Source organism: Chlamydotis macqueenii, chromosome 7, assembly GCF_036417535.1.
Source record: "Chlamydotis macqueenii isolate bChlMac1 chromosome 7, bChlMac1.mat, whole genome shotgun sequence".
NCBI classification, from domain to species: domain Eukaryota; kingdom Metazoa; phylum Chordata; class Aves; order Otidiformes; family Otididae; genus Chlamydotis; species Chlamydotis macqueenii.
In genome coordinates, this window is record NC_141562.1 from 18,356,121 (window position 1) to 18,636,860 (window position 280,740).

Here is a 280,740-nt window from a genome sequence, read left to right on the forward strand (position 1 = left end):
TCTCAGCTTTACCTGGGATTGGGAAATAGACCGAGAGTCTGCAGCCTCGATAGCCTTCAACTGGAGGAAAGAGGGGATGTTCCGAGTGTATCTGGTGCTGGTGTAACTTCTTCTAACTATAAGTAAGTGCAGATGAGATCATTGGGCTTTGGAGCAGGAGAATGATGAAGAGGAGAGAGGCCAACCCAGAGCCATTGGCAAGGTCTGGCTGCGCAAAGGACCCTGGGGCTGTTCTGTTTGGCTCAGCAAAGGAGAAGGTAGGTTTGTACGCTTGAGAATGCAGGGTGGAGAGCTCTTACACACCATAACCAATGCAGGCAACAGCTCATGATGGCAATTCAGTTAATCCAACAATTGTGCAGTGGTTTACTCCTGTTCAAAGCACTGGACTTGTTCTGGTTGAGAAATTCTGATGGTGTTTTGTACCAAGCCTCTCTTTAATGAACAGTTCAGAAAACACAAATAGGTATGTGCCTGAATGCCTGTAGATGTTCTTAAGCTCAGCCTGAGCTTTGAGACTTCTGTGATAAAGATGCAGCTGATTAGGTTGTTTAAAAGACACCTCTGATCTTAATCAGAAGTCCTTCAATAGGATTTTTGTACACAATTTGTTCAATAGCTTGTTAGGTAGTCAGATTGGTCTCCTTCAGCTTCTAAATTTTCAACAGTGAAAACAGACACTGATTAATTAAATTGCAAAACTCTCTGCTAATCTCGGGTTCTCTGGATTCTGCATGTGTATTCAACTGTTCTTTTCAGAATGAAGTTTGAAGACACAGCAACTCTAGGCAAAAGCCCAGCTGCTCACTTAATGCACTTGTCTTAATCACTGTTTCCAAACATTAGTTGGCCTACTTATAGGCTTTAAAGAACAAAAGGTTTTGTAAATGGTACACGCTACCACAAAACCAACAAGAGAGCTCCTTAGAGGTGATTTTCATCATTGGTGTTTCATATGGAGTTTGTAACCCTTGGCTTAGAGTCGTGATAGCATTGATCCGAAGGGGGATTCCTGGCTGCTCCCCTGACCTGAGGGCCCTGCTTCTCCAGAGGAGGACAGTGAACAGCTCAGGAGTCTCAGGAAGGAGCACAGCCAGCCTCCTGCCTGCTCTTGCTTTTGGGGAGTGAAGGGCTCTGCTCTGAGCAGCTGGAGCAGCCCTCCCTGCACTTCTGTGGGCTCTTGCTCCCCTCTAATGGCCAAAGAGCTGAGAACCCTTTGCCGGAGACCATGGTGTCACAGGCTGTGGTGGCTGGTGTCAGAGGGAGCCCCTGTGTTAGCAGACCTGTGAACCAACATCAGCTGCAGGCAGGCTCACGGCTGCCCAACGCTGTGTTGGGGATGGGGTCCCCACTAGCTCTTCCTGCAGCTCCGATTGCTGGGGTTTACCCTCTTTGTTTTCTGTTCCACATCCCAAGAAATGCACTGGTGGGTGTTGTGGAGGAAGGGTTACAGCTACACTTGGGAAAGAGAGGCAATGCAGGTAAATCCACACAGATTTCAGAGTCTTCCCTGAGTCAGTGCTGCCTCCTGCCCCCACCACTGACTGAAGCTTTGACGCTTGTATGGCAGCTCTCCCCCCTCGTTTGAACAAGTTATGCCCACTGCCTGGGTTTTACCTAAACTGGCTATAAACAGTCTTTTGCAGAATGGTGTTTTGAGGCCGCAATCTACACCAAAAAAAAATGTCTGTGATCATGTGCTTGAAGCTTGGGCTTTCAAACAGCTTTGCTATTTATTGTGTTGCATTGCCTGCCATTGCTCTTTTTTAAAAAAAAGCTCTTCAGAGCTGCCCACATTTGAAGTGCTAGAAAATGTAAATAGTATCTCAGCTTTTGCATCTAGAGTTTATCACAGAATCGTAGAACGGTTTGGGTTGGAAGGGACCTTTAAAGGCCATCTAGTCCAACCCTCCTGCAAGGAGCAGGGACATCTCCAACCAGATCAGGTTGCTCAGAGCTCCATCCAATCTGGCCTTGAACGTTTCCAGGGATGGGGAAGCTTTGTGGAAACGACTCCTGCTGGTACTCTGTGACGAAGAGGAAAGTCCTTCTTATGTGTTGCTGGTGAGCTGAAACAGCCAACAGACCTGATTTGGAGGGGGTGTATCTTGAAGTTTCGTCTATTTTGGTTCTTTTTCACTTTGAGGGCACCGACAGCAATTATTTGCCTCTCTTGTGCGTTAGCCGTTGCTCAGGGGCCGCCGGCGGTGGGCGGGGCCGCCGGCGGTGGGCGGGGCCGCCGGCGGTGGGCGGGGCCGCCGGCGGTGGGCGGGGCCGCCGGCGGTGGGCGGGGCCGCCGGCGGTGGGCGGGGCCGCCGGCGGTGGGCGGGGCCGCCGGCGGTGGGCGGGGCCGCCGGCGGTGGGCGGGGCCGCCGGCGGTGGGCGGGGCCGCCGGCGGTGGGCGGGGCCGCCGGCGGTGGGCGGGGCCGCCGGCGGTGGGCGGGGCCGCCGGCGGTGGGCGGGGCCGCCGGCGGTGGGCGGGGCCGCCGGCGGTGGGCGGGGCCGCCGGCGGTGGGCGGGGCCGCCGGCGGTGGGCGGGGCCGCCGGCGGTGGGCGGGGCCGCCGGCGGTGGGCGGGGCCGCCGGCGGTGGGCGGGGCCGCCGGCGGTGGGCGGGGCCGCCGGCGGTGGGCGGGGCCGCCGGCGGTGGGCGGGGCCGCCGGCGGTGGGCGGGGCCGCCGGCGGTGGGCGGGGCCGCCGGCGGTGGGCGGGGCCGCCGGCGGTGGGCGGGGCCGCCGGCGGTGGGCGGGGCCGCCGGCGGTGGGCGGGGCCGCCGGCGGTGGGCGGGGCCGCCGGCGGTGGGCGGGGCCGCCGGCGGTGGGCGGGGCCGCCGGCGGTGGGCGGGGCCGCCGGCGGTGGGCGGGGCCGCCGGCGGTGGGCGGGGCCGCCGGCGGTGGGCGGGGCCGCCGGCGGTGGGCGGGGCCGCCGGCGGTGGGCGGGGCCGCCGGCGGTGGGCGGGGCCGCCGGCGGTGGGCGGGGCCGCCGGCGGTGGGCGGGGCCGCCGGCGGTGGGCGGGGCCGCCGGCTGGCTGCCCTGGGCGCTCGCAGCCGCGAGGTGGCACCACGCACCGGCTGTGGCGGCGGCCCCGGCCGGCCGGCAGGGGGCGCTGCCCGCCCCAGGGGTGCCCGGCGTTGCCCCCCCCACCCCGTTCCAAGTGGGGGCTGGGGTCAAAAGCCAGGAACCGCTGGCAGTTAAATCCCCTCACCCACCCATCGCCCCAGAAATGATGGAACAAATAATCTCACTACCTGTAAGCAGCGCAGATGAGCAGGAGCCATATGGAGCTGTCAAGAACAGAATCTGGTCAAAAGTCTCTGATTTTCCTCTATGACAGGGTAAGGACATGGAGAAGAGCCCTGGCTGCCATTTAAGTGGCTCTTTGGGATGATGTAGATGGGATGTTGGAGAGGTACAAAACCCATTGGATAATCATACGTGGAGTTATCTACGGTTCACTGTTGAAAAGGAAGGGGTCTGCTGAGTGAAGTTCAGGGACTTCTGTTCTGTTCGGGTCTGGTTTTGGTCAGCACTTCCATTAATGACCTGGATGATGAAGCAGAATGTGCACTTGCTAAATCTGCAGATTGAGAAGTATCCAGTGGCAAAGTTACTTGCCTAGTAGATCTTTAGAATAAGTGGGATCCTGCTAAAAACCACTTCCTTGCGTTGCGGTACCAAGGAGATACAGCTAGGGAGGTACTGGGGACTCGTTAGAGAGAGTGGTCCTGGAGAAGGTCTGTGGAACACCTGCTGTATTTGTACTGGAACAGAGAACATGATGTCCATGCCCTGGGCCCATGGGGAGGGACCCAAATGTGGGAGGCTGTACTGGCTCGGCTGCATCAGGAAGGCAGGTGGCATTTGGAAAGCAGGGGGCCTCTCCCAGAGCTCTCTGCTTCCAACTTGCTCACTTCATTACTCACTCTTGGCCATGTCTGGTATCTGCAGATTGTAAGGTTTTCCCGAGGTTGTGTCAGTTATTTGGTGCCACTGTACAAAGCCCTCTCAGCTCAGAGGTAGTGTGCAGTTTGCTATCTGGTCTGGCTCCTACACGGTGCAATACCTCTGACAGCAGAAGCGGACCCCACCATCTTCTCCATACAGGATTGGGAAGGAGAAACTTGAACCAACTAGCCAGCCTGCAGAGCCACTAGCCACACGCTTGCATGCACCAGTTGCCTCGTGTGTGTACTGACCGAGTCTGTCCTGTTCAGAAATCAGACTGGTCTGGCATAACTTTAGTTGAAATGACTGCATGGAAAACCTCAGGCTGAAAAATCAGTACCTAAACTAGATCTTGACTTTTCTTCGCTGGCTCCAACAGGTGATCATGAGAACCATGTGCTGGAGTTGGCCTTCTGCTCTATATTTGGGCATATCTTTCATCGGCTGAATCCTGCAACAGTCAACAGCAGCTAGCCTTGTACACCCTAACTCCAACCAAACCTCATCTTCTCTATGTGACAAGTTGAGGATCTACACAAGCATCATAGCAACATGGAGAACAAACCAAGCTGCACAGAAACTGCTCAAGGCAAAGCACAGCTACTAGAGCAGGTTAAAAGGGAAATTGGAGCTCATGTTGCTCTTGGCTTCATCTGGGGAAAAGAGAAGGATGAATTTTCTTTCCCTCCATAGGACATATCACCCAAGGGAAAGGGAAGCCTGGTCTCCCTTCAATTTCTTCTCCAGGCAAAACTATGTCTTTATAAGAGATGCTTTTTCTGACTTTGTTGCATTCCCACCTGTGCTTGAGATCAGCACGGGGTGGAGCAGCAGGGTACATGAACGGGTGTATGGGAAGAACCGGGTGTGTAAAGAGCCTGAGTTCCTTCATCAAGGAGTAGCAGAGGACCATGGCACCACCTGGCTTGGGTTATCAGGGAAAGGAGTTGAACTCAGCTGTGAGTCAGGCTCAGTGGAGGAGAGGATATTAGAGAGAAGCCCAGGCCCTCCTTTCCTCCCTTAGGAGGAAGAGCCGTGGCAGAGAAGGGAGTTAAACACAACAGCACAAAGATGAGGCGTGTGTTTGGTGGGAAGGCTGCCTAATGGAGGCTCCAGCACAGAATGGAGACCAACTGCTGAAGCTACCTCAGCAACACTGGCAACCAGTGACAAGGTAGGCTCCAGGTTACAATGACTGGTCATTATGTCTATGTTTTAGATGTTTATGCTTGATCTCTGAATGCATGTAGCAGATAGGGTTGTGCTTCCAGCGGTAGCTGTTTTTGTGCAGGGTAACTTTGCTCCCTCATTTTGGATTAGCTCAGAGCAAAGAATAATTTTGTTACAGTGAAGTTGGGCTGACATCTGTGACTACTTCCAGCATCTGCTCAGCAATACCGTCAGCAGCAGCTGCTCCCTGTAGAACAGATTTTGGCAAAGACTGAGTGGTTCATATGCTTTGCTTGTGAGGGACTCCTTACTGTGCCCTAGTGAGGATCCCTTCTTAGCAAAGAACTTGCTTCCTCTCTGCATGCTAACAACATTGCAGAAACTGGGTTTATGCCAGGTTTGCTTGTCCCATTCATCCAAGTAAGACAGTTTGTTGTGGTGATGGGTTGTGGGTTTTTTTTTCCGAAGAGAAAAGTAAACTATTGGGGTTGTGCTTTCCTCTTGGAGTATGTGTCTGATGAAGGGAAAGGAGGCTGCACTGGGCAGGGATGTCTGCTCCCCTGCTGTACATGGAGCTTCCTTCGACCCTTGGAGGAACCCACTGCATCCCTCTGCGTTGGCTGAAGCAGCAGGTCCCCCTGCTGCACGTACATCTCAGGAGAGCTACCTCTGCTTTACAGCTTTCCCAACAGAAACTGCGCAGGGGCAGGCTAGCAGGGCAGGTTGCTGCAGCCGGCCTGTCCCCTAGAACTGCTGTTCAGAGCAGGAGGGCTTGCAGTGGCCCCCCTTCCCTGGGCTGCCGGGAGCTGAAAAGCACTGGTCCCATCCAGCATGGCAGGGGAGCCTGAGCCAGGAGAGGCTCAAACTTCCCGCTGCAGTGGGTGCATGCAGACAAGGAGCAGGGAGGGGGCTTGTTTTCCCAATCATGCTGTGGGCTTTTGCTGTCCTGAGGAGCCAGGTGTTTGGTTTGTAAGTGAGGAACAGAGATGGCTCCTCCAAACCTTGGGCTCCAGTTCTGAGTCCAGCTGCCTTGTGCTGGTGCTCCCAAGGCTCTTGCCTGGGCTGCTGGCACTTGACTTCGGAGTCTTCAGACACAGGTTCGTGCTCTTAATAACCAGACAGGCAGAAGCCTTAAAGGGATTGTGCCAACTTTTATTTTATTATCTTTTTTGGAAATGGGATTTGGAGAAGGGAAGGGAAGGAGATGTGCAAGGGGGAGCTGGTTGTTGCAAAGGGGGATGCTTTGGATGTACACCGGCAAAGGTGTTCCTGTCTGACTGGAAATGACTGGAGCAGCAAAGCATGACAGGCAGGATGCTGCCTTGGTGGATGTGCTTGCTTTACAGGGCTTCTGGTTTTAAGGTCTACTTTGCAGGTTATTTCATGTACAAAACAAACAAAAAAAAAAAAGGCATATTTTAATGTCTATATATGCATTTGTATATATATAAGATATATACACACACATATTGTATATCCTTACAACTCCCAGTTCCTAAAGGCTTCCAGTCTGAAGGGCCATGCATATATATGCATTATAAAGAGAGATGCCAATCGACTCTCCAAGGCTCTCCTTACTGGCTGTGTGATAAGTAAGTGGGTAAGATGTTTTTAACTGAAATCTCACATGTGTGCAGAGAGAAGGCGTCTGCCAAACACCAAATGGCAGCTTCCGTGTTTCCCTGTCCCTAACTGTTCCCTGCAGGGGTGGTGTCGGATGCCTGTGCTGCCCCGAGGATTTGGGGAGCTCACCCCTGTGGGGCTCAGAGGGGCAGATTGAAACACACTTGGTTCTGCTGCCCATGGGTCAGGCACCCTGCATGTCAGGGCTCCTATTTCCCCGTCGGGCTTCCAGTAGACTGTTTTGGTTTCTTTACCACAGAGGAGGAGGTTTGGTGGGCAAGAGGGGAAGGGGTTTGGGAGGGGAAAGACGGTCAAAATTCACCATACAATAGTTAGACAAATCTTCGTAGAGGTCTGTCTGCCTGCTTGCCGCTCTCTCTCTCTCTCTTCGCTCTCTTGCTCTCTTGTGTTCACTCTCATTCTCTGCAGGATGTACGCTGTTGTAGGGCTAAAGGTCTCCTCTTGTCAGGCTAAGGTCAAGTCCCTGGTTGGCAGAGGGCAGCCCTTCATACGGGCCTGTCCACGGCATATTGGCAAGGGCTCAGATTGGAAGCTGCTGTCTGCACTGCCGGGTAGGTGAAGTTAGCGTGCTGCTTGGCCTTCAGCCGCAGGCTGGCCAGGCTGGAGTTGCATGTGTCCCTGTACATGTAGGGGCTGGCTGTTGAGGCGTAAGGACAGGCACTGGATGAGACAGCAGAGTTGAGGCTCGGGCTGTTCAGGTTGTTGATGTTTCCCAGGTTGTTGAGGCTGGAGGCCGGTACTCCAGTCACCGCGGAAGGGACCATGGATGAAGGCATGGTCATCGAGGCAATGGAGCTGGGTGGGGAGAACATGGGCTGGGAGGAGAGGGGACTGACGTTCATGGAGTTGAAGAATGGGAAGCTCTTGGCCGAGAGCGGGCTGGTGGTGAGCCCCTTAGTGGCCCAGTTGTTGTAGGAATAGCTGGAATACATGTCGTCGTAAGGCTGCATCAGTCCATTGAACTGGGCACCAAAGCTGTTCTTGCACAGTTCAGCCTGTTGGTTCCTCTCCCGTTTCCTCCACTTAGCTCTGCGGTTTTTGAACCAGACCTAAAAGAGAGAGAGAGGGATGGGATGGGAATCACTCTGGGCTGTCTTTGGAAGGGGCCTTGCCCCATTCTCTTTGCCCAGCAAGGTGAAAGCTTTCAAAGAACCAGGGATGCTTCCAGGGAGCTGGAAGGCTGAGCATCAGGAAAGGGTTGCAGCAAGATGTCTGGGCTGCAGGGTCATCTCTCAGTGAGAATCACCACCTAGATCAAAACCCAAGCACTGCCATTTCATAGTGCAAAGAATAACCTGCCTTACTCAAATGGATGCCCTTTATACGGGGAAAAGGGAGGAAAATACTTGCTATATTTCCAAGTGACCACAGCCCAGGAGGAGGGGTTGAGATTGTGTGACTGGGGAGCAAAGTATTTGCGGGATGTGGTTTGAGAGCTGCCAAGTTGCGAAAATAACCTCTCTTGTTTTGACTTCACCTCAGGACCAGTTTGGGATGAGGTGTTAGAAGTCTGTCTTCTAACAGGGAAATCTGTTGGTGTTGGAGGGACTCAAACAATGTAAGTTCCTAGAGCATGGAAGCTGCTGGAAGGCTATTCATGGTGCTGCTAACTCATATTTCTAGTAGCAGAGAGAAGCTCTCATTCCAGCTGGAGCCCTGCCACACTACGCCTGTGACTGCACAGTAGTTTGGGAACCCCAAAGAGTGCCCTCCAGCAAGGCTAAGGCTGGGGGACAATGGCACTGCAAGGAAGGGATCTGCTGGGTCACGGCAGTAAGATCTGCCTCTGTGGGGCAGAGCCTGGGCTTTGCATCTTTCTATGTTGTTGCAAGGTGGCACTGGTGGGGAAGGGACTACCAGCACGGGATATGTGTGTGGCTGTATATGTCATATCTTTGGTGTAGAGTCTGGTGAGGCATTTTCAAGACAGGGAAATTTTCTAGTGCCCCTAATCCCTTCCTTGGTTTGGGGACAGCTTGGTGGTTTCTATCACAGCTGGCTTCCTTCCCGCAAGCTCGGGCTTGGGAAGGTGGGAGGGTTGCAGTCCTACCCGGACTCGTGCCTCTGTCAGGTTGGTCCAGACTGCAATCTCCTCCCTGGTGCTCATGTCTGGGTAACGGTTTCTCTGGAAAGTGGCTTCCAGCTCCTGGAGCTGCTGGCTGGTGAAGTGAGTCCTCTGCCTCCGCTGCTTCTTCTTGAGTGAGCCGTCTTCAGGGTTGGAGTCGTCTGTCTGGTTTTGCTGGGACTTCTCGGTGTCTGTGCAAGAAACAGAAAAGGGAGAGATCCCCTAAGTTAACTCGGGGCTTGGGTGCATTTGGGGAGCCTATCCTTGGGGCAACCAGTGCATGCTCAATGAGGTCTCCTTCCGCTGTGGCCACCAGCAGCTCCAGCTGCACCCACAGGAGTGGTCCCGTCTCCCTCCCTTGCCCTTGTGAGCAGACATCCACCCTGCACCAAAACCAACAGCCCCTTGATGCAGCACGGCTTGCCCTCATTTAACTGCTGTTTCAGCTGCCAGAAGACTGGACTTGGGTTTTCCAAACTTCCAATCTCTGGTTTTCAGTTGTCGCAGTTAAGATGGGTGATGGTGGCAGAACTTACCCAGGCCAGCAGTTTCCTACTCTGCTTTCAACTCTCTGCCTAAGGCGCCCTTTAGAAAAACTGAACGGGAATCACCACTTAGGACACAGCAGAAGATCCAGTAGTGGTTTTGCAGTCAAGTGATGGGAAAAAGCAAATTAGCAATGTTAGCAAGTTGAGGCTTTTAACTAAACCTGAGCAGCACAAATTTTTATCCGTCCTCCCTTATTACTCCTCTACCTTCTTACTTAGGTGTATTTCTATTTTTTAAAAGTAGGAAAAGGCCTCTCTTAGACCTTGCCATGAAGTACTCCAGCATCTCCCTGTCCTTCTGTCCCTGCCCTCCTCCTCATTTCGAGATCCCTTTCCTAAAGGCAGCATCTTTCATTTTTTTGCCCCTTAAACAAACATCTTGAAACTCTCCAGTGGTCATACTAGTATCTAACCGAAAAGTACAACTCAGCCTCCTCCTAGGCATTAAGCCCAGGCCTCAACGCTGAGCTTTGGGCTGCCGTGGCTGGAGGTGCGCAGCCAGGTATTTCCCTGTGCCACAGCCCCTCCGGAGGCTGTCGGTACTCTGAAATGGGGTGGAATGCAAATATAAATATCTTCCATCATCAAAAGGATCTGTCACATTTGAGCACGTGGGCAATCTATGGAGGACAACTACAGAGAGGAAAGCTACAGTATGTGTTTAATTCTACTGGGAACCAAGAAAATTCACCATAGAAGAAAATTATTCCAGTGAAAATAAAAAATTTATGATGTTTGTTCACCGCTTCCTCCATCTGATCTAGAAGCAAAGGGAAGCAGTTCCAACTGAAAATCAGGTTTTCAGCAAGGAGGGGAGGTCTTTTACAGTGGGAAATACTCAGCTAAACTAAGTATAAATTATTGCAATAATTGCAGTTGCCAATCTGCTGTATCTGGGAGAAGAACCTTTAAAAAATCCAGGCATCACTCTGCTGAGATTCAGATTAAAAAGATTTTTTTTGTTTGGTTCTGGTTGTTAAGTGGAAATTAGCTTAAAAGGCTTCAAAGTCCAGAAAAATCCTAACGTGCAAAGTGTCTTGTACAGCCCCTTAAAAAGCAAGGAGGCAAGAAAACAGTAACTTGGGATACAGCTGGGTGAGTAGGAGAAGAAGAAGAAGGAAAAAAAAAAAAAAAAAAATAGTTCCTCAAGTCAGGTGGATGTGCTCTGGAAAAGTATGCCCCATAAAAGCTAAGTGGAAGAGAGAGTCTAAGGGAGAGGCTGAAAAGCATCAGAGCCCCAGCAGAGAAAGGACTCGGCTGCAGGGCCGTGCTGTACCCAGCAGCAGGTGCTTTAATGGAGCCCTGCCCTGGGAGACGCGTCCATCCCAGGAATCTGGTGCCATTACCCTGTTCCCGTGGCAGTGTGTTAATTCAGAAACTTCTCTGTGCTGTTCCTGGGAAAACCCTCCTTGTACCTGCCTTCCTCCAAAGGGAGCAATACTGGAGTCACGGAGAGCATTTGCAGGAGAGGCACTCGCTCTTCAGGGAGGAAAGCCTGGGTGCAGTTAGAGAAGGCTTGTTTCTATGGGTATGCGTTGCTTTAGTGCAGCAATGGGGGTTCTCCACAGGCTCCCCACCAGCTGCTTCTGCTTCTGTGGCACGTTTAATGCTACCCACCAGCAGGAAGGCTCATGCAAGGAGAGCGAGCTGGCTATTGCTCACAACAGCATGGTGCAAGCTGGTTCTGCTGAGCAGGAAGATGCCATCTCTCATTCCCTGGACCAGTTCTTGTTTCCATCTAGAGTATACCCACATGAGAACTTTCCCGGTGCGTTCTTGAAACAGATGAAGCCATAGGACCCAAAAAGTGGATCGACAGGAGCTGGCTGTGGTCCTGTGGTACTCTCCTCGTTCCAATTAGCATCTTCATATGGAGATCTCGTGTTCAACAGAACCCTTGGAAGCATGCTCTTAATGCAAATCTTTTTTATAGTGGTTCTTGCCAAGGAGACAAATCTGATTTCTGTAGCTCAGTGCTCTAAGCCAGTGTTGGAAGAGGGAGATTCCTGCATTATCCATCTCTAAAACAGATTAAAAAGGGAGTGACACCACCATGTCTGAGCTAGTTATTAGGAATGGCTCAGTACAGACGCCAGGACAACATTTGGTTTGTTTGTTCATCTGCTAAGTCTGGGTTAATTAAAAGCCTGATGCATACAGGGGATATGTTCCCACAGGAGCCCTTGACAAATGCGGATTTCTGAAGGGGCTGCTGCGAAGCAGGAGGCTGTGCCCTAATTGGGAGCTCCTGCTCAGGACTGCTCTTCTTCACACAGGAAGAAACTATAGTGAGAGGGAAGGAGCCAAGGTACCACTGGCTTATGGGCTGCATCTGGGCGGAAGACCTCACCAAGTATCTTGCTTTGGTATTCTTCTTCTCCATACCTTCTGATGTAGAACTTTCCATAAATCTTGTGAAGTCCAAGGAGATGTAGGAATCCTAACTTTGAGCCTGGAAAAATCTTTGCAGCTACACGTTCCTCTTATTGTCCTCTCCGTTTCTGTACCTGCTACCTGTGGCTCTTTCAGAGCACTGCTTATAGAGAGCGTCATCTCCGTTTCTGCTTCTTCTCTAGGCAGGAGAAAAGGGTCCTCTGTAAATGGCGTAGAGCTTGGGTGTTGCAGTGGGGACCAAAAGCGTGACAACACAGGGAAACAAGGGACCTAGCAGGAAAGACAGACCCTGTGGGTGCCCTGAATCCATGCTGAGAAGAACATGGGGAGATGCAGGGCAGTTCCTCACCTCCTCCCTCCTTATCCTAGCTCTCCTTCTGACCTGTGCTGCCTGATGAAACCTATGAGAAGGGGACATTACAAACCTTGCCACGCTGTCGGAGGACAGTCGGGATCTCAGAGAGCTGAGCCCAGGCAAGCAAGGTTTGTGCTCCCTTCCTCAGGATCTCTTACTCTGCAGATGAAGGAAGCAGAGCCAAAGAGGAGGAGGGAGGCTGCTCTCTTGAGGAGAGGCAAGAAGTGCCAGAAGTGCAGCCCTGTCCTGTCCCAGGCAGCCCTTGGTGGCACACTCTGCTCTGCCTGGCACCAGTGACGTGTGGCTGCCGTTGTCTTCTCTGGTGCGAATGCACAAGTGCCCGCCTCTGCATGCAGGTAGCGCTGGCAAACACCCACCTCCCAGAACCATTTTATTCCTGACTGTTTTAAGACAGTGGGGAGTGACATAGCCAGGCACCCAGCATTTATTGTCAACCCAAAATAGGTCGTGGAATACATCTCGTGCACGTTCGCCCACTCAATGAAACGACTGCGGTCATAGCTGGAATTAGCTGCTCACGCCTAATGGAAAAAAAAGTCAGCTCCTAAATTGGCAGTTCTGCAGCGTGCCAGGGTGGCTTCGATCGGGAAGGCCACTTGAATGGAGACGACCGCCGTGCATCCAAAGCAGCTGACGAGGAGCTGCTGAGCTTGGGGATGTGCCCAACTAAGGTACGCGTGCAGTGGGGAATTTGGCGGGTGGATTCTCTGACCATAGTTATCCCAGCATAACCCCCTTCATGATACTCGCTCTGGGGAATTTCAATCTGCATCATTATGCTTATTAGCTTTTGCATGTGGGTGAACCTGGAGGCTTTACGCGGGGAGCAGCAGGCTGTCCCCGGCCTTCGCCTCCCTTTGCACTGGCACTGGCAGGGGCAACTTTGCATTGTCCTGCCACATCCAGAGCAACGAGAGGTGGAGTGGTCACAGGACAGATGCAAAATCCAGGGAACGCGACAGCATTTGGTAGCCGATTTCTGAGCAGATGTAAATGGTGATGTTTTTTCTTCAGAGCCTGATAAAGAACGCAGTAGGCTTGGGGTCTGTTCTGCCTTTGGGAATGGTCAGAGGCACCTCCTTGGGGCAGGAGCAGCCTGCTGCGGAGCCTTGCACCAAGGCACAGGTGACCAGGCTTTTTCAATTAAAGCAAGGGCAAGAGAGTATTTCTCTTCCTTCTTATTGCCTGAACTTGGAACGTTCAGCCCAAGGTTAACCTATAGCGTGGAAAGTTTCAACCCAAGCAATTTAAAAAGAGGTTAAGAAAAAAAAAAAAGGGCAGTGTAGCCTGTGCCTTGGATGAGATTTCCCATGTTGTGGGAAGAGCTCCCCTGCTCTAGAGACTTGGTTTAGGTGAATACAATAAAATCTTGGTCGGGCAATGACCTGGCTTGTCTGACTGCTGCCTGCCGCACGCTGTGCCCTCTGCCAGCGGTGGCTTCCTGCAGCCAGGGCCAGGCATCGGCAGGGTGGTGCTCTCACCCTCCTGATGGCTGCCGTTGCGATACGCACTCCTATGCTTTTCCCCTGCTTGCTGGGACGGCTGTGCTGCCGTGGCACTATGCTGGCTCGCAGTAGGAGAGGAAGCTCAGCGTGTCCCCCAGGAGCACTGCAGCTGGCTCCTGCAAGCCACTGGCCACCTGGATCTACCTGCAAAGATGGCTCAGGGCCTCTCTTGCATCTTGAGCCTTGCACTCACCGCTGTGGTCTGGCCCTTTGCAGCTGTGCTCGTGTTGAGGGGTTCCGGAGTCCGAGAGAGACAAGGCTGGGCTGCGAGCCTCCGCATCTGCCAGCAGGTTGAAATCCATGGGGCAGGGATGGGCGGCGGAGGAGGAGGAATCTGAAAAAGCAGCAGGCACAGGGTGATAAGGGAGATAAATCTGTGTGGTGACCTCTCCCCACCCCCTCCAGGAGGGACTTGCCAACGCTTGAGGAAAGGTCTAGGAAAAGCAAAGGATCCATGTGTGATCCTTGGACCCCTTTGAGTTTCCTGGCTGGAAAATGGATGTGCCAGGCTTTCTGCTGAGCTTCCCTATAAATCAAAGATCATCTAGTGACACTTCTATTTGCAGCCTTCAGAGAAAGAGCCTCCAATTTATAGGTGACATTCAGACTGAAATAGCAACACCAGGGGCATGCTGTGTAACAGAGATCTGAGGAAGTGGTTCTGGGCCAGCCAAGGGCTGTTAGCACCTTCCCCAGACATCCCGCCTCTCCCATCCTCCCTGCCTAGCTTCCCTCCTCTTTCTCCTTCGCTCCTCCAGAAACCGCTCAAGCCCAAGTAAAGCTGTTCAGAGAGCACTAATGCAGATGTACATGCACGCATCCCAAAAGAAAAGCACTCCTGTGCATGGCAGTGATAAGAATGCACATCTCCCTGCACAGCCACTGTGTAAATGGACTCCTCTGGGGTACGTAAGGACCTCTGGAGCCTGAATTAACATGGGAATCGCATTACACACCTTTGGGTGTCTGGGAATGAGTGATCCTGGCTGCAGCAGTGGCTCACTTCCAGCCTTAGGTCATCCTGGCTGAAGGCTCCCTGTGTCCCCTCAAATGACTGTCCTGTGCCCATGAGCCACCTACCCTGGCTGAAAGCATTCCAGCTGGAAAGCTGGCGGTGCTGCTCCCCACAACTGCAAGCACCACTGGGACTCCTCTACCACCTCTTTCCACACCTCTCTGTTCCATGATCAATTATTCTCATCATATTCTTCCTTGGGGTCCCCACACCCTCCACCTATATTGCCCAGAACAGCTCGGCTGAGAGCACCACTTTGTCCTGGACCACACTGTGCGCTCATGAAGAGGTAGGCGTGAAGCAGTAAGTGCTACAAACCACATCACTTTGGAAAGGTGAGCTGGCCCTGTGTTAGCCCTCAATCTGAGTTTCAGATCGTAACCCTGCCATATGTAGGACGATGCACTGCCACCAAAGCAAGTGTAATGGTTTCGGAAGGCTGGACCACTCTGAGGGGACCACAGCAGCTCCTGAAACTCTGGTCATCCCAGCTAATATCTCACCTTCCCAGCTAGGGAGCCTCTCACTCTAAAGCCAAATAGCAGCTGATGCACCATGCTGGGATCTGGGACCCCTGCGTTTAGGGGCATTTGGACCAGGCGTTTAGGACTTCCAAACTGCAGGTAGAGGTCAGCTGTCCTAGCTGGTGAAGGATTGCCCAGTCCCTCAAACCCATGGCTGTCGAGGAGGGAGCTTGCTGAAGGCAGAATTTCGTCTGGACTGTGCTAGCGTTTAGACATGTAAACAAGAGATTAATCACATAGCTGTTGCACCTCCTTTGGAGGTGGATGACAGTGACTAAGAATGTATTTTCAGAGCTGTCTAAAACGTCCTGTCAATTTGAACAGGGCTGCCGCCAGGGCCCTTGGCAAGGCTGACCCCTGTACCTGCAGCATGCTTCCCAGGCACTGGTGAGAGGGTGGGGAGCCATTTCTAATGGTTATCCGCCTGATTTCTGCAGCATATCTCGCTCACAAAACCCCCAGCAGTTTCCCTTGCTCTCCCGTTTGCTTGACCTCCATCCCTGGCCTTTCCTGGGCACCGATGAATTTGTCTCTACACCAGCCTTAATCAGTGCTCTCCGAAAGCAGCATCTAATGAAGGGACCTGGTGCCAGTTTCCCAGACTTTTGCCTCACTCCAGGCTTCTCCTCTCCTGTGGGAGAGAAGTGGCAGGGGCTCCATCTTTGCGGTGAGGCTCGTTTCCATTTCCACCTCACGGCAAGCCTGACCTTTGATGTCCGCTGGCTGTGTAAGCTCCTGGCAGCAGCAGGGCACAGCCCTGTTGCTTTTTGCCGTGTGTACGTACACGAAGTGATGTGACAGGGGCTGTGTTTTCTTTAATACCTTCGCATGAAGTAGGGGGGAGTCCATCTGCTGCTGATATTGCCATGGCTTTTAGCATTACTCTTGGAATTATGCAGAAACGCGCAGTGAATTAATTCTGTGGATTAAGTCTTGATTAAGATGTGTGTCACTTTGCTGTCTCAGAATTTATTAAGAGCCCTTCTTGAGGCGGCGGCAGATGGAATTTCTGCCCAATGTTTGTAGATGATAATTTCCCCTCTTCTACAGCCATTTGCATACGATTGCATCTGTCAAGCACAATTTCCTCTCTTCTAGGGCTTGACTCTGTACTGGACCAGATTTAAGGAGGAATTCAGACTCCTGCTGTAACTGAAGGACAGTGTCCTCCAGCACAGGGTCCTGTTTGCTCCGTGACTCTTTTTGTGCATCTTGCGCTGCTTTCATCTGTGCAAACCAGAGCAGAGATGGGAAAACCAGGGGGGACTATTTTACAGCTGCTTCCATAGGTGTTGATGACAACACGAGGTACAAGGCTCATGGGAACCCAGTCCTGGTATTAAAAATTCACACCCCATCTTGAACCACGCAAGTGCAGGGGTTACGTGGTTGATCCAAGCCGCTGGGCACAATACAGAGCGCTTGGCCTGCCTCAGAGATGCAGCAAGAACCTATTAAAACTGGTTTTAAACAGCAGCCCATATTCTAGTTGGAACTGGGACTTGCTGCTCATAACTAGTTTGCTTTTTGAACTGAATTTAAAACCAGGAGGATTTCAGAGAGATTTCATATGTATATATGTAATTACATATCTATTGCATGTGCCCTACATGGCAGCATCGAGAAAGGCTTCTCGGCTCGCTGAGCAGGTCACAGAGAAGCAAAAGCAAAGGGAGAGGGGGATCTGCTCAGCACAGTTACGAAGGACTGCAGGAAAAGTCTGCGATGGGGACAGCACGTGAGCTCTGTACCAATGTATTTACCCAAAGGCAAGCCCACGACGCTGACACAAAAGGCTGCAGGTATTATTCTAGATTATACAGCCCTTTTGGATTTAATTAAAGGAGCTTTCTTCCACGTTTGCTAGATCTTGCTGCTGTAGGCAGAGACATTAAGAAAGTCAATGCTAAACCTTCCTGGCATTTCTACTAAGTTGTTTGCCTGGTGTCAGGGAGTTACTGAAACTGGCACCTCAAAAACATCTTTAGACAAAATAAAATTTATCATCTCCATCTGAGTTTTCACCTCACTTTTAACATAAAAACCAGTTTCTTTAGGGACAGCTCCTGTGCTAGCAACATGCAGCCAGGCTTGTTCCAAGGTTTCAGTTTTGTAAAACTAGCCCTGGCTCCTAGCCTGCTCTGGCACCTGTAACTCCTTCCATCGATGTACATAATTGCTCCTGAGATAAAGGTTCCCAAATCTGTAACAAACACACCTTTTCTTCCAGCTGCTGCCCCTGTGCATCTTTTTCCTTGTTCCCGCGCAACAGTGCTGGCGGCTGCCTCCGCAGGGCCCTCCAGCCAGACAGAGAGCTGCCATCCCTGTCCCACGGGCACAGTGGAGGGCAAGCGGAAGAGAGTGGCTCTGGCTCTAGGCCTTTTCTCCTTTCAAATCTACCCTCTCTCTATTTCTGCATCAGTGCCAGGCTACCCAAGCCAGGGCCACTGGGGCAGGAGGAGGAGGGCACTTTTACACGAGGAAGGCAACCTTATTTACCCAAAAGGAGCAAGCGAGGGTCCCCTGTGACCTCTTTCCTGGTTCTAAGCAACACGCTGCTCCATCACCTGGGAACAAAGATGCCTTTGCTTGTTTTTTTTGGAGGGGTGGGAAGGAAACATAAAGGCTGACTGTGAGCCAAGTAAGGCTAATTATAGTGGTGGCTTTTGTGATGTGGATGTTGCCTGCTGAGATTTGCCTTCAGATTGACAAGTGTGTGCTGCCCAACTCCCTGCGCTCCCATCAGGGAGCATGCTGCCTGCTGAACCTGCTTCAGCAGGTTGATCTGGAGGGGAAAAGCTGTCTCTTGGGTTGTTTTGACATTATTTGGCTTCCCATGCGCATGCAGGGACCTAATACTTGGGATCCCTAGGCAGCAGCACACAGACCACTGGTGACCCACAGGTAGGAAGGAAGCCCAGCTGGCCGGGCTCCCTCTGGCAGATCAGCACGGCACCATGGACCTGTGAGCTTCCCCCACTGCCTGTGCCCCCCGCCCGGGTCAAGGAAGCTGCAGCCTCTGCTTGGGATTGCTGATCTCCACAAAGGGTTCAGGGTTATCCCTCAGGCTAAAAGGTGCTCTGCAATCAGTTGTGGAAGGCAGTGTCTTTTCTTTCTTCCATCCCCTGAGGTGAAGGTATGATGTTACACTAGATGTCTTAGGGTCAGAGGTGTCTTTTCCTGCTCTATCAATCCCAGAAGTCAAACTGCTGGGAGTAACTAGATTCCCGATGGAGTCTGGCTGAGTGCTTCACTCCTCTCATGCTCGTGTTCCCTGTGTGCTGGCTTACTTTTAGCAGAGCTAAACATTTGGGACTCTATTTAACTGCACATTTTCAGGAAGATGATCTGCGCCTGTACTTTGGTCCCCAGGAGGGGCTGAGCTAAGCTGGAGCAGCCCCTGCCTCATATCAAAGGGGAAGGGGCTGAGGCCATGCCTGCCCCTTCCTGGAAGAGCATTTTATTATCCAGATCCATGTATTTGTTCAGGGGATGGTGCCATCATAGTGCTTGCGGGCTGGGTTTTCAAGCGCCACAGCCTGCATGGCACATGAATCACGTGGTGACCTGAGAGCCAAGCTCTCTTCACCAGCTGATACGAGTGCTGCCTGTGAGGGGCTCTTTCCCTGCAGCTAGAAAGCAAAAAGGATGGGACACAAGACAAGTTAATCTCCATTTCCTCAAGACTATAGAAGTACAACTATGGCGAGACCTGGGTCACCCGCTGCTAAACATCTCAGTGTAGTTTTAAGTTTCTAATCTTAATGGAACTGCAGCAGGAACCAAGAGTGACCATTAATCACTGGAAGATAAACAGCAGCAGCCAACCGGTGACCCAGAGTACAGAGCCATTATGGGACAGGAGAGCAAGCTGCCTGCCTCCAAAAATTTCAGGCTGTGCACAGGCCAGGCTGGCTGAGCAGCGCTTTCAGGCGCACACTCAGAAATGCACCATCGACCTCCAGCAAGGGCTGAGTCACAGGTTATAATAAACTGTATTTCTCCATTTACTCCTTGCAGTTGGACACTAACCCCTGAGCTCTGGTGCTGGGTGGTAGTTTTGTAGAGGTGTGTGCTGCTTTGAAGCCTGGAACGTGGTTTGGGGGTTTTTTTCGCCCCATAAGTAGGAATTGCCAAAGCTTTCTGAGGCATTTGGTATCTTATTCCTACCAGAGCAAGTTGTTTCAAATTGCCCCATTGTTGGGTTGGCTGGTACTGGCCCCTGGGCTGCAAAAGCATCGCCAGCAGTGCACTGTGCCATGCTAACCGCAGCAGCCCGGGCCCTTGCTTCCTGCCTTCCAGGCAGCACAGGCTGGCTTTCTGAGGAGGGTCTCCAGGCTGACTGCATGACTCCTCGAAGTAGTTCCCAACAACATAAGGAGAGGATGGGGAGTTAAGGTGCTGTCCCTGACTTGGCTTATGGTGTAGGTAAAAGCACTCAGCTGTTCTGAGACTCCATCCTTCATCTCAGGAATTACGTTAGTGAGCCTATCCGAGCTGGAAGAGGCAATGAAGCAAAATTCCTTTAAGTGCTTCCAGATCCTCAGATAAGAGGTGCTAAGGAAAGGCCCAGCCTTGCTGGACACTGCCTAATGCATTCCCCGGGGGCTGGCGGCAGCCTGCAAGGTGAGAGCAAGCCACTCGCTTCCTCCACGTCATGTCTCCAGCTGCAGAGGATGGCAACAGCTGAAATATCTGCTCTGGGCAGCAGAGGGTTAATAAATCGCCGGTATTCCAGAGGATTATCACAATGGAAACGTCCCAAAGATTGACAGCTCCATACCCATGTCCGCAGCAAAAAAAAGCCCACAATGGAATGTGTCCTGTTCGCTTATTTGATGGGCTGCACTGTGCCCCTGTGCCGGGGAAGTGCCCTGTTGTAACCGTGCCTGTACATCATGCATTGTCCCCCCCGACAGGTGCGTCTGCGGCCCCTGGACCGGACCAGTGCAGACCCCGCTGAGCTAAAGCGTAGGGGTCTGCAGAGACAGGGTGATGCGCTTGGGCTTGGCTTAAATGAAGCTATTTGCATTAGTATCTTTGGACTCCAGTGCTGCCTTTAGCCAACCTTGTTGGTTTTCGAAATGGCACCCAAAATTCAGAAACTAAGAGCTAATCCTAACACAGAAGGGAAGTCCTGCCAGAATTTCTGCAAAGTTGTTTTTTTTCCCTAAACTAAATGTTTATGCTGCTTGCACTCTTGTAAGCATTGCACAGCAGGTCTCGCTGTGTCCAGCTGGGTTTTCTGGTATCCCTTGAATGCCCGGCCTCAGTGGGGCTTTCAGCACCTTGGCTCCATCAGCCAGGACTGGGATTTTCTTTCTGACAGGCTATGCAGTTATATTAATAAAGCCATGCTTTGTTATGGCTTATTTTGTTTGTTAGGCATTGCAACAAAATAAATCGGCGAAGGCTCAGTCTTGCCTGAACGAATTGTGATTGCACAAAGTTGCTGGTGTGGTGAAGCTCCACGGTGCAGAGTGCTGGGAGTGCGAGCACAAGGGAAGAAAAGTCCTTTGGAGAAATTAATCCCTTTGCTTTGGGAAAGGGAGAAAGCAGACTGATTTCAGTAAGAAACTCTGCCTGAGAGAATCTCACAACCGAAACAAAGGACCAGCTAAAGTGGAGCGCTGCCGTTTGCCTGGCCCAGATGTACCGATGTAGCTCGTCCCTGCCTGTTCTTGTCCGCAGCCGAGGCAGGCTGGCGTCAAAGCGACTCAGGCCAGCACTGCAGGATCTGCCTGTGTCTGCATGGGAGAAACAGCTGCACAGCCACAGCCTACGAGGGACCATGATCTCCCCTTGCATCCGCAAGCTGAGCAGAAGCAGAGCCAGGAGTGAGACAAGAGAGCTGCAAACCAGGGTCCTGGGAAGCAGTGAGCGGCGCAGGCAGCCTGCCTGCAGCCTGGGCGCCGGGCACGCGCTGCTCGCGCAGCAGCAAAGGGCAGCAGGGGCTGGCATCAGCAGATCGGTATGCGTGGCTGTATTTATTTGGGCGATTGTATGAATTTGACTAATTATTCCGGCAGTCAAAGGAAACTGGCCCAATTCCTGTGGGGGCTGCACTCACAGCAGCACAGTGGAGTCATTTCTGTATCTCTGTGGCCATAAAGTTGGCCCATTTTAGGGAGGCTCAGATAGCGAGATCAAGGACTGGAGCTGTACGACTCCAGCTCCTGTCAGGAGTTTTGTATGCAGATGGAGGGTAGCGGATGACTCAGGCGTTACTGGAGATGTAAATGATTCTCACAATTAGTAAACAAGCTCAAGAAAGCCCCTAATCAAGCGGGTGATGCACAGGGTTGAAGGTCAGGAAGGATCCCGCCATGCCGTCGGCATGTCACACCCTTACGGCTAGCCGACCTCGGTGCACTGTAGAGCTGCCGGCGTCCGCCATCCGTCAGCACTTCTGCTAGAATTCCTTTCTGGAGAAGTTCGACTTGATCATAAACATTTGTTCTGTGACAAATCTTGGCAAAAACAGCAGCTAGAAAGCAGCTTTTTCTAAGGGGACGGGGGGGCGTGCTGGATCGTTGTTTTAAAACAACCTGGCAGAGCCCAGAGGGTTGCAGGGCTACAAAGGGAAAAGCAGCGACTGCTAAGGGTGCCGTGATGGCCCCGCCAGCCGCCACGGCCAACGAGTGGCTCTGTTGGTTAAGGCAATGAGAGCCCAGAAGCGGCCGGTTCGCTCTGAGGGATGTGTTGTCTCACAGTGCAAACCCGCAGTGCCGGAGGGAGCCGATGTCTGCCGCGCCTGGCTGTAAGGCTTCCTGATGATTTGTCTTCTTTTTATTTTTTTTCCCCCCAAGCAATTTATATTAAAAAAAAAATTTAAAGCTCTCTGGCAGGAAAACCCTTGCAGGACGCAGGCTGCCGTGAATAAAACAAGCAGATGATCTCAGCCCGCAGTATCCCTCCCCTCTTTCTCGGGATACTGCGGCTGGTAGGGCTGGCTCCGGGAGGGATGCTGGAGCCCGCTCCCCCCCACTCCGACTTTATGGACCTTGCAACATGCCCTGAAGGTCAGCCTGTTTACCCAGACATTGTTTGAAGGGGACCGAGGGAGGCGATTAGCCCTCCCCACTGCAAACACTGCGGGGGTCCCATCCCGCGGCGTTTTGCAAGCGGCCTGCGCTGGCGGGATCAGGCCCGCAGATCGCCTGGCTGTCACGCTGCTTGCCCGCAGCAAACGGTTAAATCGTGTGCATCGGGGGCAAAGAGGAGGGCCGGCGGGTCGGCGAGCAGGGAGGGCTGGCAGCCCTCCGCCCCGCGAGAGACGCCCCGTGTCCCTGAATTGGGGGACAAAACAGACATCGCAAGCGACAAAACGAGGTTTGAATTTCAGAATCCTGAAACACGCTGTGCTGCCTAAGGATTGCATACAAAGTCTGTCCCTTCCTTTTTTTTTTTTTTTTTTTTTCCCCCCCTTAAATCCTTAGTTTTTCCATCTGCTGGAGGCTGCATCCCATGCGGAGCCTTGGGAGGCAGGCAGTTTGGGTGGGTAGGAGTACGAGCTGCAGAGCCCTAATTACTCATCCAGCCTGGCCCTCCGGCAATCCCATCAAAGCGGTTCAGAGAGAAAAGGGCCGGGGCTCCGAGAGGGAAGCGAGCTGTCTACAAACGCTGCTGTTGGGATCACACCGCCTGCCCGCCTGATCTGGGGACGGGGACCTGCCCCCCAGAAATGCCTCTGCCTCGCCCAGCCCTGTGACAGCCCGCCAGCAAACTCACCGGCAGCTCCAGGGACTCCCCCTGAGGCCTGGGACCAGGGGCACGGCTGAGCTCAGGCACTGGGGTTTTTTGAACACTGGTATTAAAACCCACCCGACACAAATTAAGCTGCAAAACCCTTTTAAATGGGAGACGTGAGTGTGTATCATTTGGCACTTTGGAATCTCTCCCTGCTTAGGTACAGATCTATGTCCATGCTGATCGTTATGGCTCGATTCATTTAACTTAAAGATTTAGATTTTATTTTTTTAAATAATCCTGGTACATCGAGTCCTTTAGAAAGTCTTACTTATTTTATTTTGGAGCAAAACTTCCATTAATTTACTTTAAAAAATAACCTTGCAAGAACTGCATACAACCCCCCCCCCAAACCAACCCCAACTTGTAAAACTGGAAGTTGGGATATTGTGGCACCAAAAATAAAACTGATGGAACAAAAAGGGAATTTCATGTGGTTTTCATTGTCAAGTCTAAGCTCAGAAACAAACAGGAAATAAAAATGGCTAAAACAGAAGAGATTTCTTTTAAAGTGTGTTCAAATCTAAGTGGGGAGCTGCTTTGTTCGGGAGGGGTTTTCTGTTTATTTGTTTTTCAGAAAGAGGAGTAAATAAAAGTGTCCACACACAGACAGATCAACTTGATTTATAGTTAAATTCTCATGCTTCTTGCTGGTCATTTATAACAAGCTTTTTAAAGAAAATTAAACTTGCATAAATAGCAGCATTGGAAGGGGCAAAAAAGGTGATGAGGGGGTACTTCTGCTTGAAATTCGGTTTAGGAGAAGAAGGAACAAAGAGGGAGAAAAAGAGGCAAAAGTAACTGCGAACTCTCCAATTGTTTGTTTTATTTCATCTTTGTACTTTCTCAGTTTTTGCAGGCAGCTCTGCAGGTGCTGAGCCTTCCAGCCTATGCCATCCCACCAAAGCTCCCCAAGTAGCAAATAAATGCGTTCATTTAATAAGAGCAGTCTGCAGGATGAGGGCTACATGAAACAGAGCGGCATACGTGCTATATCCTGCAGACAGAAGTGTTTCATCACCTCTCGGGTTTGGGATTGTGGAACTTGTTTGATAGGGGTTTACAAGCAGGTGTCTCAACCACAGTAGCTCTGATGGGGATTTTTAGGGGTTAATTTAATGCAGGCAGGACCCAACTCCCCACGAGATCCCCAGCAGCCACAGGCCCTGTTCATGCAGCTCAAAACACTCTGAATAGCTGAAAAATCAGATGGACAAAATTAATAGCAGCTTCTGCAAATTCAGCTCTGGTTTCCCTCCTCTTTTGCACTAGTTTACAGGGTGTAAATGTTTATTTTCTGGTGGAGTTGCAGTTTGGGAGATAGCGAAGAGCATCGGACTGAGGGTCAAGGGACAGTATTTCTGGCTCAGATCAGACCAGGTAATTCTGCCAGAGCTCAGTTTCTCCTCTGCGCAACAGGGATATTTCTCTTCAGCTAAGGCATCCAGGGAATGGATACGGAAAGGCTAGGTAGCTCCCGAGGAGAGACATCGTAAGGTGCAGCTCTCCAGAAGTGAGGGCTCTGAGCTTGAACTTGTACCCTGCAAATCAGCAGGAAATTTCCTGTTCAGTGCGCGAAGAACTGGCCTTCTTCCTAAATGTGCTGGGCAATACTCTGGCACTGGCGGGGAGGGAAGAAGGGGACCTGCTTTTTAAAGCCTAATAATAACAGAAATGTTTTTCAGCTTCTGCCCAGCTAGACCTCCTAGTTCCTTCCTGAAAACAACTTTTAATATTTCATTGTTGCTGAAAAACAGCACATCCATTGCTAACCACCCCACGGGAATTCGTGGCTCTAGGCAGGCTGCCGTACCTGTCCTCCTCTCGGGTCGAAGGCAGACGAGGATTTCGAACAAATCCTTTCCCACAGAAGTGACCCCCTCTGCGCTGAGTCCAGCCCCAGTCCCTTATGCTCCTGAGCCTCCAGGAACAGTCTGTGGACTCCCTTAAATGCCCCAAGGAAGCCCAGAGCTAATAACCAGCTTCATTCAATTCCCAGTCACATTATTATCCAATCTGCCAGAGGCATTAATATTCAGAGGTGAGGCAGGAGGAGGCCAGGGGTGCTGGCAAGAGGGAGCGGCACACAAAGGGGAGGAAGGCAAGCACAGCGTGGCGGGCTGGCCTCAGAAATCCTCTTTCTCCAGCTGTCTGAAACCCCAGCCCAGTTCAGCCGGGTGTTGACAAGATAGGGTTTTTCTTACAGCCTCAGCACTAACTTCCATGCCAGTTGGTGGAGGCTGTCCCCCTGCCAACAGCAAATGCCTGAGCTTGGCACAGCCCGATGCTCTCGGCCCCTGTGGCCCACAGCAAGAGGGAGAGCTTTGCCCCCTCTGCCATCAGGCCCTAAGTAAATAGCAATCTCCCATTTTCAAACAGGCAGATACTTGCTGAGCCTGCTCGGAGATGCCACAGCCTCCCGTTCTGATCCCCCTCCCTCCACAGTCCCCCGGTCTCACTGCCTTCCTGACACAGGGCGCACAGCGTGAAACCACCGGTTCTTCTCATCTGGGACCAGGTACCTCCCGTCCCCAGAGCCAGGGCACATGTGCCAGGTCACGAGACAGACCTCATGTCCCCAGCTCATCTCATCTTCCTTTTGGAGCAGCCTCCGAGATCGGGTTTCTGGCTTTTTCTTTTTGGCAGTCTCCAAAGTCAGCCTCACCTCTCAATCTCAAGGTTTTGGGTAGCATCTGACAAACAGAGAAGATGCCACTCTTTTTTGCTGACTGCCCGTAGGGTACATTAACCAACACTTCTGCAATCCAATCACAATTTTAACATCTACTAATTGCCTGAATTAAGCCCTTGTAGAAATGTAATAGATACTAAGTGAGGCTTGCAACTGTTTCTCTGCCAGATAAAGATACTGTTTTTTAAACTAGCGCCTTGGACAGGAGACAACTCAGTTATGGGGATATAGATGGGCTTTCACCGGGGGAGTATGGGCTGCAGGTCTGAGGCCACTGGTGCAAACCCAGTAACACCAGGAAAAAAAACCACCACCCTTGCTCCAACCCTTCTCCAAGCTGTCAGGAAAAGACATCTCTCCGTAAGGGCTCCCTGTTAGGGGTACTGGGCACCGTGCACCAGCTTGCTAATGAAAACCAAATCCTGCTCCGCTTCTGCAGACATTTGTGGAGACTGAAAGCAGCTACCATGCTCTGTGGGTCCCTCAGGAGCCAGCAGGCAGCTCTTTGTCCCTCACAGCACGGCACCATCGAAGCCTGCACAAACACCCATTCCTCTGGCTCACCGACAGGCTGAGCGGCTGGGTGGGAGCACAGGGAGCCAGGGAGACCCTGATCCCATTGCCAAAAAGGTGGTCCTCTCCCGGCCTTTCGAAGGTGGGACAGGAACAGGGGTGACACCGCTGAAGGGCATCTTCCTGAACCGCTGCTTTTAGCATCTCCCAAAATCGCAGAGGGGATGAAGCAGTTTCATCCTCAGCATCCTCCAGGCCACGGGCCAGGCGTGGAGGACCCACTTCTCTGGGGGATGCCAAATCCCCTCTTTTTTTCAGCACTGGTCTCGGCTTAGAAAGTGCGCACATCAGGACCCATCGGTCGGGAACCGGCCTCCCGCTAAAGCGAGGGATGGGGAGGCGGGCGAGGGACTGATTTTGATCCCCGCACCGCCAGCTCAAAGCATCAGCCGGGTGCGGGGGTTGGGGGCTCTCACCCGGGCTCTGCCGAGCCCCAGGCTTCTGCAGCAGCGTGCCCGCTCCGCGGCCGCCCCACCGGAGCCAAACTCCCGCAACCCGCCGGGCCGGCTGGGAAAGGTGCGCGGCGCCCGGGAAGCCCCGTCCTGGGGGCTGCCGCCAAGCCTGGCTCGCGCCAGCGCCTCTGCAGGGGGCAGAGCCACGCCCCCGTCCCCTCAGCTGTCCGGCCGCAGGGGCGCCGGGAGAGGGGCCGACAGGTGTGGCCCGCTCGGCGGCACCGGGCCCGCCGCCCCCCCGGGGCCGCTCTAGCAGCTGCGGCGTCGACCCCTGCCTGGGCCGCCCTCCACAGCCGGAGCCGCCCCGAAGAGGAGCACGGGGAGAAAGAGAAGGGGGTGCCGCGCCGGCGGGCCAGCCCTTCCCCCGGAACCGCACTCGTTGAGCAGGGAATAGTCGGGGGAGCAGCCGGTACCGGGCTCCGTCGGGCGCCCGGTGGGACGGAGGGACGCCGGTTTGCACCGTGCGGACAGGCTCCGGCGCCGGGAGGTCCGACCGCCGACTCTGCCCGCAGCCTCCCCCGCGCCGGGCAGCCGCGCTCCGCCGGGGCAGCCCGGGGCTGCCGGCGGAGCCGCCGCGGGGCTCGGCGCTTCCCCCACCCCCGTAGTGCGGCCAGGTCTATAACTCCCCGGGGGAGCCTCGGCCGCTGGGGCGCAGCAGCCCGCGGGGTCCCGGGACAGGTTGAGCCCCGTCCGCGGGGGCCGGCTCGCCCTCTCCCCGGCGCTGCAGGGAGGTCGGCTCTGGTGTAAACAGGAGCCGGCCCGTTACATAAATATCATTTATCCAACTGTCCAAAAGCCGTCGGACTGCCTTCCTCTTCCCCGGCGACGGCTGCCCGCCGCCCTTCTCCCCCGGACCCCGCAGGCAGCTGAGCTGCAGCGCCGTTATTCACAGCGAGCCCCGGCTAATTTAAACAGCCCTTGCCCCGCTCGCCCGAGTGGAAAATGCCTAAGTTTAGCAACTGCGAGAGGCTTCGGCAGCTCTTGCCGGGAGGGGCCCGCCGCGGCCCCGAGGGGGGACCGGGGCTGCGGCACCCCGGCGGCGGCGGGGGACAGGGGTCGCCGGACCCCGCAAGGGCAGAGCGAGGGAAGCACCGCGCCGCGCCCCGCCGCCGGGCGGGCGGCGGTCCCGGCAGCGCCGGGGAAAGCTCCGCCGCGCACAGCCCCGGGAGCCGCCTCGGACGGCACGGCAGGGCCCGATGCGCCCGCTCGCCCCCTGCCCCCGGCTGCCGCCCCGCGGGAGGCAGCGGGGCACGGGCCTCGGGCGGGTGTGGGGCAGAGCGCGCCGAGCCGCCCCGCCGGGGATGCTCTCGCCCCGCGCCAGCTTCGGAAGGGCTGCGGCCGGCTGGCGCCGAGGGGCTCACGGGGAAAACAAGTGGGGAGGGGGGAGAATCCCACCCGGGAGGCGGGGGACGGAGGGGCACTTACAGCGGCTCCAGATGCGGGCTCGGCTGGGCGGCTTTAATCCTGCGAGAGGGGCGAAGCTGGCCCCCGCCCCGCGGCCCGGGCTGCTCCGCCGCTGTCAGAAAGTAAATCCCCCCGGCTCCTCGGGCACTCTGCGCCTCGCTGCCGGCCCGCGGCTCACGGGGAGGGCGGAGGCGGAGGGCGCCGGCCGACTGCCTCCCATTCACCCGGGCCATTCACTTTATGGCGGGCGGCCGGCGCCCCCCGCCAGCTGCACCGGGCGCCCCGCTCCCGCCCGCCCCATTCCAGCTGCGCGCCCGCCGCCGCCCGCCCCGTCCAGCACCGCCCGCCCCGGCCCCGCCCCGCGCCCCCACCGCCCAATCGCCCCGCGCCTCATTTACATCTCGCCGCACCCCGTCCCCCGGATTCGCCGAGGAGGGCGGCGGGCCCCGCCTCCCCCGCCGCGCTGGCCCCGCCCCCGTCCCGCTGCAGCGGGGCCGCCGCCGGGCGGGTGCGGGGCGCTGAGGTCCCCGCTCTGCCAGCCCCGAGGGCACATGCGGGGTGTCCATCTGTATTCATGGATGTGTGTGCACTGAACGTGCTGTTGTCGTTGCTGCCGTTACCGTTGCCTGCGTGCGTCGTTCACTGCTCGGCGATCCGGTACCCCGGAGCCCGTGCTGGGCATCCGCCTCGCTCGGTACCGGCGCGGCGAGACCGCTCCAGCTTTACGGTCAGAGCCAGCGGCCAGGCAGAGGTTTCCGGGGGAAGCTGAGTCCGTGGCCGGCTGCTGGAAGCGGTCCCCTGCGCGATGGAGCGGCAGTTCCAGAGGATGCTCATTACCGGCTGAGTACGGCACGCACTGCTGAGGCGCTCAGCGGTACCGAGAAGCGCTTCTGCGAGAATACCGCTTCTCCCGGGACACGGGGGCTGCCGGCTGTGCGGGAAACACCGCGCTCCCGCCCGCTGATGGCTCTCCGGGAGCCCACACGCTGCTCGTAGTTTAGGCTCCAGCCTGGCTCCCGCCGAAGTTCATGGCAAAACCCCGGTGCCGTGGCGCAGGGTGCGATCCCTCCCTGAAATGTCCCCAAACGCTCGTCCTTGCTAGAGCAACCCCGCGTGTTTTTCACCCCAGGCAGCCACGTCCCCTCTCTCCCAGCGCTCCCAGGGAGAGGTCTGCAGGAATCGGGCTTAGCCTCTCCGCCCTGCCCCGGGACGCCCGAGCCCAGGGGAGAAGGTTTATCCCTGCCGCGGATAAACGGGGCTGGATGCGCGATTCTACGGTCTGATTTTCTTGAGGTCATTTCCATGTCAACCTGCTCTCCGATTTATGATGCTAAAGGTCGCCCTCGAACTCTTCCACTAACATGTTTTAGAGATTAGGAAATAATGTCGTGAGAATAGGGGTGAATTTTAACCCTGGGTGATTTACGAGCCATATTTAGGCAGCCTGCTAAATGCATAACGTGGCATATAGATATGTACGGGAAGACAAACGCACGCGAAGAAGCACAGGGTGTAACGAGAGGTTAAGTAGACCCAGGCATTATGGATTACAGTTCAAAAACATGCACAGGCACATTAATTCAGCAGAAACACGGAGAGTTTAAAAGGAGTCACAACGGTGACACATGTATGAGAAATTACCGTGTTTTTTCATGGCAGTAATCTGGAGTTTGTGTTTCCCTTGCTGCTTTTTTTGCCTGCCAAAAATGACAGCAAGCTGGACCACATCTTTTTCCAGCTCAGATTTTAAACCATCGCGGCACAGGCTCATCTCCGTCAAGGGACGCAGACATGGTATAGCAGCACTAGCACTTTCCACAGGACAGGCGGCCTCACCACGTGCTGCGGGGAAGCTGAAAACCCTGGTCAAGGTCTGCAGCAATGAAGGGATGGTATTTTGAATTGCCTCCCTCTCCCCCCAGACCTTTCACCATCAGTAGCCCACAGCAAATACAGTTAGTTCTTAGGCTTTCAAGTAATAACGAGACAAAGGTACTTTTAGCTATTTCTCTTGGGCAATCGGAAATATGAACCGGCGCTATGTCACAGGCTTGCTCCCTGTGGAGCGCAGTATGAAGACCGCTGGACTGGACCATCCAGGGACCTGCACTAGGAGTCCTTCATTAGGACAACCTTGGCACAACTGCTGGACTGACCCATGACGCGTCTCTTTGGGAGGGAGTGCTCTAGCATTTGTCATTGAAACGCAGTAGCAGATCTTGCTAGTTAGCGCCAAGACTTCCTAGCTGTAGTGCGTCTTGTCTTGCCAGCTGGAGAATTCACTGCTGGGGAAGAGACCAAGAACTTCACCTAGGTTCAGGAGACAGATGTTACTATTTTATACAAAATAAAAATGAAAAGACAAAAAAAAAAAAAAAAGCAAAAGCAAACTAAACCCAGAGTGAACCTGACTCACATCTTGGCAGAGATGGGATATGCAAAAGGAGGGAATTACTCAGCACCTTAGACATATTTAATTTTTCACCAGCTTATTCTCAGAGAAAACTCTGTCTCTGTCACAGGCAAACCCAGTCCTCATGCTGGATGGGTCCACCGCTCTTGGAGAGTGGCAGAGTTGTTGAGTGTTGATCATGGTTTCCATCTTTGCATCTTAACTGATCTTTTAACCATGCTGGGTCCACGCCATCAAATGCCTTGAAGATCAGGACTCGGGATTGAGTTCGGCTTAGCTTCCAAGCCAAAAAGTGGCCTAGGGAGCAGAGGGTAGGTCTGATGCACTTGTGGTAGCCAGGGCTCCCACTGCAGCATGCTCTTCTAGTTGGCATTTGCCAAGAGCTGTGGGCTTCATGCCCAGGTGTATCACGTAGCTGTAGTCTAGCCAAGAGCTGACGAAGGTATGACTAACTGAGCCCGGGTTGCTCCTGCCAAAAAGGCATGGCTTGCCTCGGCCAAGAAGAGACAATGGAAAACATTACATCGGGGGGTTCATCGGGAGAGCTTCATGTCGTTGTAAACTGCAAGAGTGTTCCTGAAACACGGGCTAAGTAGAACAGCTGGCAGGGTATTTTAGCCTATGGAGGCTGCTCTGCAGCTTCAATATTGTACTTTGTAGAGCTTCCAGACAAGGGTTTCAATATTTTTGAGTGTCTCAATTAAGCTCTGTTGCTTCAGTTGTAGGTCCTGGCCCGAATGCAGGTTACATTAGATGCAGCACATCAGTTTTCCTTTGGAGAGCCTTCAGCTGGCTTTGGGCTACCTGCTACCCGAGCTGGCTCTGGGAAGGAGCACCTGCTTAGAACCACTGCGTTCAGCATTCAGTAGCATTTTGGGGATGCTCAGCTCTGGAGAGAGTGGCTGCAAGTAGTTTCTAGCCATGACAACTGCTTATATCTTCTGAGTCAAGTCCTTTCTGCCCTTTTTCTGGAGACCTTACTAAGCCTCTGAGAAATAGCAAAAGCCTCTGAGAGGAGGGGACAGAATGTCAACCTCTCTCAGACTATTCAACCTGCTGAAAAATTTCTGTGTTGCATGTGCCCATGGGTCTGATATCTGGACTCTGTGGATGACTGTGAACTGGCAGGGGCTCTGCAGGAGTAATGGACTGTGTAAAGTCGGCCCCGTCCATCGTTGCAGATTGCAGAGGCAACACGGATTCGTGACAGTCTCATTGACGGCTTGTGGGGGGCAGGCTGTTACACTGGCAGTCTGGACCCAGATGAAGGCAGTTGGTGTGCCTCATGGAGACATTGCTTGTTGCAAGGAGCTGGCTGCTCAGGTGTCTCAGGTGAAAGCAGGTGAGCTGACCAGGTACATGGGCAAGGCCTGACGGGATGGTTGTCAGTGAGTTTACAGCCCCTCCATATGCTCCTCGTGGGCTGAGGAGGAATACTCAAGACAGAAACGCTGCTGAAAAGCCACATCTTTGCAGTGAGGATAAAGTCCAGCTTTCCTGACCAGACAGCAGAAGCCTGAAGGATTTGCACAGACTGTGCTTGTCTGATCTTTGGATTCATTGTACCACGCTATGTGTAAGAACTGGTACATTGTCTTGGGAATAAAGGGACAAAGGACTGTCCTGTGTCCCGGCACTACACCTGGATCCTTTGGTGCAAACTGAGTGCTCCAACTTGCCCGCAGGTGATCTTGTTCACAGCTGCGCACTGCTCTGGCAAAGCGCTGCTGGATCAGGCGGTCCAGGCAACCCAGGTTTCCCCACTGCTGCCGAGCTGAGAGCGTTGGTGCTGCGCTGTCACATCAGCAGGATTTTCTGTGCGGCCAGGGTGGTGCTGGGCTGTCTGAGGGCTGACTAATGCAGTGCTGTAGTGTGTGAGAGCAAACTCTCTTCTCCCCAGGCAGCACGGGGCTGTACCGTATTGTTTTTCTCTCCAGACAATGCAGTGCTGGAGTGTAAGTAAAAATGCAAAGCACATTGCAATGTTTGCTCTTTATTAATGCACTAAGATGCATTTGGGTGAAGCAGAAGGCTCCTGGCTGGCTTGGTTTCAAGCTCCGTGACAGGCTTCCATAAATAACACCTTAGCAGAGTCCGATCCACCACACCAGAGTGGGTGGGAGCCTGAGCTGTGCAGCTGGCACTGGAAGGGGAAGAGGGCTCCAGCCCCTTCCCTGGGAGGACAGGTAGGCTTGGCTGAGCTGGACTGAGCTGTGCTGTGTGTAATGGCTGAGCCAGCACCCAAAACTCCCTTCCCTCACCAGGGAGTGGATGGACAGAGCGGTAGTGACAAACTCCAGGGAGTTTCCAACTGCATGGCAGATACCACAGGGGTGTCAGGAGCTCCTGGAGCAGGGCAGAAGGGAAGAAGAAAGCACTAGCAACTAATCTTCTTGTTCTGCAAACCTTCACTCATTGCTTAGGTGGCTTTTGCAATCCCTCTGTGCTAGGTAAGTATTTGACCACCTGTTTTATAGCTGAGGAACTCAGGCTAAAAACTGCTTGTAATGATGGCTGAGGTAGAGGCTGGGCTGAGACGTTTTAGCTTCCAAGCCCATGGTTATGCCACTGGAACACGCTGTTTCTTGTTCTGCTTTTGGGGAATAAATGAGGCTGCTTAATGCAATTACAGCTTAAACTTCCAAGTCCAAAGACTTCCTACGTGTTATCAGGCAAAGCCCAGCTGAAGCATGTCCCCCTGGCCTCCAGCTGTCAGACCTGGGAGATAACAGCAGTTTCAGCCTAAGATACAATTGATTCTTGATCAGGCAGATGTTCTGGCAGCTATTCATGTGGAGAGAGAACAGCTTGGTGACCACCATTTCCAGTGTCCCATCCCACACCTTAATGGGACAACACCCTCTCTGGAGGCTGTGCCCTGAAGACAGGGACATGACGATATCTGGCTATCTTTTAGGGCAGTGTTGGAGTCAGCCTCAGATTTGGGTTCAGCTGGACAGGGAAGAGTCTTGTTGCATATTCCCTTGGGCTTTTGTCTGAGAACATCCCTCCTTCAGCCATGCTGGAGTTGATAAAGTTCTTATTAGGACAGTCAATGAATACTTTTTGACCCTTTCACCTCCAGTTTGATTTGTGTTTTCTCTACAGAGTGTAAGATTTTGGGGTAGCTGCTCCTTTGACCACTCCAACACCTGCCACAACAGATCCGCAGGCTGACCAGGCTGCAGATGCTAGTGCTATAAAACTGCTAGGTAACTGGAAGGTCCTTCTGTCCTCTGCCCCAAGTTCAATGGGCAGAAGCTTAAACAGGCAGAGCGACCCCTGCAAATTACTGCCATACAGTACACTGCATTGACACGGAAAGCAGCTGAAAATGTTGGACCTGCATGGAGAATTCATCATGCTAGGTGCTGTATGGTTGCAAAGCTGTGATTGATCTTGCTGCAAAGAGTTGGCCAATAAGCTGGCTTCAAAGGGCACTTAAACCGAACTGTGGTCCCTGGCTGCCAGGCTAGCTGGGCTGGATGAACTGAGGTCATAGCACATGGCTTGTAGTCCAACTTGAGCAAAGCATCAGCTGCGTTCGGGTTACGGGGCGCGCAGGACTGCAGAGGCAGGAAAAGCCCTGTGTGCCCCTAAGGGTGCTGTTGTGTGCACTCTCCTCATAGCCGCATGCTGCATTTCATCCATTTGAATTTTCCTGCCTGCCCACTCAGGGCAGGGAGAGCTGCTTCAGCAACGGGAACAGCAAAACCGTGACCCGGGGAGGTGTCCAGGAGGAAACAAGCTGCTTGCTGGGCTCCACCTCCCAGCCGGCTCCCGAGACACAGCTGGTAGAGGCTGTAGGCGCAAGCTGGGAAATACTTGCAAAACCCGGAGGAGCACTGCTGCAGGGCCTGCTCCACCCTGCCAACAGGCTACCGGGTCCAAGCGCTGCTTCACAGGCCCCGCGTCCCTTGCAACCCTTCGCTCGCCGTGCCTTTCCCCTAAGACGACCCGCAGGGTTTCGCGGTCTCCCAGCCCTCCCAGGTGTCCAGGCGGGCTGGCCGGGAGCCGCACCCCCCGGACACAGCACCCACACAGGCCGACGGGCCAGGCCGCAGGCGGACTAGGCCAGCCCATCCCCGGGGCGCTGCGCCTACGGGCGACTCGGCCCACAATGCCCCGCGAGCGCCGCCCTGCCTCCGCCTTCCACTCAACCACCCCTGCTGCGCCCGCTCAGGCGAGGCCTCGCCCCTCGGTCGCATGACGCCTTCGCGATTGGCCAGTGGCTCTGCTAGTTCTACCCTCTCTCCTGTCATTGGCTCTCTTCCACTTGTCACTGGAGGGCCCGCCTCCTCCGGTTTCAGACTGTCATACTATTGGGCATCTTAGGGAGCTGCCCGCCGGATCGTGCGCGGGTTGGCTCTTCGGGCTGTCCATCGGCGCAGTAACCAGGCAGCGGGTTTGGGTGCGCCTGTTTCCACGTCAGTGAGAGCGGTGCGGAGCCGGTTTCGCTTGCCCGTCCCCGGGAGGACCCCACGCTCGGCGGCCTCGCCGGGACCACCGTCGGGAGGGAGGGGGGGGCGGACAGGAGTGGGGCCGAGCCCTCACGCTCGCGGCGCCGCCCGCTTGACCGATATGTGAGGCGGCCGCCGCCGCGGGGAACAGGCGCCGCCATTTTGGATGCAGGGGTCAGTGCCGGCCGGCGAGTGCCTGTCGCGATAGTGCCGCGACACGGGGGCGGGAGGGAAGGCGGCTGCGGCGGGGGAGCCGTGCGGGGCCGGCGGGGGGCGTGGACGGAGCAGAGGCAGCCCCAGGGGCGGGCAGGGGGCCGGGGGCAGGCGGCTGCGGGGCGCGCGGGGTGTGGGCCGCGGCGGGGGTTGGCAGCCGCCCCCTCCGCCCCCGGGCGGTGACACCTTGACACGCGTGACGTCCCGCGCGAGGCGCCCCACGGGGCGTGGCGGGGCCGGGGGCGGTCGGGCTGTGGAGGGGCTGCCTGGGCCACGAGCGGCCGCGGGCGGGGGGGCGGGAGAGAGGAGCGCGGGCCGGGGTCGGAGCGGGGCTCGCGGCCGCGGGGCCGCGCCCGGGGGGCCGGGGCGGGCGGGGAGGGAGGTGCCGGGAGCGCACAGCTCTTGCACCGGCAGCCGCTGACCCTGCGCCGAGCTGGGTTGCTTAAACAGAGGTGGAAACGGAGACTTTCCCAGTACATAGCCGGCTTCTTAGCTGCTGCAGAAGGAAGGCTCAGAGCTGGCTGAGGACGGATGTTAGGAGTTCTGCTGGTGCCATCCTTCTTAGTTTCAACACTGTCAAGTAATTGAAAAGAAAATCCTTCTCTCCACATTTACCTTATGTTTCATTTTTACTCTGCAGTTTTGACAGGTAAATGCAAGTTGCCTTCTCTTCTTGACTCCCAGGTGCTGGCTCACTGTGGCACCTGAATGTGGAGACTTGCAGAGAAGCCTGTCCCACCTTCCTTTCTAATGTACCGCCACTGTCCTGTTTCTGGTGCTTATCTTTTAAAGAGCATTCTTAATTGCCCAGGATTTTGCCATCCCTGGACTGCACAGTTCCATGCCAGATGTATGAACCTATAAATTAATATAATTTTCAGGTTTTTTTTTTTTTGTCCAGGCTTTAGGAGCTAGTCTTTGGAGAAACATCATGAGTTCTCTGAAATTTTACCGCCTGTGCTGCTTATTGCAGAGTAGTTATTCAAGCAAGTTAAATTTCCTGATAGACATCCATATACCTTCAGTGTGCAGTTTAGAAGGAGGAGAAGGAGCCTTTTTCATTGTGAGCTGTGCTCCTGGGTAACATAACTAGCTCTGAGTTAGGCAGGAATTGTTTGTGATCCATGGAGTGAAGGGTGTTACATCTGTGTAACACAGATGTGAACATCTGTGTGTTCTGTTTTGGTAGCAATGTATTGTATCAGGACTCAGGTCGCCAAATCTGGGTCAGAGACTATATAGATTATTTGTGCATTAGCATAAACAGTGCAGATTTAGGTCAACAGAAGCTTACTTAGAAATACCACCTTTCTTGCATGTGCAGTGATTATGGGTTTTTGGTTATTGCTGTTTATTGGAGTGGTTTCACCAGGTTTGAGTCAGTTACCGTAGCTGAAGGCTAAAGTCAGTGATAAGGAGTGACTTGATGGAAATCTGCCTGCCTTTGTCAATTCTGATGCTAACCTTTGCTTGTTTCCACAAGGGTTGCAGACATTTTCCTGCAGGGGAGTGAGTGTTTCCTAAAAGTGTACCTGAAACTTCTTATGGTAGTACCCAGGAAAAAATTGAGTTCCTATGTACTGGAATGTTTTGAGGTAGTATGTTCCAAGGTTGAGCAGTGGAGTGTGCAATGCGTGTGTGAGGTAACACTTGCAGATGTAAATCTTGTCAGTGTTTTTATATGAAGTTTTCACATCAGATACTATTTCAGGAGTCTCAGAGTAGTGATAATTAGTGTCATTAGAACATGGCTGAAGGCTTTGAGCAGCATATGAATATTAGATTTTGTTCTTTAACAGCATGCTCAGGCATCTTCCTTTTTCCACTCATTCCACACCATTCAAGGTGTTCCTAACCTTGAGGCACTGAGTGCGAACAGCTTCCTGATTTCTTGTGAGCTGGGCAGCTGTGTTGCCTTGGTTTGGAGCTGTCATTTTCACTGTGCTGCCTGTTCTGAGCAGGAGTGAAATCTGAGGACTGGTCTGCAGATTTAAGCAGATGTATGAACTTATCATGAGAAAGAAACAGAAGTTTATGTAGGACTCATTGAGGAGATAAGGAGCTAAAAAGCATTTGAAATTTAATAAGTACCTTTCCTGTTTTTTTTCTGTATGACTTAAGACCACAGAGCTTAGTCCATTTGTTTCTGTACCGAGTCCACTATCCTGCGTTTGATTAAAGATTACTTGCAAGAAAGGCATCCAATCTTGATCTGAAGACATCAAGAGGTGTTGGAACCATGGCTTTGCTGGCGAGGTTGTTTCCACATTTTTTTATGATCTTCAGCATTAGTTCTGTTAACCTGTCCAACCAACGGTTATACAATATCCCACTCTCCAGACCATGCCTTTGTAATGTTAAGCCTGAATTCATGTTAGCAATTTTTTCGTATGTTGAACAAATTATGGAATCATGGAATAATTTGGGTTGGAAGGGACCTTTAAAGGTCATCTAGTCCAAGCCCCCTGCAAGGAGCAGGGACATCTTCAACCGGATGGGGCATCCACCACCTCTCTGGGCAACCTGTGTCAATGTTCCACCACCCTCAGTGTAAAAAATTTTTTCCTTGTATCCAGACTGAATCTACCTCCCTCTATTTTAAAACCATTACCCCTCGTCCTATCACAACAGGCCCTACTGAAGAGTTTCTTGCTGTCTTTCCTATAAGCCCCCTTTAGGTACTGGAAGAACATTTAGTGGTTTTGTTTGACTACCACCATGCTCTCTTAAAACCAACTGATCATTCAGTGCTGGTCTGATGTTCTCCCTTGATAAGGTATCTTTTTACAGTATTTTGCTTTTTCCCACTATTTACAGCATCCTCATGCAAATTAGTCTCTTTTACTCAGAAGATATTTGTATATTTGAAGTAATGTGAAGCCTGACAGATCCAGGGTGTATGTTCTGAAATGTCATGTTTCTGAGGTCTGGAGTAATACACCAAAACTGTTTCCTTCCAGCTTTGCTTTTGCTACATGGGCAAAAATCCTTCTCATAGTCTTTGTGTTGTATTCCCCGACCCCAGAATTGAGTTCTTTCTATGAACCTGTCTGATTTGAAGTGTTATGATCCATGTTTCTTGTATTTTCTGTTTTTTGCTTCCCTATGGATGGCCTGTTGTGATTTCAAGCTGGATTCCTCGTTTTCCTTTCATATCTTCTGAAAAAGTCTTGTTACTTGGCTACCATTTTACTAAATTGTTCTCATTTGCAGACATGGTATCATCTGACTCTTTGGCCTCTCTGTAAGTCCTGTTTATTCTTTATAAACAGTCCTGTCTCTCCGTGCCCCTCCGTTCTTTCTTCTTTATGCTTGACTATGTCTGGGCTACAGCTAGTAAAGTGAGAACAATCCTACAGTAATCCACTCTTTGTTTCTGTTTCTCAGACTATTACAGATATTTCTTGCTTGTAAATTTTTTTTTCTCTTCTGACTTAAACATCAGTTTAAGTTTTTCTCTGTAAGACCTCGGGTTACATGAGAGTAAATGTCTGCCTTTAGCTTTCTCACTTTTTCTCTCTGTGTTCTATCCAGTTTTTTTCTTCAGTTTTGTCCATTTCTTTGTGGGGTCTTACCCATGACTTTTTTACTTGCCTGCTTATTTCATGAAGCAAGTGTGAAATCAACAGCTGTTATAAATTGCTTTATTTTGTCAGGGTTTAAAGTCCCAAAGACTTTTGGTCTGACCAGCTTATTCAAGCCACTGACTCTTATTTAACAGAGTACAAGATTGACTTTATGTTCTGTGTAGAGCTGCGAGACTTTGCATAAGTGCTGGAGATGCGTGTTATTGCATTGTCATGGATGTCTGTCCTGGTACCCTAACACTTTATCTTTCTCTGAACTTACATAGACTGGAAAAAAACCAAGGAATGTGCCTTGGCAAAGTTACCTCTTGCTTCAAGATGCTCTGTTATAACTAAGTGCCTGCTCTCACGCACTCTGTGGAAAAGTGTCTTTTGACAAAATAACTGCATGCGCAAAACAAAAGTCTGAAAGTGTTTCTTGCATCTTTGCAGGCCTCCTGCTTGACTAGGGCCAACCTGATGTGTCATTGGAGGGAGAGAATGATTCTGAGGGGCTGGAGATTAATTTGAGTTACCTTTCTTTTCAGGATTGTCAGGATGGTGGATAAGAATATTTACATTGTACAAGGTGAAATTAATGCAGTGGTGGGAGCCATAAAGCGTAATGCCCGATGGAGCACTCACACGCATCTGGTAAGTTCTCTTGAATTGTTACTCCCCGTTCACGGTATGGCATAAAGCACCTGGTTTTAGAAAAGTATTTCTGGTTTTTGGTGTTTTTTTTTTCTGTTTTTGTGGTTTGTTTTTTTTTTTTTTTTTTTTTCACTCGTTACAGTACTTTTGTAAGTAAAGTTGGAATAACTTTCTACGTTGTTTCATGCTGAGCAGTTTTGGCTTCTTCTGTGCCAGCTACTGTAAGAGGTACAAAGCTAGAAATGTCCTACCTGTAAACAAATAAAAAACCCACATTGTATTCCACATGGGAATCATCTCATTTAGACTTTTATTGCCTGCTATGTGAGAGATTTTGAATATATGGTGCTATTTTATTTAATGCAATGTTTTTATATATCTTTTGTGCCTTGTTAGGGAAGACAGTCTTCATCATGAAATAAAAATTTGGTATGTCATTATATATATGACATAGTATCTTTTTTTTAGCTCTTTTTTTGTGACTCCTGACTATATTCCAAACTGAAACCTACTAATAGTTTCAAACCTGTTTTGTTAAAAGCCATTAATACAGTGTTTCCAAGTCTAATGATGCGCTAGTTAGTTTATGGCTTCCAGAGTGTAAATGTGTGCAGGTGGCATACCGTATCTGTGGTGCACTTCAGAATGTCACATGAAGAGTAGATGGCTGTCATCCAGCACAAGTGGTTCCAATTTGGGCAGGGCCCTTTGTCTTTCTGACTGGGTGGCAGTGAGCTCTAACTAGGAGGTGTGTCTGTGGATGCATACAGCTTGGAGAAACTGCTACTTCTCCTTATTTTGATATCATAAAGATAGACTAAAGCTAAATGATGCAGCTTTTCATATAAATTTTGCACTGTGATTCTTTCTTCACATTATTTTAATGGCACCAAATGTTGTTGTATTTCTGTTCCCATTACAGTCTGCACAGATTAACATTATAGCAAATCCAGATGAGCCATTTCAATATGGTATGAGGTAGATTTGCTCTGAAATTTATTGAACAGCAAAAAGCTAATCAGAAATACTTTTAAGGACATTAAAACCAAACCAGAATGCTCAGTCTTGAACCTGTGCTTTGACAGTTGAGCTGTATGACATTGGGGAGCACTAGTAGGAAAATAAAAATACTTCTCTTGATTTTGATAGAGTAAATATGCTGACAGTGATAAACTCAACCCACAGTACTTGTGTGAATATGAAGGTGAGGTCTTTAAAGACCTATTCTTAGGATTTGTCTTCAGGAATATGTTTTCCTCATTAATGACTTTCTTTCTCTATATAACCTATAGGATGAAGAAAGGGATCCCCTGCTGCATAGCTTTAGCCTCTTAAAAGAAGTGCTGAATAATATAACAGGTAAGTTTATGCAGAAATCGGCAGCTATGTGTACCTGCGAGGGTATATGCAAATAAATGTACAGGTGTACTTGTTTGTCTTATTTACTGTCCAGAGGTCATATACTGAGTAACAAGAAAAGAGCAAATATGTATATACTTTTAGACAAATAGTACCAACATAAACTAGTACGCAAATACCACTGCTGCCACTATCTGGAGGTATATATATGTGTGTGTGTATGTATATCTAAATATTTGTGTGTGTGTATACACACACACACACGTTTTTATATATAAAAACATGCATGTTTCTTCAATATACTGATGCTTGTAGCAGTATATGAAATCTGGTGTATTACTGTGCATAGTCTTTCTGTGCTTTGTTTATGCTTTCTGATCTGCGGATGATGGGAAGGGTCTGCTTAGAAAGTAGCCTACCGTTACCTGTTTTCTTCTCACATTCTTTGGTTTGTTGGTTTTCATAATCTGTTATCAGTAATAAGTGAAGCATAGACTTCACTTTCTGTTTGAGACTCTAACCTTGAAGTGAAAGGCTTACTTTGTGACCAGTTGCACTGAAAGGAACGGGAAATCTGTATTAATTACAGAAGTAGAACACAAGGCTATGATGTGTATTCTGACCAGGTTTTTTTCTCCCAACTGGTCTTTCTCCCCTTTACCCCCACATTTTCTCTATCTATAGTTTCAGGAGTAATTTTTTTTCAAGTGTAACCTAAATATAGGTTGAAAGTCTGGAAGTGAAGCTAATCCTGAGCTGCCTGTGGCATTCTGCTGGTTCTTCCCAGGGTTTGTCTTACTGATTGTAATATTTGAAAGTAAGCTTTATTCGTGTTCCCTTTATTGCACTGAGTGTTCAGAACTGCCTTCAGCCTAACTTTGAGATGAACTTTTTGCATTTCAAATTGTGAAGCTTGCCCATTTTTGTGTCAGTGCTGAGCCTGGAATCCCATAAAAAGTACGTTCCCTAGAAACACAGTAGTGCCGCTTCCAGGTGCTGTCAAGAGGTGCTGAGGACAAGTGCCAGTTCTAAGCCCTTATTCCTTCCTCTTTTGTGGCTGCCTGTGAGTGTAATGCTTTGCTTTTCTTTGACAGGCGAACTTCCCTTCGTTATGAGCAGGACTTTTCTGTCAGGTCATGACATCTTAAGGAACTCCTGCACAGCTTGCAGTTCTGGATAGTGTCTTTGTTCTGGATGTTATGCTTGTACCCAGACTACGTGACAGTCTTGATTTGTGTTTTTTCTAAGTTCACTCATCTTCTGTAGGGTATGCATACTGTCACCAAAAGTGTTTTGGGGGAAATTTTCCTTCTCTTCCTTCTATAAGATAAAATTTTCTTTAAAATGAGGCTCCTGAAGTTCTTGGCTGTTATTGCAAATACCTTATCAACAAGAGCAGGGAATGTCAGGATGCTCAAATAAATGCAATATGAGTAAATGTTAGGGACTGGTCACTTATCTAGAGTAGCTAGATACAATATGCTGTTGACTTGTTGGGCAAAAAAATGCAAGCCTGCTATCTGTGTTAGAAAAAGCAAAGTTTAGTGTACTGAGAGATTCAGAGACTCTGTGTGAGTATTAGTCATCATGTAAGTGTGGTTCATGCTGCGATAATAATTGCTTATCTATGGTGATGATAGCATGTTGGTTTGACTACATGGAATTCTTTTAAACAGGTGATTTCAGCTTCAGAGACTGCTATTTACAGCCTAGTGTCTTGAGATAGGACATCGTTGCTATGCTCCGTTTTTTTTCCATTTTAGACATGGCTTGGTTCCCAAGTAGTACTTTGAAAGATATAGTCTACTGCCTCATCTTCCAGGCAGTGAAAAGTCCAAGCTTAGGTTTTTTTGTGGGTGGTGGTGGTTTTTTTGTTGTTTTTTTTTTTTTTTCCTTTTGCCTAGGCCTTCCTTTCATGTCTCTTTCATTAGCTTATGGAAACACGTTGCTTTTATATTTAAATTTATTCAAGCTGTAATCTTTGACATTTGAGTTAGCTTTTAGTACAATTTTGCATTTATAGTAATATATATTATGTATTTTCTCAATCCCCCAAGAACCCATTTTAATCTGTTCCGGATGCAAATTTCAGACTTCGTTGTCCCATCTCCCCTCTTGCTCTCGCCCTCCTTTCCCCTCCCCCACAGAGCATGTTTGATCAGGTGTGGCAGGAATATCCACTGTCAAGCTGCGCCCTTTATATTAGTCAATATTATCCTTCCTTCCCTCCCACTCCCTTCATTCTCCTCTGGGCTTTACCAGTTGATTTATAATTTTGGAATTCTCATCGGAGTCTGTAATACAGTTTGTTCATTATTTAACCAAAACCTGTTTAATGAGCAAAGAGAGGCAATGTAAATGTTAGGCATGTTGCAGTGGAGTACCTTTTGTTCTCATCTGAGCTAGTGGGTATTAACTCTGTCATGACTGTGATGCTGAAATACCCTGGTCGAGGGTATAAAGATGCACTGCATGCCTCCAGCAGCTAAAGATTCCCATTTCAAAGTACTGCTCCTAAAGAGTAACTGAAGTACATGATGTGTTTTATTTGATTACCAAAATAGTAAAAGCTTGCCTGCAGCTAAGTAGTGGTATCCCATCTCATTGTAATGTCTAAATGGGCTCTTGAAGGAAGCATCTAGAGAAGATGCTGTTGCTCAGCACAAACAATCCCATGAGTATGGCAAGAGTAACTTCACTTCTACAGCTCAGCATACCTAGCTAAGGCTGCTGGTCCTGAATGATGTAGAATTATGTTGCTCTTTAAAATTCTGACAGAGAAACTTGATTTCTGTGGCAATTTTATGTAGATTTATAAAAGCAGTTTAATAATTTGAAAATGAACAGCATGTCTGCTCACATCCACTATAATTTGGTTTATTGTATACCATTTTTACACTTTTATGAGCTGCATATATTTTAATTATTACTGATAGTAGTTGCCTGAAAAACAGAAAGGAAAAAGAGAGATTCTGTCATCTTGGGTGATGCATAAGTTACTCCAAGTTAAATTTAATAGCTGAGTGCTTGTTGTACTAAGATAAGCACCATAAGCCTAAGTTTGATGTAGTGTCTCATATTTCCAATGCTTAGAAAAAGCAAAAATCAGTGTCCTGAGTTAGGACCATATGGAAGCAGTGACTATCAATCTTTGTCAATGCATGCAAAATTGAAATACAGCTACATCTTCAAAGGTTATTTTAAAACTGATGGAAGCCTTAGTACTGATACAAGTTTGGATCTAGGGTCACTGTCACCACAACTTCCATTTGACTGCTTTTTAAAGTAACCTGAGTATCTAGAACATGTGTCTGGATGTTGAAATATTTGTCCATTTTGTCAGTTTTGTTATGCATTTGGGTCAATGAAAGGAAGCTTATTTTTGATGTCCAGTAATAGCTGAGCATCTTCTCTTCCATAAGTGTTTCCAGCTTAGGATCCTCTTGAGCTCACTAGGAGGGGGTTTTATAACCACAAATGACTGGAAATATGAACTAATTATAAACCTGCTTTTCCATGATTTGATGAGGATTGGTTTTCCTTAAATCTTGCTGTGGCTCTTGAAGTCTTCAGACCATTCCAGCGTGATATAGAGGTGAGAGCAGGTACTTCTGTAGTCGTTCTCCTCTGCAGAATTTGTCCTTTGCTCTGACTGGGGGCATGAGTCAGTAACCAGCATTTTCATGACTGAAGTACTGCTTACTGGTGTGTAGGATGGCTTTAGGACAGAAAATGACTGAATACAACTGCCCTGTACAAGTCAGCACTGCAGTCAGTGGGTGAAGCAGGTGTTTGTGGAAAGTGTGTGCATCGGGAGTCTATTTAAATAAGGTTTCAACTAGGTAAACACACCTGTGAAGAGGTGCTTGTGTATATTTTAGGTCCACGAGTGCCAGACTGGAAGGTTTGAGTCCTTTTATCCTCTGGTGGTTCAGAGTTAGTGCATTTAAACAGAAGCTGCGAAGTAAGCTGTTAGAAGTACTCTGATTTCATGCACATTCATGACATTTTAGATGAATGCTTGTATAGTGGCTTCAGAAGAATCTTTTCATGGCTTATTTCAGACAAGAAGCTGCTGCAAATCTCCATCTTTAGAGGGCTGGCTGGGGCATTAAGAGCTGGCTAAAGGTCAAATGACTGTAACCGTAAGAGAACCTTTGCCCAGTGTACTGACTTAATATACTTGTTACTGTAGCCATCAGTTTTCTGATATGTAGATTTGATTGCACACTCCTTTGCTCATATCTGAGCTCTGGAAACTCAATTTTTAGGGAAAATCTGACATTTGTATAAAACAACACAGGAATTTTATCCTGATTTGGCATTAAGGTCTGAAATTTTTCTGAATGATCTAGTTTTAAGAAGTGGTAAATCGGCAGTAAATGTAAATGTGTGGCCTGTTCTCAGTGCTATTGAATACAATCTGAGATGTTCGTTGTGATCTATTCAAGTTAAGAAATCAGATTTTTTTTTTTTTCTTTTAAAGAAGTATAGGAATCAGATTATGTGGATGTGTGATATATATAGTGCTGTAATGCTTGTTACTTTGCAGATAACAGCAATGCTGGATTTTACATATATAGTGAGTTTCTGCAGGAAGTGCCTGGACTTGCTAGCAAATTACAAATATTAATGAACCTTAAGCTGTGACACTCTCTGCCTTTGTTTTCATTGAAGGGTTGCAATGTTATCTAGAGTAGACATTAAAAAAAAAATCACATAAGCGTTTTTCTGTTGCATATCAGCTTCATATAAAAGATCTAGAGGACTCACTGGTCTCCTAGATTATGTCTATTCCTGTCATAAGTTGTTTGGCTTTTTTTTTTTAAGTTGTTTTTAAATAACAGATATCCATACATGTTAACTTGGTATTTTGGAAGACCAAGCAACTCAGGCTAACATTTAGCATTTGTTTCATTCTCTGTAAAATTAGGAGTGGAAAGGGTGTAAGAAAGGTTAGGAAATTGATAGAGTAAGGTTTCTTCTGTAGTTTTAACTGAGCCTTGCTCTAGTTAGTGGATTGGCAATAAAATTTTAGTTCGTATCAAATGACCTGATACAGTGTACAGAAGTGGTAATTATTTTTTCTTAATATTTTCTGTCACCTTCTTACTATAAAAAGTATGAAATTTAAGGTGATAGCCTTAATTTGATGCTTTGCTTGCAGGCTGAATCCAGACTTGATTTTTGCAAATTTTGTTCAGATGGTGCAGCAGAAGTTGTCGTTTTAAAATTAAGTTTCTTGTCTTCATGAATGCAAGCATGCTTCCAAATGCACAGAGACTGTAAACCAGTGCAGTATTTTTGCTTTGAAGCTGCAGGTAGTTTCAAATATTCTCTTTGACAGAGATGAATCTTCCTTTTAATCTCATTGTAGCATCAAATGAGTCAAATTACTGTCTTATGGCTGAAGTCTTTGAATTTCCCTCAGATAACAGGTTTCTGTTAGATATTTTTGGTATAGATTTTCTTGGTGTTACTGGAGAAATAGTAAACCAGACTGCTGGTTGCTAATTTTGTGCTTTACTTCCTAAGTGATTTTCCTGGAGTGATTATTACTATGCCCTAAGAATGGTAGCTGCACTGGGAGAGCTGGGATGTGAACTTTACAAGTTAACTTACAATTAACACCAAAATGGTAATGATTTCACTTAAGATGTAGTTTATTTTCCTTATAAAGGAAGAAAGAGGAGGAATATGCTTGATGAAAAATTAACTGTTAGTATTTGTGAAGCTTATAGATGCACCAAGACAAGCACCATAACCTTTTCCAAGGCTTTTCTGTTATGTGTGGCACAGCATTTATGCAGTGTGTGAGGAGTCGGGTATGGATGGGGTCACTCTAATTGACTGAATTGTTCACTGAGTTCCTCAGCATAAGGTACTGAATAAAACTGGGACTCCTGAGAAGGGGAAGCTTGTAATTGGGAGATTGTGTAACTAAGACTGAACAGGCAGAAAGGGCTAAACTACGGTTGCGTGGCCATCTTTAATTTGATAACATTTTAGCTCTTCTGTTCATCTTCTATTTTGTGTTTCTGAGTAGTAAGAAACTTACTGAATAAATGAAAAAAAAAAAAAAAAAAAAGTGAAGTGATTCTGGGACTGACTCTGGGACTATCTAGAGCAAAAAAGACAACCAAACCAGTAAGATGGTCTTCACACAAGATGTTTCTACATTTCTCTTAAAGTCAGGACATCTGAACTGTCCCTTCTGCAGTCCAGCACCACCACCCTTGCGGTACCACCTAAGCATCCTTTTAATGTAGTTCTTTGGGTGCAATTTAAGACTAGAGCTTGGAGCTTAACCATCTTCCATCTGTGCATGGCTAATGACTGGCAGGTACAGGCAGGAGGTGGTGCTGTTGGAAGGAATTGTTTCCTGACCCCTAATCCTTAAGGACCCAAGGATTTAGATGGACAAGCGCTCCTGGCTGTTGCTTGGCAGAGTTCCCACAGTGGGCTTGTTCTGTAACACCAGCCTTCTGTTACCACTGCAGGGCTGGGCTCTGAAGAGCTGCCACATGTGCACGGTGTGCAACTGACTCTCTCTTGTTCCACGCTTGTTGAGCAATTACTTTCCCACTTGTTGCGCACTCCATTATTTCCTTCAGTTACTGCTTCTGTGTGAAGTGGAGCCATAAAGGAAATGGCCTAGTGTACATACATTAGAGGGCAATAAATTGCAGTTTGATTTGGTAGAAAGGCAGTACCAGATGCTCCGCTAAAGTAAAGGTTTCTTTTAAGTCATCTGTGGAGGTTTTATTCCAGGTTTTTTGATGATGATGTCTTTGTTTTAGTTGAGACTAGTTAAAAGCAATTGTGGCCAATTAAGAGATGTTAAGGCTATTTGTATTGCAGTAAAAACCCTCTGGAAGTAGGAGTGTACTTGCTGAATTCCAGTAGAAGTTTGTTAAATATGTATCTCTTCTGTTCTGTCACCTTTCCTTCTTTTAACTCTCTTCTTTCCTCGCTAAACTGCTGCCATCTAACCTGTTAAAAACAATGCCTCAAAGATTATTTACTTCAAATAAGCAGTAACTTGTGTCAGAAAGTACAGGTGCATATTTATATAGTTGCATAATATGCAATAAGACTACCAAGAAACATTGGTCATATGTACACAACAAGCGTACTGAAGCGTTCCTCACCTCAAAGAGTCTGTAGCTTAAGAGAGTGGAAGCAGAGAGAAGACATTAAAGTATACAAAGTTGTTAAATGCTTGAGGGCTTTTCTTAATGACTGCCTCCATGTGTCCTTCAAACATGCCATCGTTGGCTGATGCCTAATACGGTTTATAGCAAGATGTGAGTTTGAAGGACAGGTTCCAAAGAAGGTTCAGTTGGACAAGAGGTCCTTTATTCAGGAATTGTGCAAGGATGTGTGATACAGTACTTCTCTTCTTGTTGGCTTTTTTTCTTCAAAACGAATTCCTGAAGGTAGATCAGGAGAGATTTAAAGGTAAGTATAAAAGTAGCAGAGTAATGGCGAACATTGTTATTAAAATAGCAAGTTGATTGGTTAGGGAACGTTAATAGTGAGAGATCCGCAGTTGGTGGCTTGCCAGTTTAACGTAAACTTTGAGTAACTTTTTAAGGTAACTGTACCTAGCTTGTCCGCTATCTGAGTGTTGTGGAATAGATTGTTGATGAAGATTTTTTTTGCAACCAGGAAAAAAAAATTAATTTTCTTCTAACACGTTATGGAGTTCCTCATTGTAAGTTTTGGGGTGGTTTTTTTTGTTTTTGTTGGTTGTTTTTTTTAATTCAGATGGATAGTCGAGATCTTGCTTTTGTAATTTAGATTTAGAAAATTATAAAAGACAGCAAATTTGTCCAGGAAAGAGCTATAAAACTTACAGCTGCATGCAGTCCTATGAAAACTCCTATCGTCTTTTAGATGACATGATTTTAACTTGCTTTACACATCTCTAAAAGAAAGTTTGATATCTGTCGCCTGTAATATAGTGGCTTAAAGGTAGGGTCTGAGGTGTTGTGATATGATGAATTCTGAGGTGAAAGAGAGGGAAATGTCATGTCATGGATGAGTTTGAAGTGCATTCATTCCAGTGTTAGTGGTATCAACAGATACTTTATGGGGAAAAACTTTGAGAGTGAATGAAAATATGTGAATTTGTTAATGGAATGAGGAAGGCTAAATCATGAGTGAGTTAAATATCTGTAAATCTTCTAGGGACAATGAATCAGTACGTGTTATCACAAAATTATAGGAAATAAAACCCATCTTGAGAAGGAACATGTATCAACTAGTCATAGTTATTGTAGAAAATTGTTAGATCTGCAGTAGTATTGTATGATGCACTGTATTCATGTGACTTGGAAACGCCATTGGAAGTGTTAAATGAACCTGCTCTTGCTTTGAACTCCTAGTTATATTTGGATATTTCTAGTTTAGTTTAAGGTCATGGATAGACACAGACTCCTCATCACTTAAGCACAGACATATTCATTTAATGAAGATCTTTGCATAGTGCAATTGTGAAGTTAAAACTGGTCAGTTCAAACGACTTTTGTATTCAAGCAGGTTGTGAAAGAAAGAGGAGGTGTATAGTTACGTGACAGTTGAGGAACAGAATGAGACATTATGACCAAAAAAAAGACAATATGAGACGTGTAGAAAAGTAAAAGATGTTAGATGAGACCTTGCACATACATGTAATAGAACTAAAGTTTGGGTTGATATTGGCTTCAGCTATCCTGCTAATATGAATAGATTGATAAACTGTTTCCATGACAGCTTATGCTAATGCATTTTGCACTGTAATCACAGTTACACAATTGTAACACTCAAGGGGTGCACGTGATTAATGCTTTTTAGCCAAATATGTTAAATTCTTCAGTGGTGTTGGTACTTTGAGCCTTTGATCCTCTATCTATACCCTAATATAAGCACTTCAGAAGTTCTAATTTCCTGTTTTGTCGTCGTAGCAGTAGGCTGAAACTTATTAGTTGCCATATTGAACCAGTGAATTACAAACAGAGCAATCTTTCAGAAAGTGTATGCTGCCTTTGCTTGGTGCTGGAGTCTGAGTGCTTGCATGACTGTAAGTAATTGTCAACGCATGTTCTGCTTAAAGGAGGTGAGAGACTTCAGAATGATGCTGTTCACTTTTGATCGTGTTTAACTTAATTCTGGGAGGATGTCTTTTATGAAAATATGTCTTTGTGCCCTGTTACTTTTCAGGAAATTGCCATTTTTCTTGATAGAGTGACGGAGTCTACCAAGTGGCTGTTGAATTAGATTCCATTCACCTCTTGATTAACTGCTTGAATAATTTAGCTGGGAAATTGTAAATATAAGCTATTGTTGAAATAAATTGAGATGTGTTTGTTATCTTGATCATGGCATATTGAAGGAGAATGGTCTATTAGATCTGGGTACGGCCTAGGAGAGGGCCTTTATTCTAGAAATAAAATGAGTGGCAGCGGTAAAATATGGTTGCTTATGTAAGCATATTTAGTAACTGCACTTAGGAACTTGGATGTTCTTCAGAGCAGGATTAGACAGTTTATAGTGGCCTGTAATAGTTCTGTAATAACTAAGATGGCTGTTATGGCAGCATGGGAGGAGACATCATTAGCTTGTTTTCCCTTCAGTCCGAGTTTTTTACATTTGTCATTCAGAAACACTATGTTTTTCTTTGCATACTCAGCACTTAGTTAAAACATTTGGGTTTTCAGCATCTGAAATGCAAATATATTCAGTCACATTTAAGATCTAACAAGCCCTATCAAATTTTACTTCTGTGATTCCCCTCTCTTAAATGCATTCTGCCTCAGTGTGGAATTAGCACTTCAGATGTGGAGTGATTAGGCTGGTACAGGGTGTGGGGAGAACAGAATCCTGGTAATATTTACTTTGGTGGCATTGTGGATGGTAAACACAAAGGTGTAGGAAATATGTTTCCTCAGATATTTACCAGTCTTAAAATATGGTCAACTCAAAGATACTTTTTCAGTTGAAACAGGAGTACTGTGATACTGTAGGAAAACTAGATTTTGGGTTAATGAAGAGAAAAGTTCTAAACAACAGACATACACTTTCAGAAAAGTCTTCTTTATGGGATACAGGAGTCTGAACACTTTCATCATGAAGACTTCTGCTTCATTGAGAAGATAAGGGAAGAAATATCCATGTCTGGTAAATAAAAAAAGTAGCATTTTCTTGGGAAAAGGCTTTGCTAACAGTGTTGGAAACACAGGAGAGGAAGAAATGAAGATTCAGACAGCATAGAAACCAATAGAGCAACTCTAACAGAGTAGCTGAATGGTAGTTCAATAGTTGGAAAAAAAACCATTTCTTCAAAGAAAAAGAAATTGCTGAAGAAATATATTATTAAATAATGAGGGTGGAGGGAGACCTCATGGACATCCTGGAATGCCTAATTCAGTGCTTGTTTGGTAACTGACTATTGAAGTTTTGTGTCAGAGGCAACATCAATTTAAATTTTGCAAACTGTTTTCTCCTTTCCACTTTTGCTAACAATCCATTAAAAATCTGAAAGTGAAGTTCATCCTCATTCAGCTGTGTTCTCATTCAGCTGCCTTTAAATTGTAGTTTCTTTTTGGATGGCAGTTCTTAATGCTATTGAGTTTCACGACCCATACTGGTACTTGTTCACATGCAGGAGACCCATGTGCTGCAGCGGAAGGTCACACACTCCCTTTCACTCTGCAGGAACAGCAGGTGATGGTACCAGCTGTTCACATCCCCGTATTAGATGCCTGAATTTGAGCAGCTGTATGAGGCTGCTAATAAACTCTAACATGTAATGCAGTTCATATTTTGCCCACATTTCACATGATCCTACTCAGCACTGGCCAGTATTTTTTTTTTAACATCTTTCAATGCCATCCATAAGATGCTAATTTTCTTTCTTGTCATGCTTGTCTCCACTCTTCTTGTATGACGTGCCAGTCAGATGCTTGAAAAGTGTTCCAGTGTTACGGACTTGAAAAGAAGAGGGTACCAGAAAACATGTAAATGTACAGGGTTTAAGGAAGCAGGAAGTCTCTGTAGCAAAAACATTTCAAAATTTTAAAGTTTTAATGCTGCAGTGGAAATAATCTAGACTATTCTAAAGGATGTACTTGTCCTTAAGCAATACTAGTTTTGGATACAAACCTAGATGGTTTTTATTTGTTTGTTTTAGAAGAATGGGTCAAAAGTGCTTTCATTCTGAGGAACCTCTATTCAGCTAGCTGAAGAGGTCTTGTTATGTGAATCTACTATTAAAATAAGGCTGCGGTGGTTTTTAATTCCACCTCGAGTAATAAAATTGGCCTGGCCATAAGTTTTGATATATCCACAGTTGATTTCAACTTGTGCTTTTTATTTAAAAAGCTTATTTGTGACCTGTTAGGACCGTCTGTTAAGCCAGTTAAATAAACGTTGGAAAGGTTGAAACTGCCTGTCTGCGCTTTCCAGAAAAGGGGAGGAGATAGCCAAAGGAAGGATATTTACAATTTTAAACCCTTTCAGCTCCTCTGTTCACCTCTTCCTCTTGCATCACTGATTTAGCTCCCATCTTCTTCTCTGGAAGACTCATAGTACCTACAATTAAGAAATACCTTGGCACCACTGACTGACCACCAATGCGATGACAAAGTCGTCTTGCTAATAAGATCTTGAGAGGCAACTTTAGTGTTTTGTGTTTTGTGGTTTTGTTTTGGTGGCTTTTTTTTTCTGGCTTTTTTTTCTTTTTTGTTTTGTTTTTTTGTGTGTGTGTTTTTTTTTTTTTTTTTTTTCCCCGTTGCTATAGTCTCAAAAATGCATTTTGGAATCAAAGCCGTATTGAGGTAGGAGCTGTGAAGAGCATCTTTGAAGAACGTGGAGATTGGGAAGAAAGTTTATTTGGTCCTTTGTCTAGGGGAACTTAGAAATTCAACAAGAGCCAATATAAATATCAGAAATCAGGCGTTAAGTATTTTATAAAATTATGAAAATAAAAGAACCCAGCTATGCAGTTAGGGTTGCAAGAGATAGCATGAGATCAGAAGTATGTGGCAGAAGACAAAGAATGTAACTGTTAAAATAGTGAAGTGGCTTAGCTCAGAAGAAATAGTTAGCTTTTCATTAGATCCTATTCTTACTGCTCCACAACTCAACTCATTTTAGCTGGTCAGCGTTCTTAAATTGAGCTATCTGAAATCGAGAACTGATTTTCCTTCCTTGATATGTGTTGCCTTTCTCTAGCGAAGAGGGCACAATTGTTATTTTTTTTTTTTCCTGGATGCAGAATTGCCTGTCTCATGGCAGATTAGAGCTGTAGGCTCATTGTTTAGTATCTAGACTTTTTTTCAGACAGCGTTACAATTTCTTTCTAGACACCCAGTATTAATTGGTTGAAACAGCCAGTTATTTTTAACTGCATGTTTCAGATTTTTGTTTTTTTTTTTTACTGTTCAGGTGGCTCTGTCAGCCATAAACAAAGCAGTTGAAGTAAATAGCTGTATCAAATGAAGTACCTCTTCTGCCCACAACCGCATTCAAAATAAACCGAGAATAATGCTTTACGCGTTTTGTCTCCTTTCACTCTAAAGGCAAGCAAAAGAGGAAGCATGGATTAATGTGTAGTGATTTCTAGGAGCTGTTTTCTGCTCAGATTCCTCTGTGCCTGGGCTAACTGACAGGGACATGTGGCTCAAGTGCATCTGGAAATATATCGCTGGCAAAATTTGGTCGGGTAAATATAGCAGGAACGGGTTGTCAGGGCAGGAGACAGATTGTTCTGGGAAAGGAAGTGCTGTCTGTCTGTTGTCTGAATAACAATTTCCTACATTTCTGAGACTTACCTATTTCTTTCAGTGTAGCTGAGGTATCAGCAGGATCTGACATATTTACTGTGTTCTGTTGTCATTTTCTTATGGTGGGAGCGTTACAAGAAATGGTAGAATCAGTAGGAGTAGCTATACAGAATTGATACCAATATATCCTGTGGTGTTTAAATATTAGTGGCACACACTTTGTTCTAGTTTAAGCTCTTTTTGAAGATAGGCAGGGACATGAAATGTGAAAAGTAACTCCTGAAGTTTTGGGACATGGTAGTACTGAAGAATCCTGACTCGTGCTTTGGTGCAAAAAAGTTTCTAGAAAACTTTCCAGAAAACAAACAAACAAAACCCAAACAAAAAAAAAACCACCAAAACCCACCTTGAAAATGGGCTGAAAGCCCTTACTCTGAAGTGCTTTTTTTCTTGTTGGCAGTTGATACATAGAAGATGAGCAGGGATAGAAAAAGCCAGTTACAGGGCTTTCGTCCAGCAAAAGCTGATGGGCAAACGCATAAAGCATCTTGAACCATTGTGATATTGGTTCAATTCTCAACACAAATTACACTGTTTGTGGAGAAAATTGAACCAGTGGTGTTAAGAGAGTGGCCTACAGAAATCTGTGCAAGGATAGGAGGGTGCAGGCTGTATTTTATACAGAAAGGCATAATTGTGGGCACTGACAATTAAAATCTTAGCAGATGCAAGCAGTAGTAAATGGAACAGCAAATTACAGACTGTCTGAAGTTTATCAAGGGAAGTTGGAGATGACCGCAGACTGGAGAAAAAAAAAATCAAACCCAAACCCTACTTAAATATCAGTAATAGCTGACCATGCTTTCTCCCTCTCCATAAAGCATTTAATAACTTCATCTATACCATTTTCAGCATATTCTTGATGCAGTGGGGTGTCTTTTTCATCTGCTTGCTCAAGAATTTATGGAAGATGGAACCCCTGACAATTTTGTGCACGGTAGATGCGTGTAGTTAGTTACTGACTCCGTAGCTTGTCCTGAGAGGTTAGATGCTGCTTCACACCGTAGCGAGCTCTCAGTCTGCTGCCCTGTGATGTGGCTGTGTCTGGGGTGGGGTTAGGAGCCAACAGGTGCACAGCATACCACACAAGTGTGGAGGCAGAGGATTCGTGTCCAAGGACATTGGGGGTAAATAACTGTGGTTGTAAAAAGTGCTAACATTTTCACCGAGCAATGAGCCTGTTCTAAAATCTGCCCCACAAACTCACATATAATAGGCTTCAATCTTTATCCTCAGAAGTCTGAAGAGCTAAACTGATATTTTCTGGAATTTTCTTGTATAGGAAAATATCAGTAGTTTGCTGGAGGATGCAACCGATTCAGACTAGAGGCTGTCCAAAAACTTTCTGTAGTTACAAGCAGTAGGATAGGATGTGTGATTGTGTGCTTTTTGAGTTAAACCTGCATAACTAAGTGGAGAAAACTGTTTTATCAATGTACAGTGTTCTTCGAAAATATTTGTAAGCCCTCAGGATTACTTCATTATTTCTTCTGATTGCACCACGTCCAGATGCTGTGCTGCTTGTCATGACTTATGCACGGATAAAACCTCACTGTTTCTCATTCACAGAGCTGACTCAAGAGTTGTTACACCATTTACTAGCTGTGTTACGTAGCACACCTGGCTTGCGTAGGCCTTTTGCAATGTAAACCTTAGCAGAAGGAACAGTACATTAAAAAAAAAAAAGTATGTTCTCATCTTATTGTTGCACTATTGCCTGCATGTATGCCTCTTATCCCAGGTGTTCCAGCTTCCAGCAATTGAGATTTGAAGTCTACCCCTTAGAAGTCTCTGTTTCTCTTCGGACTGCCCAGACACTGTTCCTCAAAGCCCTTTAAATCTAGTTCTTGATTTGATTTTATTTTTCCTTTGCCTGGCTCGCCCTGGAATAAAACTGAAAGGGCTGAACTTCATGTTGCAGGTGAAAATTCACATCAAAGACACCTGTGTTGCCTGATCATCTAGTACTGGTAAACTGTTGTTTGTTTTCTGTGCATCAGCTGTCAGTATGTATAGCAACAGACTACTTTTTAATCGGGTATCTAGCAACAGAAATTAAATGAAGGATAACATATATTCAGAATATATTATCTTTGCTTAAATGTCTACCAGTGTTTAATAAAAGGATGTAATTCCTTTACCCAGCGTTTATATTTTGTTTTAAAATGGCAGAGTTCTGCTGTGAACTAAAGGCAAGAAGCTCAGCTTGTCTACAGTGCATTAAAAGTATATTAAAATAATCAGACTGTGATATTAAAAAAAAATTGCAGTTACTTAAATTTGAAAGAAATCTAGAAGGACCAAAGCACTAAGAGATTATTTGTACAGAGCTTTGAAATTGTAAAGAATTATGTGCAATGAAATGTGGAATAGTATTGGGAGGCATACAAGAGGAGTGTTAGCTTGAATAAGCATTAGAAATGGAGAACCAGTGTGTTGGCAGAGTTTAAATTTCCCACAAACACTTCATTTCTGAACGTGAAGAGATGTAAATAGAAAGCCCAAGTATTCATAGTCTGTGAAAAGTAATCTGTTTTCTTCCACTTATTAATGAGCAAGATGACAAAATGTCTCTAAAGCAGTAGAAAATGTACAGATTTCTGTTCCTTATTTTCAGTCATTACATCTCTCTTGCATGGAGTGCTCTGCGGCATTGTAAGGGAACCAAATGTGGATTAGAAGTTGAAACTGGAAGAATAATAGTAAATAATTTGTGCTAGATGAAATTGGAAGGAAAGGGGAGAGAGTTTTTTTTTCTGCAGAGATTTCTTCTGAGACCACTGTACCACAGTAAGAATGGCTCTGCTCTGGTTGTATCTGCATGGTGATTTATTCAGGGTGTCTGTAGAATTACATGTAACTCTGATCTAGCTGTTTTGATAGGTGTTGTCATGTAAATAGGAACCGTTTAATCTCTGTAAGTATAATTATTTTGCATTCTACAACAGTCCGCTGCAACTGTGTAGGTAATACTGAAATCTTATGGTATTTAAGCCTTATTTACTAGCAGTAAATGCTGCATTGTTAACCTGTTCTAATAATCTCAGTTGTTTAATTGTATGAAGAAGATAGTTGTTTCATTTGAAGCCTTTAAAAGGTCTTACTGTTTTAGCTTCTAATTTTGGGATAAGAATGCACATAGTAAGGTGATGAAAGGAGCAAACAGAGACATATAAATATATAAAATCTAAGTGGGAGCATAGTTACTTTGTTCTTGACCTCCTCTTGAACACCTTCTAGGTGGTAAGCTCTATGGGAATGGAGATGGTCATTGCTTTTGTGAGATACCTGTGTGTCTAGTTTTTTCTGAGCTGAAATTCCACTTTATGAAAATCACCTGAAGTATTAGCTTAATTTAATCTTTCAGTCTGAGCCTACAAACTTAAACTGCACAGAACTTTATTAGCTACAGCGGGCTGTTGCAAAATATTTATGCTGCAACCTTATTTTTTTTTTTTTGTTTTGAGAGAAGAATCACTTACTTAGAGACAGAAAAAGCGGCGAAAAGCAAGGCAAAACTTGGGACCGGAACACAGACCTTTCAAGCATAACCTATACATGCAGAGCTGAAGTTATATACCTGCAGAAGCTGCCTGAGTTTCTTAAGAGTGCACAAACAGCACTTACGGCCAAATGTAAATGCCACAGAAGCTGCTTTGCAAAAAGGGCATGCTTTTCCAAAATGTTTTTTAGCTTTGTCTTCTGTGACTCATGTTCCCTTTTTCTCTTTTGCTGTTACTTTCTGTTTATGCTTTTTTTTTTCCCCTGTCCATTCCCATGTAAGCCCATTAACACTGTAATCTTTCTGTGTCAAACTTACATCTAATGTAACTTTTCAATAGAAAAACTCCTGTATTTGTCTGACATTGTTCTTCTCATTTCCCATTCTTTGTGTCCTTTTGCACAGTCAGCACTGAGGTTTTTGTTGGGCTTAATATAAAGGGGCTTAAAAAGGCAGGTGCTTCCAGATTTGAATTTATGAGACTTCCAGACATGGAGTGTCATATGTGCTCCCCCAAACTTCTTCTGTAATGCTCTGTAGTCTGTAATAGGTTGAGTTGTAACATTCATTAAACCATTCCTCACATTCCCTGCTTTGAAAGCTTATCAGGACTGCTTTGATTTAGTTATCTGGAACAAAAAAGCCGTTTGTGAAAGTTGGAATGGAGATCTGGAGCAATAATATATTGAAGATCAGATTCAGGTCCCAGTTGTATTATTCCTAGGGATTTATTTGCCTGTGTACACATGGGAGCAGTGTGGTGTGTATGCAAGGCTTGCAGGAATGCAAACTGGACACATTTTGTTGGGACCTGTAGGGGATTTTCACTGCTTCATAATTTTTCAAAGGTTTGTTATACACCAGGCAGCCACTGCCTCTTCTTTAAACCTTTAAATCCTCCCTCTTTTTCCTGTTCTAAAGGTCAGATTTTTTTGACAACTGTGTGCAGGAACAAGATTTGTTAAATCCCTTCGTTTTTATTCATACAAATATCGGCATTTAGTGAGCAAGAGTCACCCCAGGATTCAGAGGCACATAAAGCTCAGTACAAGCCTTCTGAACTTCAATTCAGAGGTGCATCTCTTTGGGACTGAACCTACCATCTGAATATTAACCCTTGTCACTGCACGGGGAACGCATGGTAGAACTTACATCTTTTTGTGTCATTGGGTGGGCTGGCTTAACAGGGTGACTGGTGCTCTCGTAGCTGTGGAGCCGTGTCCTGAATCTTGTCCTGGGTGCTTCCTGGGCGTAGGGCTCAAGACCGAATAGATGTCATATCTGGACATGCCACATTTATTCATCTAGCACTAGTTGTTTCTGGTGAGATAGCAAAATGCTTCATTTTGATCCTTTCCTGTTATGATCCAGTCAATGAACTAATCGAGTCCTCAGTGTTAAATCCTCTTGAAGCCTATTTTAGTTTGGTTTTATACAGTTATATGTAACTCGGCTTTGAAAAAGCTATGTGATGTGCTGCTGATCTTTGGAATGTGAATGAAGACTAGGTATCCCCTTTCTTTAGGGCTAACTGGCTGTGATTTGCTCCCTGGAGAGCTAGTCATAGGCATCGTTCAGTACTGAGCTAGCTATGAAGTCCTCATGTTGCTTTTGTTCCTTTGCTTTTCTTCCTTCTGCATGAAAGGAAAAGGTTTAGGAGAGGGAAGTTCCTTTTCTTACCCAGAATAGCTTCTGTTGACTAAGGCAGTTGACAGATGAGATCTGGCAAGTCATGCTGTGGTGTTTTATACAACATTGTAAACCATTCCATTGAGCAAAATGCTATGCTGGCAGGGTGGAGTTTTTGTTGTGTAATTATCCTTAAAAAAAAAAACCAAAACAGGTCAACACAGGGATAATAGTCAGAGGTTCTGCCTTTTTACCTGGACTTCATACTGATGTGGCTGTGGAGTGGCCATATGTTTCCTTTGTTTAAGTTTATTGTAGGAGTTTATAATTTTGGAGGACGGTGGAGCAGACAGCTACAAAGGCTGGGCTGGGCAGAATCTTGAGTTCTTATTTCAGTACAGCAGAATTCTCCAGAGCTAGACTATCTGCTCCTGAAGCTTACCTGTGCTGTTTACGTCTGTCAGCACATCTGTGCTAGTTATGAATAAGAACTGTGTTCCCTAACCACTGTCACTGTGTTTATATAAATTTACTATATGGATTGTTACATGTGCAGAAGTCGTTCTACTTACATAGCATGTTTTGTGTAGAGTTATGTACAAAACAGTTTTGTTAACTTCCATGGTGTCAGATTTTGCCAGTATAATATACATCCTCAGACAATGCGGATAGGCAGTATATTTAGAACCTGAATCTTGCAATTCCTTTCCATCACAGCTGGCAACACAGTGTAGATAACTTCAAGGATGCTTTTCCTGTGGGCTTTTTATGTATTGATGCAAAAGTATGGGATGGTGAGGAGGATTGTCAGAGCCATTTTCATGACATAACATTTAATGGATTTAATACACCTGAGATACGAGGAATGATTAGACTGTGATATGATGTTATAAAAAAATAAAGGAAAATGTTAAATGTCTTAGCACAGATCCCTGTCAGGTTGCTTTATTTATTTATTTGCTATTGCAAAGACACTTCTCTAGATATGTTCTGCAGCTACCCAAGATTTTTTTTCCACCGCCTTTCGTGTAAATTGGCCAAGTAGGTACAGGCTTAGCTGGTAGCTTTTTGCAAAGTTCTCAGCTTCATGATGAAAGTGGCAACCAGTTGTTTTTGGAGCTGTAGGGACCGACCTCTGAGGCTGTGCCTGCTTGCTCCTGTTTAGAAAAAGGTCTTAGTTCTGACTAGCTTCAATGCTAGAATACTCTTTCATTCGTGAGCTTGGTGTACTGAAACAGAAAGGTGATGGTCCAAAGTATTTTAGTATGCTGTCTGTTAGCCAAGTGAGGTCCCCTTAAAGGCTGGCTAATGAAGAACTATTTTGGCAACCACTTAAAATAATGTGTTAATTCATCACTTCTCCTTTGCGAACGGCTTTTGGCTGCTAAGTGAAACAATGTGGTGGGCAAGGATGACTTGAGCTTGACACCAGCAGAAGAAAGCCTGCTTATCACTCTGCTTTGCGACTGTACTGCTGTGTTTTTACCCCTCATTCTTGGAGTGCGTAAAGCCTGCATTGGGTTCCAAATTGTCCAGGATGAGAAGGGTTGGGTATGGGCACTGAAGAAAGGGACATAGTCTACTTTCTCAAAATAACAAGACAGCTAACACCACCTTGGAAAAAGACCTGCTCTGTGGAGGAAGCGTGTTCAAACAGCATTGCTGGAATAGCTGAATGGACTGTAATGGAATCTGTTGAAGATTAACCTTGGTGCTTTATAGATGAGCCAGGCCTTCAGAAGGGTTTGAGCCGAGTAGCAATTTTAAACATAAGGTCATGATTAATCATTCAGAATGAGAGGAAAGGGAACTAAAGTGCATAAAGCCTGTCCTTCTTGGTGACTGCATTAAGAGATTTTGGTATTTCAGAGGCTTTTCTTTTTCCCTATTCAGTTATCAATTTAAATGTATTCCACCCAACTTTATGGAGCCTCAGAAAACTGGTGGGGAAGGGCCTTTGGCAAGTATTAAGGTTGCAGCTAACTAAAAAGGCATGAATCAAATTAAAACAAAACAAGAGGTAATTGCCTTTTGTGTAGATAACCTGGCCTGCGGAGTCTTCATTGTGCTGATAATATAGGACAGATGTGGCTTGAAATAAGCCATGAGAAAGAGATTTCTACATAGATAATGAGCTGTCTGGAAGCATAAAGGATTAATCTGTTAATTTGTTAGAAAGTGGGATGCAATTTATTTCAATGAGATGTGTACTTAATTTATCTCTTTTAAGTAACTTTTTCCTGTTGTCTTTGTTGGAAAATGTTTGGGATGACACCCCCACCCACTGCCCCTTGAAAGACCAATGGGAAAGTTTCCTTCATGTTTAAAGTAGTGATGGAGGCTGATGACAGCTGCCTGACCTGACTCATCTCTAGCTTCACCCTGTTCACTTCTTTTACCTGTTTGGAGATGACTTACATCTATGGAAGGCAGTTGAAGGACATCTTGTCATTTTCTCTTCCTTTTTGAAATTTCAGTCACATTGATGGATCCCTTCTATTGTTACTAATGCGTGTCTGTGAAGAAGAATGTAGTGTGCAGTGTAAATTGCTGCTTAAGGGATGATGTACCAGGATTCACAGACTGGTAGATGACCAGGTGTAGAAAGGATAGTAATGAATTTTCTTTTAAGCCACCCATATAACACTGAAGGACTCTTTTTTTTTTTTTTTTTTTTTCTTTTTCTTTTTTTTTTTCTTTTTTTTTTTTCTTTTTTTTTTTTTTTCTTTTTTGTAAATTTTGGGGTTTGGGTTTTTTGTTTTGTTTTGTTTTTTTTTTTTTAGTTTAGGCTTTTTAATATCTGAAAACTTGATTTCAACACATAAATCTAATTATTGGAATGATAGCATAATTCCTGCTGCTCTTCACACTACCAGAAACAGAGACAAATGTGCAGTTCTTGTGCTTGTGTGGGCTTTGAAGTGACTTGTGGCTGAGTGCAGAGAAGTAGTCTTTTGGGGTGAAATGTTGTTATCTGTGTAACCTGGACAGGAAGGGGCAAAAGACTGCAAGTTTCCCTGTGACTTGGGGCAAATTGTAGTGATTGATAGAAGTCATTACAATGAGCTGCCTTGGAGCGATGGGTTAGGAGCTGTAAATCTGGTCAGTTAATGGCACTTTAAACAGGGAATGACAAGTTTGGCTTATGCCTGGTGTGAAGAAGAGTGCAACTGTTTTCGTGCTTCAACAGCTTTCAACAATATGCTGGGTGGATGGAGGGTCCCAGACAAATGTAATTAATCAAGTTTGGGGTCTCTGAAGTGTTGACAGAAGCATTGTGTAGGATACAAAACCAGCTTCTGAACTGCAGCCACTGTATTGCTGGGTTAACTTTGACCAGTGGGGTTTGCAAGAGGCTGAGTGGCAATTGCTTGGCAATTGGTCTGCTGCGTGGGGTTTTGGTGGTAGTATAAACCAGAGTGGTAGTAATTCTGATTGCGACTGGTGAAGCAGTGGTGAAATTCGATCTCTCTTCTTCAGTAGCACATTTTAACCTTAGCATGCGTACTGTTGGCTACTTCATGTGGCTGTTGCTTGTGTTGTACATCCTCTGGTTCTGGATGGCACTCTTTTCATCTGCTTTTAGTTCGAGCAAACAAAAATACCAGCATTCATGGAAGCTAATAATTTCTAGTGTAACCAAATCTGGCTTCATCATTCTCTGTCTCTGTTCATGTTGACAGTCTTCTCTCACAATTTTATTTTAATCTCTTGGTTTTATAATGGTTGGTGGTATCTATTTGAGCAGTCAGTATTTGGATTAGCAAGCATGGAATCTATCAGGCAGATTATTTGGTGGTGGATTTTGTTTTTTACCTTAATATTATGGAGTTAGACTTGGTGGTAAGGAGAAGCACTCAACTGGCTACCTGGAGAACTTGTCAGTAAGTTTCTTTACACTGAAATTAATTAAAAATGGAGATGTAGAAGTTTTGTCTTGAACTGAGATGGATTTTAATGGAGGATGACTTTTTCAAACTTCAAAATAGGGAATCTAGCTAGCCTAGGCACAAATGGAAAAAGAAGGTTTTAATAAAGAAGTTGTCCTTTAGTGACCTGAAACTTCTGCAAGTGAGATGTTACAACAGTGGAGGTAACCATTGCTCTTCCTGTGAAGCTGACTTCTATACAGAAATTCCAAGTTGGTGTAAAGGATTTTGGATATACCCACCAACAAGATATTTGGATGAACCTTGGCAATCTGTGTCTTAAATTTCACATTTGAGAAAATTAGAGTAAAGACACCAATATATAGCACATTGAGAGATAGAAGGTTGACAAATACAGTAATATTGTGTAACTGGTTTTAACTCATACTTAGTCCTGAGATTTTTGTGAACAGTAAAAATTTCATAATATTGTAATATAACAAATTGTTCTGCTCTTAGCTCTGCCTCTAATTAACCTTTTCTAACCCAGGAAATTATTGTAATATACAAAAGTTGATTAAACTAACCTTTGGGAACTGCCAATAATGCAGTCATGTGATGTGGTGAACGGAATGTGGCAAATAGCTGATGGGTTGCTGTGAGGGGCATTGGATATGGGCCCTGTGCCTCCAAAAATTAGACAGCCCTATTAAAACAGTCATGCGTTAAATAACACATCACCAGGTCCCTTTGTGTTTCTTTATTCTCATCAGGTGTCAGAAACCATTAGGATCAAAGTTTTCCTTTTCAGTTAGATAATAGGCATTATGAAGTGGAGGAGAGAGAGGAGAGGCTGAGGCCAGCAGTCCTGGTACTCATTAAGGGTACCTTTCTAATTTCAGGGTTTTGTTTGGGTTTTGGGGTGTGGGTTTTTTGGGGTTTTTTTTTTTTGTTTGTTTGTTTGTTGTTTTTTTTTTTTCCCCCTAGACAGAATCTGTGATTTGCCTATATGCAGCCTGCAGGCAATAGAATTAAGTTTTCATTCTAGTCTTGTGGTGTTGATAAGTTGTTTTATAGCACTAAATGTCTACTGGTAGGCAGACTAAGTAAATTTAGGGTAAAGTGTGAGATGAAGGACAGTATGTAAAAGTAAAGATGAGTATGTACTTTTGCCCTCAAATTAGAATTCTACAGGTGTTGCTTTTTCCTTTCTTCCTTGAGTTTTTAAAGATTATTGGTAAATCAGGTGTTCAAATGCAAGTCATGCAGAGGGTATGACAATAATGTGTTTGTTTATGCATGAAAAGACTCGATTTTCTGTTATCTTTGCACTATTGTTGTATTGTGTGCAAGTAATTCCCTCCCAAACCGAACCCTTTCTGTAAGCAATCACTTTACTCCCTGGTAAAAAATGATCTATACTTTAAATGTTAATTTGTTTTAAGGGGGAAGGTGAATTTAAAGCATAGCACCTTTTCTGCATAATACCATGTATATATTACCTTTCTCCTGTTTATCATAGTCCATTTTGAAAGTTAGTATTGAATAATAATGTGTAAACAAACCCCTAATGAATGTCACATTCTTATTCATTAGATTGTATCCCTTCCTCTCCCTTAGAGAAGAGATGATGGAGTAGGTATTGGTGGGTCATCAGATTGTACATTAATGCTTTCCTCTGATGTCCACTTTGTTTGCAAAGAGGACTGAATGCTGCCTCTTCTTGAATACATAGAGAGATTTAACTAGAACTGGGAAATTTACATTCTTCTACTTCTTCCCCATGCATCTAAGCAGTTTTGCTTCTGAATCTTCGAGTATTATTACTCTGATGTTTAAGACTAGTTATTGGTCATACCATGGTTCAGCTGCAGATTTTCCTAGGCTAATGGGAGCAGGGTAATTGGGGAGCAATTTGCCAGTCCGTGTTTTGTGTTGTTGGAGGATATACTTGGACAAAAGTAATGTACTTGGAGCAGGCAGGGGATTCCCCCCGGCCCCCCCCCCCCCCCCCCCCCCATTTTTTTTAAGTAATTACTTAAACTGTGAGGCGGTTGTTTTCCTTATGAAAACTGTTATTCCTCTAGGAATAGAACTCTGCTTTTGCTCTGTGGGTTGACCAAGTCTTTTCCAGGGCTCTGTGAAATATTGTGGATGCTCTTGGAGGGAGGGACTATACAGTAAAGGAGTTTATCTCCGTGGAAGAAGTCCTCATATGCTACTGAAGTTATGGAGCTGCGATCAGTCTTCAATATAGTGGAGTCCGTTTGTTCTCAGACTGTTGATGATAGTACATTGGGAGTCTTCAAAGCCACAGTTACTGGTTGGCAATGGATGCAGATAGTATTCAACAGTGATTTCAATGAAAATAGTTCACATAATCTGGTGAGTAATTGTACTCTATTGATTAAATCAAAATGTGAGCTACTGCTTTAATGTATTTATTTTAATAATATTATTTGTACTTTGGTAGTTCTCAGAAGCTCCAAGTGTGGTTAGGCCAATTGTTTTTAAGCGTTGAGCGTGCATAAATGTTTCAGTTAAAAGTGGCACAGAGCAGGAAAGAGGAAGCATTGCTGCCACTTTACAGATGGGGAATTGAAGCACAGAATTAACCTTCCTGGGTTCTTTAGGAACTCTGTTGTACGCACCCCAAGGAATTATATCCGTGTTGCTTCGAATCTAATCTGTGTGTCAAACTGCAAAGCTAGCTTTGCTGGTGTGCTGAAGTAAATTGAAATGAGAAGGGATTTCTTTACTGGCAGTTTTTGCTTTTCACTTTCATTTTGTTTTAACTTAGTCAAATAGAGAGCTAAGAATAGGAGATTAAAACGAAATTCAGACGTACATGCTTCTCCACTCCCTTCTTTCCCTGAGATTTTAATTTGCTTCCTGTAGAGAAAGGAACTGGAAGACAGTTGTGGGCAGAGGAATTCAGTAACTTTTTTTTTGGAATATTGGCTAGAAAGCCTTTAATAAACTTCTTACTCCCAGTGGTGTCAAGTCTTCATGGTAGAGTGGATTTGCAGTCAGTCACTTCTGTCCTAAAATATTTCTATTGTAAAGAACAGTAATTATTCTGTGCTATATTGTGGTGGCCTACACTGAATTTTTTTGAGCCTTTTGGACTATTGGATGTGATTTGTTGGTACAGCTCTGTGAATGCACAATGCTAGAGAAGCAAGTATAAGGGCTTGAGCTCCTAAGCAGATGGGTAGGGAAGTAACAGTTCTTTCATAGACTTTCTCTGCTTTTGAAGTAGAGATATGAATGGTGAAAAAGTCTTTATTATCATCAGATCTAGGGCACCATACATTTTCTTCAGTCGTTGGGCATGTTGATCAAAGAAGGAAATGAAGTAACTGTCCTGGCTGAAGATGGAAGACTGGGCTCTGCAACAGCTGTGGCTTCTGGAGTAATTTCCTGCTGTCAGGCTCGTGCTCTGTATTAGAAGATGACAGCACTGGGCAAACTTGACTCATGAGCTAAAAAAATCTAAGGTCATCCTGGCATAGGCTTTTTGCAGTTGTGGTGGGAAGAAAAGTTTTGTGGAGCTTTGACATTATTACTGATAAACTTAGTACTGGAATGGCTGGACCTGTTTTATTGGGGCCATGTTGCTTGATTTGATGTGATTGGCGTGGGCTAGAAATAGCACGGTGTAGTACTTCCTCGCCTGCATTTGCTCAGTGCTGCCTTGGGGCTGTGGACTCACTGAGGGAAAAGTCTTGAAAGATGGCTGTGTCATGCTAGATGAGCATGCTAGATGACTTGTATGGAGCCCTACCTGGCAAAGGCAGAAACAGCACACATGCTGGAAACATCAAAAATTCTAAATATAAATTCTAAATTACTTTTCATTCATTGATTCATATGCAGCTAAAGTCAGGGAAGAGGTGGCTAAAAAAAAATAATGCACATGATAGATTTAAATTTCAGGACTACCTTCTGGAGCTCCAAAAACACAGGGATAAATGAAAATTCTTTCTCACCTACTTAGTAGTCTCTATAGGGTGAATGATACAATTTTGCTTCTGCTGTAATTTTTACTTGATATGTTGCACTTGGTGTAAAAATTGAAGCGCATTTGGAGAGAGACCAGTCTTTTTTCAAGACTGACTCCTTTCTTAATTTCTGGGTTTAAACTTTGTAGTGGGAATTCAGGCTCAAAGTGGTCACTCTTTCTCCTCGTTTTTTTTACTTCCTCTGAGAGTCTACACAGGACTTTTGATCCTTGGACTGGTTATTTAGCGATTTTGACCTTAATGACTTACACACAGAAAAGGAAGGGTTTGGTTTTTGCAGCTATTGCTGTTTTTGCTGGCCTGTTCTTTCCAAGAGTTTGCAAAGATGAAAGGAGCTTTGTTGTAAACAGTAAAGCTGCCTTCTGCTAACGGGGCCGTGCATTTGTTAGGCTTCAGAGACTGATGCGTAGCTTGAACTCTGATCATATCTGGTTGTCAAGAGAAAGCTCTATCTGATTTCTGCGCCTGATCAGTCACTGACTGATATGACAGCCCATGTGTCCAAAGTGTTGAGCAGCAGGTAAGTGCTGACACTTTGATTGGACAGGCCACAGTCTGGGGATTGACAGCAATGTCTGCAATGACGTTGGAAGAGCAGCCAAGAATTTACTTTCAGTGGACAAATGGGATTAGTTACTATGTTTAGCTGACATTAAGCTATAAATTATCTGAAAGGTGGAAAGAGATTCCGCTCAGAGTTCATGTAGAATTTCCATTTACTAATCTGGTTGCACTGAGTCTGAATGTTTACAAGGGTCTTCTTGAACCATGTTGTATGTGTTTTTGATGGATGTTCTTAGTACTTAATTTGTTACACCACTCAAAGAACTCTGTTAGAAATTAGGCCTGGTCATCCCAGGTGCTGTGTAAAGCCATAAATTCAAGCCCCGAGGAGCTTACATTATATTACCCTTATTCTGAAAGCAGTCAGATATTTACTGAAAATTAGGCTCATGAGTATTTGTGTTGAGGGTAGTGCAGTTTCCATTTATCAATAATTTAATGTTTAATGACTGTTTAATCTGATTCTTCTGTCTTCAAGGTACTTAGACCCACACATTTATTAAAGTAATTATAAGGTTCTTCTCAGAGGTGGGAAACGGTCTGCATTGCTCAACTCTGTTGAGAAGATGGGTGGCCGTTGGCACTGTGTTAGATACCTGCTTGTAAGAAATTTTCGGCACTGAGTCACTCTTTGTCTGTTAGTGTGATTACCAGCCTCAGCAGTCCTCAGCTTGAGTTTTAGGGTTTTTTTTTATTCCTAATATTCAGCCTTCTTCCTCAGCAAAAGTAAGTAAATATCTGTTCTTTTTAGATAAAGTTCATAAAACAAGTATAGCAGAGCTAACATCTTGTAGGCGTCACGAGAGTTGGCCTTCAGGGAGATGTTTATCACAATCTCTGGATGACAAGAACTTTCTTTTTCAGGACATAAATGAAAGTTTTGCTTCTTAATTCACCTTTATGCAGTTCACAAGTGTAGGTATATATTTTTCTTTTTGACAGGTTATATTTTATTCATTTAAGTGACCTCAGTCAATAAAGTTTGCTGGTATTACTTTTAAAATTTTGGTTATTTCTCCGTAATTAGCTCTGACAAAAAATAGAGGGAAGATATTCCAGTGTCTAAAGAATAGGCCGTAAATATAAAGTAACTGCTATCTTTAATAAAAAAAGGTATTTTGTTAATTCATTTCTACCTGTTGCTGTTTGTGGTAGGAAGCTGCCAAGTGGTTTGGTGTGTTAAAATGTCGTACAGATTTTTACTTTACACTGTCGTGTATGGATATTTTGTCAGTTGCCTAGTAATCGTGCAGCCACAATTCCCATTTGAAATGAGCCTTAGGAGAAGGAGTTCAGTGTACTGCTCTACACGCTTTGCTGTCTGGCCTTTTCTATTGCAAAGGTTTTGCAGCTGAATAGGGACAAGTTTCAATGGTTGCTGTCTTACAGCTGCCAACTACTTTGCACATGTGATGTTTTTGGGGTGGCTGGACAGCTGGTTTTCTCTTAGTGTTCTCTTTTTCTCGTTTGCACTTTTTCTTACTATTTGTCATACAGATTTAATTTTGAATGTGTATTATGAAGGATGCCCCTTGGTTTGAGGGAGGATTCTTGAGGAGAAGTCTCATGGAGCACCTGAGTTGGAGGGAAAGGAAAAGAGGCTGTTTGTGGTTACAGTGCACAGGTGATATTTCCCCACTCTGTGCTTTTTGATGTATTTGTACTCATAGTGCTGATGAAAATTTATTTCAGCAAGAGACCATTAATGAACTAATTTAAAAATCGGCATGTTTCAGAATGCAACAATTGTAATTCTGGTCTTGGTGTACCAAATTTTATAGAGGTTTTTGATAAGTTGTCTGACTAACGTGAGATTCAAAGTACTCCAAGTTATTGAGAAAAATTGTAATTTTTCATTAAGTTCTTTTCAGTTATGGTTGCCTAAACCTTTAGGTATTCAGACAGACTTGAAATAAGAAATTACCAGCATGTGTATTCCCTTCCTGTGCAGAACCTAGGGATTCCATCTGCAGAGAAGTAAAATCTCAGATCCCAAAGCTTGACTTTCCACATCTCCACAGGTTTAAAGCAGTATTTGCTTTTAAGCCTCAAGTGAAGATTACTGTAAATAGAAGAATGGAAGACTAGACTACTTGTTCACACTCTAGAGTTAGTTGTATGCAGATGTTAGCTGTATCAAGGGTTTCTTGAAGTACACTTTGTTTTCCATATGAAATGCTTTGAATTACTATTATTTTTCTTAGTTTCACGTGTAACTTGCCATCTATCATAAAGGGTGCTAACAATATACTGCAGTCCATTAGCTTTTTTTGAGTTTTGTGTCTATGTTCCTGTCCCAGTTGGTGGTGTCTTCTGTTTCTTTTCAGAGAAGCTCATATTGCTAAATTTATTTTGCAAAAACAGGAGTGAGAACTCTTCTCTATGAGGCAATCTTTCAGCAGGGAGGTGAGCCAGACTTCATAATCTTTCTTTTCTTTTTTTTTTATTTTTTTAAAGCTCTAGCACTCAAGCAATACTGCATAAAAATAATTATTTATACAAATGTAGTTGTTTCATGCATAAAAGGACTCTGAAATTTAGACGATTGCAGGTGTAAGAGGCAAGCATTTTCACTGAGTCGGCTTTTCTCTGCAAACATTTTTCACTTATTCTAAGAGCCTTGTGGATATCAGCTTGAGACAGTAGATGAGACTCAATGTGTAAGTGGTAAATTAGTGTTCCCTTTTGTCCCTCTCCTCAGGGATAACTTGATTTTATTTATTTATTTATTGTTTAATGGGTGAAGGCTTTCCCGTGCACTTCCAGTTTCACCCACTACCTTGTGCTGGCAGTAAATAGCCTGCAAAAAAAGTCATTTGCCAGGGGATTGTTTTTCTGTTTATTGGAGGTGACATGAGCAGTGGGGCAGCGGCAAAGAGGCCGTGTTGCCATTGCTAAATATACATCCCTGACAGTCTGATAATAGGTTCCAGGAAGTTCAGTGGAAAATTAAAACAAAGCAACATTTATAGCTGATTGAACTTGAAAAGCAGTTTTCATGTTGAATGGCAAATATGTGGACTTCAGCATTCCAGGAGACTGATGCAGCTCCACTGGATGGGCCTGACCTTGTGTGCAGAATGGACTGTGGACACAGCAGCAGGCAGAATGGCTTCATCTATAGAGGACTTCATGGGGAGGAAAAATTTGCTATCGTGCACAGAAATAGTTCTCACATACGCCTATATTTATACAGTGTCCACAGGTCTGAATAGCATCTTTCGTATGAGGGTTTTGCAGCCTGTTAGCACTACAAGAATGTCTGGTATTGGGACTGTCTTTGTCCCTGCCAAAGTGCTAAAAATACTGTGCCATCTACCCCCCTGATGAAACTGTAAGCAGAGTTTGCTTTTATTGGTTTTGTAAAATAAGGTGAAAGTTACAGATTGTGTTCTTGGCAGTGGTACGGGGTAGAGTGTAGTGGGCTCTGTTTTCAGTGGCTTGCTTCTGTATTTAGAATAAATCCCTTCCCCCAAAACCCCAGAAAACAAACTAGTTAGAAGGTGTTTAATGTGCAATAGTATTTTGTTATTTTTTGTTTATGAAGACCAAACTCTTCTAGAAATTAAACTTATTAGGTAGAAGAAAACAATTTTCTTGCTCACAATGTTGTGTCAGCTAAGCTACCAGAGTCACGGCTTTTACAGCTCAAAAAGCAATCTGCAAGCTAGATGGCTGTCTTTCACTGAAACCCATCTTCTAAAAGGAAATTTGGTGAAGACTGCCTTGTTTAAGAGAATCCAGAAATAGAATTTTTAAGTGAACTACTAGTGTTTTTCAGTATGTATTTCAGATTGGACTAGAGTAAATGTGAAAAGACAACTAATGACTAATGACTCCCATTTGGTCACAAGAGTATAAGGTTTACTACTTTGTTTCTTTTGGCTGGTACTCTGCCTTGGAGTCTGCACATTCAGTATTAAGGGCGTGCGTAGATGAAAACATGTCAAGTACTCTAGCCTCTTGCGACCTTAAAAGTTTGGCAGATGTTACTTTGCTGTTGGACTGACTGTAATGGTGTTTGAGGATACCTTAATATGAACTTAAAACCTTCAAACCTGGAGACAAATATTTCATGTTTCTCAGCCTTTTTTTTTTAATTTTTTTTTTTTTAAAATAACAAATTTGAATAATGAGATTGAGATTTCAGTTTTGTGGGGTTTTGAGTATCAACATCAATATACGTCAGTTTTTAAATCAGCCATTCTAGAGTTAAAAACTGTTAAACATTTATGTGGCTATATTGGCTAGCTGGTTACTTATCCTGAAAAATACATTCAAGAGTCTGCCTCTATCTGAACGTATGCATTTGGAATGTAAAATGTTCCATCCGTTCCAAAATAGCATGGCCCACTACAGAAAGTCCTTCCTCAGGCATCTGGAATGGCTTTAGCTGCATGGCCTGTAGCATACCTTTTAAAAGGTGCACTGGGAATTGAGTTCTTTGATTGCTGGGGGCTAATAGAGTAAAAAATTTGTGTGTGTTACATATTGAATTTTCCTTCCTTGTGCTTTCCTTAAAAACAAATGAAAGCCCCCCAAAACCAAACCAAACAAACAAGTGTAAGAGTGTGCACTGTGCCGTTCCTTGCTGCCAGATATTTCTCATGTGAAAGAACAGCAGATTGTTTAAAAATACAGAAAATGTCAACTCCATCTCTGCTCCATTCTGCCTCTGGAAGAGTTGGCCAGTGCACTTAACAGATCCCTTCCCATCTGCTCAGCTGCATGTGATGCAGTACCACTTTAAGTCTGTTTGCTGGCACTTAGTTTATAAACTTGGATAAACTGGCACCATTCCCTCACATCACTTAACGTAACACAAGTTAGAGACTTTTTTTCTCTGTCGTATTTAATGCAGTGGTCCTTTCCTGTTCCGTCGGTTGTGAGCCACTTACTTGCTTCCAAGCGGATGTACTGTTTCCAGCCCTGCACTGTATCCACACTGAGTTTTTGAGGCTGCTGTTGTGCCTAGAGGACCTGCTGAACTGTTAATAGCTTTTGACAGGCTTATATTCCAGTTTAACTTGATCTCTGACTTTTTTTTTTTTTAGGGTTTAGAGTTTTTCAGTGAAGGCAGGGAATATTGCTGACTCAACTCCCTCTTTTCCATCTGATGTTTTTCCCAGCTAGTCTCCAGGATGCAGCTGTTTGACTGACTTTCGTCGCTTCTGTGGCGCTCTGGATTAACTGTGAGCTGTAAGAGGCTAGTCTTTTTTCAGCTCCCAAATACGTCTAAATCTGTAGTAGACCAACATTGACTTCTGGAATTTTTGTGCTAATGATTATGGTTGTGCATGAATGAAAGTGAGGCCAGGACCCTTATTTTTGGATCTTTGCTGGTGCTGTGATGAAATGCAGCACTCTGTCAGAAAATTAGTTTGTTTGGTTCTATCAGTCCATTTTTATGTTTTAGTTTAACACGAATGCTGTAGAAAGGGCTTTCTCTCAATTTTTAAGAACTCCTCCTGCTTGCAACGATCATTCTTGCCAAGAATAAAGCAGGTCAAATCTGTTGGAGTCTGACATCCTTTTTAATCTCAGTGCAATGAGTTTCCCTTTCAGATTCCTCTGCTGCTCTCATCCTCTCTGAACACAGCTCATTTTAGCTGTTAGTTCCACAAACACATTTAAAATGAGTATTACTCAATTTATTACGAGTGATGAGGTGTGTGCTTTTATGTGAAAGAAAACAAATGAGCCGCTGTGCAAGCCTTTCAAATTCCTGAGTGTGCTTGGAGGTGTGGGTTACTGGAGAAGCAGATAGTGAGTGAAAACAACTCTATGCCGGGCTCAGCTGCTCAAAGTATTTGTGGTGTTGTGTGTTTATTTATGAGCCTGTCTTTGCTGGGGATTTGCTGCCCTGTATCCTGGTAGAGAAGACTCACAGGCAGAATGAGGAAGCCCTCATTAATCTTCATGCTCTTGTTTAGCATTTCTTGCACTGCCTGCTGCGGCTTCTGTTGGAGCAGGGGCTGGCCTCTCGCAGTGAATTGAAATGGCTAAGATTAATATTAATCCCTTTAATACTGCAGCTCATGATATAGTCATTAGGTGACTTGGAACTAATCCTGCCCACCTAACTAGTGTGATTTATTAAATACACATGGAGGATTTAGTGTGAATACAGCTTGGTGGAATAGGCATCAAATAAATACCGCTGTGTATCTGTGTTAATGCTGGCAGATTGGGACACAATTGCAGGACGGGCTAGGAAGGAACAGGAGTGCAAGGGATACTTACCATGCAGTTCAATGGAGTTTACCTTTTTTGAATTAGTAATAATGATTTTTCTAGCTGGACACAGCATGTGCCAAAAGATAACCGCAACCTAAGTGAGGCTTAAAAAGCAGAATTAAGAGATTGGAGGAAGCATGGATGTGTTTATACTCTGCACTCAACAGCAGAAATTGCTCGGCTTCCTTGCTGTACTGTGAAGAGACAGCAGATCCTCTTAGTGGTCTGCTCTGATCCTCCCAATGCGGTATGCCAATTAACATCCCATCTGCAAACATTTGAGCTATAGAATAGGAAGACAGTTAATTAGTACTAAGCTAATGAGCATTAACCTGCGATTTCAAAATAAGAGAGGCTCCTGTTACAACGGTTTGGAAAAAATAGCTGATGTTTTTCCTTATGCACATAATAGAGGTCTCTGTGGAATTGTTTTTGGTGGGTTATTTGCTGGTTTCAATTAAGAAAGGGTTGTATAAAGAAACAGCAGAAAACGGTGGTCTGGGCACAGAGTGTGTATGTAGCTCTGAAGAGATGACTTCCTGACCTCAGCCCTGGTGACAAGCCCATTTTGGCATGGTAGGTGAGAGAGATCAAAGGTAAAGTTGATCAATTTCTAGATGCTGGAGGCAGAGAATTATGAGAGTGTAGGAAGTGATCTAAATTAAATCTGATCGGTGCCTGTTAAAGCTGACAGGCTGCAAGATGCTGCACTGTGAGCAGTACAGGTTTCCTTGCTTGTCCTAGAAGAAACCTTAGTGTGAGTTGAAGAGGCCATGCAAAAGCTGGCAAAGAGAGATTAATATCTGTGTGCAAAGATTTTAAGCTCTTTATGCCTGTAATTTGGTTTTTTGCACTTTAAATCTTTTTAGTTAAAAACACCAAATGTGAAGCTTTTCTCTAGACCTTTTCTTTTGAGATACTTTCAGTAGCTCACTCACAGAGAAAGGATGAAAATGGGGACCCAACACGACTGGACCAGTACCATTTAACAGAGTGGGAAGTAAACTGGATTGTGGCCAGATTAATCCTTCCCAGAATGTGGTGCAAAGGGGCAGATTTGTTAATGAGAGCTGCAGGCTGGAGAGGCAGAGCTGAGTGTGAGGGCCAGATCTTGCTGAGCTGTACCTGACGTGAATTCAGAAGTGATTTATTAGTAGATTTTATTTTTCAGAAAAATAAGTGGAGTCCTATATCTAAAGAGTGCTCGAACTGAAGAGGGATTATCTGTGTGGAAGGAAGGCTTGCACTTTGTCCCACTGACTTCTTTAATATTAATAAGAACAGAAAGTTGCATTTCAAGTTGAAATGCTTACCTACGCAGAGGTTTGGAAGATATCTGTTTAGTATCACATTGGTGTTTAACAGACTGGTCTTTCTGTGCCATGGGAAAGATATTATTGACCATTTGCTAACTGGGCCAGTCTGTTGCTCAAAGTATCAGCCTGATGCATTGGCCGTGTTAACTCTAAGTTCTTCCAGTAAGATTTTTTTTTTTCCTCCTTCTTGTTGCTTCCAGGCTTTATTAACCATACTTTTTCTAACCAGCTGTTCTGCTTCCACAATTCCTGTATGTTCTAACCTTTTTTTTTTTTAATTTCTGTACCTGATATTTATTCCCAACTTCAGACTTCCAGTTTTGAATGGAATCTTCTTTGAGACCTAACCCAATTCTGACCATGCTAAGATCTGTGTTGCTAGGATGTTAACCTTTAAAAAGTTGGGTGTGTGAGACCTCATGGTATTTTTCTTACCTGTTGTCACTTGGGATCAGAGTATGAAGTTGTCTGGCACTTTAAATGTGATCTGTTTTGTTCTGAACTGTGTAATAGAAAGCCAGAAATGCTTAATTATTATGGCAGCAAATCATTTTTCAGTGAGATGAGTTAAAATGTCTGGCTTGTTTCAAAGAGGGGATGGGACTCTGCTTGCCTGTTCAGTTGTCTTTATCAGTCAATATGGGAATACAGCTGTGACTGCTCATAAGAGATGCAAGGTCATGCACTAGTTCTTCAGAGACCATATACAATTTCTGATAGAATAAATCTGGTTGTAGCTCAGGAAATTCAAAGTATGCTAAATGTGAAACTTGCTAAAATGTAAGTTTTGGTCTTGTACGTTTGGGAGTTTTTATTGTACGTTATGATTGGTTCTGAAATAAGGTTGCCTGATAAGAAATTACAAGATTGTCAAAATAATTGCTGTCTTGTTAATGATTTGTCAAATCAATTGCTGTTCCTTTATTTTATCTATATTTTGTATTTTACTGAGTAATAGTAATATATCCCTGGCATTCCTGTTTTTTCCTCTCTGACTTTGAGGTACCTTCTCCCCAACCTTACCCTAAGCCCACTCCCTAGCACGGCTGCAGACCTTCAGTAGCTAACAGGGCAATGCAAAAGATTTGTTTGGAAGACAGTGAAATTCCAGTATTATAGAAGGATCCATGTATCCTCTGAAGACTCATGTCTTCTGGATTGCCGAGTTGATTGTTACTCTGAAAACATACTAAAAAGCTAAGAAACTGCTAGGACTTATTCCAGGAAAATAAAATTCTAACGTAGAGCAGAGCAAGATATATAATTGTTTCTTCCTAAAAGCCTAATAATGAGGAGGCAGGGAGGAATTTTTGTTAGCGTACCTGGTGGCTGTTTATACGTTAGTCAAATTATTCCTGAGATAGTTGCTTAACTCAAAAATTTGTTTTAAATAGGCTGCAGATGTGATTTCTGATAGTCTGTGAAAAGTGCTTTGTTTTGTCCTAGTTGCTTGCTGTTCAGATTTGCATGTTTGTATATGCTGGTGTTTGCTCCATAGTTGTAGAAGCTGCTTAGAATACAGTGAAGCAGAAGTTTGTTGTTGTGTTTGGGTTGGGTTTTTTGTTTTGTGAAATGCAGCATTGACTATGCAATGGGTAGTGACTATGCATGGCTTAGTGACTGATGATCGCCTGTTGGTACAGTTAGGGCAGATATAACTCAGCTGAATTCTGTTAGAGTGTCACCATACATTAATTTGTATGATAACAAGTAAAATGTGAGAGTCTGATAGTTCTTAAATGCTCCCCACCAATGACTTTCTACAGTAAATAAATGCCTGTAAATTCAGTTAATAAATTATGATATATAGCTTTTCAAAGAAAAGGATTTAGAATTGAGCGAAGTCTAAAAATGTAACTTTTGTTCTGTTTTAATAGTCTGAAGAACTTGGCTTCTTTATAAGCAAGGCAGCTGCTTACGCTTTCAAGGAGAACTGGAAAATATAAGGAACTGCTTCCTAAAAGACAATAGTTATTAAAGGAGGAAAATGTTAAGGTGGTACAAAGGCTGATTTAAATGTTAAGAAAACTTCATCTTCTCCTTTCTAAGAGTTACCTTTAGTGCCTGAAATTCCTGAAGTTAAAAAGAACCACACTCCCAATCAAACACACTTTAGGAGCTTTCCCAGATGGCATAGTTAATAATAAATACTGACATCTTGAATTATAGCTCAGTTTCTAGTCTTTTCTCAAGTCTGTCTTGCTAGACAGCCACACCAATCATCATTCATGCGTGCAAGTGCAAGAATAAAGACTGCTGAGTCTGATATACTATTAAGTAATTTGCCCTCTCCCTCTTACATATCGTGTGAGGTACCTGAAGAGCTGAATAGGCTCTCCAGGTTGCTTCTGGTTTTGATGGCCTCAAGCATTGGAAGCCATGAGTAAAACCTTTAAGTAATGAGATCTTTGATAATTAATTTTAAAAATATTTAAAATAGTTTTGAGCTTTGCATTGTTGAGGTTTCATTTTTTCAAGTGGCTATCTGTAAATACAAAGGATAGAAATCCTTAGCAGAAAACTAAGCCCCTGGTAATCACAGAATTCTCTTTGGAGCTGAGCCCTTACAAAACATTTTCAGTGGCATGGCTGTCAAGGTTGAATTGTAAGAATTGCAGAATGGTTGAGGTGGGAAGGGACCTCTGGAGGTCATCTGGTCTAATTCCCCTGCTTAAGCAGGGCCACTTAGAGCTGGTTGCTCAGGACCATGTCCAGGTGGCTTTCGAGTATCTTTTGGGATGGGGACTGCACAACAATGTACTTTGAGTTATTGGAAGTGACCCACCCACACCCCTGAATCTGAACTTCTTTCACTGTGTCCTGATTGTAATCAAGTTTATGACTGGTACTTGGTGATTTTTCAAGGGGTTTTTTTTTTCATGGTGTGTGGAAACAATATTTTTTTATTTTTTAAGGACTCTTTGTATCACTTTCTCAGCCAGTACATCCAATACAGAGCAGTGCCAGATTCTAGGTGGCTCTTCACTCTGAGAATGGGAGGAATGTAAGGGGTTAGGGTCTGTAGCTAACTACAGTTCTGTGATCTTTGAAATTCAGAGATTAGATACAAGTATATATTGCTTGTGTGAGCACTGTGGTAGACTGCTGGGACAGGAAGTACAAGTCACTGTCAGTATATGTAAAAGACTATAAATGAACACCTGATTGCAATTCAGCTGGAGAAAATAAACTCACAAAGTACTTCTACTTTCATGTGATATGACTTAGGGATGAATCATCTCTGTTATAATTGTTGGAAGAGGACACCGGGGAAAGAAGGATGTTGGTTTTGTTTGTGGTTTCTTTTTTTTTTTTTTTAAAAAAAAAAAAGTTGATGTGTCATTAATGAAGAGTTCAGAGTGTGAAAGTAGGTACTTGAGGTCAGCTGGTATGTCTGTTACGAATCTATGGTGAGAGCAAGTGATTAATACCTTGCTTCAAGGATCTTTTGTAACCTTTTCAGTTAGTTTATGTAGTGAAATGAATATTGATAACTGAAGCAGTGATTTACTCTAATCTGCTCACCCCACATGTACTAGTTCCTGTCACGGAGACATGGCTAGGAAATGATCCTTGCATCTTGAACAGAACTTTGTGGGCATTTGGGAAGTAGAGACAATACAACAGATAGACTGGTAAGGTTAATCAAAGTCTTCACCATGTGCCTTCTTTTTAAATGTGGACACTTAATAATCTGCTTTTGAAAAAGGCAGAGCAGAATTTCTCTGTCCTTCACTGGCACAGTGCTGGCCATCCTGGAGATGACAGTAATCATACGCCTACTTCTACTTTATTTTGTTGCCAGCTTTCTGCTTCTCCCTGTGTAGTTTCATGAAAAATGCTTTGAGGAGAAGAAAGTGTTATTGTATATTTAATCTACTTTTATATATACCGATTATAGCAAAGATAAGTATAAATGCTAGCCCCCTCTGTGCCTGTCTATTGGCATTGATAACCCCTCTTGAGATTGCTCAGTGAAGATATGTCTTTTATTTTTTTTCCTTTTTTAAATGCTTTCCTGCCATTCTCTAACAGAACAGTCTTCAGTTAGAATAAAAACTGTTACCAGTACAATTATTGTTCATTTTCTCCATGCAGTCTTCCAGACTTTCTCCAGATATGGAAGTATTCCCTAAAACACCGATCTGGCTCTCCAGTAGAATAGTTCTCAATTTCCTAGTCTTCATATCAATGTGGATGAAAACAGTATGCCATTTCCCTCCATCTCCATCTTTCTTCATGAACAAGCAGAATATATCATAGCCTATCATTTCTGAAGCTTATGAAGTGATTTTCTAACTGTAAAGGGCTTAACCAACTGAACTTCTGTGAGAATCGTCCACATCATGAAATATATAGTTTTCACTACTGACTGTACAGGATTGCAGTCTGCTTTGCTTGTTCCTTTTGCAGTCCACTGCTTTCAAATGCTTTCTTTATCGCACAGCCCCATGGCTGTGGTGGTCTAAAAATATGTAGATTTATTATATAGTCTGGAAAAGGCTGAGGGGGGACCTAATTGCAGTCTTCCACTGCCTAAAGAAGGACCACAGAAAAGACAGAGCCACTTCTCAGAGGGGCTGAGAAATCCATAGTAATCGGTTTTTGACAGGAGAAATCCAGTTGGGCATAGTGGGAGAGAGTTAAGTACTGGGACGTAGGAAGAGAGAGTGGAATCTCCATCCATGAAAACTTTTAAAGTTTGACTGAACAAGGCCTTGAGCAACCTGATACAACTCCAGAGCTGTCCTTTGCATGAGCGGGAGGTTGGCGTAGGTGACCTCCAGAGACTTCTTCCAGTTCAAACCTTTCTGTGGTTCCATACCGGTTGATCTTGGTAATTCTTAATCTCCACTGTGTGATTACCTCTGACCATCTAAGTGCTGCCTGTTTGTTTAAAACATAATCGGTTATCTTTAAAACGCATGTGTGTGCATGTGCACGCACATGCTCTTCACTGTTCACTCTCTACAGTTTCTCTTTTTACATACTCGGATGGCACAGCTGTCTTCAGTGTCAGCTCAGGTGACTTCTGTGCTGACATCTCTGTTCTTTAAACAGTGGAGTCAACTCTTCCACACCACAGAGTTGACTTTTCAGTATGTTCCAAAAAATGTGGGAGCAGGGACAGGAAGGATCACTTCCTTCCCTTATATTATTCCTCCCCCCCCCACCCCTTGGCACCTCATCTCTGCTTGAAATGTGAAGTGAATCTGAAGGGTTCTGCTGTTCCCTAGAGCATGTCACTATCCATTTGAAGGAACCTAGCAGGTGAAGCTAATATATAAGGAGCATTTCTTTTTCTCCTACTCTCTCAAACGCACACAGTTGTGGATGTTTGTACTCAACAGAACCAGTGTGAAATTTAGTCACAGCCACAGCATGTGTTCCAATTTTCCAGGGAAACTTTCTCCCAGCTGTGGGTTAACCCTTTCTCCACGCTGCTTTCTGCCTTTCCAGCATTTTGGGAAATTTCAGTGAGCAGTTTTGTGACCAAGGAGGCCTTGAGAGCTGGGAGAAGAATTAGATCTCAGTGACCATACTGGCAAAGGAAATAAGACTAAGTAAGGTTGGATGTTGATGTGATGTTTGCAGGAGCTTTTAAATAATCTGTTTAAAATAACAGAGGTGTTTGTATTTTTGCAAACTTGTTATACAATCCCTGCCCCCCTCCATTTTTGCCCTTTGCCAGGGGCAAATGTGAAGTTAAGCTGCTGACAGTAATCTGTAAGAGCAGCGGACCTCCTGTGAGTGCAGTCACACTGTTGCAAAGGCGCTTATCCCAGTAAAGCTGCATTCGTCTTAGGAATTCTGCCATTCTAACTCTTAGACTTAAATTACTTTCTTAAGGGAAATAGTACAGATGCTCTGTGTTGACCAGGGCTAAAGGATGTGCCTTTTTTTTGGTCTTGAAGCAGACTGTTGTGCTAAGAGTGAGGGTTTCTCTCCTGTCTGTGGAAGGAATCTGCCTGTAGGTATATTCTTGTCTCAGTTTTGTAATCACTTGTTAAGACACTTATTCTAATGAAGAATAAATGTATTTGACTTTATTTCTCTGCATAAGGAAAGCATGTCTTGAATTATATTTTTGAGTTATCAGTGTGTCCTTATATAAAAGAAGGATGCTTCCCATCAGTGTGCTGGTATAAAATGAACATGCTGGTTGTTACATTTCTTCGAGAGGGAAGTCAGGTATTTTATATTTAAAATCCTAATGTTGCTGTGGTAGATATTACTAGGACATTATAGACTAGGGTTAAGATAATTCCAAAGCACACAACAGCATGGAGTCATATTTTACACTATTCTTTGAAAGAGTGTTGTCACAAATGTGGAAAGCAATGCATACTCAGCACTGCCCATAGTAATCAGTCACCCCTGAGACAGAGGGTGAACACGATGCTCAGTTGTAGAGGGGATGTGGTACTTTGTAGCACACTGGCTTCAGCTGCTCTTTCTCTTTGGCCATATTATATTAAGTTGTGGCTTGCTTTGCCCGCTGCTGCTCTTTTCACTCATTTCTCTATTTGGATTCTTTTTGTACTGTGATTCAGTTCTTCACAGAGCAGGAAAATGACATCTTCAGACTGCCTGCTGCCAAATCACAGCAGTTTCAATTGGACACTTGAAAGCTGAAGCAGGTGCTGGAAACTCTATTCTCCCTTTGGTCTGATTCATTGAGTGCCAGCCTTCAGCTGAGGAATGGGAAGGGGAGGAGAATTGATTTTGTGACTAAAAATCTTGGACTGATTAATATTTGCAGTGCTTCAAATAGTATTTTGAAGGCTCCATAAATTAGTTCTGAACTTAGTGGAGCTTGAGGATGTTGCAGTGCAACTGGAGGAATTGGTCTAGATTTGAAGCTGTGACTCAGGACCAAGGTCATCATTATTTGATGACCTTAATATCTGCAGCAGATGGTGTATTGCTTTAAGAGAAGACAGGAGCAATGTGCTCTGTTTCTGCTAGTTTTTGGGAAGTCCCCAAATTTGGTAAACTGTGGTGTTTTTTGTGGGTTTTTGGTTTATTGTGGGTTTTTTGTTTTTTGGGTTTTTTTTTGTGGGGCAGGGTGGTGTTGGGGGTTTTTTTTGTTTGTTTGTTTGTTTCTCAGTGCAGTCACTGCCTGAGTCTGCAACTTCTGTTTAGAAGACTGGTTTAGAAAATCATGAATGTTTTCTAGGGATAGTTCTGGAATGAGCTTCTGCTTTGTATTTAATTATTGCTGGTACGAACCAGTAGAAGATCTGGGAAGGGAAACACTTCACTCTGTGAGTATTAGAGTGGCTACATTCATAGTGTACAGTGTCAGAGGGGTTGTTTTTTTTTTTTCTGGTAAGCATAATATAGGTAGGAAGAGACCTCTGGAGGTCATCTGCTCCAATCCCCTGCTGAAAGCAGGACCAGCTTGGAAGTGAGATTTTGTTCAGGGTTAGAGCCAGCTGAATTCTGATTGTCTTCAGGGATGGAGCTCCCACAACTTCTCTGGGTAAACTCTTCTAGTGTTTGACCACCCTCCTTTCAAAAATGTCTTCCACAATAATTGGCATTTCCCTTGTTTCAGCTTGTGTTCACTGCGTCTCATACCATCTCTTTATTCCTGTTAGAAGAGACTCTTGCTAAAAGTGTAAGATAATATGAGAAAGAAGAGACATTCTGCCATGTTTGAAGTTAAATTAGATTAGAGTTTTTCATGTGCTATTTAGGAGAAAAGGCGCACAATGAGTGCTTTTGCTATGGATTTTTTCAAGGGCTAGTGTTGATTAAAATACAGCCTAGTACATTCTGGAGTTTCTTGACCTGTAGTGTGTAAGAACAGTGACAGTTGTGGTATAACAGCAAGCACCAAGTCTTGAATAAGTTATCAGTTGAATTTGGGCATTTAATTCCAAACCTTGATCTAGAGATCACAGCATTTTTTTCAGTGCAGGGCATTTATTTATCTAATTTATCACTCAGCATTGACAGGTGGAAGCAGTGCAAGGAGGAGAAAACCCCACAGCTGATTAAGGGGTGTCTGAGGAATGGTTTTTGTAATGCTGAACGGGCATGAGAGATTAAAGTATTTTGAAAGGTTTATCTTCAGACAGTGCTTAGTTATTAGCCTTGGCTTTTTGGAAACCTAATTGAGACATTATGGACCAAAACCTTCTTGTAGAAGCCTTATAGTCTCATGTCTCAATAGTCTGGACCAGGACTAACATCTAGGTGCTTTCAGAGTAAATAGTAGTTCATGCATCATTTCCACTTCTTACTGGAGAGCAGTGAAAGAGTTAAAGTGAAATATCAGATGGATTTTTTTAGCTGCCCTTAACAGGAATAAATTTTGCTTCTGCTCATCACTAATTCTCTTGTCTGTTGCCTTCTTTTTTTTTAAAAAAAAAAAAATTAAAAAAAATTCAGTGTGATAAAACATCCGTTATTTGTAAGTTGATTGAGCATAAAGTATTTCATTATAAAATGGTCATCCATCACAGGAGGCTGGGGGCTGCAAAAAACATTAACTGTGCACTTTTGGCTGGAATGCAGCTTCTCCAGAATAATACAGCTTCTGTGTAAAGTATGCAGCATAAAAAAAATTGACTGTTCAGGAAAACAGGTGTTCGTCTTGCTCTCCCAGAGCTTTGGGATTTCATCCCAAGTTTCTGGAAGGGCCCTCGAAGTCCTTCTGTTACCTAGAGTCACTTTCTGGTTTTAAGCACTGGCCTCAAAGCTGAACAAAATGCTGCTCTATGTCAAGTGGTTTCATTTCGACAAGGCCATGAGAATTTACTCGCTGTTTAACTGCTCCTTTTTAGAAAATGATGTACATTTTCTCATTTTCTTCCCATCATTCATTAGCTCCTATGAAAGTTAGATTGCCTTTTTTTTTTTATTTTTAAAAAAAAAAAGTTGCTTAACACTAACAGCCCAAAAGTGAGTAGCCAAGCACTGCCAAGTTGTTTCTAGATGTGACTCCGGTATGTGCCTGTTAGTTTCGTTCATGCTTCAGAAGCTGGTTTTCTGTGTGATAGATTTTAAAGATTCTTTTGATCTTGTGTTATATAGTGCTTGTCATATTTCCCTAACCTAAATATTAACTTGAAAAATAGCTTCCTTCACCAAAAGTCTTAGTTAACTTTTGGTTTTGGGGAAACATGGGATGATGGGGCAGGAAGCCATTATTGGATTGCTGTTACTGTGAGCTGCTTTTTTTGAGATTTTTTGTAGGTAATCTAATGCCACAGCACTTGAAATAGCCAATTGTGTCCCCTTTTCATATGAGGAGTTGAAGCAGAGATGAAGTGACTTGCCCAAGAACATGAAAAAGGAGATGAGTGGCAGAGACTGGGAGTAGACTGATTTACCTATCTGTTGTCAAAGACCTTGCTACCATCTCATGCTCAGTTTATTTGCATATATACTTATATCCTGTCAGAGCAAATTCTATAGGTCTAGGCTTGAAAATCAAAAGGAATTATTCTGTCTTTGCCTTTTTACCAAGTCTTGGGAACAAACGCTGTTAAAGTATAATGGTTCCATCCCAGAGGTCATGGTAGCAGAAATGCTGGAGGTGAGAGGTTAAAGCAGAGTTGTGTCCACTGACCTGTTCAGTGTGTGTTGTGTATTTCAGTTGGAGAGCCAGACTGTGTTGTGCCCTAAGGGAAGGAGAGAGGGATTGAAGAAGTCTACATAAGTGTGTGAACTTAAGGGCTGGCTTGAACAAGCAGTCCTGTTTATCTTTGTGAGTTGAAGTTTTGTGCTGTCGCTTTTCGATCACTGTTGCTGGACAGCATGCAGTCAGTGTTTGCCTTTGTGAAGTTAGGACAACATCACTCAGTTGAGCTTCTGAAGCACTCTAATGATTTTTTTTCTGTTATGAGTACTAGATCAAAAACATTAGCAACAGACTAAAACAGATCTATTTGGCACTTTCTTAGAGACTATAGCCAGTATTCTCTTTCTAAAGTATAGGGCTAGCAGCCTGTATACCAAAGAGTTACTCATATTCCTTACACAGGCCTGCTGCTCAGGATACTGATGATCTGTCTTCTGTTAGATGACCACTTCAGAGAAGGTGATGCAATAATGAGCAGGACCATAAGATTGCTAATGTTAGGCCATACTGGACCTCAATCTTTACTTGGTGTTTGCAGTCTTCTCAGAGAGAGGTATGAGCTGTCAGTATATATGTGGAACCTTTCTGCCCTGGAAAACTTTGTTTAAATTGGGAATGTAAGGATAAGAGCAGAAAAATTTTGTCCCCAATTGCAACTGATTTTTGGCCAAAGGTGTTGCAGGGGGAGCTTTGACTCATCCTGGTGCTTGAGAGTATAATGTTGCCTCATGAAAATAGTTGCATGCATAGACCACCTATACTTGTGTGCATTCTGAAATAGTAGCGTAAGTAGGATTTGTAGTGTTGTTTAGACCTCCTGATAGAAATCACGTCAAAATCCTGGTTCAGTTTGTAGAACTAAGTAGAGCACAAAGTGAAAACTGAAAAGCCTAAAATTCTTTAATTTCTGCCCATTGGCTTCTTCAGCAAGTGCAAGTGGAACAAAATCAATAGTATTTATTTAACCTTATAGACTGTAAGAAAAAAAAAAGTATTCTTGACAGGTTTGCTTGACGAAAACAATCCTAGCTTTGGTTTAAGAATGCCAATTATGGACTCTGCCAACCAAGATCTCTTGCCAGGGGAACAACTAGTTCAGGTTGAACCCCAAATGGCACCAAAGTCTTACTGCTTGGAAGAGCACTACTGACTACCTGTACCTTTTTTCTGCTGAAGGCTTATCATCTCTACTTAACTAAGTATTTAGATCCTATGAGACTGGAGGAGCAGGCAGAATAGGAATTAAAAAAATAGTTTTCCACCTCTGTCCTGTTAATAAACTTTTGCTCTTTCCTTTAGAATGGTGCTTTGACCCTAGTAATTAATGGGGTTTGTTAATGGAGGCTGAATTACTGTCTTCATATTCAGATATGGTCAGGTATAACTCTTAGGCTCCCAATTGATAGGGAAAGAAACTGCTTCTGTAATCCTCTGTCCAGGCTGCAGTAAGGGCAACTAACTTTTTACAAGTGTGTGGAGTCTCTTTATTTCTTCACATTGATCTTTATGTCATTTTGATTCCTCACAGACAATCTACTTGTATCAGTAGATTGCTTTATCACGTAGTATGCAGAAATTAATTTATTTTCCCAGTCCATTCTCAAGAACATAATTTTCGCTTGGTTTCGTCATTCTAGAAATTGAGCTGCCTTTTAATGGAGGCAGTCTGAATTTCTGCGTGCATCTGTGGACATGGATTACCAATTGCTTCAATTATTGCTGCGGGGGCAGGGGGAAAGGTTGCTTGATATTTTTACTGTTGCAGTGTCTTAAGGCAACAGTTGGGATTGACTGCCACCAGGCCAGTCTCTTTTTCCCTTTTGCTTCTGTTCTTTCCACCCCTGTAGGTTTGAAACTAATATTCACACAATATTCACACCCTTCTCGCTCTGAGGCTCCCCTTTTGCATCTCTGGTAACTTAGTGTGTTGGTTCTTGAGCTCTGGGCAATTGTGTTTTGCTATTAACACTTGGGAATTTTTACTTTCTGATAATAACATGGTGAAGCACAGTGTCTCCTGGATTGGTTCAGGTTGGATAGAAGAATCTTGTAAATCATAACAGTGAGGTACATTAAACCTTTGAGAGGTTTTTGTCATTAAAGTTTCTTTTTCCTCTTGGGCCATCAGGCTTTTCTTCATTTTATTCTTTGGATTTTGTCTGTCTCACTGATGCTTTTTTAGATTCTCTGGCAACACAAGAAATGTTTTGGCTTGTTTGGGATTTGTTGTTCTTCAATTTTGTTTTAATTTTTCCCCTTGGCACTCATGAGCTTCCCTTGAGGAAGGGGTAAACAGAACGGGGTAACGTTCAGACAGCTAATTGATGATAAAACTGTAATCTCTTTCTCCAGCCTCTTAGAAATAGTGAAGCTTTCCTCTTCACAACATGGTGAATTTGCAATGAGAGAGCTATTCATAGCGTGGTAGACACACAAAGCTGTGGAGAATTACTGTGCTTTAAAATACCAGGGAAGAAGTTTTAATTTCTCCTGGGCTTTTAAATTGCCTACTTAGTTTGGGCCTGGTACTGTGGAAGATGTATAAAATATCATAGTGAAGCAAACCTGGTGACTGAACAGAGTTCTGTAGAGTGTCACAACCTAATTGCTCTTTCTTCGACATGTGCCAATTTCTTTTAGAGAGGAAAAGGAGTGCTTAAACTTGACAGACATCAAACTTGTGCTGTCAGTAAGATGGACGGATCAGTCCATCCTCTGGACTTGCAGTGTGCAATGCAATTCCCCATAGGTTTCATTTAGCCTAGCCGGCCTTGTTAGAGTGGCCATGCTCTCTTTCTCGTATTAGGAGGGAACCTTGGGAAACCTGGCCCTGATTCACAACAGCAGCAAGATCAATAACTATCAGCGTTTGGTCAAGGGCAGATGAATTTGTCATGGGATGACTGCTTTTTGCTTTGGTTTAGTTTGGTTTAGTAATTTCATTTGCAGTTGAATGTCATTGGATCAGAGGAGTGCCCGGGGGTTCAGAGCTGTTGCAGGTTCATCACAAGAACTGGCTGTTGTCATGTGTGTGGTGGTTTTCTGTAAGAAATCTTTTGAAACAATTTCAACTGGTTCTAAACAGAGACAAAAGGTGAAGCTTACCTGCATTTCGCTCACCCCATTGTTACGGGATTTCTTTTTTCTTTCTTTTTTGTTTTTTTTTTTAAACAATAAATGTTAAACTTCCAGTTACTTGTGAAACTTGTCGTGATTTAGCTTACTGAAGGACTTTTCCCTTGTAGGTGTATGGTGTGTGGGAAGGTTGATTTCTCTTCCCTGGAAGTTGTTCAGAGCTTCGTGTTAAGTAACTTCCACGCATGGGGAAAAATATCCCTTCAGAAAGGTATAGGATGTCAAATCAGTTTTTACAGAGCTATTGAGGAGTTCAGTTTTCTGGAGTAGAATTAAGTGCCATTACAGTTGCCACTAACTGTTTAGAGCCTGCATGTGTCTGAAAAAGCCACAAAAGCAGTTGTATATTGCAGAACCTATCGGAGGCTCAGGTCAGCTGTATTCCCCCATCTTTCCCAGACAGCAATCGGCTTCTCTGTAACGGAGATCAAAATGTATTAAGTAATTCTGAATTTGTGGCTTTACAAACCATGGGTGTTGATCTAATCTTTCTCTGGAAAGCGCTAGCATAATCAGGTGTTGTTCTAGTGCTCATCCTCTAGTATGACATAGGAGGAAGGGTTTCTAGAAAACAACTATGGATTAGCATTGACATTACGCTTAAAGGTAGATGGGTATTACTGTTCACACTGGCAATAAATGTATTCATGGGAGACCAATTTGAAAACAGTAGGCTTTTACTATGCAGAGTTAATTGATTTATTGCCTTTCATCAGAATAGTCACGGTCCTTTCAGAGGTATTGAGGTCACAGGGTGGGAGGAAATACTCTAGGATTTGTAGCAGGGTTTTCTCCTGGTGACCTTCAACCTTGCTATGCCAAATTACCCCTCAGTTCGCTTTAAGAGATATTCTTGTTTTGAAGCAGACCCTTTTGAGTATAACCCCTGGCTACTACATGTCAACCACAGCTCAGAAAAAGGTTTGTCAAGATGCAACTATTCCCATCTCTGCTGTCTCCTCAGTGCTAAGAAATAAGGGCAGAATTAAACAACTTTAGCTTTTGAAATAAGCTGCTTTCCCAACAACTTTTTTTTTTTTTTTTCTGCGCTCAACAGTGGATGACTGGTGTTAAAAATTCAAGAAGTGAGTAGTGATGTCTATACTTTTAAGTGCATCTGAATAGAAACCATGAAAGCTTGCACTTTGTGTTGCTCCATACTTCCTGTTGATGGCATTTGTTTTCCTTGTGAATGAAGTGAGTACCTTCTACCTCTCACAGTATCACTCCCTCTGAAGCAGAATACTACGGCTGGATGAAAAGCACTGGAACAGCAGTGGAGACACAGCTGGAGTTCGCTGTGTAATTTTGGCTGAAGATACTCTAGCAAGTACCTGCTTATGAAAAAATGCCCAGGAATTTTTAATGGGCAATCATAACAGCCAAATTTGAAGCATGACATCAGATGAAAACCCCTGATAACTAAATAGCTAACACTGGTGGGACTGTCAGTCCTCCTGCTTTGCTGGTAGATCTGAATATTTCCTACAGGAGACAATATTTCAGTTGAGTTTATGCCGCCCTGACTGGAGGATATCAAGAGTCAAATGCTCAGTATGCGTTCTGTCATCCTTCCCCGAAATAAAAATCTCAGTTCTGAGGGGTACTTGAGATGTTGGCACTATGGAACAATCATTTGTTAAAGTCATGTTTAATGAAAGGGAGATAAACGCATGAAGCTGGAGTGTGACAAATGAAAGCATTTGTACCATTGTAATGAAATTAGGCAAACAGAACAGGCTTGACAGCTCTGGGTTCCCCCTGTCAAACTGCATTTGTAATTCTAGCCTTGCATTCATGTGCGGCTGTGAATGGCACTGTTTCCCTCTTGATACAGTGGGCCTGGCCCCTGAATGACCACTTTAATTCACAGGGAGTCAGCTTTGAGGAGTATATTTTACAGACATCCTGAAAAGGATAGCAGTTAATTCTCACTTCTTCATTGGCTTGAATATCCTTAATTTTGGGCCTATATTTACTTCTATCATATGTAAAGCTTTTGGTAACACATTATAGTGAAGTATTGATTTCAGAGCTTACACAAAGCTTGCTTCCACACATCCCCATGGTGAGCTTGTATGCTGTGTTGTGCAATCCCAGCAGCCTTTTAAAATGGCTTGCAGTATTTACACATTCTGGAAACTGGGATGTTGGCTCCTGGCTCCTCAGCTTCTCCCTAGCTGTAAGAATCCCATTCTCTTCATCTATTAAGAGCTTAGACTGGGATAAGACAATGAGATTTTGGGGAGCCTGTAGGGAATGTCAGATGGCTACTGTTTCTGATGACCTCTTATTTATCAAGTTTACTGGACATTGCCGTCATTATTTTCAGGAAGTAGGACCAGAGATTTCTTTGATCACATTAGTTGCTAGGTCAGACTATGTAAGTAGGAATCTGTTCTCATTTCAGATAAGAAAATCATTGCACCGTGTTGCAAGGGCTGGTCTGAACCTTGCAAGAAAAACAAGACCAAAACAACAACAAAAACCACTTTTAGGGGAGAGATTGGCGGAGGATTCTTTTCACTTTAAACTTTGACTAGACCAGCACTGTGCAGAAGGGAACATACTTTCAGGAACAGATGAGTGCGGATCATGCAGCTTAGCTTTTTTACACTGGTTACCTAGGTTAATTGGCCATCAGTGAACTGGACTAAACTTCATAGCTAGAAGAAGTCAGGGCATGTCTTTCATTGCAGGTGCAGAGTGGCATGTTTTTCAGTCCGGAGAATTTGTTTTTAGAGTGGTGAAACATGTGCCTCCTCTGCTCATCAGCTGTAGAGCTGCTGAAATTGTAGTTTTGCCAAGGGACGGGACCTAGAACCAATATGCATGTTCTGTTCTGTGGCTGTTACTGAACTGGCTCTATGTAAAGCAAATTCAAGATCTGCAAATTTTTAGAGGAATGAGTTACTGTAGTTCTGTTTGCTAGATTTGTTAATCCCTAAATTAACCTACAGATAATCACAGGACTAACTCAAAGCAATTTCTCCTTTCCCTGTGATCCTGCATTTTGATCTGGGTGAGTGAGATTAAGCTGGTACTTATTCCAGATTTCAGCAATGTTTTTGAAAATCTGAAGAGTATGGCTACTCAATACTTTCAGATGGTTTTAAAAGGCAAGTACAATTTTGTCCTTTTTCCTTGTAAGTTTTCTTCTCTCTAACTTGCTGAGACAGACTGCAGGGACTTCTCACCCGTGGGTGAAAAGACAAAATGTTTTGGTGTTTGGTGGGTGAACTGAGAATAAAGTGTGTATGAAGTCAACATAGGCCTGAAAGGCAGTGTTTGCAGAAAGTGTTTTTGAGCGTGAGCCAGGAAGCGCTTGCTGCTACCTCAATTTTCTGAGACATAAACTCATTGAGCTCCTAGCAGGAGTTCCTGAAGAGCTGGATTTCTGCTCTCTTCAGTGTTATCTTTGTCTTTTTCTCACCTTAAGAAGAAAAGAGAATGCCTGTTCATTGTACAGTTCAGTATGTAAACAGGGAACCTAGTAGCACCTGTTTGAAGCATTGCTCTTGTCTAAGTTCATCTGCATTGGAGAGGTGCGTGGGATACAACTGAGCCAGCCTTTCTGAAGGCTGAGCATCAAAAGCCAACAGCTGCTACATAAGAGGAGTCCAGGTCATGTGGTTTGGGTTGCAGTTGCCTGTCCTGGGGGCAAATGATGTTGAAATAACTTGTCATAAACAATTTTTTCTCGTTCATTTACTCTGATTCAGAACACATAGCCGATCCTGATAAGAGTCATTCAGGAGTGAAGCGTTTAACTGCCAGAGAAAGCAGCTTATGTGAGCATTTTAGATCAGGAATGTGCCAACAGTGTGCTAGCAATAAGAAACCTCTGCCGAGGGGGACCAGCTCCTGTACTTGAGGAGAGAGGGGATGCTGGAGGTCTGATGCAGCTTGTTTGCTGAAGTGCCAGAATGGCTGGATAGGATTGCTGAAATGGGAGTTAAGTGCTTAAACATGAATTAGTTGTTTAAATATCTTTATAGACTTTTGTGTCTAAGCGCAAATAATCCATAGGATGAATGAAGGAAAGCACTGTGGTCTCAAAGGAGTTCCCTCCTTATATTAAAATTGCCAGCCTGAAGAGATGACTTTCTGATATGCTACTTAAGATAGTCTTTCCCTTCTTCGCAATCTCCATGCACTGCTTTGGGCTACCTGTGCCCACTCACTCAAAAATTTGGGTGCTGGTCCTCTGTTTGCTTCCCTGAAATTTCATTGAAGGGCCCCATGTGAAAAGAATGGGATGTACTTTCCAGCTGGTCCCCAAAGCAGCCAGGCTCTTCATGTAAGAATATATCATGTTTTAATATAATTTTCCCTAGCTTTGAGTAGATTAAAAGGGAAGATTGCTTGTAGGAATCTCTAGTGAAATTTTGATCTCCTTGTGGACACTTGTTCAGTTTTTCCTCTTGTAATACGCTAGGCTGAGGTCATGCTTCCAGAGTGTGTGGGTTTTGGGGTGGGTTTGTTTTTTTTCTTTTTTCCCCAGAGTTGAAAGTAGTTACCTAAGCAGAGAACCATCTCCTGTTTTCTAGTTCAAACACTGAGAAATGGTCCTTGCTAGGAAATGTACTTGGAGAAACATCTCTGTCATTAATTCTCAAGTTTCTTGCTGGTTATGGTTTCTTCACTTGTAGTGCCTGAACCTGAATCTGGCAGAGCAAGAACCAGAGAGTTGAAAAATTCAAGCTGCTTTTTTTTTGGAAAGCTTTATGAAAGTTCAAGAATGTACTTCCAAACATTTGGTATTTACTTTATATAGCCTTTGTTTTGGCAAAGGAATTATTAAAGTTATAATTTATTTTACTGCCCTTTCTGAGGTTCTTAGATATTTTCAGGTGAATATAGCATTACTTCTACAGTTAGGTCCTAAGAAGGATCCAGACTTTATGTAGTATCTCTTTCACAAAGTTTTAACTTGCTGGGCAGACAGTTCCCTTTGAAGACTGTGGTCCTATCTTACCAAAATATTGTGAAAGGAGCATTATTCAGTTCCTGCTCTTCTGTGCTCTGTATTAAACTTGAGCTCTGGTATTAAAAGCTGTCATGGAATGCACCTTTCAGTTGTAGTAATTGAGCTGAAAGGGCTGGCAGATTGGTTCTGAACGCTGCCACGTTAAGTATGTAACTATGAAAACCTTTCAAGGGAGGGCTTCTGAACTAGCTTCACTGAGCTCTACAGGATTGAGTTAAAAGAAACGGATTGATCTTTGACTTACTGACTTGTTTGCAAAATTTGTACTTGGTTAAAAACCTTCAAGTAGCTTTATTGCCACTTTCAGATGCTGAACTGATACTTCAGGCAATGAGAGTAATCTGCTTGAAGACAGTAAAGAGCAAGAGTAGTTACAGTATGGATGTTTTTCTGTGCTCCCAGTCTTGCTATTGAAGCAAGCACCACTGCGGAGGTTGATTTCTGCCTTGAAAAGGGAGCTGGTGACCCCTGTAAGTCCTCAATGCTTGCAAACGGGGCTGGTAAGAAGAGCTCATTGTAGTAATCAAGTGAATACTCCTCAGATGCAAACAATTAGCAGTGTGTGATTGGTGTTTCACTGAAATGTAGATCTTTCAGACAGTACTCCTTTAGTGGGTAAGTCTTGCACTAAAAATAGTCTCTTATGTTTAATGTGTTTTTAACATTATTTTCAGTAACACAGCACCAGGTATCCAGTCTGAAAAATTTTTACAGTGTAGGCAGTCAGTTTCAGAGTGCTTAATGTAAAATGCTGTGTTACCATAAAAACTAGAGTCTCTGAATATCAGGGAAGCTGGCCAGAGTTGCTGTGTAATCAACAGTATGTGTCTAAGTTAAATCCTAATTATGACGAGCCATTTTCTGACCTGTATGTAAGTTGGGAATTTCAGTTAGGCTGAAGGGAAGTCTAATCGTTAACCACATCAAGATTCACAACTTTAATTGAAAGAAAAAAATTTATCTCCTCCCACCCTTGTGAAGATAAAGTCTATTTGTTGTCCCAAAAATGGATTAATGAAGAGTGTGATATCCTGTGTATCCTCTGCTGGCAAGTTTGTCCTCATCGCCTCATTCCACTTGTGCTGCTGTGTACATCTGCTGATGTCCTGTTTTTTTCTTATTAATCAATGTGTAGCTTTTCCATCCTGCGGCTCCCTGGATTGAAGGAGGCTGGAGGAATTGACAGGATTATGGTGGATTGATTAGGTGCTGACTGTTCTATAGAAAGGATTGTTTTTGGGGAAGAAGAGTTTGAGTGTTGATCCCTAGTAGTCTTACTATATTTAATGTTATCTGAGTGCTTCTAACCAGACAAGTGCTCTATAAAGCACACTTAAATAAACATTGATGAAAGCATGTCTTATGATCTTCTGCATTTCCATGAGCTATTGAGGGGTGACACAATTGTAATGTCACACCAGGATATTATCTGACAAGCTGGGGAGTTGTTCTTAAGCCAAGAAGATTGAATCATCACGTTCCTTTTAACCTCTCACAAGTTAGTAGTGTTGGCCTGATTTGAACTGGTGGCTGAAAGGTAAGAGACTGCATAATGATTCCCAAAGTTCCTTTTTTTTTTTTTTTTTTTTTTTTAATTGCAGTTTTGCTTTGGTTAACAGCAAAACTGTTGCACTTTGATGTTGTTCACTGTAGTCTTAACTATTTAAAACAAAACCCTCACTGCATTATTCTTCCTCTTTTGCTTCCTCACCATAATTTGTCACAGTTATGTTAATACACTTTCTGATAGGCTTTTTACTTTGATACTTAAGGCTTTTCAATAGGAACTGTGATAAAATGGAATTTCACTTATCTTAGCATCAGGAGGGGTTTTTTGTTTTTTTTTTAAGTAAAATAAGTGAGTTATGTCAGTAGATAAAAAAGCAGCAGCTTGTATAAGGATTCAGGAATTACAGGCTTTTTTTTCTCCCCTGCCTCAAAGAAGCTCATATGACAGATAAGTGCAATATTGGATCATCAAGAATATAAATGCCAGTGTTCCAGTGACACTATTAGCCGTTAGACTTGTTAACTTTTGTTAGGAATAAAATGTATGTTTCAGCAAGTTGAGGGAGTATTTTTACTTAAATATTTCTGGTCTCAGTTACTTTTAATACACTCTTCTCTGCCTGTGCACGAGCTATATTGCGGTTGCCTTCACTAACTTTTTAGTGCTTTTTCTCCTAAATCCTCTGCAGGACTCTTCTTATCTTGACTCCTTCTGTTGGGTTTTTTTGGTTGGTTGCATGTTTTTTTTTCCCACTTTCCTTAGTTCAGCCTATTCTTTTCTGTAGTTCTTTTTCATTCCTAAAGTTTCCATTTATCATCTTCAAAAGTTTAGGAAGCTTGTTAGTTGTTCTTTCTCCAGCTCAACAGCTCAGTGCATCTGCTTTTCTTGTATTGCAGCTTTAGAGAGGATACTTGCTGTCCAAAGCAGCAAGTAGAGAAGAGTGCTCTTTTTTCTTCTTTGGTTGAGAGGCTTATACAGCTATTCTGAGAACAAGACAGAAGAGTTTTTAAATTTATTTATCTTGTGGGTTTTTTCTGTCTTTGCCAAGCAAACTTCTGGTGTTGCAGAAATGCAGTTTGTATTCAGGCAGAGCTGCAAGAGATCCAGCTAACCTGGTTGTGTATTTGTACCATGCATGTGACTAGTATCAGGCTGCATGTGTAGTAGGGTGTTAGAGGAAGTGGTGCAAGGTGGAGCAGGGTCTATATAGGTCATGTGGTTACAGAATTCCAAGGGTACTAGGAATATGCAGCCGTACCTGGCAATTAATTAAAGCATGAATTTAGGCAGCAGTGGCTCTGTTGTGTTTACAGTGTTCTTACAGCAGGATTTGTTTTAAAAGGCTCCAGAAGGCTGTTATGAAGATCATAAAAAAGTGAAAATAAGAAAGTGCGTAAGAAAGTAATAGTGAACAAACTGTTGCTCTTAAAAATATATACATATATGTGTGTGTGTAAACTTTTTTTTTTTTTTTTTTTTTTTTTTTAAGTAACCCTGACCTTCCCACCAGCTTTCTGAAACTAAGCTATTGCGAACCTCTTTCCTCTGGATTAAGCTCGCTGTAGATTCTTAAAGAGAAAATTAATCCTAATTGAATCATGTCTAATTTAATGTCTCTCCAAAATTATTTTTGTTTTAACAGAGCTATCTGAAATTGAACCAAACGTCTTTCTTCGGCCTTTCCTGGAAGTAATCCGTTCTGAAGACACTACAGGCCCCATAACTGGATTGGCCCTCACCTCTGTGAACAAGTTCCTCTCATATGCACTAATAGGTATGTTATGTGGCTTCCTGGGATTTACCAAACTGCCAGCCAAATGCATCTCCTTGTGATGTGTCTTTAGCCAGGATACATGTTTGTAGTCTTAATGAGGAGATTGGGGAAAAAAGAAATTGTCATAAATGCTGGGGAAATAGACATCTGCGGTTTCTTAGTATCAAACCTGCTGGTCTTTCATGGCACTACAGCAATGGCTGGAAATAGAGCCAAAGCTTCTAGTCTGCCCTGACTGCTGCATATGCTTATGGCCCACTGCTGGACTGTGGTGGTCACCAGCGTCATTTTAATGCAGTCTGAGCAAAAGGGCCAGGGAGAGGAGAATACCAGCTTGGATTACAATATACATAAACGCAGTAGAATTTATTTCAATTCGTGGACTAATATTTCTGTTCTAGGGTGAGGATGGCTTTTTGCCCAGTCCCAGACCCTGTCCGGTGGTGTGCCAGTACTCTTCACTTGTCACAATTGTCATGGCAGAGACAGTTTTGCTGTTGCCCAGACTTTCAAATGTGCACGTTCTCCTTTATATTTGTGAAAGACTAATAATGCGCATGTGGTCAGTTCCCATGGCTCAGCTGGCTTGTTAGTAACTCATTAGCTTGCTTTCTGTCTGCCTTCAATGTGTCATCCTGTTGTTAGTGGTGCTTGATTTTTCTGTGTAAATTCTGTTAGTACTCTCTGATTGTACCTGTTTGAATTACAAAACTTGTTATCTATGTTTGTTCATACATAGCCTGACATGAAGAAAATTATTTTACCTATTTTCCTCCTCCTCCCAAGTTCAGATTTCTCAGTTCTTTTCCTCCTTTACATTGTAAGTGAACACTGTTGAATTTTTGGCACTGTTGTTCTAAATATGTCGTTCTTTGGAGTTAGCATGAGGGACGTTAGAGAAAGAGCGGGCTTGAAGATCTATGTAGATGCAGACTACTTTTGTGGGAAAGACGCAAAATGAAAATGAGCAAAAATGGGAACTTGCAGGAAGTTTTTTTTTTGTTGTTGTTAGTTTGCTGGAAATTTAGCGTGTCGAGACATCAGTCAGCGGGCAGTGTTGGGTGTAACCAAGTGGCAAAAAATAATGAAAATTATGTGATGTTAATGTCAGTTTGTAAGACAATAAAGAAATCCTAATAAATAAGCATGTAAAACATGTCCCTCTGAAGAACTAAGTAATAATGCAAAATATGTTAGTTTCAACGAAGAAGAGTCTATCCCTCATTCTGGGCTTTTAAGGTCTGGATGGCATCAGAACATCAGGCTAGTATGACATATCCAGGCAAATATCTGCATGGGCAAGTGGCTACAAATACTCAATTTGAGGCAGAAACAGGAAAAAAAGTGGTTAAGATTTTGTAACCTTTTTCTAACTCCTTGTTATTTATAATATTAATTAGGTCACTCCAGCAAGGGTGCGTCCCTGTAACTGTTCATGATTGTGTATCTTTGTAGTAGACAGTGGAAAAGACCCTCTGCCTGGCTTTAGTTGTGGAACAGAACCGGTAATCTAAGACCTCTGTTGCTGCTTCAGGTGACATTCACAGCAGCCTTGTCCTTTGTGCTGCTCCAGATACCAGTGAGGCTGGGATTAGTGGTGCTGACTTGAACATCTGGTTAGGGTTGTGTTGTTAAATTAAAGCTTTTTGGTCTTATATTTCTTATGGTAATGTAAGACTAAAGGTAGTCTAAAGGCTGTTTGACTGAAGATAGGAAAAGCTGAAAACTGTTCATAATATACAAAGCTCTTTTGGACTGTGTGGAACAAGGAAGGAAGGACTCTGGCATAACCACAGTGGGGAAATTTCAGTGTAGCTGGTACTTCTAGTGCCTTTTGGGGCTGCATAATTGAAAGGTGAAACCAGCAGTTTTTTCAAAAGTGTCGTGTCATTAGCTGTGTCTGTTCTATGAGTGGATGGCTTTTGCCGTACATACACGCTGGGTCAAAAACCAGTGGGGCAGTGAAAGGGCCAAACTCCTCTGATAATTATCTTTGTTTAAAACTGCTTTCTTTTCCTATTTCCAAAGCATTTCATTGCTAATCCTTGTGCCATCTCACTGTTTTTCTTATTCTGTCACATGTCAGCAGGTGGTTATCTGTCTACTTTTCAGGCCAGTATTGCTGAGGGGTATGTTTTAAAAGCGGTTAGAAAAGAATAATTCTTGAGTAGCCTTTGAGACTTCAGAGCTGTAGTAGTCTGAATTGGAAAGATCTGTTCTGAGATTGTTGGATGCAGCAGTTCACTAGTGGTATAGCGTGCAAGCACAGCTCAGATAAAATGACTTGATACCCACCATGCATGTTTCGGTAGGAATAGTTAGCCTTGCAGAGATTATCCTCTGCTCTGAAATAAGTCCTACTGTTTCAAGAGTTACAGTCGATAAATTACATAGTCATTTTTAAAGTACAAGAAGACTGTGCAACAATACTAAACTCCCTTTGATTTTTATCCCTCAGATTAGTTATTTTCTTACTCAGCAGTTTTGTGCTTGCTAGCTAGCTGTCAGCCTTTTTGATGAGCTTATAGGCAGGCTAGTGGCTGAATTTCCGAACTGTATTTATATTATTTTCCTCAGAAAAGGTATAGGCTCTTTTTATTGTCATAGTGTGTCCATAGTAGCTTTGGGCTCCATTGCTAAAGTTAACTTCCCTGGTGTTCCTGAAAACTATGTATCTGTAAGCGAGTAGCTGTTGCTCAGCTTCCAGTGAGAGGACTTGCTGTTTGGGGAGTTTAAAGCTTATTCTCCTCTCTACCTTCTCTGTCTCCTTGGTGATTTATTTTAGTTCCATTAAAGGTGTTACTGAACAGGCTTCTGGATTTTCTGCTTTCTGCTTGTTTTTTTGCCCGCCTGTTGTGAGAGTACATTCTGTATGAAATGTGTAAGTCTAGATGGAGTCTGTGGATCTTTGCATTGTAGGTGGCAATTTTCAAACTGATATTTTGCTTCACACAAACTTATTTTTGTTGGTGATTCTGAGCAGGGATTGGCACATCTTTCTGTACTGTTTTCTCACAAGGGAACAGAGAAGCAGGTTGATCTTTTCTGTATCTTGTTTCTGCAAAGAAGAAGTATCTGTGCTTTTAATTGAACTCAAGAGGCTTTATAAATTGACCTGAATTTGTAGAGCTGTTCCAGGGAGCGAGGACTGAAGTAGTCAGGCATGATGTGTGTTGGAGAGAGGTGTGTTTATTAGTGTTGAAGGTAGGGGCTGGAACAGCAAAGCAGTAGTCATAGATCTATTAAAGAAGCATATGCACAGCTTGCTTCCATTTCCTTTTCACACAATTTATCCATAACCATGACTAAATGTATCCCTAAGCCTACAGCAATTCACATCTACTGGAAGTGGTGACAGTAAAGTGAGTTTGTGTGTTCTGCCTGTGGGAGCCTTTTCTACAGCAGGTGCCTTTTTCCTCTTGATGCCCGCTTAGCTGCTTTCCACTGTAGTTGTTGGGGCTGGTTAACAGTAATGCTAGTGTAAGTGCTTGCATTGTAACACCTCTGGTCTTTATCTGATTTAATTGAGGCAATTTAGAATGATCCTACATCGCCAGTGGTGGTTTAAGCTATTGCTTTCCATTTGTGAATAAAAGTGCACAGGTTACCAACATATGGCTGATTTTCTTGCCTGTGGTAGAAGAGTGGTAGCTTCTAACTGGATTATAAGCCATTATGGAAAGTACACAGAGAACTGCCTTTGACAGCCGAGCCTCTTATCTAATGCTTCCCAGTATCAGAGTTTGGTATCCTGTTCAGTGCTGCTGCTGAAGCAGGTAAAAAATGACTGATTGGTCTTAGAACAGACTCCTTGATAGCTCAGTGAGGTGTGACTACCAAACCAGCAGAGGAACTCACCCTCAATTAAGATTTTTATGTGTGTGTGAGACAACTATGTCAAAAGTAGGCAAGCTGATTCTCCCCATCTTCTCCTCTTGTGAGACCCCACCTGGAGTACTGCATCCAGCTCTGGAGCCCCCAACACAAGAAGGACATGGGCCTGTTGGAGAGAGTCCAGAGAAGGGCGACAAAGATGATCAGAGGGCTGGAGCACCTCTCCTGTGAGGACAGGCTGAGAGAGTTGGGGTTGTTCAGCCTGGAGAAGAGAAGGCTCCGAGGAGACCTTGTAGCGGCCTTCCAGTACCTCAAGGGGGCCTACAAGAAAGATGGGGAGAAACTCTTCAGCAGAGTCTGTTGTGATAGGACAAGGGGTAATGGTTTTAAAATAGAAGGAGGTAGATTTAGTCTGAACATAAGGAAAAAAAATTTTTGCACTGAGGGTGGTGGAACACTGGCCCAGGTTGCCCAGAGAGGTGGTGGATGCCCCCTCCCTGGAAACATTCAAGGCTGGGTTGGATGGGGCTCTGAGCAACCTGATCTGTCTGGAGATGTCCCTGGTCCTTGCAGGAGGATTGGAGTAGATGACCTTTAAAGGTCTCTTCCAACCCAAACTGTTCTATGATTCTATAAGCTCTGCTCTTAATAGGGATGTGTAAGAGATGACAAGGGAGAAATGCTGTTGTTATGCAGATTTGTGGGATTGATGCCATTGCAGTTTTGTGCAATTATGAGGAGTTTCTTACCCTGCAGCCCCTCAGAATCCCCACAGCGTTATGGAGGCTGACCTCTTTGGACCACAATAAGAGCACCTTTCTTTAATGCCTGTGGCTTAAACCCTCTTAAGTGTGAACGTAGCTGGAGTCAAAGAGGGAGTCTTCAAAGCTTCTCTGCAAACTATACAAGGTCTTACTTGGTTCCTCTGTCAGCTTCATTCTTGCTGGAGTTCAAGAGGCCCCACTGCCAATTAATGAGGTATTAACTAGTGTTTAGGTTGTCTCCTTTCTTTCCTAATGACTGTTTAGGTACGAAGGTAACAAGATTCCTGCCCAGTGCTGTATTGTTTAAATGAGAATGAAATCAAAGCCGGAGGCAGCTTTTCTGAAGCCATTGTAATGTGGCACAAGATACGGTTACTAGCAACAATCTCGTCCTAAACGTTCTCTCAGCTGCACCATTGTTTGTAGCTACAGAAGACTGAAACAGAGAGAAGGAGCCTTGATGAATGATTGAAGTGGGAGGCCTGCAACTCTAAACTGTGATCCTGTCTGCTTGTGTCTCTGGGGGAAGTTACTGGTCCATTCCTTCCCCAGCTCCTATTCCTTGGGAAGGAGGTAGAACAAGAGACAATTTTGCCTTCTCAATCTAGTGGAACTTGTTTGGCATTTTCTCCTCGTGGGAGTAAGTTTGAGCGTCTCTGTTTAAGAGCTGTTTTCTCTTTGTTCCCATGGAGGAACCGAATGCATTTAACAGCTGATTGTGCAATACTGTAGGGAACAGGACATAATCTTACAAATTAACATCTAAAAATATATGGAGCCAGTAACTGAATTATAATTCTTTTATTTGTTAGGGTACATATTTTCAAAAGTGTAAGTAGATGCTTCATAAAGTCTTTTACTGGGAGGTGAGTTTTGCTCTTGCAGGGTCAATTCACTCCGAGTCACACCAATTAAGGCAGCAGATGGCAACAAAGTATCTCTGTGTAGATGTCTCCCCACAGAGGTGGTAGGCTGTAAGTGGCTTTTCCCTGTCATATTTTTGTTCTGTTACTCAGATCCCAGCCATGAGGGCACAGCAGAGGGGATGGAGAACATGGCAGATGCTGTCACTCATGCCCGATTTGTTGGCACAGATCATGCAAGCGATGAGGTTGTCTTGATGAAAATCCTACAGGTAAGTGGAGAGAAATGGTAATTACCATAATGGTTGGTGCCCGTTGCAGAACATATCCTGTTACATGGAGATGAAGAGAAGGGAGCAATGTTTTGACTCTGTAGGAGCTTAGTGACAGACTTTATTTTTAAACAGATGTCTCATATACCTGTGGTAAAAGCTTTTCCAAATGAAGATAATTAAAAGCTTAAATGAAATTATTTTTAAATTAATAAAATTTTGATAATGTGGTAGTGTTGATAATCCTAGCTTGTGTGTCGTCAGTGTTAGTGAGGGGTAAATGAAGCACGTGGAACTCTCAAACTTATTTTTGAGAAAAATTCTTTGCAGAAGCAAACCTGTGAACTATATACCTCTTTGGTCTATGTACTTTTGAGCAAATAGCTAGTTACTGAATTTAAAGATTGGGTAGCACACTGCATATCAAACCTCTTCTAGAAGTGGGTTAGGAGATCATTCTTGTCTCCTAATCTGTTTCTTGAGCACAGCATTCAGTTTGAAATGACTCCTGGAAAACCCTTAGGTTTTCTGCTTGTGGCAGTCCTTCTTGATGAAGCAGACCTTCTCTTGGAAATGCATGCAAGTGTCATTGTACTATGGGACATATGTGTGGCTGTTCTTTGCAGGTTTTGAGGACGTTGCTGCTCACTCCAGTGGGAGCCCACCTCACCAATGAATCCGTCTGTGAGATCATGCAGTCCTGTTTCCGCATATGCTTTGAAATGAGACTCAGCGGTAGGTTTGTTCATACTTCTGCAGTTACAAAATGATCGAGTTTCCTCAGCACTGACTAGTTCTGTTGTAGAACACGCAGCCATGGAAAGCTGCTGAGTTTTACATTATTGTGTCTTTCTACAACTTCATGGAAAATTTGGTAGGAGTTCACAGTGCAGCTTTTGACTGCTCTTTTTTCCCCAGCTTTGTGGCGCCACCTTGTGATTATATGCCCACTTGCAGTGATGCGGTGTTGGATCTGGTTTTAATAAATTTGCTGTAATCTCTGTAAACAAGGCTCGGAGGGGAGTCTGCTTGAAGAAGCCTCTTGATAATATCACACTGAGTAATGACACCTGTGTTATTTGTTTTTGTCTTCGCAGAGTTATTGAGAAAATCTGCAGAGCACACTCTGGTCGACATGGTGCAGCTGCTCTTCACAAGGTAAACCTGCTTGTGTTTGCCTCGGCATTGCTGAGATGGCCCTCTAAGGACAGAAAGATTCCGCACTTCCACTTAAGGGCCCTCAGAAAAATGGTCATTATTTAGAGGTGGAAAGGGATGAAGGATTTGGCACTTTTCTCTTGGGCTGACCTTGTCAGACTGCAGGGAGACAGAAGTAGGGAAGGTTGCCTGGATAAAGTGTCCTTTGAGGAGAGATGGACAGCCAAGTAATGAAGAGCTTTAGGACAGGGAACCAGTTTGAGGACAGAGAATGCAAACTTCACTCAAAAAAAAAAACCAAAAAAAAAAAAAGCTCTAAAAATACAGCTTTTTTCAGGAGAGAGAATAGAAATGGTATTGAATAGTCACATGTTGATTTCAGGCTGAGAGCTTTGACCTCACGTATCAAAGAAAATTTTAAACTCTTGAGATCATGTGTCTTGGACAAATGTTCTGCCCTTTTCAGCACCCTTCAGGTAACTAAGATTACTTCTTTTAAATTCAAGTAAGTTATTTTAACTTCAAAACTGTTTTTCCAGATAGTGAAGTAATCATAGACTTTATCTGGGTATTGTAAAAAGGAAATATGCAGATACAGAAATACTTTTAGTAGGAAAGGATTGTAGTAAAACTGACAGCTTGTGAAACACAGCTCTCATAATATTTTTTTTCCCCATTGTCACACTCAGTTCCAGAGGATTCTCAGTTTGTTTGTTGTTTTTTTTTTTTTTTCCCCTCTGTGTACCCTGTGTCATGCAGTGCACTGGATGAACCTGGGGCAGAGTCAGGATCAACCTTTATAAAGAGGAGAAACCCCATTACTTTTTCTCCAAATGTATATGTGAATTTTGTTTAGTGCTTATTCAGTACTTATTGTTTATCCTCTCCTCTGTCCTTCTTGATAAGGCTTGGAGACACTACCACCGTTTGGGCCTGTGGATATTGGGATATAGAAGCAAGACAAAGACAGCAACTGCAGGGACGATTTGGGCATTTTGCTTTCCAGAAAAAAAAAAAAAAAAAGAAAAAACCAACAGCCAAAGCTATGCTGCAAGGCTTTTATCCCTTCAGCAAGCAAAGATGGAAGTGTAGTAAAGGAACAGAAGGGAGAGCAGAGTGTCTGGAGTTGCAGAGCTGTATGCATTTGTCATTTGGTAGCAGAGGTGAGAACTATCTACCTCCTTTATTTCTGAGACAGGAACTGCTTAGCTCAAAGCATTCAGCTTAAACTTAGATCCACTGTGTGCTATAATTGTGCAGAATACAGAATAACTAGTGGAGTTTCTACAAAGTTAATGAAAAGAGTTGCTGTGATTAGTAATAACGTGTACACTTTAAGAGTCCTGGTGTGGATGACACTCTGGCTCAGCAGCTGTTTTTAGCAGCATCAGAGAAACCTGTTTTGAACCAATCTAATTAAACCACTGCTGAAAACAAATACTGAAGGAGAAGAAACTGTACTTATACGACCAGTAACAATGAAAATCAATATAACAAATCTGCCATTAGCAGTAATAGCATGCAAAGCACTTCTCATCTTTACTTGTTTTATTTTTTTTCCCCTCAGCAGATTTTCACAGGAAAAGAAACTAGGAACATCTCTTTTTGTGGAGAAAACCTAATTTTGGTTTTCTAATATCTACAGCATGACTGGAAAGACCAGTCTATTTTTTTTCTTAACTCCAGAAGGCTTATGTATTTTGGCTTGTTCTTTGTCCTTCAGATTGCCTCAGTTTAAAGAAGAGCCTAAAAGCTACATGGGAACAAACATGAAGAAGGTAAGACTCAGCACTGTGTTGGCTGTTCTGCTCTTGTCTCAAGCTTGCGCTCATCTGTATATTGTTTATTTTCACACTTGTGTTTCTTCATTCCTGCAAGTTCCTAGTTCACTGAAAGAGCATGTTTAACCGCATAAATGGACATAGCTTCGTTAATTCTCTGAGATTAAGCCCACGTAGTCCAGTAGTGAATCTTGTTAGTGATACTGCTACCTAAGTGAGTGAGTCTGGATTCTGGGAACAGCCATCAGCTGCTGTGGGCTAGAAAACCCCAGCAAGTTGTGGGACCTGATGGTGATGTCTTCTGATCATTTGCTGTCGTCTTCTCTCTCTCTAGCTTCTTTCTCATCTTTCTTCATTAACTACAAGTCTAATGCTAAGCTCTCAGAATGTATTTGGCCAGTTCCCCCTACGTAGAAAGGAAGCGTTTTGAGGCTGGTGAAACAGCATGAAAGCATTATGAAATTGGGCTGTTGCAGAAAAAGCTTTGGCGGCTTCTGGAAGAGTCAGCATTCTGTAGTGAAAACTGTAGTTCACATAGGCAATGCCATCTCTATTAGCAGCCAAATCAAAGTAGACTGTTAGGTTCCTCTGTTACCCTAAATGCACAATATTCTGAGGGTGAAAGGTTTGGGTTTGTTCAACACCACCATCTCCTTCTATACAGTGAGGTTTTTAGTGGCTTGATTCAGTATGGCAAGTACCATAAATGTGACCTTATGTGAATATTAATATAATTTCTTAAGTGGAGGGAGGTCCACTTCAGGAACTCATATATACTTCTGTACATACATATATTCTTTATAGTCCTGTCGTAGTACAGCCCCGATCGGGACCCGACTATGCAGTCTCTCTCTCACTCCCCCCACCCTCCAGTGGGACAGAAGGGAGAATTGGTAAACAAAAAAAAAAAATCCAGCAAAAACCCGTGGGTTTTTGAATTGAACAAAAAGTAAATTTAACAGTAATAACAGAAGAAAACAAAACAGTGATGGAATACAAATACAGTATAATGACTTACAACGAATCTCCACACCTAGTTTCTTCCAAGTAGCAGGAGGCTCCCCTAACTACCCTCCTCACTTATATACTGAGCGTGATGTCAGATGGGATGGAATAGCTCTTTGGCTAATTTGGGTAAATTAACCCCAGCTGTTAGCTAATTAGTTAATTATCCCAGCTGGGTGCCCCAGCCATAGGGGCTACCAGCTCCAGTTCTCGACCCAGGTCAGGTGAATATTAACTCTATCCTAGCCAGAACCAGGACAACTCCATATAAAGAATGTCAGTAAAAATACAGGATTCTGAGAGCAACAGGATGAGAAGAAGAGTGGTAGAGAAGAAATAACCACCTTTGAACTTATGCTGAATATACTATTTATAACATAAGTTCCACCTGTTTTTATTTTTAATGAGTTGAGAAAAGTAGCGACATTGAGTAAATGTACATTTCAGAGCCAGTATAGCAGTGTTTTGAGAGACTGAATACTTACTTGTAGGAATCTGAAGTTGTCTTGGGGCTTTAGTTCTTGTGTAGTAATCACATGATTGCTTGTTTCCCTTGCTGTGGGAGAGAAGTGGTGAGATTTGTGATGATGGTAGGTTAGCCTAAGGAAAGTTATGTACTGTGGGTTGTCAGAATTTGTCATGGTCTGTGTAGAGAAGGTGTCATGTGAAGGTGAAATTGAATTTAGGAGGGCTACCTTTACCAAGTGATGGCTGCTCCCAGCTCGGTTAAGTGATGCTCTGTCTTGTGTCTTGTTTACCTTATACTGTCTCCTTGCTGTGCATGCCAGGAGTCTGCCCTGCACCTTGCACTCTGCCAGGTTGTTCTTCTCTTTGGGTTTATTTTGCTTTTTTTAAACCATACGTTTGCCTGTCTTTCACAGATCTCTTCATGTCTCCTCAACAAACTGGAGCTAAGTAGTGGCGAACAGCCCAAAGCCCTGAACCAATTAGAGAGGGTATTGCTCTTTAAAAACCTGAAGGTCTCTCTCCCTTCTCCCTTCTTACCTTACTCCCCTCTTCCTTCTCTTGTAAACCTGAGAGATAGTTTTGTTGTGTGTAGCAAATCTCCCTCCACTCACTTGACACAGCATGGCTTTGAGGGACAATGCATGCAGGGGTTGCTTTGCAGTGTTGTGGCTGCAGCTGGCGCAGGAGGGAGAGACCCTTGTGTTACTGCAGCATTTGGTGTCTTGGTGAGTGCCATCAAAGACACCATCACGGCATCCTCTGAAGGAAGGGGATGGGAGGGCATGGGCAAGATTTGAATCCTCTGTGATGGTGGAAAACTGAAGAAAAGAAATATAAAAAATGTAGATTGCTTTCTAAAGGGTCAAGTGTTGTGTGTCCTGGCTGTTGATCTGGTTTATAGATGCAGCAGCATACTCGAGGAGTCTCTTGACCCAGCATGCCTTACACAGTTTTACTCCAGGTGAATCTCTGAGCTTTGTTATTTGGTCCAGAACCACAGAGTTCAATGCTGTCTGCAGCTTTTTTGAAGGAAACTGCTGTACATTTTCAACATCTTTGGCCATGTTTCTTCCAAAATTAAATATGGTTCCCAGCAGAGTATTTGCTAATGCAGGTTGAGTGGGCCTGAACTGAATTACAAAATGTATTAGTCCCTACTAGTTGCCTTAGAAAATACTCCTAAAGAAATATTCTAGGCCTGCAGATTGTTGTTTTTAAACTGATCCATAGAAACCCTGAGAAACTAGCTTAGATGGGACCCTTCTCAGTTTTCCATGTAGATTCATAAACTTAATGTAGCTTTAATTCTTGTCTGCCCTTAATGCTATTTGGTGCAAAAGGAGCTGAACAGAACATTTAGAGATGCGTTTGCCTTTCCTTTGTCCTGTGTCTATGGTCAGGATAGTTTGGAAAGACAGTGGCTGGAGACTCCCAGATTTATGCAGAGTTACACAGAAGAAAAGGCTAAGAAATGTTTACCTTTGCAGTAGAAAGTATTGTAGTTAAACATTGGGTTCTGTGGTGGGTGTCAGGAGGAACCCAAATCTGAGTTTTCACAGATTTTGGGGGTGGATTATATTCATAGTTGCCTAAGATGCATAAATACATTTCACCAGATAAACTTCATTAGTTGTTGCCGTGCAGGCAGGTAGGTGAGTGAGATGACTGGACTGCATCAGTGTCTCCAGGACTTGGATCATGGACTGCGTTCTCTCTGCATGCTTTTGTGTCTTGAACGCTGTTTGGTGTGCTGACCAGTTCCATGCTGCATCTAGAATGAGCTCATGTTTTAGTATAATCACTTTAGTTACTAATCATTGGCCCCTGCCCTTTTCTCTTGAGGCTTACAGTATCTTATGGAAAAACAAACGAGTGCAGGTAAGGTGGCTTGTAGAAAAATGAGATCTCACGGACCCTTTAAAAATAATTTTGTAGTATTACGTTTTTCCTCACCTTTTGAGACCTTAGCTGGAGTTTTAGTGTTAAAACCTCATCTATCAAAGGAAGCATTTGGAGTCTTTTTTTTTCCTACAGTTTTCTGTACACACTTCTTTCTGCAAAAGTAACTTGAATAAATGTAGTGGAATCTGTACTGAGTTCCAAGATGAATGAGCAGTACCTATGAGCTCCCTCTCTACTCTGATTTCTAAAGAATAATTTTTAAATACTAACTTTGGGTTAAATACTAAACTGAGGGGTTTTTTTACTCTTAATCTGATCTGAAGGACATTGATAATCAGAAAACTAAGCATTGGAGAGGGAAGGAGAGTTTTAGATGATGTTTAAAATTCAGGATATTTCCATGATCTCTTAAATGCCATTACATGCAGCATTTAGTCAAGAAGGCAACCTTAGGTTTAAAATCTCAGCCTGTTAACATGCAACCAAACTTTCTAGCAAAATCAGGAAATGCCTTGATATTGAAGGTAAAATCAAATATTAAAAAGAGTTCTTTTAGCCAAGTACAAACTGTAGAAGTTTTTTGACATTTTTACACTGACATAAAAAGCAAGAGGTCATGGGATTGTTACATTTTAATTCAATACAAAATACAGAATGAAAGATGTTGCTTTGCTATCCTTTGATACATGTATTGTTTTAGAATTCCCAAACTCAGAGTCTGTTTGTTAAAACAACCCTTAATACTGGTGAAACATTTCTGTTAAGCATTTCTGTTTGCTTCTGTAATTTTTTAAGCTATGCAATTGTCATTGTAGTTTGCTATCTCTTGTTTATAGGAGATAGCAAAAGAGAACAAAAAAGGGGTGGGAGGAAATTATATGGGAGGTAGTCCTAGGTAATCCTAGTAGGTAGTTATAATAAAAGGATACCTGTTTTTGTAGAATGTGGAGTACTGGGTGGTACGAGATGGAAAAGGCCTACTGGGTAATCTCACTGGTCTGTTAAATTGTCAAACCCCCCCCCCCCCCCCAATACCCAATTTTCCACACACACACAAACCCCTCCCAACTCCCAAATAAACTTAGATTCTTGTCTGAATGCTTTATGCTTTGATTACATGTTTGGTCTTCTTTAAAAATCAACTGAGTCTTTTTGCTTCCCTGATGGAATGGTTTTCCATCCACGGGAGGCTGTTGTGACTCAGTCTCTGAAAGACGGCACAGGTGCATCAAAAAGATGACAGATGGGCATATGTCCCTTATGAACCTGAAGAGGAGAAATCTTGGAGTTAATATGATAAGCAGAGAACAGTCACTAAAAATTGATATTGTGTCTGAGGAAAAGTGCTTTTTTGAAAGGGCTAGTGTTGAACTGAGATGGTATTTGGTGGAAGGGGAGATCAGAAATAGTAATTAAATTGTCACCTTGCGCCTTCTGATGGCGATTCAAAAGTTACCTGTTTCTCAGGAGCATGACTGAGGGTAAAAGGAGTGGGGTCAAGATGGTTAGCTCCTAGCAGTATCTTGGCTCTTGGCTCCATTTTGCTGATTCGGTTTCATGGGCCCTCCTCCAGTTTTTATTAGCAAGTCACTTTTTACCTGTCAAATCATGGCAACAGGATATAGTAGCTAGAGCAAAGTCTCTAATTTTGAAATTATGTGAAACAGACTTTCTTGGGTTTAACACATAATGCTTCCAGGTTTCCTTCCTACTTGAAGTAGTTTGGACAATGAACCATAAATCTTAGATTTTATTTTGTAAGTTACTGAAAAGGAATTAAAAATAAATATTGCTATTTCTAGGGTAACTGGTAGGTAAAGTAAAACCACCTGGTGTAATTAGAAGCTTAAGCTTTTAATGAATAAAACTATTGGTAGCATTTAAGGCTCAGAGAGATTTTTAAATGGAAAGGGAAACAAATAAGGGTGAAACATTAGGAATTGGCAAGAATTGAAAGATAGCGCACTTTATGTAGCTCTCTGAAGTAATGAATAGGAAAGATGAGAGCGCTGATAAGTTTTTACATGAAACAACTGTGATCCATAAGCATTTTAAAATGTTTTGAAATCTGCAAAATTTTGGTTTTAGCTGCATGCTTGTCACGTACGTGTTTGTCAGAAGCTGTGATTTAGAAGGAGATTCTTGCTGCAAAATTTGGAAGAAATAACAAGGAGCAAAGTAATTCTGGATCTGTTGTTAATTAACAAGCTCAAGGAAACTGTAGCATAGCTAAAACTTGGGGATTAGTCGTCAAACAAATAGAATTTGTGGTGCAAAGAAAAGTTACACAAATGGTTTACTGTACTGGGATGTAACATTTTCACAAGCTTTGTTTGAATTAGTAAAATTACAGGCCATGTACAATGAGTTAGAATTCTAGCTGGAAAAGGGAAAGAGATGGAAAAACAGTAGCAGAACCTAGAAGTTTTATTGGCACTTGAGTAGTAGTAGTAGTGGGAAGGAGGCAAGTTGCAGAAAAAGGAAGACACTAGAGAATATAGCTGTCTTCTAGAGAGTTTAATCTGATGCTAGGGTTATAAGAAATAAGGAATATTACAGCCTAAGAAGAATGCTGAGTAGGGACTGGTACTGAGACTTGCTGAATGGTTTTCACTACATGCAAAGTACCTGTTCAGTGGTTAAATTTTCACCCCAAATTGAAGAGATCTGACAGCGTCTGAAAAGTTGACTGCAGCTACCAAACCCAAGAGTAAGTGCCATCCTGCACTTAGAGGAGCTTACTTTAGAAGGAAGCTGTTTTCAGGCCTACTGTTGCCATTGTCAATGTGACGAAATATTGTGTTGTTTTTAGGAAGTTCTAGGGCGTCTGTGTGTGCCTGCAATAACAGCACACTGCAGCAAGTGCCGTGCAGTCTGCATTGCTCCTAGTGTGGTTCTTGTTTGCCCAATCAAAGATCTGTGTAAGAACTAGAAGTAGGATCCTGGTCAAGAAAGATGTCAAAGCTTAGGTTAGATTTAGATCTGAAGAGAAGTAATGGCAGAAGACAGGTGAAAGCAGAATACGGTTTATTTCTAAACCACTAGGGTGGTATTTGCAATGTGTTGTGCACCAGGAATCGGTGGAGTGTTAGAAAAACACTTGTTAGTAGTGAAAGGTACCTGGAGGAAAGTGAACACAGCATTGCTACAAAGACGAAGAGTGAAGTGAGGCAAGATATAAGTGACTGTGCAGCGTGGGACTGGGTGCTCAGGCTTCATTCCCAGCCTTCTTGTATAGATGGTGAAATTTTAATTGAGCGTCAAACCTAACTAGTACTTGCTTATGTACTTTAATTGATACCCTTTAGAAGTCTGGAAACACTGGCAAAAGCAAAGAGACTTGACATGTGCCTGTAGGTCTCAAAGAATTCCTTATCCTAGTGCAAAGCTAGGAGGTGTTGATAGGGAAGAGGGAATGCTGTGATAATTGAACTGTTAAGTATATATTATAGCAGAGTAATTGCAGTAAATTGTCCCTTGATTCATATGTGGAGTGTTGGCTAATATGTGGGCAGTGGGGATTCAGGAGCTGGTTTGCATGATTTTGAGGTGCTGATTAATTTGTGTGATATACTTAAGTGCTGTTGCCTGACTTTGAGGATTTTGAGACAGCCTTTATGGGTTGGCTTGTGTAATCCATTGTGCTATGTGGTTTTGCTATACTGATACTTTTTAATGATTTATGGTTTTCAGTTGAAAATGAGAGCCGGAGGAATGAGCGAATCATCAAAATGGAAAAAGCAGAAGAGATCGCCAAGGCCTCCTCGCCATGTTACTAAGGTCTCTCCTGGGACAGAACAACCAGCAGCCAGTGCTGGTAACATTGCAGGTAAGTTGAAAGCTGTTTCCAGAGACCAGACAGCATCCATTCTAGAGCTTTTTTGGGGTCTATTGTTATTTAATAAATTTCTCTTAACGTGTTGTCCTGCATTAGATTTTGTTTGTATTAGTTCTCAGCAATAAAACATATCATAGCTTTTCAGTTCAAGGAGAAGGAGTTTGAAGGAGATGGAATACATACTGATGGAGGAAAGCATGGTGCTGGGGCTAACTTGACAGCATTTCTGTTCCTTTAGTGTGCCTTACATGGATAGTTTGTACAGAAGGGAGTGGGGACCTGGAGTGGTGGCTGAGGTTGTGGGCAGCCATGTGGTGCAGAGGAGTTGGAGAGTGCAGCAGGTACATGAAGAGATTGAGAACAGGAGCAATGGCAAGAGGAGAGCTAAGGGGAATGGAGCTGGGAAAGAAGGCTTCCTGCAACAGGAGGTTGCTGACTTAAGTGACATATTCTTTTCTGTGTTCCTGAAGGCTGTACGAAAAGGTGTGGGAAGAGCAAAGTGTGACTGGGGAAAATATACAGGTAGAGCTGAGGCATGTGCAGAAACCTAGCTATCAAGGATGGCTGAATGAACTGGTCTCTCACTACAGATGTAAAGACTGAAAGTGTGCACCCACAGTCCATGAAATTTTGGTAAAAGGTTACATTCATTAAGGGACGGGGAAATATGAGGTGTGCTTCTGGCTGTTATGGGAAGAATAGAGGCCATAATATGGTAAGAAGACATGAAGTTATGTAGGAAAAAATAGAGGGAACAGCAAAAGTATCTGAAAGGGGATTGTGTGTGGGAAAATAATGGGTATACTTGTGAATCTTTTTTCACATGCGTTGCTTCAACCTGCAGAAGTGGTACAGTATTTGACTAGTGCTACAAGCTCAAGAATATAATATTGGGGAGCTTCCATATCCTATTGTTGTAGAGTAGACTAAATAGTTACAACTGTTTTTAACCTCTCCTCTGGATAAACGAGTCCCCTCTGGCTGCAAAGTACTCCATCTCTTGTGCACTCTACGGTTTGACGGCTCAGACATAAACATTAACAGTGAAAGGAAGCAGACAAGAAAACTGTGTAAAATACCTAGTTCTAACACTTATTCTGTCACAGGAAGCTATTCAGTGTTAGTGTGAACAATTCAAAGTGTGTTTCTACACAAGAGCATGATTGGTGAAAACTAAGGAAATAATGATTGTGATCAAATTGCATGTAACTCAGAACATCCATCCAGATGAGAACTTATCCCTACATAAATCACCATTATATTTATGTTTCCAAACTAATATTAAATTCTGTTAAACAGTCTTATAACTCTGGTAGCATTTTAGAGAGAAAGTTAAATTGTGTTAGAAAGCACATCATTAACTCTGACCTTGTAGTGCTAGGTAATGTATTAATTCTGCTTTTTATGCTGGAATCCTGGCTCAGCAGGTGAAGAAGAAAGACTTGCAAAATTGATCATGTATTCCATTTAATTTCTTAAAAATCAAGTAACATCCTGCTGCTTACTTAAGACATTTCCAAAAATCAAGTCAGCAATAAAACACCACTTTGCAAAACCATACACATTTCATATGTAAATTCATAACATAACTCTGGTTTGTGCCTTTATTTTATTACTGTGCCCTGCATTATATCTTCTCTTTTTAAAATATTTGGTTTACATTTTTAAGTTCTCCTCAGAACCGTAAGAGCTGCAAATGTGTGGGTTTCTTTTAAAGGAAAGCTTAGATGCTTGGGGCACTTTCTCACATACAGAAAAAGTAGAAATACTTCACCGCTCCATTCCAAACTCATTTTAATTCTATTGCAATTCCATTTGTTTAAGGAGAGTTAACAAAATAGGTTTTGCCTTCCAGTTGAGTTAAAAATTCTCACTTTGAAGGAATGACTAATCCCTGATGCCAGTCTTTAAAGTGATTGTGCCATTGTATCAGAGTAAAGTATGCGTTTGGGGCTGGTTTCAGATTTATTCTTAATTCTAGAAACCCTCTGCACCTGTTACATAACTGTGAATTATCTTATTTGCTGACTGTTAGATTCCAACTCTTGTCTTTTAATTTCAAGAACTGCTAGTATCTCACCCGTTCACCTATTTGATTCGTTAATACCTGACAAAGGATAATGTGATTTATCTGCATTCTCTACATTAATGCTTAACTATCTGAGATCATTTGTAGTGCAAAGTAGTAATCAAAGTAATCCTTTGTTGCTATATTCAATGTATGAACTTGTGGTTGAAGGAGAGAATTATACTGATCTTCTTGTTTCTATTTCTCATCAGCAAGTGGAGTTACTTTCATAGATGCTCCATCTCCCAACTCCTCTGGCAGCTCAGAAAATGTTTCATCTCCACTTAGCCCAGCTACAGACAGTGGTTTGGAGTTGACCTCTCAGACTACCTCCAAGGAAGACCTGACAGACTTGGACCAAGTCACCTCTTTGGGACTTAATGCAGGAATGCCTTCAAATGAGGCCAAAGTCACTGAAAATCAAAATCAGCCTGAACTCCAGGTACACGGATGTAACTTAGAAAGAAAAGTTCAAACTCCTAGCATTAGTTGTGGATTTAGCACGCTTATTCACTTCCTGTCTCTCTTTTTGGTCATAGTGTTTATGACCAAAATAAAGACTTAGTCAGAATAAAACATCCTTCACTGTAAGTGATTTGTAAGATCACGAACATTCATTCTTTGTTTTCTCTTAAGACCATCCCCATTGGCTCAGAAATTATAACTGTGTAGCCCAACAATGCACCTGTGTATTCAGTTATACTCTTGCCAGTACCATTAACCTTAATTAAAGGAGAAACTGTTAGAGGGGAAACATAGAGAAAATGTGCAAGAGAACTCATTTTACTATCTTTAGTGAACAATTTTGCTTGAGTTTGTAGAAATTCATCTGTTGGTGTGTGTGCATTGCTGTTGCTGTGAAATATCACTAACCTGAACGAAGGCCTTTGCCAGTGAGTTTTCTTCCATGTTGTCTCCACTTCCCCTACAACAGTAATACTGTTGAGAGGATGGATTAGAGCTGCAGAGAACCTTTCCAAGCTGCAGATATTTTGAATGGTAAAAATGCTAAGAAGGCATATATAGAAATAGTGTGCTGAAATTACGTAGCATTTAAAACCCAAAAATGAGCCAAATCCTAACCTCAGGGGCAGTAAGAACTGATAGATTATAGGAGTATCTTCAAAGTAAAGTCCTTAGTCTTGCAACCTAGAGTTATGTAGAATAGATAAGAACTAGATGGAAGTGAAAGGGCAAAGAGGACTGCAGATTATCTAGAGGTGCTCTTTTCTCTTAAATTTTGTTTTCCCGCTCCTCTTCCATGAGACACCTGTGTAGTTTTAATAGTTCTGAATGAATCGTGAACAAATAACCCTTTATTTTAGCTTATCTATTGCTTGTTAACTCTTGTTTTGCATCTTTTATTCTCGAATGACTAATATCAATGAAGAAGGAAAGTCTGAGGGAGGAGAAGGTCCAGTCAGCTTCTGTCGAGTCTATCCCTGAGGTCCTAGAGGAGTGCACGTCTGTAGCAGAACATTCTGACTCTGCCTCAGTTCATGACATGGACTATGTAAATCCCCGAGGAGTACGTTTTACTCAGTCTTCCCAAAAAGAAGGTGAGAGGTGGGCAGTGTTGCTAAAGTCCTTTCTTCTTGACACTGTTCTGTTTAACATCCTGCTAAGAGGCTTATAAACTCCTATTCCTCAGCTGGTCTGTAACAATGTAATTTGTAACACTTGTTAGGCACCTGCCAAAAGCAAAAGCAAAGTTAAAGAGCGTTAATCTCTCATTTTTCTTTAGGAGCAGCACTGGTCCCATATGGACTGCCATGTATTAGGGAACTGTTCCGCTTTCTTATCTCACTCACCAACCCTCATGACCGCCACAACTCTGAGGTGATGATCCACATGGGGCTGCAGCTGCTGACTGTTGCCCTGGAGTCAGCACCCATTGCAAACTGCCAGGCCCTCTTGGGACTTGTGAAAGAGGAGTTGTGCCGGCACCTATTTCAAGTGAGTGTGGTTTATGCTAGCATGGCATATGGCACTGGGGAGTCAGAGACTAGTGTGCATCGACAAGTCTATTGGAATTTAGTGTTGCGAGGTTTGGCAGGTCTCAGTGTTCAGATAAGCTCTCTGATGCATTGCAATGAGAGTTCTGAATTGCACCAGTGTAACAGTGCTGTTGCAAAGCCAGAAAGGTTGTCATGTGCTATTTTCTTCAGACCAGGGCCAAGAAGGTCTGGTCTGAAGAACAGAAGGATGAAGGTGATTTGAATGAACTGTTGCTGTGGATAGCGCTATGTTTTGATATAATTGGTTTTGAGGTAATTGTGGATGCAAGTTACCAGCTTAATAGTCAGCAGAACCTTTGGAGTACCAAACTATTAATTGCACAAGGGCCATCCTGGAGGCAAATCTTCTCCCAAGTTTCTTCTCCAGTAGAGGATCTGTGGACTTGGCAAAAGAACTAAGTTGTAGTAGGAAAAGTGCTACCACAAGCAAAAGAGAATTAAGTATATTCATCCTCGCTAGCAAAAAGTGAGACTAGGAGGTTGAATAAGGGATTGTTTTTTGAAATACTGTTGCTATGGGAGGCAAAGTGTGGATCTCAAGGCTGTTGCAGGTAATGCCTGCAGTGCCACAGTACTGCTACTTATAGCTCAGAATGACTAGCCTTTGTAATTCTTAAAGGATTTTTTTGTTTGTTTCTTGTTCAGCTACTGAGTGTTGAACGGCTCAATCTGTATGCAGCCTCCCTCAGGGTGTGCTTTCTTCTGTTTGAGAGCATGAGAGAGCATCTGAAGTTCCAGCTGGAGGTGAGGTTTTTTTTGAGTATCACTGGGTACCTAGTAATCGTTTCTTGGACTTCAGTTAAATACATATAGCTAGGCAGTAAGATACAGTCTAAATATCAATTTACCTTTGTATAAATGACTCAGTGGGTTATGGGTAGGCTTCTCTTTTTTGATAACAAAATGTCTTTGAGACTGGTGTGCTGCACTGCCTGCCTTCATCCTGCTTATTTAGAATGATGAATCCAGGTGCACAGGACTGTATAACTATTTGAAGCCTTTCTACAGTCTCCTTCAGAATGAGCCATCATTAAAGATGGAGTGTCATGTGGGAAGATGAAGCTTAAATCTATTTCTGTAGTCCTCAAAACTATTCACTGTCTTGCTTTCTTTTTTTCTTTCCTTAAACTGAGCTGCCCTGTGTTTCTGTCAGATGTATGTCAAGAAGCTGATGGAAATAATCACTGTGGAAAACCCAAAGATGCCCTATGAAATGAAGGAGATGGCTTTGGAAGCCATTGTTCAGTTGTGGAGGATCCCCAGTTCCGTCACCGAGCTCTACATTAACTACGACTGTGACTACTACTGCGCCAACCTCTTCGAGGAGGTCACCAAGCTGCTCTCCAAGGTGCTGAACCGCGGCCGGGGGGCTGCCGGCTTCAGCGGGCTGGAGGGAGGGTGGGAGCAGAGGGGTGCCGAGGGGGAAGCTGGTAACTAAGAACAAAGGTAAGGACTGATGTAGAACTTAAGAATGGGAGTGGTCAAAAGATTTGGAGTGAGTAGTTTGTAGAGGTGAAGAAGGCTTTTTAACATTTGCAAGCAGAAAATAAAAGAATAGCCATGATGCTTTAATAATGTCACAGCAGATAAACCATTAAGTATATGCTGGAAAACCTTGTGTGAACAGTTTAGGGTGTTCTTTTGTATGCTTTAGGCTTCCCCAAGCTGTGTGGGAAACTCCCTTCCCCCATTATTGTGAGAGAGGCGTGAAAACTGACTAATGCTTATATTTTATTTCCCAGAATGCCTTCCCAGTTTCTGGACAGCTGTATACTGTCCATCTACTGTCTCTGGAAGCGTTGTTGACAGTGATAGATAGCATTGAGGCACATTGCCAGGCCAAAGTGCTGAGTAACATACATCAACAAGAGAAGGAAGTTGTCAAATCCAGCCCAGAAACCATGAACAGCATCAAAGAAACAAGCAATAGTAAGACCCCTTTCTTTGATATTTTGATATTAAGCTTAGTCTTGTGCTAAACTTGCAGATCTCATTTTGGTAGCTGATATAGTAAGCTCCTTAAATATATATTTTCTGTCTTCCTGTTGCATGTTTTATAACTACACAGTGTTTTTAGCAACCTTGCTATTTGTAAAAGTTAAAGGTATGAAAATGTGCCCCTCATGTGAAGCTTTATATAAAGGCCATGTCAAGACTGGCAGTCACAACAGAGGAAGGGTATGCCATGGGATTCATGCAGACAAAACACTGAGGATACTGAGGAATCACAGTTACTGGGGGGAACTCCTTTGAATAAGCACATATTCAATCTAGAGTGATCAGTTCATTATTTCTCTATTGCTAGCCCTTTCCTTGGCTTATGGTTTGTTTAAGCGTGAGTTTTGAATTTTATTTTTTTTTTAAAAACTTCTGCAGATAACGAGAGAGTACTCAGTGAGGGAAAATCTTCCAGTGCAGTCTCAGAGCCAGCTGGAGCATGTCCTCCCACCAGTGGGTGCCTTATGGCTGATCAGATGAAGGAGAGTTGCATGGAATTGGAAGGAGGAAGCGAGACAGGTAATAGTCTCCGCGATACCCTGCACTTTGAGTGCGTATATGCTGAGAATGGTCCTGACACTTGCTAACTGATCCTGCTATACTATAGACCACTGTAGCTATTGTGTGTTCAAAATTAGAAGGAGATATGTGGTGAATATTTATTATATATGTGTTATATAGGTCTACTAACTGTTGCATTTCTTCTGGGAGGGACTTAGATCTGGTGGGTCACTTTGGGGCAAAAGTGTGTGAAATTCACACCACTGCTTAGTATTTTTAAGGTAGTTAAGGGCTCTTGGGGGGATCAATAATGTAAGTAGTCAAAATAGCCAGAAAATTAAATCTTGTGGATGTGTGAAATTGTCCAAGACTAGAAGCTACTATGCAATTATGCTGAAGAAAATGTGAGTGGGAAGAATGTAGTAATTAAGTAGTAGGAGTGTGACTGCCATTTGCAGAGCAGCACATTGCAGCAAGACTCCATGACTGAGAGTTATGAGGGGACGCTATAGTGGGCTGAGTGCTTCTCTGGGGATAGGTTTGACTGTAGTGATGCTTTGTCCTTCTAGCTGAGAAGAGTATCCCCAGGAAGCCTACTCGATTTTCTTGTATCCTTCCGAGCCCTCAGGAACTTATACAGATCAAGAACAAAAAGAAGGTATGATTTGGAATATACTACAAGAGTATCTTTGAGTGTTCTCCTTGTTTCCCATCCCATGTGGGCTTTGCATGACTGGTCGTATGTCAGGAATTTTGAGTTCTAGTCTCTACTGACAAGAATTAAATTGTCAGGCACTGAAAATCCTGCCGCAGTACCGAGACAGCAGTGATTATTATCTGTTCTGGTTTAGCTATGCTAAAAGTTGCAAGAGGTGTTGAGGAAATTTTGTGGCACAATTTGTAAGCTAGGTCCTTCTGATTTCTGGGTGGGTAAGTTGCTAGATCTGGTTTGTATTATATGGAGATAATCAGGTACTCTCATCAAAAAGGACAGATTCCCTACTCTTACCAAACCTGTAAATGGGGAGCATACCAAGAGGCCCATAGTAGAAATTAACAGTCTAGCCTGCTATTCTGATTTGTTTATTCCCGTGTTTGCTTTATCATAAGGATGACTGAAAAGATTCTCTTGATTGTTGCAAAGATATTCTTTGTCTAAATGTCTGGGTTTTTTGAACCTCATTAATCCAAATTATAGCCTAAACTTCATACAGCTTTTCCATTCCCTGAGTATTTCCAGTCTAGGTCTAGTGTTGACAAAGTTGCTCCATGCTGATGCCTTTGTATTTATCTGCTGTCTTGTGTCAAACATCAAGTATTGGCCTGCTTGTTCACCTCCAGAGACAGCAGATGAATTTGGTATTTAAAGTCCCTGGCACTGTTTTTTGGTTTGTTGTTTTTTGTTTGTTTGTTTGGGTTTTTTGGTTGTTTTTCTTCCATTCACACATGTTCTTTGTACAGATTTTCATTCTCTTTGAATATGAGGTACTTGGGTGATTTAGGAAGTTAGAGATTATTAAATTTCAGTATGAAAATGACACACATTCTGGATGAAATGTGAGTGGCCATAGTAGTTGTGAGGTAAGGAGCCAGGTGATGTAGTGGAAAAATAAATTCATGTCTTTGAATGATTCATTGGTTGTAAAGAAAAGGTTTTTTTATTTGTACTTGACTAAAAGACTTCTGATTTCTCTCTCTAGTGTAGGTGGTTTTGTTTTACATTATTGTAAGGGAAGTGATTCTCAGCATAGTCTTCAAAGAAACCAGTGAGTTTTGGCATTAGCTAATTTCTAATAAAATTATATTGATTTGGTTAGTGTTTCATTTGTAACACTTTGCTTTGCGTTAAATCTAGCTTTCATGGCAGCTCTGCTAATGGACTTTGTGAAAGTCCATTGTTGAGAAGGGAGCTTGCATAGTGCTTCTACTGTTCTAACTAAAAACTTCTAATAATACTCCAGCTTTACTGTGCTGGAAAACAAGGTTAGAAGAAATCAAGAGCATTGCCAGTGTCTGAGAGTTCCTCAGAGAAAGTTCCGGGTGGTCCTAGAAAAAGGACAATGCCTTACACTACAGCAGAGGCAGAAAGATGTTCATAAATCTCTATCAGTTTGCTCAGGGAAAATCCTTTCCTGACCCTAAATCCACTAGTGATTTCATCCTGAGCATGTAAATAGGGCACACAAAACATTCAGCTTAAGTAATATTGATGTTGACATGGCACCAACATGTTCTGCTTCCGTTAGCCTCTGAAGTACTCAACATTACCACAGCTGGAAGGAGGAAAAAACCTAAATAAAAGCAGAAAACAAATTAGGAATCAAATGGAAAGTTTTCTTTGATGTTTACAAAGGCAATGACCAGAAGCTCAGAAGCATAGGACTGACGTGATTATAAATGCAGTGCAAACTGCTAGCAGTCCAGTGTCCTTTCAGGTGGTCTTACGAAGTACAGCTGGTCCACAGAGTACCTTAGGGCTTGGGTTACAGGATTTGGAGCTGAACAGAATTGCTGCTAGCATCATATAATCCCTTCAGGCCTGTTATACCAGGGCAGTGCATGGTTGTTATTTTGTTATGCCCTCACTGGTTCCTTGTGTGTTCCATGCTATTTCACTGCAATTTGAGGATGTTCACACAGGCAGGGAAGCAGAGAACAGAAGGCTGGTGGCTTCTGGGGTGCTGAGAAACCCAGGGGAGCTAGTAATCATGATGGTCATTAATTTAGTTCACTAGGTCATCGCTAGCAGTTTGATCGTGATAGGAGCTAACAGGGAACTGATATTTATTCTGGTGCCTTAGTAAAGTTCATACAGTTGTTTGTGCTTTTGTTTTTTCTGAACACCACTGAGAACGTTGAGTTAACCCTTTCTTAGTCAGGTGTTTTATTACACTGTGACTGTGGTACAGTCTAGTTTCCTAAAATAAGAATCAAGCAGAGCAGGGTAGTTGACTTCCCTTCAAAACAAAAAGTGCACCTGCTCTTCCCAGGCTACAGATAGCCTTGTCATGCTGGAATACCAGATGATCCTGGGACCATGTGTCACTAGCAGAATGTTTTCTGGCTCTTAGTTTAAGGTTTTGCAGCACTTCTGTCTTGCACCTGCTGAGTAAGTGCCAAGGATTCTTGATGTATGTCTCCTGAGAGTGAGGTAGAGTATGAGAGCCTGGAGCAGTGCTGCTGTTGTAACTGGGTAGAGTTGATCTTGCCACATGTCTGGGGTTCATCAGAGACCTTCCTCTGCTCTGTTTACATACTAAAGCAGGTGAGGCATTTTGGGTAGCAGAGCTAATTTCTTGGTGAAATGTCAAAGCTTTTCAAGGACGGCAGCTCATGCTTGCTCTGTCCAGTATTATTTGATAGTGAATCCTTGTGATGAATGCAGGTTTACTGGCCTTGGTTAGCCTTCTTGCTGGATTACACAGTCCAATAAACTTGATCATGCTGAAGTTGGTCTATTTTCTGCTTTCGTTTTGGTTCAAATGCTAAGAACAATCTAAGGTAAGAAAAGCACTTCAAGCTTCTAATTATCAGAATGTCTCCTTCAGCTGCTGATAACTGGCACAGAGCAGTTCAACCAAAAGCCAAAGAAAGGGATACAGTTTCTGCAGGAGAAGAACCTTCTTGCCACCCCTATGGACAACAATGAGGTGGCCAGGTGGCTACGGGAGAATCCTCGCCTAGACAAAAAGATGATTGGGGAATTTGTGAGTGACCGTAAGAACATCGACTTACTGGAAAGCTTTGTTGGGTGAGTATGTTTCTGCATCTCTTTAATCAGAAAGGGGTGAAAGTTAAGAGTTCAGTGATTTAAAAAAAAGCAGTAGAACAGTAGTTCCTGGAGGCACTGGATTTCTGTGGCTTGGTTCTCTGTGTACCACTATGCCTTGATTCTATGTATCTCTTGCATATGGTAACACCTTTGTTACATATAATAGTATGATACTTGAGCTCCTTTCAGTAGGGCCAGTGTCTGTGAAGACTGGAGAGGTGATTACATACATAATCACCTGTAGGACTGTTGACTCTCTTATTGGTTTTTTGCCTGTTCATGGTATATTTTTTCTCTTCTCTCCCTCTCCTCTTTACTGTCTGTTCTCTGTGAAATTGGTATTCTGATGCTGAAACAAACAAGACTCTAGTCAGTAAGTTTATCCTACCTTTCCCATCCTGTTTCAGTTTCTCCTTGCATTTCATTCTTCTTACAGGACTTTCAGCTTCCAAGGTTTAAGGCTGGATGAAGCTTTACGACTTTATCTAGAGGCCTTCAGATTACCAGGAGAGGCGCCTGTAATCCAGAGACTGTTGGAAGCCTTCACAGAACATTGGAGGGTGTGTGTACTTGGTGGGCAGAAAGCTTAAAACTGCGTTCTTCCTTGTGCATGTGCTTGACATGATGGACATGTCAGATCAAACTGCCTATATGAACTTACTGTGCCCTGCAGGCAGCAGCTGTTGTTTTGTAGGAGATAGCAGTGGGACATAGATTTTTGGGGTGCTTTTTGAAAGCTGGAGTCAGAGCCTGGGGTTTTTGTTTGTCCCAGAGATGATTCAGTACTGTGGGTAGCAAAATGGCTGTCTTGAGTCATTGATACCACTGTTGCTGTAGGACTAATTTGTGCATGTATTTGCCTTTCAGAAAGCAAATGGATCCCCGTTTGCTAATAGCGATGCCTGCTTTGCCCTGGCCTATGCAGTTATTATGCTGAATACTGACCAGCACAACCATAACGTCCGGAAGCAGAACGTCCCAATGACTCTGGAGGTGGGTGTTACCAGGGTAGGCACCTGTCTTCTCTGGTTTTGATAGCAATGTAGTACCTGTTTTTTATCTCAATGGTGTTCTCTTTTTTTTTTCCCCTGGCATTCGTCACTCATGTTCACAATAAGCTAATGTGCAGCACTGAAGCTGAGTGCAGTTGGAGAGGGGACTTGTGAGCAAGGGGCAGTCTGAAGAAATACAAGCTTAGCACACAACTTGCCAAGTACATCAAGAGGCTTCTGTGTGTGTAAGCAAACTGTATCCTAAGATGTAGTAAAAATGAGAAGACAGTTGAACCACTGTGGGCTCCTAGAGAGTTCAACTCCTGTCAGTGTCAATGCAGTGGTACAGACCTGTCATTTCGATGTCCAGCCTCAGCTAAGCATGTATTACTTTGTGTCCCTGTTCTTTCCCTGTGAGCAGAGATAGGGGTTGCTGCACAGTACTTCCATTAAGAATAGTATTTAGTCTTTGAACTTTGAGGCTGCATGTTGAAGAATGCAGGAAAATCTCCTTCTGGTCCCATGAAAAAGAGGTGGAGTACTGATCCCAGTCAAGCAGTTAAAGTTGGAGATACTGGGAATTAACGTTGGTGTAACTTTTTTCAGGAGTTTCGGAAGAACCTGAAAGGTGTGAATGGCGGCAAAGACTTTGAACAGGACATATTGGAAGACATGTACCATGCCATCAAGTAAGAATCAACCTGTTGTCTCCTTGTACGCAGAGAGCAAACTGTTGTTCAGTCCGTGAGATCTCTGGAGAGTATGGAGAGACTTGCCAATCATGTGCCTATCTGCCTCAGACCAACTTCCAGCTCCATGTGGGGCTGTGATAACACGTCTATCACAGTGATTGCACTGGATTTGTGTCTTTTGGATTCTTGCTGTGATATTTTAATCCACAGAGCTTAAACTAAAATTAAAACATACATTACTTCTATCAACATGCCAGAATGGCTGAGCAAGACCAGCAGATGTGAAATGCTGTGTCTAAGAAGGCTCTGTTCTCCAGACTAGGCCTTTAGACTTCTTTAGAACTTTTAATGTAGTGCTAGAGATAGTATCTCATTGCCAGGACAACACTGGTTCCCTGACATAAACATGTTCAGGTCTCAATTTCATGTGTTTTGCTTTTGAGCTCTTCATATGAGGCAGCTGTCTGCACCATTCTTTTCTGCCACTCCTGAAGCTCTTGGCACACTGACCAGAATTTGAGAATTCCTGGTGGCTGAGGCTCTTTTGTGCACAGACTGGCTCTGGGCAGGGAGCTTTAATAATAGCTCAGAAATCTAGCCTATCAGTAAATCCAAGCCCAGCCAGTTTGAAGCTGAGAGGATTGTGTCTCTGAGGAGACAGGATGTGACTCTGATTCTCAGCTGGTTTCAATCTGCAGTGGCAGGCAATGTCACAGACTGGAAGCAGGGCAGTGTGGTTAGGCTGACCCTCCCTTTTGAGCCTTCTCTGGGAAGGTAGGAATGCTGCCTGTACTGAATATCTAGCAATTCTTCAAGAGATTACTCTAGCTTTCAAACAGAGCTCTAGTTTTGATTGGCTGCTCTCCCATGAGGGTGTTCTTAATGTTTTGAGTAGTATCCTGAGCATATCCTTATATCTTTCAGTTACCTAGTGCCTCTGTCCTCATCTATTCCCCTTTATCCTCCCTTCACCAGATACTTCAGCTTTTTCAGTATATTCTCTGGCTAAAACAATTGGTGTATCATTTCGGTATTGCTCCATTTAAGATAGATTGCCCCAGTGTCATAGCTGAGATTGAGGAACTGCTTGTTTTCTTTGTATTATTTGTGGGGGGTGGGAATCAGAGTGTAATCTGGACAGAGTAGTGCATAATCTCTTCAGGACCTCAGCATTTCACTTCTGAGCACAATTTCATTTCCTGAGACTTTCCAAGTAAACCCATTCACTTGTTTCTGTTAATATTAATCAAATATGGATTCTTATTAAAAATGACGCTGTTGACTGCAAACATGTTTTCCTATATAATCTCAGTAATGATTGCTCTTACAAAATCTGCAGGCACCTGAAACTAAGAGCTTATTTCTTATGCATAAATCAAGAGGATTTTTTTATAGCTGTTGTTAGCACATGAAAATTGTTTATTGGCAACTGAAGCATGTTATTTTTTTATTGTTGCAGAGAGACCTCTACTATTCAGATTGACTGCAATCTACTATTCTTAGTGTATTTCAGAGTCTTCTTCAGTTAGTAGGTCATTTGCAGAGGGTTATCTCTTATGCAATGTTACCCAAGTCTAGGGAGTGTGAATTTAGGCTTGATACGTTTTAACCTGAGATTGCAAGTACTACTTGGCATTAATTATAATTGTTTTATTATTGTATAGCTTTAATCCAGTTAAGAGTAAGGAGCTGTGGTACCCTGGTTATGAATCACCCATCATACATTTGGTTTCTTGTTATATCCTTAATTTTGTACTGCTTGGCTTTCTGATATTTGATTTTGGCTTAATATGAATATTTGCATTATTCTTATACAAAGGTATTCATGCCTACTGTTGACTGCAGTGGTACAACAATTTTTTTTTATTATTTTTTATTTTTTTTTAGTTGGGAGTAATGAGATATGCAGAGCACTCTAATGGAGTGAGAGCTGGGATGGGAGGGTGAAGCTATGCTAGTGTGCTGTGCAAAATTTCTCATCATTTAACTGCAGTGTATGTTGTGTTTTGCACTTTTAGTGCAGGGTAGCTGCTTCTTCAGTACTATCCTTGCATGGTTGCTGCTGCGTGTTGCTGAGAGCTACTAGGCTTTATATCCAGGATATCAAAGATGGGCAGGGGAAGCAGGCAGGCGTAGGGAAATAGAATGTTTCAGGAGCTGGTAAAATCACTCCAGAGTAAGTATCACTTAGCTTTGGGACCATTTAATGAAAGGCACTGTTTAAATGTTGGGTTTGGCTCAGAATGAAAAATTCAACCTTTCTGCCTTCCTCCTTTGTAGAAATGATGAGATAGTGATGCCAGAAGAACAGACTGGCCTGGTGAAGGAAAACTATATCTGGAATGTCCTGCTACATCGTGGTGCCACTGATGAGGGAATATTTCTCCATGTACCTCCCGGAAGTTATGACCATGATCTCTTCACCATGACCTGGGGGCCAACCATTGCAGCACTGTCTTATGTTTTTGACAAGAGCTTAGAAGAAACAATCATCCAGAAGGCTATCTCTGGTTTCAGGTAACTCTTGCATTCATGAAGACCTAGAAGAGTTAAAAGTGTGGCCATTGTTTCCTGTTTACCTGCTAGAGACATCACAGTGAATATCAACTGTTACTTTTCCTAGCAATTGAAGAGTATTTTATTGTGACCTACAGTCCTCTAGTTTTGTTGTGTTGTTTCCATTGATTCATCCCATCTTGGCCTCTCTGTTGCCACTCACTGTTTGGTTTGATTGCTGTAATGTAATAAATCGAAGTGGCTGGGGTATGTATTTTTAAACTCCACCCTGGTTACATTTAAAAGACCTGCTGACATAGCTGTGCCATTTAGAAGTGAGGGGGGAAAAGTCACTCTTGAATTGCACAGTGATACTTGCAAAATTCCTGCATACGAGCAAAACCTCTTGTGTGTGAGGTTGTAACTGGCTGAATGGGATGGGGGGATTTTTTTTTCTTTCTTTCTCAGATGACCAGTATTAAAAAAACTTGCTACCTGTGAGAAACTGTATTGTATGTTTAGATCCAGACCAAATGATGCCTTAAGCATAGTTTTAAAGCTCTGTTCATGTCGTGCTGTAGCCATGATCTCTTGGAAACTAGACCTTCAACACTACTGCCAATCTCAGCAACTTTCTCTTAGGAGATTAGGTATATTGGCTCAGATTCAAGTGGTCTGTCTGTTTAGACTCACTTCTTGAAAATGGTCCTTGCATCAGCCCAGACAGGTATCAGGATGAGGATTGAGGTTATTTGAGGGTTAGTAGTAGACTTCTGTATATCAGCATTCATTATGTGTGGGTGGAGAGGAAGGTCTAAAATGTCAACAGAGAGTCTCTCTGATTTGCTGTGCTGGAGACCCTTGTCTGTGCAGACTTATTACATTATTTTCTGGTTTTTTTCTTTCCCCAGGAAATGTGCAATGATTTCTGCTCACTATGGCCTTAGTGATGTGTTTGACAATCTCATAATTTCTCTCTGCAAGTTTACAGCTCTCAGCAGTGAAGTAAGTTTGCAAGGAGGGGAAAGAAGCATGGGTTTTAGTATATTGGAACTCTCTTCCTCTGTTAAGCAGTAATATTTGCTTATTTTGGTTATCACAGTATCTGTAGATATCTGTTAGGCCTCGCCCAGAGTTTTCTGGAGGAGGCAGTGAAAAGTGTGTAGTGACGTAGGACTTCCATAGGACAGGTTCAAATATGCAGGTTTCCTTCTACTCATTCACAGGAGGCAGTTTGTGCAGAGCAGAATGCCATGAGTGGAAGTATTTATTCCACCTGCTTGATCTGAGGAGACTTGCATCTCCCTGTGATCAAGACAGGGATAGTCCATGATCCCAAATAAGTTTATGCATTTCAGCTATTGAATATTTAGTTTAGGGCTTACATGTTGCCAAGAGGGACTGTTTTGTGAGCTGTTCTTCCAAAGCGTAGGGACTGTGCATCCGCCCTGCATGAAGGGGTTAGAAAAACAAATGCTTTGAATTGTTGATTGTTGTGTGGAGTCTGGTAATAAGATCAGCTGGTACCCCCACTTTTGGCAAGCCCTAAAGACCATTTCCCTGCATTGTACTGTAAGAATAAATTAAAAGTACAGTGGTACAGAATAAATTAAAGGTACAGCTTACAGTGTAAGCTTTTTTTCCCAAATCTGTTTGTGTGTTACAGCATTAGCCTGTTTTTCCCTGAGGTGTTTGATAGTGTGTGGCAGACCATGCTTTGTGCTAGTGAGGTGACAGCAACTGCTTTAAAGGGCCAGAGCTTGCAAAGAATCTCACAGCATTGCTCTGAGAACCAGTGCAGGACCCACAGTGAGCAGAATAGAATTGCCACACATACAAAAAGGGAAAACAGGAGCATTCAAGACTTGAAGTATGGGAGTAAAAAGGCCAAGACAGGTGATCGATTTATTGATTGATTGATTGATTTATTTATTTTAAATCCCCTGAAGGGATAGCAGAAAGGGAACAGTCCTGAAAATTAATCCAGTTGATGGAATTAGGCTGTAGGGAAATTGAATTGTTTGGACTAGGTGTTTTGTATCACTTGTGTTCTGGCATTGGTGGCAGCGAAAAAGTACCAGGTAGACTATTAAAAGACAAAGAATTCCCAAGCAGTGGCGTTGCTGTAGATTCCCTATTCCTCCACAGCTCACAGCTGATGAAACACTTGATCCTCTCCAGCCGTACCAGACCTCGAGACTATTAGTAGATAACACAAGCAGAGGAATGTCTGCCATGAAACAACTGTTTGACACAGATTTACATAGTAGAAGCAACTAGATTAAGCCCTCAGAGGCACCAGCTATTGCCAGCTGCATCCTGTCTAGTTGTGAGACTGGAATCTGGAGCGGTCCGGGGTCTGTGTAAATTAAGCAGGCATGTTTTTTTGGTAATGACTTAGAATCGGCAACTTCTGGATTTGAAGAAGGCTGTGAGTTCTTATCTTTGGCCAGATTCCAAGTACACCAATTACTTTCTGCTGTCCTAAATTCCTGTAAGGCTTGGAGACAGTAGTGGAACATGACAACTGAACAAATATTTGAGAGAGAGTCTGGTGGAAGGGGAGAGGGAGGGGCTATCTTCACAGACTGAGAGGCAAAACAAAGAGCAACTGTTAGAAAGCAAGGGCAGAACATCAAAGTGTCACTTAGCTGCTAGTCACTTCCCAGGTCAGATCATCCCTGGTGATCAGGCATCCTCTCCAAGCAATTGCTCTGCATTGCCTCTTTGGTTGAAAGAAGAGGAATGGAAGGGAATGTGGATGGGGAATGAAGTGATTTAAGAATAGCAAGTGCCACACTTCTTGATGCACAGTTAAGACTCATACTGACTCAGTGTATGAGTAGTAGCAAAACCCCTGTATGTTTTAATTCTGTGGTTGTGGCTTGTTGCCACAGTGCAAACCCAGGCATATTGCTGTTTGCACTCTGAGACTCCAGTGATGTATGTATTCATGTGGTTTCCCCATAACAATGGAAAAAACAAATTGATTGTCACATTTCTGCCAGGCTTCCAGATTGGCACGTCTAGTGTACTTCACCTTTAGATTAAAGACCCGTTTTGATAACAATTTCACCAACAGTCTGGCTGAAGCAAGAGCTAGTTTTTCTGAACTTCAGATCTGAGATTGGAAGAGACACATTTTCAATCCATCCCATCTCCTGTCTTCTCTTTCCTTTCTTGATAAAGGAATTAGTATGGGTTTTGTCCAGTTAAGCAAGAGAATGGCAAAGCTCATCTCTTGTCAAAAGGAACATTGCAGTGAGCTTAATGGAGTAAGTTACAGTGTCTGATACTAGCTCACATGGTTGCTGGGTTTTTTCTTGTTTTGGCTTAAATGGTTAGTTTAAATTACTTAGCACACTTTTTGTATTTTGAAAAACTATGAGTGCGTTGAACAGATTGTGAGGAATTGTGATCCAGCAATTTTTTGGCAGAGACTGTATGTCAGGGTTCATTACTCTGAATCTTGCTAGTGGTAGGAGTAGCTTTGCAAGTCAGTAATGCTTTTGGCCATAGTTTCCGTCTCTAACAGTAAAGCAGAGTAATTACTGCTTCCAGAGGGGATGTGGTAGTTTTTGTGGAAGGCTTTGAATGGGAGTTCCCATAGCAGAATAAATTAGTGTTAGTGACTTTTCAACAAGCACTTCCAAAGTGCTCTGTATTGTTGTCGTTCTTGGAGAGCTTGTATCTATGTGATTCAGTGATTCAGCATGTATCAGGTAAGCAGTCTTGTCCTTGTTTTTCTGCAAAGTGAATATGAGCTGAGGAGTTAACCAAACATCGTACACAGAATTGTTGTCTTTCCTGTAACCAGTTCTGAACAGTCTGCCCTAATTTGCACTGAAAAGAAAACATCTCTTGCTGACTGATTGCCACCCCCTCTTCTTTCCTGTAGTCTATTGAGAACCTGCCCGCTGTTTTTGGAAGTAATCCCAAGGCCCATATTGCAGCAAAGACTGTGTTTCACTTGGCCCATCGCCATGGTGACATTCTGCGGGAGGGCTGGAAAAACATCATGGAGGCCATGCTACAGCTTTTCCGAGCAGAGCTGTTGCCCAAGGCCATGGTGGAGGTAATAATAGCTGGCTTGTGGGTAATTGAAGAGTGGGGGAGTGGGAAGCTGGCTTTTCATAGAACGACTTCAAAGAGGAGGGGACCTCTCTTGCAGAGTCTTGGCTTTGGTAAAGTGTGTACACAGCTAGAAAACCTGCAAAGGGCGTAGTGTTCAAGTTATGTTCAGGCTGCAGCTTCTTTCATGGGGTTTAATTTTTTTCTCATTTTACTTTTTGTTGTATTTAAGAAATTCCAGCATTCATTTTACTTGAACAGATTTTGAATATTGTGCAGAAGGAGGACATGCTTATAGGCCTGAAGTATTAGAGCACAGCATTGGTATTGCCAGATAGGGATGACACTTTACTGAAGGAGTGAAGAGTTGAAGAGCTGGGGTTGACCACTTACACATGAGCGGTTGGGTGTAGTATTTCATCACAAAGTGAAGCATTACGGGATTGGGGGGAAGGCTACAAAGAAGTAGGCAATTGATCGTACACATGTTCTGATGTGTTTTCCAGGTCGAAGACTTTGTGGATCCTAATGGGAAAATCTATCTGCAACGTGAGGAGGCACCATCTAACCGGTGAGTAGTGCGGATTCCTTTTTGTACCAGAGCTGGAGAACAACATAGTTTCTTGTTTTCTCACTGATGCTGGTGTCTTCTGATTTGCAGTGGTGAATCTACAGTGCTGAGTTTTGTTAGTTGGCTCACCCTCAGTGGGACAGAGCAATCTGGCATGAGAGGGCCATCTACAGAGACACAGGAGGCAAAGCGAATGGCTCTGGAATGCATAAAGGTAACATACAGGCTGTAAAAGAACCTGGTTTTGTTTGTGGTGACATACTGTGTGGATAACAGGCAACAGAAGCATAAATATGCATGCTTCTAGATGGTATTGCAGGTTCTAGAGGACTCGGGAATTGTAAGAAACTACGGAGGAGCGTATCTGTATTGACAGCTAAAGGCTGTTATGTACTGTTATGCACAAATGAAAACAGGAATGATTCCTCACAAGAGGCTGAGATCTGCCCTTTGTGTCACAGTCCTGTAACTGAAGGAAAATTAATAAATTCTCAAATAACTAATCTTTTCCGAGACAGCGTTAAGGCATCTGGCGCCAACAAAATCTGAACCTGTAGTTTGAGCAGTGTGTGGACAAAGGGAGTTATCTGTTAAAATCTGTCCAGCAGAGATCAGGTCTGTAAAAGGTAATTAATGTTATAGAAGTGAACTATCTGGCAGTTTTCTTCCAGGTAATTGTGTTAAAGCCACTATCTGTATCTTTCCTGGGAACAAGCTGTGTTTCTGGAGGATCTGTTTGTATGCCTTCCCCATCCCCCAGGTGCACAGTCCTCTTTTCTGTCTTTTGCAGCAATGTGATCCTGAAAAGTTGATCACAGAAAGCAAATTCCTCCAACTTGAATCTCTTCAGGAGCTCATGAAGGTGAGAGAGATATTGGGCAAGATATTGGACTGGTGATGGAACAAGTATGCTATGCATGATCATGGATATGTTCTGTGTACTCACCTAGCTCCTGTTTCCCCAGACGAGGTCTTGGACCTCTTTGGGTTATGAAACCAGCCATTAGTTCAGCTGTTATATGTAGCTTCTGTGCTGGCAGCCGCAATTGCTTTAGTAGTAGAAGATGACATTAAATTGTGGAATGCATTCTAAAAGCCTTGAGAAGGTCATGGTAAGTGTTTGAAAATATGTGTAGCGGTGTGTAGGAGCTTAAGGCTTTTTCATTTTTTCTGGTGTGCTGTGTCCCTAATAAAAACATTCTAAAAGGCCACTTTAGAGGCAGGGGTTATACAGAAATATTTGACTGTGTATCCCTAGGTAGAGTGGTACCTGGCTGCTGTGGAAGACATAAGGCTGGACTCGCTAGCCTTTGGGCTAGAGAAGCTCATCTCCCTGGGGTACGGCAGTTACTTACCTGGTTCTGCAGGCTAGTGTGGAGTTTGAGACTACTCCAGGGTATGGAACAAATCTGGCTACTGCTCACCGTTTCCAAAAGCAAAGAGTGCAGTACAACCCTTGTAGGGATGTGTGTGGGGAGGCAGTGTATGTTGACTAATTCCATGGCTCCTTAAAGTGCCTTTCCCATCAGGCTACTGTAATTGCAATTCACTGGCTTTATCAGTAGGGTGCTTGGCACTATTGAGATTTCTGCTAAAACAAAGGAAAGTTTATTTATCAAAGCTTGCTGCAGAGGTTCAGAAGAATAGGAATTGAGTTTCAAAATAAAGATAAGGGAGTAAACCCCAAAGAACAATACTTAAAACAGCTAAAGCGGAACTTGCTGTTTGGATCACCCAAAGACCACTATATGGTTGGCCCACGTGGAGAAGTGGAGATTCGGTTTTTGTGTGCCATATCAGTTTCAGGAGAACACTTTGCTCTTACCCCTGTTACGTCAGGAATTCTCCCTTCATATACAAGCTGATGGCTTGAGGGGAGTAGTTCCACTATTTCTACTCTTTCTTAGGTATGTCTGCCTTTTCTATGCTTCACATATTCTTAGCAAGAAGCTGCTGACTTTCAGAATTCCTCTCCATCTGAGAGACTTTGTCAAGAGTTTAACATCTTGTAAGTTCATATTGCATCTCTTGCCAGGTAGTGGAGTGCAATTTTGCTCAGACTCAAAGCATTCTGTTGGTCCTCACTTGTTGGTCCCTCAGTTTTGGGAGCTTGTGATTCAGAAACATTTCCTGGCTTTTCTAGGCTCTAATCTCTGTGACTCCTGATGAGGAGACCTATGACGAAGAGGATGCTGCCTTCTGCTTGGAGATGCTTCTGAGGATTGTGCTAGAGAATAGGTATGACCTTGAAATACACGCAGATTCACTGTAAATGTCCCTGCTTTACTGCAGCTGCTGCCTGGGTCCAGGGAATGAGATCCTTATGTGGTTGATTTGCCAACTGAAGCAGCATGTGGCTGTCATTTCAGGGCTTAGCAATTCCGCTTTAGCATGTGCAAACAGAGGGGCTGTTCGCCCATGAATTATTGCTTCATATCCTGAGATTTGGAGAACATAAACTAAACTCTGGAGGGAGAATTATCCCTCTTGATTGCTTTGCAAGTAATGGAGTAAATAAGAAATGTGATGGCTTTGTTGTTTCTGTGTGTCTGTTCTTATATCTCCCGATTGGAGTTTTGCATTGAAATGAAGAAATAACAGATTATCTGGAGTTCTGGGAGAGGTTGCTGGATCCCTCTTGTCTCATCTCCTTTCATCCTACCCTTTCCTTCCTCCTTGTTGTGGCTAGGGACCGTGTGACCTGTGTCTGGCAAACTGTCCGAGACCACCTCTATCATCTCTGTGTCCATGCGATGGAGTTCTGTTTCCTGGTGGAGAGGGCAGTGGTGGGGCTTCTGAGACTGGCAATTCGGCTCCTTCGTCGGGAAGAAATCAGCACGCAGGTAAGGGATTTTGGAAAGTCAGTTACTGGGGTTTGTGGCTGCACTTGGCAACATAGGAAACCAATTGCTGTTGAATAGACCTACATTTAACCTGTCTGTGTACTGCAGTTACAACAAACAGCAGTTGTAAGTAGCTCTAAATAAGTGAAAGGGGACTTGGCTGGAGAATGGAGGGTGACTAGCAGGGTCTGTTATTCTTGTCTCCTTCTCTGGCCAGGTTCTCCTTTCATTACGTATCCTGCTCATGATGAAGCCAAATGTGCTGTCCAGAGTTAGCCATGAGGTTGCTTATGGCCTCCATGAACTCCTGAAGACCAATGCTGCCAACATTCACTCCGGGGATGACTGGTACACGCTTTTCACCCTCCTGGAGTGTATTGGGTCTGGGGTGAAGCCACCTGCAGCCCTGCAGGTTACAGCAAGGGCAGATAATGACACAGGTAAGACAGACTAGCTTTTTCTAGGAAATCTGATGCCTGCCTGCCAGATAAGCAGCTGCTTCCTCAAGCTTTTCAATTAGCAAAGGGGACTGCAAGAAAACAAAGCTGATATTAAACTACATTAGTGAGATTAAAGACCAGCACCTGCTGTTCACTCCTACCCCATGGTCTGTCCCTGTCTTTACTCTGCCATCTCTTCGTACTCTGTGAGCAGCAGTCCAGGTGCTAGTCCCTGAGAGAGCAGTGGGAGGAAAACTGATATCACTTGTAGCAGCTGTAGAAGGTCTTTGCTCTACCCTGGGAGTGTTTTCTACTGGTTGTGGTCCAGTACCTTGGGTAGTATAGCCTTAATCTCTCATCTGGGTGTGTATTGTAAACCCAGCTGTTGTGCCTGTCATACTTTCTTCTTTTGTGGGACTGACTCCTTTCTGTCCCCATTTTAAGGATCTTGTAAAGGGAGTTTTTCTTTAAAATTCTATTTCCAAATCAATTTGTGTTCAGAGTGCCTGAACCATTCCCACAAGACCAACCCACTATTTCCCACTTCTGACAGCTTCAGACTGTCAAAGCAAAGAGCAGGAAAAGACTTTTCCAGAAGCCTTCATTTTCGTTTTGCTTTTCTAGAACTTCTTTGCTAGGTCCTCATGCTTTGTGCTAGACAGATGGGAGAAATCTGGTTTTGCAAAACCCTTATGGCCTTTGCCTTCTGGGCTAATGCTGAGCTGTCTTCTTGACTGTGGCACCTTGCACATCGGAACATTAGTCCTCTTTACCTCCTTCTGAAAACATTTGGTGCACTGTGTTCACAGCAAGCCTGTCTGTCTGCTGGTGAGTTTCCAGATAATGTTGAATGATGGAGAGGATGAATTTTTGCTTCTAAATAACATTATATCAGTAGCTTAATTTTGGCCCTTTTAAAGATTTCTGTGCTTGGGACATTTGAAATTTAAGGTTATCCTAAAGGGAAGGTAGATCTGACAGGTGTGGAACATGGCTAATATAGATTGCTGTTCCTGAGAAAGACTTCACCAGTATTAGTGTGGAGCTGAGTGACCCCAGAGGCCTTACATGAGTCATGTCATTCCGTGTTGTGCTTTTGAAGTTATCTTGGCTATACCTAACACCTCCAGTAGTTCTTAAAGTGTGTGGTACATCTGATACTTCCCCCAGGGTCAAAGCATTGGACTTCCTGCCCTTTTTAAATTCACGGTCAGGCTGATAAGTGACATAGCAGAGGATGGAAAGCCCCTTCCCTCTGAAGGTGAAATCCAGATGTACCTACAGGGGAGAAACAGTGTCAAAGATCTGTGTTTCCTGCTGTCTCCTGTGCATGCTGCTGTTATAGCTGTTTTTCCTTTCGCAGGAGGAGAGGCCTGGCCCAGTTTCTTTCAGGGTCCACTGGTGGTTCCTAGCTGATGCTAATCTGACTGATCTGGATTGCTTCTCCCTTATCCACAGCTACTCTTCCAAGTTCTTGGTTTGACTTTGCTCTAAAACCCATGCCTTTTGTCTTGAAGGTGCTCAGTCAGACAGTGAAGTCTCGTCCTCCTATCATCCAAGTGACATGAGCCTGGACCGTGGCTACACCTCTGATTCAGAGGTTTACACAGACCACGGGAAGCCAGGCAAGATGCATCGCTCGGTGACAGATGTGGATGTCATGAACAGTGGCTGGCTAGTGGTGAGTAGCCAATAGGCTTCTGGTGCCTGAAGAAGACTACTCCTTGCATGTTTGTGGGCAGAGGGTGTAGTAGGGAGAGAAGACAGCAGAAAAGAGAGCTAAGATGAGTTGACAGTGTAGAGGGAGGATGGGGAGGAGGTGCATATGGGGAGGAGGTGCATATGGAGAGGAGAAAGCTTGGAGGAAAATAAGGAAGAAAGGGAAATGGATCCTACAGAAACATTATCTGTTGGCTTCAGAAGAAAGGCCCTTTTGACATGTGCATGATGTGCTGCTTGTCATGCTACCCTCTCCTGCTGCCCTCTTGCTGTGTCCTGCAGGTGGGGAAAGATGACATCGACACCTCCAGATCCACTCCTGGGCTCAGCAGGCTGGGACCTTCTCCTCTTGTCAACCAGTACAGCCTGACTGTGGGACTGGATTTGGGCCCTCATGACACAAAGTCTCTCATGAAGTGCGTAGAGTCCCTGTCTTTCATCGTGCGAGATGCTGCCCACGTTACACCTGAGAACTTTGAGTTCTGTGTCAAAACCATCCGCATATTTGTGGAGGCAAGCTTGAATGGGGGTAAGCTGGCCCTTGGTTTGACAATCAGGATTGGGCTTGGAGTAGCCAGTCAGCAAGAAATGTCAAGTATACTGTCAGGGAACGAGTCCCCAGTCCCCAGAAAATGGTCTCCTGTGAGAGAAGTGTCCTGGCTCCTGCTAGCAGCAGGAACCTTCTTCTTATCCCTCTCTGGGATGGAGGCCTGGAGCTGATGTGAAGGGAGCGGTATTGGCTATTGCTGAAGGCTGATCCTGAGGGGTGCTGGGTACCTCTTCAGGCGGGTGGTTGTCAGATCACAGGACTGGGCCCTCCGCTGGGGATAGCAAAAGGTGGCTGGTGTGTGTGTTGAAAGGCAGATTTTGTGGAGGAGTGTGTATATGAAATGTTGCTGCCTTTCACCTTCTAGGCTACAAGTCCCAGGAGAAGAGGGGGAAGAGCCACAGGTATGACAGTAAATCCAGTCGGTTAAAAAAAAAAACAAAGGAGAGCTCCACACGGCGATCACGGGTCTTGAGCCAGCACCAGGCGCACACGCACAGTGATGAGGACGAGGATGAGAGCATCCCTGCCAGCTACCACACTGTGTCTTTACAGGTTAGTCAGGACGTAAGTATAGCAATGATTTCCTGCTCTCCTTTCCCATGCTCGGGGCCTTGCTAGGCAGTCACTGGGTTTCTTCATGGAGTTGAGGCAGAGGGTGGCTCTGGTGGCAGTGAAAGAGAAAGACTGCAGTTTGTACAGTCAAAAGCAGAATAACAGTGGAGAGAGAAGTCCTCTGAAAAGCAATGAAGGGTCTGGACCTGTGGGTCACTATGGTAGGTAAGATGGATGTGGATCGAGGGCATTTGGAGGCATGAGGTTCATGTAGGATTAGTGAGGAGTCTGACAGGGCATATGAGCTTGTGGAGAGGAGAAAGCCCTATGGGTTGAGGCACTGGGATTTCAAGTACAGAGGACTGGGATGAGGGAGTAATTTCTCTCTCCAGCTGGTAGTTCAAAGGTCTGAAGGCACAGGCCTGCTGACTGACAGGTTGTTGGGCCTCAGTTCAATAGTAAAGGAAATAGAATGCTGTCATTTGCCCATACAGAACTCGTCTGAGGGAACTTTGCTTGTGCTGTGCTTCATGCTTTTTTGTTTAAAAAAAAAATTGCAGAGAGTTGTCCCTGGGCAGCATTGCTGACACTGAGTTTCTCCCTCTGCCTGGGAGAGCCAATGCTCTGTGCCAGGAAAGGCTCCATTCTTTCTCCTGGCAGGACTGGGATGCTGTTCCTCAAATATAGGATTGATGTGGCTGCTGAACTGACACAAATCTTGCTGAACATGCCTGGTGGTTGACTGCTTAGAGAGGGCACAGACAGCGGAGCCTGACACCATCTCCAGAGCTATACATGGTTATGTACATACAGGAAGCAAGCTTGAGTAGCTGTGAGCCTTCTGGCATTGGTTTGGGAAAGAACAGAGACCAGGGTTGCTTCAATTTAAGTCCTGCGTGTTGCTTAATGTAATGCTTGACTTGCAGCTCCTGGACCTCATGCACACCTTGCACACTCGAGCGGCCAGCATCTACGGCTCCTGGGCAGAGGAGCAACGCCATCTAGAGACTGCGGGGAGGAAAATTGAAGCAGATTCCCGAACGCTGTGGTCCAACTGCTGGTGTCCTTTGCTACAGGGTAAAGCCATCCCCCTGTGATGAGAATGAGCAGAGACGCTTACAAAATAATGGCAGTACTCGGGGAAAATTGAGGAGCCAAGAACTAACTGTAGAAAGCAGGCAGAGGTTGTTTTTAGGGTCTGCTGTAATTGAAAAAGAACTTGGATCAGATCCGGAAAGGTATCTTTAGAATGAGTTAGCTGCCAGCTTGCTTCTGGACCTGACAGTAGATTCCCAGTCGGCCTGGAACAAGTATAATCCGCTTTTTTTTTTTTTTTTTTTTTTTCCCCCCCCTCCTGTTTTTCACCAGAGTGTGTTTGATCTTCATTAGACTTTTCACCCTAGACTGGGGAAGTAGGAAGATAACACTTTCCCTGTGGGCTTTGCCCTGAATCCCTCTCTTGCAGGTATTGCCTGGCTGTGCTGTGATGCTCGTCGCCAGGTACGGATGCAGGCACTCACTTACTTGCAGCGGGCCCTCCTGGTACATGACCTGCAGGCCCTGGATGCCCTGGAATGGGAGTCCTGCTTCAACAAGGTAACCTCCTGGCTGGGCTGGGCATTTAGGCAGGTCAGCATTGTCATGAAGAGCAAAGCTGTGTGTGGGAGTGGTAGAATGGTGTCTACTTCAGCACCATCTTCTTGAGCAGCTTGTTTGCCACAAGAGACAGGGCGTTCCCTACTCTGATCCTGTGAAAAGTTCCTTTCTGCTTAGGCTTCTGACAGAGTCTCTCAGAGTATTGGAATAAATCCACTCATTTCCACTTCCCATTGCTTCTCCCATGCTCTCTGCCTAGAAGCCACCAGTCCCAAAAGCCAGCTCCTTCCTGTAAGGGTGTCTATGCAAATCTCAGTGCTCATTTTTCAGTTCTGAAATACCAATGTGTCTAATCCAACAGGTGCTGTTCCCTCTGCTAACCAAGCTGCTTGAGAACATCAGCCCAGCTGATGTTGGTGGGATGGAAGAAACTAGGATGAGAGCTTCAACACTGCTCTCCAAGGTGAGCATCCTTCTGCTGCTTGAAAGCTCAGGGGAAACTGTGTCTCAGGAAAACCAAACTGTTTGCTGTATTAGCTTCTCAGCATCTCTGATCTGGATATGTGTCAGTTTGCTTGTTTGACTGTCTTCAGTGCTGGGCTTTTCCACCACCTTCTGCTGTTGGGACATGCCTTCTTTCCAGAACTGTCTCCATGATCCTGGCCTTCAGAAAAGTCAGGAAGGAGTTTGTGACTTTATGAAGGATGAAGAGAGAAGTATTTCACCTGACATTAGTTGAAGACAGTCTGCTCCTACTGGTGAAATGATGCATGTCACCAGCTGATAGTACTGACCCAAGGCAGAGAGTCTGGAAGAGCTGGAAGACATGGTGATGCAGAATGCAGTGGCCTCATGCAAAGGAGACAAGATCCACTCCTCTACATAGGCAGCTCAGAAGAGTGGAGGCCTCTGGCATCCTCACACTGGGCCTGTGCATGCTCCTGGCCAGCCACAAGGAGGGGGAATTCCAGATTTGCAAGACTGACTTGTCAAGCTATGAGCAGCAGCCCTGATACTACTTGTTGACAGCAGTTGTGTTGTTTTCTAGGTATTCCTACAGCATCTTTCCCCACTGCTCTCACTGACCACCTTTGCTGCCCTGTGGCTGACAATCCTGGACTTTATGGACAAATACATGCATGCTGGCTCCAGTGACTTACTGGTAAGGTGCTAAAAGTGACGCTGCAGGGCTTTGAACAGCCGTTCATCAGCTTTAATCTTCTAAATTTGAAAGGTGGTTTGGTTGGGTTTTCTTTTTTTTTAACCTTTTAATCCTTCCAAAACTGTTTTGTTCCATGGCCTCTCCCCTTGGCCTCTGTTTCCAAGGCAGCCCATCAGCTGTTTTGTGCTTTTGTTCATTGCTATCTCTCCATTCTCTGTGTCCTAAGGAGTGTCTCTAATTACAGCTGGAGGCCATCCCGGAGTCTCTGAAGAATATGCTGCTTGTAATGGATACAGCTGGGATATTCCACAGTGCTGACTCACGGACGGGATACTCAGATCTCTGGGAGATCACCTGGGAGCGGATTGACTGTTTCTTACCTAGGCTGCGGGATGAGCTCTTCAAACAGACTGTCATCCAAGGTACAAGGGCCTGAGAAACCTTAAGAAAACAAATCTTGGACCTAGTGCTTGGACCTTGTCCAGTACCCAGCTGCCATAGTGTCTGGATGCTGATGACGTGATAGGTGCAGGAGGTGGGAGCTTAGCACAAGGAGGGCAAACTGAGGCTGAGCAAAAGGAGTGAGCAAACTGGTGTGTGGGCTCACTGCTTGTTTTTTTTTCCTAGATCCTGTCCCCAGCATACCAATGGAGCAGCAGCATCAGAAATCAATAGTGTCTGCCCTGCCCCCTTCTCCTGTTGGCGATGTGAGACCAGCCACTCACCTGGCTCCTTTGGAGAAGCCCTGTGAACTGGGTGCCAGTGGTGAGTCCGGTTTTCTTTTTTCTGGAATCATCTTCACAGAATGGTGGCATGAATCTGCTTTGCCTTGGTTTAGCACGGTCTGCAGTGACCAGGCCTTTGGTGTTGTGCTTCCAAATGGATAGGTTGTGGCCTTCTTGCTGAGGTTATTGGGGTGGGCAGAGGTTGGGGCAGAATGCCTATGATCAGGTGAGTCTGAAAAGGCCCCCTGAGTTGATCTTCAGCCCTGCTTAGCTTTGAGCTGAAAGGTGAATTTGTCGGGGCCTGTGTAAGGATGTATTTTGTCTCTTCCTTTTTCCAGAATCTGAGAGACCCACTGCACCTGCCTCACCCACCATCAGCACCTCTGCCTCTCCTTCTTTCCCAGCATCAGCTCCAGCAAAGACAAGCCCTGTTACAGACATGCCTCCCACGACAGCACAGCCGCCACTCATCCTGCAGCCTCTTGCCTCTCCCCTGCAGGTTGGGGTGCCACCTATGACTCTGCCAATCATTCTCAACCCAGCCCTAATCGAAGCCACCTCTCCTGTTCCCCTCTTAGCTACTCCACGGCCCACTGACCCCATGACAACCTCTGAAGTCAATTAGTTTGAGGGAGTCTAAGAACTGACTGCTGAGGAAGCTCTGTGGGTGGAGGATGCTGGCCAAATGTTCTCTGGTAGCGGGCATGTTTGTTTTAGAAGATGATGCTAACCTGAGCAGAAGGGCTGCTGCCACAATCCCCCTGGAGCACATCACGTTCTGTTCCCTTCTTGGGGCAGTCAAATAGAAATCCGCCTAGAAATCCTTGTCTTCTTGGAGGGGTGCCCGGTTCCACTGACCAGTCTCCTTCCTGCCTTCACAATCTCAGGGGCCAGGCAACACCCGCACCCAGCAGCCTGGGACCAAGCTGCCACCAGTTCATCTGGTGAAGAGGGAAAACTCTTTGATGTCACACCAGAGAGGGGCTGCAGTACAGGACTGCCTCAGATTGTTCAGTCCAGTCCCTGGGCAATTCCCCAGCCACTCTCTAGCTTTCTTGCCCGTGCTTCTGGCCGCACTGCTTTTGTTTGGGCTCTGGGCATGCCTGGGTTCAGCAGGATGAGAATTTTGTGTAGAAATGTGGATTGCTTACAGTGCAGCTCCCAGCTTGCTACTTAGGGCTTCTTGTCTGCTGTAGCCACATGCTTTCCTTCTGCGACACTGATCACAGCAATCTTCATGCCAGATACGGACCAGGGGAGCCTGGTAGGAGCAGCACTGCCTTCCTCCCTCCTCCTGTAAATGTAATCAGGCTTTCTGGTTGGAGGGAGAAAATTCGGAAGGCTCTGCCTCGTTGAACAGATGAGAAGGAAATGCAGAGTCCCATGAGCTGAGAGCAAAGCACCATGGCCATCTCTCGGACAGCACTTGGGGATCCACTTCCCCGGTGTGCCCACCAGTGCTGTGTCATCCACCACTCACTACCTTGGCCTCTTAGTGTCCAGCCCCCTTCCTTAGGAGAATAGCCTCTTCAGCTAGAGAAGATGTGGGGATCTGTGGCACCTGCTAACAGATGCCCAGCAAGTCTGCTGTGCTTTCTCTGGGAAGTTCTGCAGAGACTGCACCCTTCTGCATCTTCTGGTTGTTGGGAGCCCACCTCTTCTCTTCCTGGAACGCCCTTGCAGCTGAGGCCCTGGTATTCATTCTTGTGCTTCTGCCTTGCAGCAAGGATGTCCTGCTCTTCTACCCCCTCATGCCCAGAGCAGAGCTGGCTGCCTAGCAAGCACTGCATCTCCGTCTTCCCTCTTCTCTCAATTAGTTCGCTAAATTCTGGATAATACCAATCTCAGAAATCCCACTGGTGACTGGGAGGGGCATGGGCGGGACTCCCACCCAGTGTGTGCTGTACTGAGAGGAACCTGCAGTCGGGGTGGGAATACAACCAGTGTACATATGGAGTAAATGGCTACAAATCCAGTGGACTTTTTACAGTGTAATAAATACATCCTGTAAATGAATGCACCAGCGTTGTTCTCCTTTTCTGTCGTGGTTATGTGGCTCAGAGCTTTGGGAAGAGAGGAGTTTAGTTGTTAAGGTGCAGTGCCCGGCTGCCAGCCCCCTGGTTTGATAAACCAGGATCTTCCAGCAGCCTGCTGTCTCTGGGGAGCACAGAGGGACTTGCCCTAACAAATGGTCACCTTGTGGGGGGGCTGCACTGGAGGCTGGCCATCAAGGGGCTAAGCAGAAATGGTTCCCATCATGGGCAAAGCAGAACAGTAACAGGTAGATTGCTCTTGCTTCTGCCAACGGTTCAGTGTCAGCTGTAAAATCTCTGGTGTTACGCTGGTGTGTGCTCATGCGCCACCGGGGCTGAGGAGCAGCTGCCCTGCGGCATCTCGGCACACAGCCAGAACACAGACCTCAGTGACAACCTGGCTGACTTCAGAGAAAGGAGCATTTTCTGTCTGATGAGGAAGAAATCCTCATTTCCACTGACAGGACTCAGACTTGGAGAGGGCATGAGAGATCCTGGGCTCTTCCAGGACTAATGCTTCCATGGATATGGATAACTACACCTACTTCCCTCCTGATATTTTCTACTTTGTCTTGTGGCAATATCAACCAGTGCCAGTGAACTTAGAGCTGCATGAGGCGCCAATGGCTTCCCTTCTGCAAGGATTCTGAGAGGCTCCTACGGGCTTGATAAGGCATTTAAGAACTTGTAGTTTGTTTGACTTGCATGAGCAAAGGTCTAAATATTGCGTAATGGAAGAGTAATGCACATACTAGGAAAGTCCCATTAATAAACCCTGGTTCCCTTACCCCACTTCCACCATTCCTGGAATATTTTTACTGCTGGAGCCTTCTCTTCCTCACTCTCCAGTGCTTCCAGGTTGTGTCCTTCCAGCCCTGAGATGTTTTAATTCCTGTATTTGAATCCTTGTGCTGCCCATGGCCTGTCTGTATCCAGCTTGCCTCTCTGTCTAGTATTTGTGAGCCTTCACTTCTATTTACAGCTCTGTTTTTCTGAGCTGTCTCCAAAATGCTCACTGAAACCTTTAGATGATTAACTCTTTGTAAACCATTGCTCAATGGTTAAGTGCCTTGATGTCAGCACTACTGCCCTCTGATCCCCAGACGGTCCTTTTACTTCTTGGAGTGCTGTCAGCTAATGGCAAAGCTGTTTTTGCCACTGCCTTCCCATAGTTTTTTGGGGGATGCTATGTTTTAAATTGTGTTTGCAAACCCAGTTTCTACTGAGAGCATTACATCTTAATTCAGACAATTGCAGTGCAAAGCAAAAGCCACCCAAAGAAACTGCAAGAAGCAGGACTGGAATGGAAAGAATGTTGACTGGAAAGACAGGCAGAATTTGCACTTTAAACAGTTTTCACTAGACTGTAAATGGGAATGGACTGGAAAACAAAAAAAAATAATCTTTGAATGTTGTTTGAATTTTGCAATAACAAGGTTTCATATGAAAAAATAACAGGGAAAGTGTTTGAACCAAAAGGAGATCAGCATCAACTGACAGGTACCATGTGCTGTGATATGTATTTTTATTGATAAATCTGTCGTACTCTATTTGCAACTTAAATTACATAAAAGACAGTCAGGCTACCAGCAGCTGTTGGTGAGGAGTGGTGTTCACAACACTAGCTTTCAGGTTTGTCCCAGCGTGTGCTTTTTCTAGTCTTGGACTTCTTTCTCGTTTTTACAGGTCTGACTCACTGTTTTCCAGAGGAGGCTGGACAGACATCACTGTAGTCTGATTTTATGTACCTCTTCTGTTCCCATATCAAGAACTTCCACCACTGAAATGGAATAGACATAAGTACTGGGATTTAGCATGTGTCTGTAGGACAGGTTACAGTGCAGCTGGTGTTTTCCTCATTGGTGTGAAGTTTCCCCAAGGGGAGAATGCCCTATGGAAAGATAAGCCCTGGCTGTAAAAAAAAAAAAAAAAGTTGCATTGAAACTTGTGAAACTGCAATTGAAGCTGATCATACTCAGACAATACGGTCTGTAGGAAAGATTTCCATGAAGTATCTTCCAACAGTGAGCTGGCTTTTTCAGAAGCTGCCCTCACTCCTAGCAATGCCAGCTGTTGAACTCCTCTGGAAAAATCTGTACCTGTTACAGAGCCTAAGGTATCCTGAAACCAGGATGCCCTACTCCACTGCCCGACCTGGGCAGGAGGCAGCCTGGCAGGCTTTGCACCCCTTGCCCCGTGGCCCAGGAGCAATCTGAGCATCGCCAAGGCTGCTGGAGGCAGCAGCAGCTGAGCCACTGGCCGGGTGCCCACCACCCTGGGCGCATTGTTCCCACCAACGTGATCCATGGGGGCTGCCGGGAGAGGGAGGGCCAGGCCTACTGTCCGCCCGTGGACAGAAATGCAGGGGACGGCTTTGGGAGCACAACCGGCTCGGGAGCAAAGTTCTGGGGTGCGACTCCTGAAGCAAAAGCTCAGGGAATTGATGTGCTGAACAACAAGGAGAGACCCTGGGCCTGCAAGGAGGCTGCCTGGAGCGCGATTCAACATGTAGGGAAATGAGATCCCCCCGAAACTACAAGTCCCAGTATGCAATACTGCTCCTCCAGTTGCATAACCTGCACCCTGGCCCGTGTGAGGTGCTGGGCAGCCGCGGCTCCTCGCCCAGGCAGCCCAGGGCAGGTGCTACTCCCGGGCAGCTCAGCAGCAGGAAGGGGCAGGCTTGGGGGTACGCTGCGGGGCCCGAAGGGTGCATGCACCCTTTGCCTACGCTGGATGTTTTGGGACTTGCAAACACACACCCCCCAGCAGGGTGGGTTATTGCTGAGTTACCGATAGGGAAACGGGGCTGCCGCGGCCTTGCTGCAGCCCGGCTGCTCTGCCAGGGGAAGTCGTGCTTCCTCTTTTCAAGTTTTCCGTGTAAGAAAAATTGGCATTTCTCTGGGCAGCAGCGTTGGTGGGCGGCTGCTAAACTTAATCCCTGGTTGAGCTGTTTGAGGAAAGTGTCTGGGAAGAGAGAGGTCAGGCTAAGGGGGCTGGGTGGTGCGGGCATTTGCTCGCTGTGTTTGAGGCACGCGAGGTGTCACCACCTGTTTAATGAGAGCGCAAAATTGGCCAAGACAGGGGTACAAACTGAGCCCTGTTCGCGTGAGGAAAGGCTGGGACCATGTTAACCCTCTGCCTGTGAGGAAAAAGAGAGGACTAAGCAAGGCCTTCCCTACCCGGCTGTTACGTGTACCTCCTGCCTCACGCTGCACTGGGGCCACGCTTGCTGGAGGGGCCCGCAGTGGGCACAGCGATGGTGTTCGGGGCAGAGACTCATGGGGGGCTGGGGCGGGGAGGGCGAGTCCCCAGCGCCCTGCAGCCCGCTGCTGCTGTCCCACTCAGCCTGGGCAATGGCCGCAGCTCCGGGCAGGGCTGTTCGCTGCCGTGCCCCCCGTGGTTTTGCCGAGCGGGAGCCCGTCCCTGCGCCCCGGCCGTGTCCCGCAGCCCGCGGGCTCCGCTGCCGGCTGCGCCCCCGGCCCTGCCCGGCCGGCCGTGCCCGCGCTTCCCCCCCGCGCCGGCCGCGCGGCCGCCACGTGGCGCCCGGGGCCGCGCCGGGCCGCGCCGCCCCCGCTCCCCGCCGGACGGGGCGGGCCCTGCCCGCCGAGCGGGAGCCCGTCCCTGCGCCCCGGCCGTGTCCCGCAGCCCGCGGGCTCCGCTGCCGGCTGCGCCCCCGGCCCTGCCCGGCCGGCCGTGCCCGCGCTTCCCCCCCGCGCCGGCCGCGCGGCCGCCACGTGGCGCCCGGGGCCGCGCCGGGCCGCGCCGCCCCCGCTCCCCGCCGGACGGGGCGGGCCCTGCCCGCCGAGCGGGACCCGCGCTGCCCGCGGGGCGGGGCCGGCCTGGGCTGTCCCGGCTCGGCGCGGCTCGGCTCCGCACCGCACAGCACCGCAGCGCCGGACTTCGCTCCGCCCGCCCGGCCCGGGCCCCGGCCCCAGCCCCGCTGCCCATGGGGAGTGCGGCCCGGCGGGGGCCTGGCAGCAGGAGGCAGCGGGTCGGCTCCCCCGGCAGCCCCGCTCGCCCGTAGCCCGGCGGGGCATGCCCGGCCCCAGGATGCCGGCCTGGGCGATCCTGCCCGTCACGCTGCCTGCCTTCACCATCACCGGCATGTGGATCGTGTGAGTGCTGCGGGACGGGACGGAGCTGCCGCCAGCCCCTCGCATCCCCCGCGGCACGGCCGGGGCCACCCGGGCTGCGGGGCGGGATACTGGGGAGCGGGATGGTGCGGGATGCTGTGGGGCGGGGGGTGCGGGATACCACTGGGCCTGGGGCTTCTGCGGGCTCAGTCGCTCCTGCAGCTCCCCGTCCCCCCGTAGCCGCCCTACGTGGTCGCTGCATCCCCTGCAGCAGCGCTGGCGTGTGCCTCCCCGGCCCCGCGCCCCCGACACCCGTGGGATCCAGGCGCGAGTGCAGATGATACTTGGGTGGCACAGGAACGGCCGTGGGAGCGGTGCCGCCAGCCTGGGTCCTGCAGCGCCAGGTCTGTCACCAGCACAGGGGCACCTGTCCCGTGTGGCAGGTGGGTGGGGGGCGGGGGGTCACTTGTCCCTTGTGCTGGGGACAGGGGCTGTGCCACCCGGGTGAGCAGCGCTAGCCCACCCTGCCGATCCCTTCCCCAGCCCCGACGTGCCACTGCTGCAGGGGTGGTGGGCGCTGGGTGGGGGACCTTTCCCAAAGGCACAGGGGACCCCAGCGTAGGTGATGGCACTTTTTGAGGTGTGGGATGGAGCAAACATACCCCATATCATGTGGGTCGCTCTGATACCCGCCCCCCCCCCCGTGGTATCCCCCCGTCTTCCTTCAAGACAGAGTGGAATGCTGACCGTGCTGCAGGGAGCTCGTGCTCCAGGTTTTTCCTCTGGAGGCCTCCAAAAGCTCTGGCTGACCCCGTGGGTGGCCCTGGGGGGCAGATGCCCCTCCAGCCCCAGACAGCACAGTCGGGAGGTGCTGCTCCTGGTCCTCACAGCCAGAGCTGCTCTGGGAGGGGGGTCGTGGGCCCTTTTTCTGGCTCCAAACGTGCCCTGCAGCCACCCGGGGGGACGCTGTGTCCCTTGTGCAGCGCAGGGGCAGGGCGAGGCCGGGCAGTTGTATGTGGGAGCACGGGGCCCATGCAGGGCTGTGCCGGCTGTGCTTGGGATGCAAAGCAGTGAAGGGGGACCAGGCAGGTGGGGGCACATCCCGCTGATGGGGATAAGTGCTGCTTGTGCCTCTCTTGGATTATTGTTCTCTCCCAGGAGGGCACGGAGGGCTGGGACGGGAACTGGGTGCTTGGGGGAGACATGTGCTGGGAAGTGGCTGGACAAGGAGTCTCCGGACAAGGAGTCTTCTGGTGGGGGTGATGCTCTTCGTGGACAGCCCTTGGGGTGGGCAGCGCTGCACCTTGGTCCCCCCCAGCTGTCCCACTCTTTGCCCTGGTGCCTCTCTGCTGGGATCGTCCTTTTCGCAGCCCAGCTGTTACGTGGCCAGCTCGGGCAGTAGAGGGGCATTCTTACCGGTGTCGGGGCCTATTCTTAACCTGAGCTGTTTATGGCCACTGGCGGCGGCGATTTGAACAGTGCAGGGCCGCCCACTGCTGCGGCCGCTGGGTGAGAGGGCTCCTCGCCGGCTGGGGTGGCCACGGGGCCAAGACTCCCATGGAGCTGAGTGGAGTGCACGTCATGAGCGAGGTGCAGGTATGACGCCACAGTGAAAGGCTCAATGGAGCTGATCTGCCCAAAATGCTCTGCCAATGCACCGGCTACTTTTCCAGACTTCTTTTAGCTCCGGGCGCTGGCCAGCCAAGGGCTGGGGCAAGCACGGCAGAGCCCAGTGGCCATCAGGGACCACTCTGCAGGGCTGTAGGCTGGTGGCAAGCCCCAGTACTGGGGTGCGGGGCTCTGCGGCAGAGCCCGAGGAGCACAGCAGCACAATGGGGAAGAGGCCCCGCAGGAGCAGCCACAGCCCCACTGAACTGGAGCAGGAGGTGGCTCTCGGCAGGGATGGGGGTACCGGGCAGGGGGACCTGGTTCTGGCAGCGGGAGCTCCCCGGAGCACGAGCTGGGCTCGTCCACTTGCTTTTCTTTTTCCTGCTTTGAAAAGCCGAGAGGTGTCCTAGGGTGAGTGCTGGCCCCTTGCAGGCAGCGAGGGCTTGTAACCCCCCCGCTACTGCAGCTGGCCCCGGGTGCTGGCTGGGATGCAGGGAAGCGGGTGGCTGTGGTAACCCCTGTTGTTGTCTCTCCCCCAGGTATGCCATGGCACTATCCAACAACCACATCTGCCCCGTTCACAACTGGTAAGGACTGGGGGGGGTGGTGCAGGGGCCCTTCATTACGGACCAGCTCAGTTAAAGATTGACTCCAGACTTGTCCCGCTTGAACCATGCAGTGCTGTGCCAGACCGTGGAAGCGGACGCCCCCTGCTGCACCATGACCATGCTGAAAGGGGAGTCAGGGGCCAGACTGGCCCTGGGAGGGGGCTGGGGATGATGGGAGAGGTGGGAGCATTAAAGGGGGCACAGAGCCACCTTCTTCCCCAGCAGACATGGTGGTGACAGTGATGGGGCGCAGTCACCCCAGGATGTGTGTCTGCTGTCCAGCCCCATGAGTGGCTTTGGGAGTGGAGCCTCTTGGGGACTGGCTGCTGGCAGGGTTGGGCCCTGCGTTTGCAAAGCGGTGAGGATGCCAGGGCCAAGCAGGACTACCGAAAGCCACCCTCCCTCCCCCTCCCAGGCTTGCCTGCGGTTACGGCTGCTCCGGTGAACAGTGCAGCCCTGCTGCACACCAGGCAGGGAGAAGGAGGCTGTTGAAAAAAACACAGCATGGAGAAAGTATGAAAATAAGCGGTCAGGGAATTACAGAGGGCCGTGTGTCTCCATGGAAAAGGTCGAAGCTGGCTTGCTTGAGGCTAAATCTGGCAGTGCCAGGGGGATGAGATGCCCTGCGGTGCCCGGCTATCCGACAAGCAGAGCTGCCTGCAGCACCTCGGGATGGGGGACAAGGCATGGGAGAGGCAAGGGCTGGGAGAAAAAAAACACAACTGTTTGCTGTCTTGGCAACTTCTTCTGCAGGGTTTTGGCTTGTTGTGTCTCCTTAAAAATCTGTCCAGAAAAATCCATGTTAGTTTAATTTTTGCTAGAGTGTTTGAAGGAGAAGGGAAAAAAAAACCCCACTGCCATTTCCTGCCTGATGGCTGATTCTGCCCTGGGAAGAATGTGTGTGTTGGTTGTCTCCACCACACAGCCAGCCCTTAATCATGAATAATGCTTCCCGGCCTCAGGCTGCTCGCTTTAAACAAAATAATAATTAAAAAAACCCTCCCAAACCAAACACAGCCCCAAGAGCAGCCCTTGAGGAGGCCATGAGGCTCCACGCCTCACCAGGGTTTCAGGGTGGGAAAACAAAGCCACCAGTAAAGGAGAAGACTGAAAAAAAAAACAGAGCCCAGCCCAGCCCTTTCCAAAACGGCTTTTTTTAACCATGTGCTTGCTGAGCAGCTGAGGCAGCCGATGGCCAGCCTGGACCAGGGCCAGGGCAGCACTGCCCCTCCTCTCTGCTGTGGGGCTGGGGGTGTCTGAAGGGGCCCTTTGGGGCAAAGGGCTTTGGGCTCCCTGCCTGTGGGGTGGGGAAGAGGCCCCGCTCAGCGGTGCCAGGCAGAGGTGCTGGGTGGCTCGGTGATGCTGTGACAAAGGGGTGCCCAAAAACCAGCTGCAAGTGTGTGCCAGCTCCTGGGAGAGCCCAGAGCCAGGTACCCCTGCTGGGGGGGATTCGGCTGTGGTTGCAGGCAGCAGCTGTGGTACAGGAAGGAGTCCTGGGTTGATAAGAGCTGTGGGTCCCCGTGCTCTGTGACTGCCAGAGGCACTTGCAGGGCTCTGCAGTGGCTGGGGCAGCGGAACCCTGCCCCATGCCACAGGGCTGGGGGCTGCTAACAGCTCCCGGGGCTGCCCTGGCCCCGGGGGGGATGCCCTAGGCCCTGGGGCGATGTCCTGCCTGTGTGCTGGGTCCCCAGGGCAGCCTAGGGGCTCCTCTCCTGGCCCCCTTAGGCAGCTCCCTCCCTCCCAGGCAGGGTGGCACTGCCCCGGGATGTTTGTGGCTGTGGGGGCTGTTTCCCGCTCAGCTCAGTGTTCCCGTCCTGTGCAAGCCCGGAGCTGTTGGTGGCTGCGTGCCCGGCTCCACTCGTGCTCCCGCCCGGAGATGTGTGCAAGGGGCTGGCGTGTGCTGCTCCTGCTCCCGCCTGGGGCACAGGGCTGCAAGAACCCCCCAGGCCCAGCACCCAGCAGGTGCGTGCAGCCCTCCACTGCGCTATGGCCTCTCCCTCGCAGGCAGGGACTCTGGTGGGCAGCGAAGCTAGCAGGCAGGGGACAGGCTGTGGAAGCCCAGGCGTGATGCTGCCATAGGGCCCTGTTGGGCGGTGGGTCACTCCCTGGGGTAGGGCTGCGTTCGCTGGGGAGCGGCTCCACTGCCCTTGCAGGGGCTGTGGGCAGGAGGCTGCAGGGCCCTGGGCAGCAGCTCGGCTCTCCTAGCCTGTGCCTTTGCTCCTGGCAGGAATTACAACCAGTCCTGTGGCGTGGACGGCCCTGGCTCCTGCTGCACGCTGGACCACATCCCCCTGGTCAGGTGAGTAGCTGTGGGGTGGGAGCTGCTCCAAGAGTCCCCCCACGGGCAACCCAGGAGCCTGTCCTGGGGAGGGGGGCAAGCACCGCACCCCAGTACCCCGCAACTGAGGGGTCCCCTTGCCTTGTCCCCACAGCAAGTGTGGCACTCTGCCTCCCGAGAGCTGCTTTTTCAGCCTCATTTGCAGCCTGGGCTCCTTCATGGGTAAGTACCCGCTGCCGGGGGAGCGGGGTACCCTGCAGAACTCACCGCCCTACTAGGGGTACACAGGCAGGTTGGGGGGAGCACAGGTGGCGGCATGCGATGGGGCTGTGTCTCCCTCCGCAGTCATCCTGGTGGGGCTACTGCGCTATGCCCACCTCCTGGAGCGCCTTGGGCCGTCCCTTCTCAACACCCTGGGGCTGGCCACCGGCTGGGTCTGCGCTGCCGGCCTCACCATGGTCGGCAACTTCCAGGTAAGGCATCTCCTTGGGGGGTCCCTGGGGGCAGGGAGGGTGGGAAGGCACCCTTGCTAAAGCGGAGCAGTGGCAGCACTCTGCAGTGTAGGATTTGGGGTGGTGGTTTTGTTTCAGACCCCCCATCTCTGTGCATTCCTTCACCCCTGCCAAGCGCTACAGTTCCCCAGGTGCTGGGACTCCTCTTTGCTTGTGCATATGTAGTTTTGGGTCCAGATTAAGCTGCCAGGTTTGGTTTAATGCTTATCCAAGACCCTCTGCACAATCTCTCCCTCCCCAATGTGGGCAGGGGTGTGCTGTACAGGCAGAGGAGACCCTGCCAAGCTGCCGATGCTCCTGCTGCCCAGCCGTCCCACCGTGGACATTTGCTGCTTGGTGGGCAATGCCAGGAAGTGTGTCTGGGCAGAGTCTGTGCTCGCAGGGTCTGGAGCGGCCCAGGGCTCGGCGGCAGCCGGCAGCGCTCACCCCAACGCCCGCGCTGCCAGGCACCGGGCTCCCGGCAGCTGATTGCAGCGGCCGGTCCCTTCCGCTTGGCAGCAGGCTGCTGCTGGTGCCACCCCCCTCCAGGAAACGCTTCGCTGGCCCGGATCCCGCTTGTGCCCCAGCCGTGGTTCAGCGGCTCTGCTGAAGGCTGTGACCCCCAGAGGGGATGTTGGTAGCCCCAGTGACGCTCAGGAGCAGAGGGCAGCCCCTGCCCCCTGCCCTCAGGCATAGCAGGGCTGTTGGCCCAAGGGGCTTGGGAGCTACCACCCTGTGGGTGAAGGAAACAGAGGTGCTTTGAGATCCCAGCAGCAACTGGTGGGTCCAAATCTTCTCTTCAGCTGGGAGTGGGGCACAGGGCAAGCTGCCTGGACCTGCTCCTGGCACTGCCAGCCCCTGTGCGCACGAGCCCACCTCGCTGGAGCAGAGCAGTGCTGGGGGAGCGTCCCAGGGTGTTGACGGTCTCTGCTCCGCAGGTGGATCACGCCAAGGTGCTGCACTACATTGGGGCGGGGGTGGCCTTTCCCACCAGCATGCTGTTCCTGCTCCTGCAGTCCATCCTCACCTACCGCATGGCCAAAACCCGTGGGCAGTACTGGACAGGCCACTTACGTAGCATCCTCACCACTGTGGCCTTCATCACTCTCGTCTTCAGTATCCTTCTGAAGGGTGTGGGGAGGAGATCCGGGATGGGAGGAAGATGGTCCTTGTCGGGAGTATGTGCCCCATGTCCTTCATCCTTTGGGCTGGCAGCGCAGCGTGGTGCCAGGGGAAGGGCTGGGCGGGAGGCTGAGGCTGGGCAGCTTGCTACAGGAGTGCGCTGAGGGAGCAGCAGTATCAGGACAGTGCAGGGACGGAGGAGGGGCAAGGATGCTGGTGGGCATCTCTCGGGGTGCTGGGGTGCCCCAAACCAGCTCTGCCCTGGCTGCTACAGCCCAGCCCAGCCCATACACCGCTGCAGGTTGCAGCCACACACCTTGCAGAGTGGAAGGGCTGGTTAGTTGTTTGGGTTTTTTAATGAGACAAAGGTATGCTGAGCCCTCGGCAATGCAAAGTCCATCTGAGTTACCTGCGTGGCCAAAACAGAGTACAGAAGCGCTCTGTGTGGGTGCCAGGCGGGTGCACGGCAGTGCCTCTGCCAGCCCCGGTACCCGCCAGCCGACCTGCCCGTGGGATGAGGGAGCACCACACTGGGAAGGGAGGGGAAGGGAAGGCAAGGCAAGGCAAGGCAAGGCAAGGCAAGGCAAGGCAAGGCAAGGCAAGGCAAGGCACCGCAGCAGGCGTGGCGGGGCTGGAAGAATGGGCCCGAGTGTGTGGCTGGGGAGCCAGGGGCTTATTTGGGACTGAGGTTAGGGATAAATTGGGAATCAAGGTGGCAGTTATTGGGCAGGAAGGGAAGAAAGCATGTGGTGTCCACGGGTCCCAAAGAGCCTGGCTGGGGTCTGGCCAGGGTGAACAGTGCAGGAGGAGCCTGGGGTGCTGGTAGCCTGGGGTGCTGGGACGTCCTGCTCTGTCACCGCAGCGGGCAGGTGGGGCGGGAAGCAGGCAGGGAGCTGGAAAGGGTGGGAGTGCCAGCTGGAAGGGACAGGCAGGGCATGTAAGGACAAGGGAGACAGAGCTGGTGCCCGTGTGGCCGTGCTGCTCTGTAAGCACTGGGGAACTGGAAGTGGAAAAGCAGCGAGCAGTGGTGGGAAAGGGCTGGGACCTCTCCTGGTGGGATGGGGGGAGCGAGCAGAGGGCTCTGCACTGCCTCTCCAGCTGTCCCAGATCTTGGTCTCGCTGGCAGAAGGCAGGGTACTCGCCAGGAGGGCTGGGGGGTGGGTGTACTGGCCCTCTCCCCTCACCCAAGGTGGCTCTGGCAGTAGGCTTCCCTCGAGATCCCCAGCGGCCATGAGAGAAGCATAAAGCAGCTCGGGCAGCAGTAGGATGTGGGGGAGAGGGAGCAGGACCCCACTGTGGGGTGAGCCAGCCAGCAGCGCAGAGCGACACGGGGTGCTGAGGGGCTGGGGCGCAGCAGCCCAAACCCCCATATGGAGGAGATGGAGGGCTGGTGAGTTTTATCGACTTTGACTGCATCCCGTGAGTGGATGGGGAGCCTGGTTTGAGGAAGAGGTGAGGGAGGGGTGTGGGGAGGCTGAGGCAGCAGGGCACCCGACTTGCCCTGAGGGCTGCAGCCTGAGTTCCCCCTGCCCCGGCCTCTGCAGAAAATCCTCACCTGACTTCAGTCCCGTGATTTTCCGAGGCTGCTCTGGGCATGTGTGCCATGGCCTCACCCATGCTGGGGCCCTACCTATGCTGGGGGAAGCCTGTGGGATTTCTTGGTTTTAGGGGTGTTGGTGCATTTCCTGCAGAGGGGTACTGCTCACAACTGCCCTGACGTGCAGTGGCAGTGGGACATGATCCTCCATGGGGTGTTTGGGGTCTGGCTGTGCTTTCCTTGACGAGGATGCTCTCAGGTGGTGTGTTCTTCATCCAGGAGAGCTTCGTGCTGCAGCACGTGGCTGCCCTGTGTGAGTGGATGTTCATCATCAATGTCCTGGTCTTCTATGGCACCTTCACCTTTGAGTTTGGGGCCATCTCCACAGACACCTTCCTGGTTCTGCTGAAAGCCAGCCGGGCCCCCAAAAGTTACAAAGGCGAGAGCGGTGTGTCCAGCACGGCCCACATCCATGGCCATGTGGAAGGCCTTGCTATGGCCTGACCCCCATGAGAGGCAGGCTCCCAGTGGGGACCCCAAGATTGAGCTCTGCTGGTGACTCCTCCCTGTGAATGTCTCCAAGACCCCAGCTGCCTCGCGGTGCGTGTGTACATGTGTGTGCACATGTGGGCATGCAGTGCCCTCACCTCCTGGCCAGGCCCCTCTGGCAGCCAGTGTCCCCTGCAGGAGCTGCCCCCACCGTGCTCGCAGGTTTGGGGTCACTGCCTGGGTGCAGGGATGCCAGCCCGGTGCTGCTGTCAACAGAGCTGGGATCTGCCCCTGAGCCTTTGGGGTTGCCACGTCTGAGTCGGGGGCTGTCAGACGCAATCATACAGAGCTCCCTTCTGTAAGGGAGCCAGGGGGCTCACCCTCCCCTCACCACGCAGACTTGGTGGGCTGGGGAGGGAGGGATCTCCGTTCCTTTCTCCTCCATGACCATGGGGCAGGGTTCAGCAGAGCAAGCCTTCCAGCCGGCCGCCGTCACTGTGTTCGAGGAGCCAAAACCCCAAGTGCCTTTTCCCTTCCTTGGGAGGTGGCGGCAGTGCCGGTCCCTCTACACCCCTAGGGAGGGTGGCACCTGGGGGGGGGATCTCTCTGTGCCTGCCTGCCCAGGTTGGGGTAGTTCCCTGTGCTGCTACAGGATGACACCAGCAGTCCCGGTGGGACCACACTGGCCCTCCCAGACAGGGCTCTTGCTGCTCATGGTCTTCCATGCCTCCAGATGATGCCTTTCCCACATTTTTTCAGCTTGGAGGAGAATTGCTGAGGCAGGTTTCACCTCCTGGGCCACGGCATGCCCGTGCTTCCTGACAGTCACCTGGGTTGGGAAATGGGTCTCTGCATTTACCATCACACCGAGGATGTCCTGCAAGCACAGCATCTGCAGTTTTCCCCTCCATAGCCCTGCCAACCCAAGCTGTCCTGCCAGGGAGCCTGCACGCCCCAACCCCTCTCTCCCAGCCCGGGGGTGGGCTGCTGCCAGCCCTCCAACCCAGGGAGCGCAGGCACAGAACGGGGAAGCAATTCTGTAGGAACAGCAGAAGCCCATGCCCCGTTCTGCTGGGACTCCCAAATCTGTCCGCGGTACCCGCAGCACCACTCAGCCCGGCCAGCGCCTGCCTGGTGAGACCTCGTCCCGCTCAGCCCCAGCCTCCTTGGGCTGAGCCCCGGCCTGGGGTGGCCCGGGCAGGGGCTGGCTGGGGTGTAGAGGGGCAGGAATGTGTGTGCGAGTGTGGATGGATGTGTGTGTGTATATAGATACACATATATATATATATATATATACATGTATATATATATAAATTTTCCCTTGGCCCTGGAGAGGGGCATTTGCTGCTGCTGCTGTGCGCGTTGATCAGGTTGGGCTTCCTGATTTGCCCACCTTGTCAAAATCGCTATAAATCCACCAGTATATGTCGTTCGAAGAGGAGCATTTCTGACTTTTATATCTAATCTAATATATGTTTTAAATATATATATATGAAGAGAGAACACTGAATTTACAATAATAAAAGTGAAAATCAGCCAGAGGCAAAGCAGGCTGTCCTTTCCCGCTGTATGGAACCGGGGTGACCGGCTTTGGGGCCGGGGTCCTGCGGGGGCCGGGGCACAGCCGTGAGCTCGGGACTTGGTTCCCTGTCCCGAGTGTCCGGCTGTCGGAAGAGCGGCGGTTTCACCAGGGATGCCTCAGCCCGGAGTTGCCCGTCCCATTCGGGGGGTCCCCGGCCCCGTTGTCCCCGCTGGGGCGGAGCCGGGCCCGGGAAGCCCCGGGAGGCGGAGCCGGGACGGGACTTTCCCGAGGCCGCGGCCGGGTCGAGGCGGCAGCGCCGGGGCTGGGGCTGGAGGTAAGCGGCCGGGGAGAGGAGGGGGCCGTCGGGGGGGGAGGCCGGTGCCCTGATTCCCGGTGGGAAGGGGGGCTGCGGGGGGCAAGAGGTTTAAAGTTGGGGGGCCGGGGCTGCCGGTCCCTGCTGCGGGGTGTGCAGCGGCTAGCGCTCAGCAGCCCCTGGCCGCCCACTCGCCGCGGCAGCCACGCCGGTCCCCGGCTGCCCCTCGGCCGGCTCTGGGGCCAGCTGGGAGAAGAGATGCTGGGAGCTACAGGCTGCGGAGAGATCCAGGCTGCTCTCTTGTCGTGGGGAGGAGAAAGCCAGTCCCAGCGCTGGTGCTGGCTTCCCTGCCAGTCGGGAAGCTGCTTATTTTCCCGTTTCCGTGTTGCCGGTGAATATTTTCCCGTCCCATGGCTGTCCCTCCCTCCTGCGCACCCACCCTGGCCTGCGCAGTGAGCAGGGCTGGCTGCTGGCCCACGGGGAAGCAGTGGGCGCCCGCAGGCCCAGCCAGCTCTACCCCAACAGCAGCCGCGAACGCCAACGCAGGAGGCATCGCGCGGGCAGAGTGGAAACCAGGAGAGAGTGCGAGACAGCAAAAAGCGGGCTGGCGCTGAGAGGGGTTTTCTGAGGGCGCAGAGATAGGCAACTGGAGCCGATGGTTCATAACACAACAGCAGAGCAGCCGGTTTGCCGTCCCTGGAGGAGAAAACCAGAAGATCAGTGGGTGGCTGGGGTTTGCCAAAACCGACTTGATAGCCACAACGGGAATAAAGGCATTTTGTGCAGAGCAGTATGAATGGCTTCGGTGCTCGAGGGCAGGCTGTCGGGGAGGGGAAGGCTCTGGGAGCGTTCAGGGAGAGGGGATTTCTCTCTGCCACACTTGCAAGTCAAGGACCTGGTTTCCAGGAAGAGTCTCAGAACAAAGTCCCTGTGAACGCTGTGTGAGAGGGACATGGCAGCCTATTGCCAGCCTCTTGTCAGTAGCTGTTGGGACTCCTGGGACGGATTTGTGCAGAAGGCCAGGTCAGAGATTTAGGGCCATCTTTGGAAGCGTTGGCAGGTCTCAAGGGAAGCAAAATGCGCAGGGAATAGTAGGTTCAAGGAGCAGGCAGCTGGGTGGCTCGAACGTGCCAGCAGTACACCGGGGCGGTTTGGAGCAAAGCTGTGCTTGTGCCACCTCCTGTGTTTCTAGAGTGCCCTTTCCCACGGCTGCTAAATGCTCCTGCCACAGACAGACAGGGATGTTTCCCTCCTGCCCACAGGGCATCAGCTCTGCAAGCCAGCCGGCTGTCACGGGAGGAAAGAAAATAGCACCTGCAGTACTAGGTCATGTTCAAGGAGCTGCAGGCATGGAAGAACAGCTTTAGCTCGTGCCGCTTGCCAGTGGCTGGCCCTTAATTGTGGCGGTCTGGCTGGCACAGGGAGGCTGTGCCATTCAGCAAAGGCGCCTCGGCAGTGCTGCGCACCGGGGCACGGAGCTGATGCTGCTCTGGGCAGTGCATCAGTCAGGCTGCTGCTCTTTCCCCTGTTCCCTGCAATGCCAGAGAATCCTTCCGGAGCCCTAGGCAGGTCTGACAATTAGCACAGCAAAGTGGGGCTGCAATGTGTGTGCAACTCCAACGTCCAGGCCAGATGCACTGGGTACCACAGAGCAGAGGATGCTGCTGATGGCAGGAGGGGGAGATGGGTCCCCTCCTGGGATGTGTGGGGGATAAAAGCCAAGTGTGATACACTCCTAGGGGAAACCCGGGGTCCTGGGGGCCTGAAGGGCATGGCTGCTTGGCACAGGAGGCAGGACTTACCTTGAGAGCAGGTCTGAGGTTGCTTGAGGTTGCTCTTCCAGGAACAGGGAAGTGGGCGAAGACGCTCCAGCTCTGCTTAGTGAGCAGGGTGGGCTTCCTCCAACGCGCACTGTGCAAGTGTGCAGGCGTACAGCTAGCAACCCCCCGAGTAAGTCAGAGCTGTGCAGGCTGGGGAGATGCAGGCATGACCCCATGATGTTCCTTAGTCATGTTGTTTGCTGCAACAAGTGGAAGTGTCTGGGGCAGCGATGAGTGAGCTGCAAAAACCCCTCTAGAAGGGATGAGGCTGATGGCACGGCAGAAGGGGAGCTGTTCTGTTCAAGGGGCACAGTCTGTTCTCCAGCATCTTTGGGCCTGGGCTCCTCCGGTGAGGCTCAGTGGGTAGGGTTCGAGGTGGCTGTTCCCAGCACACTGAGGAAGGATGTTTGTCCCCTCCTTCACCTCTCTGTGATGAGGTGGCTGGCTGGTAGTGGTAGGCTGAGGCTGCCCAGGCGGGATGTCCAGTGGGATCCCAACAGCAGGCAGGCTGCTTCCCATAGGTCAGCTGGGGACAACCTCAGCCCTGGGGCCACAGGGCACTGGAGCCACAGGGCAGCCCCTCTGGAGGACCCAAGGGGCTGGAAAATCTCCTTGAAAAGGCGCTTTTCAGCTTCTGAAGAATATGAGTCACGCATGGGTTGAACAATCCCCTTCCTTCCCCTTTTCTCCCACACACCCAAAATCCCCTGAGCAGGACCTGCAGCAACCACTGATTCAGAAATTCATGGTATGAGGGCACCGCGGAGTCAGATATGGGTTTTTTTTTTCTTTTTTTTTCTTTCCATTGCTTAGTGAGGAGAAGAAATGCGGAGCAAGAGCGCGTGCCCGGAGGCTCTGCTCTGATCCTGCCCCTTTGCTAGAAGTCTCTGGTGGCTTCCTGTGGTCAGGCAGACCTTCACCGCAGTGGGACCTCCGCCTGTGGTAGCCGGCAGTCTCTGCAGTGATGCTGGGGCTGGACGGGTTGCTGAGACCAGCCTCTTCCTCCCCGGTGAGTAGGAGGGTGTGAGCGCTATGGGTGCGAGGATGGGGCCCTGCTGCTGGCAGTGCCTTGCTGGGGTCGGCAGGGAGCATGCGGTGTCGGGTGCCGGGGCGGCGGGAGATGCTCCCACGGCGGAGGGCTCGGAGGCTGCTGCTCCCGCCTTGAAACCAGATGCTTCCTAGTGGGAAAGAGGGAGTGGGAAGGCGGGTGGCAAACGCCTCTCCGCAAGAAGGATGCAGAGGCTGCTGTGTAAGTGGAAACTGGAATGGTGGAGGAGCGGAAAAGCACCCCTTCGGGTGCCTGGCGAGGGGGTGCCCTGCGCCCGCTTCGGGCTGCGGAGTCCCGGAAAGCTTCCCCTGGCCGGGGGTGAACAGTGGGCTTTGGGGCAGCCACAGGACTCCCACAGGAGTGTGGGTCCAGTGGGGCTTGGAGGAGACATCCCTGTGCGGGGGGTGCAGAGATGATGCGGGGTGAGAGCCTGGCAGGCCACAGGGTGTTACGGCCCGGCTCGGCCGGTTTCAGGCACGCTGCTGCGCTGCGGTTCTCCTTGGGAAAGGGCAGCGGGGAGGGAGCCCGGAGCCCGGAGCGGAGCAGGCGGCTGGGGATGGTGCGGGGCAACCCCCTGCGCGCTCCCGGGGGAAAAGCTCGGGGCCTCGGGGCGCTCCGGGGGCTGCCAGGCAGCGCCGGGATTTCCAGCCCGGAGCCCAAAACTCCCCGGCGGCGAGGAGCCGGCCCGACCCGTCCCGTCCCACCGCCCCAGGCCGGGCCGCGGCAGCCACCGACGGGCGCAGAGCGGCCGGGCCCCGGGCCGCACCGGGTCGGGCTCCGCTGCAGCGGGTCCGGGCCGCGGGGCGGGGCGGGGCGGGGCGGTGACGCGCGGTCCCGTCATTTCCCGGCTCGGCGGGGTTTCTAGGGACTTTCCGGAGCGGCGGTGCCTTCCTGCCGCCGCCGGTCCCCGCTCACCCCCGCGCTGTCCCCGCAGGCCGGCGGCCGGCCCCGCGCAGACATGGACGAGCAGTTCCAGCCCGTGAGTGCTGCGCGGAGCGGCCCGGACCCGAGGCGGGGGGATGGGGGGGGTCCTGTGCCCGGACCCGACGGCGGGGCTGAGCTGGGCGACAGTGCCTGACCCAGGGGTGCGGTGTGAGGTGGGGGTCTGCGGGGGCCCCCGGGTTGGGAGATAGAGGTCTGTGTCCGTCCCCCGGGTGGGAGTGGGGGGTCTGCAGGTGCCACTGGGGTGGGAGGTGAGGGGTCTGTGCCTGCCCCCAGGGTGGGAGATGAGGGTTCTGTGTCCATCCCCCGGGTGGGAGATGGGGGGATCTGTGCCTGCCTCCGAGGTGGGAGGTGTGGGGTCTGTGCTTGCGCCCAGGGTGGGCAAAGTGGGGGTCTGCAGGTGCTCCCAGAGGTAGGCAATGAGTGGTCCCACCCCTCTTCCCCAAGGGGGACAGGGGATGTGTGCCTGCCCCCTCTGCCCCAAGGTGGGCAATGGGGTCTGTGTCAGACTGAGCCCCCCCACCGCCAGGGTTAGAGATGGGGACTGTGCCCATTCCCCAGGGTGATTGGGGGTCCCAGTCCCAACACACTCATCACACTCGTCTTCCCTTCTGTCACCCAGTGCCTGGATGGGATTGACTATGATGACTTCAATTTCGGCTCCCACATGATGGAGCAGAAGGAGCCCCTAATGGAAACAGGTAAGGGTCCCCCTGGCTGTGCCCTCCTGGGGGTCCCCAGCTGCAGGGGGGTTTCCCGGCAGGCTGACTCACGCCTCGTAGTTCCCAGCTGCACCACAGGCTGTTTCCCCGCTGGCCCCACTGTTGGCTGGCTGGGAATCCCTGCCCCGTGCCACTGGGACAGGGGGACTGCTCGGTCTGGCCCCACTGCTCAGTCTACCAAGGACCTAGGGTTGGGCTGTGATGGGTCTCCAGAGGCTCCCTGCGTGCCAGAGCGTCCTCAGGCCCTTCCCTCCACTCCCTGCCACTCTGCCCGCTGCTCCTGGCTGGGCTCTGACTGCACAGGGGCACTGAGCAGCCTCATGGGACAGTCAGGGGTCACCACACCTTCAGCATTGTCCCTGCACCTCCAGCATCCCTACTGGGAGCACACACTTGGGTTATCCTGTGTTGCTTATTGGTGCTTTGGTTATCCCCTGTGTTTCTCTCCTCTCTGTCCTCCAGTGGAAGGTCCCTACCTTGTCATCATCGAGCAGCCAAAGCAGGTAAGGACATCACCCAGGTAAGGGCAGGTGTAGCTGTCACCCCCTGCTCTCACAGTGTCAGGTGTGGGCCACCCTTGGCTGACCCCCTCTTTGCCTCTGCAGCGGGGGTTCCGCTTTCGGTACGGCTGCGAGGGTCCTTCACATGGTGGGCTGCCGGGAGCATCCAGCGAGAAGGGGCGCAAGACTTATCCCACTGTCAAGGTGAGCGCTGCCCTGGGGAGGGCATGGGGCAGTGTCTTTGGCCAATGTGTGCAGGCACCAGGAGGGTTCCTCGAAGGAAGGACGTGACCTGTGTATCCAGCTCTGTGTGTCTCCTGGCACTGAAAGGATGGGAGGGCTGCAGCAGGAGGGGTGGTGGCTGTGGGGAAGGGTAGCAGGGGCTTGCAAAGACTCCTGCAGGCTCCCAGGATGTTGTTTCTGACTCTCATCTCCTTTCTTCCCGCAGATTTGCAACTACACAGGGATGGCCCGGATTGAGGTGGACCTGGTGACGCACAGTGACCCTCCCCGCGTGCACGCCCACAGCTTGGTGGGCAAGCAGTGCAATGAGGCTGGCAACTGCGTCACAATCGTGGGACCCAAGGACATGACGGCTCAGTATGTGTGCAGGGAGACCTGGGGTGGTCTCTTTCCAACACGGGGTGGCTGAGGGGCTGGCTGCAGCCTACAGGCAGGGGAGAAGAGGACGGTTAGTGCCTCCAGGAGCGGGATTTGCCAGGGTGGGTTTAGAGGAGGTCGTGGGTACAACTCTCCTCCCTGAGCATTTTGCCCAGCCCTGGGGTCAGCACGTGCAGTTTGTTTTGGGCTTCTCTCCTCAGGGTCGCAGCTCCCCAGGGTTATTCAGCAAGTGCTTGCAGGTGGCTTCTGGCCCTGGCAGCTGCTGAGGCAGGAGCAGGCAGGCTCCTGGCTGCTCGGGTGCCCGTGTGCCCTGACGCTGCTGGCCCGCCAGCCTGGTTTGGAGAAGAGGGTGTTTTCCCGGGGTCTTCTGCTGGAGCAGGAGAGGAGTGGCCGGAACTGCATGCACTCTACTGCTGTATATGAAGTTTCTTGTAGCTCTTGTAAATCCAGCCCTGGCTGCTGGCTCAGCCTGGTCTGCATCCCTCCAGCCTCCAGCCCTCCTGGTCCCCACCTTTGGACATGTCACTGTGGGAGCCCGGAGTTTCCCAGCCGCCTCTTTTCTGGGCTCCTTCCCTCCCCTCTGCGGTTGCTTCTCTTATGCCCTGCAGACATTGAACCCCTGCTGCCCGAGCGGCACCGCTCTGTGCTGTGCACCGCTCCTTCCTGGCTGCAGGAGCCTGTGTCCCCCAAGGCTGGCTGCTCCCAGCCCTGGTGCTCCCAGATCCCAGCGGGATCCCTCTTCTCCAGGTTCAGCAACCTGGGTGTGCTTCACGTCACCAAGAAGAACATGATGGAAATCATGAAGGAAAAGCTGAAGCAGCAGAAGTTACGCAACAGGAGCCATGCGCTGACAGGTGAGGGCGGTCTAGGGGCTCGGTGGGACTCAATGCCCCAGGGGGAGCAGGGAGCTGCTGGGGGGTGACAGCTGGGGTTAGCATGGGGCTGGTGGGGACAGGCAGGGGGAGCTGGACCCCCGTCCCCTCGCCTAGTGTGACGATCTCTCCCCCTGCCCCAGCAGAAGCCGAGCTGCGTGAGATTGAGCTGGAGGCAAAGGAGCTGAAGAAGGTGATGGACCTGAGCATTGTGCGGTTGCGCTTCACCGCCTATCTGCGCGACAGCAGTGGGAACTTCACGCTGGCCCTCCAGCCTGTCATCTCAGACCCCATCCACGACAGCAGTGAGTGTGGGGCCAGGCCAGGGAGGGCACAAGGCAGGATGGGGTAAGGAGGTGAGGGATTCTTTGTCTGCCACGGTGGTGCCCAATGCCTCCTCTCACTCTGCAGAGTCCCCAGGAGCTTCCAACCTGAAGATCTCTCGGATGGATAAGACAGCAGGCTCCGTGCGGGGAGGGGATGAGGTCTACTTGCTGTGTGATAAAGTTCAGAAAGGTAAAAGCCATTCCCTCCAGCCAAAACCTTCCAGAGCGGCTGCAGTGGGAGTCTGTGTCCCTGGAGCATGGCTGGGGCGGGGAGACAGGTGGTGCCAACGCCCCTTCTCTCCCCAGACGACATCGAGGTGCGTTTCTATGAGGATGATGAGAACGGCTGGCAGGCCTTCGGGGACTTCTCCCCTACTGACGTGCACAAGCAGGTACGGGGCAGGCAGGGGAGCGTCCTGCCATGCCCAGAGGCAGGCGGGTGCCCTGCAGGGTGGGGGAGCTCCATCCCAGGCTCCAGGGAGGAGCGAGACCCCATGTCCATCTGTCCTGCCCACAGTACGCCATCGTCTTCCGCACGCCCCCCTACCACAAGCCCAAGATTGACCGTCCCGTCACCGTCTTCCTGCAGCTGAAGCGGAAGCGGGGGGGTGACGTGAGCGACTCCAAGCAGTTCACCTACTACCCTGTGGTGGAAGGTGAGCACCCCCCGGGCAGGCCAGTGTGCCCCCCACTGCCGGGGCTGACCCTCACTCTGCCACCTCTCTCTCCCCACAGATAAGGAAGAAGTGGAGAGGAAGCGCAAGAAAGTCCTGCCTCAGTTTCCCCAGCACTTTGGCGGGGGCTCGCACATGGGGGGTGCCGGCGGGGGGGCCGGGGGCTTCGGCTCTGGAGGAGGTGAGTAGGGACCCCTGTTCTTCCTCCCTGCTCGGGTGGCCGCTGCCCAGCCCTGGGTGCTCCCCACTCCCCTCCAGCCTCACTGTCCTCCCTTGCCCCACAGGCGGGAACCTCAGCTTCCCCTACTCCCCTGAGCTGGCCTACAACAGCATCTACTCGCCTGGCCCCCACCCCATGGGGGGCTACCAGGGGGGCATGCAGATGAAGGGCCCTGAGGCAGAGGGGCCCGGGACCGACAGGCAGGTGCCTGCAGAGAGCACATACTGCAAGGAGCTGCAGAAGCACGGTAGGCTGGGCTGGAGCGAGGGCGGGGGGACATCACTCGGGCTCGGGAGAGGGGGCACAGGTCTGGGACCTTTGGGGGCCAGGTGCCACTCTCCTCTGCGCCCAGGGGGATGCGGGAAGGTGGATGGGGCTGCCACTCCCAGAGGTGACGTCCAGCCTGCTTTGCCCCACAGCCCAGTTCTGCCAGCTGTGGATGCTGGCGCTGGCCCGTCGCAACGCCCATGCCTTGCTTGACTACTCGGTCACCGCTGACCCCCGCATGCTGCTGGCGGTCCAGAGGCACCTAGCCGCGTCGCAGGATGAGAATGGAGACACGTGAGCGCACGAGGGGTTTGGGGGGAAGTGTGAGGAAGCCTTGTTGGCTGACAGAGATGCTATGTGGACTCTGGGCAGCAGGAGGTGACAGCGGGGGGACCTGGAGAGGCATGGAGCTGAGCCAGGGGCCATCCCCGCTCTCTCTGCAGGCCTTTGCACCTCGCTATTATCCATGAGCAGACGGCTGTGATCAAGCAGCTGATCGAGGTCATTGTTAGCATCCCCAGCCAGCAGATCATCAACATCTCCAACAACCTGCAGCAGGTACACATTTCCTGGGTCAGCCGGTTCTCCTCTGCCTGGGGCCCTCTCCCATTTCCCAACCCCAGGGGCTCCTGTTACCGCTTCTGCAGTGGGGAGGCTGCAGGGCTGCGCACAGGGCAGCCACACTGGCAAGGACGGTGGTGCGGGACTCAGCTCCTCCTGCGAGCACTGCTGAGGAGATGCTGCTGTCCTGCAGACGCCGCTGCATCTGGCAGTCATCACCAAGCAGCCCCAAGTGGTCCAGCTCCTGCTGCAAGCCCGTGCCGACCCCACCTTGCTGGACCGTTATGGCAATTCCCTGCTGCACCTGGCGCTCCAGGCTGGTGATGAAGAGATGCTGAGGATGCTGCTGGCCCACCTGGGCTCCGCTGCCCCTTACCTGCTCCGCCTGCCCAATTTCCATGGTGAGCAGGGCTGGGAGATGATGGGCAGGAACCTAGTGGTGCCGTAGTGGGCTTGGCTAGAGGGCTACTGAGCCTCTTCCCCTGTTGCAGGCTTCCTACCTGTGCATTTGGCCGTGAAAGCAAGGAGTCTGGCCTGCTTGGACCTGCTGGTCAGGAAGGGAGCAGACGTGAACGCGGTGGAGAGACAGGGCGGGAGGACCCCACTGCACCTGGCCGTGGAGATGGAGAACCTGAACATGGCCACCCACTTGGTGAAGAAGGTACGGGGGTGCTGATGGGTTGATGGCTGTGGGGATGGGGTGCAGCCTCCTCCTCTCAGGCCCTGGGGGTCTGTTGAGGTCTGAGGGCTGACAGGAGGCAGGGGTGGGGGGCAGCAGCCAGGCAGCCCATACTCACAGGCTCACGCCTTTTTCTGTAGCTGGGAGCAGATGTCAACAGCCGGACCTTTGCCGGGAACACGCCCCTGCACCTGGCTGCTGGCCTGGGTTCCCCCACGCTCACCAAACTGCTCCTCAAAGCAGGTAGGGTGCGCCCTCCCTCCCCTCCCTGCAGCCCCAGCTGCCCGTGCAAGGGCGTGCCTGGGCACAGAGCAGACTCTGGCACCCTGGGCCGACCTGCCCTTTTCAGGGCTCAGTTCACCTCTCTTTGACAGGGGCGGACATGCTGTGCGAGAACGACGAGCCCATCAGCCCGTCCTCGTCAGAGGCCAGCAGTGACACGGACGCCGACCCTGAGGAGCAGGGAGAGCCAGCCCTGGCTGTGGAGCGTGGCACCAACCCCGAGTCCCCCATGCAGGGGCATGGGCAGGCAGGGCACAGGCAGCGCCGCTGCCACACACCCCTGGACCTGACTCGGAGCCAGAAGGTGTGCGGGGCTGGAAGGGGGATCAAACCCCTGGGACCATTTCTGCAGGGGCCAGGGCAGGGGTGGGACAGAGCTCCAGGAGATGCTTCCGCGAGGATGCGTGTGCCCCTCCGTGTCCCAGGGGAGCCGTGGTATGGGGAGGCGGGGTGCACTGGCCAGTGCTTTGGGGGATGCTGATGTCTGTGCGTGTCCACAGGTGCGGGAGATCCTGCTGCAGGCATCCCAGCAAGGCCCCAAGGCAGACCTGCCTGCTGCCCCCCAGCCAGGTGAGCATCTCCTTTCCCCCAGAGAGCTGTCCCTGGGCAAGGCACCAGCCTCCCAGCAGCGGAGACGGGCAGGGTGTCAGGGAGACACCTCTCCTGCGCAGGGAAGGTCCTGTCGCTGGACAGTGAGGCGCTGCAGGGGCTGGAGCAGCTGCTGAACCAAGACTGCAGTGGGTCAGACTGGATCGAGCTGGCCAAGCGCCTGGGGCTCTGCAGCCTCGTGGAGACCTACAAGGACACCCCCTCACCCAGCGTCAGCCTCCTGCGCAGTTACGAGGTCAGTGCCTGGCCAGGCTGCCCCTGTCCCCCCTGCCTGTCCAGCCCCTGGCCCCGCTTAATGCCCTCTCTCCACAGCTGGCGGGAGGCAGCCTGGGGGGGCTGCTGGAGGCGCTGGACTCTATGGGGCTGCGCAAGGCCGTGAGGATGCTTCACAAAACGGAGGCGCTGGAGAAGCTGCAAAGCACAGGTACGGGCAAGGTGGGGCTGGAGAGGGTCCTCGATGCCCCCCCAACCTCCCCATCACTGACAGCACCGGGGTTGCTTTGCAGAGCTGAAGGAAGACAGCGCCTATGGCAGCGAGTCGGTGGAGGAGGAGCAGGTGCCTACGCTGGCCCTGAAGCCAGGGTCAGGGGGCGAGCTGCCCCACAGCCAGCAGCCACAGGTGCACTGAGGGGCCGGTGGTCCCCGCACCCACCCAGGGGGGCCACATTGCCCCCCCCCACCCTGCCCTGCCCACACAAGTGCCTTCTGGACTTGGGGCCCAGCTGTCTGGACTCAGGGTGATGGGACACAGCCAGCTCCCATCCCTCTCTGCTCTTATTTAATGGTCCCTCTTCTGAATAAAGGGACGCAGTTTCTATTGGCCTTTGCCCTCCCTCTCTCCAGTCCCGATCCTGAGCTGGCAGGGCACTACCCCTGCCCCCCGAGCCCTGCCCAGGGCGTCCAGCAGCAAGGAGGCAGCTGCCAGCCCCTCCTCAGCATCCGTCCATCCCGGGGCCGTCCCCAGCCGGCGGGGTAAACCACAGCACGCGCAAGAAGTGAAGAGCGAATTTTACTTCAGTAACCGAGAGAAGCTGTACAAAGGTTTTTTTCCCTCCCAAGCCGCCTGGGGCGAGGGGGGAATTTTTCTTTTTTTTTTTTTTTTTGCAATAGACTCAAAAGAGCAGAATAAAAAGTTTGACACATTCGCAAAGTCAGTGCTGAAACCAGCCGAGTCCCAGACAGCGGAGAACAGCGTGTCTGCCAGCCCCCCGCCTGCAGCCCTTCTGAGGTCTCTGGACCACGCCCTGTGCACCCTGGGCGCTCCTGCAGCCACACTCCACCGACAGCACCTTGCCTGGGACGACCATCCTCTGGTCAACCCCTGGGTGGTGGGTGCTGCCCCAGCCTGCCCCTCACCTAGGCAAGGAGGGAGCCCATGGCTGAGGAAGGGGCTGCACCACCGCTGCTGCAGCAGGAGGACCTCACAGTGCTGCAGATCAGGCTTTGCTGGCAGCAGCCGAGCCCCCAGCCATGTGTTGGAGAAATGGCACAGGCAGGAAAGCTGGCTCTGGCCTGTGCCAGCCCCACAGGGCAGTGAGGAGCGCCAAGTCAGCCCTGGCTTCAGGGGTCACCTCCCCACGAAGTACTTACATGGTGCTGCCCAGCATGCCCCAGGTACCATGCTCACACCCAGGTGGTGCAAACGGGGCTGGTCCAGGCTGCCAGGGGGGTGGTGATGAAGCACCAGTGCAGCCATGAGCACAACAATGGGTGCTGCCATCCCAAGGCTGCCTCTTCCATGCGGTGGTTGCAGGGCTGGCTCGCTCTGAAGGGTTGCTGGTGCTGGAGCCGGGCTGGGGAGCAGGCAGCAGCACACGCAGGAGTCCGTGCTTGGCTTGCTGCAGGGAGGGGAGATGGGTCTCCCCCAGAGTCTGTGTCAAAACCTCCTCCCTGACAGACTGCAGTGCTTACAGGACATGGCTGGGTTTATGGTTTTGTTTGTTCTTTTAAACATTTTCCAAAAAGCATCAAAAGTAGCCCCAAAAAAACCCCTCCCTGGTGGTCAGCTCGATCTGGTACTAAAAAGTGCAAAACTGTATCACAAAAACCGTTCAAAAGTTGTAAGAAAGCGGCAAGGGGGCAGAGGTGGCTGGGATGGCAGAGAGGGAGCTGGGTGCTATGGCCCTGGCTCCCCTGGCCACCACCCCGAGGAAAGGGGACAAGCCAGGACCGGCCCCCTCGTGTCTGCCCCCCATGGCACAATGGAGCTGGAGGAGAAGTGGCCACTGGCTTTGTTTTGCTGCAGTTTTGTCTTTTTTTTTTTTTTTTTTTTTCTGTGAAAAACCACTGAAGAATTGAGCCCAGTGGTTCCCACTCCCTGGGGCGGGGGACTAGGTCCTGTAGCCAAGCACAGGATAAAGAGGAGCAGGAACGAGTCTGATGGGGCGGATGGCACGGGCAGCTCCCATGGGCAAGGACCAGGGACTGTCCTGCTCTGCCACCATCTCTGGAGGATGGGCCATGGCCCTGCCTGGCTGGTGCTGGTGGCTGGGGAAGGGCTGTCAGCCCCTCGGCTTGTGCTGCAGCCAGACAGACTCATGCAGGGTCTTGGCAGGCACATGGCCTCCACCCCAGCACCAGGGGCAGGAAAGGAGCTGCAGCGCAGGTGCCTGATGCTGCTCGCTTATGACTTCTTGGGGTGGCCAGGGGGCTGGCGACCGGTGCGCTCCGAGATGTTGCGCTTCACCTTGGTGGCCGTGCCGGAGGGCTCCGCATTGAGTGAGGGGCTGGATCGGGATTTTTTCAGGCCATCGTCCTCCCCGCCTGCTGCATCAAAGAGGGCGGACTCGAACGCTGCCAGGTCCTCGGAGCCGGCCTTCAGCTTGGCCCGCAGCAGCATGGCGTAGGTGCCATAGCGGGATTTCTGGAGGGGGACAGTGCAGCAGAGAGAAGGATGGAGGAGCTGGACACTGCCCCATCAGCCAGCATCCTGGGGCAGGGGGGATGCTCGTGGTCTCTCCACCCCAGGCAGCATCCCAGGGCTGGGTTGGGGTGGGGGGATGCTTGTGGTCCTTCCACCCCCATCCTGGAGCATGGGAGTAGCACTGCCCCAGTTTGGGGGCTGGCAGCACCATGGTGCATCCCAGCCTGCCTCCAAACCCAGGGAGTCCCTTACCCACCCAGGGTGGATGCAGAGCTGGGACGGTGTTATGGCAGCACCTGGTGTACCAGAGCCATTCTGGGTACTGGGACAGGGTGGTCCCATCCCTCAGGGATGGCCAAGCCAGCAGGGGCAGAGGGGCTGGGGGCAGAGTTGGAGGGGGTTGTCCAGCTCACCTCAAACTCCAGATAATCTTCCCTCTGCTTCAGCTCCTCGTACTCCTTGCCCTTCACCTTCTTCTCAGGCAGCGAGGAGCGATGCTCCAGCAGCTCTGCTGACATTGTCTTGAACTTAGTCTCATGGCTCTTCACCTGCTCCTCCTGAGGAAAGGTGGCACCACATCAGTGCCCCTCTCTGCTCTGCCCCACCCCTGCAGCCCCTCAGCAGCAGGTGGGTGCAGTGTGAGCTGGCTGGGGCCAGAACAGGTATCTCCCCTCTTAAGTCCAGCCAGGATCTCAGCTTCTGCCCCTGTATTGTTTGTTTTGTGGGGTTTGGTTTTTTTTTTCACATGGCAGGCAAAAGCACAGGCCCTGGGGGGCAATCTGCTCTCGCCTGGCACAGGGCTGGCTGCAGTCTTAAAGCAGAAGAATTTAATCCCCTCTAAAACTAGGCTGGTGGGTTTTTTTAATCCTTTCTGCTCTATGAATAACTGCCCTGGCACACACACGCCAGCTAATCCCCCTGGCTGGTTGCCTTTCAAGGTCCTGGCCCCCGCAGGACCCTGCAGCCATGGTGCAGGGCCACATTGTCCTCCACGGTCTGACTCCATTGCCCATCTCCCGTCCCTCCTGCGAAGAGTGAGACCTGCTGCCCTTCACCCAGCCTCACCACCCCCTTGCTCCGCAGCTCCCTGGCCATGCTCCCTCAGCCCTGCACCCCACTGGCAGGCAGCTGGGCTGCGGCACCACATGGGTCCCTCCACAGGGGACACTGCCACCAGCAAACTTGGGGGTCCCTCACACCATGGCCCACCTGGGACAGCCTGGTGCAGGAGCTGGGCAGCAGCGGGCGGCTGAACTTCTTCTGGGAGCCAATGGCCGCAGGGAAGGGGGGCGCGGAGAACATGGCTGCCACCACATTGATGCGCGTGATCCATGAGTGCATCTGTTCTGGGTTCCTGGGGAGAAAAGCCAAACCGCAGACAGGCTCTAAGCACTGTCCATGTCACAGGCAGAAGGATCTACCCTGCAGATGAGATCCAGGTCCCCCAGGCCTGGCCCTGGCCAGCCAGGGCACCTGGGGCTCTGCCCCCAGAAACATGGGCCATGGCACGCCCATTGAGGTTGGGAGGAGTCAGGCAAAGCACAACACTGGCACTGGATCCCCTTCCCTCCAGAAAGGGCCAGGACAGGAGAGAATGAGGTGGCCCTAAGCCTCATCCCACCCTCCGCTCCAGTCAGACAAGCCCCTGTGTGCCCAGTGGGGGGCCTAGCCAGTGTTCCTGGAGGAGACTCACTGTGCTTGGAAGAGGAAGACCCTCCAGTCAGCTGTCCTGAGGTAGAAGACGTTGGGTCGCTTGCTGTAGTCAGATGCCCGCGTGGCAAGTGAATGGTGGATGCTAATAGCGTTCTTCAGCTCCTCTTCCACCAGTGCCTTCCCAGGCTTATACTCCTCCTGCAAGTCACAGGGCGTTTCACAGCCGGCATAGGGATGCACCCCACCATGACTCAGCTCTACAAGGCCGTGGGGACCATGCTGGCAGTGGTGGGGCTTGGAGATCACCCTCCAGCTCACGCTACACCCACGGGGAGAGGCTGCACCACTCGGGTGCGTGGGCTTGGCAAGAGCAGCACGATGGCTGTTCCTGGTGTGTGCCTCCAAGAGACAGGACGTGCAGCCCAACCTACCCCAGGGCAAAGGGCCTGGTGCCTCCTCGCTGCCCAGCCCAGCCCAGCCTCCGCACACAGGGCCCTCGGTCAGCAGCTGCTTTCACTGCCCCAGCCATGCCTGAGCACCCCAGGAACGGGAATGCCACCAACTACCAAAGCACTGGCTCGAGCTGGCATGGCGTCCGGGTAGTACAGGCTTTGTGATGCCATGTGCTGGAGCCCCTGTCTTGCTGCTGCAGGGACTGCTGTGACCTCCCCCCCAGACTGGGGACAATCCCACTTCGTACCATGGATGCAGGCGGCCCCGCTGCTGCCTACCTTCTGCAGGTAGAGAATCATTCCCTTCAGAATGGCGTTGAAGGGCTTCCAGCCGCGCTTCCCCCGGGGTGCTGCCAGGGAGGAGAGAGCAGGCCAGACATCAGCCTCGCCGCTGAGCTGGGGGAAGGCATCACCCCCCCATCCTCCCCCAGCCAGCCCTGCCACGACGCACGTCACCCCGCCCCGGGGACGGGCAGCACGCCAGGATTGTCCCCGCGCACCTGAGCCCGTGCCGGCCGCATGGCTGGCAGATGGTGCTGCTGGCAGGGGGGCCGCCTGCCGCCTCCCGGGGCCAGCGCCGCTGCACTCCTCGCCTCACCACCCGCCTCGCCTCACCGCCTGTGCTCGGCTTCACCGCTGCCTCCCCACCCGAGGCGGTGCTGCCCGCCAGGTAACGCCGGTTTCAGAGGGCGGCTGCATCTAATCAGATCAAGGCGGCATTAGGCAGCCAGGGCTTAGAGGGGATTTTTGCAGTGGAAACAGGGAACGTGTCTGGCAGCACCCAACCAGAGGCAGCCCGCCGTGTGGCTCGTTAGCAGCACCGAAGGACACCTTCCTTCATCCCCGCCGCCATCCCTTTGCATCCTTTGCTTCTCAGGGCCGCAGACAGGGCCTGCACTGCCCACTGCTGTCTCAGCCTCTGCCCAGCCCTGATGGTGAGGGCAGATGGGTAGGGAGAGGCTCTCAGGCTCCCCAGCCTGGGGGCTGAATTATGGCTGGCACAGCCAGACACACACGGGGCTGATGCTGGAGGCTGGCGTGATGCTACAGCCAAACTTCATGTAGTGACTCCTATCCTGCTCCCCATTAGGGCTTCTGGAGCTCACTGGTGTCCCCTGGCCCCAAGTCAAGGGGCCCCCCCAGGCACCTACTTTTCTTGCAGTCAGGATCAGCATGGATCTTGCGCACTAACAGTCCGTGCTTGTAGATGGCAATGCTGGAATCTTGGGAGAAGTCCAGAAAGGGGTTACTGCAGCTGCTGATGCGCTTGATGGATTTTGGGTTGGGGTCTGCCAGCTCCGAGAGGGACTTCCTCAGCTCCTCCTCATCTCTGCCAGGCAGATTTGGTTGGAGAAAGGGTTTGTTACCTTGCTGGGGGCAGCAAATACCAAGCCTCCCACTTGCCAGTGACACAGGCCTGGCTTCTGAAAGGGAGGCAGGAGCTGCAGAGCAGGCTGAGCAGTCTCCCATCGCCACTGGAGAGCATCCCAAACCCAGCCATGCCTCTGTGCCCCTGCCCCTCTAGGCTGGCAGCCAAGGTGCTGCCTGGCCCTTCAAAAGACAAGGCATGGAGGTGTCTGCTGCCAGCTCAGGGTGGAGCCCTGCCCGCCCCAGGGAGCAAGGAGCCTTTGCAGAAATGGCTGGGACTGATGCCGGCCAGACCCATGAGCCAAGCGCCACAGAGGAGCAGCACCCTGGGGCTTGGCACTACTGCAGCCCCCCGGCCCATGATGTACAGGCTCGCAGGTCCCCAGCTGACAGGAGAGAGGGTCTAAAAGGGGAAACACCCCTGAAGAGAGACCCAGGCTGTGGTCCCCATGCCTTCTGGGCAGCAGCTGGACTGTGGGGCTCAGAGGCACCAGCAAAGGGGTGTGGAGAGCCTGCGGCTGAGAGGCCTTCAGCAGCACCAGTGTGGGTGGGCAGGACGCAGGCAGCCCCGGCCGCAGGAGCGGGGAGGCCCCCGCTCGCACTCTCCCTCCAGGTCATGGTCCCTCGCACTGCAGGCAGGGTGCATGGGTGTCGCTCCCCCCGCCCGACAGGAAGATGTGGGAGCCCAGAGCTGCTGCCTCCCCCCTCCCTCAGACCCGCTCGCTGCTAATTAAACCCCTCAGCATCTGCCGGCGTCTCCATGGCAGCAGCCCGGGTGCATTGGCTCAGCGCTGGCGGTACCGCCGGGCTGATTAATCCCCGCAGCGCGGGCGCTGCCGCTCCTGCTGCTGGAGATGGCAGCTGTGGGCGAAGGTGCAGGCACTCTGTGGGGCCCCGGCACAACCACGGCATCCCCCAGAGCCTGCCCACTCCCACCCCGGGCATGGCCACAGTGGCAGGAAAGCAACGCCAAAGCTGTGGGGAGCTGGCCTCCAGCAGCCTTCCCCCAGCGTGCCGGGAAAGGGGTCCCCATTGAGGTGCTGAGAGCAGCCAGTGGTACAATGCCACCGCAGCTCTCCAGGCACCCCCATCTCATCCCACATCCTCACAGCCTTGCAGCATCACGGCTGATGGGAGCTGTGGGGCAGGGCGATGCTCCGGCTGGGAGGGTGGCCCCCCACCATCAGCAGGGTGGCCCCGCTGCCCACCCCACACCAGGTGGCGGCATCCTCCGGGAGCAGTACTCACATGGCCCACTGCAGCTTCTCGTTCTTGATGGAGCCGTACAGCGTCTGCAGAGAGAAGAGTGGGGGTTCAGCAGGAGAGCAGTGCCAGGTCAGGGGAGCTGCAGGAGGCATGCCAGGCTGGCTGAGGGCCATGGGAGGTTACGGGAACCCCAGGCCAGTTCATCCTGGTCCAGCCCCGTCCTGGCTAGGCCAGCGGGCTGGTCTCCTTGCAGGGCTACAGGTACCTTCTCCTGGGCACCACGGGACCTGCAACCCCACGCACGCCCGGGGCATGGTGCTGGTGGTGGCCCTGGCTTTCTCCCCTCTCCACCCCTCCCCCTCTGCCTGTGACAGTGGCACGGAGTTAGCAGCATGACAGTGAGGTGTGCCGAACATTTCCAATCCCTTGGGAGAGTCACTTCTCCCTGCTCCAGGGTGTCCCAGGCTGGCCAAAAGAATGGCCTTCCAGAGGCCCAGACCCCAGGAGAGCAAGCCTTTGGGCCAGACTTCGATGGCACATGCCTGCATCCTGCTCGGCAGGACCTCAGCCTGCCCCAGCACCTCCAGCAGCTCCATGCATCGTGTACCACAGCCAGCAACCTCCCTACCATCGGCTGCCTGTCCTGGCCTGGCAGAGGCAGGCTCGTGGCAGCACCTGGTGCTCCACAGTGATGTGATGCTCCCATGGGAAGCTGCCCAGGAGGGAGGAGGCACCAGGCAGGGTGCTGGCCCTGGACTTGCAGGCACCAGCACACTGTCATTCATGAAGACCTCAAAGGACCTTGTGGCTGGTTGAGGCAGGACAGGCGCTTGCCTACCGCTGGGCTGCTGCTGCTCGGGCTGGCCGTGGTGTGTCCCTACCTCCTCCCCAGCACCCTGCCAAGCACCCTGTCCTCCCTGCCGGCCCAAACACCACCAACGTGAGCAAGGCAGGACCTGCTGCCTGCATGTCAGCACAAGAACAAACTGGGTCTGCCTGCAGCAGGATGCTCCAGGGCCCAACTCCCGAGTGTTTGTCTGGTCCGAGCTGGGCGCAAGCCAGAGGCACTCAACACGGCTCTGCAGCCAGGGAGGCTCCGGAGAGGGTTTCGACACAGCGCTCGCAGAGGGCTTTGGAGCAAGATCTGGAAGGCATCATCCTCGGAGGAAAATAACTGAGTCTCGCACAGGCTGTTCAGGCAGCTGTCAACATCCATCACTGGGCCGGAGACGGCTGCAGAGATTTTGCTGGTGGCTGAGAAAGTACAACTGCAGGGGCCCGGGAAAGCCAGCCAGCAGACAAGCCCCAGCGGTGTCTGGGGAAGGGACATCCATCTCTCCCCTGAGAGGTGCAGCGGCCAGGACAGAGCAGGGACGTGACTCCTCCCGCATTTCCCCATCAGGGAGACGCTGGCACAGCAACAGCTTGCTTGTCAGAGGAGGAAAGGGTTCACCCTGATCTAGGAGGCAGAAAGCGGGGTTCACTTGTCTCCTGGGAAGACAGGATGATCACAGCGGGGGTACGGCCTCAGTGCCTGACAGGAGATTAGACCCCGGCCCCATTTTCCAAGCCCAAGCACCAGAGGGGCAGGATGCCGGGGTGTGAGCAGGGGATACTTGCCAGTGGGCTGGCAGTGAGGTGGCCAGAGGAGCACAGGTTGCAAAGAGACCTAGAGAAGGGCCTGGGGGGAAAAAAAAACAACATAAAGTCCTGCAGAACATAACCTGGGAGCAGAGCAGAGGGAGAAGCAGGCATCTCAGAGCAATGTAGATGATAAGGAGTCGCCACGGGAAACAGAAGGGAAGGGATCTTACTCACTGCTAGGGACATAAACGAGAGATACTGAGAACCAACAGACACAAAAACAGTGGAAAACTCGGGACTGGGAACGGCAGAAAAGCTCCTCAGAAAGAGCGGGCAGAACAGGATGCGTGGCTCAGCTTCCACCCCGCCGAGTGGCAACGTAGAGAGAGGTCAGCTCCACACCCCAAGGAAGGGAGATGTGAGCCAACCAAGTGGCAACTTTGGAAGACAGGGTGAGGCGCCGCACCAGAGGGGACTGGCCCCCATCCCCGCGCGGGGCTTGCGGGAGGATTGCTGCTAAACGCCGAGTGAACAAGCTGATGTCAGAAGACGCTCGGGGAGTAATTCTGCATGGCACGGTGCCAGAGAACAGCCCAGCAGAGCACCGCGCCACAAAAATCTGGGCTCTGGGACTGTAGGCAAACACTTCAAAGGCTGAGATGCCTTACAATTTCAAAAGGCTCCAGCCACCCTGCTACAAAGCCCCAACAGCATCCCATAAGCCTGCCATGGGTAGGAGCCACCTCAGAGCCGGGGGGAGAGGGGACCACTCAGCACTTCTGCATGGGGGGACAGCGAGAGGCAAACGTGGGGGCTGGGGGACTGAGAGGGCAAAGCAAAGCTTTATGTCTACACTTAAATCCTGCCAAGACTCTGCTTGGCTAAACAGCACCCCCAGGCAACATCAATTTCAGGAACAAAGCTGGTGGACTCAGCCCAAGTCCTAGCTGAGAAGACACACTCCAGCCACAAAGCCTATCCCGCTTTTCTGGTCCGACGGCAGCACCACCACCCCTCAGCCCACTAAACTCCAGCCTCTTTGGAGCCCTTTCTCCCGGGAAAGCACCAGCGGTGCAGGCTCCTGAAGCCTAACTCACAACCACCACGTCGGCAGGCACCAGAGACACTGCCTTCACCACTCAGCAGGTCCCTCTCTCCAGGCTGTCTCTGCTCCCTGGATTCATTCCCCCGAACTGAAAGGACAGCACCTCTTGGCACCTCTGAACCTGCAAGCACCGCCCAAGAGAAAGCGGGGCACTGGCCCCATGCCGCCACGGCCGACCCTAAGCATGGTTGGGGTTTTTTTGTCATCGCTGGGTTATGAGCTCACTGCTGCAGCATGCCGGTCCAGGCAGCCAGCTCTGCCCTAGACATGCGCAACGCCGAAGAGACCTAGGAATATATTGTCCCAGTGGGATTTCTAACGGAATCAACAACATCTTTCTTTGGTGCCCTCCTTCCCGAAAGCGGGCTGAGAGGACACCCCGAATCCTGTTCTAGCAAATGGCTCCAGAAGGGGTGGGGGAGCCTGGGCCAGAAGCGGGTGGCTGTGATGCTCCAGCCCAGCCTGAGCACCATTCCTGCTGGGGATGGCCCCACAGAGGGGAGATGCAGGGCTGGTTTGGGGAGCCAGGCAGCAAGCTGGCCGGAACACAGCTTTGGCACAGAGGGGACTGCACCGAGGGCGGTAGCCCAGCACTCAAGAAACAGAGGAGAGTTAAGGCAGGAATTCAGGCATCCAGCAGAGGGTTTTAACCCTTTCTGGGGTGCTCTTTTAGGGATCATAACTCTTACGGACATGTCCTCTTTCCAGTCTGCTGGTTCCTGTGCCAAGCAACACAGTGCTCGGCTCTCAGCGCTGCAAGATGCCCCGTGCAGGTTGAGGCTCCCCTTCCTCCGGCCAGCCCTGTGACCAGCCACGGCTGCGTGACGTTCTGCAAGACGGACTGCAGGGAGGGCGCTTGGTGGCTGTGAGGTCTTTCTCCCTCTCTCCGTGCTTGGCAGCACTTCAGTAGGAGAGCTCAATGGCTGGCTTTCCCCAACTTCTCCTTAGCAAAATATCTTTCTCTACGCACAAAACTCTGACAGGTCCCCCATGCACCCAGACCCCCCAACTGCACAGATACGAACGGCACCACCAGATCAGGGACGTGTATCAGTGGGAACTGTACCTGTGTCAGGTCCCTTATTCACCCTCACAAGCCCCGCCCCCCCGCCCCTGCTGCCTGCCCAGCACGCACAACCCGTGCTCAAGAACAACTCATCACCTGGCATGCACCAACACTGCTGCGCATACCCCGAGTCCCCCCCTCCCCTCCACTGCAGAGGGGCTCCCATGTGCACACAGAGCAGAGTGACTCGGCAACAGACTTTTTTTCCCCCGTAGGATGGGCTGCCCCGGGGATAGTGTCCTGTGCATCAACCTTCTGCCCCACTGCAGGCAGCGACAGCGGGCAGCGGCGTATGGCTACCCACCCCGCCCTACACTTTTGACTCAACAACATCACAAGCCACACCAGCCTCTTTTAAAACGTTCCTTGCCCAGCCGGCTACCCACCCCCAGGACGGCAGACCCCTCTATCCTTCCCAGCACAGCAAGCGGCGACCCAGCATCTCCTTTCCAACTGCATCTTTCCATCCGAGTGCGTCACAACTTAATGCTGCCCCCAGACCGTACTGCGCTATGACAGCATCGCCGCTTGGCACGGCCCTGACGGCCCCGCTGCCCCGGTTTTGGCCACGGGGGCGGCTCTGGGGTACCCCTGCCCGCTTTGCCCCAGCCCGAGGGCTCTGCTCTCGCTGCCGCACCACAGGCAGGCACCGGGCCGGGGCGGGACGTGCCCGGGGACAGCTTGTTCGCTTCCCCCCGCCTAGGGCCGGTGCTGACATCTCCAAAACGGATGCCGGCTCACGGCGAGCAAGCTCAGGGCACTCAAAAGCCATGGGGCTTTTTTGTTTGTTTGATTTTCTTTTCCTTTTTTTTTTTTGTCCAGGCAGCCACTCCTCCCTCTCCCGCTCCGCTCGGCCGGGGCTGCGGCGCGGCCCCTCCGCTCCCCGCGCCGCCTCGGCGGGGCCGCACGGCTCAGCGCTGCCCTTGGCGGGGAGCCCGCCCAGCCGGCCACTCGGGCCGAGCCGGGGGCCAGTGATCCACACGGCTCCGTCCAGGATTCTTCTGGCGGCGATGTTTTCCAGCAAGCGTTGCTGCCGAGCCATCGGGAGCGGCGCAATGTCACGCAGGTCCTGCCGTGCTCCGGGGCGGGATGGGGGCGTCCGCCCGCCCGCATCCCCGCCGGGGCGCAGGGCGCTGCGCATCCCCCCGCCGCGCCTCACCCCCCCTGCATCCCCGCTCCCCCGGCCCGCCGCTTACCGGCTTCTTCTTGCGGCGGTTCTGGAGGCGGCTGACCACCAGGTCGGTGTAGAGCACCGGCTTGAGGGTGCGGGAGCGCTGGGGCCAGCCGTAGCAGAAGGTCTCCACGCCGCGGTAGTTGCGCCCGTAGCGCACCGAGCACATGGAGCGGGACCGCATGCGCCCCGCGCTGCTGTTGATGCTGTTGACGCCGATCATCGTGCCGGCGGCGGCGGGGGGGTGGGGGGGGTAGAGGGGAGGGGGCGGCGGGGTGCCCGGCGGCCCTGCCCGGCCCTGCCTGCCCTGCCTGCGCCGCCGCCGCCGCCTGTTGAAGCCGGGCCGGGCCGGGCAGGGCTCGGTGGCTGCTGCCCGACAGAGGCGGGGCCACGCCCCGCTCCGCCCCGCCAGCCCGCCGCAGCCAATGGCGGCCCGCGGAGCCGAGCCGGGCCGAGCCGAGCCGAACCGAGCCGAGCCGAACAGCGAGCGGAGCGGAGCGGTGGGGCCGGGCAGCCTTGCAGAAGGTACGGGGATCGGTGTGTAATTCAGGAGATGCGGCGAGCGGACAAGGGGGAATTTCCCACCCTGTCCTGGCTGCCTGGCACAGCGATCGCTGGGCAAAACATGGGAGGGAGGGGGCCGGGGCTGCCAGCACATCCCATGTGTGGGATGGGGGTCGAGGGGAGCCGAGGCAGACAGGGGCAGGGCAGCCCACCGCTCCCCGGGGAGACAGGCAAAAAACCAAAAACCCAGCCTGGGGGATTGGACTGAGTAAGCGTTCCTGTGATTATAGCTCCGGGGTGGGAGCTGGGGCTTTCTTCCCACACTGCTCATCACTTACCCGGCACTCCCAGCGGGTGAGCCCTGCAGTTGTGCCTCCAAGCTGGAAGGTGGGGGCCCATCCTACCTTCCTCCCCCCGGGACCCGACTGCATTGTCAGGCTTAATTCATTAACATCTGTGAGGTGTTCCAGCTCCTGGGCTGGAAGGCGGCAACCAATTTGGCTCACTCCTGCCATTGCTAAGCAGTGCTGGGGAGAAATGGGGCCTGGTTTGGCCCTACGGTGTTGGTACCAGCCAGCAAAGCAGAAGGTTAAGCTAAAAGACTAAGGAAGATGGGGAAGAGCTAAGGCTCCACCAGTCATGTAGAGGTCACATCCACATCTGACATAGACAACCAGCAACAGTGAGTGAAATCCCAGGGGGCCTGGGCTAAAATCACGCTGTTAAGAGAGGAGTAACATCTGAAGAGCTAACCAAAATACCACCAGCTCCAGGACATCCCACTTCACCTTCCTTGCGTCTGGGCAGCTGTCTTCATTTGGCCACTGGAGTTTGAGTCCAAGCCTGCAGACCCAGGCATCCTAGGGCACAGCATCATATGGGTTCTTATATCCCCAGCATGGCTCCCTGCCCCAGTGGGGAGGGCACCCAAGTTGGAAAGTTGGGCAGCTCTGCCTGTGGAGCACGAGTCTCCAGAAGAGCTTTCAGAGCCAGAGAAAAGGGTTTCCAGCAGTGGTAGCCGGGTGCTGGTAAGGCGTTGCTGCCTTAGCTCCAGCAGCAGTACTGCGCAGGGCACGGTAAGGCACTGCTAGTGAGGGGGACGTGGTGCTCAGCTGTGAAAGCACAAGCTTTCAAGTGTTTTTGTTTCTTCTGCATAAAACTAGGATTATTTACATGTATTATCTAGTAGCAGATAAAGTTCTTGTCTGACTTGAGTTGCCACCTGCTCTGAGGCATCACGCAGTGTTTGTCTTGGGACTCCCTGCAGCCAGGTGTGAGGGGAGTGCCCCAGCTCCCCCACAGATCTATTCCTGATGATGTCCCCAGAGTCACAGCGGATGGTGGCCTTGTGTCACCAGCAGCCACCTAGGTCCTGCCCTGCTGTCCCCGCTTGCCCAGTGGCAAGTGCTGTGGGTGGAGGCGACCTCAAGCCCTCCAGTTCTGAAGCCTGTGGGGCAGCAACCTGTGCTGTCTCCCCAGGCAGGCTTGAAAGAGAACCCAGGATCCTTCTTCTCTTCTGTTGGAGCTGCCCAAGATCCAACCCTGAGCTTTGGGAAGCTTCTGTGAAGCCTGCCAGCCCTTTCCCTCCCCTGTTGCCCTTAGGAAACGCGTGGGGTCCTGGAGCGCTAAAATTAGCGAGCCAGCTGTGTGGCACGCTTGCATAGAAGCCTTAGTCCCCAGGCACAGCCTGGCAGCCAGGTCTGAGAAGGAGGCAGCATCCTACTTGGGGTAACAGGACAAGTGCGGGCTACCACAGGGAGGGCAGTGGGAGAAGCTCCCCATTTTTCTGCCCCTGAGCCTGTGCAGGGACCCAAGCACCAAGCAGCTGAAAGCAGTGCGCAGAAGGATGTCTTCTCCACCTGAGCCTAGCAAAGGCTGCCCAGGAGAGGTACAGCCCCTTCAGGCACCTTTCCTTGCCAGCCACCTCCTCAGCGCAGGCCAACAGCTCTTTCCCCATCTCACCCGTCCTGGGACCCCGCTCCCCTTGCACATATAGGGGCTCCCTGAAGCGGAGCAGTGCTTCAGGTGAGGAGCAGGAGCTTGGCCCATGTGCGGTTCCTTGCCCTGTCTTTGCACCCCCTCCCCAGCACGGTTCCTGTACAGAGGCGGCGGAAAAGCGGCGGTGGGAAGCACCGCAGCTGCAGAGGGAACAGGCCATTTTTAGCAGAGCAGCCTCCCCGCTGCTGGGCTGCGGGCAGAGCTGTGTGGGGCTGTGCTGCAGCACTGCAGCCTCCCCCCGCTGCCTTACACCCTGTAAGGGTCTCACCCATGAGAGAAAGCCTGTCACTTCGTGGCACTTGTTCACTGCTCTATTTCCCACTGGCTGGGATATGATGAGGCAACTTGATCTTGCACGTTTAAACTGCTGGTAGTTTTGGCGGTGTTTAACAGGGATGCAGCGGTGCCTGAATTGCAGGTATCCAACTGTGAGGAGCCTGTGGAGCTTGATGCCCCAGGGTGCAGCAGCACTGCAGAGCAGGGGTTCAGGGTTCTCATTTTGGATATTTCTATTCCATTTTGGGTGCTTAAAACCTTTTCTGGAGCTGGGTTTAAAATTAGAGGAGAATTTTTCCTGAGTAACTCCTTTTACTGGTGAAGCGTGGGCTGAGAGGGAGGACAGCCCTATTGAGAGCTGCTGGTAACCCCTTAATGATGGGGTGAGTGACACAGCCAGGAATAGACCCACAGAGGCTGAAAAGGGAGCTCAGCTTTTCACCCTCCATTGCCTTTTTTCATCGACCACTTCCTCCCATCATGGTTCCAGCACCCTGTGGGAACCCAGTGAGTACTTCCCAACTGTACCGCTTCACCAACAGCAATGGTTTCTGCCCAGTAGGTCCCATGAGAGCTAATCCTATTCCCAGGGCCCAAGACGGGGAGACGGCAGCTCAGGAAACCCTCCTGAGAGCAGGCAATGCCAGAGGAGCACAGCAGTCTGAGGCGGAAGGTGCTCGCTGAACACTGCCCTCCCTGGCCAACCCCCATCGGCAACTGGGTCAGGCAGGGAGAAGGCAGGAGGCTGCCCGGTCACACCACTGTGGTGAGTTCCCAGCTGTGGGACTTCAGCCACCCTCCCCATCACCATGCCTTGCCCAAGTCACCAGAAATGTCCCCTCTGCCACCGAAGACGGCTCCAGTCCCAGGGCCTGGCCAAGGCTTTGCGCTCCGGCGCCCTGGAAGCCAGGAAGGGCTGAGTACCACGGGATCAACACCACAAAGCCTCTGGCTGCAGCTGGGCAAACCAACCCCTGCAAGTTGCCCCTACATGTGCCCCCTTGCCTGTGAGGCAGGCAGAGCAAGAACAGTGAGGGCATCAGAACCCCAGCTGGAGCTCTGGTGTCCTCCTGGGGGAACAGGGCAGCCCACGTTCCCCTCAGCAAGCCAGGAGGAAAGCTGCAGGCCAAGGAACCATTCCTGCATGAGGATGGACACATTCATTGCATCCCACATAGCCATCCATATGATCCCACCCAAAGTTCTTGCTTTTGCTCCTGCTGCTTGGCTGACCTTTGAGAGCGACCGAATTTACCTTGAGCAGCTCCTTGGGGAAGTCAGTGCCTCCGTTGAGCCCCTCCAAGTTGCCAATGAAGTCAGAGCAGGACATTCTCTTCCCAATGTTCTGGGGGAGCAAGGGGAGAGAAATGCAGGGGGTTATATTTGGGCCAGGGGCTTGGTGCTGCCCAGAGCAGGTCCCACAGCCCAGGAACAGACCCCCCATCTCTGCAGGGGAGGTCAGGGACCAGCCAGGTCTCAGGGAGGCTGCCAGCTTTGCCTAGACTTGAGGAGTCTTAAATAGCCTCCTTTTTCTAAGTTGGGTGCGACCTGCTCCTATGGCAGCTAATTTTGGAATCTCATTCCCACCCTCTCTCCCTGTCCACTTTCCTCATCTGTCGTAATCCCACCTCCACATCTTCCAGCTCAGCATGTCTCCTCCAGAGCCCCACTCTCTCCTTCGCCAGCTCCTTCTCCCACTCAGCCTTTCTCCTGTCTCCTCCCCAGACATGCTAGGGGTGACCAGCCCTCCCAGGGTCCCGTACCTGCAATTCAGGGTAGTGAGGACAGACAGGACAAGGGACAAATGGGGCCGACAGCAGCAGGGACTTACATGTCCATGCAGATCTGTGTTTAGCAGCATCAGGGCGCAGGTGAGGGTGTGGGCTCCATCTGCAGCACAAGCACAGGACAGGAATTAGAGCCCCTGGCTCGGCCCCGCAGCTGGTGCTTCAGCCGTTCGGCATCTCAGGCACGGGGGGCTCTGAGCCCCCAAGACAGCCCCAAGCCCGCTCCTCCCACCCCAGGCACACGGGGCACACAGCAGTCAGTGTGGTGCTGGCAGCACGCGGGTGAGCTGGTAGGAGGTCACTGAATTAAAAGCTGGTCCCAAACCTGAGCGTACAAACTCCCATCCAAGCCTGCAGCCCCTCCAGCCAGAGCTCCTAGCATGGCAAGGTGGGACCAGCACAGCCCTCTGCCAGCCTGCCCAAACCTCACCTGGTTCAGAACAGCCCAGAGCAGACCCAGCAAGTGAACACACACAGGAGAGGCGCAAAGACGTGAAACAGAACAAAGTGGGCGTCTGTGCTGCCCCAAGTGCCGGGCACCTGAGTTTTCTCACCTGGCTGTTCCCTGAGCCGAGGGTCTGAGAGCTGGGGTCTATTTGGTGAGGAGAGCCTTCTCTTGCCTCGTGTGCTAATCTGCTCAAGGTCAGAATTAAGGACGGATTGAGCCCTAATTATGCATGATCCAACTGGAGCAGGGTTTTTTTAAAAAAAAAATCTAAAGCATCTGTCATTTAAGGGAAATGACATCTCTGTAACTGGGGCTGTCTCCTAAGGCGTCAGTACAGGCTCTCAGCCTGCTCTCTGGTTTCAGTTTGCGCACTTTCACTGAGCTGATGAACGCATGGGCTCACTTGAAACACACACACATGCACACACATAGTTTCTTACCCTCTGAAGAAATGGCGTTGGGATTACACTCGTAATAGCGCTGGGAAAAATGAGCCAGCACTCGCTCTCGTTCTTGTGTCTCTCCCATCAAGGCCAGCTCCTTTAGAAAGGACCTGAAGAAGCAGCAGCAGCAGTGTTGGTCACACCTGAAGCCCACCAGTAGCTTCTCCAACCCACCTTGGGCAGGAGTGGAGCTGTGCTTTCTGGTCTGGAGACCCCTCTGTGTGCCAGATGAAGCCCTGCCATCGCACACCCCTCCCAACCTGCTGCAGGACTCCCCTCCAAGCTCACAGCACATAACCTCCTGGTGCATTGCAGAGACCTACAGCTGGCCCTGGGTACTACACTGGGGAAGGAGGTGGGGGTAACACTGAGATGGTCTGGACTCAAGGTCTGTAAAGCCAGTCCTAGGTGAACCTGGCTGCCACCCAACTGCACTGACTGGTGAGTTAAGACCAGGGATGCTCTTTTGCAGTTGTGTGGCTGAAAGACCACTTTGGGAAGCAATCCTCACCATATAAGAGGTAAGGGGATCTCCAGGTGGGAGCCGTGGGGTCTGTCTGCTCCTGCAGATCTCCGTGTGGGTGCGGAGCTGCGGAGGGCAGGGTCTGCTAGAACCCCACTTGGGTGGCCACCACACATACACGTACATGAACTCAGCGCTGACCTGAGAGCCTGGTCCAGGCTCATCCCCGTGAACACGAAGAACTTCAGATATTCCCCTGCCACCATCTTGCTGAACTCATTGCTGAAATAGAAAAGTGGGGGGAGCAAGAGTGGGATCAACCAGATCGTGGGGACAGCAAAAGCAACACAGGGGTGGGGTGGATTCCAGAAGGCTGGAAGCTCCCCAGGGCTGTGGGAAGCACGCTGGGGACAGAGACACTCCATACTCCCATGAAACTCACAGGAGTCACCCACAGATTGAATAGGAATACTATGTATTGTAAGAGAAACTGGAGAAGCTGGAACTGGAAGGGCTCAGGAGATTTTAGCTAGCCATTGCCTTGCCCCAACACCTTACTGAGGCATCCAAGATGCAGTCATGGTAGGAAGGTACCAAAACCTGGATGTCTCTTAGGTTTTAAGACCTAAGAGTGGGCTCTGGGGTCCTGCCAGCTATTCCCTGCCAGCCTGGTGCCCTGCAAGGGCAGCAGCTGCGGGTGCAACACGGGTGCAGGTGGGCCCCTCGCAGAATGGGCCATTCCTTGCAAATACCCACACGTACTTCTTCCCCAAGTGGCGGGCCACGTCTGCTTTTTTAAAGCCATCCAGGTTGTACAGCCTCTTGGCCAGGCGTTTGGCAGCCTCCAGGTCAGCCTTGTGCCCATTGGAGAGGGTGTCCGTGCTGCCCAGGGCCAGCTGCTCCACGCTGTCCATCTCTGAGTCCGAGTCCGAAACCAGGTGGCTCAGGGGGTGGTCACTGCAACGGGAAGAGACACTCCACATTAGCCTGCCTACAGGTCCGCTCCTTGTTCAGCTTCTCGGAAAATGCAGGTTGCTCACCCTGCTTTGGAGGCCAGGATGAACAACACTGGTTAAGAGGCACTCTGAGACCGGGTCTGGGAGCTAAGGGAAAGTTTAGGGATGCAGGTGGGGTGACAGGACAGCTCCCCTGACTGAAGACAGGACAAAGGCACCCAAACCCATGTCCAAACTGGATGTGGAGAAACAGGACAACTGCTCAAAAGTCCCCCACCCTGAGCCTGTGAAGCTGCACGTGTGGGCTCAGGCTCTGCCAAGTTCAGCCATAGCGGAGACTTGGAGCAGAAACGTGCACATCACATGCTGTCCTGCAGCTCTGCACTCATTTTTTAACCTGGACAAAGTCCTTGTGCTGCTCTCGAGCACAGTTTCTACCCACGACAAGACAACCGTAATTCTTTCGCTCGCCTTGCCCACCCACCGACTTCAAAGCACTTCACCGAAGAGAAAACAGAGGCAGAGAGGGCAAAGATGAAAGAAATCTCCCCGGCCTCCCAGCTCACCGCGGGGTGTAGTGCCTTCTTCAGGCTGCCCATCAGGCCTCAGCCCACCATGCCTTAAATGGCCACGTTGGGAGACGCTCTTGGCGTAGCCCCCGAAGCAGTCTGACTCAGCGGCACACAAGTTATCCCCAGCTAAAAGCTGGTTGAATCTAATCAACAACGAGCGCTAAGCAACTCTGACCTCGCCCAAATTTTCTGGCAGCCCTCGCAATGTTCCAGACTGATTTATTTTTAAAAGTCTCTAATTGACTTTTAAGAGGCCTGCTCTCCTGAGCCAATTACCCAGGCCAATCTCCTTGAGGCTCCGCTTCTTCCACAAAGGATAAGTCTCCCTGCCGCTCAGTGCTGCCTGTCCCAGGGGAGCCCTGCAAGGCGCTGACAGACTGCCCCGTGCCTCAGAGGGCTCTCAGGTGCCTTCGTCCCAGCTTCCCACCATCCCCAGCCGGTGCGCAGCTGGGGAAGCTGCTCTGCGCTCAAAGCCGGGGGCCAGACACTTCCCTGGTGAAAAGTGGCTCTGACATCCTGCACATCCCCGGGGAGATGCACTTGGCTCAGACCACCGCTGAGCTTGGCAGTGCCGGGTGGGGATTGTGGTAAGACCTGGATGGGTGGCCCAGGGCAGATCCATGCCCATTTGTCCCCAGCCCACCCCAGGGAGCCTGTCCATCACCCCATGCCACCCCGGTGGGAGCAGCCACAAGAATGGCCACAAGGTCACTGGGAGCTCACCAGCTCTGAGTTTGCCTGCTCTGGGGAACTACGCTGGGCAGGAGGCTTCCAGCATCACCGTCCACATCACCAGCATGCCCTGTCCTGCAGGCATCCCTCCCACCTGCCTAAAACCTCTCCTCCCAAAATAGGTTGGCTGTATCCAAAGGTGCCGCTGGCCTGGGCCCTGGTGCCCGCTGCCCTCCAGCTGTGCCCGGCTATGCCTGCACTGGCTGGCAGGGCCAAAGCCGCCCCGGGGAGCAGCCGGCAGCAGAACAGTGCTGGGCACACACCTCAGCCGCACTTTGGCTCTTCGTGTGGCCGCAGCTGCTGTGCCCTCAGCCAAGGACGGAGCTCAGAGGCTCTTTGCTTCCCAGCAGCAGAGGAGATGAATCCATCCCAGCAACTGGCACCTGCCAGCCGTGGGTTGTGGTGACCGTATTTTTCACTAAAACTCCATTTGCTATCACAGGAGCACAAGCACTGCCCCCTTCCCAACCCAGCAGCTCTAAGGCTGCTTTTCCAGCTACAAGCTGAGCTACAAAGCTCAAAGCCACCCCTCCACCACTCCCCATGCTACAACTGCAGCTCCAGAGCAAGCGGCTGCTCAGTCACCCTCTGAAGATCTTTTCATTCTTCTCAACCACCACCACTAAAAAAATCCTGATACCCTTCTGGACCTTGCCTGTCCCACCTGAGAGGTTGTTCTCCCTCACATGGACGATTCCTGGAGGCTCCTGGGGCAAATCTAGAGCTCGAGGCTCCCCCTGTGACCTCTCTTCCCAATCTGTGGTCCTCAGATTTCCTACCTAGTGCTGAGCCTCAAAAACCTCTCTTGTCCTTCAACATTTGCTTCTCCCTGCAGGCTCCCAACCCATGGCTGCAATTCTTGCCTTGCTTCTTGCAATGGGCATGCAGGGATCACAGTCTGGGTGTAAAAGCAGGTCTACCAGCGGGATCTACTCTCCCCTCCCTCACCAAGTCCCCATACTGATTTGGGGTTTTACATCAGCAAAGCATAACCTTGCTCTCAGGACAAGGCACTACCCAGCCATGCCATGAAACGAGTTTTCTTCCAACATGCAAGCCTGGATGTGGCCAGGCTTGGCCACTCTCATACTGTTAAAGATGGACCATCGGCCTTGATAGGCTGGGAGTGCCCCATTCGTGGCACCCATCTGCCACCACTCAAAGCCCCAGCTGGCTTGGAGAATGTGCAGCTTAAATAGAGAAAGCCAAGAGCCCAATCCTCAAGCAAATGGAGAACAGAGCAAAGAGACGTGTCCACGTCTGAGGCAACTGAGGTGACGCTAATTTCCTTGCCAATGAGCTAATGTCTCAGGGTGGGTTTTTTTAGTGTACTTTCTAAAGTGACATTTCAGTTTGGCTTGAAGAAACACTGAGATAATATTTTTTACATTAGATACGTTTTCAACTTGAGAACTGGCCCACACTTAAGGAATAAAGATCAAATTTGGTATTGTGCGAGTCTCCTCAGCGTGCCTCAAATGAGTCATCCCCGAGCAGACCCAGCGCTAGCTCATCCCTCTCCCTGCTGCCTGCCTAGGGCAGCCACTGCCGCCCCCAACGTCACTGGGAGCACAGGTCCCCCTGCCACCTCAGAGGTGTTTGCTAGGGAGCACAGGTCCCCAGTGCCTGTGTTGGCAGCAGCGAGGCACTTCTGAGGATCTCTGTGAGGAAAGGACCTGACCTAGCTCAGAGCTCGCCCCGGGACAGAGGCTCTTCACCCACCACCTCCCACCCCAGCTCAGCATGAGCACTGCCTTGTGCTCCCAGCGCTGGGGAGCTGCTGCAGGACCATGGTCCTGCTTGGGGCCAGCACACCACACACACTCCTTTTCCAGGGCCAGATGCTTCTCCAGGGCCCAAATGTTCCTTCTCACGGCCAGACGCCCCTTTCCTGGAGCCAGACCCTTGTCTTTCCCCAACATTCCTCCTCTGCCCAACTGCCTGGAGCCCAGCAGGAGAGACCGCAGCACCTTTCCCAGCTGCAATGCAGTGTGTCATTGCAGGAGCCCCAACGTCCTCTCCACCTTGCCACCACAAACTGAGCTCACCCAGCACCATGTTCTCTCCATGGCTGTCAGCAACCGGGAGCATATCTTCTCTCTTGGATGTGGGGCAGCCATAAGGCGCTTGCTCAGCAAAGCCTGCCCTGGAGGGCTGACCTCCAGCTCCTGGCCACCAGCAGGGATGTATCTGCATGGTGGGACCCTTCTCACACTGTACCTGCATGGTGGGACCCTCCTTGTACCAACACTCTGCTCCCCAGGAGCAGGGAAGGAGAGCCTGGGGACTGGCCAGACTGGGAGGCCATTGGTTACAGTTGGGGGTGCTAAGCTGAGCTCCTGGGTTGTCCAGGTCCTGACGGACACATTTCCAGGTGAGACAGCTGCTGTAGGAAACTCCAAACCTCCAACCACAATCCAAGTGCCACTTGCTCCCCACAGGAGCCTGGTTTGTATCCTGCACCATAAAGGGACAGGGCAGGGAGCCTGGTCCAAGTCCGTGAGGGACACGTGCATGGGGCAGAGCAGCACTCTGCCGTCGATTCCCGGTGACCCACATGCATGGCTAGATGCCCAGTGCCTCTGCCAAGCGAACCCAGACTGCCTAATGTTGCTGCTAAGAATGTACCAGACCGGATCTTTGGCTGAGCTAAATAAACGCAGCTCCCTCCATCGGTCTCAGCGGAGCGACTTTGATTTATGACAGCCAAGATCTGGGCTGGTTCATTCCTCGCAGAATTGAAGTTAGGGCTGGGAGGACACTTGAAGGTCATCCAGGCCAGCCTCCAACCACAGGCAGGGCTGGTCCTGCTTTCTGGCAGCTCTGGAGTCCAACCTGGTCCTCAAATCACGCAGACACAGCGGCGCCTGCCAGCGTTACTGCTGCCAGATCCAGGTAGGACCAAACTTTGGGCAGCTGTGCCCCTCCTCAGTCCTGTTTCTCTGCAGACTTCCAGAGCCTCCTCTGCAGCACCAGCCCTCTCTGGAGATGCCTGCCTGTCCTCCATCACCCCATCCCACCAGCCCCTCTTTGGGGGGCACAACCGCTCCTGCAGAGGACACGGGCTGACTCTGCAATCCCACCAAACAATTTCTGGCTTGTGCCTCATTTCTTGCTGTGCCAACGCTTGTGGGGACACCTCTTCATCCTGCACTCTAGCCTTGTCCATGTCCCGTGCTCCCACCCTGAACTATCCCTCCCATCTCTATCTCCATCTTTTCCTCATTGCCCTCCTTCCTCTGCTCAGCCCTCTCCCCTCACCCCAAATCCACCCCACAGGGCCCCAAACTGAGCACAGCCCTCACAACATCATCTCACCAGTTTGCCCAGTGCCACCTAGGAGCTCAGGCCAGCTAACAGACCTGCGCTGGCCTCGGGAAGGGGGCAGGGGAGGGGGGCACCAGCTCACTGACTGCTGCAGCAATAAGACACCTTATAAAGAAACGCAGCGGAGCTTATTGGCAGGGCCCGGGCACTCCAGCAGCCGCCGTCGCAGGATGAGGGTCTGGCTGCCGGCGCCTGTGCCTCCCACGCAGCCGCAGCCCCAGGGCTGAGCCCCCGCTCCTGCGAGGCTCCAGGCATGCTGCCCCTCACTCTGGTACCCGCCCTGCTTCACCAGGCCATTTGCAGCCCCCTTTCCTTCGCTTGCCCTTCTTTCTGTCCCACCTCAGGCGATGCCCTCAATTCTGTCCCGGCAGAGCCTGCCTGGCTCACCCCTCTCGGGGGTGGCATGGGGGCAAGTCACATCCCCTCTCTCCACTGGCACTTCTCACGGAGCGGCATGGCTGTGCCTGGGGCCACGCCTGGCTCTGGAGGAGTGGGACAGGGAAGGGAAGCTGGGCGGCTGGATTTCAGGGGGCTTGCACCCTCGGGGAGATGGAATTTGGTCATTTCCATCCCTCCGGGGCCGATGCCCTGCAACCTGCAGTGCCTGCCTGCGGGGTCGGCAGCCCTGGGCTGCCTGCGTATGGGCCTGCGGCCAGCGAGGTGACGCTCCGGGCTCCTACGCACACTCGGCAGCACAGAAAAGCCCAGGGATTTGCACCTGCAGCTGCAGAAGTCTGGCTGCCACTGCAGAAGTGACCTCCCTGCAGTCCCCAGGGCTGCCCCAGCTCCTGACCCATCTTGCCAGCACCACATTTGTCCCTGGCCAGCCCCGGAGGGACCCCCCAAAAGGAGGGGACAGACTGCTTTAACTGCAGCCCTCTGCCCAGCAAGAGCAGGGGACCTGCACACCATCACCTCCCGCCCAAACCGGGGCGATAACCTACTCACGCACTGGGGGTGCTGCCTTGGGGTGTCCTGCTGTGGAGGGGTGGGGGTTCCACACTGGGACCCTCGCTATTCAGCCACTGCTCCCTGCCGTTTTAGCCAAGGCCACCGGAGGAGGCGGAGGCATCCCAGCGCCCAAGGAGTCTGCACTTAGGCACACTCCCCATGCACAAGGTCAAGATAAAAGCGTGGTCTCAGACTATCGCATGCCGAGGGACGCTACAGCCTTGGTGTGAGCCACGAGGCTGCATGAACCAAGGCCGTGAGCCATGGGGCACACCACATCTCTCTGGCAATACAGGGGAGCATCACCGGCTTGGGGGCTCCTGCCACCGAGAGAGACAGAAAGTCACGGGCTGCAGGGCCATCCAGACACCAGCCATTGCAACAAATAACGTCAAAGGTTTCGGGGGCGCGAGAGGGATGGCCACAGGGCAGCACACATAGGGCTACACCCGTCACCACTCACCCCTCATGCCAAAGCCCTGCAGCCTGAGGTCACCTCCGCCAACCCTGAGGCAGACAGCCAGCGTAAAGCACCGCCCGCGCCACAGAGCCCCCCTGCCCAGGGTGCCCAGTCCACCTGAGCTGGTGGCAGTTGGTCTGCACTGCTTGTGACCATAGGTGGTGGCAAATCCACCTCTGGCCCTGCTGGCACGGGTGATGTTGCACTACGATGGCTGCAGACGTTCCTGAGAATCCTTCCCCAGCAATTTCCACTAAAGACCCCTTAATGGGAGGGTCACAGGGATACTCCCCACTCGAGCAGATCAGTCCTGCTAGGCACCAGGAGCCACTGACTCCAGCTCACGGGAACCTTTGAACAACCAGTCCAGACACTTCTTCAAACCGCTTGCAAAGCTTCAGCTTCATGGTCGGCTCCACTCAGAGTCTAGAAAGTTGGCAGCACCAGCGATGTGGAAAGAGTAAACTTCTTGAACCTCTCCCTTCCCAGAAAGCCCTGCCGCCTGAGGAGTGACCCTGCGGATGACGGGCTGTCTCAGCCCCCGGTACCCCACGCCTTCCCTGCTTCCCAGGCTAGCTCATGCCGCCAGTCCCAATCTGCCCTCCTCTCCAGCGCGTAAGACAGCAGATCCCAACCACAGCTACCTCCCTGTCTGCCACCGCCCACGGGGGCTGCGAGGGGAGGCTGTGCCACAGCCCAGTGCTGCTCTGCAACTTGAGCTCGGAGGGGAGGACAGCACTGCAGCGTCCTCGGCACTGCCGTCATGCTCTGTGCGCCATCGACTATAAACCCGCGAGGAAAAACCTCTGTTAAGCTGCCTCACGGCCGTTCCTGCTGCCGGCTGTGTTTCTGCACCCTCACACCTCCCGTGCTCCTGCGGCAGCTTTGCGGTGGTACGACGGCACCCTGTGGATGGTAAGTCAGATGCTGTCCTCGCGGATTCTCCGGGGTGCTATGTCGGTCCCTTGCCTTGGCAGAGGAGTAGGAAGCAATTCTTCCTGCAGAGAGCACTGATCACGGCTGGACACTGCCACCCTTCGCTGCCTTGTGTCTCTCGGACACCACCAGTTTTACTGTGCAAACCCTGCCTGGCCTCTGTGCCACCATGCCCCTGGCTTCAGTGTCCCAAAGAAAGGGAAGGCCTAACCTGGCGCCTCTCTGCCCCAAAATGCCCTTGGAGTGATCTAGGGACCACAGAGCAGACACGATACCCAACTCTCCTCTCCTGACTGCAGACACCAGAGAGGACACAGAACTCAGATCCCCACCGCAAGCTAAGCCTACAAGGATGGCACAGGTTGCAGCCAGAAATGACATAGGTTTGGTCTGCAGCAGACCAAACCCAAAAATATTTGGTGTGGAAAAGACCAAAGCTTAAAAAGCAGGCGAGGGATTCAGGAGGCTCTGGTATTGCACAGAAGATCACTGGGGAGAGAGACTTTGCAGGGAGGCAATGCAAACAAGAAAGTCAGTGCTGGCATGACTGAGACACCAAGTTCTCCAAGAGTCACCAGCTCTGCTCCTGAATCACTGGACCAGACCTGACATCCAGACCAGACCTGACCACACTCCAGACAAGTGCATCCTGGAAAAGATTAAGAATTAGGCCTGCCAAGCCGCCACATCACAAGTGCCTCAGCCCAAAACCTTGCTGGAAGAGGGTGGAGTGCAGGAAGGTAGTATCTCAGCCTGGATATGGTCTCACACAGGGTCAGGTTGGAAGTGGTGGGCCTGAGGTTCCCCAGCCACTCCATCAGAGATCTCCCCAGGCATGGGGCTGCTATCCTGAGCCCGGGTGCAGGCAGGCTCAGAGCAATGTACAGGGAGCCTCTGGTGGGCCGTGCTCATTTCTGCCCTCCGTCTCCCAACATACACAAGGCTGAGGAGGTTCAGGAGGCTGGGACAATAGGTACAAGACCATAGGACTCTTGCCCTCAAAAAACAGGAGGCTGCAACTCAGATGGTGGGGGACACAGCAGCATCAGGAAGTCTTGGCCTCCAGGAACAAAAGGCTGTTGAATTTCTACTGGTACTCAACTTCTGACTGGCCTCTCCCCACAGCCACCATAGATGTTGGATTGTCCTGCAACAGGAACCACCATGGGATTGAAGTCCTGGGACTCCCTGCTTGCTAGGCTGGAGGAAACCTCACAGCCCTCCAGCACCAACAAAGTTGGCAAGGATGAAAAAGGAAATGCGCTCCCACCAGCATGCCAACCACACACCACGGTGATCACAGGCCTGATCGGCCACTTCACAGAAAATCCAGCACACCCAGTCTTGACCCTTCCCCTCCTCCCTAGCAACACAGGTTACGCTGTGGCTGCAAAACAAGCCGCACAGGGTTAGACTCCACGTCGAGCCTTGGTGGCCCAGCTGGGCAGCAGGGAACTTCGGTCACTCACCTCATGTTGGAGGCCAAGGGAGTACCAAAGCTGTCCTCTGAGCGGCAAGGGCTGTGCCAAGCACCTTTCCTTCGTCTCCCCCGCTCCTCCTCCCTCTCTGTCCAGGGGGCATCTGTGGCTGAACTGGTCCCAGAGTCTGGCTCCAAGTGAGCCAGAGGAGCAAAGTTCTCCTCAATCAGCTTAGCGCTGTCTCGGATCTGTCCCTGTATTTCTGGGGTAAGGGTTGGGAGGTCAAAAGTGAAAAAGGTCCCGTGGGTGCGGGCTGGAGAGGAGAGGATGTCAATGGAGTCCAGACTGGTGTAAGATGTGCCTTTGGCTCGATGGGACTCCATGATGCTCTCAAAATGCTTGCTGAAAGAGTCCATGCCATCCTTGGAGAGGCTGTGCCCTAGAAGGAAGGGCACTGGAGACTTGAGCATACCCTGCGTGTCTTGGTCCCCGATCCTAGAGGGAAAGAAAGTGAGAAGAACTGGTCACTGAGGAGCAAGGGATCAAAGCCCTGAAACAAAAGCCCATGCGCAGCTCCAGAAGGAAACTGGGGAGGGCAGAAATCTCCTCTGAACATCTGTAGACCTCCAAGGAAACGCCTCGCCTGCCCAAGGCATCATGGGAAGAGGGATTGGGCTGGCCTCCCTCCAGACATATGCTTCTCCTTTAACGTGCCACAGACTTTTGTTCCTTTAGTGGCTCATCCTCATAAGAAGCTTATGAGATGGCTACTGCTCCCAGTCACTCGACTTGAGCTTAGATCCAACAAAGGGCTCAAGCACAGGAAGCAGGATGTGGTTCAGCTACATTTCCAACCAAATCTGGAAATGCCTGAATTTTCCACGAGCCTTCAGAGCTCTCAGCACCCCAGAAGGCTCCTCCTGAAGTTGCTCAGGACAGCGCAACATGAAGTCAGCACCATGGTCACTGAGCACCATGCTCAGAGCATGACCAACACTGACCTGCAAGGTCTGCTGGCTGGTCCCAGGAGACGTCTGGGACCCAGCACAAGGTGATGCTGAGCCCCAGGAGACATCTGGGACCCAGCACAAGGCAATGCTGAGTCCCAGGTTTCCCCAGGTAGTATGGAGGGAGCCTCACACTCAAATCTGGGCTTGGGGATCTGAGCTGGCCCATGCGCTAGAGACCAGGCTTGGTCATGGCTCATCATCTTGTCAGAGATCAGCCTCGCAGGAAGGCCCAGACTGTCGCCAGCACAGGTCTGGGTCCAGCCCAGCACAGGAGTTTCTAAATCCTGAAGCCCTGAGTGTTTTGTCCTGTAAAGGAGGTGAAGTGCAGCCTGCCCATCCATCTGAGTACGTGACAACTGGGACATTTCCAGCCCAAGGAACATCAGTGCTTCAGCCGTACGAGCATAAACACAGCCCTAAAAGCCTACTTCACTCAGAAGCTGCTATCATTTTATTAAAGCAGCAGAAATACACTTGTTATGCCACTCTCTCCTCTGATTAAAGGAGAGGAGCTGCTCCAGCTTGTTGTAACATTTGTTATGAACAAACAGCTTCGTACACAGGGCTCAGAAGATGCATTGCTGTTACAAGCACCAAATGATTTTCATTCATTAGCCTTCATATATCGCTCAAAAAATCTCACCCCGATTACTTCAGCAGGCCAAGAGCTGGCAGCTGGACCTCCCAAGAGCGGCAGGTGGCTTCAAGGGGAGCGCAGCTAAGCCGGACACAGGTAAGCAAGGCAGGGCAGAGGCTGCTCTCACCCATCCACCAGTGTTTCCCTGGCTGTGCAGCACTGCTTGATGCTCTCTTCATTCCCAGAGGAGCCTCAGGAGCTGCCACCTCTGTGGTGACTTTCTGGCAAGGAGAAGGCAGCAGAGACCTCTAACATCTGCAGATGAGCTTTACAGATGCGAATGTGCATTCAGTGTCCTTACCACCCAGCTGTGTGCTACCAAACTGAGCTAACGCTGCTGACTTTGTTTTGTGCCTCGAATCCATAAGGAGGGCGACAGGCTGTGCTGGGGAGGACAATGCCAGCAGACGGAAAAGACCTTGTTCCCAGGAGAGGGAGATGGGCTCATTCCTGTGATCAAGTACATTGCCACCAAGCCTCAGAAAACACAGCTGGTTTTGCCCACACCATCCCTCTGGAAGCCATCTCTCCACTTCGAAATACCAAGCGCAAAGCTGTTCAGCTCCAGAAGGATCTAGTCACAGCAGCACGGGCGCAATGCTGCTGACACACACCACTCCCGCTCAGACCAAGATGCTTCATCAGCCCCTGTCGTGCTGCCCAGCCCTCCCCAGCTGCCGCCCCGCTGCACCTGGCTTGGTCCCCACTGGGAAGTGGATCCCGGGAGCCGATGGCCATGCTGCATTGCACATCGATGCCAAAGCCAAAGTGCACTTCAGGCACTTCAGGCCCCACTGCCCGTGGGGACCATGGGGGTCTGAGCAACTGGGCTCCAGCAGCTGTGTCTCGTGGCTGACGAGAGGGAAGGGGCTTGCCCTGCTCTCCCAGCCTGGTACTGCAGAACTGTGCCGTGACTGCAGAGGTGGAGAAGAGGGGAAAATCTCTCTCCTCAGGCCCTCAGTGGTTTTCTCTCTCTGGCAAATGCTCCCACGTCCCTCCTGGGGGGTGACCCCTGATTGCACCCTGCTATGGCCCGCATCACCTGTCTGCATGGGCACGGCAGGAGCTGTGTGGGAATCCCAGCTCAGCTTCAGGAAGCTGAGGCTGTACAGCACCACCCAGCAGCCGCTTGCTTTACTCCTCTCTGAACAAAGCTCTTGTGCAGAGCAGCCCCAGCAGCTCCTTGCACTCCTCCCAGGCTCCTTCACACATCTCCTCCAGCCTGGCAGCCGCCCACTCTTAGGCCTCGGTGTCCAGCTCCAACCCATGCTCAGCCGCAGGTGCTGACCATGGGTGGTGCAATCCCCTGCCGCCTGCCCACGCTCCTCTGCCACATCCATGCCAGGGTCACAATGCCCCCAGTCCTCCCCCACGAGCTGCAGGCACCTCTCCCCACTCCTCGTCAGGCGCCTGCTGGTGTCACCCACAGTGTCCCCGTCCGCTCTCCAGCCCCGTCAATGAGAGGCTGCAGGATGCGGGAGCATCGCCCCGAGCTGCGGCTCTGTGGCCAGGTTGGGCTCTGGGATGAGGCTCAGCCTCAGCACTGCACGTCAGAGGCTTGTGGCTACTGAGGTGGGCTAAGTCTATGCTTAAGCATTTGATGAAATCAGGGCCATAATAGTTTTTTAATCCCCAGCAAGGCATGCCCTGCAGCTATTTTTCCCTCTGCCAAGCAGCAAGCACAAAGGCTCTGGAAAGGTTTCCCAGGTAGCAGATCCAAGGGCTTTCTGGGACGAGGCTGCTCTGCTCGCAGGGAGAAAAGGCGTCTCTGCCTCCTTCCAGCCCCCGGCGCTCTCGGGGGAGTGCAGCATCCCCCATCAAAGCCTCTTCTCCCTTATCAGCCCAAGGCACCGGTGCCACCGACCAAGCCAGGCCCTGCCTCCAGCTCAGCCAGCACATCTGCTGACGCTCGAGGACAGGAATTGAGCCCGCTCTCGCTGACAGGTCTCGGCTCTTTGGAACTAATGGGAATGAAGACAGTAAAGGCTTACACTAGTCATTAGAGCTGGTAGATCTGACTCTAAATATATTCAGGGAGCAGATTTGCTGGAAGAAGACACTGTTTCTTCTGTCACTTTCCATGTCTCGTTTGATTTGGGGTTGGGTTTTTTTAGCCCAACGTCCGGGCAGCGGTTAGCATGCTCTCTTATTTTGGGAGGGCACATCACCAAAGATGCCCTTTGGCCAGAATATGAAGGACAATAAGATAGTACCAAGGCAAAATCTCCCTTGCACAGGGTGCTAAACCTTTAAGGTTAGATTTTCAAAGGGATTTACATGTCTAAATGCTGCAAATCAGCATCCAAGGGTGCTTCAGTAATTTTGTAGGGCTGGTCCTTTCCAGGGCCAGGACTGGGTTACAGCAGTTCCTGCAGCAGCAGAATGGTATTGGCTTTGGGGAGCCCGGACGGCTTCTTAATCACCCCAGCATCACCCCTCCTGTGAGCAGGCAAAGCAGAAAGCTTTGAAAACTTCAATACTGGTAAACAGGGAGGAGGACTGCAGCTGCAGAGCTCAGAAACAGTGCACAGGCAAAAAACCTGGGACTGCGATGCCGGGACCAAACAAGTTCGTGGTTTGAGGTTCATCATTTTCAAGACACTGCTCACAGGGTCTGCACCTCCCTGGGGAATATTCAAGGGGCTGCAAACCAAAAGAGCCACTGGTCTACAAAGAAGCCATGTAAAATGAACATGACATTCCTATACACACATCGGTAATTATACCGGCAGCACTGCCTTTAGGGGCAACAATGTCTTTCAGGACAGATCCAAGCTTTCCAGCACTGTCTGGGGAGCCAGAGTAAGGCTTCTCAGGGGGCAAAAAGCAGGTCTAGGCTTACAGCTCACAGGACTTGTAGTGGCCTAGTACATATTTGGAAATGAAATATCACTATGCAAGATAATTTTTATAGCAACTTGAAGAACTTGCTTGCAGTGACAATAACTTTACACCTTACTCAAAACTTGCATCACTATTAATTTGGAAATAAAAATATATTAAAAATGGCTTTTCTCTGGAACTCATAGTTTTTCAAGATAGGGGGGGTGGCAGGGAGGGATGCATCCATCCCCTCCACTAGAGTTGCAAGGGCTGGAGAAACTGGCAGGAGCCCAGCTACCCTTGCAACGCACACCTTCCCTCCCCATCAGCCTAGCACCTTTGTCTTCTCCTTCCCAGCACGGGGACACCACTGGGGGTTATATTTTCATTGTCTTTTCCCATCACTGACATAAAAGCCTCCCTTTTCCTTTTTTTCCACCTAAATCCTCCCTGCCTGCCTTTCGAACAGCTAGGTGAGTGCATGCTGCCACACAGCATCCCCAGCAGCACCCTGGCTTTGCACTTTCTAGGCAAGACCTCTCCCCACTGCTGTGGCACGTTTGCTGCTGATGCTGAGCCCCCTCATCTCATCCAAGACTCTTTGCTGATACACATCAGGAGATGCCCTCAGCTTCCACTGCCTGCATAGGCATCTCCCACTGCCTACCAGGGCCTTTCCCCTCCAGGCGGCCGTCCCGCACGGTGCTCTAGAGCTTCTTCCCTCCTTATGCCTCCTGGGGCAGATGGATCATGCCCATCCCTCCTCATGCTCAAACCACCACTGCAGAGGATGCTCCACAGGCAGAGTCTCATACTGCCTGGCCAAAATGCCATCTCCCATAGGTCCTAATTGCCAGTGCCTGGTGCAGGGTAGACGGCAGCTCGGATGGCGTTAGCTGCCCACGGGTGGGCAACTGGATGATAACCTTGGTGCCACCCACTCCATCAGTTTCCCAGCACAGGGTGTTTTTCCACACAAGTGAAAAATGACACGGAAGACAACAAAAGGCTTTTTCCACCCCAGTGCATTCCCCACTCTTTCCCAAACATGGCAAATACCTACTGAGGCCAACCAAAAGGGGACCGATCCTGCTGCCAAAGCACAGCCACCTGCAGAAGGGTGGCCAGCCCAGCAACGCCTGCCAGCACACGGCAGCAGCTCCAGGACATGGCCTGGGCTCAGGTGCCCTGACACCATCACCGCAACACCCAGCAGCACCGGGCCGGGATGTAATAACTAACCTGGTGGGACCGGTGCCAGGAAGCCTCCGCTCAGCCAGGCAACCTGAGCTGCAGGGCTCACCCCAGGGGAGCAGGGCCCACAGTGCAGTGCCCGGGGACGGATCACTGGTGCTGCCCTACTCTTTCCATGGGGCAGCAAGGGACCTCTCCCAGTCTCAGTCCCAGCCCCAGTCGCAGCGGCGTGGTCCACGACTCTCACCCCCAAGCACAGCTCACATGGAGCTACTGGAATTTTTGTCTCAGACTCTTTCAGCAGAGCCCGTTTTGCCATGCAGGGGACAATAAGGAGGTCAAGAGGAGCTTTTTGCCCTTGTGCACGGAGCCTCACCTTTCCCTGTTCTCCTTCCTTGTCGCCTCACACACCACATTGTCCTCATCCGCCGCCCCATCCTGCAGCCCGTCCTTCGGAAAGCCGGTGCCCAGGGCAGGGGGCTCCTCCGGCGTGCTGTTCCTCCTGCCCGGGGTGCCCCCAAAGCTCGGGTTGCTCTCGCTGTCCTTCTGACTCTCAATCGCTGAATCCACTTCCTCCTTCTCAGCCAGGATATCGTCGATGTTGGTTTCGCGATAGCACCTCAGTGGCACGGTGTCCAGGTCTGTCTCAGAGTACTTCACTGTCCTTCTTATAATCCCAGTCTCGCAGGAGCCAGGCTTCTGGCCGCCCGGAGGAGACATCTCTATCTCCACCTCCACGTGGCTCAGGCTGTGCTCCGGCTCGGGCACCGGCCCTGGCAGCTCAGTGGGCAGCGAGTGGACAGGCTTCTGGGGATGCTCGGCCAGGGGAGCGGAGTCGGGGGCAGAGGAGCCTGCAAGGGAGGCTGAAGCACTCAGAGCTGTGGGGAGCTGCTCCTGCCCCATCACACGCACCCCAAGAGCAGGGTCATGTGTGTAACGGGCATGGGGGAACCAGAAGGAAAAAGGGTGGGGAGAAGCAGAGAGGGGAAGGAGTGGGGTCCTGTCGGTGCTAGCGCACGCACAGCCAGCCCTGAGCCCCCGTCTGAACTCGAAAGCCGTTCTGCAGAGGCAGCTGGGAGCTGCCGGGGTCAGGGCTCTGCGTCACCCCCTTTGCACGATGCTTTGCACGGCTGCAGGGAACTCTGTGGGGAGGTTGGTACATGCAGGATTTGGCCCCAGGAGGACATGGACAGGCTGATCCTGGGGGGACCTCGGCTGTCCAGTGGGCACCACCAAGTCCCAAGGGACTGGCAGCCCCAGAGGGAGTCCTGGCATTCAGACTTGCCAAGGAGAGGTTGGTCTGGCTGAGGCAACCCCCTACTGACTTCTTACCTGCCTTTGGGGCATCCGAGGAGCCATAGAAGAATTCCCACTTGGCCTTGGCAATGCGCTGGGCATGGGCTGAGCTCTGCCGGGGATACGGCCAGACACTGCCCTGCAGAGGGAAGAGCAAGGAGTAGGTGATGGATCCCCGGGCAGAGCCTGCACCCTGGGCAGGGCAGCCTGGTACCTACCTGGGGTCGGGTCTCTGGCTTCAGGGGGCTCCTGGTGAAGGCAGGGAAATCCTCCGGCAGCCCGTTGGTGAGGGAGCGGCAGATGCAGTCGGTGTTGAGGGCGCAGGGTTCCTTTCCACAAGGATGTGTCCCCGCCAGGGTCCTGTTCCCAGCCAGGAGCGGGTCAGATGCAGAGGCCTCCAGCTTCAGCCTGTGCAGAAGTTGCTCCTGGGGCAGGGGCAGGGGCTGGGGCTGGGGAGACCCCATATCCCCACTGAGCTCCAGGCTGCGGCTGAGGCTGTGGGGGCCATTGTCCCAGCGGGGCTGGGAGGCAGGGAGGCTGCCCAGGGTCCGCACGTTGGCCTTCTCGATGAAGCGGAAGGTGACGACGGAGCTGTGTCCCTCCGGGGCTGCCGCCACAACCGGGCTGCGGCTGCCTGGGGAGGAGAGCGCGGGGCTGGGCCGGCCCCGCCATGGGGTGCAGGGGGCCGTCAGGCGCCCCACACTCGGGCAGCTCCCATTGCCGAAAGCAGCTGCCTCCAGCGGCTTGCGGGCCAAGGATCCAGTGCTGTTGTAGAGGCCGAGGGGACAGCGGCGGACGTCGGGGGCCAGGCCCTTGCGCAGGAGGTGCAGGCGGCCGGCGTTGAGATTGGGGGTGAGGCAGCGCGGGGGGCTGTGCCTCCCAGCCTCAGGGCTGCCCCCCACCAACCAGGGCCTCCGGTCCATCCCACGGGCAAATGGTGGGGGCGAGGCGGCGCAGCCCTCCTCGGGGTGGAAGCGGACGGGTCCCCCCGCCTGGGCCATCCCACCAGAGGAGGGCACGGAGGCGTCAGGTCCAGAGCCCAGCAAGGCGGCACGGGGATGGTGGGGAGGTGAGTTCCCAGCACCCCTGAGATGACAGCCGGGTCAAAGGGCGATGCATCCTCAGGCAGCCCTGGAACAAGGGCGACAAGAGCTGGTTAGGGAGGGAGGACAAAAGAAGTCCGGGGCCACAGGGAGGACAGGCAAAAGGTGCCCTGCTCTCGAGGCAGGAGAAACAGGTGCTCCAGATGAGACAACCCCCTCCAAATCCCCTCCTGCTGTAAGAAGCAGGCGAGGTTCATTATAGCCATCACACCAGCAGCACTGCGGGACACCCGATGCCCTCTGCTTAGTCCCCAGACCCCCCGGGGCGTTTGCTTTCTTCCCAGGGTAGCAGGATGCTCAGGCGCTTCCCCCACAGACCAGCACCTCAGACACAGCAGGAGAGCGCACTATGCGCTTTAAAATGCGTTTCATTCATCCTGCTTTTGGTTGAATATATTTACTACCCACAGCCTACTAAAATAACTTCAATAAGGGGGAAAAAAAATGCTACACTGGATCACTGAGACAGCCTCCAATTACATTTGCTCAAGGAGTTTAACACGAGCAGCATGGGCAAGAAGCCTCTCTCTTTGGAGGTCAGCCTGGGTTTAAAGTGTGTCACACCAGCACATGCCGCAGCTGCTATTGGTGACACTGACAGAGCTGTCAACACCTGCAGATCCAAAAAGCTGTGGTTACAACAATCCTGCCCTGGGAGAACAGAGCAGGCCGGCCCTGTATGCAGCTTTATCGAGGGATGAGCCCAGCCACCCCAAAGTGCTGTAGGGAAAGGCAGGACCTGGAGCCCTCATCAGCACCACTGGCAGGGCTGCTGACAGTTTTCTTTCTCCCAGTGGAGCTAAAACTTCTCCTTATCCTTTCCCAAGTTTCTCCAAATTCCTGGTGTGCAGAGAATATTCTGCCTTGGCTGCTTTTGCCTTCTGACAGATGCCAAGATACTGTGCCCCTCACTTAGATCTCATCATTTGGAAGTGAGAAACCAAATGCCAATTGCAAACGGAGGAAAGCATGATGTCTTCTCCCTCTTTCCAAGTACAAACCAGACAGGATTAAATTTCTGAAGGATGCAGGGCTGGGTTTTCAACAGTGTTTAGGCTCCAGAGATGCAGAGACATAACTTTTAACAAAATAGCCCAAATCACCCCCGTGGGGCAGGCACCCATCTATCTGCGCTATCACACTACTAAAAAATCTGGCTCCTGCTGAACAGCAGATATCTGTAATTCACTCACCGCAAAGGAACACTCTTGCTTAATGTGTCAGTGTTTTTACAATCTTTTTCCCCTGTTAGTTACAGTTGAGTTCACATTCAAGGCTGCTGAAATTAACTGATAAATAATAAAGATGTGGGGTTTATATATTTAAAATGAAATTCCACTTTTTATCTCAACACAGACTGACACACATGCCGAGGGAAAAAAGTTATCACTAGAAATAGTTGGCATTCACTGTAACATAACAAACAAATTAAAAAAAAAAACAGCCTATGTCAATACATGTGAGTTATTGCTAAAATAAATGGGATAAGTAAAGCACGTCCTCCCTGTTATCAAAGGAGAATTATCAAATTCAGAGTAAAGGCCATGCCTGCCTGCGAGCCTCTGAAGCTGGCTGGCTACACCGTCCAGCAGAGTCAGCTTTTCTTGAATAACGACAGAGCTAAGGCTTCCTGCTTGCTGATTTAAATCATGAATCAAATTGATGCCACTGTGATGAATGGACTGGGCTGTAAGGCACCGGTGGGCTGGAGGGAGCCTTGCTGGTCCTACTGCCTGAAGGCAGGAGAAGGCCTGCGAAGGAAAGCCGCGGAGAAGCCAACCCTGACCGGGCAGCCCAGGGCACACGTTCACGGAGAAAAACTCGGGCGCTGCAGTGCAATAGCTGGAGGCTGCACATCAGTGGGGGATCTGAATTGTTCAATAAAACATCTCATACAGACAAGAAACTTGCTCCTCCTGGCTGGCCCTTCCGAGCAGCTGCGGGGATGTCCAGGGATTTTTCCGGGCCCTAGCTCTGAGCTGTACCCCGTGCAACAGGGGATGGTTACTCCCGTGCAGGCGCTCGCCGGGCTGAGCGGGCGATGCGGGTGAAGGCAGCAGCCAGCAGGAACTGCTCACGCTGCGGAGGAAGAGCACACCCACGCCACGGGTGTGTGGGGACAACGTGCCGGAGCCGGAGGAGGATGCAAGGGGAATGGGCAAAGAAGGGGACAGCGATGGGAGGGAAGTGAGAGGGGCGGGTCTGGGGGCTGAATTGGCGGGAGGGGCCCTCTCTGTGTGCTGGACAGCCAGCAGTGGCGCCTGGGATCGGGGGACACCTGGCTGCCGGTGCCGGAGCTGGGGCAGGATGCCCCCCCGCCTCGCGGGTGCCTCTGCACTCTGGAGGGACACGGAATAGTTTCGGGGGTGCACTGGTGCCCGAGGAGGAGTGCCTGGCGGCCCTGCGGCTGCGGGACGAACGGGGACCCCTTCCCGAGTGGGTGCTGGGGCCGGGGACGTGCCCACCCACCCCCAGATGGGGCTAAGCCCGCCCTTCCCTCCCCGGCGCCCCCAGCTCGGCCTCCCTCGCCGGCCCCTCCCGTCTCGGCGGGATCAGCGCTGAGTGGATGTGACATCCATCCGGATGAGGAGGGAGCCCCCCCGGCCAAGGGGGCCGCCAGAGCTCCTGCCCGCCCGCTCCTCCCGCCGAGCCACCCGTCATGTCCCGGCCGGGCTCCCCCTGCCCGCAACGGGGCCCCGCGCCCGCCCCTCCGCACCTGTCCCCTGGGCGGCTCCGCGGCAGCAGCGGGCGGGTCCCGGCCCCGCCGGGGCATCCAGCGGTGCCACCGCAGCCCAGTGCCGCCGCCCCGGCCGATCACCACTGGCAGGAGGGAGCCGAGCCGCCCCGGCCCCCGCAACAACTGCTGCAACTTTCCCCGCTCCGGCCTCCGGCCCCCGCTCCGCCCCGCCCCGCTCCCCGCGCTTTACCGGCAGTGCCACCGCCGCCGCCGCATCCTGCGCGCCGCTGCTCCGCGCTCCCGCCGGCACGGCACCGCACGGCTCAGCACCGCACGGCTCAGCACAGCACGGCCCAGTCCGCCCCGTCGGGCGGGGCGCGGCGCGGTGCGGTACGGTGCGGTGCGGTGCAGTGCCACCGCTCCTCGCCGCCGCTCCCCGCCGTGCTAATCCCGGCCCGGGTCTGTCACTCCGGCCCGCTGACAGCCCCGGCAGCCAATGGGAAACCCCCGCCGGGCGCCGCGCCCCGGCCTACCCGGTGGCACCGGCACACGTGGAGCCAGGAGCGGGCGGACCCACATCGGCCCTGAGGTGCGTGTCCCCGTGGGCGGGCGGGCGTGTCCCGGTGTAGCACCGTGCGCGTCCTCGTGTCCCAGGGTGCCCGTCGTGGTACAGCACCGTGCACATCTGCGTGTCCCTCTGTCCCTGAGTGCCCCCGTCCCTGTGCCCCGGTGTGGCGCCGTGCCGGTCCCAATACGCACCAGTGTCAGCCTGGCCTCACACCCTGTTGGGCACGAGGCCTTACGGCGCTGCGCGTGTCCCAGTGTCACACCCTACACGTCTCCGTGTCCTGGTGCGCACATCACCATTGGACAGCACACACACCACCATGCGTGGCCTGTCCTTGCACAGCAGCACGTACGTTCCGGTGTGACCATGGGCACGTGTCCTCATGCATGAGCATGCACAGCCCTGTGCTGCAGGCCATGGGCTGCCCCCACACCCCACCACTGCTTGGGGACCACGAGGACAAGATGACAAGAGCTGTTGTGTCCTGGGACACCAGTCAGCCCCAGCGAGCTGCCGGCCCTTGCCCTGGGGAGCAGACCCCATGCTGGAAACTCGTCTCTCTGAGGGAGGGGGAGTCTCACCCCAAGCACACCACAGACACAGGTACAAAGGTGTCCCAGGCCACCAGGAACATGACACCGCTGGGCCACCAGCCACTTCAAGGATGGGAATGTCACCTCAGCCTCAGGAGACCACTTTGTGCTACAAGGGGAAAAAAATCTCATCCTTCACATCCCACCCAGAGCCAGCGTGGGGCAGCTGGGTGCCAAGGTGAGGGGTGCGGTGGCAGTGCCCTCGGCCACCATGCTGCCACCGCACTGGGTCTGCACACGGCAGCCACTGGGGCTGGCAGCCAGTGCTCCCTGCCCGCCTGGGCTGCCAGATCGATTCGCTATTAAACAGCGCTTTATTACCCAGACCAGCAATCGTTATTAAATGTGTGCGAGAAGAGGGGCCCAGGGGAGCTGGGGCCTCACATGCATGCCGTGCCTGCAAGAGGCATTTGGGGAAAGCCGCCTTTCCTTGCTGCTTTCCCTGCCTGCAGTGAGCCCAGCTCTGTGTCCGCCTGCCCTTGCTGTCACCCAAAAGTGTGTCCCCTTCTCCCCTCCCAGGCACAGAGACATGGGGAGAATGCAGCAGGCTCGGCAGGCTTTCCTCATATTTAATGCATTGAAGCGCTGCCATTTTCTCCCTCCTTCTCCAGGCTCCTGCCTGCATGCAGCCCTTCTCCCCCATGCCGGGGACCGCGGGTCCCCAAGCTGCCTCGCACACAGCCGGCTTTCTCAGCAGACTCCCAGAAGCTGGGCTAATTAGGGGCCTCGCAGCTGCGGGATCAACGACCTGATTCCTTCAGCAGCTTCTTGATGGCAGGAGGGTGGGGAGGGGGAAGGCTTTTCTCTAAGCTGCAACCAGTGACAAATTTAACCAAGTGGAAGAGCTCAGAGCTTTCCCGGTGTTCCTGTTCCAAGAGAAGGCACGCCTGCACCTTTCCAGTGCCTGCAAACAGCCCTGCTGAGAGCTGAAGGGGTAAGGGAGAGGTCCTCTCCTGTCACCCTGGCTGGAGACCCTCTCCCATCCATGGAAAACACATTTCCTTCCAAACCAGGCACGTTCCCCTCACAGTAGCTGTTGCTTTCCCTACCACACGCTGCCCCACGCCCCTCTCACCTTCCCACAGCCCTGCAGCTCCTGCAGCTGTGGCTCCACACGGCGTGAACACGCTGATGCACCGCTGGGCTGCTGCTCTGTGCAGGGGGCTTCAGAGCCGTTTCCCCTCGCACAGCCTGTGCCTGAGGCACCGCAAAGGGTGTAAGGGCCGTATACTGACTCACTGCTGCCAAAGTCAGTGGGGCTGTGCTGTGGCCTTGGGGCACAACATACCCCTGCAGGTGTGGACAGCTGCTCTGTTAGCAGGTGGGTGCTCCTCACCCAGCTTGCTGGAAGCACCATGGACATCACTGGCCCAGCTCCACGAGATGGGTCTCAGTGAGGGCAAGGGAAGCCGAAACTACCCTCATCTCTGCATGGAGGGGTCTGGTGCACCGTGTGAGGTTGCACGTGTTCCCCCAGGGCCAAGACTTAACTGCACAGCTCTCATTAATGCCTTCTGCCTCCAGTGCCAACACTCAACTCCTAGCTGCATCTTACAAAAGCCACTGCAGTATAAGCCAAGTCTTTAATGGGCTGATGCACTTATCTGTTATCCCACCAGGCTGGTGGTTAAGGATAAATGGAGAAAACACCCTTCCCTGACAGACTGTTATACAAATGATGCTTTACAGCTTATTCAGGGCAAAAAGGCAGTGCTGGAAATCCTGCCATGCCCAAACCCAGAGCAGAGGAGAGCACCCCCGCACTGTCCTGTGCCTCTCGCAGCTCCTTTGTGCAGGACAGGCAAGTGGGATCACAGCAGGATTTTTCGGGGTGAAAGGCACCCTGGCACAGGCTGCAAAATACCTTACCAGAGAGAAGAGCCAGTACAGGCTGCAGTCTGCGAGTGCCCTCCCCAGTGTCCCACCGCCTACCTGGGGCTGTCCCCTCCCACAGAAAGGACACAGGCTTGGAAGAGCAGAGGTGAGCAGAGAGGAGGTAGCGAAAGCTGTGTGCTGGGCCTCAGAGTGAGCTGTAACAAAATATTTCTGTAACGCCCCGGGAACATCTGCTGTCGCAGAAATCCCCTGAGCCTGTCCCAGCCCCAGGCAGCACGCGAGCGGGGCTTCCCCTATGCTGGCATCGCTCGATCAGGATGGAGGCAGAAATGCCAGCGTGGTAAAACCTTGTCCTGGGGATGTGGGAGGTGGGGCCTCAGCACAGCTTGAGCCATAAATAATCTCCCTACACAGCAGTTAGGGGAACAATTGTGTGGGAGTATCTCTTGGTAAAAAAAGATGCTCAGGGAAAAGATGATCTTGAAGGAAAGCAGATTCCTGGCTGGTGGGGTGCACTCTCTGCTGAGGACAGAGCTTTCTAGGTGCCAGCAGGTCGCTCAGATCCACCTCACCGTAGTGAGTCACTGCACCAAAGAGACAAATTTAGTCTGAAACAGGCCAAATCACCAGTTCTCTGGTGTAGCCTCCCAGGACACAGCTTGTGCTGCAGCGCAGATCTCTGGAGCTTCTCTCCAGCTAGTGTCCACAACAGTAGGATGTGATGCCTTCCCCGCAACTTCAGCCTCAAGATTCACATGGGGAAAGGTGAAAGGGTGTAAGGAAGGGTAAAAACACTGAACACAGGGAGTATCTTCTGCAGCAAAGAGACAGCAAGCCTCGGGCACGCAGCCTGACCCAGCACAGGGAGAATGTGGTCACATACAGAATTGTATAAAAGGTGTGGAAGCCCTAAAAGGTCAGTTAAGGAAAAGTAATTACAAGCATAGCGAGGAAACTGAGCAAAGGATGACCGTGGAGGTGTGTGGAGACACACACAAAGGATGTGCTGAAAGCCTGGAAGCAGTGGATTCCTGAGAGGGATGCTGCAGAGCAGCTCTGCATTGGTGTGTAGCTAGGAGCTCCTCACACACGTTCCACTTCCAACTCCAGTTGGTACAACTTGGCCTTGCTTTATTTCTATCTATTTTTTTTTCAGTCCTAACTGGGTAGTCAGATTCTCTCCTTAACAAGAGAAAGTGGAAGGTGGCATGTACAGGGAAGAGCTGAGAAGAAGACATCGTGGGTTCCTGTTTCACCAGTTTAAGAGTGGCTCCTGGTGGCCCTGTGCAATCTCAGCACTCACTGAGAGCAGGGTTTGCGCCGTGAGCTCAACACCTTCTTCCATGCAGCCAAGAAGTCTAGCTGTGGCCTACTCCTACCCTGAGAGTGATGGAGGGTGTCACACTTATCCTGCAGCCAGAGAGAATATGGAGCCACATCATTTGAAAGAACCTTGGTGAGAGCCCAAGGAGAAACAGTGCTGAGAGACCACTCAACTTCTGTGGTGCTGCATGCACCCAGCTCTCACATCTTAAGAAGTGAACATTGCAGAGCTACTGGTGTCCTTGAAAAGACCTTGTCTCTTGCCCCACTTGACAGTAGTGAAAGCTGTAAAGGAAATACCCTCAAAGCTGTTACAAGGCTAAAGGTGTTTAGCTAGCAAGGTACCAAGCCATCATACGAGGTGATAGATCTTAGGACAGCAGCTTAGTGTTGCCTTGGCACCACAACAGTCTCCTGAAAATAAATTGTACCCTCCCACAGCGCCAGTGTCCAGGGACCTCAGCAGGCTTGAGGAAGCCCAGACAACCTCTTAATACACCTTTGACATGGAAAAAACTGCATTTTCAGTGCAAGGGAGAAGTCAAGGGGCATGGATGGGGAAGACTTACCCCAAGATCAGCCAGCAAATCAGGAGCACCTCTGGGAACAAAAGCCTGAGATTCCTAACTTGAGATCAGCTCTTCTAACTGCCAGACTCCTCTCCCTTCAGGCCTCAATTCCCTAAGCCTCACCCCGACTTCCCAAAGGACGAGGTCAAGACCAATGTGCTCCTCTAGACTCTTCAACAGTACTGCTAGGCACCAGCATTGCTCACAGTGGTGGAGCTGGCTGAAGTCTCTGCTCGCTTCAGGGGGATGATCATGAGGATGAAGATGCTGGCAGGATCAGACCTGAGGCCACGCCCTGGCTCCGAGGGCAGCCCACACCATATGTTTCCAAGGAAGATACAAGAAAGCTGGAGCAGCAGCTGTGAGCTAATCTGCTTCCTCCCCCCAGGGCTCAGCTTGGTCTGTTGTCACTACGGATGAGCTCAAACAGGAGCCCGGCTTTCCCTCACGGGACAGCAGTGGTCACTGGGATAACAGGAGAGCCACAGGACTGACCAGTGTCCACTGCTTGTTGAAGGCACCTGTGCAATACACGTCCTCATCTGCCCTGCTAGCACCGTGGGTGTCACAGCCCAGCACTGCTGCTGGGAACAGGTGGCTTCAGACACACTTTGTCCAAAACAACGTCTTACAAGGGGACAAAACAGAAATGGTGGGCACAGGCCTGGTGGGTCATGACAGATGCTGTTCCCCCTTGAGAGGCAAATTCCTCATTGATCTGGCAAGGGGTACCCTCTTTACGCCAGAAGCTGGGGCTGCCCAAATGTCAGCAGGCACGCACTGTGCCATGGAGCTGATAGGACACACACCGAAACCATGCTGGCTGGGTTAACTGAAGCGCTTGTCATCTCTATTTCCCCATCTCTCATGTCCTGTCTCCACCAGGCTTACCACTGAACTCATCACACTTACAGACACCAGCAGACTTGCACGTGTACAGAACCACAACCCTTTTTATTTCCTTTTAGAAGATAAATTAAGAGAATTGCTTGGTCTTATGGGAGCAGTTTTGATAATCTCTCCCACATCCTCTTTAAAACCTAGAAGTTGACAGTTATCCAAGCTTACAGCAGGAAGTTTTTAGCCCAAGCTCTGCCCTCAACCTATTGCTTGACTAGCAAGATGAATTCCCCTGCTCTTAAGGAATCTCCCTGACGTCAGGGCCACCTCAGGAAGCTGTTTTGGCAGGTCGGTTTGCAGTAGTAGGGCTCAACTAGGAACATGCATCTAGCTGAAGATTAAAAAGGAGACTTACAGACATGCCTCCAGAGAAATGCAGACCAACCGTAGGCAAAGCATGTGCCACCAGAAAGACAGAAGCTTGCTGGAACACTTGGCTGAGCAGAGCAGGACAAAGCTCTGGTCCTTCAAGCTTGCCCACCCTGAGCTGTCCCTTCACTGCTAAGCTACAGTGGGTAACACCACCCAAGCCCTACACTGCAGTGCCGTAGAGCCATGCCACAGCCACTCTGCATACAGGAAAACTTTACAGGCGTGAGCACAAAAGTAGTGCAGGTTTGGGATCCTTACCATTGGTGCAGTCCTAGTTTGCTAGCTCTGCTAGACATCCTGGCAGTGCAAAGCTGTGTCTCAGCACGCACACCTACAGTGCAGTAACAGGCTCTGCTGCTTTCTGCATCTGCAGTCAGCCTGTGGATAAGAAAGAGAACAGGATGGGCATTTCACAGCTGGAAACTGTCCACAGCTCCCGGTACATGGCACATAGCACTCAGTGGCCGTAGCCTCAAACCTACCCCCTAACTGCATCACAGACCAGCCATGGTCAGGCCCCTGGGGGCACTAATAAACCTGAGTGGCCTTAACCAGCCTCAACTGGAGCCTCCACAAGTCTTGCGCATAGGCCCAGGGGCTCTATTTAAGCTCAGCCTGGGGTTCTTAGTTCCTGTTAAGCAATGTTGCAGGAGTGCTGATCTTCGGCCTAGCTAAGCTAGGAGCTATTCTTATGCTGGGCTATAGGCACTGTTGATCTGGACCCTTCGCTGTAGGCTGATGTCCTAGGTGGACCTGAGCCCTGGCCCACCACTGTGGCCCTGCCTGTAGATCACAGGGCTGTGCCTGACCCTGGTTGCACTGGCCAGGGATGGAGTGGCTGATCTCGGGCTGGGGAGGCCCCTGCCCTTTCAGGATCAGCCATCTTTGCTGTGCCCTGACACTGCTGGCATGCTCACCCTCCTCTTCCCCATCTTCCTTGCATTCCCCTACATGCTGAGACAGCAAGCTGAGGGCTGCACTGGGCTCAGGGGCAAAAGAGGTTTGTCAGAATAAGAACCCCCTGCACTTGCTGTGGTGGTGTGTTAGGGAACCCATTGTTGGGCTGCAGGATCTCAAAGCTCTTCATTGTTTCCCAGGACGATGCTAACACCGAGAGGCTGCAATGGCCCAGCTCTGGCACAGCAATTGCTGTCCCACAGCAGGCTGAGGTGAGCTGGGTTAGGCATGATTGCCAAACGGTGCTGTGAGTGGCTCCACAGAGATGGCCCTGCGCTAACCAACTCTTGAGGCTCTACCTTGGCACTGCATCTTAAAGGCAGTAGAGTCTTCACCTCCATGTGCAGCACAAGCCAGGAAAAGGTTGGGATGGAACAGAGGCCAAACACACAACCGTGTCCCACTTCTGCTTCTCTGATGACAGTGCCTCCCAGCCTCCTTGCGATACCCACAGTCTCTGGGCTGACTCTCAGCCCTCCTCTGAGTCTGGCCACCAGCAGGCTCCCAGGGAAGTGACTCAGCCTGCCCAGCTGGATCAGATGAAATGAAAAACATAAACAGAGGTTGGTGTGGGAGCAAAGCAGATCCCACTTGCCAGCCCAGCATGCATGTTGCTCGGGAGGGATAACAAGCAATCCACAACACAGCTCCTCCAAGCAAGGACTCAGCACAAGCTGGAGGCTCCCAGCCAGGTCTGTTCTGGCACAGAAAGCCTTCAGCGAAGGCCAGATATAACTGAGCATTGCGCTTGCTGGTGCTCCCTCACCTCCTGCCCAGACCGAGACCGCTATTTCAAAAAGCCTCTTTGTAGCCAACTTCAGTCACAGTCATCCCCTTCCAGGGGCAATCCGAAGGGACTCCCTGCCAGACACCTTGCTTCTATTCCACAGCAGGAACCAAGAGCAGGGTAAGCATAGGGCTGAAACCTGAGGTCAAAATGAACCCTCCTGGTCTAGAAGCAGGAGCAGCACTGCCAGAGCTTTCTGTGCCCCCATTGCAGGGGAAGGAAGGGTTGTCCCAGGCCACGGCTGGGGGCATTCCCAGCTCCCTTAGAAAACTGAAAATCCCTGCCTCACTTGTCCTTCTGTAAACGAGAAAAGCACTGTGCTAACTCGGGGAGCCCCTGCGACCCTCGATGGGCAGGCGCTATGTGTCTGGGAGCAGACGGGTAGTGTGGGTAGCTACATCCAGAGGACAGGCACTGGAGTAAGAAGACCTTTCCCCAAACCAGCCTCCACATTGGGAGGGAACAAGCAGACCAGGGTGCGTTGCTTTCCAGGGAATCTGGGACTTGTTCCAGGGAATTTGGGACTCATTGACTGTATGTGGGCCCTGCTTTTTTTGCCAGGTGCCTGTTGCCAGCAGTGATCAGCAGGTTGATGCTGACAAGGTGGCAGGACTCAGATGTGAGCAGGGGATGGGCTCACCTGTCCAGGGCCAGCCTGGGCGGGAGTGCCGTGCCGGGGGTGCCTGCCCCACAAACTGGCAGTGGGGAGGAGAGCACCTGGGAAATAGCAGCGTCTGTTTCTGCGGGAGCCCTGCCTGGAGTCGTTATGGCAACTGCGCCGGCAGCAGCCCGGGCCGCTCCTCCGCAGGGGCTGCCGGTAAGAGGATGGCCCCCTCCCGGTCCCCGGGGTTACAGGGGCAGATGGGGCACCGGCGGAAAAGTGAAGCCCGGGGAGCTGGTTGGCGGGGTCGGGGAATGCGGGCTGGGAGCGACAGGCCGGGGGCGGGCAGGGCCGTCCCGTCCAAGGCGCTGGGGGGGCAGCCCGGTACCAGAGGCGGAGCGAGGCCCAGCGGCCGAGGGTGCTGTGAGAATGGTGAGCCCTGGGGACCGGCCTTTCCCGGGGGTGCCTTCGCTCCCGCGGGCAGGGAGGGGGCGGCGGAGCCCGTCGGGAGAGCGGCGGGGCCGGGCAGGGGGTTTGGGGGGCCGGGTAGGGCCGGGGGGAGTCTAGCGGGGCCGGGGGCGGGGCCGTCGCTCACCGGCAGCGGCGGGTCCCGGCGGGTCCCGGCTCCGCGTGGTGCTGAACGGACAGCGCCGCCTCGGTGCGCATGCGCGAGGCTGCCCGCCGGCGGCAGGGGCGTGCGCTGGGGACCGGGGAACCGGGGCGGCCGGTGCGCATCGGGGAACCGGGGGAGCCGCGGGACTGCAGTAGCCGGTGTGCGCCGGGAAACTGGGACCGTGGGGAACTGGGACAGGCGGCGTGCACCGGGGGGACTGGTGTGCGCTGGGGAACTGGGGGAAGTGGGGAACTGGGACAGGCGGCGCGCCCAGGGGAGCTGTGCACACGGGAGCTGGGGCACCGGGGCCGGTGCGAGCGCTGCGCCGCTGGGAGCAGCCTGCGGGAGCCGCTGGGAGCAGCACCGGTGGGACTTGCGACCGCCGGGCCCCGCCGGCCCGCGGTAAGCGGGAGGGGCCGGGGGCGGGGCCGGTGAGGCGCGCGCACTTCCGCCCGCCGGCGTGACGTCGCCCCTGGCCGCCGGCGTTGCGGGGAGGCGCAGCCGGATGGAGTGGTGGGGGGGGTCCCGGCGGAGCGGCAGGTACCGGTAACGGGGCGGGGGCGGCGGCGGCGGGGGAGGGGGAGGGGGAGGGGGGACTAGGCCGCCTAGCCGCGGGGCCCTGTGGGAGGGGAGGGTGGGGGGCTGCAGGCCCTGGCGGGGCTCCCGTGGCCCCCTCGCTGCGGTGGCGGGAGCGCACCCCGGGAGCCGGGCCCGGGGGTGGCTGTGGTGCCGAGCGGGGCCCCGTGGGGCGGCGGGGGGGTCCGGCAGCTGCGGGTTCTGCTGGGGCCGAGCCTAACCGCGGCCTCCAGCCGCAGCTCGGGGCCCGCCGGGCTGCCCGGACCCCCCTGCTCCTCCCCCGGCTCCTGCCCTTCCCTCGCCGCCCGGCGCTGCGGCCCCCGCGGAGATGCCGTGTCCCCGCTCCCCGGGGGCAGAGCTCTCTGGGGGGACCACGGAGCCTTACTGCTGCCCACGGGAAGGAGCAGGAGCCTGCCCTCTCCCCCTCGCGAGGTGCCCGAGGGCTCGGCGCTGGGTGCAGGGCACCGGCTGCCGGGTAGGGTGACGCTTCGACGTGGAAGCTCGGCACGGCCGCCGTGCCGTTGGCGTGGCGGTGCTGCAGCGGCCGCTTGCTGCTTCGCTGAGGGACAGGGACTCCTTAGGCAGCTGGGGGAAAGCCCCACCCGAGCTCTGCCGGAGGGTGGTGCAGGCAGGTGGGCTCGGATGCCGAAGCAGTGAACGTCACAGGCTGGGGAGGTGACGCAGGTGGCGGGTGCGTGACCCGCTGATGGCTAGCCGAGGGATTTTACCCCGTGGGCTGACCGTGGGAGACATCGCTGAGTCTTTCTTTCTGGCTGTTCCTCCTAGAGGCACCCGGCAGTAGGTGTGAGGTGATCTGGCTTGGCTTCCACCGTAGCCTGGCTCCTCGGTGTCTGATGATGAGTTTGACCCCCTCCAGGGGATGCCTCCTGGACCTGCCCTGGGAAGACATCTTGGTTCCACATATCCTCTGTCATCTCCCGCTGCAGCAGCTCCTGAGTTTGCAGAGGGTCAGCAAGTCGTTCCAGTCTCTCATCCAGCTGTACCTGGCCAACATGCGCTGCTTTGACTCAAGCCAGGTATTGGATGGCTCTAAGGCTGGGGAAGACACATGTCCTAATGCTCCAGAGCTCACAGGAGAGCACCTGGCTATGTGGGGAGAAGAAACCCCACTGGTTTCTGCTCCAGAGCTCTGGTTAATGGCTTGGGTGTCAGACTGGACAGATGGGCTCAGAGAGGAGAGGCAGTGATTCAGGGCCCAGCAATGCCAGTGCTAGCAAGAGGCCTTGGGAGGAGTGAGCCTGGAAGCTCCACCCAGGCCATTATGGGGTGGCAGAAATGTGAGCCAACTCTGGAGTGGCATGGCCTGTTGGTCCTCACAGAGGCTGTGCAGTAGGGTGGGCCTGATGGGAGGTAACTCTGTGCCTGGTCTTCAGGGAAAGCTTGTGCTGGCCCTTGGGGACGCTGCCTGGGACTTGGAGACATGAGTAGCTGCTGTTCTGTGAGGACGTGGAGTGGTCTAGCAAAGAGTTTTTGGAGAGCAGAGCTGTGGAGCTCATAACGAGTGTATAAATGCTGGGGTGATAATGGGGGATGGAGAAGTTGGAGCATCTTCTAGCTTGTGGCAGTAGCCTTGGCACGAGGGGAGGAGAGCCTGACAGCAGGGTTTGCCCTGGGATGAGGAGAAGGCGTGGCTTTGGTCACCACTGTCACAGTGGAAGAGAGGAGGGGAGCGAATATTTGGTGAGGATCAGGCTGATCTGAAACCCTGGGAGATGCCTTATTCTTCCTGGGTTCCCCACGCAGATTGGACCTGCCATCCCTCGAGCTGCTTTTGTTAACCTGCTGAAGGACAACGAAGTACTGCAGCAGCTGGCGCTCCAGAACTGCTCCGACTGGCTGACGGACAGGGAGCTGCTCCCGGTCATCGGGCAGAACCACCACCTGCACCAGATCCAGCTGAAGGGCTGCGCCCAGCTCAGCCGCCATGCGCTGGTGGCCATCTCACTGAGCTGCCCCAACCTGCGCCGGCTCTCCCTGGCTCACTGCGAGTGGGTGGACAGCCTGTCGCTGCGCAGCCTGGCTGACCACTGCAAGGCGCTGGAGGCTGTGGACCTGACAGCCTGTCGCCAGCTGAAGGACGAGGCCATCTGCTACCTGGTGCAGAAGTGCAGCAGGCTCAAGTCTCTGTCACTGGCTGTCAATGCCAATGTGGGCGACGTGGCAGTTGAGGAGATTGCCAAGTGCTGCCCTGACCTGGAGCACCTGGACCTCACGGGGTGTCTGCGAGTCAAGAATGACTCCATCAGGTACTGAGCAACGTGGGGAGCTGGGGTGGGGATGGCAGGTGTTTGGAGCTGGGAGAGGAAGAGAACCAGAGAGAAAAGTCAGATATCTTCATGCTGAAAGCAATGACAGCTCGATCTGGGGGAGAAGCCATTGGCAGACCCTTCAGGAAAGGCACTTTGTGCTACTAAAGGCAAATTTCCCAGCATGTCACTGAGGGTAGGTCTGGGATCCGACAATGTCCCCTCAGTTTCTTTCAGACCACCAGTGCTGCTCCCAAAGGATAGCACATGTGTGGCACAGTTGTGAGTGCTGGGAGTAGAGAACAGGGTGAGTGGTGCACTTGGGAGTCCTGGCTTGCAAACTGCATGTGCTCTTTTTCTTGGTAGGGTCCTGGCTGAGTACTGTCCCAAGCTGCGCTCGCTGAAGGTGAAGCATTGCCACAATGTGGCCGAGTCCAGCCTGAGCATCCTCCGAAGCCGTGGGGTGGAGCTGGATGTGGAGCCTCCGTTGCAGAGGGCTCTTGTTCTCCTGCAGGATGTGGTGGGCTTTGCCCCTTTCATCAACCTCCAGATCTAGAACTGCTGCTGCTGGGGAGGGGGGGACTGACGTGACGCTGGGATCCTGAGAAGATGCCGGAACCGGCTGCTGCAGAGATGTGCAGAGGGAGAGGTTGGTCCTGTTGGCAAGGGCTGGCCTAAGTGGGGCTCACTCTTCCCTGGGGCTGTTTAGCAGCCACTGGGTATTTGTGAGCGGGCTTTGTTGGTGCCTCCGGATAAAGTAACTCCCTCTGCAGTGGTGTGGAGAGAGCGAGTGACTTGCAGGAACACCATGGTGCTGAACAGGCCTTGGCCAGGCCAGCTAATAGATAGGATTTATTATTTGTTGTATTTTAAATCTCTAAGTGGCAGCTGTCCAGAGAGCAGGAGAATGTTTGATGGGGACTGTCCCCTGGGGTGGGTGTGCAGGGCATGCCAGCAGAGCTGTTGGGAACAAACTAAGCCAGCTGGAGCAGAAAGGAGGAAAGCTGCCAGCCCTCCTCTTGGGAGAGGGCAGGCACCTCTGGGAGGAGGGCAGAGTGGGGCCAGCTCCAGCCCGCAGCCACTGGCCAGCCTGGCACCAAGGGGCTGGCATGGCCCTGCCACAGGCAGTGTCTGTCCAGGCCAAGGGCACTGGTTTAGGCTAGTGCAAGGCATGAGTTGTTTCCGGGGGGAACATGCTCCTTCCTAAGTGCAGTTTCACTGATGGAAAAGAACCAAACCTAGCCATGCTGTCACTGAAAGCAGCTGGTCATTGCCATTTGTTTCTTCCAGCTTCTGACTTAACATTTCAGTAGTGCCCAGGCCTGCTACTGTATCCTGCTCTATGTTGTGTGGCTGAAACTTTGGCACTCAACAGTGGCAAGAAACAGCAGCAGCCCTGGCTATGCTGTCAGCTGGAGTTTATGGGGTGCTGCAGGTTGTGTTGGCAGGGAGACCCTAGCTCTGGTCTGGAGTTCAGCCTCAGCCCTTGTATCCAGTAGGTGGTTAACCAAACAGCAGCTACATCTTGTGGCGAATGTGATGAAGAGAGTAATTAAGGGAAGGAAGATGACCCTGCTCCTATCTTTGGCCCCAGGACGGATTGGAGGCAGTGTCTGTAAAGCATGTGCATGCTCCAGCTGAACTACACACCAACTTGCGTCATCTTTATTCACTGGCACTTAATTTAAAGCAACAGTGCATACAGACTTGTAAAAAGCTTGCTGAAAAAGCACAAGCCACATCTTAGATCTAAAAATGTTCCATGCAAGGAGTAGCTGAGAATGCCCACACCCCAGAGACCCACGGTGGTGTGCCCCTGGGGGCAGAGGGACAGCTACACAAGGAGGGAAGGCTCCTCCTTTGTCATCTGGGTTAGTTGAGGAAGCTGAAAGCAGTGTCCTGGCTCCCAGGTTAGTTCCAGTTAGTGACGGGAGAGTCCCCTCATCCCTAGTGCCACCTGTCCATCCTGCCATGCTTGGCCAGTGAGGTAGAGGCTGAAGAGCAGGAGGACCTGGCTGTCAGTGGAACTTGTACTTCCTGGCTGGTTTGAGGCTGATGTAGGTTCTCTTCATCTCCTCGCTCTCGGGCTTTTTGATGTCTTTGTACCTCTCTCCCTTTGTACTCACCACCTGGTTATCGATATAGCGGATCAGCTTCTTGGGAGCCTGGAGAGGAAAGACATTAACACCAAGTGGATGGACAGCCACACAGATAGGGAAAGGGAGGGGACAAGCAGAAGCAGAGCTGTGCTTGGGGGGTGAGTGCAGAAGGACTGGACTGGGCTGCTTTACCCATCCTTTGTGTTGGGAATCTTGGCCAAAACTGGGAAGGAAGCCATCTGATAGGGGTGAGCAGGAGCCATGCTAGTCAGGAATGGTAGGAACTGACAGACCCTGCAGCACCTAAGCTAAGCTAATCTTCCTTCTTTACTGGCTAGCAGCTCTGTGAACATTCCTGCCTTGGGACTGCCCCTTTGCTTTCTGGACTTGTGGGCCAATTTTTAAACCTTGTAGCCAAAGCACATTCAAACTGTTGGTGAGCTGGGACTGCTCTTCTTACCTCTTTGGGTGGAGCTGGCCGATGTGTTTTCTGATCATCTGCGCTATCCACCATCATGTATCTGAAACAAAAACATGTAGTGAACATGGTAAGATGCATTCCCTAGGGCTATTCACAGGCTATGTCCTTTCTCCCCTGGCTGGTTTCTGGCTGTGCAGTGTGTCCTTGCCTAGATTGCAGCTAGGAGCACTTAACATCCCCCCCCAGATGAAGTAGCTGAGAACTGTGTCATCCTTCTGGTGAGAATCCTGGAGTAGCATCCTTAGCTGTATGTAAAGGGTATTGAAAACTCGGGCTGTTGAGGACGCCAGCAGCCCCTGCAGAACTGAGATGCTGAGCTCTGGTGTGCACTGCTGCTGGGGCAGCTTGCTCCTTCTCAGCCCAAGTGACGGCAGCCAAAGGAGACAAGAGGTGAGATTACAGGACCAAGCTGGCTGCTTCTCCCCTGAAGAGATGGTGTTCCTGTCACATTCCACCTACTGCTTGATTACAAAACAGGTCTGTGCTGGAAACAACTTCAGAAAACCATCACCTCATTCCCTGTGTGACTGAGACATCAGGGCCCAAGCATTTGCTTACTGTACTGCTGAGTTGCTACTCCTGAGACTTTGGTGCTGGTTTAGCACGCGGATAACACAGCTGACCACGACTTCTCCCTCGGTAGTTAGTATAATTGCTCCTGTGTATCTTCAGCTATGGTGATCTGCTCTCTGTACCTGTGCTTGAGTGATGTTTAAAGTACAGGATGTTGCCAAAATGTCATTAAAGTGAAGTTCCCAGAAACATAACTAGCAGCTTGTGCTTTTTTTGTTCACATGCATGTTACTCTGAAACAAGCCTGCAGAGGAGACAGGCAAGGACAGGGATTGCTAATTCTGTCCGGATGCCATTCTGCCTTCCTTTATCTTCCCTAGGCCATCAGCTGTTTATTTTGTCATTAGGAAGGATGTAAAGTGGTGGAAAAGATGTGGCTGGATAGACATGTGGAATCTGATGCCCGCAGGAGGATACTTATGAAAGCTGAGGTCTTAAAGCAGATCAATGAAACCACAGTGTGGGTTCTCCTATTGAGAATTAAGTGCTTTTGGACATGAATAAAGGTAAACCAATCTAAAGCTATTTTCATTCCCAAGAAGTCCATAGGGGGACTTCAGAGAGGTTTTTTATATGCATTGAATTCACACCTTCACCAACTGAGATTTAATCTTCCCAGTGTTGCTGTACTTTCTCTTAAAGATATCTTCAGCCTTGTTTGGACTGTCTCCAAGGATGGAAGTATGAATGAGTTGCTGTAGTTCTACAAGTCACCATGTGTTACCTGAGCTGCAGCATGATGTTTGTGCCTTGAACCTTTAACCAGGATCTCAGCTGACAGTACTGTGATTTACGCTGTACTTGTAAGAGGCTGAAACCTCACACACAGCCAGTGCTGTGACCCAGCTGGTGCAGGTAACCTGTTTCTGTGCCAGAGCTCTAAATGAAATTCAAACCTGTTTTTTTCCCCACCCGATTATTTTATTTGTGCTTAGATGTGTTCAGCTATACCCACATCAGCTTCATGGCATCCTTACAAAGCGTTGTACACCCCAAGTTCTTTAGAGACCAAACTGTCATTCTGACTTTCCCCAGACTGCCACCTCCTCCTTTCCTGGGAGCAGAATAAGGGGTTCTTTGCTGCTGAGTACTTACTTCTGTAGGATAACCTGTTTTAGTTCTTCATGGTTGGGCGCTCTGCGGGGCCGTGCCAGTTCCTGGGAGGAGACAAGGTGAGTGCATGAGTAGCACAACACTAGTAGTACAGCTATGCCCCTGCTAGTCTGGCAAGCCCCACTGCTGGTGCAGACTCCAGCCCCTGTGGGAAGTGGGGTGCCAGCCACAGCTCTGCTGGGGTGCTGGCTCAGCTGTGGACACAGCCTGTGTTCAGAGAGCCGAGGGAGGGAGAGGGGCTGTTGCTCTGGGTAATCTCTCTGGCTCATTGTGCGGAAAGTTCCTCTGGCCAAAGCTTCTGCTTGCAGCAGACAGCTGGAACACTTGTGTGTCCCTGAGCTCTGCTCTGCTCCTTGGCCTGCTGCCACCCAGCTCCAAGTACAGTACCTTCACATTTGCACCTGCTGGGCTAATTTCCACCTTCTCCTCCACAATTAACTGCACGGCCTCCTCCAAGTTCCCCAAGGCCATGGCGAGTGCTTTCTCTGCCTGGCTCACGGTACAGGCTGGGAACATCTCCAGTAGCAGCTCCACTCCATCCTTCAAGTCATCGCTTTCCTATTTGGAACAAGAGAGAGGTAAGTTGGGGATGTAGTTGGGAAGCAGGCTGTTGAAAAGGGCCTCTCCGGCTTTGCATTAAGTCAGGAAATTCTGCTTGCACTTAGCTAAAGGCTCACTCTCCTTGCAAGAGTGACTAAATCCCATTCCCAAAGCTAACAGGGGACTGTATCTTTGCAAGGACAAAGCATTAGTCTTCCTCAATCTCCTCCTCCTTTATTTCAACTTTCTTTGAAGTCAGGCTGCTGTGAACTAGCTCATCTGTGTGGTCATGCTATGTGTGTCCTTATGAATGAGCTTTCTGGACACTGTGGTGTGAATGCCTGAACTCCCCCTCACCGTGTGAAGTTCTATGTGCTTTGATCAGAAAGGGAAGAGACTGCTAAACAGTGACCTGTGGCTACATCAGAAGAAAGCAGAGCAGCAGCACTTGCTAGGAGGCTGTGGACACAGAATAATCGAGCTGCAGAGCAGGAAGAGATCAGTACTGGAGAAACAGCAAGCGGAGCTGAGGGAAGGAGGTGGGGGGATCTGCCAAGTGCTGCAATGCCTGTGGCATGGGTCACGCAGAAAGCTGCTGCAGGATCGGGACCAGTGACCCAGTGCTGTATAGCTCAGTAACTGCACAGCACAGGTCACTGAGGGTGGGACTGGCATCTTCAGGACTGACACCTAGATGTGACTGCTTCCTGTGCAGATACTGCATGATAGCTGGGGAGAGAAACAGTGGTCCAGCTCAAACTGGAGTGAGGCTAGCGGAGCGGGGTGGAGCCTGGGTAGTGCTGCAGAGGCATCCCCATGGTACTGCTGTGGGATCTCTGAGGGCACCAGGACAGGTGCTCTCAACCATCGCCCTGGCTCATCCCTTCCAGTGGCTGGGAGAGCCAGAGCGATGGATCATACTCTCCTGTCAGCACTTAATTTCCTTTTTCCACTTACTGACACAGTCTTGCTCAGGCCATACAATGGAGGAGATCACAGACACCAGTGTCACAGCATACGCTATGGTTCCTTCCAAAGCCAGAAAATGCCCTCAGGTGGTGCTGGTAGCCTAATGCTGGATGATTGTTCCCAGTGCTCCTGCTCCTTTGTGGGGTGCTCATACCTGGGCCCTGGCTCCGTCTGTTGGAGTGCACAGCCTTTCCCCGTTGCAGGCTCCAGCTCCAGGCTCCTGGCCCTTGGTCAGGTCTTCAGAGGGTGCTTCACTCCCGCTTTCCACAGCCTTTTGGCCAGGTTTTTCTTAAAGACATAGTGATATCTTCTGAGGAACTGTCCTACTAAGGCTAGAGCCCTGTGCTTTCTGTTGGCATTAGATTGCTAGTGCATTGTATGCCAAAGCAAATCCCTTCTTAACTGACAAGACTGGGAAGCACAGCTGTTCCTCCTTCCCTCAGCAGGGACAGCTGCAGCTCTGCTCACACTGACCTGCAGGAAGGCAGTGCAAATGCATGCTGGAGTGCCCGAGTGCTGCATTTCCAGGCCTTGCTGGGCACGGGCTGCTTGTGAATTCAATTCTAGCTGTCAGTTCTCAGTCCTCTAGCGCTTTGGCTGTGGATACTTATGGTATTTTTGTTACATTTCTAAGAATTCCCTGCTGTTTGCTCTAACTTTGAGCTAAGGTGTGATTTTGATTTTAAAGTTGGGAATACACTCTAGTAGTCCCCAGGCTGTATGTGAGCCAGCACATCCTATGATCAGGTTACTCTGATGCATCTCTGTTTACAGGCTCTTTCTGCGTCACTGTAAGAAGAATGATTTCACCTCTGTTCTGTCCGCTCTAAAACTGGGATGGTATTGGCCTTCCATACTCTAGCTACATCAGGGTCCTCAAAGGGTAGGATGCAGGGGACCAGAGTAGAGCAGATTTTGTCAGGTTCAAGAAAGCAGCAAGTAAGATAAAAGACAGGACTGTCTGTTCTACACTATGTAGCCTTCTGGCAAGACAGCGGTGTTGTTGCTGGATAAGCAAAACCCAGGCTAGTTTGTCCTGAAAGGTTTAATATCCAGGCACTTCACTTGTCTGTTCTTTAGTGGGAAGTACCTTTGGGGTTGATTAATATAGCAATCCAGCTGATCTGTGAATGCTGCGGTTAGAAAGGGCTATTGGGATAGTCTAGCCTTCTGCAGTCCTGCACAGTGCAGGCCAGAGCACATCATTGCTGATTTTGCATCCGTGCCAGGGTTCATGGGTGAATTGGAAGTGAGCTTTGAGCACGCTCGAAGTCTAGAAGTGATACATGTCATCAGCTGTATTCTCTATTTGATGACGTGCCTGACATGGGCTGCCCAGGGTTAGTGTCACTTAAGGAGATGGCTATCAGAGGCAGGCAGAAATCCTCACTTTCAGAATTAACCTAAATAACCTAAATAGTAGAATTTCAACAAGTAGCCCTGCATCTGCTATTTCTTCCTTATTACTCTAGATTTGATCTCAACAGAGATGTCTGGAGATCTGATCAAGTGTTTTTCACCCCAGTGTGTCTTGGACAGTATTCCATATAACTCAAACCTCACATGTGTTGATATCAAAAACTTGACTGAACATTAAAAAAAGTAAATCCAGGCTATCTTATGAGATCCTAACTGTGGCAAACAAGATTGTATTTTATCTTGTGACATTGCTCAATTCCAAACACTAAGTTTGAAAACATGTGCAGAATATACCTTCTTCTGCTGAAATTGTCTGTGTAACTCACCCCTGTTGCGAGCTTCACCAAGCCTTTCTGAGAGGGAGAACATCATTTCACAAACATCCCCACTGCAAGAGAGAAGCTGTATAATTAGTGTGAGGAATAAAAGCAGTAGCCTATCCTACTTGGCTACCTCTTTATAGAAAGACAAGGCCTGATGGGAAGCCCAGTAAAATAAACTGGTATTTCAGACGGCTAATGACCTACTTGCAAACTATACTGGAATTAGCATCGGTGTATTCAAGTGAAGACTGTCTTAATCATAACGGTACAGGTTTGGTACTAATACAGCTTCATCTGGGTATAACAAAAGAATTTATGGTACTGAGGGACTTGAGTCCAGTCCCCCAGTGCATGGCATGCACATACAAAGCAGTAACGTTCACCTACCTGTGGATTTCTGCAAAACCAGGGATATACGCTTCCATCATTTCCACAAAGGTGTCCATGTCAAAAGTCTCCTCGGAGGACTCCGGTGAGCCCAGCTCTTCCAGGACACCCGTGATATAAGAGAAGAAAACATCATCCATCCCACTGGAGACAGAGAGAACACAGGACACGGCAGCAGGGTCAACAGGCCCATTTTTTCTGTCTCTTTCTCTCCATCCCTGTTACTCCTACCCTTATGCCTTTCTAACAGAGCAGCAGAAGGACCTATGAAGACTGTATCTTATGGGCAGATCCCACCAGTAAAGCCAGGCAGCAGGTGGTCAGTGGTTGAGTGGGAAGTGTTTATGTGTAAAATACTACTACATGCTGTCCTGCTTTCTGGGCAGCACTGAACGAAAGCCCCAGCCTGTGCCCAGAGGCTGTGTTCCTGCAGGTGCTTCAGCTGAGTTAACCAAAATATTCCAAGTGCTCAAACCCTGAGTGTTCTATGCTGACTAGTGTTTCAGGTGAGGTCACCATATTCTGTCACGTTGCCATTTCTATGGGATGCAGTATTCTCTGCTTGCTGCTCTCCACACTTGTGTCACTGCTGCCACTGGCTGCAAAACCAGCTGCTGTGTTCCAGCCTCAAGGTGGCTGCATTGGCTGCATCTCTGCATGCACACAGAGTTCAGAACAGGGAGAGCTCTGACATAGCCTTATGCTGCTGGAAAAGCCCTTTGGGAGCACTTTGGAATGAAGGGAATCCCATATTCTAATGTATATTACTAGACAGGAAATTAATCATCTTAGTTGTCAAATAAATGACACTGCTAGATTGCAATGCCAAACGATAGGTGTTCAAGTATTCCCATCAGAGCCCACGCAAATTACCTGCATCCTGGATCTGACTTAAGGGAAAGCAACACAAAGTACAGGAAAGCTACAGAGTTCAGTATAAAGCGTTGAGGGACAATTAATGCAGAGTTCAGGCTAAAACAATGATATTGGATCTACCTGTCTCGACATACCTGAGGTCTGCTGCAGGGATGTGGGACTGGATGAAGCGTGTCAGTGTGTCTCGAATGATTCTTTCAAGCTCCATGTCTCTCAACTTTTTTCTCTAAAAAAGAGGAGGGAAAAGAAAACTCCATGTAATTTCAAAGGCAAGAAGTAGATAAAAATATCAACAAGATCAAAAAATCAACAAGATCAAAAAGTAGGCATGGTATAGGCAAGTGTGCTCTTCCCAGCAGAACAATTCACAAATTCCTCCAATACATCTTGTCATCCCTGGGTAACAGCAGGCAAAGATATCCACAAAAAGCAGCAGTATGAGAATTCACTGCAAAGACCAGTCCAAAGCAGCCCAGTATCTTGGGCCTCTCCTGTTTGTGTTGATGTTCGCAGTATGCAGCTGTACTGTACATTTAAAATTCCCTCCAGGAAGCAAAGCTGGAAACACAGATGTGTCCAGCTGCAGGACCTCAGAAACGCCTCCTGAGCTGGAAGGCTGTGCTGTCTGGTGAGGAAGCAGCAGATAGTGGGTCTGTACGCTCAGTGCAGAAAGCGGTGGACCTTCTAGCTAAGAGCATTCGCAGTGATGCTTAGACTCAGGAACAAGTGGGAGAAAGGGTAATGTCTCCCAAAGAAAGGACAACCTAGAGCATATTTTACAAAGAAATACCAAGCAGGGCACAGACGACCAGTCTGCCAGCCAAAATATCAAAGGTCTCCAGGTCAGGCACAGCCTGCCAGTGGAATCCTGCCCAAACAGGAGCCCGTTGTTGTGCTTGGTAAATGAGCCATTTTGCAGTTGATGCAGCTGCAACAAGGGGCGCTTGATAACCCAAAACTCAGGGGAGTTCTAAGAATCACAGAGCTCCTACAGAAGCAATGGCAGAGGGGGGCTGCCCACAGCCCTCCTTCAGCTATCAGTACTGGGCCTGGACTGAATTGGGGAGGGAGGGAAAAGCTGTTTCTTAACCATTCCTTCCCCCTGGAATCTACAAAGCTGCTTCATGGACAGGCTTGGGGTGTAAGCACTGAGTTCTGAGGAAGGAAACTAGCCCTGCACGTAGAAAAACTGATCTTGTCATTGGCCAGAGAGCTTCCAAAGATCATCATGCTCCCACCAGTGCAGCTCCCTCATTCCAATCACACCAGGACCTGACCAGGTCTGTTTGACACAGAACTCGTGGAGCAGTTGCGTGGGCTGCCGAGAGACAATTCTCATGTTCCCATGGGAATAAAAAAGGTTTGGCATTTCCTGAGATGAGACTTCCAGAGCTAGGAGGATGTAAACAAAACCACCCCACGGCATTCAACACTGCTCTTGCAGGACCTAAAGAGAACCAAAGCCCAGCAGCCTGTTGGCAAATCCATCCTTCTTAGGGCTCACTCAAGCTCTGCGCTGTGCTTGGCCACCCTTGCAGGTGCCAAAAGCACACACGCACTCTGTGGCTGGCCAGAGGAGCACACCCGAGCCAGCCAGACCTGCCTCTGGCTATGGTCACACTGAGGCTCCAGGGATTTGACTCTCAATATTGAGGGAGAAAGCTGTGACACAGGCTTACGCAAAAGTGCTCTACTGGGTATATGGCATCCCACATTGCATCTCCCTGCAGTAATTCCCTATCAAATATTCCCTGTCTGTGCTCTTCTACTCTTCAGGGCTTTGAACAAATACAGGTTTTGCTACCTGAAGGACGGCCTCTTACTGAATCCTGTGTCAGTGCCATTTCCTTGGGGCAGTAGGGAGACAAATACAGAAAGAACCTCACAGCAGTGGGACATGAACATGAGACATACTCATATAGAAGAACTGCCCCAATTTTCACTGTGTTCAAAGCTAAACACAAAAGCCATCTAATCATCTAACCTTCCTGCTGCTGTTACTATTAGTATCAACTCTCCCATTGACCTAGATCTAGTAACTAAAAAGAAAACAAACCTTCACATGTGCTTCTCACTTTGCAAATGAACAATAAGTTAAAATTCCTGTACCACTATATGACCAAGTATCCAAACACAGCACGTGCAGAAATAGCCAGAGGAAGGCATCATCAGAAAGGATTATTTGTTTGCTGTTTCTGTCTTCAGCTAAAAAAAATGCCTCCTGTAATTTTAATCAGAAAATTCCCATTTCACAGCATTAGAGGAAAACAAGAGACCAAACTTTTTCAAGTAGGAGCTTTTAATGCAAACACCCAAAGTGAGCTCCTGAGCTGCTTTTATTTTTCAGCCTCACAAAGATCCTTTGTTTGCATTTTTCTCACTTTTGCAGATGTCATGGCCTGCAAGTGTGGAAGCTGGCTATAAAAACAACCACGTGTAAAAACACCTTCTTGCTGCCCATTTGTTGTTTCTGTGTTTTGTGTTTTCTCTAGAGGTGTGACAGAACCAAGTTTATCTTGGTCATCTTTGCAACATTACCTAGAAAAAAAGGTGAGCTTTGATCTATCTGTCTCAGACATCAAAAAGACAATTACAAGATTTTTAATCTCACTGTTGGCAAGAGCACTGTCCTAAGCAGCACATTTTCCCCCACTTTAAGCTGAATTTGCAAATGCTGGCAACCACCAAGTCCCCTGAACTTGCAAGTATGAGAAAAGTAATTTTCTTTTTTACAGAAATTGGGGATAGGATAGCAGTCAAAATGTTCTTACTGCAGTCACTACTATAAAGAAGAATGCTTATTTCCTTCTTATTCAGTCTTCATGATATCCTGGGAACTGGAAGTCGAAAAGATTTTGTCCATTTCCATGAAACAGGCCAATATTCTATGAGAGATAACTGTACAGTAACCAATAACATTTTCCTGACAACCCAATTACCTGAGCAACAGAGCACAATTCACCATGTCAAAGGCACTTTTGTGAGGTCCATAAATTAGCTGCTGGTAATTTATTCTGATCAATAGAACAGGCAAAGTCACTCATCTCCTTAATCAAAGGCACTTGCAGGGAAGTGTCAGACTGGGACAAGAGAAACACAGAAAAAAATTCAGCAACAGGATTACTGTAGCTATGGCCAGTCACTAATGGGTCTTGAATCCATCCCCAACCTCTGACAACCACAAGAAAAGCTGGTGTGAAGCGTCTGAAAATATTCAGGTATTTTCCTGTGGAGTTATCATGCTGTATCTGAACAAAAGCTACTTCCTTGTGTCTACGAGACGAAAGAAGGCAGTAAGTTTTAACCATTGACTATAAATTCTCTCTGGCATCTCAGACAAATCCATCCACCAGCACGCTCAGATTTAAGGTTTCTATCCAGAGAAGGCAAGCTGCCACTTTTAGCCTGCCTTTGAAGAAAGGAAATCCTCTAAATGACAAAAGCAGTCTTACATTGAAGGAGAGAAAGCAGCTAGGTGATCAAGAATTTCTTCAAGGGTCAGTCACCACCCTTTCACCTGAAGAACTCGCCTCTGCTTCTATAAAACCAGAGGCATCAGAAGAGATGAGGCACCATTTGATGATCTGTTGAAATGGGGGAGAGATTTTATTCCCTGCTAAACAGTCCTTACAAAACTTAACATCTAGGGGATCTGTAGTGCACAATGGTCTTGGCCAAATGAGGCTTGTGGAAGACAAGTCCTGAAGGTCCTTTGGCCTTTTAGGTTTGGTGAGTATCTTCTTGAAACAGAGGGAGCTGATTAAAGACCTATGTACAAACATTTTAAAATTGATTCTTCAAGGAATAAACCGATGTTGCTACATATTCCTCCCCACACAGCCAAGTTCAGAATCACATGACTCAGGACACCAAAACATCTTATGCATTATACCTTCCAATGCCACATTTTTTGTAGCGGTGACCTGCAATGGTTAAGGTGGAAATTTACTAGAAGGGCTGATCCTATGTGCACAGTTTTGTGGACAGTGATTTCTAATGCACAGAATGATCTAAAGCCCAAAGGCAGGAGAAATCACTCTCCCGAGAGCTCAATTTTACTGAAAAGGTGTTACTATCATTTTAAACTTCCAGCCATAATTGCAATGTGGATTTTAAGATCACTTCAGCAGCTGTCAGCTGATTCAAACACATCTATGACAGTCCTGCCACATTTCCTGTCATTATAATGTGGGCTCTGCTTAATATGCTGCACAGAATCTGGTTTTTAAAACATATGGCCAAGAAATCGTATTCCTGTTGCTCCGCTCTCAGGTAGAGCCTCACAGTTTTGCACTGTCAGAAAAAGAGACCTTCAGCCCTTGGCAATCTCTATCACTTTTCAGAGTCTTTAAACACCAGGGTTTATTATTAAAGAGTGAGCAGTGGAGCACTGTATGTCATCTCGTTAAGCCAGGCTTGGTTTGAAATATCAGGAGTGCTTATTTGATCCACATAATATTGTGAGGCACACGTATTTCCTCACCTTAGCCAGAAAAAAAGCGGTATCAGTTCTCAAAATGTGAATGTGAAAATGATTAATTTTCTGTACTAGACACTTCGGCCAGCAGCTCAACAGAGTTTGCCACCCTACTGTCTGTCTTGAGAACCTAATGATCTCCATCACCCTTGCATTTTCCTTCCTAACATTTAATGTCAAATGTGGGGTTTTTTTTTTTGTAAAACAGCTGCAGAAATAACACCCCTCTAAAAGTACCATTATCCTCATGGTGTCTGAAATATCTGCTTATGCTATATCAAAAAAAGTTAGCTTCTTTTTGTACAATTCATGTGACTCTGCCTTCCTTGAAAAAAACAAAGGATGAAAATCTGAAACGTTTGCATACAGCTTTCTGAAGGCTCTTTCAACTCAAATTTCAGTAATCATTCTGAAATGGTCAATGTGATGGGATGGGAATGATTGATTGTGCCTTGGACTTTACATTAACAGGACAGACTTGAGGACAGCAATTTAGGAAAATGTTTCTGAGCTAAGACGACCTGCCATTTGAATGTATATCAACTTTTATGAGATCATAAATTTGCCTACCTATGACTTGAGGCTTCTGCAAGTGGAAGAAAATGGTTGTGTATGCCTTGGACATTTTTCATAACAGGTTAGAGAAAGTTTAGGTATATCTAATCTGGCTGAGGGATTGACTGAAACACCTTGAGAAGGTTCCTTTAGCTGAAGTTTCAGTAATTATTCTCAAGTGAGTAAGAATGCAACAGGTTCACTGTGTTCTCTCTGAAAACTTGTTATGAGAAAGCACAGAGCACGTCTCAAGCAGATGTGTGTGTGTGTGTGCAAGCATGTACCTGTACCTGGGGAAGTGCAGGTCCCTGGGCTATGAAGAGCTTCCAGTGTAGCCTGTGACACGCAGCCTCAGAGGAAATCTCTCAAAAGCCAGATCTGCAGGACAGAGAGCAAGCTGTGGCTACATTCCACTGAACTACTTCACATCCTGAAACTTTGATGGCTTAAAAGAAAACTTTCCAGGCTGAGTAACACCTTACAGACTTAATTTTAGTGCTCCCATTTTTTGTTTTGCTTGCTAAAGAAATCCCTAAAAAGACTTTCACGGTGTCATTGCTATGGACAAGCAGGCTGTGGTCATTGTGTATGTTAACACAATTATGTGCTTAATGCTCCAACATGAACGTAAGGCTTTTAGAATAGTTTAGAAGAGAACAGAATCATAGAATAGTTTGGGTTGTTGGAAGGGACCTTTAAACGTCATCTAGTCCAACCCCCTGCAAGGAGCAGGGACATCTCCAGCCAGATCAGATTGCTCAGAGCCCCGTCCAACCCAGCCTTGAATGTTTCCAGGGATGAGGCATCCACCACCTCTCCAGGCAACCTGTTCCAGTGTTCCACTACCCTTATTGTAAATTTATTTTTTCCTTATATCCAGACTGAATCTACCTTCTTCTATTTTAAAACCATTACTCCTTGTCCTATCACAACAGGCCCTGCTAAAGAGTTTCTCCCCAGCTTTCTTATAAGCCCCCTTTAGGTACTGGAAGGCCGCTATAAGGTCTCCCTGGAGCCTTCTGTTCTCCAGGCTGAACAGCCCCAACTCTCTCAATGTGTCTTCATAGGAGGGGTGCTCCAGCCCTCTCAACATCTTTGTGGCCCTCCTCTGGACCCTCTCCAACAGGTCCATGTCCTTCTTATGTTGGGGCTCCAGATGGGGTCTCATGTGAGTGGAGTAGAGGGGCAGAATCACCTCCCTGTGACCTGCTGGCCACACTTCTTTTGATGCAGCCCAGGAAGCAGTTGGCTTTCTGGGTTGCAAGCGCACATTGCCGGCTTGTGTTAACCTACTCGTCCACCAGCACTCCCAAGTCCTTCTGCTCAGGGCTGCTCTCAATCCATTCTCCACCCAGCCTGTACTTGTGCTTGGGATTGCTCCGACCCATGTGCAGGACCTTGCACTTTTGTTAATAACTTAATCCCACTAAGTTACAGTAACAGAAGATAGTAAAGCCAGTGTCCAGACTCTTCCCTCCCCCCCAGACCTACGCTGGATGGCTGCGTGGTGCTCTGCTGACACGGGTCCTTACAGTATTGCCTGTGTGAGGACCTTGGCTCACAGACGGTGTTTGTGAAGTCACTTCAGCGCCTGCAGAAGAGTCGATGGTCCATCCTACGACCGCCTGGCCCATGCCATGACCAAGGGAGTCCTTTATGGGAAAGGAAAGCTGAATTAGCTGGAGTGGGAGCACAACAGAATCATTCTCTGCATAGTGGCGTATTTATGCTTTATGTCCCTCGCGACAGTTTCCCCTAGCGCAAAGGGTACGGCTTTATGCTTTGCAACGCAACGTCCCATGTGAAAGGTTAACCTGGACGCGAGAAGAGCGCACTTGTCAGCCTTTGAAATCCCCGCCACGTGGGGATGTTTTTCAACATTTCCAGTTTCCGTAGCAAGGCCTGCAGCGGTCTCCGAGCGTCACTGATGTATTCGAGACGCACTGGTGGCCTCATTGCCACGGGGAAGCAGAACTTGTTCCTGGCGGCTTTAACGAGACCACGGACCTGGAAGCGAGCACTGGGCTCCCCTGCCACCGCTTCCGCGTGCCTGTGGCGCATCCCCACGCCGGGTGTTCACCTTCAGCCGTAACGCCAAACTTCAGCTGCTGGCGGGGCAACTTCGGGCCGTTATTTGTTGTCACTGTCCCCCCTCACTAGCGGGCAAGAATCATCTCGGCGGGGCTCGCCAGAATTTGGCGAGAGCGCGCTCGAAACAAACTCTGTGCGCAGATCGCTCCCCCCGCTCCGCGTCCGAATTCCCACGCCACTGGCAAAGCACGGTTACACCGCCCACGGCCCGCAGCCGCCCCGCGCCCCGCTCCGGCTCCCCGGGCAGCAGCCGCCTCCCCGCAACCCCGGGAGGATACCGAACGCCCCGGTTTCTCAGGCTCCCGCGCTCCCGGAGGGACTGGGGGGGGGCTCATGCGGGCTGCGCGAGGCCCGCCGCCCCTCCGCGCGGCCTGCGGGGTCACCCCCGCCCCAGGGACCCCGCTCGCCCCCGTCCCCCCGCTCCCGGTGGCCCCGCGGAGGGAGGCGTCGGGCGCGCGCCGCCGGCGGCGGTGGGGGCAGGAATCACCTGATCGCCCGCGCGCCCCCGCCGCGGCCTCGCTCACTCCCTCCCGGCGCAGGTCCCGCGCGGCGCGGTTGAAAGCGTCACGTGGCCGCGCCCGCCGCCAGTCATAGAGGCGGGCGCGGGAGGATAGAGCGGCTTCGTGCTGGCGCGCTCCCCGCGCCGCCATCTTGGTTGTGGGCAGGAGCGGCGGGGCGGCTTCCGAGCCGCCCGAGCGTCGCTGTGCGCTGGAGAGTCCTTGCCGGTGTCCGGGCCCGGGCCGCGGGCAGCACCTGGGGCGAAGGCAGAGAGGAAAGAAAGCGTGGCACAGAGTAGCAGCCGCGAGCTCACCCAGGCCTCGGTGGTACCAAAGTGTCTTTGAGGGGCCTGGGAACGTCGCAGTGCTTTGCAGTCACTGTGATAAAGACTGAGTGAAATTCTCCTCCCTGCCAAACGCAAGAGATGTGTTCCCTGATTAAAATAGCACGTTTTCCTGGTTTTGGGCAAAGCTGCCCTGCTACTTGGGGTGCTGAAGCTCTTTGTTGGGTGGAAGCACAGTCTGGAGGACATTCCTCAAGCTGCTGTCTTTGCAAAAGTTGGGAGCTGTGCGCAGAGTCTCCTGCCTCCGTTTCCTCTTCTGCCTCAAAGCCTCCCCACTCCACCCTGTGCTTGACAAGCTGCTGCTTATTCCTTTATTCTGGTGATCTGGAGGAGAGCTGTAGGTTAGAGCGGCCTGAGGCTCTCAGGCTGTAGCAGAGCCGTGCTGCGGGGCAAGATGGCGGCTTTTCCCCTGCTCTCTGCTGCGGTCCCCCTCACCCCGCCCGGTGAGCTGCTGTCAATTTACTTGGTTCTGACAAAGACAGTAGGTGCTTCCTGGAGCAGCTTTGAAGTAATTCCATGATGCCATGTGCCTCTCCTTCATAAAAATCCTAAAGTAGCAAGGCATCGTTTTTCTCTGACTCATGCTCCTTAGTAATGCATTGCTAAATACCAAACAAATGAGCAAGATTCTGCCTTTGGCCATACCAGGAAAAATCCAGAGTAATGCCAGCTGGGTAAGGAACATCACACCCACTCCAGTGTCATTAAAAGCAAAGTTTGTTTCCATTGTTTATTTACGTTTAAATGTATATATACATTCCTCCCTTGACATTGTATGAATCTACTTCATTGTAAGAGTATTCACTATCTTTGAAAGTCTTCTGCTTTTGACTTTTTTTGCTGCACTTTCCCATACATGAACTGTAACGCATCAACCATGCTGCATTATCTGTCCTCCAATCTGTGATTTTACCTTAGTTGGGAAATAATTGGAAAATCCCCCCTAAAGCCTCCGATTTCTATGATGGGTTTCAACTTGTGTAACCCCACTATACAAAGGGCATGCTGAAAATGTATCTGCTTCTGAGGCAGGTACATGGTGGAAATTGGATTGCATCACAGTGAAGTGGAAGGGGAATTTTTGAAGAAAATTAAGCAGCACATGTAAAGCCCCTAGAAATTAGCAATCTTTAAAGCAAAGAGAAACAATAGCAGTTAACTTGTCTGACCTAACTCCCTTGTCAATTCTTTACTGAACTAGAACAGAACTTCCTAAAGTAATTTATGTTATGAAAGCGTATGACATTCTACCAGCTTTTTCCACAGGTGGTTCATGGCACCCTATTCATCAGCAGAATTTAAGGATTTGTTTTGTCTCAGTCTGCTTTGTAGTTTCCTTGACTTGCTCGGAAACCTGGAGGCCCATGAGAAATTTGGAGAGGTCTCAGGTGCCATCAGTTCAGACAATTTGTAGATCCTTACATCCTATGATTTGTAAATCCTAGGTTTCAGAACTGCAACAGACATGGCCTCTGCTTGGTTTTTTTTTTTTCTACTACAAATACTTTGAAGTTGACCATCAACCTGTCTGATGATAGGGCAGTCTATCCTGGGGGTGATGAAGGGAGGAGAAAACCATGCTGGGCTTTGAAGCCGGGGTCTGAAAAAAATCTAAGTTAGAATGCCACTAAAATTCTCCTATAACGTCTTAGACTTTTATCATACTTTGCTGCAATTTGATATTTTACATTCCCACCCATCTCTCATCCAAAATGATGTAAGAGGGCTGTTCAGTTTTTTTGTGGGTTGGTTTTTTTTTTTCTCATTTACATTAATGGAAAATGACCAGTATTGTAGTACTGGTAATAGATACCAGAACAAATATGGCATCTAATAGCTCCCCAATTTGAAGTTAAATTCAGAGGGGTTTGACCTAAAGCTCAACAAAAACTCCACAGGGATTCCCTATACAAACACACGAAACACACCCTTCACTGAGGGTCCAGGTGGAAGGGTGCAACAGCACGGGAGTTGTTCTTGGAGAGCCCTGCTACTCGTCAGTCACAGGCTACTGCAAACCAGGGAGGTTAACACACCATCTAATTATTTGACGGGATTCATATTCTTTCACACATGTGATGAATAATGCAAGTGTGTTGAATCAAGCTCGAGGAAAATTGTTCCTTCTCCAGCTTATTATTAACTCCTTGTTGTATAATGTACTTGAAATAAGTTTGTTCTGTGGCATTTTTATATGCGGGTGGGTGATATTTGTATGGGAGTAATTTTAACCGTTACACATGCTTCTCTGTTATATTTGAATTGAAATTAGAGAACAAAAAACTATCCTTTCCACCAGGTTTTGCCTCTTTGCTTAATGCAGGCCTCTAGCTTTGAAAGGCTGCAGCGATGGGGCTTAATCTGAAGAAAGGAGCTCATTACTGGGTTGTGTTTCTTGGCTTTATTTCCCCTTTTTTTAGTTAGTCTTATCACACATTCACATGTGTCCTTGAGACTGTTCAAAATATTTTCTCTTCCCTGTTGTTAAGCCTAGAATATCAGTACATAGCTTTAACTTTTGTCCACTGCTTTTATTCTTACTAAACCAACTTGCATTTTAGTTGTGATTTATCTTCAGTCCTCTACAGAGACCCTTTTTTGCAGTTTAGAACAAGAGTATTTTGAGAACAAAGCCCTTTTTTTTTCAGCAGTGAGTGTTCCATCTCAGAGCCTTACAGAAATTTAAACAACTTCTGTACACCCCTTTGAAAGCGCACACCGCTCCTAGATTTTCTGCTCTAACCAAAGGAGATTCCCACTCTCCAATTCCAATTTTGCAGGAATTTCAGTGGATTGCTGGTTTTTAGGACAACGAGCAAGACTGGGGCACCGGAGCCCTCTGCTGGGTGCAGTAGACAAGGCAGACAACTGACATTGCAATTTCAGAGTCTTACAGGTAAATGAACCTGCATCCCGAGGTTACAATTAGATTTATTAGAGCCTTTTTGTCTTTACTCTTCCTTGGTAACAGGAAAGTTCTACACGAATATTCCTTTGGTTCTTTTTGTCACTCTTTGCCTCCTCTTTTTTATTGCTATGTATACATCTTACCACAGCTACAAAGGTCTTGTAGTCAAATAACAGATAGTTCTGAATCTGTTTCATTCCTGTATTGTGACTTATTTAGCTTTCTAATGTTCACAGGTATAAAAACTTTTTTTTTTGTGACAGAGAAATGAACAATTTATCTAAAAATAAATAGCAAAGTACATGAATAATAAGTAAATGAATAATTTGTCTGTCATCTTTCTGTCAGGGAACTCACTGTGCTTTACATTTGTGTCTTATAATTTTATATACAGTAGGCTGGAGCACTGAAAGATGACATGTATTTCCAAAAATCTCAGTATGAGTCTGTGGTAGAGCTAGAAAAAGGAATCAGGAATTTGTGTTCCCTGACTCATCCTACAGTTAGGAGTGTCTTACTTAGGAGCATTTTTGAGGATGTGAAAAAACAAAATCATTGGGCAACAAAGGGTCTTTTTTCAGTCTCTGATTACAACATGTTGAGCAAAGCTAGTCTATAAGGGGCCAGGGTTATCTCGAGCTGCTCCTTTGATTTGGTCAGCTGTAAAGGAGCACTAAGAAGATGATACTGAAGAGCCTTGAAGAGGCTTTTGTTCTGCAGAAAGCCCTTGATGCTTTTATATAGGATGATGGTGTACTTAAGCTGGTGGAAAAAAAAGTAATTCTAAAGTTGGTGGTAGTTATAGTAAAAAGAACTTCCCAGCAGACAATGTCAGATGATCCCACAGCTAGGAGGAGCTTTTAGACTGCTGAGTATTTGGACATGGTGTCCTGGGTGCAGATCTTTTAAGTGCTGGATGCTCTACATTGGACAAATCTTCTGAGCTTCTTGTAGGTGTATCTGGTTAGAGTTCAGTAATAGGCTGGGTCTTAGTCGTTGCGTATGACTCTCATGATGCACACCGGTTTTTGACAAGTGTGATACAGGGCTTTCTCAGTGCTATTTCTAGCCTTGGACAACAGTCTGCTACCAGTGGATGTTGTGTTGTTCTGAAGCAGCTGACATTTGCAGCATCAAGACTGTTGTCATTTCTTGCATTTTACTGTGAATGCAGGCCCTACTGCCAAGAAGAACTTTCTGACCCTAGAATACTTCTTCAGCCATCTGCCAATGTAGATACTGGACAGTTTGCCAGGCCAACACCAAACTGTTTTAAAATTAATTTACTGGAAGCTTGTTAGTTTGTTATGTGTATTATAGATAAAATAATAACAAGATCTGTTCTTCTGTTGCATTCATATGTGAAAGTCATTTTTGTCCTCTATTTTTTGTAGCAGCTAACTCAGCCAGAATTCAAATGTGAAGGCTTTCCCTAATTTAGAGGAATTTTCAGAACTGGAAAATTATGCTACATACATGACTATATTTGAACATGTCTCTGAATTTACATAATAAATGCCTGACACTTGCAGTTGGCAGAACTAAAATACAGAGAGGATCAGAACATGATTTAAGCACTCTGTCTTACTACTGTTTCTAATTTCTTTTGTTCAGATGTATTTCTTTTGTTTGGATGTAATGGGAAAAATTTAACTAACTATTTTTGTACTGGAAAGAGCTCAGGATTCTCTGGTTCTGATCCTCACCTCCTTCTGTCTTTTGGTATTGTCCTTATTTCACAGATGGACAAAGTAAGGTGAGAAATATTTGACCTTTTTTCTTAAAACACTTCTTATATAATTGTGTAGCTTTTCTTTAACATATCCAACCACTTCATCTTAGGCAGACTGAAAAGAGGAAGCATACTCAGCTGGGATAATGTACCTGCCTGCAGAGCATTCTGATTAAATCATACACCATAAAATTATACTTGAGTAAATCATGTAATAAAAAAATAGTAATAAAAAAAAGATGCTGCCTTCAGGAGTTCCCTCAAGAGCTCCAGGCAATTTGTGTGTTTTGGATTCTGATGGCTGTTATTTCTGATATCTGGAAAATACTCCCTGGATGTGCATCAAGTTCCTTGTCTTTTTTGATACCCTGCTCTTGGAGGGTTCTGCTTTTTAGATTTGACTGGCACATAGAAGGAAAGGGAAAATGAGTTTGAAAAACTAGGGTTAGGAGGCAAATTTGTTCTGAGCAGCAATGAACAAAAGTTGGAGTATCTGAGAACAGGCATGCCTTTGAAGAAAGGCTTGGTAATTTCCATCAGGTTTCCGTGGGTACATGTTAGTAAAACCACTGTAACAAGTGTACAGTGGAGGGTGAGTATTGTTAAGTACAACTTGCCATCTTCTAGTTTGGGCTGTATAGAAATTATCCTCTTCATACAGCACCGTCTGCTCAGCCAGAAGGTTAAGTTTACTCCCATTTTTATTTTACTGTACTACTGATTGCTTCCCCTGGAATCAATTAATCCTTAAGTTCATGGGAGAAGAGCACTCATTTCCCTGAGGTAACCCAGTTATTTTGATCGCTGTCCAAAACCGAGTCCTTGACCCTGGTTTTTGGGCAGCAGGTGGACTGGTCCGTGAGAACCGTGGCAGAGCAATTGCGGAGGGGCGCGGGGAGGAGCAGTGCAGCCGCTCAGCACTAGATGCCACTCCGAGGCCGCGGTAGGAGCTTGGCAGCTCTGCAGCATCCCGCTGGAGAAGGCGAGGAGCGCTGGCTCCCGGAAAGCCCCGTCTGGGAGGGAGACAGGCCGTGCTCCTTGCATGCCTCTCCGGTGACGCTAACAGAACAAACAGCGAAAAGGTGAATCAGGGGCCACCGGTAGTGGATTCAGCCCCCACGTGAATCACGGCCAACAGCAGGTGCTTCAGATGGGAACTAAACTCCTGAGTTAGCAAATAATCTCCCAGCTTCAATGGTGTTGTGCACAGGTGTCCTCACTTCTGACCTATTAGCCAGATGGGCTAAGAAGGAAGGAGGAAGAGCAAGGTGAAAGGGCAGCTATAGCTTACTGGATGGGATTTCATGAGGGTGATCTGAAGGCCTGTGGCTCTTACAGCATTTTCTGCTGGTATGGTCCCTCTGCAGGTAGGTCTATAAAAGTCTGTAATCAATAGAAATGCAGTTAACAACCTCCTCCTTCACCATTCCCACACATATTCTAAACATTGCAGTGTTGTAGTGAGAACCAGACATCAAAACTGTCTATAATCTGACTAAGCAAATAATGGGCATGAGTCACAAACCTCAGCATGGGTTTTGTGCAACTCAGAAAATGCAGGAGTATCTGAAGAAAGGTTTGGCTTGTTGTCAAGGTAAAGGCTAGTTGTGGAGTTTGGATTCAGATAGAGGCTGAAATGTGAAGTGAAGTTTTGATGGAGCAGCATCTTTTCTGGGAAGTGAGTCTGCTTTACTGAACAATTTGAAAGTGAATGCTTTCTGTGAATGACCCAGACTATACATCTTTTAAAAAATATTCTCTGTTCATACAATGCAATGTTAGCAACACGAACATACTTCCTCGAAGTACTGAAGAAGCTTCCTGAACAGAGGTAGTGAAAACAGAGAAAGATATATGTAATTTTATATATATACACATCTCATTTTATGTGGAAGGATTTACCAATGCAGCATCAGAGTTTTGAGTTAACTGTGTGGCTTGTAGTCCTCAGCCTTGAAGATGAATACATGTCAATCTGGAGGAAACAGAAGGGATAAATCCTGGTGAAAATCCTAGTCATTGATGCGTATTTTTTCTCTTCAATTACTTGGTATTCCTACCTAATCAATAATAGTGTGCAATGCATTGCTAAGGGAGTTATACGTTGGTCTCAAATAGCAGGCTTATAGATAAAATAAGATCTTTGCTGCTATTAGCTACAGGATTTTTTAGGCAGGAATGGTAGCAGCTTGCAGCTGAGGTTTTTTTGAGTGCTAACTTCCCGGAACACTAGCATTGCTTTGGTGGCCTGTGGTCTTGTTCTACCCTCCCATGTGAAGTGTGATTGAATCCAGCTTTGTTATGGTAGAGGTGTGTGGGAGGGGGGAATTTTACCTTAACAGAGTTAAGTACTCAAAAAGAATTGCTCTTGCAAGTATAATGCCTTGTCTGGCTGTTTTATTCTCTGTACCAATTGGCCTGTACAAAGAATAAACATCTGCCACAGTAAATATCTGTTTGAGTTAGCTCAAATGGCAGAGGATTGTATTTTTGGTTCTGAAGTTCCTGTACTGGCTCCTTGCTGACCAGTTTAAACACTTGTTACGTGGGGGTCATAAACCCTTACTAGTGAAACATAGCCAGCATGTGCTAGAAATTTTGTGGCACTTCAGCAGCCTGGCAAAATGGTTTTTAGTAAAAAGTAACAGAAGAAATACTCTGTCTCTCCTCCCACGGCCAACCCTCTGGAAAAATTACATTCTAGCGGAGTGATTGTTCAGTAACGTATAGCAAGCTCACATGTATTTTTCAGTGTATCTAGGAGTATGTGAAGGTATAATGTCCTATGGCTGTCTAACTCTGCTAAGTAATCCATCTGGGGTCCCCTAGGTGTGTGAACTAAAGCCTGTGTACTTATCTGCGGCAGGATGTTGGGTCAGTTTCTGTTTTCCCTAACTGGAATTTAAATGCTGAAGTGACTGCTTTGAAGTAGAGCATCCTCAGGTATTAGGGAAGGAGTTTGGTCTTTCGTATTTAAATTACACTGCCATGGCACACACACTCTTTTATCCATGAAGCCACCCAAGTCCTAACCTGGAATTTCAATGTTTTCTGTTGGCAACATCCATCTTCTGTGGCCCTCCTCATATTAGCATTGATCTACAGGGGAAATGGAGAACATGGCTGTGTTATTATATACCCAGCTGCAATTTCTGTTCTAGTGATTGAGTGTACATACAGAATTTTTGAAACATGGCCGTTCTAACTTATTTTGTCTTCCTGTCAATAGCATGGCACTTGTCCAAATTATGGATCGATATCAGCTGATCTTTTTATGTTAAACTGTAATGAAGTTGTCTCTCTTATTGGAGATGTGATCTTGCTTCAGGCAATGCTTTTAACTGAGAACTTTTGGAATGGAAATGGGGGAGAGGGGAAACAGAAGCAGAGGAAAGACATGGGGAGGAATGCACAAAAGCCAGGGGGAGAGTAGCAGCAGAAAAACAAAGCAGTAGGAACAGAGGAAGTGAGGGACTAGGTTCTGAAGACAGCTGACTTGTTAGGACTTGTGTTAGCATGGGTAAGAATGGTTAGCCTCCACTCTGTTGTTCAAAGTACTGTCAAAAAGCCAGTGGTGGACACTGCAAGAGAGCCAGGCTTTCGCTCACAGTCTCAGGCGATGTTACCTTTAAATTATATTTGTGGTTGGCTCACTCTGTTTCATACAGATTGTAAAATCAAATAATTTAAAGAACAGAGGAAAAATCAGATGAGGAGAGGAGTGGGGATTGAAAGATGTAAAATGGATCAGCCATTCTTTCCCTTGCAGGGAAGCAGAACAGGATCATCTCTACAGTGACTTCTCCAGGCCTTTAGCTCTGAAGGGGTTCAGGATATCCGTGTTGTGTGCTACCTGTAGCGCAGAGTGGGTGAATGCCTTTCACTTCATAGTGCTGCCCCTGCTTTTACTTTAATCTTATTTCACCTTCTTGGACAAAATACAGAGGGGAACTTTTGTAATCCCATTTCTAGGGTAAAAGGTTTGTGGAAGAAAGATGGTGTGTCAGGCTTCTAGAAGACAAGTCTGTGTGGGACTATATTGATTTTATTTTGTAGGGAAAAACAGCAAAAGGGGAACTTAGTGGGTTTGGAACTGATAGTCAGTGGCTGAAGTTAACAAACATTTTTCTTTCTAGGAGCAAAGTGGTGCTGATATTTTGGTGGGGTTTTTTTGTGAGCTGTTTAATAATAAGTTGGTTTCTTTTGTGACCTCTCCCACAACTGTCTCTGAGCCACTCTGTTGCATCTCGGTTTTGGTTGCTACAGGTATGTGCAAGCTGGAGAAACAAAAAATGCTTCAGAGTCCAAGTGTGTCTCATTTGTATCTTTGTCCCACAAGGGAAGGGAAGGGTGAGGCCTAAGCATACACCAGTTCCCCCTAGTTTCTTTGCGGAGGCAGGTATGCACACCAATATGGAGCGTGGGATACACCAGCCTGGTCCCTGAGCTGGCTGACAGGAGGAGGAGGAGGTTGGGTGGCACTGCAGCAGGGATCCATTGCTCAGAGTAAATGCAGCCAGTCTTGTGTTCTAGCTCCCCTCTCCAGAGTATGTGGAGTTCCCTGGAGGTATTCTTCCACTGGATCTCCCTTTGACTGTAGTCCCAACCAGCAGAGCTTCTACATAATTTTATGTAAGAGATTGTTAGTTTCTTATGCAGTTTCTACCTTCTCTTCCTCTTATGTTAATCTCTTTCAGTCCTGTAAAGCAGAGTAGGAAAAATAGCATAACTCCAAAACACATCCATACGTGTATTTTGCTTTTTATCTGCCAGGGTCTTCTCTAATTCTTTTTCCTTTCATTATCTCACCCTCCTCAGTGAGAAGGATATTTCACTGCTGTTTTGTCTTGGCACTTCCACAAATTGTTTGGTGAACTATGTGACAGCACTATTAGAAAAAAATTCTCAACCATCTTATCCCACAGTGCGTAGATGTGAACAGAGCTTGCAATAAAAAGAGAGAGAATCTTTGCATGAAAGTAATTCTCAAACTGGAGTTATCCAAGAGCTCTGCTTAATTAGGAGTATTTTGTAGAAGGCCTAAATTTTTTGCTCTTACAAGAAACTCATAGTCAGCCTGTTGTTCATTATCTTCCTCACATTTCTGCTCTCTTCCCCCCACTCCCCTTCCCCCTCCCCCCCCACTTTCCCACTCTCCTCCACTAGACTATACCTCTCTTTCTGATTCAGGAAGCTGTTTATGTACATCTTTCTAAATGTTATTATTTCCCCTAGTTACTTCTGTGAGTATCTAGAATGACCCATACAAACACAAAATATTGGATTTGAGAAGCACATGACAAGATCTTCATAAGAATCAAAAATGATTGCATAGGGCTCATTAAAAAACAAACAAACAAACAAAAAAAACCACACAAAAAAACCTGAGATAAGTAAGGGAAATTGAGGAACAAAGCAAATGATTTGTTTCCTGTCAGAGAACTGTAGCTGAGTTTGGAATTGAATTTATATTGCAGAGTTTCATATAGATATCTTTAATCCCAAGGATATGTCTTTCCTTCTCGGAGCCTTAAGCAAAGAATACATAAGCAACACCTCTCCATTTCAGGATAGTACTAGAGTGAACAAGGAAAAAGTTAAGACTCTGTGACTATTGTAGTCAAGATGCTTTTGAAGTTTCAGTCAGTTTCTGGTATCCAATGCAGTTTGCGTCTATTAAACTATTGGGTCCCTATGATTTAATCAGTGAATTTGTACACTTTTAAAAAAATCCTTAAATGCTAAAGATTGACTAGCTGTAACTTTGGGGGCAACTTTACAGTAGTTCAGCACCTCCAAGCCTATCATATCTAAATATCTTGAGAAATTTTCCTGGTGTTTAGGGCCTTAGTAAGTGAAGGGAGTGTTATTCCAGTTCTGCGCATAAGGAACTGAGACACAAAGACAATAATTATATTAGTTGAGTGACACAGTAAAATTATGGGAACACTTTTCTTGTTCTGTGAAAAAAAACTAAATTCTGAGAAATTATTCCTTCTTGAGTAAGGATGAGAACTTAAAACTGTGAACACTTTATGAACTACAATGAGAGAAAACCTCAAGCATTGGTTTGGGTCTGTGGAGAGAATTTAAGACTTTGATAATCTTAAACTGTCAAATGGAAATGAGTGGCTTCTTTTTTTAAAAAAAAAAAAAACTTAGTTTTGGGAATAATTTTGAATATGAAAACTGGAATTTTTCATACAAATGTAAAAATAATTTCTGTCAAATGTTTTAATTAGTGTAGTTTGTTCAAAGTGGTTGCTCTCTGAAAAAAAAAAAAAAGTTTTGTTGTGCTGAATCTACATTTTCAGCCTGAAAAACATGTAAAAAAAAATCCAAGTAGCTGTAGTTCCCTGCAAAGAAGGTATGGGGAAGCCGCAGCTTTTGCAGCTAGGTCTTTTGCAACCTACATTACTGCTTTAATCATTTTAGTAATGTAGGGGGAAAAAATTCAGACTTGTACCTAGCTTTTCAAAGAGTTTGATAATCTGTTGGTGTAAATCAGCGCGGCTGCACTGAGGTCAGTGAGGTCTGGTTGACAATCTCCTCCTAACTATGCCACCAAGATCCTTTTTTTTTTTTTTTTCTAAAACAAGAAAAGTACAGAAATTATGTATAAGTTAATACATTGTACTGACAGCAGATGGTACTTTCCTCAGACCTGGGAAGGAAGGCGGAAGAGGCAATAAACAAAGCTGGAAGACCTGGAAAAAAAACCCAAAAAACCCGAAACCAAAACCCCACCCCAAACTCAACAAAGAAGTGACTTGCCCTTGCCACTAAAATCTTGTTTTAGGAGACCCAACATCAGTCACGTAGCAGATGCTGGCAATGCTCCTGCTCAGCAGGAGACTATAAACATATGTCCCAAGTCCCACACTTTATGTGGCTATTTACACAGGCGCAAAGTAAATGGAAGTGGTTATGCCTGTTAACTGGTACTCATCGGTACACAGGCTCCACTTGCTTTGCTTTTGTCAGGGGCAGCAAGGTAGGAGTGAGCAAAGCTTAGAAAATTCAGCCCAAGGAAAACCAGGTAGGTTATTGGATGTTGAAGTAGGATATTTCCAATAACTGAACCATTGGTTTTCTTGTAGCACCAAAAAAAGTGGAGGATATGGAACAAGTGGGATGATAATTCATTTACTTTAAAACAAGCATGGTTTTTCTTAAGCTTGAAATGTTTACATTTAGTGTAGTTGACTTTTTTTTTTAATAAGAACAATGAAATGGAACTAAATTTTAAGAAAGCATTGGAGATTTGAGTTTAAAGGGGTATATATTTCATATTCAGCGTATCAAACTGAATGCTTTGGATTTTTCTGAAAATTAATCCATCCTGGCTGAAATAAATAGAGAATTCTGAAATAAATTTGCAATTGATGTAAATCTGCATTTTAAGTGCTTGCTCAGTTGTTCCCTCTTAGGCAAGCAAATCTTTGTTCTATGTCTTCTGTGTTCTTATTTCTGAACTGTTTCATATATACAATACTTGTCAGCTTGGGCCATTATGCACAGACTGTCAAATAAAGACATTGTGAAACTGGAAAGGGGTAAAATCAGTTGTAGTCTGACTTTACTGGTAGTAAGAGAGTTACACAACCATTGAATTTGCCCTACTACTTTGGAAATCAGAAGTCAGACTTAATAGCAGGTGTAAAAAGAAGAGGGGCAATCATGACTGTGGAAACATTTTGTGGGAGAATTGTGTGCATTACAAGGGAATGAAAAGGACTGAATTGTGGTTCAGGACCTTGTCTGTCTTCTATTAGCAAACAGGCTACCATAACTAGTTTAAATGCAGTCCTGGCAGAAATAAATTTGATGCCAGTGAATTTACACCAGAGATCAGTTTAATCTTCAGGATTTCATAGTTTCCAAACCCAGAAGGATATCTGCTGCATACCACGGGCTGCAGAATTTCAGCCGCTTACTCAGAATCAAACTGAGTAACTGGTATGTTTTGAAAAAATGCAGCAAAAGGTCCCAAGAAATGGAGAAGGTGCTGTTGGAAGTTTACTGGAGTCATCAGTTGTTCTTTTTCTTGAACAAGGCTGAGACTTTGGTTCTGTTCCTAATTCTTTGGCAGTCAGCTTCCTCTCTGTGCCTTAATTTCCCTGCCTATAGCTTGGAGATAGGCTATTTAATCTTATCTGGGAATAAACTTAGAATCCACAGCAGAAGACTGATTAAATGTGAGTAAAATATCTTTCTGTGACCGTAGTCTGCTCTCTCCTCTATCCTTTTGGTCTTCTATGTTTCTCTTTTTGCTTTTCCCATCCATAGATCTCTGATATTTTCACTGAATGCAGTAAATGATATGCTGACCTTCTATTGTCTTCTGATTGTATCTACTAAAATGTTATATATATTTTCTTAAGGAAAAATACTAATTAAAACAATTTTGAGAAAAACACATTAATTCGAACAGAGAAAATGCCAAGTTAGCCTTTCATTTGTTCATAATACAGCGCTTCAATAACATGTTTTGTTGATATTATTTACGTTGTGTAATGAGATGGGAGGTTCATAAAGTTTTTAGTTCCATGTTACATTTCAGCTTTCTTTTAGTAATTACTATAGCAAATCTGTCCGCTGAGGATCTCATAGCTGAGTCATTTTAACATTTGGGATAACCATGGTAATGCTGAAGTGGAATTTGGATTTTGTGTCTCAAAACACAGTTTCAAGTGCCCTGAGACACTGGTATATAGGGTGTGCATTATGATTCTACCCAGGAGAGACGTGGCCTGCAACCCAGGGACTTGGTTCTGGATTGTCTCCTGTTTCAAGTTGAACATTTTTAGCTCTTGGTGCCAGTATAAAAGAGAACTGACTCATGTTTTCCTTGTTGATAAGTCTTAGGGACAGCTGGAGGCTCTGTAAAGAAAGGACCAGTAACCAAATGGACCCATGGGATATAGGCACTTCGTTAGAGTTCAGTATTACAGTGACAGGTACCTTAGAAGTGAGAGCTAAAGATTAGATTATATGGCAGATGGAAGCCCCAGTTTCCAAGTGTGATTTGCTGTCAGTGATGACGTTGTGGGCATGAATGTCTTGAGCAATACATACATCATTGACAGGAAAGGCTCAGGAAGAGATTGCAACCTCTCTGCTTCTTGGTTTGGCATTTTATGAGATGCTAAGATCAGTTTAGTCCCTATTGTTTCCACAAACAATATGAGGCTCTAGCCTGCAGGCTGCTTTACGAAGGTTTGTCCCCTCTCGAGCCCTACCAACAAGGGCTCTGCTCCTCTGTTACTTGCCAGCTGAGAGATACCACCACACGATCACTGTTGTCTTTGCTTCTGTAGGTCTTAGAGATTGGTAATGGCTTGCTATTTTCCCCATACCTTCTTGGTGCTTTTCCTGTTCCCTGTTCAGCTGATACTCCTAGATCTCCCTCTCCTGTTCCTGATGGTTTGGAAGGCTCAGTCCTGGGGGTTTCTCCTGCCTCTCCAGCGTTCCCCGTGCCTGCGGCTGCCCTGCTGCAGCCTTGGTCCCCGGGGGCTTGTGTGTCCGGTCTCTCCAGCGTTTGCCTTGCCTGGTGCAGCATTCAAGCGACACCTTAATAAAAAGCTTTCCTCCCTTATCTCCTCTCTGCTGCTGTGTCACTGGGCTGGAGATCGGGTTCCCATCTCTTTCACACGCACACCTGGTCATAAAACACTGGGTTTGTTTTTAACCTCAAACCAGGGAGCTTTAATTAAAGAGACAGTGACCTCTTTTATGAGTTTGCTCGCATAGGGTTTCAGGGCTATTGTCACATAGAGCTCACATAACAGAGCACCATCGCACAAAGCTCCATTTACACATCCTTCCCCGGCTTTTTTCCTCTCCCCTTTTTGTTTTCCAAACGCAGAAGGAGGTTGTTTTCTTGTTTACCCCTAGGCGAAGTTGTCGCTCATACGGTCTCTTTGAAGAGAATCTACCTTTTCTTACTAACAACACATAGATGTCATTAGACTTGGATAAATGTTATTTTTTAGCCTATGCAGGAAATCATCTTCCTCTCCCTAAATCTGCAGGATATGAATGACTAGTTAAAACAGATCTCCCCCTCTGTTCCATTCTCCTTAGTGAGTTCTCATACCTGGAGGGTGTGTGTGTGTGTGTATGTATATTTGTGCAGACCAGAATTTATTTGAGGTATGCAGACTTCTGAAAAAGGCACTCATGCACAGAAGAGACACAGCTGGGACACAGAGACAAGCAACAACATAACTGTTGGAATACAGAACCACACGCAGAAATAAAAAAATATATACATGTGGAAGATCGTAGGTGCCCCCAGAGAACGTGCTGTGCATACACATTCAGAAGCAGGTACAAGGATAAGTCTGCAGGAAAACATTTATGTAGAAACTTACATATGCCCAGTAACTCTCTAAGTCCCAGATAAGTTACTGTGGCCGCATACAGCATGTTCAGGAACTTTCACTGAATTGTGCAAGGTCTTTGCTTTCAACGGCATTGCTTTCAGTAAAAGTTCACTAATATGAAAAAATATTACATAGTTTGGCTGCAAAGATTGTAGATATAAGAACACATGCCCTTACATATACAAATATGTGTATATATATATAGATGTAAATATAGATTAATTTTTTTTTACTTAATATATTAATACAAATTTGCCTAGACACAATATACCACACACACAGACCCTTAGACACACACAGATACAGCCATGTCTATGTTCATTGAGAGAGACTCACTCAATATCTGTGTATGTGTGTGTTGGGAGAGGGTCATAACCTCCTCCATTCTTCTCCTGAAGGGGTTTGGATAATGAAGGGAAAAGAAATGAGGCCTGGGGCTAATTTGTAGTGGCATTTCCTGGCCTCTCTTCTGCCAATGAAGCTCCGTTTCATCTTTAGCCTTATCAATTCTGCAGTCATGTGGCTTTCCGCTTGGACGCCTCTGTCTCTTCACCCTCCTCCCCAATCTCCGATGCTAATGGAAACTTCGTTAATGCCATTAATCTGCTGACCGGGACAAGTCAAAAACATATCCACACAATCCGAGCCAGGGCTGCAAGTGTCCTGGGGCTGCCAAACAGAGGCACCCCCTGTGTTCGTTGCATTCCTGAAAGAACTTCGTATTGATTTATTTCTTTCTTTCCTTCTCTGCTTTCTTCCTTGACAACATTGCATCCTTCAGAACAGGCACCAAGTAGATGGCCTTTTCTTCCTGATACCTCATAATGCTATTTCTGCAAGAATCCCCTCCCTAGCCTTTCTCTAGTTGCAGTGCTAGTGCCTTCTTTCAGTGCCCCTTCATGACAGCCTTTTTTTTTTTTTTTCTTATGCTATTTTTGGTGACAGACTTGTTACTGGTATTTTTTTCCTCTTGCCTAGTAGAATTTAATAACTAACCAAACATTGTGAGAACCTGCCTGAACTGGGCTACAATAAAAAGCATTCCGCTCGACTTTTATATTAGCTGACAGGATAGAGGAAAGTGTTTCATTATCCAGCCACTGTTGTTTGTTGATTATGCAGTTGCCGCTAGTTCTGTACTTGAAGGGCTGTGCTGTTGTGGTGCCCTGTCCTCTGAAATGTTCTGAGCTCTTCTAAATCACTTTTAGGGAGTGAGGACATATAATTGCTTTGCATTTTACTAGTATGCTGGGTTTTGTAATGCTTCACCTTGCCTTCTATCACAATTGAGTATCATTTTTGGTAACATACCATTCTCTTAGCTATGACTTCAACTTTCCCTGCAGTGCAGCACACCTGCAGAAACTCACAGCTCGAAGCTATGACTCACCGTCTCCTTAAGCCATAGTATTGTTCAGTGGCTGAGCATGTGGAAGTTCCACATGTCAGGATTACGCTGGCTGAGGTCGCACTGAGAAAATAGACTCTGTTTAAGACTTGTTTTAGGAGAAATTTTCCGTGATGATCAGAGTTCATAGCCAGCTTTTGAGAATGTCAAGATGTTGAGTGATCTGTATTTGATCTAGGAATCTTTGTATACATAAATGAAATAGTGACAGTGGAGGAGGAAGAGACAGCTAAGAAAGGCATGCCGTCAGAGTTGTGACATATGTATATGTTTAGAAAAAAAAAAGCATCAAATTGATGAAAACCAAGGAGAGAAGTTGTCAGTTTAGCATGAGCTTTGATGATGTCAGGGTAAATCTGGAAAGATACGGGCCATGACAGAACACTGAACCTTAGTTGCCACCTTCGCACAGACATCACAGTAAAAAGGGATTGTTTTACAAGGAGAGAAGACAAAGTTTCAAGTTTTTCAGTCCTGGCAGGCGTTGAAGTCAAAAGTTCATCTGCGTGTAGTTTTGGGTACAGAGAATGCATGTCACTTCCCACCAGACAGGAGATGCTCCACTGAACAGAGCATCTTCCTCCTGCAGCCAGTTTCGGGATGAGACATACTTTTGCATCTTCAGTGAAGATGAATGCATTGCACTGTTTGATACAGAAGGATTCATGGTGATTAGTACCATGCTTGCTTTCTGGGCATCACTGAATAAGAGGGAAGGGGGGAAAAAAGGAAGAGAGTGTGTTACATCTCAGTATAAAAAGAAAAAAGGCAGCTGGGATGCTTAGTGCCCCAAAATTCCTAGTTAGGTAACTGGGACAGTATCTGTAAACCTAAGACCAGTATCTGCTGGGGCACTTTCAGAGCCCCAGGGAAAGCAGAGAACTAAAATCAAGTACCTGTATCCTTAGCAAGTTCCAGGGCAGTTAACAGCTCATACAAGAATGATAATTTTGGTTCAGCTGTTAAGTTTGACATCCCTTCTTCATATCCTGTGACTGGGAATTTGAAATAGAAAAGTGCTGAGGGGAGAGGAGAAAAAAAAAAAAAAAGGTGCTCCTAGTGAAGAGAAGTCTTGTGCCCTGGGAGATACTGGTAGGAGGTTTTTAGCATCTTTTTACTGAGCATGCCTTAAGGAAGCTACTAGTACCTAAGTGAATTTCTTATCTAGCATAGCACAACAATAATACACAGCCTGGGATGCTGCAGTTGTTATCATGTGGTAAGCCTGGAGTCTGTGCCATGTGCATGGAGGGAATGATTGTGCCACACTGTCCTATAGTAGATTCATTACTAGGAAAAAGATCTTCAAGGGAGTGAATAGTTTGTGTGCACCAAGCTGCTCCATTCCAGGGGGCACCCTAATAGAGAAGCAGAAACACCAGTCAACTAAACCCTGTCCTAGATATAACATTGTCCTGTCCACTTACCTCATTAAGTCATTTCATCTCTTTGTTTGTCTGAACTTTTCCTGTTTCATTCACTCATATCACAGACTTCTTGAGTAAGACGTTTTTCTTCCTATGTGTGCATCCAGCAAGGGTCCTCATCCTGGCTGAATTCTCTCAGTACTACAGTAATATAACAACCTGTGCTTCCATATGGCAGGAATTGTGCGTTAGACTGAGAAGTAAAAGGTGCTTTGGGCATCTCATTGGTGCCAAGAAATAAATCAATGCAGCAAAGCCTGCATTAGCTACCTTGGGTACTGGGAGCATCCCAGCTGTGGCAGCATAAAGCCTATCGAGGTTAAATTTGGATCATGTCATGATGCAGACTTCATGCTGGGAAGGAAGTTTAAAATGTCAGTGCTGTATGTCTTTGGATGATTCCTATTTCAGTGCCACTGCTATGCACAAAACTTCTGCTGCCCACTGGTTGGTATGCTCTGACCCATCTTTTGCTCCGTCTTTTCTGACTGCTAGCCTCATAGGAGCTGTCATACTGCTTTGCAGATACTGCGCAGCTTCCATTTTGCCATGGAAAATGTTCCAAAATAATCTTTCCAGTGAAACAGTATTTTGTTGCGTTCATGATGCTCTAAAGATATGGAGCAGATAAAATTTGTAGGTTGAAATAATGTCAATATATCTGTTGGTTAAAAAACCAGGCTTTTTTTGTACCTTGTCCTGTTTTCTTAATCACAAGATTTTTTTAGTGGTTTTTTTTTTGGTTTTTTTTGTTTGGGTGGTGGTGGTTTTTTTTGTGTGTGGGTGTGTTTTTTTTTTTTTGTTTAAGAAGTCTGTGGGGTGATAGTCAGGCAATGTAGCTTTTGTTTCTGGTTCTGTTACAAATGTGCATTTTGATCATGAGAAGACATACTCTGTTTTTGCATTACCCAAGTGTAAGGTGAGGAAGACAATTCCTTCTTGCGTTCTTTTCTCTTGTCTAACATAGACTTGCCCAGCGTAGTGTCACTTTCTAGTCAGTGAGCCACAGACTGGGCTGATGAGCTGCTCTTGTCTCTGTTAGGCTTTTTTGTGCAGTCTGTGTGGGCTTCTGGGTTTGGATCCAGAGGCTGGAAACCCACCCATACTCAAACATCTCTTCAGTTTATCTTTTAACTGCATATGAGTAGTACTTGGTGCATGGTGATGCTGGTATGCTTCTGTATCACTGATAAACAAAATGTAGTATTGTAGTGCACTCTCCTTTCTGTCTGCCTTTATAGTACCACTATCTTTGCTTTCCTTTTTATTATAAATTTGATTTCATTCTACTGATAAGTGTCCCGTGAGTAATCCTTAAGCTTTCCTTGGGGAAAAAATAACTTATTTTGATGAGCACAGCTGTTTCTGATGTCAACTGCAGCAAAGAGTTGAAGGCTTTGTTGCTTTAAATTCAACAAGGATGGAACAAAATCTGGGGAGTGGCCTTGCCTGAAACACTTGGGTCTACCAGTGAAAACTGATGTGACTTGTCACAAAATACTACATCTTTTGATGCAAAAGGCAGAGAATTAGAAATTCCCACAAACACAAATGAATTTATGTTTTAAAATCCTTGCAGTCAGCAAGGAAAGAAACTTCTTGCTTTAATGAAAGCCCAATAAAAAGTAATACTGGCAGAGTTTATTTAATTCAAAGATGCCAGGATCATTAGACAACTGATGACAGAATATGATTCCACCTCTAATTAGTATGTAAGAATCATGTTTACTACTTTCAAAATACAGTCACTTCTAAAATGGGATTTTGGAGATGTTTAACTTTAAAAATCCCCGCAAATCACAGGAGGCAAATTAGGAAAGGAAAAACAGAAGAGAAGGGATACAATAGAGGGAAAGAGTCATCATTCTTACAACCCTTGCCAGAAAGAACAGTCTTGTAGAGTCTTGCAACAAAAACATTGCAAGAACCTCTGGTTTAGAGTCTTAGAAGGAAGTCTTTAAGTCCTGCCTCCTACCATCAACTGGAGACACCAGCTCCCTGCTTCAGCACTGCGCTACACAGCACAGCTCTTCGGAGGGCTACGAAGCAGTGAGCCAGCTAGTCTTACTTTGCTTATGAGAACTGGCAGGATCACAGCACAAATTACTCCAAACCACTATGCTTGGCCTGTAGGTGTTTAAATGGGCGCAAAATCCTGCTCTCCCTTTCCCCAGAAAGGTAATAGGTGAATGCCATTGACTTGAGAGGGAAGAGGTTTATGCCCTGTTTTTGCAATAGGTGCCAGGGAGTGGTAGTCCTTGTTTCTAAGAACTTGCAAAAGCTTAGTTTCATGTAAGAAAGCTGGCCATATTGGGTACTGAATGCTTAAAACTGCAGTAGAAATCTTTACCCTGAAAAGCCTATAGTCCAGACTGTTGGGTTTGAATCTGCTTCATGAAGCCATGGTAGGCAATCTGCACTCACTCCTTGGTGTCGCCTTCAACTGCAGCATTCACCAACTCATCAGCTCTTGCATCTGCTGGAATTTAAGAATAAAGTTTGACACCTATCAGTCTATTAGTCTGAATGCTTGGGAACTCCTAATATAAACAGGCAAAGGAGGTGGTATTAAATATGTTTTTACAGAGGATATAAATGTCCTGCTTAGATCACAATTCATGGTTGATTTTTCTGCCTCACACATGAATGTGTGAGGGATTTCAGTGATGGTCCATATAGGGCCACTGTGGGAGATTACAAGCTGCACACAGCTGTGAGAATGCAACCTTGGAGAGGGGAGCTAGGAGGGTTGTTATCTCAGAGAGGGGAGCTAGGAGGGGTGTTATTGAGCAGGATGTTGCTGCTATCCGGGAACCGCTGTTAGCCAGCAGGGCACATACTTGGCAGGCCTTGCTGCATGCGCTGGCCACGCGTGCACCAGCACCTGGTCAGTACTGTGCCACTGAATCTGCTGAGGGTATAAACAGAGGCGGCTCGGAGCAGAGAAAGGACGCAGAGCACACTCTATGAACAACAGGGGACGCCCTGAAGGTGCTGCGCCTACCTCCCTTCTCTGCTCTGACCCCGCTGATCATCACCCTCCTGCTCGGCGGTGTCTCCGCCTTAGTCGGGTTGGTAAGGCTCTCACAAAGGGAAAACAATACGCTGGTAACTGCTTATGCTAGGAACTGTAACTGCTTATGCAAGGCTATAATAGAGCAATAAATACTGTTGTGCTTTTAAATATAATATGCTGAGTGAAGTTTGTGCATAGGAATCCTATGAACCGGCTACAATGAACTCATCTACTCACTGAAACTTCAACTGATATCTTCTTCAGTGGCACATCTCTTTTGTGGATGGGCCTGAAGAGAATTTATGAAGAGAAATGTTTCTTTGCAGTAATGAAGGAAGTGCTGTAAGAGAAGCTGGAGATTGTTGTAGCAGTGGCTGCTTTAGGGTACTGTTCTGGGCTTTGGTGCTAACAAGGTACAAACACGCTTTGCTTGCCTTTTAAAAAAATTTTTATTTAAAATTTTTTGTGTTACTCTTTATACCACAACTGAGGGGATGGCACCTTCTCTATTCTGCTAAACTCCGTGTAGCTTGAGTTGCTGAAAGCCACTGTGGTTTGTAGTTTGGTTGCCTATATGAAATAAGACAGCCCTATGGGTGACAATAATGATAATTTAGTTGTTTATTTCAGGTTCTTCTAAAGTGGGGTCATGAAGGAGGGTTTGCCCTATCGATGTTCTTATTTTATGATCTCTTTAAAGGATGGAGGAGGATCAGGACTTGGGATAAAGTCCTAAGACTGACCTCAATGTCCAGCGCTCCAGCCTGATCTTAAATCCACACGGAGAACAGTTACCAGACACTTTGTGATGTGAGTTGGGGCTCCACTTTTCATCTGACAGAGCGGCAGTTTAGGAATCAGCACTCTGTTTGCCCTACTTACACCGGTACTGGCTTCTAACACAGGAAAGCTGTTGGCACAGGCACCAGACTGTCACTTTTGTGCCCGAGGGAGGAAAGAGAGGAGTCCTCACCCCATCTTCCTTTTCAGACAGTCTCCAGGAGTTTTGGAAGGAGCTTTTTACAAGCCCTCTTCTATTGTTGGCCAGGAGACAAAGGACGGAGGAGCTGGATTTAAGCATAATGACGTGAGCTCTTCCATGCAGAAAAACCCAGCTGAGAGACCCCCCCTGCTCCACACACACACAAAAAAAAGGAAGAAAGGGGGAGAAAATCTTTGAAAATAACTAATTAAAGTTGTTTTAGCCTCTCTCTCTCCCCTCCAAGGGCGCCTAATCTCACAGGGGGCAGAGGGGGAGAGAGGCAAGAGGAACAATGAGAACCATCCCCCCCTTCGCTACACCCCATCTCCTGGTCTCTGAGGTTTTAAAACAAGAGGCCACTTTAAGTTAATGAGCTATCAGCTGACTGGGAGAAGTCTCTAATGAAGCCTGATGTTCACACATTCCCCAGCTTGCTGAATAGGTCTCTGCCAACCCCATAACTGTCAGAAAGTTTCATTCATAAAATCCACATGCTGGGGGTGGTGGTGACGGGGGCAGGGAGGGAGCTGGGTGGAGGTGGAAGCAGGGGAGTGTGGGGTAGAGGTCTCCACATGGAGCAGTCAGCCCCAGAGGCCAAATAGGAACATGCGTGTCTGGGACTGGCAGGCTGGAGGATCCCCGGGACCCGACTCCACTTTCCATTGTCTGCTAGTAATTAGGAAGATCCTCCAAATGGAGGATCTGGAGGACGTTGAAGTCTGTGGGGATAATTAGTGAAGATTTGGGGTATGTTCCAGCTGTTATGTCACGAGGGGCAGGTGATGGTGGGATGAAGCCTAGGAGTTATTCTGGGGTTTTGCTGTGTGGGCCATGTTTTGCTGAGCCTCATGTCTCTTGGCAGGACTATAGGAGCAGTGTTTGTGGAGGTCATTGGGCGAAGGAGAGCGGGAATACAGGGGAAATTCTGAAGGAAAAGATATAACACTGGGGGAGGAAGGAAAAGTCATGTTTACTTTAACATAAACAAACTTGGTTGTGGTGATGTGTGCTGGAGCTAATTTTCCTTGGATAGTGCATGTGCTTTTTGGCAAGAGCAAAGAGGAAAGATGCAAATTACAGGGTCAAAAACAGTTTTCCTCCAAGGGCTGGACTGTGGTTTGAGCAGTGAATCAGCACTGTAATCAACAGTAATCAAAGACCACTGTATTCTTGTGGCTTGCAAGTTTTGACATAAGACACTTCCAGGTCTTTCCTGAAGTTCTGAGCAGCAATGTCAAACCTAGATTTCTTTTGGGAGTTATTGGATCTAATGGCCTGAGCACAGAAATAAGATCTTGGGGCACTGGATTTCTATCTCTCTCTTTGAGACTTGCTCCTCTGGTGTATTTGTTTAATTAGTTACCAAAAAGTGCTATACAATTCAAGGCAGAAAATGTACTAAAGGCGATGGGCCCCCTTTTGCTCCCTTCCCAATCCCCAAGTCAGTATGCTGCAGCAGGACCAGGGCATAATTGTTAAGTATCACTTAAATTTCGGTTGTGCAAAAAGGCACAGATAAATGAGAGACAGTCTCTGCCACAGGGAGCTTAGAGTGTAAGTACGCAGTTTGGACTGAGTGGAAAAAAACACTTAATAGTCTCATTCAAAAAACACTGAAATAATAGTAGGATGTCCACTAACTCTGATAAACTTTGAAACATTATTATCTTAACTGCTATTACACAGGGTGTTTGAATCCAGGGCTCTAAAGTCAAATCCTATCCAGGAGATAACTACAAGGTCAATTTTGTTCATACATTTCTTGTATCTACCATAAAAAGAAAGGGATGGGATTTTGCAAACTGTGTTGAGAAATTAGGGGTGAATATTCTTGACATGCAGGAGAGCATGTGCAAGGGGCGCAGGTGGCATTAAGAGCACTGGTTCTGTGAAAGGATGACTATGTTGGGAAAGCAGTTGCCTTTAGAGGTTTCTATGGACCAGAGTACTGAAATGAGCCAATGCCATGATATTTCATTCAATAAAATCTCTGGCTTCCCATCTATTTTGTCCTATCATTGAAATTTTGCTAGTGTGGGGAACTGCATGGTCTTTGCATATGGCAGAGGCAGTGCTGGAGAGGATATAATTGGGATTTGGCAGTAAACTGCAAAGGCTGTGGTGTGGTTGAACAATCAAGAAATATCTTTATAGGGATTTTAATTTTCGTTTCTTTAAACTTTGTAGGTCAATTACTGAGTTTTGTTTCATTGTAACGGTACCTGAACACTTTGCCATCTTTATTTACTGCTTTTCCCATTTCAGAGATGAGGAAAAAAAACACAAAGTTGAGGGACAGAATCCACAAAAGAGCTTAGCCTTTGCACTGCGTGGTTTCCAGGCAGCTTGTTTGAAATTCAGACATCAGCGTTCAGTAAGGGCAGATGTAAGGAGGCAATACATGGGAATGGGGAGCTGTGGAAGCTAGTGGGCGAGAAGTGCTGAGGAGCAGAGTGGGACGTGTAGTCTTGCATTTAGGCACTTGCCTCTTGCCTCCAGAGAGAGATACCTGTCTTTACGTGGACAAGATATATTCAGGATGAGGAAGTGGTGGACTTGCACTGTAGGCCAAAGGCTATGGAAATTGCTGGGCTGAAGGGAGGGCAGACTCACAGAGGAGGAGAAATCTCTGATGAATAGCTAGCTATTTACACACTGTGTAGCAGATAATGAACTCTACGTTTGGTCATCTTGCCTCTTCCATGTGCTGAGCAAGGAGCATGTTGGGAATGAAGGCATGTTCAGTTCTACCTGTATCTCACTGGACACCAGTTCACATGCATTTTGAGTTGTGCCTGGAGATGTCCGTTTTTGTTGTTGTGGTGCCATTCATTGGATTAGATGCTGACTCGTTCTCCATTTGGCTTTTCTCCTGCTCTGGCTTTTCTTGCTCTGGATCAGGAATGCAGCAGTAACCAGATCTACCTCAGGTGAAGTCTGGATGGTCTCTGCTTGTGTTGACTTTGATTATTTTGTTTGGTTTTTAGCTCTCTGTCACTATTTCCTATCATCAGTATTTCTTTGGTGGCTGATGGACAAATTGGTGACAGAGAAGAGGCAAATTCAGTCTTATTAGATCTCTGTTCATACCAACTTTTGACCCTTCAGCACCAGCTTGCCTCTTGCTTCCATTGCTCAACCCTGGCATTCCCTTGCCCTATTAATAGTCTCTTCCCACCTCAGCACTATCTTGCTCTTGCTGGTTTTAAGTTTTTCTGGCGAATCCCATAACAATTTTGTGGAGTGCTGGTTTTCTGTCACTTCTGCTTGTATTTATTTAGCAGCTGGATGATGGCTGGGCTCTCTGTGGCTGAAGAGCCCTCCTGCATGCTTTAGAGTCACTTGGATGCTCTCAGCCTGATCTAAGGGCTCTCCAACAAGGAGCTACCAATGTGCCTCTCAGGAAGTTAGGGAAACATCTGCTGAAGGGTTTGTTCCAGTCAGAGACTTGCTCACAAATTGGTAAGGGACGAAAGGAGCAAACAGACAGTGAGCAGATCCAGATACAGGATAAGCTCTGCATCATGTGCTGCATCATGGGTTGTGTTTCTCCTGTATATGAGCCAAGAGGGACCACTTGCTTTACCAGCCTCTCATGTGAGCACTCAACCGACACAAGAGGCTCTGCTCCTTTCCCCTTGGGGGAACATTGGAGGCAAGAGCTCTCAAGGGCTAAAGAAAACAAAACAATGTTTGCTTAGCTGGAGAGCAGAGTGTGCCCTGCGTAAATTGTACAGGGCCTAAAAGTGCTTCAGAAATGAAGTGCCTCTGAAATTGGCTCCACAAGATAAATGTAAGGCAGGATGATGCCATTTCCCCAGCTGATGGGGTGTCCCATTGACTCATTTAAGGGTAAGATTTTGGCTACTCTGGGCCTCTGCTCACAAAGGACAGTATTTTCCCAAGGAAGAAGAGTTTCTCCCATGGTTCTGCCAGTCCTGCACCTTGTGGATACCCAATGAAAGGTTAACCTGTGAGTCCCACTCACAGGACAAGGACTTTACTTGTGGGAAGCAGAAAAAGGAAAAGGGTGTCCTGAGAGCTCTCCATTGGCATGATACAGCAACCCATGGATGAGGGAGGGGGTCACATGTATTCTTTACTCCCAGTGGCCAGATTCAAAGGTCTGTAGGAGTGAAAGGTACTTGCTGAATCCCAGATGTGTTTCAGGTGGGACAGAGAATAATCCGTGTTCCTTTGGCCCCTCAGTGTGTTACAGATTTTTCTTTTCCTCTCTGGACTACAGGTCCTGTTTCTAACTGTAGGTATCCTTGGTTCAGTCACAGGTGTGCACACCAGTATTTCCAATGTAGTATTGAAGACTTAGTACCCAGCCTTGTATGTGTTTTGTACTTTGCAGAAACCAAAATGATGAAAATACAACATTCCTAGTACAGTAGGATCAAAAGACTCCTTCTGGTCACATACAGACCTGCTGTAGCTTTTGTTTCTGTGACTGGATGACTGACTGCAATTTATCATCTATATACACAGAACTGTCTCCTTATACCCAGGTGGATTTCACTTCCAGCATACAGCTCATTGCAGCAGTCAGTTCTGAGACCTCTTTCCCCTCTATAGGCATCTTGGTGATGCTCTGGATTTCTAGGAGTACCTTACTTCTCATCATACGTGGTTTTTCAGGTGAACTTGAAACGTATCCATGCTGGCTGTTGATTTTTGGCATCCTGAGTTATTAGTGATCCGTACAGAAATGGAGATATTGGACTAAGGTTCTTTGATCCTGGTCTCCTTCCTCCATGATAGCAGGGCAATACTACAGTAGAAGCTCAGTTCTATCATGTAGGAAAGCATGTTATCCTACCTCACTGTTAAATCGATCATCTGATGTTTCCAGCGATTCAATTTGCTGGGTGGGGGATGTCATAAAAATTATTAGTCTGGAAAAAACCCAAACCTCTTTTTTTTTTTTTTTTTTTTTTTTTTTTTTTTTTTTTTTTTTTTTTATGTGTGTGTATTTTTGAAGCCCGCAGTGGATTTTCTGGACTCATGACATGAGTTTTTATTATGTGGTGCATTAGAGCCCTTGTGAAAAATAAGACGTGATGTGGAAAGTCTCTAGTAAAGAGTGACTCAGGAAAAGGAAAACAAAACCCTTCAGTCTGAAAGAACAGTCTGTGTGAAAGTAGCTTGGTATTTAATTGGAAATTGCAGTCAGTCTGCAGATGAACAGGCTTGCTGGCATCTGCAGGTGGGTGTTTTGCTTATGCTTTACAGTTCTCCCTGCTTCTGCTTGTGAATGTGTTCTGCCTGTCAGCTCAGAGATGCAGAGATGGCTGCGATTTGTGGCTGTTCCTATTCCAGAAGTATCAGCAGTTCCCAATATCACATAAATGAGTGTTGTAAAAGTGTGTTAGTAAAAAACAGACCCTGCAAAAATAGCTTACAGTCCAAATGGGTGTGACAGCCTTGTTTTGGAGATGGAGAGAGCCTTTAGAGGTCATGAGAGATCAAGTGATGGGACCAAGATCATGCAGGACCTTTTGCACTCTAAATTATATCTGGGACTTCTGCCTCACAGGTTCAGAGCTCACGAGGATATTTCAATAGAGAATTTTTAGGAGGCACAGTGACATACATTCATTCAAGGTAACTGTGTTCTGCCATCTTGGGCCCAACCACAGATTTGCTTTCATCAAGTCTAATTATGATAATGGTTCATTTAACCTCTCTGCCTCCCTCTAACTTCAGCTTTAAAACAAAGGCACTGGCTGAGAAACCTTGGGCTGCACAGTTCCATTTTTAGCGCTCTCTGACTCATTTAATGATTTGGTCAGGTTAGTTTGTCCTTGACTCAGTTTCCCCACTCTCAAAATGGGACTAATAACACTGTCCTGCTTTTTGAGGAAGGACTATGAAGATAAATTAGTTTTGGCTGGAGAAGAGTCCTGCAGGGCTAGCAGAATTAGGAGACAAGTGTGCTCTCTGTTGCAAGTATTATCTATCACTTCACATTTCTCACAGCCCTCCTTGAATTTTACTGACTATGTATTCTTTCTCCTTTTGCAAATCACCAACGTGTATATTGATCAGCAGTATCCTTTGCACAGACTACAGGGCCATCTCTCCATCAGCTTCTTTGCCCTTGTAGAGGCAGATGGTTTTACAGCTCTGAGAGGAAAATCATGGCCCCACCAATGTCAACAAAGCCAGGATCTCATCCCTGGTTTTCCAACATGAGTGCTTCCTCTTCTGTACAAAGGCCGGCTATGACAGCTGTCTTTTTGTAGGGCTCCTCTAAGGAATAACAATCCCCTCCAAAAAATGCCAAGATGGTTTCAGAGGCAGACAAAATGATGAGTGAAGGGATGGTTGGAGAGGGAAAAGCCAGCCCCACAATAATCTGACTTCTTCTAGAGAGGGTTAAGTACTAAATGCCTCTTACTGGGTCACTTAATGATGGATGGTGGTTAGTGGGGGTAGGGTAAAGCTGACTTCCAGCCCTGCATCACTAAACCGTTCATTAGGAAAAACACACACAATGGAAAATGGCAGAGGGGCTCAAGTGTCCAATTTCTCTCTTGAACTCTCTAAACAGGAGGCTCCAGTCAGGGGAATCCCTGCCACCCTTTCTCCCCCTCCTTCCCTGGCAGTTTCTTTATTAATTAACGGAGTTGGCTGGGGACGGAAACAGAGGACAATAATCAACATAGATGGGCCTGCAGACCTATTTTTAATAATGTGCTTTGCATCTGTCCTAATTGGTATGGAAACAGTGACCTGATTGGAACAACCGGGAGCCTCTTGGGGCCTTTCTTTCTTCCTTTCTCTCCCTCTGTTTTCTTTTTTGTTTGGTTGAAGTTTGACTTGGTGGGAGTGGAGGGGCCAGCGGGTAAGAAATATAAAACCTAACCTTAGAGATTGTTCACAGGCCGGGAGCACAGAGGGGTGACGTACTGGGGAGCGCACGGGATGTGGGGGCAGGGATGCCTGGATCGGAAAGTCGGGTGTAAATGCCTCCAGGGCACAGAATCTGGCTGCCCTGGGGAGCTGAAGCCGAGTATGGGAAGGAAGGGGAAGCAGCTCTGCTGATTTAGGTCGATGATGAGGAGTGGCTTTTCTGGGTGAGCCAAAAAGCAATGTTGCTTCGGGGACAAGAGAAGCACCCCAAGAGCCGGCTGGTGTCCAGTCCCTACCCCGCTATGTAACAGTGCGTGCAGTGAGAGACAGCCCCTGTCTGCAAGAGACTTAAACCCAAAACAGGCAGGGGGGGAAGATGTGAAGCCAGAAGGTGGCTTAGGAACAACGCGTGGCCCAGAACGCTGGCTCCCTCAGTGCTGCATGAGCTGCCGACCAGACCACAGATGCAGCTGCTGTAATGGCTTAGACACTGCGCTGGGGAACCCAGAACAAATGCTGTGTGCTAACACAGGTGCAGGGGTCATGCTTGCATGGGGAGAGGGAAGAAAACTTTGCATGTAGTTGTAGTATGTTCTGTAATGCTGTTGTGTTTACCTGTTGCAGCTGGGGACATTCCTAGCGTTCGCATGTTCACGTAGGGTGCCTGTTGGGGTGGGATCACAGCAGCTGAGTGATACTGCGCGTAAGTGGTACCACGTCCACAGGTTCCCTCAGTATAGGTGTGCTGTCTGTCTTGCGGCTGCCCACAGAAGTAGCTGGAGGACTGTTTTCTTCTTTCTTCCCCCTATTTAAATAGCCAGCAGTAGGCTCCTGCAGGCTGTGCTGTGTTTGGCCAGGTGACCTTCCAGTGTCTTCATATTCTTTAGAAAGTTGCTCGCGAGCCTTGAGTGTTTGGAAGAACACCTTTCTTCATCCAGCCATAGTCTCCTGCAGAGCAGTGCTGCACAGGAACTGGGAACAAGGTGTTATGGGGAGGACTGAACTCGTGTGGGGAAGTTGAGGAATTTGTCACCCAGGCAGGGACAATGCTGGATGTTTTTGCATCACAGCCTCCAAATTACTGCCTTGCAGCTTCACTTTCTGTCAAAAGCTTGCATGTACACACACCATCAAACAATAAGGTGAAAAAACAGCCCAAAAACTGAAATGATGATGAAATAAATTATTTTTGTATAGGCTAGGAAGGAAATTGGACATTATTTAAAATAAAGCAAAACATTTGGGTGGATGGATGGACAGAAGGATTGTCTCAAACAGCTATATTTGCCTCAGAAGTGGCTCAACATTTCCAAGTCTGGTCATTTTACTTTGAGTACCACAGCAATTGTTTTTTCCTGTAAGCCCCAGCTCCTAGAATGAAGCGTTATATGTAAGAATCTTGGCTTGCTTTTGAGGAACTGTGCTGTTATTATACTTGCTGTGTAAAACTTAAAAGAAATGGTCCCACTGCCCTCAAAAGGATCAGAAACGGAGGCTGGAAACAAGGTCTCCTGAATGTATTGTGCTTAATAATAATAATAATAAATCTCTGGTGCTTTTCTCCAATATCGGTTTTCTGGGGCCTTGCCCATTACTTTGGGCTACTTCAGCAACCATGGTGACATTGCTGAATTCAGGCTCTGTTTATGGATGGGCATAAGTGGTGTTATGTTAATTCTGGGCATCTGTGGTGTACGTAACCCTGCTTAGAAAGAGGAAGGAAATAAAGAATGGAAATGTCGAGGGAGCAGGCAGTGAGCTCCTGCCACTGTGATGCATGAGAAGTTGGCCAGGCCCCATGCAAATCAAGGACAAAGTTGACTAATTTCCTGGGTCGGTCATGGTGAAAATATCACATTTCATGGTTTGTTGCCGATTCATAGAAAAATCCTATTAAAACTGGGCAGATTACTTATACAATTTAAACAAATGATGATCAAAGATTATAACATGTTCTGTGAAGAATGAAAGGGAATAGCAATGAATGTTGCCTGGTGAAATGGGGCCCGGTGGGTTTTTGCGTGCCCACTTTTGCTATATCAGCGCTGCGAGAACAGAGGGAGGGGGGCGAAGGCGAAAGCAGACGATTTGGGGGATCTCGGCCCTTTTGAGCCAGGCTCCTCGGCAGGGAGTATCGATCTGTCCTGGGCAGCCAGGGGAGGGGGAGCACGGAGCGGGGCCCCAGAAGCGGGCCGGGGGGGGGGGTCCCGAGGCTCCGCGGCGCGGGCTGCAGGGGGCGCCGCAGGCTGCGTTTTGCAGGGGCGGGGGGGGGAGGGGGGTAGTGCCCTGGCCGCGCCGCCGGCGGCTTCGGGGCCGCGAAGGGAGCGGAGCGCGGCGGCGGCGGCAGAGCCCCGGTGTGCGGGCACGGCGTCGGCCCGTAGGCAGGGCCGAAGAGCGGCTGCCCGGGCGCCGATAGGTATGGAGAGCCCGGCGCCGCCTCAGTGCGCGCTGAGTGCTTAACCCGTAATCCCCGGTCATATACCACATCACGTCCGAGCTGCTCAGGAAAAAACGCCTAACCCTAAACCCAACAAAGCTTAGGATGTGAGATAAAAATGAGATATATGTCTCAACAAGGCGACAAGCTCTGAACTAGTGGTAAGCCAGACTGCTATTGATCCCTGCACAGATTTGTTCTCTAATGCCTCATCACAGTTAAATGTGTGAAACCTTCGCAAGACCTTCACAAAGTGTGAAATCCAACAACTGAACACTGGAGAAGAGAACACAAAGCACAAACATGTTTTTGTCGTAAAGAGCACTGGTTTTGTGATTGCGAAGGTGGAGATGAAATGGGTAAACAGAAATGCACCTCCAAAGAAAATGGTAAAAATTTTGGTAAATACAACAAAACGATTGGCAAGAACTCCACTTGAGGGCAGGAAAAGGCAGGGTGGTTTGTTGGGGTTGTTCTTGTTTGTGGGTTTTTTGGTTTGGTTTGTTTTTTTTAGGTAAATTTCTGTATTTCACTGTGAAATTGTCTCAGTAGACAAGGCAGAATTTACTAATTTCCTGTGCACTGCTGAGCATCCTATCCCAAATAAAAATCTCCATGAACCCTACTGTAGTGTTGCTTATAGCCCTCATGCCTTAGAAATTAAGCTTAGGTAGTCAAATCTGCTGACATCACCACTCATTTTTACTTCTTCAGCCTAAACATACTGAAGCTGTACACCACTGGAGCTCCCGTCCCAAGGCTTGTTTTACACACCTGCCTGTCCAAAGGCCTCTACTGAAGCTGTTCCAAACGCTGGTGTCTGATAGAGCAGGCAGGACTTGATGATGTTAAAGGTCTTTTCCAACCTAAGTGATTCTATGGTAGTGTTGGGGATTCAGTTGTGTCTGAAATTTAGGGATGAGATGTATGAATTTGCTGATACTGGCTCTTCTCTTCTAGCTATGGATCTAGGAAAATGTAGCAATAAACCTATTCTGTATGGCATTTAATTCCAGATCTAAACCCTAATGCCACCTCTAACTGTAGGGTTGTTCAGAGCTAGGTATCCATGGCTTCCTAGTAACTCAGGATAACATATTTAAGTGTTCTGGCAGCTGTCCTTAATTTTTATTCAAGGACTAGGGAAAACTAAGCCCCTAGACCTCCCATCATGAATTCTAAGACCAAACCAAGCTGTAACCTTACTGATCATTGTAATGCAGGGACGTAGTGCTGCCCAGAAATGGAATACAAAGTGTTTGAGCTATCAGCCTTTTATCTTCTCGCTGAGGGCCTGGGAAAGTCCTGCAATGGAGATACGATGCTACAGAGCCTCCTGGCCCAAGCTCTAAACGTGAGCTACTCACAGCATCATTTATGGCTGAAGAACTTGTTGATCTCTGAACATTAACTATTAAAAATTCAAATCCATTGAGTGAGGCTGCAATCCTGCCACAGGCTGGACAGAATTCATTAGTAAACCTGACTGCACAGAACTGTGTGCTAAATCTTAGTTTAGTCCTTGCTTTATTTTTGGCATGGGTGATGGCCTAGAAATTCAGTTATGTCCAAAAGTTAATCGGAAGATGTTTAAACATGCTGATACTGATTTTACCGCTTATCTTACCTCAAGCAATGATGCCATTCCGGCTGTAGCATTGATTATGGCTCAGTAACCCCATTCTGTCTGACAATTAAAAATGATACATTTTAATCTACTTATCCCTGAGCAGGTTTGGCAGAATTGAGCAACAAAAATTGTTTAGCAGAGCCTCATTTCTGGAATGCTACGCTACAGCCTAATTGTAATCCTAACCCTGCCTTGACCTCTGTCCAGACACTTGCCATCAGTGGAAAATTAAGAATAAATATTTGACTGTAGTGACACCAACTTTCATCCAGTTTTGTGAGTCTTAAAGATTTAGACAATTAATTTGCCCCTCTAATCTTTCTTGTTCCACTCTATCCCCAACTCTAATCCTACTTTTGACCACAACTTAGAAACTCAGAATCTGGCATTCTCATCTAGTGGTATCAGACCTTGGCTTTCCTCTCCAGGTCTGACAGAGGTCCGTAATAAATCTGACTCTTCAGATCCTGCTGTCCCTAATTTTAACTCAAATCCCAAACACGCTGGCATTATACACTAGACTCTCGTTACGACCAGAAAATGTGAATCAACTTGTGCTAGCCTTATCTTATTTTGCAGAATTCAGCAAATATCCAGCTCTCTGTCCACATCTCTTTAATCCTGTTCTTAACAAAACCAGCAGCATATACTACAGACCAAACGCTTTTCCCTTGCTTCAAAACTAGGAATAAGACATACTGACACCAGAGTGCTGTGTTTACATGGTCAAGGGAGAGCCTTGCACCTGAGATGTGACCTTACTTAACCCGAGCTGTCTGAGTGTCTCTGGTATGGATAATCTGTTTATTCAGTGACTTGGCCACTGAAAATTCAGTTTTCTGAAAATAAGTGATATCAGCCCTTGACTAGTGAATAAATAATGTAATTCCTTTGTACTCAAGGGGAGCAATGCTGATATATGCCACCTGACAGGTATGGTCTGGTACGTATAGATCTTTACAATAGAAAGTACCTAATGCTGCTTTTCTATGAGGGCTAAAAGTTCCTTATACTCTTATACCAGAGTGTGTAGAGCCTTGCTGAGTAAAAATGGAGATGATCTATAAATAATAGGTGCTGTTGTCTATATCCCTGTGTCTGTGCTAGGCTTTGTATAGGCTTTATTCTGGCCGATGGCTAGCATTTGGGAATAGCATCTGGAGAATGATGGTGCTTAGAGGAGCTGAAGGAATGACTGCAAGTCTCTCTGGTTTTAGTTCAATATCAAATATAGTGGCATTAGCATGTCTAATCATGGCCTGTTCTGGTATTTCTAATTACATTCGTGACATGAATGGCCATAGCAAGGAACTTGGGACACTGGCGTTAGATTTTTGTGGAGGACTCTTACTGTCAATTCTTGTGATTAAATGTCATCTTTCTTGACGAAATGCCACCTGATGTACATGAAATTTGTAATCATCTTGTTTGGACCAAAATGTTGAACAGAGAAACTGAACTGGTCATTAATTTGCTTGTTCACTTTTGGGGAGTGAAATGCCTTCAACTTTGTTTTCAAGTAGACAGTCAGGCTTGAGCGGTGGGGGTTGTTGGTCACAGATGTGTTCTGGATAGGGCAACACTGTCAACAGCTGGTGTTACTGGGAGGTAAAATAAATGGAAATGCACGTTAAGTTGGAGAGCAAGTGAAAGCCACAGATAACTCTTCTCCTGTCTGATACTATGAATATGCATCTGTCACCAGCGATGCCTTTGTGTAACAAAGCAGTCTTCAAAGACTTGTGCTTATGCAGTGCTTCGAGAACATAAGGCCCTCTCACTTGGTTTAACAAACTTACCACCATGGCTGTTTTGATCCAACATTTTGGAGCCTTAGCATTGTGTTCATTTCACGTTAATGGTGAGTAAAGCTGATTAGCTGCTGTTTTAACCGCAGGTAACTTGTCGTTATTGGCAGGAAACATGTTTCATCTGCGTAACAGTTTCATGTGAGCAGTGGGGAACATTTTCTATTAGCGTTTGTTGATGTGAAACATGTTTCTTGGTGGAATTATGTTTGGGACTGGAAGAGAACTTGATTTTCATCCTTAACTCCAAGTAGAAAAACTGAATCATAAAAAGGAATTTTTTTATTCTTTCACAGCAATGGTATTTTCAATATTACTTCTAAAGTATTCCAGATCAGTCTCTATCCTGCTATTTGCTATACACATATAGCTACAGAAGCTAGAATCAACCTTAGTGCTGCCCAAATTGTATAAATGTCAACTGCATACAGGGGCTGGGGTGAGGGAAGACGAGGCCTGGTTGCAGAGAGGCCGTGTTACGCAGCGCTCCTGGCTGCCGTGTTTGGGTGGGAGCTTGAGCTCTGCAGGGCCCCAGCGGGGAGCTGAGGCAGGTACAGGTAAACAGTGTGTGTCCTTTTCTAGTCCTGGCAGTGTAATGTTCCTCCCCTTCTCCTACATACCAAGCAGTTCTGTTCATACTTAAAAAAGGTTACTGTGATGATGCCTACTAAAGCTCTATGCAGCCAGGAACATGAGTTTTGAAAGTGATAGAATAGTTAACGCTTGCTTTATTAAGAAATGTTTGGCTTCCTTTCTTTGCACATGCTTTCCAGATAGTGAAGCCCTGTACGGGGCTGTGTATGTTTTATAAGAAGCTATGTTTGGGTCGGTATCTTTACAAAATGCTGTCTTTCATGTAATAACTGATTACATTACCATTGTAGTGCTTGCCATTCTGAAGGATCTCAAAGCACACAAGTCACCCTGACTTATGAGAACAAATGTGATTACATGACTGTAACATCAGTAAATACTGAGAGACTCTTCTTAAGAAATGTAGCCTCTGCTGGCCTAGAGGGTGGAAATTGCTTAAGAGTTTGCTTCAGAGTTACACAAATGTTTTAGTGAGCAAGCAGAGAAGAATTCCCTATTTGTTATAAGTCAGAAAAGGCATTTTAGGAAGATAGTTGCCTTGCAACTTAGTAATTCTAAAGAAAAAAATCTCTGCCTGCCCCAAGCTATAAAAATTATGTGAGGGCATGGCTTTATTACTTATTTGACAGAGGTGGCCTCTTGATTCTTGGCAGTCCAGAAGCCAAATTGTTTCCAAGTATTCGTTTATACTGGAGGACCTTCTTGTGCTTAAGGGCCTTTCAGTCACAAAACACAGTCCCAGAGAGCTTTCAGTCCAAGTGTGACTTGGGGACAATAACCTGTTTCTAATTTTGCTGACTTAAATCAGGAAAACCACCCTTTCACTCCTGCAAGCCTCCCTTAGTAGTATTTATTATTCATATTGCTGGAATGCCAAGGATCCATATTACCTGTGAAGGCATCGCTGTGCTGGGTAACGTACGAATGCAGGACAAACAAAAGATTATTCCTTGCTTCAGAGCTCTAGCAGCCTAAGACAGAAGATTATGACCTGATCAGATTATTGTAACTGACACCAGAGAAGCCAGTGCTTTTGCTTCTGATCGAACTTGGTTAAACAAACAAACCCCAGGCCAAAGCACGATTCCACTCAATTTGGAAAGAGGGAAGAGTTAAACAAAAAAAAGCACATGAAAAAATGTAAAATCATCTTCTCTTCAACTGGTCTCAAGTGTATGGGGAGGAAAGAGGAGAGGAGAGGCAAAACAAAGCAAGAAGAATCTGAAGCTCAGACTGCCTTGGTTTTTAGTCATTTTTCCGAGATATGTTGGAGACTCTTTTATGCATTAGCACAGTGTTTGGGAATGAATATTTGTTCAGTGAGCTATGACTCTCCCATGGCAGAGCAGTGAAATATAGGATATCTTGCTTGTTGGCAGCAGGTTTCTGGCTGTCTACGTTTTTATTAGTGCAGGTTTTTCTATATGAGTATAGCTATTTATCTAGCAAGCAGGGCCAGCAGATAGGAAGTTGAAGAGAGTGCCAGCACAGTTCTAAGCTATGTCAGTAGATAAAAAACCTTAAGCAAAAATATCTACAGGATTGGGCCATGTGCCTGAATTAGGGGAAATACTGTTACATTTTCCCAGTCACTTCAATATCCTGCAGTTCTTGCTCTTCCACAAACACAATTTAATGCAGCTGATACGATGCCGTACCAAGGATGTGTTGTCAGCTGCCAGTGTTCAGTCTTGGATCTTTTAATTCATGAGCTAGAAGATGGAGCTTTTCAATAGAGATTGTAACAAGCTGATGACCTTTAGTGTTTTGCCCAGTTACCACTAGCGATGGTCAGGCAGTTACCCCAAGGAGCTTTGAATTACACTAGCATCTGGAGTTTGCATGGTAACAGTGGAGGTATAAGAATCCAAATAGGCAGCCTGATTCTCTGAAGTAATAATTTGGGTGTGATTGTTGGGATTAAATCACATGCAGGGGTGTTCTCTGATGATAGTGGGAATTTTGCTTGAGTAAAAACTGGATCAGACCTGTGAGCCCTGATCTTGAAGTCATAATACTTTGCATGTGCGGCAAATGCTCTTGGAGGTAAGCAGACCCTTTACTAGAGAGGGAGGTAAACCCAGAGGTTATCAAGTGAAACAGAGTCAGAAACCAACTGTAGGACCCTAATTTCCAAGTTCATTCCCTAGACTCTTGACGTTTTGCTTGAATAGCTGCTGAAAACAGAGAAGAAAAGGCAGTCTTCACTCTAGAGATTCAGAAGGAAACTGTAAGATAAAAGACAACTGGTGATGAGAATAAGACACAGCTTGGGGAATGTATGGAGATTATCTGCAGTAGCCTTAGCATAACCAAATGGGACTAAGTTTTTTTTTTTTTTTTTTGGTTGTTTGTTTGTTTAAAAAAAACATCATTATGAAGGACCTCACAGGTAGGCTTTTGATGGAGACCAATGAGACAACCTAGAGGCAGTTATAAGGAGCTCTATTCCTTCATAAAGGGTGACCCAGGAGGAGGCACAAGTGCACTGATTTGGAGATCTAGCAATTAACACTGGGTGTGGGAGCAGAGGCAGGTAAGAGATGGGGCTCTCTTTTCTTGCACAAAATAAGAAATGTTAAGAGTATAGGTAGCTGTAAAGGTCCTTGAGAGGGAAGACAAGTAGCTTCTGATTGCTGTGTTAAAGAAAGAAGAAGCAGTGGAGAGGTACGAAGAGAGAGGGCAGCTGTGCAGTACCATAGCCGAGGGGCACAGCAGGTTTCTAGGTCAGAGAGCTGACGGCTATAAGTTTAGTGGTTATGTGGACTGCTTAGTTCTATCTATGTCTTGGATCATCTAGAAACTGCCTTTATACTCTGTTTTTAGCTCCTCCTATGATTTGGTATGACCTGAGTATGATACGCATAGTCAAGAGCTTGACATTCCAGCCAAACTACTATTGAAGTCAACTAAGCAGGATGAAAGTGATCTTATAAGAAAGACTCTTCCACAGAAGCACGTAATCAAACTATTTAGTCCAAAGTAAAAGCATACTAGTAAGCAAGTAAACATGCAGCATCCCAGGATCCACTATGTTTTAATATACTAGTTTTCAAGCAGATTCTAGCAAGTTCAGACTATAACCTCTGGCTAGGCTACAGAGTGTAGGGGAAGCACTGTTGTTATGCCCAGCTTGGGGAGATACTGGTTTCTGATCAAGTCCACCGGGGCTACCATCACATGCAGCAATAGCAGAAAAATAATAATTTGCAAAGCAGTTTGGGATCCTCTGACTATTGCACTGTTTCTCTGACAGAAACAGTGCAATAGTACAATTGTACATCTGTATTGCTTTAATTGATATTTTACACTTATCACCAGCCTTGATCTCAGTTTACAAATTTTATACAGTATTCTCTTTAATGCTGGCACAAATAGAGAGCCGTTGCTACCAGTCCAGACTACGCCCATGCAGTTTGCCCTGTGACTAAAAGTAAGGTTGTTTTGAAGCATGCAGAATTTCAGAAACAGAAATACCAGCCCTTGTATTGTCAGAATGAGATCAAGTAAATACATTTTTATATATTAGTTGAATACATATATATTTCTGTAGTTAGGTGATTTAAAGTATCCTTGTGTTTTATAATAGTGCAATCAGTGTGGTTCACTCTACATGATATTAAACAGTAAATAAATAGGCTTTCAGCACCTGAAGGTGGTTTATCTTGTGATGTGGTACAGTTCTGTTTTCTTTATATTCCCTATTTTAAGGTTTATTTTTGGAACAAGATTTGTGTTGTTTAGAAACTCAGACTTGGATTCTTTAAGAAACAGACCTTTTCTGAAACATCATGTCCCTAGTATATATTTATTGGCTCCAATCCTGAAAAGATTTTTATTTTATTTTTTAATGTGTTTAGTTTGATTTCAGAATAATTGCCTAGATGTATAAAATAAAATGCAGAAATGAATCTGTGCCGATCTGGAGCCCTTACTAATCAAGATAACTGTCCTTTTGGACTTATTTTCTTCATATCTATTTCCAGAGTTGTAAATATAGAGTATTTTGGTTTGAAATATCCTATGTGAATTCTGCAAGAAAATTATTTATCTTATGAGATTAAAGTTGCAGCAATAATGGCAATTACAGTATTAATAGACAATTTTTTAAATGACAACTTTCATTTACATCTAAAGCACTTCTGCCATCACCTGTTCATTGAAGTTCACCTTTCTTTGGATAGAATAAAATATCTATATACCAGTGCACACCAATACAGAAATGCCACAAATTTAATGGCAGGCAATAAAAAAAATACCAAAGCTAGTGAATCATTCAGAGCTACTGAAGTGGCTGACTAACGTGGTTTGTGCTGAAGTGTGAAGAATCCAATGCTCCAACGTCACGATCCTTGTTGCAGTGTCCAAGGCCTGTAAAGCCCACAGGTGGTCAAGTTTGCCATTGCCGATGAGAGCCCGCAGGTTTTATCATGGTTATGTGGGATTGAGGCTTGTGTAGAATGGAGGCTGGGTTTGTGCTTAAGTCACTGGAGGACTCAGAATGACTGTTCTGTGACTCAGACAAAAAAAAAAAAAGTATTCATCTGATGGTCATTTCATAATGTGGGAGAATTATACAGCCTTGTATCACGGGGGGGCTTAGACAGGGAATCGTGGACTTTATTCTCATTGAAGTTAGCTTGCTATTAATGTTAAGCATATGTATAAGCTCTTTTTGGACAGAAATGAGAATAAGCATGGGCTTATGTGACTTTTCTGACTTGAGGTGCATAGCACATGTGCCTGTGGTGGTTATTTCATTGCTGCTGAAGAGTCTCTTGAACAGAAACTGCTAGTGAGACACCTGGTTCAGTCCAATACAGAAGGATTCCCTCGGACAGCCTGGGATGTCCAAGCCAGTCCTCCTTTGTTATCATAACATTTGCATTCTTGTTCTAGAACGAGGGGTAGATTTTTGGTTTGGTGTTTTTTGGGTTTTTTTTTGGTTGGTTTTTTTTTTTTCCCTCTTTATGTAAGATCTCTTCCTGACTGCTTCTGTCCTGGTTTTCTCCATTCTTATTCTAGCAGGTTTTAGTAGTCTTGATAGCCCGTTTCTTGATTTCTCCTGTATATGTCTGATTCAGGGGGACAGACTTCGTGCACTGCAGCAGGGCTGGTGGCAAGTCTCCTGCTTTCTAGTTTAAGGTTAGAAGGAGAACCCTTTGGTGGAGGGGAAGAACCATGGCATTGAAAGGTAATTTCATGACAGAAGGAAGTGAGGATTCTGCACTTAGCAACCCTAGCACCCAGTAAAGTCAGAGGAATTGCTCTTCATTTATGTAGAGGTGGGAGGCTGAGCCTTTTACAGTAAGATTTGCTTAGGAAACAATCTTTAGCTTCAGCTGAGTATATGAAATGGGAATTTTGTTCTACTTGACGCAACTGTAAATGAAAAGATGTGAGTGCCTTTGTGGGAATTCTTATCTGGGGATACCAGTGACTGTGCAGGCACGCTAGTGCCCACTGAGTCTGTGAAAATATGTACATCAATGTGGGACTACAGCCTGTGCACTGTGTGTAGCTGAGTGCAAGCACGCAGTGGTGACAGTATGTGCGCCTGCCGGTGTGACGCTGAGGGCTCTCGGTACCTGTGTGGCGGCTGGTCGACATGACCGTGTGGAGTGCAAGGTGCAAAGGCTAGGGGCATCTGCAGATCTGTGTCAGTGCACGAGCATGTGTGTGCAAACCTGTAAGTGAGCACGTATGTGAGTGTGCCATGGGGGAGAACATAGCCATGAATGTATATGTAAGCATGAGTGTGAGCGTTAGCATATCTGTAAGTGCCGAACACACGAATGTGTGTGTGTGCGTGTGTGTGTGTTACCAGGTGGTCTTAGAGAGAGAGAGAGATCCTGTTCCAGACACGGCCTCTGCTCTGTCCTGCCCATTTCTGTACATGTATTAGTTTTAAAGATGAAAAGTGCGCCAGCTTGTCTTTAGCCTGGGCATCACCCCTGAGTGCACAGTTGCTATGCCAGCTCAGTGTGTTTGTGTGCTCTTGTGAGAGAGTTGGTAATTGTGAGTGCTCCCTAAGAGAATCTCTGGGGCCAGGGGATACAATAGGCAAGGGTCTAGGGTCTGAAACTGTAGACTTTAATAAAGCCACTGACAGCAAATAAGAGCCTGACATGTGAGTCACATTACTGACAACAAGGGCTGCTTTGTAGTCCCATCTGCACCCTGATCGGGTCCCGTACAGTAACTGAAAGGACAGAACAAACTGCTGCTGCCTTCAATAAATACAACAGTGCCACAAAGGCAGCTGAATAGACCAACTTTGTGTGGCTTTGCTGCAGCTGAGCTACTCTCCTAGCTCTCTTCCTTGCCTCCCCCACCAGTGGAAATGACTGACCTTACCCTGTAAGGGTTGCTTGAGAGCCCTGGCTATATACTTGGCCTCATGGCAGTCGTTATATGCAGTCCTGGAACCTCTCTCGTCCCTACCATCCTCCATGATCCCATCCTTCACAACCTTTCCCCTTCTCTGATGCCAGGGACTGGGAGAGCCCCAGAGCCTCTACCTCTTGAGCTGCATTCCTTGGACTTCCTGCTCTCACCTGAGCTAGCCAGCACTGGGAGCTCAGCAAGCCTTACATCAGGCTATGAGCACAGTTACTTGAAATGTCTGTGACCACTGGAGGGGTCATGATGAAAATGTTGGACTTTCCAGCATCGTAACTTTAAAGCCCTTCAGACCCTAGCCACAGGGGATGATAGTGTTTGCTATTTATCCAGATGTCACCTACCAGAGTCAGAAGCATTTTTCCCTGGCTGCCCTCAGAGGCTCTTGCTCTTCCCTTACTCTGGGCCTCTCCTCTTTGGCTTGGAGACTTTCCCAGAGAAGCGCTTTCACATGGGGAAAAAAAGCCTTGCAGATCAATCCCCCTTCAATGGGAATTTGTGCTGCTGTTGTGTCTTTCTCAGTGTTTTTCTGACCACATGCTTTTTGACAGCATGTGCTGTCAGGTATTGAAAGAGTAGTATAAGCCCTGGCAAAGATCAGTAGGTTGTAAATCAAAATATAAGCCCATGGTTGCCAAAGGGGTGATGTTAAGTATAAGGATAACGTCATGACAGCACCGGTGTGTTGTCTGTCCTAGCGCATAGCACATCAGCCCACCTAGCAAAAGTCTGGATTCTTGTCTGCCTGAAAAAGGAATATCAGACTCAACAGTTTATGCCCAGCAGAAACTCTGCTGTAGCATGCCCTGTCAGTGTACGTGTACACAGTTCAATTGACACAGTCTTCGGCCAAGATGATCTCAGCCATAGTGATTTGTTCTTACCTTACCTACCTTAAAGGTCAGATTTTCATCTGGCAACTAGTATATTGCAGCTTATAGGAACAGAACATGCTAGAGGAGAGATGCAGCAGATCTTTCCTGGGAAAGGAGATGAAACTTCAGGGAGCAGATTAATCCAGTTTCTGAGCCTCTGTATGAGATCCCACAAGACAGTTTTCTGTGAAAAAAACCTGCACTGTGACTTCACATCCCCCTCAGTTAAAGCAACCACTCCAGGTAACATTAAGCAAAGGAAAGTACAGATGAGAATAAAACAAACCAGCTAAAACAAATCACCAAGCAATAAGAAGCAATATATCATACAGATAAATATGCAGAAGAGAGAGAAGGATTTCACTGGTGTCACACAGAAAATCCCCAGATGCTGTAGTGGTAGGCATTTGATAGGTGATATTTATAGGAGCAACTTGTGATGATGCTCTGCATAACACTGTGATATTTCTGATAGTTTAATGTGTTGAGGTTCTGCTAGAAATTCCTATTCTCTCTGTGTCAATAATATAGGATAATAAATCCTATAATAAAGGATTAAACACCACTCTTTTGAAATACCCTACATAGCTGAGAAGTAGGACCAGAAACCTTAAGTCCTGTAGCACATGTGATCTATGCTTTTCAGGGAAATTAAATGATACCCCAAACCCTAGTCCAGAGCTTTGATCACGTAACAGGCTTCTCATTTGCTCTGGTGTCTAGGCTAAGACCTGGGCAGGGCAAGGCCAATCAACATGCAGTCATTGTATCTGACAGTAGATGTCGGTCCCCTCAGTCCTCATCTGTGCTGACCATTTGGAGACGCTTCAGCAGAGGTGATACAGCTGGCTAAAGTGGGAAACGATTCTCAAGCTTAGAGTCTACTGCAGCAGCACCTATGCCTTCCTCTGGTGCACTTCCGTCTCTTGAACAGGCAGGACCTTGAGGATCCCATTTCTAGTACCTTGATACCTCAAGAGAAGAAGTGTTTCCTAGCAGGAGATGGAATGATGCAGCCCTGAGGAAGGGGAACACCCTCTTGTCATGTGGTAGAGAGGGAAGGGATCTGTGTGCAGGTCTGGCACAGCTTTAACCTGCTTTTGTGTTTTCTTATATTTGCACTGTTCCTGTTTAAAAAGATGCTGTCATAACTGGGAGGAAATTATGTAGTTGCAACTCTGTGTACAAAGCTGGACAAAGCAATTTCCTCAGGGTGCCTTATGGGAGTGCGTGCTCTACCTTACAAGCCTAGAATGCAAAAGCTTTGTATTTAAGGAAAGAAACTGTTTTAAAAGTCCTTATCAGACAATATAGGTAGTTTGTAGAGTGCATGTTATGGTATGCCTGTTAAAGCACAGCGTGCAAATAAGGAAGCAGCAAGTGAGAGCAGCTGATGAGAAGAGCAGCGGCTAGGCAGAAATGCCTGGTGTGGACAGTGCTGACAAGACTGGCTAGGGAAGGAGGAATGAGTGGGAGAAGTGGGGTGGGGGTGGGGGGGTGGCAGCACGTCCTATAGGTCAGCTGCAACCTGGTGCCACCTTACTACCTGGGAGAGCAGAGGATGGAGTCTTGAGACCTGGCACAGGCATGCTAGATTGTATGTTACTGCAGGCAGTAGGAAGCAGCGTGCTCCCCAAGCTGTTCCTGCACCAGGAAATCAGAGAGAAGAGCTTTAAATTCTTCTTGCTGTTCTTTGAGAAAGGTGCAGTTGGTAACTATTTGAACTCATATTTTTATTTCCATTTCTCTTTCTTTTCTCCCTTCATTGAAGAACTGGTTGGTTAGGTCATTTGAGTCATCATTTGTGGAAAAGCGTAGCTCATTGAGTGCCCAAGTAGTTTAGTTTAATTTTCCCAGGTTTCTGAGTGGTTTCTCAAAGTGGTCTTTACTAATGACCCCTAAAAATTGAACATGGCTCTATATGTTGTTAAGCAAAATCTGGCAGAAGGGCTATAATAAAATTCAATGAAAAGCCAAATGCAGATGGAAAAAAAAATTAAAATCTTAAGGCCAACAAAACTTTGGAAAAGAAAAGGCTATGGAAGGCATTGGAAGTTACTTTAACACTTTTCCCTGATAAAGCTGAAGCCTTATTCAGTTCTCTCAGCTGGGATATCTTGAATGCAGAAAAGAACTAGAGTCTGCGTTGGTAGCCCGTGAAGCATGTGACGTCTTAGCCTGTACAGCCTCATCTAGCATACCAGAAAGTACAGGAAAAGACAGGATTGTCAGATTCAGGCTGCCAACTTCAAGATGATTGTGCCAGTCTCATGACGTTCTTGTTGTGGTGTGGTGTTTTTTTTTTTTTTTTTTCCCCTTCCCACCAGGAAATGCTCCTCTGCACACTAAAGACTCTTTGTAAATAACTGGTGCCACAGATACCTGAGGCTGAAAGTAGTCTGAGTGGAATCTCATGTCCAGCTTTCACTGACTTCTAGGAGAAAGTACAGACCAGCTCTTGCAGGCCTTCTTGAAAGTCACAGCCTCTCACGCTGAAGCTCCAGAGCATGCACTAAAGTCAAGACCTCCAGTTAGCGCTTGTTAGCTCTTCTGCTGTTCTTGCTTTGTGATCTTAGTTTTTGCAGGCCCTAGTCAAATCTTGGAGATTTGAGAGGTAAAAGAAACTGGGCTCCAGAAAATCTCAATCCTTAGCAGTTCTGACCGAATAAAGTTGTTCCTTATGATTGAGGTCCAGTCCTTTTCAAGATGGCTTATTTAGGTCTAAGAGACTTTGGAAATGGGGAAAAGAGAGTTTGGTCCTAAACTGTTGGCCATTAAAATACTAGAGACTTTTACCAGCTAAACAGGAGAAGCTACTTCCAATAAAGCCAATCAAAAGCAATTTCCCTGCTGAAAGGTGGCCTACCTGAGACAGAGCAGCCCGCACCAGTTGCACTCCACTGCTGTCAGACTTGGCCGGGTCTGTCAATTAAGGGAACACAGAGCAATCTGTGAGCGCTGAAAGGGATCCCTTCAGAGCGCTCTGTGACTGAGAGACAGGCCCATTGTCTGCATGCATGTCTCACATAGTTTCAGAGTCCTGATAAGCAGGCATGCCATGAAAAACTGCATTATATGGTGAGCTCAGGAATACTTTGGCTGGGGGTAGAAGAGGTGGGGGGGTGGGAGAAGAGGTAACACTGCACCTTTGCATTGTGGGAGGTGGGGCAATGAAAGATGTCGCGTTTGGTGGTCCCCCAATATAACCTTCTTTCTCACAAACTCTTGTTGAATGATGAAGTCATCATTTCCTCTGCTTTTCCCCCCCTCCTCTCCATACTTGTCCTTTCTTCTGTAGTTCAGAAATCAGCTGGGAAATTACTACAGCACTAAGAAGACAAACAGCTTAACCACCTTCAACTCTTGCCTTGCCACATGTTGAAAGTTCTTTTTCCTGAGAATCTGGGACCACCAGGGTCTACAGTTCTGTGGTTATGGAAGACAAAAAGCTTCAGATTTACATGCACGTGTTGTAGAGACCATAGAATAGGAAGGTAGACACAGCACCTAGGGGAAGGAATGAGTGGGATTTCTTCACCAGCTGCTTACCAACATTTGCTTTCATCTTCCTCGCACTATAGCCTGGCCCCTGGATCCCTTGGTACGTATGGGCCCTGCATGCTTCATAGCTGCAGGCCCAGAAAGGCTTCTGCTCTTGGATGGGCACATACTAGTCTAGAGCAGGATGCCCTCATAGGCTCCACTGCTTGAGCTTGGGAGTACATAAATGTGTTAGTACATGCTAAACCATCAACATTACAAAGGAAATAAAACCAAACTCTATGTTGCTTTTATGTTACTGTTCTAGGCCATTTTACGTAGAAAAAGAAGGTTCTAGCAGAACTCTCTCTTTGAAATAAAATATCCACTGTGTAAGGTTAGCTTTCCATATGCTTGAAGGATATAGAAGCTGCACAGTGTGTGACAGGAAGCAAAGGAATGTATGCATGGGAGCAAGGATGTCTGTTTCTAATGCTGTAGCATATAGTTGGGAAGAACCAATGTCGTGGTAACAGGGAAACAAATGCCACCGTCCAGAACATGAAGGATGGGTTGCAAGTGACCTTTCCTAACACTTTTCCTTTCTCCTTCTGGCTGAGGACTCTCTTCTGTACTCACTGCAAGCTGATAATCTTCATGTTTAATTGCAGTTAAAGGCACTCTAGATGATCTCCACTCAGGGTTTGAGCCAAAGCTTGTTGTAGACCATGCTCACTTTTGACCGTCACAGACGTGTTGGACCAAAGCCATTTCTAAGTCAGTTAAATTCTGTGGTCCTACCAAGGGATGAGTCTGACCCACACATGTCAGCTTTCACATCACTTTTTCTGCAGTGCAGTGGGCTGCCAAAGAGAGGATTGGATTTCTGATCACTCAGTCCTTAGTCTTCAGCAGATATACCCTTGTCAGGCTTTTGTGATTGCCTGCAGCTCACCCAGCATACAGTGACACTTCAGGAGATGGCAGCTCCTAGTTTTTCCCAGTTGGGGAATATGTCTTGGCTCAGCATATTTGATAAGGAAAATT

At 48.4% G+C, this 280,740-nt stretch overlaps 7 protein-coding genes and 1 long non-coding RNA gene across 24 annotated transcripts; 4 read left to right on the top strand and 4 right to left on the bottom strand.

Annotated features, from left to right (window-relative positions):
* Positions 1 to 6,244: 6,244 nt before the first annotated feature.
* On the bottom strand, positions 6,245 to 28,327 carry PITX3 (paired like homeodomain 3). Its single transcript, XM_086751809.1, has 4 exons — positions 28,076 to 28,327; positions 13,839 to 13,979; positions 8,808 to 9,013; positions 6,245 to 7,806 (listed from the first exon to the last, which is right to left on the bottom strand). The coding sequence occupies exons 2-4, from the start codon at positions 13,945 to 13,947 to the stop codon at positions 7,243 to 7,245; spliced, it is 879 nt and encodes a 292-aa protein (XP_086607935.1). The 5' UTR covers positions 13,948 to 13,979; positions 28,076 to 28,327; the 3' UTR covers positions 6,245 to 7,242.
* A 6,586-nt stretch (positions 28,328 to 34,913) lies between these two features.
* GBF1 (golgi brefeldin A resistant guanine nucleotide exchange factor 1) lies at positions 34,914 to 142,359 on the top strand. 4 transcript variants are annotated; one of them, XM_086751798.1, is made up of 41 exons: positions 34,914 to 35,101; positions 39,255 to 39,360; positions 40,653 to 40,719; positions 95,561 to 95,692; positions 101,307 to 101,425; positions 102,052 to 102,160; positions 102,523 to 102,583; positions 104,307 to 104,361; positions 106,251 to 106,325; positions 111,433 to 111,568; positions 113,858 to 114,087; positions 115,036 to 115,204; positions 115,390 to 115,601; positions 116,309 to 116,407; positions 116,817 to 117,011; positions 117,406 to 117,592; positions 118,040 to 118,180; positions 118,732 to 118,820; positions 121,711 to 121,913; positions 122,371 to 122,494; positions 122,802 to 122,927; positions 123,533 to 123,615; positions 125,899 to 126,135; positions 127,026 to 127,119; positions 130,013 to 130,189; positions 130,692 to 130,756; positions 130,847 to 130,970; positions 131,547 to 131,618; positions 132,900 to 132,994; positions 133,446 to 133,599; positions 133,817 to 134,039; positions 135,557 to 135,720; positions 136,041 to 136,287; positions 136,673 to 136,872; positions 137,787 to 137,937; positions 138,326 to 138,456; positions 138,818 to 138,919; positions 139,505 to 139,618; positions 139,863 to 140,040; positions 140,246 to 140,383; positions 140,682 to 142,359. In XM_086751798.1, the coding sequence occupies exons 1-41, from the start codon at positions 35,094 to 35,096 to the stop codon at positions 140,966 to 140,968; spliced, it is 5,679 nt and encodes a 1,892-aa protein (XP_086607924.1). In that variant the 5' UTR covers positions 34,914 to 35,093; the 3' UTR covers positions 140,969 to 142,359. The 4 variants fall into 4 exon arrangements, with proteins under 4 accessions (XP_086607924.1, XP_086607925.1, XP_086607926.1 ...); XM_086751799.1 differs by having other exon boundaries at positions 136,673 to 136,860; XM_086751800.1 differs by lacking the exon at positions 106,251 to 106,325.
* Positions 142,360 to 143,884: 1,525 nt separating this feature from the next.
* Positions 143,885 to 145,758, bottom strand: LOC147600088 (uncharacterized). Its single transcript, XR_015259021.1, has 2 exons — positions 145,556 to 145,758; positions 143,885 to 144,156 (listed from the first exon to the last, which is right to left on the bottom strand). It is a non-coding gene; the product is annotated as an uncharacterized LOC147600088 (long non-coding RNA).
* A 489-nt stretch (positions 145,759 to 146,247) lies between these two features.
* On the top strand, positions 146,248 to 156,123 carry TMEM150A (transmembrane protein 150A). Its single transcript, XM_086752312.1, has 7 exons — positions 146,248 to 146,491; positions 148,597 to 148,644; positions 150,893 to 150,964; positions 151,098 to 151,165; positions 151,289 to 151,416; positions 152,373 to 152,550; positions 154,353 to 156,123. Exons 1-7 carry the CDS (start codon positions 146,412 to 146,414, stop codon positions 154,595 to 154,597), a joined length of 819 nt encoding a protein of 272 aa, XP_086608438.1. The 5' UTR covers positions 146,248 to 146,411; the 3' UTR covers positions 154,598 to 156,123.
* A 284-nt stretch (positions 156,124 to 156,407) lies between these two features.
* NFKB2 (nuclear factor kappa B subunit 2) lies at positions 156,408 to 167,375 on the top strand. Its single transcript, XM_086751810.1, has 24 exons — positions 156,408 to 156,438; positions 159,051 to 159,246; positions 160,220 to 160,264; positions 160,850 to 160,928; positions 161,412 to 161,452; positions 161,555 to 161,653; positions 161,898 to 162,049; positions 162,818 to 162,924; positions 163,089 to 163,247; positions 163,354 to 163,458; positions 163,575 to 163,660; positions 163,786 to 163,924; positions 164,004 to 164,123; positions 164,227 to 164,409; positions 164,582 to 164,723; positions 164,873 to 164,987; positions 165,184 to 165,391; positions 165,482 to 165,651; positions 165,810 to 165,912; positions 166,044 to 166,255; positions 166,452 to 166,521; positions 166,623 to 166,795; positions 166,873 to 166,984; positions 167,067 to 167,375. Exons 2-24 carry the CDS (start codon positions 159,202 to 159,204, stop codon positions 167,186 to 167,188), a joined length of 2,787 nt encoding a protein of 928 aa, XP_086607936.1. The 5' UTR covers positions 156,408 to 156,438; positions 159,051 to 159,201; the 3' UTR covers positions 167,189 to 167,375.
* A 178-nt stretch (positions 167,376 to 167,553) lies between these two features.
* Positions 167,554 to 214,167, bottom strand: PSD (pleckstrin and Sec7 domain containing). 2 transcript variants are annotated; one of them, XM_086751802.1, is made up of 17 exons: positions 214,141 to 214,167; positions 201,478 to 202,390; positions 201,296 to 201,398; positions 200,340 to 200,814; positions 194,351 to 194,794; positions 185,710 to 185,904; positions 185,149 to 185,229; positions 184,482 to 184,594; positions 183,638 to 183,696; positions 183,062 to 183,151; positions 174,145 to 174,188; positions 172,680 to 172,858; positions 171,808 to 171,878; positions 171,117 to 171,274; positions 170,633 to 170,777; positions 169,837 to 169,980; positions 167,554 to 169,423 (listed from the first exon to the last, which is right to left on the bottom strand). In XM_086751802.1, the coding sequence occupies exons 2-17, from the start codon at positions 202,258 to 202,260 to the stop codon at positions 169,184 to 169,186; spliced, it is 3,324 nt and encodes a 1,107-aa protein (XP_086607928.1). In that variant the 5' UTR covers positions 202,261 to 202,390; positions 214,141 to 214,167; the 3' UTR covers positions 167,554 to 169,183. The 2 variants fall into 2 exon arrangements, with proteins under 2 accessions (XP_086607928.1, XP_086607929.1); XM_086751803.1 differs by lacking the exon at positions 214,141 to 214,167 and having other exon boundaries at positions 200,340 to 200,826; positions 201,478 to 201,807.
* An 86-nt stretch (positions 214,168 to 214,253) lies between these two features.
* Positions 214,254 to 218,501, top strand: FBXL15 (F-box and leucine rich repeat protein 15). Of its 3 annotated transcripts, none has more exons than XM_086752146.1 (4): positions 214,254 to 214,316; positions 215,521 to 215,771; positions 216,499 to 217,001; positions 217,368 to 218,501. In XM_086752146.1, the coding sequence occupies exons 2-4, from the start codon at positions 215,589 to 215,591 to the stop codon at positions 217,555 to 217,557; spliced, it is 876 nt and encodes a 291-aa protein (XP_086608272.1). In that variant the 5' UTR covers positions 214,254 to 214,316; positions 215,521 to 215,588; the 3' UTR covers positions 217,558 to 218,501. The 3 variants fall into 3 exon arrangements, with proteins under 3 accessions (XP_086608272.1, XP_086608271.1, XP_086608270.1); XM_086752145.1 differs by lacking the exon at positions 214,254 to 214,316 and adding an exon at positions 214,625 to 214,698; XM_086752144.1 differs by lacking the exon at positions 214,254 to 214,316 and adding an exon at positions 214,648 to 214,698 and having other exon boundaries at positions 215,612 to 215,771.
* A 143-nt stretch (positions 218,502 to 218,644) lies between these two features.
* Positions 218,645 to 233,473, bottom strand: CUEDC2 (CUE domain containing 2). Of its 11 annotated transcripts, none has more exons than XM_086752136.1 (12): positions 233,429 to 233,453; positions 232,305 to 232,465; positions 231,098 to 231,191; positions 228,721 to 228,861; positions 225,916 to 226,007; positions 224,906 to 225,049; positions 224,522 to 224,583; positions 222,931 to 223,064; positions 221,655 to 221,825; positions 221,250 to 221,311; positions 219,561 to 219,621; positions 218,645 to 219,166 (listed from the first exon to the last, which is right to left on the bottom strand). In XM_086752136.1, exons 5-12 carry the CDS (start codon positions 225,987 to 225,989, stop codon positions 219,020 to 219,022), a joined length of 855 nt encoding a protein of 284 aa, XP_086608262.1. In that variant the 5' UTR covers positions 225,990 to 226,007; positions 228,721 to 228,861; positions 231,098 to 231,191; positions 232,305 to 232,465; positions 233,429 to 233,453; the 3' UTR covers positions 218,645 to 219,019. The 11 variants fall into 11 exon arrangements, with proteins under 11 accessions (XP_086608262.1, XP_086608261.1, XP_086608266.1 ...); XM_086752135.1 differs by lacking the exon at positions 233,429 to 233,453 and adding an exon at positions 233,392 to 233,419; XM_086752140.1 differs by lacking the exons at positions 231,098 to 231,191; positions 233,429 to 233,453 and adding an exon at positions 233,392 to 233,419.
* Positions 233,474 to 280,740: the final 47,267 nt, after the last annotated feature.

Excerpts from the sequence above, each read along its gene's own strand:
- PITX3 (XM_086751809.1), bottom strand. The coding sequence starts at position 13,947 with ATGGATTTCAACCTGCTGGCAGATGCGGAGGCTCGCAGCCCAGCCTTG. Across the intron at positions 9,014-13,838 it reads CAAAGGGCCAGACCACAGCG|ACACCGAGAAGTCCCAGCAA; the intron begins GTGAGTGCAAGG and ends TTTCTTGCACAG. Across the intron at positions 7,807-8,807 it reads TGACAGAGGCACGAGTCCGG|GTCTGGTTCAAAAACCGCAG; the intron begins GTAGGACTGCAA and ends TCTCTCTTTTAG.
- GBF1 (XM_086751798.1), top strand. Across the intron at positions 40,720-95,560 it reads AGTGCTGAATAATATAACAG|AGCTATCTGAAATTGAACCA; the intron begins GTAAGTTTATGC and ends TTGTTTTAACAG. Across the intron at positions 132,995-133,445 it reads AGGATTGTGCTAGAGAATAG|GGACCGTGTGACCTGTGTCT; the intron begins GTATGACCTTGA and ends TGTTGTGGCTAG.
- TMEM150A (XM_086752312.1), top strand. The coding sequence starts at position 146,412 with ATGCCCGGCCCCAGGATGCCGGCCTGGGCGATCCTGCCCGTCACGCTG. Across the intron at positions 148,645-150,892 it reads ATCTGCCCCGTTCACAACTG|GAATTACAACCAGTCCTGTG; the intron begins GTAAGGACTGGG and ends TGCTCCTGGCAG. Across the intron at positions 152,551-154,352 it reads CTTCATCACTCTCGTCTTCA|GTGGTGTGTTCTTCATCCAG; the intron begins GTATCCTTCTGA and ends GGATGCTCTCAG.
- NFKB2 (XM_086751810.1), top strand. The coding sequence starts at position 159,202 with ATGCTGGGGCTGGACGGGTTGCTGAGACCAGCCTCTTCCTCCCCG. Across the intron at positions 159,247-160,219 it reads GACCAGCCTCTTCCTCCCCG|GCCGGCGGCCGGCCCCGCGC; the intron begins GTGAGTAGGAGG and ends CTGTCCCCGCAG. Across the intron at positions 165,652-165,809 it reads CCACCCACTTGGTGAAGAAG|CTGGGAGCAGATGTCAACAG; the intron begins GTACGGGGGTGC and ends CTTTTTCTGTAG.
- PSD (XM_086751802.1), bottom strand. The coding sequence starts at position 202,260 with ATGGCCCAGGCGGGGGGACCCGTCCGCTTCCACCCCGAGGAGGGCTGC. Across the intron at positions 170,778-171,116 it reads GTCTTCCTCTTCCAAGCACA|GAACCCAGAACAGATGCACT; the intron begins GTGAGTCTCCTC and ends TTTTCTCCCCAG. Across the intron at positions 169,424-169,836 it reads AAGATTATCTGGAGTTTGAG|AAATCCCGCTATGGCACCTA; the intron begins GTGAGCTGGACA and ends GTCCCCCTCCAG.
- FBXL15 (XM_086752144.1), top strand. The coding sequence starts at position 214,664 with ATGGAGTGGTGGGGGGGGTCCCGGCGGAGCGGCAG. Across the intron at positions 215,772-216,498 it reads GCTGCTTTGACTCAAGCCAG|ATTGGACCTGCCATCCCTCG; the intron begins GTATTGGATGGC and ends TTCCCCACGCAG. Across the intron at positions 217,002-217,367 it reads GTCAAGAATGACTCCATCAG|GGTCCTGGCTGAGTACTGTC; the intron begins GTACTGAGCAAC and ends TTTTCTTGGTAG.
- CUEDC2 (XM_086752132.1), bottom strand. The coding sequence starts at position 232,447 with ATGGGCCAGGCGGTCGTAGGATGGACCATCGACTCTTCTGCAGGCGCT. Across the intron at positions 224,584-224,905 it reads GGTTTTGCAGAAATCCACAG|TGGGGATGTTTGTGAAATGA; the intron begins GTAGGTGAACGT and ends TCTCTCTTGCAG. Across the intron at positions 219,167-219,560 it reads GGCCAGCTCCACCCAAAGAG|GCTCCCAAGAAGCTGATCCG; the intron begins GTAAGAAGAGCA and ends TTTCCTCTCCAG.